General features: G+C 38.1%; 13 protein-coding genes, 12 long non-coding RNA genes and 5 pseudogenes across 81 annotated transcripts in view; 12 read left to right on the top strand and 18 right to left on the bottom strand.

Annotated features, from left to right (window-relative positions):
- Positions 1–7,344: 7,344 nt before the first annotated feature.
- LOC149041158 (uncharacterized) lies at positions 7,345–19,271 on the bottom strand. Of its 5 annotated transcripts, none has more exons than XR_016189144.1 (7): positions 19,081–19,271; positions 10,691–13,855; positions 10,463–10,590; positions 9,935–10,055; positions 9,626–9,706; positions 9,149–9,231; positions 7,345–8,645 (listed from the first exon to the last, which is right to left on the bottom strand). XR_016189144.1 is itself a non-coding variant. In XM_089214505.1 (6 exons), the coding sequence occupies exons 2-6, from the start codon at positions 13,829–13,831 to the stop codon at positions 8,588–8,590; spliced, it is 3,531 nt and encodes a 1,176-aa protein (XP_089070631.1). In that variant the 5' UTR covers positions 13,832–13,855; positions 19,081–19,271; the 3' UTR covers positions 7,345–8,587. The 5 variants fall into 5 exon arrangements, 3 of the variants coding, with proteins under 3 accessions (XP_089070631.1, XP_089070633.1, XP_089070632.1); XR_016189145.1 differs by lacking the exon at positions 19,081–19,271 and adding an exon at positions 15,135–15,245; XM_089214505.1 differs by lacking the exon at positions 9,626–9,706.
- A 577-nt stretch (positions 19,272–19,848) lies between these two features.
- On the bottom strand, positions 19,849–25,660 carry LOC149041159 (uncharacterized). Its single transcript, XR_016189148.1, has 4 exons — positions 25,469–25,660; positions 24,230–24,282; positions 22,566–22,667; positions 19,849–20,003 (listed from the first exon to the last, which is right to left on the bottom strand). It is a non-coding gene; the product is annotated as an uncharacterized LOC149041159 (long non-coding RNA).
- Positions 25,661–26,655: 995 nt separating this feature from the next.
- Positions 26,656–34,547, bottom strand: LOC149041160 (uncharacterized; annotated as a pseudogene).
- Positions 34,548–34,629: 82 nt separating this feature from the next.
- LOC149041161 (uncharacterized) lies at positions 34,630–35,332 on the bottom strand. The gene has a single exon (XM_089214697.1). The coding sequence runs from the start codon at positions 35,236–35,238 to the stop codon at positions 34,630–34,632; it is 609 nt and encodes a 202-aa protein (XP_089070823.1). The 5' UTR covers positions 35,239–35,332.
- A 531-nt stretch (positions 35,333–35,863) lies between these two features.
- On the bottom strand, positions 35,864–51,098 carry LOC149041162 (uncharacterized). The gene is made up of 10 exons (XM_089214504.1): positions 50,645–51,098; positions 48,961–49,594; positions 45,957–48,508; positions 45,398–45,525; positions 44,981–45,101; positions 43,652–43,813; positions 42,991–43,043; positions 42,024–42,081; positions 41,255–41,337; positions 35,864–36,544 (listed from the first exon to the last, which is right to left on the bottom strand). Exons 1-10 carry the CDS (start codon positions 50,885–50,887, stop codon positions 36,493–36,495), a joined length of 4,086 nt encoding a protein of 1,361 aa, XP_089070630.1. The 5' UTR covers positions 50,888–51,098; the 3' UTR covers positions 35,864–36,492.
- On the top strand, positions 37,445–38,298 carry LOC149041163 (uncharacterized; annotated as a pseudogene).
- A 408-nt stretch (positions 51,099–51,506) lies between the features above and the next one.
- LOC149041164 (uncharacterized) lies at positions 51,507–54,303 on the bottom strand. Its single transcript, XR_016189150.1, has 3 exons — positions 54,026–54,303; positions 53,910–53,950; positions 51,507–51,612 (listed from the first exon to the last, which is right to left on the bottom strand). It is a non-coding gene; the product is annotated as an uncharacterized LOC149041164 (long non-coding RNA).
- Positions 54,304–54,451: 148 nt separating this feature from the next.
- On the bottom strand, positions 54,452–102,880 carry LOC113679181 (uncharacterized). 8 transcript variants are annotated; one of them, XM_089214476.1, is made up of 11 exons: positions 102,813–102,880; positions 95,899–96,019; positions 85,593–85,645; positions 65,343–65,485; positions 62,047–64,979; positions 60,072–60,996; positions 57,069–59,620; positions 56,542–56,669; positions 56,114–56,234; positions 55,593–55,675; positions 54,452–55,061 (listed from the first exon to the last, which is right to left on the bottom strand). In XM_089214476.1, the coding sequence occupies exons 5-11, from the start codon at positions 64,936–64,938 to the stop codon at positions 55,010–55,012; spliced, it is 6,753 nt and encodes a 2,250-aa protein (XP_089070602.1). In that variant the 5' UTR covers positions 64,939–64,979; positions 65,343–65,485; positions 85,593–85,645; positions 95,899–96,019; positions 102,813–102,880; the 3' UTR covers positions 54,452–55,009. The 8 variants fall into 8 exon arrangements, with proteins under 8 accessions (XP_089070602.1, XP_089070603.1, XP_089070607.1 ...); XM_089214477.1 differs by lacking the exon at positions 102,813–102,880 and adding an exon at positions 96,109–96,361; XM_089214481.1 differs by lacking the exons at positions 85,593–85,645; positions 102,813–102,880 and adding an exon at positions 96,747–97,145.
- LOC149041165 (uncharacterized) lies at positions 80,637–81,880 on the bottom strand (annotated as a pseudogene).
- LOC149041166 (uncharacterized) lies at positions 81,901–82,640 on the top strand (annotated as a pseudogene).
- A 103-nt stretch (positions 102,881–102,983) lies between the features above and the next one.
- Positions 102,984–106,037, top strand: LOC149041167 (uncharacterized). Its single transcript, XM_089214511.1, has one exon. The coding sequence runs from the start codon at positions 103,584–103,586 to the stop codon at positions 106,035–106,037; it is 2,454 nt and encodes an 817-aa protein (XP_089070637.1). The 5' UTR covers positions 102,984–103,583.
- On the bottom strand, positions 104,917–107,834 carry LOC149041168 (uncharacterized). The gene is made up of 3 exons (XM_089214517.1): positions 107,547–107,834; positions 107,380–107,465; positions 104,917–107,117 (listed from the first exon to the last, which is right to left on the bottom strand). The coding sequence occupies exons 1-3, from the start codon at positions 107,724–107,726 to the stop codon at positions 106,700–106,702; spliced, it is 684 nt and encodes a 227-aa protein (XP_089070643.1). The 5' UTR covers positions 107,727–107,834; the 3' UTR covers positions 104,917–106,699.
- Positions 107,835–116,203: 8,369 nt separating this feature from the next.
- On the bottom strand, positions 116,204–118,628 carry LOC149041169 (uncharacterized). Its single transcript, XR_016189152.1, has 2 exons — positions 118,418–118,628; positions 116,204–116,601 (listed from the first exon to the last, which is right to left on the bottom strand). It is a non-coding gene; the product is annotated as an uncharacterized LOC149041169 (long non-coding RNA).
- A 4,661-nt stretch (positions 118,629–123,289) lies between these two features.
- On the top strand, positions 123,290–139,579 carry LOC149041170 (uncharacterized). Of its 4 annotated transcripts, none has more exons than XM_089214532.1 (4): positions 123,290–123,479; positions 123,612–123,840; positions 138,632–138,952; positions 139,006–139,579. In XM_089214532.1, the coding sequence occupies exons 1-3, from the start codon at positions 123,462–123,464 to the stop codon at positions 138,940–138,942; spliced, it is 558 nt and encodes a 185-aa protein (XP_089070658.1). In that variant the 5' UTR covers positions 123,290–123,461; the 3' UTR covers positions 138,943–138,952; positions 139,006–139,579. The 4 variants fall into 4 exon arrangements, with proteins under 4 accessions (XP_089070658.1, XP_089070655.1, XP_089070656.1 ...); XM_089214529.1 differs by having other exon boundaries at positions 138,632–138,899; XM_089214530.1 differs by having other exon boundaries at positions 123,296–123,479; positions 138,632–139,579.
- On the top strand, positions 124,006–130,868 carry LOC149041171 (uncharacterized). Of its 11 annotated transcripts, none has more exons than XM_089214518.1 (8): positions 124,006–125,143; positions 125,422–125,465; positions 126,225–127,167; positions 127,458–127,805; positions 128,075–128,245; positions 128,798–128,990; positions 129,140–129,695; positions 129,925–130,868. In XM_089214518.1, the coding sequence occupies exons 4-8, from the start codon at positions 127,496–127,498 to the stop codon at positions 130,144–130,146; spliced, it is 1,452 nt and encodes a 483-aa protein (XP_089070644.1). In that variant the 5' UTR covers positions 124,006–125,143; positions 125,422–125,465; positions 126,225–127,167; positions 127,458–127,495; the 3' UTR covers positions 130,147–130,868. The 11 variants fall into 11 exon arrangements, with proteins under 11 accessions (XP_089070644.1, XP_089070649.1, XP_089070651.1 ...); XM_089214523.1 differs by having other exon boundaries at positions 126,225–126,631; XM_089214525.1 differs by having other exon boundaries at positions 126,225–126,631; positions 127,482–127,805.
- LOC149041172 (uncharacterized) lies at positions 130,932–132,611 on the bottom strand. The gene is made up of 3 exons (XR_016189153.1): positions 132,570–132,611; positions 131,372–131,534; positions 130,932–131,258 (listed from the first exon to the last, which is right to left on the bottom strand). It is a non-coding gene; the product is annotated as an uncharacterized LOC149041172 (long non-coding RNA).
- Positions 132,612–138,215, bottom strand: LOC149041173 (uncharacterized). The gene is made up of 7 exons (XM_089214608.1): positions 137,061–138,215; positions 136,739–136,782; positions 135,573–135,979; positions 134,399–134,746; positions 133,959–134,129; positions 133,214–133,406; positions 132,612–133,065 (listed from the first exon to the last, which is right to left on the bottom strand). The coding sequence occupies exons 4-7, from the start codon at positions 134,706–134,708 to the stop codon at positions 132,612–132,614; spliced, it is 1,128 nt and encodes a 375-aa protein (XP_089070734.1). The 5' UTR covers positions 134,709–134,746; positions 135,573–135,979; positions 136,739–136,782; positions 137,061–138,215.
- LOC149041174 (uncharacterized) lies at positions 139,109–140,005 on the bottom strand. The gene is made up of 3 exons (XM_089214698.1): positions 139,892–140,005; positions 139,610–139,729; positions 139,109–139,530 (listed from the first exon to the last, which is right to left on the bottom strand). The coding sequence occupies exons 1-3, from the start codon at positions 140,003–140,005 to the stop codon at positions 139,381–139,383; spliced, it is 384 nt and encodes a 127-aa protein (XP_089070824.1). The 3' UTR covers positions 139,109–139,380.
- Positions 140,006–143,672: 3,667 nt separating this feature from the next.
- On the bottom strand, positions 143,673–159,660 carry LOC113683641 (uncharacterized). Of its 2 annotated transcripts, none has more exons than XM_089214558.1 (10): positions 159,558–159,660; positions 159,414–159,466; positions 155,006–155,255; positions 154,145–154,444; positions 153,124–153,414; positions 150,793–151,807; positions 149,917–149,972; positions 145,987–146,041; positions 145,534–145,616; positions 143,673–144,573 (listed from the first exon to the last, which is right to left on the bottom strand). In XM_089214558.1, the coding sequence occupies exons 1-6, from the start codon at positions 159,616–159,618 to the stop codon at positions 150,795–150,797; spliced, it is 1,968 nt and encodes a 655-aa protein (XP_089070684.1). In that variant the 5' UTR covers positions 159,619–159,660; the 3' UTR covers positions 143,673–144,573; positions 145,534–145,616; positions 145,987–146,041; positions 149,917–149,972; positions 150,793–150,794. The 2 variants fall into 2 exon arrangements, with proteins under 2 accessions (XP_089070684.1, XP_089070685.1); XM_089214559.1 differs by having other exon boundaries at positions 154,145–154,441; positions 159,558–159,653.
- Positions 146,049–149,271, top strand: LOC149041175 (uncharacterized). Its single transcript, XR_016189171.1, has 2 exons — positions 146,049–148,335; positions 148,773–149,271. It is a non-coding gene; the product is annotated as an uncharacterized LOC149041175 (long non-coding RNA).
- A 496-nt stretch (positions 159,661–160,156) lies between the features above and the next one.
- Positions 160,157–209,139, bottom strand: LOC113679180 (uncharacterized). Of its 13 annotated transcripts, none has more exons than XR_016189154.1 (13): positions 208,996–209,139; positions 203,819–203,908; positions 196,156–196,285; positions 193,375–193,437; positions 185,314–185,443; positions 179,944–180,044; positions 167,234–168,686; positions 163,766–166,503; positions 162,718–162,845; positions 162,214–162,334; positions 161,837–161,919; positions 161,197–161,413; positions 160,157–160,943 (listed from the first exon to the last, which is right to left on the bottom strand). XR_016189154.1 is itself a non-coding variant. In XM_089214534.1 (12 exons), the coding sequence occupies exons 7-12, from the start codon at positions 168,636–168,638 to the stop codon at positions 161,362–161,364; spliced, it is 4,527 nt and encodes a 1,508-aa protein (XP_089070660.1). In that variant the 5' UTR covers positions 168,639–168,686; positions 179,944–180,044; positions 185,314–185,443; positions 193,375–193,437; positions 196,156–196,285; positions 203,819–203,908; positions 208,996–209,139; the 3' UTR covers positions 160,157–161,361. The 13 variants fall into 13 exon arrangements, 1 of the variants encoding a protein (XP_089070660.1); XR_016189156.1 differs by lacking the exon at positions 208,996–209,139 and adding an exon at positions 205,113–205,199; XR_016189155.1 differs by lacking the exon at positions 208,996–209,139 and adding an exon at positions 204,019–204,135.
- LOC149041176 (uncharacterized) lies at positions 171,304–177,202 on the top strand. Of its 2 annotated transcripts, XR_016189173.1 has the most exons (3): positions 171,360–171,625; positions 173,906–174,285; positions 174,631–177,202. It is a non-coding gene; the product is annotated as an uncharacterized LOC149041176 (long non-coding RNA). The 2 variants fall into 2 exon arrangements; XR_016189172.1 differs by having other exon boundaries at positions 171,304–171,625; positions 173,906–177,202.
- LOC113672899 (uncharacterized) lies at positions 197,398–198,265 on the bottom strand (annotated as a pseudogene).
- On the top strand, positions 205,300–210,844 carry LOC149041177 (uncharacterized). Its single transcript, XR_016189179.1, has 4 exons — positions 205,300–205,403; positions 205,822–206,554; positions 207,025–207,197; positions 209,181–210,844. It is a non-coding gene; the product is annotated as an uncharacterized LOC149041177 (long non-coding RNA).
- An 18-nt stretch (positions 210,845–210,862) lies between these two features.
- LOC149041178 (uncharacterized) lies at positions 210,863–218,902 on the top strand. Its single transcript, XR_016189178.1, has 3 exons — positions 210,863–213,885; positions 216,314–216,403; positions 216,811–218,902. It is a non-coding gene; the product is annotated as an uncharacterized LOC149041178 (long non-coding RNA).
- Positions 218,903–231,722: 12,820 nt separating this feature from the next.
- On the top strand, positions 231,723–267,789 carry LOC149041179 (uncharacterized). Of its 18 annotated transcripts, none has more exons than XR_016189167.1 (9): positions 233,344–233,579; positions 240,220–240,417; positions 261,895–262,207; positions 262,580–264,771; positions 265,172–265,299; positions 265,625–265,749; positions 266,176–266,296; positions 266,469–266,551; positions 267,421–267,789. XR_016189167.1 is itself a non-coding variant. In XM_089214555.1 (8 exons), exons 4-8 carry the CDS (start codon positions 262,585–262,587, stop codon positions 267,470–267,472), a joined length of 2,571 nt encoding a protein of 856 aa, XP_089070681.1. In that variant the 5' UTR covers positions 231,723–231,910; positions 240,220–240,417; positions 261,895–262,198; positions 262,580–262,584; the 3' UTR covers positions 267,473–267,789. The 18 variants fall into 18 exon arrangements, 15 of the variants coding, with proteins under 15 accessions (XP_089070681.1, XP_089070672.1, XP_089070676.1 ...); XR_016189168.1 differs by having other exon boundaries at positions 265,631–265,749; XR_016189169.1 differs by lacking the exons at positions 233,344–233,579; positions 240,220–240,417 and adding exons at positions 253,323–253,522; positions 257,826–259,593 and having other exon boundaries at positions 261,895–262,198; positions 265,631–265,749.
- LOC149041180 (uncharacterized) lies at positions 250,244–253,355 on the bottom strand. The gene is made up of 2 exons (XR_016189180.1): positions 252,465–253,355; positions 250,244–251,887 (listed from the first exon to the last, which is right to left on the bottom strand). It is a non-coding gene; the product is annotated as an uncharacterized LOC149041180 (long non-coding RNA).
- A 5,120-nt stretch (positions 267,790–272,909) lies between the features above and the next one.
- LOC149041181 (uncharacterized) lies at positions 272,910–274,568 on the top strand. Of its 2 annotated transcripts, none has more exons than XR_016189175.1 (2): positions 272,910–274,170; positions 274,304–274,568. It is a non-coding gene; the product is annotated as an uncharacterized LOC149041181 (long non-coding RNA). The 2 variants fall into 2 exon arrangements; XR_016189176.1 differs by having other exon boundaries at positions 272,910–274,134.
- A 1,102-nt stretch (positions 274,569–275,670) lies between these two features.
- LOC149041182 (uncharacterized) lies at positions 275,671–278,874 on the bottom strand. Its single transcript, XR_016189170.1, has 2 exons — positions 277,078–278,874; positions 275,671–276,422 (listed from the first exon to the last, which is right to left on the bottom strand). It is a non-coding gene; the product is annotated as an uncharacterized LOC149041182 (long non-coding RNA).
- A 6,236-nt stretch (positions 278,875–285,110) lies between these two features.
- Positions 285,111–288,358, top strand: part of LOC149041183 (uncharacterized) — a 3,511-nt gene continuing 263 nt past the window's right edge. The window contains exons 1-2 of the long non-coding RNA XR_016189177.1: positions 285,111–287,409; positions 288,170–288,358. The exon at positions 288,170–288,358 is cut by the window's right edge and continues 263 nt beyond it. This is a non-coding gene — a long non-coding RNA (uncharacterized LOC149041183). The remainder of the gene's footprint in view (positions 287,410–288,169) is intronic.

Raw genomic sequence — 288,358 nt, forward strand, 5'->3', positions numbered from 1 at the left:
TTCTACAGTTTGCTCCACATTTACTTTTCTGCACTCCAAATTGTAATTTTACACTCCTTGGAATCAATTTTTTTAAGAATACATTTAAATTTTTTTTATTTAGTCTTGCACCTCTGGCTGGTAGGATCTCAGGAGACCTAGAAAAGACTACTAGTAATTGTAATTTTACACTCCTTGGAATCAATTTTTTTAAGAATACATTTAAATTTTTTTTATTTAGTCTTGCACCTCTGGCTGGTAGGATCTCAGGAGGCCTAGAAAAGACTACTAGTAATTGTAATTTTACACTCCTTGGAATCAATTTTTTTAAGAGTACATTTAAATTTTTTTATTTAGTCTTGTACCTCTGGCTGGTAGGATCTCAGGAGGCCTAGAAAAGACTACTAGCTAGAGGTACGGCCTGCATATTTAGTCAACTTTGCCCAATTTTTACTGCGGCTTGCTCCACATTTTACTTTTCAGCACTACAAATTAGTCTTACACTCCCTGGAATCACTTTTTTCATGAATACATATACATTTTGTTCTTTATTATTTATTCCGAAACCCCTAGCTGCTTGGATCTTAGGAGACTTAGAAAATATTTGAAGTACAGCTTGCATATTTAATGAACTTTGCCCAATTGTTTTGAGTCTGCTTTGCATTTTACTTTTTGGCATCCCATTCTAGTCTTAAACTGCATCGGAATCAATTTTTTTGAAGAATATCTTCTTGGTCCTTGGCCGTATACCCATACCACTGTTTATTTGATGGCACAGCACACAAGCTCTGAGCATCAAATGACTCTTTATGGGGAATCAGCTAAGATTAAGGCAGTCATCATTAGGCAATAAGCAAAGGGTTTCTCGTTGGTGTTCAAATAAGAAAGGTTTGATTTCTTTTTAATAATAGCAATTTTTATTTTCAAAAAAATACAATAAATAACACAGGCTCAGATCAGTCTCATTTATTTAATTGTATAAATTCTATTTACATTGTAGATGAACATTTCATACTTTCTAGAAAAACTTGCCTCAAGGTTTTCATACAGTCATACACGCTGTTAAATAAAAAAAAAAAGACTTAGCCGAGCCTAAAAGCGGAGCTCTATTTAGTTTATTTTCCAGCCCTTCATTATTCTGAATACAAACTTTTACAAAACTCTTCAGCACTGGCTGTAGAGGAGTTCCTTCAGGGGAATTTAATAGCCAGTCCGGGGATTGGGAAAGGAGAAGAATTGACGAGATCTGGAACTTGGTGACGATGTTCTCACAACTAGCAAAGCGACCTACACGCATGCTAGTCAGCGGTATCTTCAAAAGCTTAGTACCTTCGATGTTTTTCCTGATGTTTTGAGCAAATTTTCGAAGATAGGGATTCATTTCTTCTTCAGATGAAGTGTATGATGTCAGCATCAGTTGAAATTATATTCTATTAAGCATGACTTATAATTTCGGTTTGGGAAATTGAGGCAAAATTGAAAAAAACGACGGTAATCTACTTAGCGTTAAGACATAACTGGTCGATTGAAGAGTGAGAACAGTCAGTCAATAAAACAATACGCCAGGATCGTACGGGCTTCTCTTATATCTTCTCTTAAGGTCGCCAGGTATGACTGCCTACCCCACCGTTTTTCCCTAACGTTTCAACCTCCTCTGTTTAGCTTAATAATTAAAAAGAAAAGTAATTTTCAACTCGTGCTTGAACCTGTAAGTTTTGAACTTTTTCTCTCTTGGCCAGTCTTGTTTCATGATGGTCTTCTGGCTGGAAATACACGGCGTCTTTTTTATATTTTTTATGTTATTTAATTCGGAAACCTCTGCTGTAACTTCATATAATGTGGGTGTCTTAAAGGAAACTTGAGATAATAACTGGATTTCATTTTTAAATCAAAGAAATCAAACCAAACATCAATCAAGTCTTCTCTTTAGTTTAAAAGTTGAGTTGGTGTTGTTATTGGCTATATAAATACCTTGAGTTTCAGGTTTATTCTCATGTTTGCAAATAATTGAATTTACTGGAAGGCGGAGTTGTTGCAGCATGTAATCACGAAACTCAGTAATACTGATAAGTAAAAAGTTTTCATCTTACTTTCTACTGGCAAGTCTTTGTGTTATAATTAAACCCAAACATTTTCCACAACTTGTAAACACCATTACAAAATAATTCTTGTGAGTCAGAGAAATGGAAAATTTGTGGCATATACACCATGTTTGAAATGCTATGTCTATAATAAGCTAACATGATTGAGGAGATTGTATGTGGGAATGGCTCTCTTGTCTGTATCATTAATTTGATAGTCGCTCCTGTCGCCAATGTTTTGATGAGGTTTTGCTGTCAGGGCAAAGGAACTGACAATTTTTAATAGGCAGTGACTTTTTTCAAACCAGGAAACTATCATCGTGAAAGGCATATTCGTGCCTGTTAACTCGTTCTTATTCTGATAAACTAGTTTTAAGAAGGATACAATATTTAGGCTGTGCACAAAACTTTAATTTGACTATACCAATCCCTTCACGTAATAAAATGTTAATAGGATCCGAGGAAAAAATGATGTGCCACACATGTATATCTGCAAGATTTCATGCACTTATTTTAATTACATAAATATTTACTGATGCAAGGAGATCTAAGAATATTCAAAAGATAAAATTTGGATTAAAAATTAAAATTTAGCATTGGTGGAATAATCAAGATTCTTAGAAAAGAAATGTATGTTAATGAAAAAGCTAAGTAAAACGTTTTTACAACAATTGCCCGTACCTGAACGGCACATTGTAAAGTCATTCAAAGCAGTCACAATCCCGGATTTATATGTTGAAAACTCACACACATGCAGATTTCCTATAAACCTGAGGTTCAAGCCTGCAATGAGTTCGAAATTTTGATGCACACCTTAAAAGGAAAACAAATGAATTTTAAGTTTCTATTTATTCAGTTTAGGTTAGTGAGGTAAAAATGAGTCAAACATTCACACGACGACAGGTTCAAGAAATTTTCGCAACCAATTCATAAGGTTAGCCTACCTGGAACACACACCTTCATGCACAAATTAGACCAGGTTTGTACTGATAATGCACAAAAGAACCATCTGTGGTAAGAGCGCAGGCTTTCCTTTCTTCATTTAAAGAAATACTGAGGTTATCATCTTTTCACAAGCTCAGTGGAAAGTGAAAGTGAATGAGACTGATAGTGACTATGTTGTTTGAATAAATATCCAGTGGAAGATAAAAAGTAAAAATGGCACAAATTTCTTATTTTTATTTTTTAACCTATAAAGCTAAGGCATTTATAATCTATCTTTGTGCATTATGCGGATGCCAATTAATTTACCTTTCATGCGTCAAAATACAAGAAAATGTTCTCTTCCTCCATGTACCCTAAGCATTGCAGGGGAGGAGGCAGGTCCAAGTAAAAACAAGAATTGAAATAGGAGAGCCCCCATTGATTTCAGTCCCAAATAGAGGAGGATCCTTGCTTTTTCCAGATTCCCACCTTTTAAAACTCACATATTTTGTGACCAATTCCTTATATCATCGGCCATTTATTGCTATCACTCAAAAAACGATTCGCCATTTTATTAAGCACTATTGCAATGACTTGGTTTTCTCTTTATTCAAGATCGGCAACTTGTTTGGTGTGAAAGAGCCTGTCCCTGACGGGCTCCGTTCACGTGTGGTTTATAAGTTTGTATGTGCTGGCTGTAATGCCTCTACCGGTTTTCCACTCAAGATGAAAGAGGTTATTCATATTCAAAGAGAAAAACCATCCTTGAATCAACAATTACCATGTAAATCTAAAGTTATCCTTTTAATTCTCACACTTTCGTGCTTTACCTCCTTTCTTGTCACCATTTATCATAATTAACATTTTTATACTTACTATGTAATTTAACTTCCAACGCTTTGTACATTAATTAACTGAAGATGACAGAAGTTTCTGTCGTAACATGTATTACAGACTTAAAAGTTTTGGCGCTTTCTCTAAATTCTTCACTTTCCTGCTAATATCAAAATGTAAATGATAATATTACATGTTACAATGTGTTAACTTACACATCAAAATTATACAAACACACAATTCCAAACAAAGTAAGTCAGATTATTGACTCACCTGCTTCAACTTTGAGGGCTTAAGGTTCAGATAAATAGATATGGTAAACAGTTACAATTAATACAAAGTTGAAAGTTTGAAAGCTAAAAGATATACATTAAAATCATGAATGATTTTAAAAAATGAAATTTAGAATCCAAAATCTAATTGACTTACTGGTCTTTTACAAGCTGACATCTGAGAACAATCAAGCCCACACTCAAGCCCGGTAACTCATTCTTATTCTGATAAACTAGTTTTATGAAGGATACAATATTTAGGCTGTGCACAAAACTTTAATTTGACTAGAGCTCCAAAAGAAAAGCGGACTCAAAAGAGGTCATCAACAAAGACAAGCGAACCACAAAGGATCCGAGAAAGAAGAGGAGGAAAGTCGTGACTTACTTGTTACAAATCTTTTTCCCCAATCTTCGTTTAATACTAGCTTCAGTTTATAATTCAGATTACGTTTCGGTAAAACAATGACTTTTACATTCATCGCTTTAAAACCCTCGCGCCGGTTCATCGCTCGAATAACATTTCAAAGTGTTTGTACTCTTCAAGTTATTTCTTCTCCTATCGTTTGGAATGTTTAATACAGCCGTTGTGTTCAGGGAAAAAAGTTATCTTACGGATTATGTTTCGCCTAGAAAGTTTTCAAATGACAGCGAACGGCGTGAGCAAGTTTCTATCATTCTCTCTTCAGTTGGCTATGGCAGGCTTTACATTACTTATTTTAAAAAATCGCGCTTCATCGAAGATTTGTTGTTTTACCCTAAGAAGTAAGTAATAGCCGTTCACAAAATTGAAATTTAATGAGATTGAGTCAGCCATGTCCATGGTTACATTAGGTCTGACACGATAATTTGATTTTGACAATATTATAAAGTGAGAACCCATCAAACATCTGAGAATTAAATTACCGAGCGCAAATGTGTGGTGCAAACAAACTCACTGGTAAAATGGTATTAATCCTACCGCGGGATAAGTAAATTCATTGTTTGGTCATGGTACGTTTCATGCTTTCTACTCGATTGGTTTGAACTTCAAGAAATGGTTTGTCTCACAAAACATGGAGCCACTTTCTCTTCGCTCAACTTCTTGAGGCGTACTTAATGCTCAGGTTATGATGAACGTGCCTGCGATACGATAATTTTTTCCTAATGCTGAAAACTGAAGAATCAATCTCTGAAGTTAATAGCCATCATAATTTGCAAGAGGCGTCCGAGCTGTGGTCGTGTAATTAAACAGGGTCCTGGAAATTTGAGCTCACAAGCACGCTGGTAAGCACATAGTTAGCATAAATAATTGTTGTTTGCAGTTTTGAAGTTCAGGAGCAGTTTTAGAGAGTCCGTTTCTGTAACCTTCCTGGATATTTTCTGTTGAACTGATCAAATCAAAAAGTAAATGAAATGAGATAAATTCATCTTAAATGTATAAAGTACCTCCTGCCTGTAGTATTTTCTAAGCCACCTAAGATCCTACCAGCTGGAGGTACACGACCAAGGAACAGGAAGATATTCATGAAAAGTGATTCTAATGTAGTGTTAGACTAAATGGAATGCCAAAAAGTAGAATTTAAAGCAGACTAATAAAAATTGGGCAAAGGTAATTAAATATGCAAGCTGTACCTCTAGCCGGTAGTCTTTCCTAAGCGTCCTAGGATCCTACCAGCTAGAGGTGTAAGACTAAATAGGAAAGAACAAAATGTAAATGTATTCATGAAAAACGTGATTCAAAGGAATGTAAGACCAATTTGGAGTGCAGAAAAGTAAAATGTGCAGCAATCCACAGCAAAGTTGACCAAATATGTAAGCTGTACCTCTAACCGGTGGTATTTTCCAAGCCTCCTGAGATCCTACCAGCAAGAGGTACAAGACGATAAGAATTTAATCTTGGGGATCTTTCTAACCGGTAGCACTATGAAAATGGCATTATAGTGGGGATACTATTCGTAAGTTTTGTTTACCTTTGCAAGAGTTGGTCTTAGCGGTTACAATGTTGAGCTAAAACTATGCTGAACAAGAAACTTAAGATCGACGAGGGTCGCGGAAACAGCTATATAAAATTTAGCGAAATTTCCTTGATTTAAACTTTACAATGTATTCTTCACATGTATAGCATGTAATAATGTTCATGTCTGGTTCAATCACATCACTTGACTGTTTGTAAATCCCAATTCGTCACTAGTGCTCCTCGGGCGTACCTCTAGCCGGTAAGACTAAGGCACAACCTGCGGCATCCGATACCCGATAAATTCAATATAAGAACCTTCGGTCGTTTCACGCCTTACCGGCTCCTGACACTTCCTTAAAAGAAAAGTCGCTCGAATCATGTTTTCATCGTAAACTGCATTTATAAAGCTTTCTTCTGGTGCATAGTTCGCGAGGATTTTATCGGAACTAGAGCGCGTTTGAATTTTTTTCCCGAGGAACGCCCGCGAAGGTGGGAAGTAACCTTAATTTTAGAGAGTTTTTCGGAAGTCGCTTTTAGGCCTTCACTTTTCTTTTAGTGCGAATTTAGCAAGAGAGACGCGGTTATTATAATTCTCGAGGAGTTGTTAGTCTCACTTGTTAGACTGCTTCAAAAGCTTCTGAAAAGTCGCACACTTTCTCTTGTTTTTCTTGCTTACATATGAGAATAGTTTTTTTTTTCGATCCGGTCACAAGCACAAGACAAAGAAAAAATGCTGAGTCATGAACCTCAGACCTTCGCGCCCTGATGCTCTGCAATTGAGCCACAGAGACTTCAAGGTGAGCTAAGCCATTACTGTATACTGCTAGGATCAACAATGTAGAAAGCCTCATGTGCCAAATAAGAAACTGGTGAATCTTCAGCTCGGTAATAAAATGAAGAAAGATGTTTTCTGCCTCCAGTATCACGAGCGTGGAACGAAGAAAATAAATAGGACTCACCATCTTTCTTACAATATTAACTCAAACGAAGCTTTTGACACTGCTGATCCTGGCTGTTTGCGGGATATGTGTCAAATATGAGCTTAGTAAGAGCCTGAGTAAGCTAACTAGTAGCCTAGTGATAGAAGTGATAGAGCGTCTGAGCGCGGATTTAACTCATGAGCTCTCTAATTTCTATTTCATAACTTTCAGAGCCAGTTTATAGCTTCTATTTTGGCGGTAATTTCGAGGAGTTTATAGTCCCACACTACATGCATGACTTCTAGACTGTTGCTCTAAACGTCCCTCTACTGATCCAAAGCCCACAATACTATTTCTATTTTATGACGACCACGTGACTGAAAGATTCAATCCAAGAATATGGTGGAACTCGCAAATTTATTTGAGATTATAGCCTTTTAAACAAAATAATGAACAAGAAACTAACTAAAGAGCATGCTGTATTCTTCATAAAGCTAATTCACTAGATCATTCGGTATTTATAATTTTGTGCCATATATAATGATTCGATTCAGAGTGCAACCCACAATAGGCGACGTATTCCGAAGTGTTTCTCACCGTTCAAGCGGAGTGTGGTCTAGCAACAATCAATGGACGCGAAGTAATATGAAAGTAAATGCAAAATTTTACGTTCTAGTTTACAAATTTAATCTTTATAATTGCCCTGGAGCTCATTTATTGAAAGTTCCGGTAATCATTGGTCCGAAGATGCTGTTTTTCAGATATCAATAGCTTTGAAATTCAAACATAAAAAAAGTTTACTGAAGAAAACAAAACAGAACTGGCTGGGTTTTGAGCGAATACCCGCTATGCTATTCTTTAGATTAAGATCTTAGAATATTACCCGCGAAGTTGCCAAAATTTGCGAGAAACGAGCTCCTGGGATAAATCAAATCATTGTAGAGTACATGCAGTATTGTATAGTAATACGTTGAATAATAATGTCAATAATGTTAATAATGTTAGTTCCCTTTTGTCGTTGTTTGGTTTTTTTTTTTGGTTTTTTTTTGTGTTTTTTTTTGTTGGAGTATCGTTCATTACCAAAGCAACACAATGTCCTGGATACATACGCCTAGGGAAATCTTAAGCAAAGCGTTCTTAACGCGAAGTTTAAGAAGATTTATTTAATTTTGCCTCTCTAGATTCTGGGTTGTTGGTTAAAAAAAACCTCAATATTTGACAACAAGCGATAACGTTTTGATAGTTTGATTATAGAGACCCACGTATCGCCTGCACTTAACAAACCTAAACCTACTACATTTGTTCGAATTTGAAATTTTAAACTTAAGTAAAAAAGTACCGGCCAATCAAACTGAAAAAGCTAAGTAATTGAAACTCGGAGCAAGACTTGCTTGTGTAGTTTAATCGTCTGGGCGTGAGAAGTCCTGAGTAGGTAGTGCCTTCTTACCCGGACAATCAGACAGCTCCATCGAATTTAAGTACCAAAGCTGTTATTGAATTTATGCTAAAAGTCAAAACAAATCTCAACACCTAACAATTATCAAAATGAAATAAAAAAACATCCTTTCAGCTCCATTCCCAGGGTCCTCTCCATCTTATCAACGAGGTGGGAAGAGAAGGGCCTGGGATGGACATTGTCATTCATTCATTACCATTTGCCTGACCGTATAGAGGATGGCGACAAATTGGGCAGCTGCGACTGCAAATTTGAAGAAAACATTTCAAGTGAATGCAACTTAAACTTTTTTTTAATTAAACGCGAGAATATTCAAGTCACAATAAAATCACGGGTAAAACTAAATGAGACTGCAAAGCTCACAATCGACCTAGCATTGCTGTGGATTCAGAACTGTTCCAAGGCTGCATGCAAAGTGTCGTTAGACCAAAACCCAGCCAATCACAACAGCCAATCATAGTTAACATAAAAAACCAATGAGAGATTCAATTGAAACAAAGACAAGTTCCTTCAAAGGAAAGAGGACGCAAAAAAACAATGATTGATTTTGACATTCCAATTCACATAGCCAGAAGTCGAGAGATGGACGGAGTTAGGCAATTTACCCCTGCAGCCTCCGCCACAACTTCACATAAAAATCCGATTCAGAATTTTAACTAGATACCGTCAAATGGAGGGGAGCACTAACGCGTTCTTCATTATGTTAGTTAATTCATAAAAAATCATGTCTTTGTGAGTATACTTACACGCCATTCTGTATCATTGCGATGGCACACTCCCTATGAACCTTGTGTGAGCATGGTAGGATTTGACAACCGCTGAATGCGTCCTGAAAATAAATGTTCCAAACGTCCATTAAGTAAAAGTATTTACAGGTATTATACATCAGTTTAACTTTTACAATCATTTCTTTTTCATTTTTTTCTATTAAAACGCTACCTTTTGTACTCAGAACCTAGCTAAGAAAAACTCAGGTGCTCTCTTAATATGTTGCTAGATTTGTCGCTCAAACATTGCATTTACCAGATTTCACTTTCACTGTCGACAACAAGGCCATAATTACATCAAAAGGAAAAAGCTGTTGGCCAATATTCCCCTTACAGAGCCGATTTTGTGTGCAACCAGTGTCACGGGTGTCTCTAGACAGTTTTTTTAAATGCATACTCTTACACTAGCAGAAAGGAAAACGTTTCAATGTATAAATGATACGAAAAGACATTTACCTTATTGTAATCCAGACTTAACGGCAGTGAAAACTGTGCAGTCGCTTTATATTAATCGAGTACAAACATTGACCAACAAAGCTAAATTTATAGATAAAACACAACAAATAACATAATGTTCCACAACGATATGAGAACACAAAATATTAATAATACAGTACGACTGACGACGAAATCCACAAACACTGACCATCATTTAACAGGTAGACGCGACAAACAAGGAACGATTTCCAACAAACAAGACAGAGAAATCCCCTTCTCTGGAAGTTCTGCAGCAACACCGTGTTAGTGCGAAGAGTAAGTCATTACCTCCAAACAGATGCAGCACTCGTCATGTCCTGAATTTTCTCGGCAAGAATGTCTTCCTTCCAACCGTTTGTCCAGACAGACGTTACACACATCACAGTGGAAGGAGCGGTCCTTGTAGATACTGAACGGGAAATAGAAACATCACTTCGCAAGTATTTACTCAAGCACAACGTGATTCGTTGGGGAAACAAATTTCTAATTCATATTGATAAGCGCTGTATCTCTACTAGATAAGATGTAATAATTATTGAGGAGGAAACTTGATACGTGTGAAGAAACCAAAACTATGTTTTGTGGGATTTAATGAGGTGTTTTAACCACTCATTGATGAATCATTTCTCTGTAATATTTTGCTCTGGTTCTCAAGGCAGCGCCCGGATTCTTCATTCATACTGTAACACAAGTCAGTAACTCCTTGACTTGGTAGTGAAGCAGGCCAGTAACTCCGTGACCCTTATTCTTTTGTACAACAAGCATTATATCCAAACAAACGAAAACAAAATTCGTCATGAATATTGTTTCACCTACCGGCAGATACCACATTTTTCGCAGTGATAAGGAGCTTTATCCTCCCCTGTGAAGTGCTTACACACCGAGCAGAAGTATGCTGAGAACCTGGTTTTACATCTGACACAGGTGTGGGCGTCCTGATTGATCTTAAAAGTCAAGCATTCGAAATTAAATCGCTTATAACCCAAGCTTAAGAACTCTCTTCCCTCTTATATAAAATTTCAAGTCAAAGTCATTCCTATTTACCTCTTGTTGATGGCTACAAACAGAGCACTCAACAAAGCTCGCCTCTCTTGCTTTGGAATTGTCATTTGGACACCCAGAGTTGTTATGACAACGATGACAAGGAAAGAACTTTCCGCAGCATGAGAACTTGACACGGCAGAGCCGCTGATAATGTTCACACAGCCATTGTCGAACCTCAGCACGAGCTGAGCCTTGCGAAGGTGTTTCTTGTCCACCGCTCGTGGAGTTCCCTTCTACACTTTCATTCCTGAGTTCCGTTTCTCTCGCTTCCCTTTCTTTCCTTTCTTTTCTTTCACGTGCAAGTTGTTGTTTCCTTGCCCACTCTTCTTTTCTTTTTTGCTCCGTTTCTTTCATCGATTTCTCTCTTTCTTGTCTTTCTTTCAACGTTTTCTCGACAAGACTGCAAGCTTCAGCCACACGTTGCTCGAGTACGGCCAACGACTCGTCAGCAGATGTGTCTAAATTACTGTTTAACGGACCCTGACCAGCTCCTGCACCCTCCCCGTCCGGAAGAAATTCTGGAGCGTCATCTTTTTCTTCAAACTGCGATGAGAACGTCGGCCTTTCGGCGAGTACATGTCCATCTGAGAAGATATTTGGCGAAGTTTTTGCCCGTACATTACCAGTGGGAAACTCTTTAACTGTCAACGGGGGATTTGCTTTAGATCCATCTTGAAGGAAATTTGAAGATTGAGGCAGTCCTAAGGTCTTCGTTGGAACAGTTTTGGGCATCAGGACTAAGTTTAGGGATGACTCTTGAGACTGATAACCATCAGAACTTAAGTAGATTCGTGCAGGAGATCCCATAGTGCTGGTATAGGCAGGATGATCTCTAGCATCGAATTTTTTAAAATCACGACATTCAGGAGATGTCGATGAACTTGAGGGAGTAGGGTGGTACACTTCAGACATACACCCAGATCTGTTGTACTCGGAGTGGGTGCCTGCAGGCGCTTCTAAATCTTCAAATGGACCACAAGAATCCCATTGCTTATCAGATGCATTGCACTCACATGAATGACGTGCGAGAAAACTGGGATCGATTCCGATGTGATCTGATCCAAAGTCATCCTCACTCGGATCCCTTTGTGAAATGTGGCGTGACAGAGGATCGTTTCGGCGTCCACCTTTCAAACCAAGAGATATTTTTGTTTTCGAATTACTCTCATGGGAATCTCCTGGTGTGTTTGGAGGGACAACAGCTTGGATTTTCCAATCCTTGTCAAAGCCGGAAGCTCCATTTGTAGGAAGTACATCGCGGTTTTCACCGCTGTCTGCAACCACTTCTCCTCCATTAAGAAAGTAATTCCGTCCATCGCTGACTTCATTTGGTATTTCCAGTATCTTCTGTGAGATGCTGATTCCTCTGTTTTTATCCTTTTGGGATGGATTCTTAAGTCGATAGTAGTACTTGCCTTTACGGTTTTCTTGACAAGAAATTTTACCTGGTTCGTCTAATTCTTCGTTGCTGTCCCACTTGTTGCTGTCTTCTCCAAATGATGGAATATTAGGGCTCACAACTCCATCAGCCCCGTCACAAGGAAATTCTCCCCGGCTTCGGTCAGGGCGCGACTTCAACTGAGAAACCTCTTGACAGTCCTCGCACAATAGTAACCTTGCAAGAGCGATATTACATTGCACCAAATCAGGGTGGTCTGAACCGTAGGCCAAACTTCTCAAAATACTTAATGCTTCTTTAAAGTAGTTCTTTGATGACAAGTTTCTTTCAATCAGAAAAAATCTGACACCTTGCCTATAGAGAAACGATGCATGTGTTGGGTGGTTTTTCCCAAGCGTTTCCTTGCAACTTGATACAAAAACATCGAGGAAGGATACAAAGTCTAAGTTTTTCTCGTTCAAGTGATAATCAACTAAATTCAATATCGTCGCGAACAAGAAGTCCCAATGGAATTTTCCACTACATCCGAGGACAGCTTCAAAATCGGAAAAGACAAATGAGAATGAAGACATCAGTGACGAAGCAGACGATACAGATAACGATATTGATGACGAAGGTGATGAAGATGACGAGGATGAAACTGATGAAGATGATGATGATAATGATGATGATGATGACCCTAACCCTGACCCTGATGCTGCCGAAAAAGACTTTGACGAGGGCGATGGTGGTGGTGATGACGATTGAGGGGAAAGAGAAGGGAAAGTGAAGCGTTCCGCTATTTTCCTTGCACGAGCCATATCTCCAATCTCTTGATACGCCAAACAAATTTTAGAAGATATAAAGTTCGAGAAAATTCCTTCTTCATTGATCATCCTATCAGATAGTGAATCCAATGTCCTCAGCTCCATGAGGGCTTTGACAGGTTCTTTGAGCTCTATGAACAACTCTGCTCTATTGTAATGTATAGAAGCTACCAAATGTGGGGGAATAATGGGGTCTTTGGCTTTCAGAAGAAGACGCTCTTGCAACATCACTGCAGCAGGGTAGTTTTTCTGACACTGGTAAGCTAAGCTTAAGTTGATTTGTATGGCAACAATGTATATTCCTGGAGAGTCAGTTTTGTTTTTGCTTTTAAATGTTTCAAAAATCTCCAGCGCACATTCTAGATAATCCTTAGCCCTGTCTATAACTCTCATAATCAGATAAACACAACCTACATTAGCCTTGGCTACTGCTCTTAGAATATCGATAATTTGCATGTTGTTTTCAGGACATGGCGTGGCATCAAATGTGAAAAGAGAATAACATCGCTGAAATAAGTCTATAGCTATTTTATATTTATGCAGCTTGAGTGCAACAGCACCAAAGACAATAGCAAAGCTGGCATAAAAATGGACATCCTTATCTGAGGTCAGCTCGAGGTTTAACAAAACAACACCAAAGAAAGGAGGGGCGGAACAATGACTCAAACACATCTTTCTACCTCGATCCACCTGCTCCTTCTCGTAGTCAGCCGGGTTTCTGAAACTATCTGGGGTTAGATTCAGGAAATGCCTATATGCAGCTTGCAAAGACTCTGTGGCCGCTCCCACTTTGCATCGCTGGAACTGATATATTGTTTCTTCCAAGCGTTCAAATGTGCCGCGCCTGGCCGACTGATTGTCATCACATTCCAATTCATCCTCAAGATGGGGTTCTGAACTAGCGTTTTTCGGGATCTTGGGGTGTGTTCTGTCCATCTTTCCATGTCAAATGTATTATTCCTGAAAATAAAGTCAATCTTAGAAACAAATTGATCCATCATCAACAAATTTTTGATAATAAAAGCTGAATAATGCTGTACGTCAGCATTATTTTGCGTGTATGTGTGGACACTTTTGCGATGACGCTACCAAGTTCTCCTCTGGATCGTGAAATGCGTTACTAAATACAAAAGTAATACGAGATCATCTCGGCCAAAGTCACTCCTCCTCATACGGCTTCCTAAAAATGCAAATGACTTTAGTCGCTATTTCAGGAATTTTCGAAACAAATTAAACAGCCAAGAGCAATATATAGAATCAAAGACATTTCAAGGCAAACTGATACCAAATATCGACTGAAAAATAGCTCAATCAGTATGTGTGGTAAACCGAAGAACAGCTTCAAGGCGTTCTTTTTTCTTGTAAAGCGCTATTATCTTGAAGTTTGTTAGTATATGATACGCGAGCAGGCTCCTTTGCAGCTGTTCAGAGACACGTCACGCAACGCTCCTTCCCGCAAACGGCTGTTAGTGGGGAGAGGCGTTGCGTGACGAGTTCCAAAGCGGCTGCGAAGGAAACTAGTTGGTCCACGAAACACAGAATTTCGTGACATACAAAATAATGTTGGGACTAAATTCACCACCAAATGGGGGAGGGGCTAGCTATCGAGCAAACCACGCCACCACGCCCGGCGAAAGGCACCAAGACCCTCGAACTGTCTTATCCGCTTTTTTTCTCTAATAACCCGGTTCTCCAGTACACAACTCCGCTAGGATCCAAGCTTATTTCGTTCTGTGTAACTCTAGTTGATTTCTTGGGTCCTTTGATTCTCACTGAATACTTCTTACTCACTTGTGCTACTAAACACCCACTTCAACTACAGCTTTTTGTCTCTACACTAAGTTCCATAAGAACATACTGATATATTATTGACACTACTGACAGATATGGATGGGCATGTTAGTTGGCTGACCTTAGGAGATTAAATATTTTTTGTTAGAAAACTAAACCAAAGTACTTCAAGAGACCTTCGAAATGAACAACAAAGCCCTTAATCATAATTCTTCCGGTCAACTGAATCATTAGCTGACTCTTAGCCAAACCAAGGAGTTTCTTGTAGGTACAAAGCAAGGTCAGTAGACAAACTGAGCACGTCCACTTATTTATTGCATCGACTAAAGAAAACAAAGAAGACGCCAGCAGAGTAAGTTGCGTTTGTTCAGCCTTCCCTTTGATTTAAAACTTATCTCGTGACTTTCCGTAATCATCGGAAGAACCTTTAGGAAAATTTTAGCCATACCTGGTCAAACTGGATTGAGCTGATGTTCAGTTCAGGATAAGTTCCTGTTTGAGCGGGCTGATAACGAAAGTTGAGAAACTTTGTCATGTGATCGAAGCTTGAATCATAAGGTTTCCCAGGTCAAAGGTTTATTTTCAGAACGTAGAACGTGATCAGGCGCATAATTAAAACTGACACAATGTGCTGAAACCAGATTCTAGATTATTACCCAACTGCACCAAGAGACTCGAAGTAGAATACAAATAACGGGCGAATCGAATCCAATTATCGTTCAACCGGCCGATTGCACTTGCTACGCTCTCTATCTGCTTCACTTTACCTCCATTAGGGCTTCTTTTGTTTGTTTAAGAAAAAACTCTGTCAACAATAAGTGTGGAATCGCGTGATTTTTGCCACACTTCAAAAGATCCACTGACCTGCTTCGGAGGCTTCCAAATTTTGCCAAAACAAGCGATAATTTTTTTTCAACCATCTAGGTGTCATGTTGTGCAAGATATGTTTGGATAAAGTTGCATCGTAAAAATAAATTCTGTAGTCCGCTGGTCTAGTACGGCGTGCAAAGGCAGGATTTTCCTCATCCATCTGACCCTTTTTCTTTCGAGGGAAACGATTTTGAGCTCTGCTTTTATTCAAATGTCTGTGGCTCGTACCCTGGGCACAGTTACACTGGCAGCAATGTGGAGAACATATGGCTTCAACAATAAATTCGCCTTCCGTTGCAAGTATCGAAGCCAGCACGAGTAGCGCAAGCGTCAACCAAAACACAAAAGATCTTCCGGGAAAAAGGACCCGTTCTTGCATAGCAATTCGCGAGAGATTTTTTTTTTCTTTTTGGAGCGAGATAAGTTTGTGATTGACGTATGAGTCAATCGGTGAAGTTTTGTTCAAAGTTTACTGGTTTGATGAGACTGCCGCCAAAATTTTGACAGCGCAAAAATTTTGCCAATTTTGATTCGCGAAAAAATTGGAATATATTTAAATTCGCTCTAAATGCGCCCCTTGTGCTCGTAAAAATACGGCACAACTCGTAAAAATACAAGGCGATACTACACACATAAACGTCTGATAAGAGGTATGTACTCCAAAATATTTCAGAATGAATACAAGGCGATATTACACACATAAACGTCTGATAAAAGGTATGTACTCCAAAATATTTCAGAATGCTTCTGTATGTACCTCGCTATGCTAATTATAGAGCTGTGTTTTGCAAACAACAAGTGGCTATTATTTGGCTACTTCACTTAGGGTCATATATTGTGCATGCTGCCTTGGCGCTCTATTGTACATGGACGCCTTGCACTCCGAATTCCCCGGACAAATCAATGTTGATACATGCTAAAAAAAAAAAGTCTTATCATTATAACGCCCGCAATGCCTCTGGGCAATATGAAGCGAATCCGTTTTTTTGAATGGCTACCTGAGCCGGCAAGATGGTGTTGCCGGCGTTAATCTCGCGCAGGAAAAAATCAGTTGAAACGGAAATACAAAGTTCATAATTCATGTACGGTGTTGACGAAAGGGTTGCCACAAGTAACTAACACGCTCTGTCTCATTACTACATGATCTTACGTGTGCGCGACTCCGAAATCACATAAAATTTGCGAATATTCGTAGCTTACGAGACAAAGATTGATTTCTGAAGAAATTGAAAACATTTTTTCGTCTCTTAGACTGAGGATCGGACAGTGATTAATGGGAAAATTGTCACTCAAGAGCAGCAGTTTCTTGAATTTTCCTTCGACTCATTTTTATGATGCTATTTTTAAAAACGAAGCATCAATCTAGCTAACAAACAAGTTGGATGTTATACACCCACAGGTTCTTTGCGGCGTCGACAAAACTTGGATCGGATCGGATCGGATCACGGGCCGGATCACGGGCCGGATTACGGACCGGATCTCGGACGGGATCACAGATCGGAGCACGGATCGGATCAAGGATTGGATCGCGGATCAGATCATCTTAATTGAAATTAGATATTTTGCACGACAAGTCAAAATAAACTCTGTGTGACATAATGGAGTGCAGGCCCCAATGGGAGTCTTATTTTTTCGCCCAAGAACCCCATGTAGTCACTTTCACGGCTGTGTCGAGGAGTGTTGTGTAGTGCCACCATGGACGAAGGCAAGCGAAAAGTACGTATCATTTCATCAGTCAAAAGTACGTATCATTTCATCAGTCAATCAGTCAGGTAAGAAAAACGTGACATAATCCACAGTTGCTTCTTAAGGTCCTTGAGCTTCTTCTGTTGCCGGCGCGTGAGGCACGTTGGAAGCAATAGTTTGCAAACTGATCCATCCTCGGAGACCCAAGGGGTGTGAGTCGATTTCAAGTCAGGGCGGAAGAGCCCCTGGGGACATCGTCTTACAAGACTAGTTCCAAACGGTCGCGGTCGTTCTGGTATCTGATTGGTGCCAGAAAATCTTTGTGTTTTTCTGCCCAATCAAAGTGAAGTATGTTTTAGAGTCCTTCCGTGCGTTTTAACACCGAAATGTACAAGCAGCTCAATTGCTCGCCTTGTTTGTTTGGGCCGTGCGATGAAGCTTAGCTCGAGGTGAAAAGTTTCAGTCTCAGCACACAATGTAAGAAAAATCGATCAAATTTTCCGCGAAAATCTTATCAGAAATTATACTGAATACTTTCGTAGGTATCACAGGAGAACGTCTTTAAAAGTTTGCGAGGTTCGTACAAAACATAATGGTTGCAGGCGTTAATATGTCATTTAGACGAGATGTAAGCTTAAATCGTTCTAGATTTCCCGTGTAATTTGCTGTGAGTGAAACTTCGCCAATCCCGTGAAGTTATTTCGTCGCACGGGCCACGCAGGTATGTCAAGCAACTGGCGCTTACGCTTGCGTAGCTTTCTGTGCGTGTCAAAATCAAATCTCCTCCGACTAGTTGTTTAGGATTTCCGAGGATGAAACTGATCAATCTAAGTGCTCCACATTGCAAAGTCAAAGTCTCGGGCGCTATTCGAGACGCGTGTCCTCTTACAGATCCCTACGATATTTCACCTACGAGAAATTATTTCAGTGATATTTGGTTTGTCACAAATTCCTCTCAATAACATTTGCGTTTCGCGGTTGTTCGAGATCAGCGGAGGGGCTGAATTGCCGCCCAGATCGAAGACAAACCGGAAAAATTCCAAAACCCGTTTGTATTTTTGACGAAAACCGAAAACCAAATGCTAAACCGCATATAATCCGCAAATCGAAATAAACAGCAAAACATAAAAAATCGAAGTTTTTGGAACAAAAACCGAAAAACCGATCTAAAAATAGCCAAAATAGCAAGACCGAAAATCCCAATGCCCCTCCTGATTGAAGAACGATACATACCTCTCGCTTGCCTTCGTCCGTTGCGGCACTACACAACACCCCTCGAAACAGCCGTGAAAGTGAATACATGGAGTTCTAGCGCAAAAGAGAAAAAATATCCCAGTGGGATGATACGATTCATGATCTGTGACATGATCCGTGATCCGGTCCGTGATCCAGTCCGTGATCGGATCCGTGATCCAGTCCGTGATGCGATCCGTAATCCTATCCGGTCCGATCCAAGTTTTGTGTGGATACCAGTTTCAAACTGTTCTTCTTTAAACAAAAAAAACATATCTTTGGGAGGCACACAACACGCAAAGAAGGCGCGTGAATTATACACAAACAAAGCGATCATTCATGTTCAAAAAAAAAAAAAAAAAACGTCAAAGGCAAATCATCAAGCACGGGGACGAGAAGGAACACATACTCATCACAAAATATATGTACAGGTCAAGCTTCAAGCGGATCTTTCCCTTATAACAATCATGTGACTGAACAATTCTACCAGTTGTCTTCAGAACTAAAACTTTCAGAAAACGTTGAAGCTCGTCTGCCTTAATCGAAAAATTAATTGAAGCGAGTAATCAAAATGAAAAAATTCGACAAACCCTGGACAAACTCACTTACGTCAGCTTGAAAAATACCACGTTTATCGAAAGCTTTGGCCCTCTAATCGTTGTAGTAGGAGGACGCACAGTGTTTACATCGAAAATTTATCGAAATAAACGAATACAAATGCGTGCATTCATAATTGCCGAAGCAACTTTGCGGTATGCAAATTTAATGCAACACCGTATTTGAATCCAACGATAACAAGAAAAATTCCCATTGTCAGATTGTTTTAAAGTACGTGGCGTCATACCACACAGGGCGGTAATCAGGGTAATCAGTAAGCTATGGATCAGCAGACCGCGAAATCTCCGGAACCAGCGGAACCTCCGGAAACCATACTTTTTTTTTTTTGTAAAAGAAGAGTAAATGAGATAAAAGAAAAAATTTAACACTGTGTGAAAGTTCGTTTTTAGGTATAAAGGAAATTACTTTAAAATGGAAATTGTTTTAATTTTCCTTGACGTCCAACTTAAATTGTGGCGACATTCACAGTACTAGTACAAGGGTACGTAATGCCTTGAGGAGCAATCATCAGTCACCTACCCTGAATGTTAACAATTGAATAACAACTTGAAAGCTCTAACGGTTTGGTGACCGCGATATCCGAAAAAACGCTTCATCCAAATCTTTAGGCTGGAATTTATTGCACATGACCCTAGAATGAGGATCATCATCGCACGCGATGCTTTTAGACCATGTTAGAATTTCGGGGTTATCAAGGCGTCTGGAGCGAATTTATAGCGTTTTGTCCAAAACCCCCATGTAGAACAATGTTAGGGTCTTTTTAGCTTTTATTTTATTTTACTTCATTATTATTTTTTTCTAACAAACAGTTAATGGTTCCGCAAGTTCCGCTGCCGGGTTCCAGAGGTTCCTTTGGTTCTGGAGGCTGTGGAGGTTCCACGGTCTGCTTATAGTCATAGCCTATGACTTCCTGTTTAAAATCATCAAGCAGAGGGGAGGGAAGTGAATTAATAACCAATTGTTGACGGACACAAACCTCTGATGACAGGACGGCAAGAATTTGTTTCACATCCTCTCGATCATTAACAATTCAAACGCAGCAATTGGTTGCCCTTCTCGTCAAATGTGTAAGAACAATTTTATGAAAGCATATCGGCCACAACGGAATAACTCAGAAATCTTCTAGTGGAAGACGCTCGGCTTGGGGACGAGGAAGCTTTAGTATATCTGCCCCTTCCAAGTCTGGTCTCGGGCTCATGTTCCGAACATCGTATGGTTATCGTAGACTTGAGTGGGCAAAAATGTTCAAAAATTATTTCCCCCCTTAGATATCTTGCTCATTATATCATCTCGTCCCATTTAATTTATATCCCCTACCTATCGGTAAATTACTGTTTCATTCGCGTCCCCAAGTCGATTTCAAACTACATAATCATCATGACAGGAAACGGAATTTCTGGAATTTCGACCACATACGAAGTGCTTTAGGCAAGAAGTATCCCCGGCCTAAATCTTATAAGTAGTAAATCCTAAGTAGTAGGTAAGTATTAAATCTGTTCTCTTGATTTAACTGATCTTTGACTTCCAATTTGATAACCGACATATAGAGAATAATACATGGGCGCGCGTAGATATAGAATTTCTCATCGAGTGTTCAACTCGATAGCTCACAAGTAAGATAGCGAGTTAAACCACAGGCGGCCCAAGCTCCAGCTGTGAGATGATCATCTTGCACAATAACAGTCATGGCGGAATTATAAGAGTTTGTATGGGCATATTTACGACCGCCCTCGGGAATAAAAAAAATACGTCAAATTCTCAAAAATAATACCTCACCTTACTTCCACAGTGTATCATTTGTTATCTGACCGCTTACTTTGATGAAAAGAGCCCATTTTAGCGAGTTGTTCATTTCGACGTTTCAACGTACATAAGAAAAGGCTTTTCTTATGAACGTTGAAAACGTCGAAATGGACGAATGAAATATAACAACCGGGGCCTGATGTTTTGCCGAGGAATTTTTTTGCCAAACAACATTATGATTTTGGTAGGCCTTTCTTCGTCAAAATCGTCTCTAGCTCGCTACAATCCAACATGGACTACTACCGTCTGAACCTGCTATCTATATAAACAGGGCAAGTATTGTTTATAGGGTTTAAGAACGACTTAGTAGACGTCTTTGCCGGATGAGAAAACAATATCATTTTCCTCGTAGTTTGCCTTTCCACAGCCACACAAAACAAAATAAGCTGCTGCGAATAAGAAAACTTTGGAGGCCACCATTTCACATATAAATACTGAAACAAATCGTATGTGAACTTTTGAGGCCCACCTATTTTGTATAATTAAAGATAACTCTGATACTGGAGAGTTGCCATCTTCTGAGTATCAACTCGTCCAATTTTCTGACGGTATCGTTCTGATAACTTTTTCTACTGTTTTTCACCTCATCAAATGTTAACTGTTGCCTGGTTATATTTTTGTTAGTTTTGAATAAGTTGTGTGAAGATAAAAACCTTTGTCTGATATAATTTTTTTCCGTTTTATATTTGCTTCCTTCAGCTGGCTGAAGGTGAAGCAAAACGGGAAATTCTATAATGCAAACTCAAAATACTGACACAAATGTGGAGAACGAAATTTCACGTTTATGTATTACAAAATTTTTAGGAAATCAAATTGACGTTCAGACGAAATAACTTCACTTTGACGAAAAACATCGGTATTTGAGTTTATGTACCTCCTAATTTTTCTTCGCTCTACGTTGCTGCATATAAAGACTGAAACTGAAGTAGCACTTGGAGATAGGCGCCTACCGTGAGAAAATGCAAAGTAATTCTAGGAAATATAGACCACATCACGGGGCCCAGAGATCCAAGCTTACTTGAAACTGGATATGAAGAAAGATGACAAATGTTCATTCCATGATAAAAAGGTGATGGAAATATTACTTGTGTGATCGAAAATGAACGATAAGAAATTGGTTCCAATGACTTCAGCTTTACCTGACTTGTTTTGAAAGGAATCGTAAGGCCTAAAATTGGACCTTGCTATATTTCTAAGAAACTCAACAGCCACCCGGTGAATGCATGTATAATATATGATCGACACGCTTTGTTTTCATGAACTTAGTTTTGCGAAATGTGTTAGCGATCATTCAAGAGGGCTGCTATAAAAACTTGCGTAGCTCAAACGTACAGTTCATGATCGTTTGTTTACCAATACTACTTCAGTTCAGTCTGCTATCATATCAGCTGGATTCATTCGCTAACCAAAAGCAGGCGCCAACAACCTTTCTATGAACCGATCAGTGACTAAATTCTTTAAAACATTTTCGATAATTATGACGACAATTAAAATTTTCAGCGATTATGACTGCATGTCGCACCAGCTCATCTAAACTTGCGCCACTTTGGAACAAATTCAGCAATAAAAGAATTGTCCCTGACAACTGGATTTCTTACCAGGAACCCACACGCAGTGAAATATTTAGGGGCCTAGACTGGCCCATCAAAGAAAACGTCTTTGCGCTTACCTTCATGACTGACCTTTTCCTTCAGTGAAGAGAATTTTTACTCCAAAAATACAGTCAGGGTGCTCGGATCTTTGATTCTACGGAGTTGCTTCATCAAGGGATCTGAAATGTTTCTCCGAATTAAAAGCGAAAGACAGCATAATTCAATAAATATTAGGGGAATCCCCCGGTGGGGTGAAGTATGAAGGGGTAAAAAAAAAAAGGGGGGGGGGTGTCATCAATACACCAGGCCTGACCCATCCCCCTTTTCAAATTTTCTTAAATATTCTTTATCCAGTTTGCTGGTGATGCATATCTATGTGCAATCGTAACAATAATGTCCAGTCTGTCTGCATTTAATCTGTGACAATGCATCAACAGATTACTGTTTAAAATTAAAACCCTGCAACGTATCTATATGCAAAGTGCATTCTTGACTAAATAAGAGATGCAATGGTTTGTGACTGATTATTTTTCCGAACCCTATGCTTGCTGCGCGGAAGAAATTTCCTTACAAAAAATATGTGGGGTGATGGGAGGACTGACAGCCGCTCCCCCCCCTGCTACACCTCAATAATATATGCTATTTATCGCACAAATTTCAAAGAAAAGCTGGTCTCAACGCCCATGACGTTGAATTTTGGCAGGTTGCAACGTGTATCTCTGCTTTCACTTTCAAATTAATTCTTGGTTTGAAAACAATGGGACCACAGGCTAAGAAGGTTTCACTTTCAAATACAAATTGCGACAATATGATGTACATGAAGACGACGATCGTTGGGTCTGTTGCTACTTACTGATCATGTTTCACGAAAAATAACTCACCATGAATTAAACTATCTTTATGCGCTCATTGAATTTTCATCATAGAAGTCGTTTTAAATTTACAGCTACGCAAATCACAATCTAGTTTAACAATTTGTCTGTAAACTTACCAAATCTAAATCAAAAGACAGTAAGCAGAATACAACTCATCAATACTACATTTCATTTTTTACTTTGACCTCAGAATCAACATAACTTCAAACAAGGCCATATCTATAGTCTTAACTATCCTTTGCCACTTCATTGTGTTACATTTTACAACAATTTTCCAACTTATTTATCACAAATTCTCTTCTCTGTTAAATTATACTTAAACTATGAAGGAAATGAATATCAAATGACATAAATAAATAAAAAATAGCAAAGGCCTTTTAAAGAACACTGAGATTCACCAGGTTAGATAATAATGGTTGTTTTATAGTGAAGGTGTGATCTCCACTGTATTAAAAATAATCGCCTTTTCTTCTATCATTTTACTTAATAAAAGAAAATATTGATACCCTTGGTCAACTTTTCCTAAGGAAAAGGAGAAGAAATTCCCACTCATAGGCAGCAGAGGTGACTCCCCATTCGTATGACATGAAGTTTTAAGGGTGAAACAGAATCCTATTTCAGTGGCTTTTTTTTTTCTCTTAATGTCTTCAAGTTCAAAAGTCGTCACTCTTTGCTTAGTAACGACTACAAAATTACCATTTGGCACTCATTAAGGCCAGGCTGTGCTCTAAGCATGCATGGTCCACAGGAAGACGCACAACATAACATTTTGCGCATGAACCTCCAGTTCCTGATGAATTATTACAGGATACACCATGCAATCTTGCAATAAAAATCTGATAATTCTGCAGCTTATTCATACTTACAGATACTGACACTTGAAACAAGTTGTACCAATTGGGCTTGCATCTTGGTCATACTATAAAAAAAAGACAGTTAACATAACAGTTGAAAACAAACATACCATTATCTTGAGACCTTTCATTTAAAACAAGTATTTAGATTTCAAAAGCTAGATTTCTATCAAGCTGTCGGAGACTTTGATTCGTGCGTGACACATGTCAGATGATGAGTGTGAACATTACGGACATTGATTGGTTTACATAATCAACGCAACCTTGAATGACCTTTTAAATCAGTACTCGGCAACAACCAATCACAATGTAGAAAATATCGTATAAGAGAGTGATTTCTTACAAATTTTGCAGAGTAGCTTTTTACACACCCAATGTAAATAAGCGAATACGAGAGCGGAATAAAACAGTTTGATTGAGTCTCGTTCGTTAGAATTCTATCCCTAGTAAACAGGACAAAGTTTACAAAAAAGCATCTAACCACTTATTTTCAAAAAAGGCTTTCTCTATCATGAGGCTGGATGCCAATTCTTTGTAAAAGGCCAATGCAATCAAAGCAATGAAAGCTTTATCAAATTCAATAAACAGCAAAGCTCCTTAACCTTATTCCCAAACATCGATCATCTTGGGATCAATTGTAGATCACAGGGACTACATGAAAATCCCTTATTTTAAACAAAAATAATTATTTTGACACATTACATGATAAAGGGGTAAACCTCAAGAACAACACAGTGAAAAACAAAACAAAAAAAATTGCTGCTTCATGTTGTTCTCTAGTGGCATTATTGTGAAATTATGAAGTCATTTCCGTTTAATTGTTAATTTTTACAGAAGGTTAAGGCCTCATTAGAGACCATCAATTTTCCATCAAAATAAAACAAAATGGATATGAGCTTCCCCAGCACAACTTAAGCAATTCCTTTCCACTTTGACACTCATTCAAGTAAGTACCACAAGAACCATGAACACCTACAGTTCATATTAACTGTTTATTCCATAGTGATCAACCAATCATATTACAAAGAAAATGAGATCTGCAAGCCCATAGTTAGGCTCTCTTTTGCATCGTTGGTTTGTCACTCTCGAGTTTGTAACATATTCCAGAAATATTTCTGGTGTTCATAGGTTTTCTGAGCTTCACAGTGACAGCTATTCAAGCAATTTTTGAACATGGTTACTACCTGATCTGACACAACTTGTAAATCAATGACTAACTTTTTATAGCTAAAAAAATCATCAGCTACTTACCTCTTCACCAATACATTTTTGCCATGATCTGTGGGTTCCCTGCTGAAATCCTCATCCATGCTGCTATTAAATTATACCCCATGTAACAATACCTAAGAGCTGTTTGTTGTGAGGGCTGTTGGTTGTGCAAGAGGAATTAAGCTTGTAGAATTCAGAGAGTTCTAGTAAGGAAAAAAATTCCTATTATCTAAAACAAACTTCAAGAAGAATTATATCTTTATATGTTATTTAGAGGAAAACAAATCAATTCATGCCAGCAATTAAAGAACATTCATTACGGAATCGCGCCCATTGAAAAGCATCGCCCGAGAAAAGTGGGGCACCCATGATGCTTTGCGGGCGCAATGACCTAGGAATGAGGTTGCAAACGCTCACCGCCAACTTCGGTCGCTTTAGATCTGAATTGACAAATTCCCAAACGGGAGTTGTAAAATTTCGCTTTGCGTCCGTTTAGAGACAATGGAGGTACAATTGGAGCAATTAGCATTGTTTCAAAGTGACGAAATGCTCTTTTCGTCGGTAAAGAGCGAGGGCCGCGTTTGCATATCAAAAGAGCGTGAAGTGTTCATCCGTAAGCTTATGAGCGTGAGCGTGCACCTACGTGGAGCGGGAATCTACAACGTATACTTAAGCTTTTCGAAAAGTAATTAGACTACCGACGTGTTATCTGAAACTGACGGCAATAACGGGCCAAAAAGGAAGGTAAAATTCCGCACAGCCCCACACTACATTATAAGTTCAGTTCTTGGATAGAGTGACAAAAACAATACTTTACCATTGGGAAAACAGATTTGTTTTACGATAGTATGGGGCAGTACGGAAATTTTACTAAAAGGAATATTTCTGTGATGTTTTGCTTTCTTGGCGAAGTTGATGGTCGAACCTCGCAAATCTGCCGCATTTGAATCTTAACACAAATTGAAAACCCGGCATTTGAAAGGTAATTTAATTTTACATCTGACCGATTTTTAAACAATATAACCTAATCAAGATAACGCCACTAATTACGTCTATTCTTCTTCGATGAAAAGCGCTACGTTTCGGTTGTCTGCACAAGAAACAATACTTTCGAACACTGCGTACACGGGGGATTACATGATTGACAGTCGGATTGACAGGCCTGCGTGAAGTTACGCATGCTCTCTTTCTCTTTTCTAGCTTATTTGTATTTTCCCGTGCGACGTTTTTCAATGGGCGCGATTCTGTAATGTCAACAACTTCAATTTGCTGCACAACATACATACTCTACTAGTCTGAGGGAACAATGACACGTGTTTGAGAATATGGATCTGGCCTGAAAGTAAGTTGACATTCACCAAAGTACAGTTGAGCTTTGTTTGAGTCACTCATGTTTATCATCCTGTCTGCATGAGAAGCTCCTTATAATGCAGAATTCTTGATCAACATCTTCTCAGCATTAGTGTAATATGAACTTTCATGAAGATGTTTGTCTTCTGAGCATCTTGCTAAGAATGTGTTGGCCACTCCATGGGCCACAGGCCAGCAACTTGTTGAGGTACCAATTAAGTCTTCCCAAGAGTAAAGTGAAGAAGGTTCTGGGCATCTGTCTGCTTAAGGAGGTCTGTCACTTGGTCTGGCCCCCTACATGCTCCCATTTATTTTACTGATTGCTCACATGAGGGTCTGACTGATCTGCTTCTGTGTCCTTTTGAGCAGTGAACCTTGCACCTGAAACATTTTGCTTGTGAGTTGTGTCTCCATTGGTTCTTGCTTTAAGCTATCTTAGGCTCTATATGGTAAACTAACTGCACCATCGACAGTGTCATTAAAGTGATGATTAGAATAGAATTGTGTCTCTGCACCATCAGGAAAAGAACAATCATGTGCGCCTTCTTTGTCACTTTTGCCACGTGTGTGCTCCTTTCAGCTTCTCACTCTCAACTTGTTCACCTGTAAATGAAGGTGACCAAGACCTCTCTCGGGATTCCAATTCAATATTTGGCAGATCAAATGATTGAGACAAGCTTGAGGCTGAATCACATCTCTCCTTTGACAAATCCACATCTCTAACAGAACTAAAATCATTCACATTCTCTGCATGGAAAGTAAGAGCAGCTCCCTCGCTATCACTGATAAATGAGCCTACAATGGAATTGTTGCAAACTTCATCCTCTTCATCAACTTCAGTGTTGTCAAATATTTCTTTCCTTTCTTCCACTTCATCGCATTGTTTACCACTGACACCAGAACACTTTCAGACACTTCATCCAGTTGTTTTCTTTCTTGAGGTGAACACGTTTCCCTTCTACATGATTCTTCACCATTCTGAAAAGGTCCAGCAAGTTTCTCGACAAGATAAAACGATGGATTCTTCCAGTTAAAGCCATGTTTTGGCTGTAAAGTAGGTCACCTTCCTTGTACTATAATAAAAATTAATGCCTCAAAAGCTAGCAGTCTCCAGTACCCCTTCTCCTGATCAAACTGACCTGATTAGTGCTTAGCTACCAACAACCCAACAAACACACAAAAGATCTCTGTATTTTCACACAAAATTCTGTTGAAAATCTGACATAAATGAAAACAAATACTGGCTGACCAATACCAAGGTAAAATCAAACATCAGTACCACTCAAAAGTAGGTCCACAGTCCAAACTTGATCCTAAATTCTCAATTCTAGATTCTCAAAACCTTTGAAGATCAAGGCTTGAGTCACCTTTTTAGACATTTGAGTCAAGTTTATTCACAAATTGAGACAAAATTCATCGAGTTCATATTTGTGCCACCTTGACAGCAACACAATGTATTTCAAAAGTGCAAAGCTTGTATTAGAGGAAAGATGTATAATTATTGACTCCTATCTACAGTGCAATAGTCACAGCAGCCAAATAGGTTACTAGTTATATACATAGATGTACACACAGGGTTGTAAAAAAGATTTTGAAAAAAACCGGTTTGTGATACATAGTAGGCGGAGCAATGTCATTCTTCCAAGCTGAAAATTGACCCACAAAAATTGGGAATGGTCAGCATGTTTTTCAGAGTAAACAAAGAAAAGTGCTAATTGCTGGGTTAATTATTTTAACAACCCTGACATTCCAAGTGGTACTACCAGTGAGTCTATTAATAAACAAAGTCGTTATCTGATTCTCCATTAGACCTTATAGAATTCAACTTCATCTTGCAATTCACAGAAAAGGTTGCTATTGATAATCAGTGGTGCCTTTGCCATACTCTCTTTTAGCTTTACCAAATGCTTTTAAGATCTGCACTTTATGTTGGAGTTCAGGTCAAACCTGCATAGGAAATGATTGATTCCTTCCACACATTATACACACAGTTCAGCACCTTTTTAAAGATCCATCTGACATGTGATGACAAAAGATGACCTGATCAGCTGCAGTGTAACACTAACTCTCACTAGTGATTTACAGTGATGTTTAAAACTAGACAAGAAAAGTAAAATTAGATCTTCCCATACAAAAATTTGGAGCTTGACAGAGCCTGAATACAGCCTGATTACTGTTCATAGAACCAGACATAGCCATGACATCGTAGTGACTTTCCTTCGATGACCACGTACAGTTCCTATCAAATAGCCTGTTTATGTTTAAATCTGTTGGAGCTAATCTAATATATTTAGAGATGACTCACTAGACACTGAATATTGGCAAAAATGTTTGCACAACATCAAGTTTTTATCATTTCGAAAGGTCAGCCATTATCATTTCCATAATGTGACAAAGAACGAAGACATTTTACAAAGATTCTACAGTATTAGGCCCAAAATTAGAATATATCTGCCTTCCATTAGAGATGATGATGCCATGGTAACAACACTTTAACCTAAAAATCCACGCCAAAAAAACAGAAGCCTTATTAAAACATTAGCTGAACTGGTAAATCTCAAGTGCGAAATTAACTATTTAATTTACCCAATATCAGATAACATTTCTCAGGACTTTGTCTTTATCTTGTTCAATATTTTTTCGCAATATGCTATATCAAGACACCACAACTCTCTCGTGATCAAGTGTACATAAGATCAAAGCATTCCAACATCTGGTTGTCTCATTAATCTGATTACCGGTAAGCAAAGCACTTTCGGAAACGTTTCATTTACACCTAATGAAATAAATTTAGATCCTCATCAGTGGATCTTAGGGAAACATTTACGAATAATGACAACAGAGGTCCTTTTTCGGGTAGGTAAATCAACCGTCAGTACGTTAACTGGTTAGCTTTCTCTTTCCCTCAGATGTCTTCCAGCGCTTAGCGCTTAATAGTCTTGAAAAACACGGCGAAAGCTCGGATTTAAAAAAAAAAATATATATATATATATATATATGCGCTTTCCATACGAGGTTAAGATTGTCAAATGAATGTCATATGGTTTCACGAGAAGAGCTAAAAGTTATGTCCTAATCTGTATGGATTAACAGATAATCAATACTAACTTTGTCTCCGAAGTTCGATTATACTTCGGCGGGAACAAAGTCCACTACAGAATCAATTGCGATTTCCGGTATTATGTTTACAAATAAATCGAACGCGTGTTTAGATAATCTTCCCTCTTTTTCCGGTAATAAAACCCTTTATGCTAAGATTGAAACAATATTTGGTCGACATTTTACCATCAAATGCCTTTCTCACGATATGGAACGAAAAAACAACAAGAACGTGGCTTCTTCTTTTCCCTCCGAGCCAATGTGCATCTCTGCGCCTTCCATTTCACTTGCCGAAGATTTGGATGACGTAACAGAAGAAAAGATAGCCCTTGTCAAAAGCGCAGCGAGGAAAGTTACCGAGGAAATTACAATCAAACTCAAGGGGTAAGTTTTTTCTTTTCCTTTTCCCTTCCTTTCCGAAGTAACAATTTAGTTGGACTTCATGACTTTCGAGAAAAGATTCTTCATAAACATTGTAAAATCATCAGGTGGTGGGGCAAATGGGGGTTTGTGGGGGGTATACTTGGGGGCGGTTATAATATGAAGACGAAAATTTGTAAATAAAACTATTGGTACTTATCTGAGTGAGGACTTTCGAAAACACACACAAGCTAAGACGTAGATAGCAATTTAACAAATCCACTCCATATAAAAGCCAGAACAACTTAATTAATGGTGTTTATAATTAACTGAACATGTATAGAACTGATAACAAAATACAATGTGACTACTAAATTCTTTAAAATTACTATGCAAAGATAAATTTCAAGCAACAAACAAGAACTTCAATAAACAAGATAATTATTTAACTATTGTGAGCCTTTTTTTTCCATTTTAAGAGCATGGTCTCTATTTTTTTTTAAGCTGGACAAAATTGTTTCCTTATCAGAAATATTTAGCATTCAAGGAACATGTATTTTACCAAAACTTATCAGAAGGCCATTTTTGAGTTATTTCTCTAAAAAAGTGGTTTGCTTCTCGCACCAATTAGATCGCCACATTAAAGTATGCATATACCTCGTACCCATCAGATCACCTCACCAGGGTATGTATCTCGCACCAATCAGATCGCTTCACTAAAGTATGTATCTCGCGCCAATCAGATTGCCGCATAAGGGTGTATCTCGTACCCATCAGATCGCCGCATAAGGGTATGTATCTCGCGTCGATCAGATTGTCACATTAGGGTATGTACCTCGCACCCATCAGATTGCCACAATAGGGTATGTACCTCGCGCTAATCAGATTGCTGCATTAGGGTATGTATCTCGTATCCATCAGATTGCTGCATTAGGGTATTATGTCGTACCCATCAGATTGCCAAGTTGGGGTATGTATCTCGCACCACTTAGATTGCCGCATTAGAGTATGTGTCTCGTACCCATCAGATTGTCGCATTAGGGTATGTATCTCGCGACAATCAGATTGCCGCATAATGGTATGTATCTCGTACCCATCAGATCGCCGCATTAAAGTATGTATCTTGCACCCATCAGATTGCCGCATTAGGGTATGTATCTCGTACACATCAGATTGCCGCATTAAAGTATGTATCTTGCACCCATCAGATTGCCGCATTAGGGTATGTATCTCGTACACATCAGGTTGTCGCATTGGGGTATGTATCTCGGGCCAATCAGATTGTCGCATTAGGGTATGTATCTCGCACCCATCAGATTGCCGCATTGGGGTATGTATCTCGTACCCATCAGATTGCCGCATTGGGGTATGTATGTCGCACCCATCAGATTGTCACATTTGGGTATGTATCTCGCACCCATCAGATTGCCGCATAAGGGTGTGTATCTCGCACCATCAGATTGCTGCATTGGGGTATGTATGTCGCACCCATCGGATTGCCGCATTAGGGTATGTATCTCGCACCCATCAGATTGCCGCATTGGGGTATGTCTCGCACCCATCAGATTGCCGCATTGGGGTATGTATCTCGCACCCATCAGATTGCCGCATTGGGGTAGGTATGTTGTACCCATCAGATCACCGCATTAGAGTATGTATCTCGAGCCAATCAGATTACCGCATTAGGGTATGTATCCCGCACCCATCACATTGCCGCATTAGGGTATGTATCTCGCACATATCGGATTGCCGCATTGGGGTATGTACCTCGTACCTATCGGATTGCCACATTAGGGTATCTATCTCGCACCTATCGGATTGCCACATTAGTGTGTATCTCGCACCACTCAGATTGCCGCATTAGGGTATGTATCTCGCGCCAAGCATATCACAGCATTTAACCATCTTAAGCCAATCACAGTGTTTAGGTGTTTTTTTCTTCCATATGTCATGGAATCAGGGGGCTGTACACAAAGGTTCGCATTGAACTTTTTTTCCTTTACTCAGAACGCACACGCCAAACAACTTACATTCCATCATGTACTATGTATAATCTTTATTTAAGCACGAAACAATTCATCAGCAATTACATTAACTAAAACTATTTAAAAATTAAAACACTAACTAATAACTAAAAGCTGTTTTCCGTGAATGCCGTGCGTTATAGAGTGGCATTTATCTTGCGTTTAAATAACCCCAGAGACTCTGTGTTCCTTATATCACATGGAAGACTATTCCATAATGTGGCTCCACTATAGCTAAAGCTTTTTCGATAATAGTTAGTGCGAGGTAGAGGAACATTGAGTTTATTTTCAGAGTCCCTGAGGTCATAAGCAGAGTTACGCCATCTAAACTTAGAATTAAGATATTCAGGAGCTAGCCCGTGCAGACATTTGAAAACCATGGTAACTCTATGAATTTCCTGCTGGCTTTTCAGATTTTTCCAACTTAAAAATTCAAGTAGCTTAGTTGCATCGGCATCATAGCTGGAAAATGTCAAAACACGGGCTGCTCTAATCTGTAATTTCTGCAGCTTATCTCGTAGCGTTATCCCACAGCTACCCCAGACAATGTCACAGTAATCAAAGTGAAGCTTTACTAAAGCTTGGTAAAGCAGATGTAAGGTCGATGCTGGGATCAGATGCCTGACTCGCTTTAGGCACCCGATACCAGAGGCAATCTTTTTTGTTAATTTTTCGATGTGACTATGCCAATCGAGCCTATCGTCTATAATCACACCAAGCGATTTTGTAGAAGTAACCTGGCTCACCTGAGTGCTGTTCATTCTAATTGTTGGTGAAGCTGTGAGAGTACCCAGTCTCTGCCTTGACCCTATTAGCATGAATTCGGTTTTTGTCATATTCAGTGTGAGTTTATTCGCTTGTAGCCAGTTGAAAACGTTTGTTAAGTCCTCATTCAGACAAAGCTGTATACTCTCAAGATCACCGCCCGCATATGTAAGGTGTGTGTCGTCAGCATACATCCTCGGCTCACAATTTGATAAACAATTTGGAAGATCGTTGATATATAATAAAAACAATAGTGGACCGAGGATGGTCCCCTGGGGGACGCCGCAAGTTAATGAGCAGCTGCTGGACAGCGACCCGTTCACAGAACATTTCTGTGTGCGGTTTTCCAAGTATGACTGAAACCATTTGAAAGATCTGCCATGTATACTATAATAGTTTAATTTCGATAGGAGGATCTGATGATCAACAGTGTCAAAAGCTTTTTTCAAATCTAGAAAAATGACTCCATTGATTTTCCCGTTGTCAATATTATATGCCCAAGAATCTGTCGCTTCCAACAATGCTGTTACAGTTGAATGAGTAGCACGAAACCCTGATTGATTTTGATATAGAATATCATGTTCTTCCAGATAGGCATACAATTGATCGTAAACTATCCTTTCAAACACTTTCGCCACTATTGGAATCACCGATATTGGGCGGTAATTGTTGACATCATCGCGGTTACCCTGTTTAAAGAGAGGTGTAACCCTTGCATATTTCCAATCATCTGGGAACCTCCCTTGGCTAATAGATTGATTGAAAATATCACATATCGGCACACAAATAAGGTCAGCGCATTCCCTGACAAACCTAGCAGATATTGTGTCAAGGCCCGTTGCTTTTGACTTGTCTAGTTTATTTAAAAGTGAAAATACTTTATTTGGATTAGTAGGTTGGAGCTCAAACCGTTTATCTGTACCGGCAAGATATCGTTGATAGCTACTACTATCACAATCTATCTCACTGGCAAGTTTTGGACCAATATTAGCAAAATGGTTGTTGAATTCGTTTGATAGCTCCAGTGGATTAGTTATCGTTAATCCATTCACTTTTAGTGATGTCACTGACATTTTCCCAGATTTACGTGAAGTTAGCTCGTTTATAGTCTCCCAGGTCTTTCGGGAGTCGCTAGTGTGCTTGTTAAAAATATTTTGGTAATAAACTTGCTTTGCTAAGCGTACTTGCTTATTGACTAAATTTCTTTGTTTCTTAAACACTGCCCAATTGTTGGGATCATTTGTTTTGATTGCTTTGATTTTTAATATATCTCTATTATGCATCAAGTCTTTCAACTCAGCGGTAATCCACGGAGAACTTCGTGAACGAACGCGCATCGTTTTCAGTGGGGCATGTTTGTCAGCGATAGCTAGAAATGTACATTTCCATTGCTGCCACATCTCGTTTGGGTCGGAAAACTCATATACATTATTCCAACATTGAGACTGAATATCATTTCGAAAATTTTGGCAATCGAATTTTCGGAAATTTCTGTATGTTATTGAATTATGTCCATTCGACATCCCGTTCAGAGAAAGTTTTCTATAAACATACACCATGCTATGATCACTTATCCCAACATGACAAACTCCCGAACAGGCGATCTTATCCGAGCAGTTGGTGTATCCGAGCAGTTGGTGTATCCGAGCAGTTGGTGTAAATTAAATCAATTAAAGTTGACGAGGTGGGTGTTATCCTCGTCGGTTCAGCGATGAGTTGCTCGAGTCCGTAGACATCAGCAATATTCTTTAATTTGGATGTATCATTGTCATATCGTGCAGTGACCATGTCACAGTTCATGTCTCCCAGTACAAAAAATTCTACATTTTCACTATCCAATTTCCCAATTAGGGATTCAAAAGGTGAAAAAATGCCAATAGGAGAGTCAGGTGGTCTATACCACGTAACAATCACAAAAGGTCTTGTTTTTGGCTTATGGATTTCCAAGCAAAGATTTTCTAATGCATCCATATGTAGATCAGATCGTACTGTAAAGTTGATTGAATTTTTAACATAGAAGCATACCCCCCCGCCGCCTTTCGTAAGTCTATCGCGGCGAATTATTTCGTATCCCAGAATATGAACTTCGTGATCTTGAATGCTCTCGTTCAGTTTTGTTTCGTTTATAGAAATAATATCGATATCGTTGTTTGCTAATAGGATTCTTAGTTCGTCTATATGTGTAGTTAATTGATTTATATTGAGTGAGGCCATTCTAAAGCCACGCAAAGGTGGCAATATTGAGGCAGATTTTACGCCCCTTTGGCTGCTTGATCGATTTCGCACGGCATTGACGGACAGCACATTATCTCATTCTAGGTGCGATTTAAAATTATTATAAAACTGCACATTACCTTTAGAGTTTAAGTGCAGTCCACCTTTGTTGAGTCCATTATAAGATATGTTCTCATGATGAATTAATTTCCATCCGTTTTGATGGCAGAACTTCTCAAGATGCTTGTTGGCTGTTTTTACGGCCTGGTCAAGCTTATCTTTTCTGCATACAAGCTCCGACAGCGTGACTGTAGTATCGCAGGTGCTCTCGATCTGTCTCGGGAGGTCGACTATCGATTCGGCAACAGCCTTTGGTTCCCTGGTTTTAAGATCATTAGTCCCAATGTGTAAAATCACTTCGTTGGGCGAAAATTCCAGACTTGGCTTGAGATAGTGATTCATGGCCTTTGTCGTAGCACCCGAGAAAGGCTTGACTATAACCCTATGGCCCACTGCTTTTCCCAGGTCTCTTCCGTTGTACCATGAGGACAACGTCCAAAGTCCAATCACAACATACCTAATCAGTGCACTACATTAACATAAGGAAATTTTTCACGTGCTTGAATTGTATTCCACCAATCAAATTTCATTTTGCCTCAACAGCCTCGCTCTATTATGCTTCATTTCCTTGTAAACAACCTGCATTTTATCACGTACTCTAACCACACTGTCCAATCATACTGAAAAAGAATACAGGGGTAAGTTTCTAAAGAAACTGTGGTGCTGCGTCGGTGGGAGAGTATAGCAGGTTATTTAGTGTTAACAACTGAGTTGAAAACGTAAGTTAGCCACCTTAAAGGGTAAAAAAGCTGACGTTTCGAGCGTTAGCCCTTCGTCAGAGCGATCAATCCAATCGCTTTAACCTTTACGGTGGCTAATTTACGTTTTCAACTCAGTTGTTAACACTAAATTACCTGCCATACTGAAAAAGATTCACATGGAACTAAATGCTACTGATAGTGAATTTGCCACGCAATTCTCTCGCGTTTTGACTTTTTCTACGAGTAAGATTCGCTTTAAGCTTCCTTGGACTTAAACCAATTGCGTGTTAATTCCTTGTGAAAAACCTGCAGAGGGCAAAGTCCAGATGGGTAACAACCAATCAAGGAGCCCTCTTTGAACTACTATCTTTTTCTCTTGTACAAAGGATCTTCACTTATGTCTAAATCGCAACATCGTAAAATGCAGCAATTTTCACTCAGGAGCTGGGCTGTATAATGGGTATCTGCACACTGGACATGTGCGACTAAAACAAGAAACATAAGAAACATACAGTTACTAATCATTGACGTACATACAGATTTTTTTTTGCTACCTGTAATTAACTAACAAGTTATGCGACCTATAGCAGAAACTGATTCCCTACATGTGCAAGGGAGCAACTTGTGGAATGGGTTCCTCACTAGCAACAACACAGAAAAGCATTCAGAAGCCAGAGAAGCCTTAATACAACCAGGTAGAGGACCGATTGCCACTTCCTGAGGGAAAAGTGTAACAAGTAAAATGCAAGGCTTGTTACCCAACTGACACTTCTAAGTGAGCTTGCATTACCTTAAGTGGTTGCGCAAAAGGAGGTTTATCCCAGTAGTTCTGAGAATTTCCAAAGATAACAAATAGTCTGGTCACAGTAGTTTGTGAGAGGTAGATGCTTCTCAGAGTTTTCAACTTTAGATATTCATGTACGCGTTGTTTTCTCTGGGAAAGTGACGACTAACAAGTGGAGTCTAGCACAACAACATACAAATAAACAAACAAGGCAAAGAAGTGAAGAAGGAATATTGAAGAATCATGACGAGCCAGAGCAAACCGGATGTTAAAAAATTCGTGGGGTTTGGTTGCTATGGTGTGACGTCATGATCCGGCTCAGTAGCTATCATCGCTTTCGATTTGTGGTTTCAACAGGGGAGCGTTCGGTGATTACCTTAACACCGTTGTGTACAACCTCCAATGGCGTCAATCCTGTTTATTTTGAGGGGCTGGATTTTTCTTTTGACTTTTCTTGAGGTTGAATTTCAGACATTACTCGCAAGAGCGGGAAATTTGTTCTCATTTCGATCAGGTGCTGTGCGGCATGGATGCCTTCGATATTCGAAGAGCAAAATAGCTGCACTCCACGAGCGATTCGAGGGACTGGTGTCTCCTGAATTCCAAAATATGCGGCATTCCTGTAGGAAAATTCATGTCGAGTAGCCCTTTGGTGTCAAGCTTTCCAAAAGAATTTAACACAGTGCAACTCTCGAATCTTAAAAATGGCGGGCACTTGGATCGACGACTAGTTCACAAAGAAGAGGTATTCATAGCCTCTTCTTTCGGTGTTGTTTCCGCGATACTTCGGCAAAAACTAAAAGCGGGCGAAGAAGAAAAGTACAGTTGGTTGGTTGATGGCATCAACAGCCTGAATATTGGCCAAGATAATGAAGATTGCCAAACAGCGACTGACACACGTGACAACAACAAGGACAAAATTCATGACCCTGTACAAACAGTATTTGGAGTCGATTCAAGGTCAGCCATATCCATAGAGGATATCGAGAAGAGTCAAGATGAAAATCTTAAGCTTAAGGCTGAACTTGAAGTTGCGCTTTCCCAGTTAGAGGCCCTTCGAGATGAGGTAAAAAACGGCGGTCAATCGACGCTGAGCTCAGGCACACAGGACCCGGCAAAGGACAACCCGGACAGTACAGTACAAGCGATATGTGGACCTTGATCGGCGATGTTTGCGATAAGTTCCAGGTGCCTCTTGCATCTTTATTCGCCGATCAGGTGGACCAGAATGTTGAAGTGGCTAAAGTGATGAGCGATATCGCAGAACAGCTGCTGAGAAAAAAAGACCCGAAGCAAGCCCTGGAAGCAATTGACTGACTTAGTGTGATAAGGAAAGTAAACAATATTGTTGCACATGAAAAGTAACTAAGGAATGTTACCAAAGAACAATGCACGAGTAAGAAAAGTCTGGTTCACTTTTCATTTTTTCAGCAGATCTACTTGTTCATTATCTGGATTGAAATCATTGCGCTGAAGTCCTGGCATAGTTGTATGCCTGAGTGCTTCTGGGATATATAACATAATAAGTATTTTGGTTCGCACATGGTAAATCGAAGTTCTAGTGAGTGTTATATATCCTCTTTGGTTCACCCAGGTTGAAGTCCTGGTATAATTGTATGCCTGAGTGCTTCTGGGATATATAACATGAGCAGTACTTTTGGTTCGCACATGGTATCGAAGTTCTAGCAAGTGTTATATATCCTCTCTGGTTCACCCAGGTTGAAGTCCTGGCATAATTGTATGCCTGAGTACTTCTGGGATATATAACATAACAAGTACTTTGGTTCGCACATGGTTTTGAAGTTCTAGCAAGTGTAATATATCCTCTTTGGTTCACCCAGGTTGAAGTCCTGGCATAGTTGTATGCCTGAGTGCTTCTGGGATATATAACATAATAAGTATTTTGGTTCGCACAAGATATTGAAGTTCTAGCAAGTGTTATATATCCTCTTTGGTTCACCCTGGTTGAAGTCCTGGCATAATTGTATGCCTGAGTGCTTCTGGGATATATAACATAATAAGTACTTTGGTTCGCACATGGTTTTGAAGTTCTAGCAAGTGTTATATATCCTCTTTGGTTCACCCAAGTTGAAGTCCTGGCATAGTTGTATGCCTGAGTGCTTCTGGGATATATAGCATAATAAGTATTTTGGTTCGCGTGTGTTGGGTAAGACATGGTTATAGCCAACTTCAATCCTCTGGTTGGCTATCTACCAGCTCATATCCAATGCGTACTCGTGGAATAATTGTTAAGTATTTCTGTTAGATTATGGTATGGGAGAACCTGGAAAATGATGTTATTCCCTCACGATGCTACCTTTCATTACTATTATCAGAATACCCTTTCCATCATAGCGGCTATTCGGCTATTTTTTTAACGTAAGAATACCCTCTTTGAATGAACAAACAAATAATTGTTCAATAAGTTCCAAATTTATTAATCATCCAATTTTCTTTCTTTTTTTTCGTGGGGGGGGGGGGGGGGAGGATCATTTCAAATAATATGGAATTGTAATACGGAAACGTGGTGCCGAAAACAAAAAGCAAAAGGGGGCGAGAACCAATGATTCAAAAAAAAAAAAAACCGTAGCGTACTTATTCAACTTATGTAGTTCGGTCGATTAACACACTCGCAGGCATTCCTACTGATCGATAACGTTACCAAGTGTTTTCACTTCGCGTGTGAAAGCTTGCCTCAGTGGGAACTTTAGCATCATATAGTGGGTGGGAGAGAGCGGGCTTTGGATGTGTGACCATGTGTCCTATTTCAGTCGTGTACTGGTTGAAATAAAAGAAAATGCAGTATGATAGACGGCTAGCTTTTAAAATATAAAGTGTTGCGACTTCAGCCTGGGAAATTGTTGAATACACTGCGATAATTTCGTACCGTGTAAAACGACCCGAAGTGTATACTGTAAAATTCTGGTTAGATTATCTACCTGCAGACAAAACAATCCGGTTATAGGCCCCCCGATAACCCCGCTTCCCCCCTCTGCTGGATGACAGTGCTAACTGGAAATTTTGCTTTAATATGACTTTAAATTAAAAACGAATTTAGATCAACATTACCATGGCTTGTTTTTAAACGCTTTTCAATCCGCTAAACCTACCCAAAACCCTTTACAAAGTTTTATTATATGGCTGCGATAGCACGCGCGCTCAGATTGGTTAATTAGCGGTCCGTAATCCCCCGGTAAACGCCCACGGGCATAGCAGATTTTTTCCGCCACGGTTTTGGTTTACAAAACCTAGCGAACTTAGTGACTTTCGCTGAAAGGAACTTCGTTAAAAAAGCAAGGAATTGAACAAAAAACGTATCTCTTCTTTAACTATGCGTTCTGAAAAAACATTTCTTTTCTGAATTTTATTATCCTGACGAAATTGTGACGGAAAATGAAGGCAATGTATAAGTTCACTCTATTTCACGCGCTTTACCTATTTGAAGCCATATTATAAAAAAAACTTAATAACCTTGTTTGCTCGGGCTTTACTGTAAAATTCCATACTATGATTTCGGGCTGAAATTTTGATTTATGGACCTCGCCCAGAGGCTCGGTTCATAAAGCAAAAATTTCATCCCTCAGTCTGGAATTTTACAGTTAAGCCCTCGCGCCCGGTTATTAAGTAGTTAGTATTAGTCAAGGGCTTATAACCGAAATTTTACAGTATCAAAAATTTAACATGCTGAATTCGCACTACTTCACGGTTTAAACGGCTAAATTTCGCCGTCAAACTCCGCAACGTTCTCATTTTGATCGACATACGCGTTTTGTTTGTAGTCGTAGCGTAAGAGTGTTGCGTGCATTAATCGAAGGCAAAAGTCGTGGCGTCCGGTTCGTCCCTTGTTCATTTCAGGCAGACTTAAAAAAGGGGGAATTTCGCGTGAGTGTTAAAAATGACCCAAAATGACGAAATCCGAGATTCGTTCAACAAAAAGGGTCTATTATACTCTTTCTTAGTATCGATTTGCTGGCACGTACGTATTTGTCTGGCGGTTTACGGTCCAGAAAATAGAGCGGTTTCAGAAAAGGAAAGCTGACTTGGAAAGTCAGCAAATAAAGTCGGCTCGTCCGCTTTCGCTTTTGTTCCCGGCCTATTGATAAAAATCAAAGAGCCAAAATACGTCATTCACTCCAAACGTGGCATACATTCACTGACACGTTTTTAATTACCAAAATAGAAATTTTAATTATAAACGCTCACTCTCGTTTCAGGATTATAACACGCTCGCGCGAAAGTTCGCACTGTCAGCGTAACATAAATGATCAGTAGCAGGGATATTGTTACAATGGAATGTTGCAAGCTGCTGGACGTCAAGCTGAGATCGTGGAGTAAAACTCCTCGATCTCAGCAGGATCCAAAGCTCTTTTTTCGGTTGCTAAGAACGTCTGGCTCGTCATGAAGTGCTTACATTCCATTCTGTATCATAGCTATTGCACATTCTCGATGAACCTTGTGTGAGCAGGGTAAAATCTGACATCCACTGAAAGCAGCCTACAAGTAAACCAAAAATGAAAAGTCATTATGCTGAAGTTAGGATTGAATCAGTGTTATCAGATACCCAAGAAATAAGGGATAAAAGTAAAGTATAAACAAGTTTTCTGGTATATATACATGTGGGGGGTTAGAAGAGTTACACAAAGTATGTCAGAATCCTAAGTGTTACATTTACATGTCTTCTAGGCAAATAACAAAAAAAAATCAGAAGGTGTTCAAGTGGTCAGAGAACACAGCCTGTGTGAAAGTGATTTCGATAAATTAATTTGGAAAGAGTACAGAGTTACACTTACAGTAATCCTCGTACTGTTACACGTCCAAGGTGGAAAGGGAAAGTAGAATATCAACAAATAAATTTTTTAATCAAACATGACATTATCTGAAAGCTTATATTTACAGAGTTCTATGGCAAACAGTGTGGATAATTTATATTTTGATCTTAGGAGTTAAACTACTTCATCCTGAAACTAAGATGAATGATTAGACATTAAATAAAGTTGAACCACGCCTACTCAAACTGCCGGAAGGGGACAAAAAAGAGACCATGGACTCTGGAGGTAAAGTTACACAGTACCTGATAGTAGATAACAATTCTTGTAGTTGATAGTCAGAGAGCAAGGACCTAATATGTTCTCTCAGTTCAAATATCATTCATCTATGCTTATTGATAACTAAGAAATTACCTCCAGGCATATGCAGCACTCATCATGGTCAATCTGTGGTCTAACTCTGCTAGGTCCCCTGGAAGAAAGGCAAATCAAATAAAGTAAAAATACAACTACGAAACGTAAAACCACGTGAATAAATGGAAGATGACATGAACGTTACTGTTTGCGGTTGCACTCAAGTAATTTGCATTGTTAAAAATTGAAGCCTGTCATATTACCAGTCAATGAATAAAATTTTCAACATTTAGTATGTTGGTCATTGTCGTAATCAAGTTTTGAAACCATAATGCATGATGCAAAGCTGTTTCAAGTTTTCATCCTCCAACCTGTATATATGCACATTATGCATCAAATAAGAGACCAGCACTGTTGTTTATGTAGAAGTCTGACAAAGATGAGATTTTGCTTAGACAATGATTTTATCTCTAAGTGTCTATTGAAATGAAATTATTTTGGATCTCAAAAAATTCCCTTTCCTTGTTTTAATAAGGGAAAAGGGGTTCCAAATCTAATAAGCTCAATAACCATACAGTTTGTCATTTTTTTGGGTAAGGTTATTAGCCCTCCTTTTGACATTCGAAATGTAGATGTACCAAATTAACAATCTCAGACAAACAACAACAGAAATACATGTACTTAATATATTTTAGCATCTGAAAAGTCGCCCTCATTCAAGCCAATCATCCCACATCAGAGAAGCTTACTGGGGTGTCCAATTAGCATGAACTGAGTTGGGAGTACTGCTTCCCCTACCAGATGGGATGTTAGTCTATTTGTCAGGTTTTAGTGTGAGTTCAACAGTACTCATTCAAAAATCCTGCATGGAGAAAGGCACTGCAGGACTAAGTACCTATCCCTAGCACATAATATATTGACCTAGGTGGGGCTCAGACTAAGACCTCTTCTTAGCGAGCTAGCTAATTAATTACAGATCAATTTTTTTCAATTTTTCATGACTTTCTTTTGACAACTGAAAACTTACCAGTATTTGTACTTGAAACAATTTGCACAAATTGCACCAGAATCTTGGTCACGCTACCAAAACAAAAACTATTAATTGTCAACATAAAAATTAAACAGAAAAAGACACTTACCACAAGACCTTTCATTGATAACAAGCATTCTTAAATTTCATTTTTGACGCTAGTTTTCTCTTAGTTTTCTTTGTGCCATATTTTAAAAAACATTTCATTCACCATTTTGTTTGATGTTCTATTCTTGAAAGATCAACTTTTTCGTATAAACAAATTCTTTGTCAAAAACATCACACAGCAAAGTTTCTTGACAACATTCACCAACACAGCTATTTGATGAGATCCAATGTAGACTAATAATGCATTATGCAATCTTTTGCTCTTTTTAACAATTTCCAAAAACTTTAAACACCTACTGATAATCAAGCAAACCACAAAACCACAAAGGAATAAGAATTTTTAAGCATAGTATATAGTTTTCTCATGCCTGATTGATTTGTTGTCCTCACTTCAACTAGGTTCTAGAGGTACTTCTGATGTTCAACATTTACTGAGTTTCAAAGCAAAAGCTTTCTATGCAATTTTTAATCATTACTACCAAAATGACTGATAGAGCCTGTCCATTGACGACTAACTCTCTTTAAAAAAGACTGTAACTCAGCTGCTCACCAATCCACTCCCACATGTACACCATCTTCTGAACCATGACCACCTGGCTTGAATTCTCACTATTGCCTCATTCAAAGCCTGTCGGCTGTTGTGGTTGGCATTTAAAGACCTCACAACACAAATGGTTGTTTGCGGCCCTCTCTCTGCTCCAGTTTCACTCTCCTGTAAAGGAAACATTAATTTAATTATTAACCCTAACCTCCCTCAATTCACCTGACATCTTTCCTTCAAAAAGCATTGCCCCTGATAGCAAATGAATGCAAATCCAAATTTAGGTTTATCCACTCATTTTTGATTGTCTGACCATACATGTACTGGTATTTGCTAAATCTTATGTCATCAAAATGGTAACCCTTCTAAAATATTGCACCTATTTATTTTATACAATTCTAAGTATATAAATTTTCATTCCAGTTCACTATGCCTAAGATTAGCACTATGTACACATCAAATACACAAACATAAAATACATCTTATTAAGATGTACACATTCTAGACACAACTGTTTCATATACACACGAAAATATACAATGGCCTAACAGCAAAGCATGTGACAAAAGAGGGTTCTAATATATGTATAATTAGTGTATATTTTCAGGAATAGGTATTGAAAGTTATCAAAATCAGTAATTGTTTAGCTAGAATTTTTTCACCAAACATGGTACAATTAATACACAATTAAGCCCAGAGTGCCAATAAGTAAACTCAATTCAACACTTGCCCAATCTTTTCAAAATTTAAGTCTTCAACAAATTTTATTGAAGCTATTTACAAGGTAAAAATATTTAAAAAGAAAAATACCGGTACCAAACGTTTTTGACACTAGGCCATTACCAGGGTAATATTCGTACTGTCCATTAAATTTCAAATTTTATATCCTAGGTTATTCCTGGTAGGAAGAGTTTCACAACGTAGGAGTTAATTTGTCTATTGAAACTAGGCTTCAAGTGTTGGATCATTAGGCCTTTAAGCACTGATAAGAAGATATTTCTGTGCAGAGTATGGGCCAGCTGAAAGAATAAGAAAGATTCTCCTGGTGGCAATGGGCAAGTTCGGAGTCATTAGATGTGTTTAAGTGTTCAACAATAAACACCTGCATATTTCTCAATCTCCTAGTCTCTCCAATAGAAATGACACACTGAAAACAGTGTTCTTAATAAAGTACAAGTGATTTGTTAATGTTTTTGTCTTTAAGATTGAAAAGGCTTTCTTTTGGTCAAGCTGTTAAAAGTCTTAAATTTCCAGGTCAAAAGGAAATAAGAAAATGAAGAGGAACAGGTTGATGATCAAGAAACCAGTGGTTGAGTATTTTGAAGTTTATCAGCTCACCTCCAAACAGATACAGCATTCATCATAGTGTGAGTTTGGACTACACTTGTGCTTTCCTTGAAGCCGTTTGTCGAGACAGACATTGCACACATCACAGTGGAAAAATTTGTCTTTGTGTATACTACAAGAAAACATGGCATAATAAGACCAATGCCCTGCTTTAAGAGGTAGAAAAATCAATTTTGTAAAGCTGACTACAAGGTAAAATTGAGAGAAAAAAAAAAGATTTGGGCAAAATGTGAGCTGTTTAAGTGTTTACTTTCTGGTGACCATTCTATGGTTCTACACTTGAGGGTTGCCAAGAATAATGACTTTCAAGAAAAGTTGACCTCCAAGCCCTTGAAAAAGCTTAGGTGGCTTCAAAAAAACACCACAGCAAAGGTTTTTATTAAGTGAAAACTTTGTCAGGTCAGTTACCGGCATATTCCACATTTTTCACAGTGATATGGATTTTTGCCCATGCTGGTGAAGTGTTTACAAATAGCGCAGAAGTATGCTGACATCTTTGCTCCACAGCTATGACACTTGCCACTGTCTTCACCAACCTGGAAGGAAATGATTAGAAAATCATAAGTCTTACAGACCAAGTTCGTGTGAATTATGATCTCAAAGTTCTTAACATAGATTGACTTATTAATCAGACAGACAAATGAGTGCTCCAATGCTCCAGTACTCCAACCTGTGGCCAGTGTAGTTGCCATGGAAAGGAGAAAACATTTTGGTATGTGACTTTGCAGTGAGATTTGTTTTGCTTAACTTCTTTTCAAATGGCAACTAAAATTGTGCAAAAATGTGCAAAGTGAGTTTGCAACAGTGAAGAGTGTATTGTAATTAATAACTCACCAAAACAGTTAACAAAAAATTACTGGAAAAAAGGTCATGAATCTCCTCCCTGCATGTTTTCTACTACTCCCAATAAAAATAATATGGCAATTCTTATAAATGTAATTTAACATTACTAAAAACCTTTCATCACCTCTTGTTCGAGATCACAGTAGCTGCATTTAAGGTGAGTTGCGTGACTTGCTCTAGCTTCCTTGTTCCCACATTCCCTGGAATTGTTATGGCAACGGTGGCATGAGTAGAAGTTGTTACAGCAAGGGAAACTAACTTTACAATGACGTTGGTAATGCTCACAAAGCCATAAAGATTGTCCAGTAACTGGTTCCTGCTGTTGAGGCCATCCTCTGGCTTCCTCTAGCTCCCTTGCTTCTCTTTCTCTCTTCTTTCGTGCTCTTTCTGCTCGAATTTCACGCTCTTTTCTTTCAATTTCCCGACCAAACTCTTCTCTTTCTTCTCTCTCCCTAAGCACTCTTTCCACCATTGCACAAGCTTCTTCAACACGCTGTTCCAATTCAAGCAGGGAGTTATCTGTAGACTCCACTGGCTCTGTGCCATAGTTTCTGTTTGTGACTAAATCTTCAGTTTGGCCAGACTGACCCTCCCCTGTATCATTACCAGATATCATGTGAGAGCTTGAAGAATTATAGGCCCTGCTTCCTTCTCTATAGTATCCAGAAGCCAAATGATCATCAGATGCACTCATTGCATTGCTACTAGAGTTAACCTCTTCAGATGTATTCAAACCATCCCTACCTGTTGTGACTGGCAATAACTGACTAACTCTACTTGACTCTGATTCTGAAAAAAGCCAGCTGTCAGATCCATTAACCCTTGCACCTGAAGATGAAGTTGGGGAAGCATCTGGAGGAAAACCATAGGTTTGCTTGTTAACTGATGAACTTCCTAATAATCCAGAATTTCTTGTTGAAGGTAACATTGATGCACTGCCTCTGAAGTCACTGTTTCTATGTGTACCAGTTGCAGAATGTGACATTTCAGGCCTTATGGACCCTGTCAAGTCAGAAGTGAAGCCTGAACCATGTAACCCTAGGTGAATTGATTGATTAATTTGCAAACTTGTAAAATGCCCATCCAGAGGTATTTGAGGCTCTCTTGTACCAAGAGCATACTCATTTAATGATAAATTGGAATTCAACGTGTTAAAGGCACCTATTTGAGATCCTGTGGGCTGCATGAAATCAGAGGTCAATCCTGAACCAGTGAACCCTGAACGAAAAACTTCATCTCTTTGTAAAGATGGAAAAGTCCCATCTTGCAGTCCTGTAAAAGGCACAAAGTTGTTGGCTACATTAGGATTTAATAAGTTGAAGCCAGTGTTTGAACTATCATTTCCTCCAATACATGCTCCACTAGTCTGAGGGAACAATGACACATGTGTTTGAGAATATGGATCTGGCCTGAAAGGAACTTGACAGTCACCAAAGTACAGTTGAGCTTTATTTGACTCAGTCAACTTTACCATGCTGTCTACATGAGAAGCTCCTTGTAATGAAGAATTCTCAGTCAACATCTTCTCAATGTTAGTGTAATATAAACTTTCATGAAGATGTTTGTCTTCTGAGTGTCTTTCTAAGAATGTGTTGGCCACTCCATGAGCCACAGGTCCAGCAACTTGTGGAGGTACCAAGTCTTCCAATGAGTTTAGCAAAGAAGGTTCTGGACATCTGTCTGTTTTAAGAGGTCTGTCTCTTGGCCTGGCCCCTAAATGCTCCCATTTCTTTGACTGACTGCTCACATGAGAGTCAGAAAGATCTGTTGCTGTGTCCTTTTGAGCAGTGAGCCTTGCACCTGAAACATTTTGCCTCTGAGTTGTGTCTCCATTTGGAAGAGAATCTTGATTCACACTAGTTAAGTCTTCTTGCTTTAAACTATCTTGGGCTCTATCTGGTAAATTAGCTGCACCATCTATAGTGTCATTAAAGTGATGATTAGAATAAGATTGTGTCTCTGCACCATCAGGAAAAGAGAAGTCATGAGTAACTTCTTTGACCCTTTTGCAATTAGCAGCACATGCTCCTTTCAGCTTTTCACTTTCAAATTGTTCAACTGTAAATGAAGGTGACCAAGACTTCTCTCGGGAGTCCAATCCAATACTTGACACATCAAATGACTGAGACAAACCTGAGGCTGAATCGTCTCTCTCCTCTGATAAATCCACATCTCCAAAAAACCTTGATCCATTCACATTCTCTGCATGAAAAGTAAGGGCAGCCCCCTCTTTATCACCATTAAGTGAGTTTACATTGGAATTGTTGCAAACTTCGTCCTCTTCATCAACTTCAGTGTTGTCAAATATTTCTTTCCTTTCTTCCATTTCATCGCATTGTTTACCATTGACACCAGAAACACTTTCAGACATGTCAACCAGTTGTTTGCTCTCTTGAGGTGAAAAAGATTCCCTTCTACATGATTCTCCACCATTCTGAAAAGGTTCAGCAAGTTTCTCTACAAGATCAAAACGATGGATTCTTTCCAGAAGATCTTTAACAAAGGAAAAGGAAAACTTCCCTCTTCTTTCTAATTCCTCAAACAACTCTGAACCCTTCCTGATCCTGGCAAGTCTAAAGCTATCCAACATGGGTCGAACAAGCTTCTTGATCCTGCTTAGTTCCGATTCTGAAAGGGAAAGTGAGATCTCCCGGAGTCTTTGTTGAAGCAAGATAGCTGCAAAAGGAAACACAAACAAGATAAATGTGAGGTAACTCTTAGAAATTCAGTTATTTTTCTCATTCATATTAATACCGTCTTGGAATAGTATAATGCATGCATGCATACTTATCCCAAGAAAGGTGAAATTTTGAAAGCCTTCATTAATGTAATGAAATCTCTAAATAAAGGTACAGTATTAATTTTCAGTTATAACTCGACATACTGACTAAATGGCTATACAACACGGTTTCAGATTGTGCAACATCTGCCTTTTGAGGTGCATTATTGAAAGACGAAGACAGAAAGCCATGATCTTTACCAATCGAGCATGCTTTCTGGTGATCATCTTTAGAACATGATAAGTAATGTATGACAATAGTGCAAATTTGTAGTAGAAGTAACATACAGTTAATATGAATCCTATCAGGAGCACAATAGCCACAGTAACTATTCCAAAAAGTATTTACCTGCTTTCTCTAAAGGACCTGCACCACCAAGCAGCTTAGCATCTGTACCTGAAAAGTCATGGGATGGACCTTTAACTCCAACAGGCTCACTTATCCCACTGGCATGTTTGCTGGGGGGTTGATAAACCTTTTTGCTGCATCGTCTTTCTTTGCTTTCAAGAAACAACTGTCTTCCTACTTCAGCTTGAAGACCTTGTTTCTCCTCTTCACAGAGCTTCAATTTCTCTTTCAATTTTATTAATTTTTCTCTTAGTTCATGGCATTGATCCAGGTAGAAAACAACTTCATCTTGCAATTCACAGATCGGGTTGCCATTGAGAATGGTGCCTTTGCCATTCTCTGTGATCAATGGAAGTCCAGGACGCTGATCAAATTCCATTCTGTGATCCTCCTTTGACTCCTCTTTGTTAGAGCATGCTTCAGTGCTTTGAACACTGCAGGCTGACACAGGAGTTAAAAGAGAGTTAACATGTTCTTCTGTACCATCAGTAGTATATAATCCATTGTTGTTGCCTGAAAGTTGTATTTCTGAAGATAACTGTCTGTGTCTCAAAATACACTCTAAAAGGTTTACACAAACATCAGTACCAATCTTGTCTCCAGAGTGGGCAGTGAATGATAAGCTTTCAGTATCCTATCAAATAAACCAACCATAGCCAATTTAAAGCAAATAAAAATAATACATTTAGTCATTATAATATTAATCTTTTCATAAATAATTTCATGATGACATCTCCCAGTTATGGGTAAATCTACAATAATTGATATTCACTCTTGCTTTTAGTTATAATGTTTTATAACCAAAAAGAGAACAATTTCAATAAACAAGATCCTGCCGAAAATGGACTTATTTTATACTAGAAATTCTATCCTTTATGAATTCTAAATCAATGGCTTTCAAGTCTTTAACAAGTGATTAACAAGTGACTTCTCCCTACAACATCCATCTATTCACTATCCAGCAAACAGGTAATGAGAATACTCAAATAATTATCAGGTTGAAGTTGTTATCTTGATCTAACACCAAATTCTCATAACTTGTTTACAAGGAAATTTGTAGCAGCTAGAGGGGAGAATTAACAATCATATCTTGAGAGCTAAAGAGTTAAAGAGTGACCGAGAACAAAGCCTAGTGACTCCAGCAAAAGCTAGAATTTGGAATTCTTGATCCAGAGTCCAATACATTCCTTCATTTTAACCCTAAACTTAGAAACATTTTAATTACCCTCTTTATCAATCACACAGGAAACTCATGGCAATGCAAATGACAAAAACTTTGATAAATGGTCTAAGCATCTTGGAAAATTCATCATCTTTTCCAATTTTATCAGTGCATCTTGGGGAATTTTTCAGAATGACAGATGACCCAAAGTTCTAAAAGATATATGCTGATTCAAAAATATCTTGAGACAGTGACTGCAAGATTCTACTTCAACCACTACACTGTTTGAGTAAAAATAATTAACCTTCTAAAAATAATGAGGAAAAAAATTTTTGACTCCTAAACTAAATAGCCCCCTCCTCTGCCTTCTTTAAAGGTAGAAAGAGAAAGAAATAAGATTACACCTTGTACATACACATATACATTTACATCATGCCAAAACAAATATTTATCTGGAGAAGTTTTAACCTATGAAGCTACTTGTTTTAGTAATTTCAATCACAAAGTAAAAATTTTAATTACCTCAGTCTGTGACAGGTCAACAGACATTCCTATCTTTAGCACATCAGAATCTGGTTCCCAGTTGGTTTGTGCATGTAAATCCAACTTTTGGTCAGAATTGCAGGAAGATTTGTCTTGAAAGTCCTTACCGTGACAATAACATTTTGTTGACTCCTCAGCATTTTCACCACCATCCTCCACACATGGCAAACACTGAGTTTGTTCAAAGCCTGATCCTTGAAAATCAGACTCAAGAGACTCCATGGTGCATGGTACAAGTAAACCCACTTTCTTTTACTGCTCGACACTTTACATAAACAGATCCTTCCTCAACAGCAAGTGACAAGGAGGCACAGATAGGGTCCAAAAAAGTAAAGTGGACTGCACAATTCCTATGTAAAGCCAAGGGGATCTTTGGAGTTGAAATGCTGAGCACCTCAGACAATTCCAGTTTTCTACTTAAACTAGAAATCCACTTGAAAGGAACAAGCAGTGCCTTATCAGAGGATAAGATTTTTCTTCCTAAATAAAGTAAGATGACAAGAAACATATCAAGCTTCTAAAGAAAATAATGTCTTATAATATAAGACCAACAGTATATATAATTAAAAGGGAAAAAAATTAAAATCCATGTCTATGCTGTGTATGTTCAACTGTATGCATCATCATTACACATTCATCTAATGTCATAATGCAAAAAGTACTGCCAATTACATCTCTTACACTTCAAGCTGTGACTGTTTTGGTCACCATGGCCACTAGAAAAGAAAATTATGGCTACTAAACTTTCAAAATTGGGAACTAGTAAACTTTAGTCACCATATAGCAAGTTGTAACATTCTTTAATCTTAGCATTAGCTTCATCATAACATTAATGCACCAAACCTGGGGTAAAGAGCTTGGTTTACATCTTGGTATTTCCAACTTTACATGTTGTAAGAGTAGTTTGCCACACAATTGCATCAACTGCACAGTGCAGGAGAAAATACCTGCAGAAAAAGACAATAAATGTAACCTTTCAATAACTACTTTCTCTAAAGTTTCATTACAATGTGATGCCCCACAAAAAATCAACTGTTGTAACCAAGAATGATATTGGTAAGACAAGAAGGACAAATAAATAAAGAGTAGCACAATATGAGTGAAAAAAAAGTTGAGACAAACTGCTTAAGTTATCAGGAAAAGACAAATCTCACAGGTTTTACGAAAACCCTTTGCACAACTGAAAACATTTCCAATTGGAAATTGCTGAAAGAAAAGACAGGGCAAAAAAAACAAGTCAAACAACTGAAGAAAACTCTGCAAGCTTTTTGTTGACTTTCATTTCACTGACACAGAACTGAGAAATGCCTATGAATGTTAAACTTACTTTGAATCCATAGCAACAGTATTCATTAGCAAGGATGACAAAATTTTTCAATTTATAAGCACTGATTATCCTTATCTGCTTAAAAATTAGTCTAAAGATAAAGTAGACATGGTTGCTGCGACATAGGATTTTTAAATGTAGAATCTCACTTGCATACCTCCTAAAAATTTACACAAAATTTTATTTTACATTTACACCAAAAGTTTGTGCTTTAATTGAGAAAAAGTTCAAGGTTGAAGATGGTGTTTAAGAGATATTTTATACCCAAATTGAAAGAGCAGGTATGGCAAAAGTTTTAAGCACAACTTTTCATTATACATCTCAACCTGGGCAAAAAGCTGCACCCCTTTTCAAATGTGCTAAACTATAGTTAGAGGTATGAATCATAAGTTAAAGACCATAAAGAGTGCTGCATGGTTTGTAAACAAAGAGGGCCATAGCAGTACTCACTGGTATGTATAAAGGAATAAGGAGAAAAGGTTTACACTGCAGGAAAAAAATTCAAGAACACCACATCATTTTTAGATTAGAGCAGGTTTGCTGGCTACTTTGATGAAAGGACCACTGATGTCAAACTCAGTAGGGAAGATGGGAAACAAGAATTTCCAACACAAAGGCCTCACTTCAGAAGAAATATTAGATGTTTGACAAGGTGTCTAACACTTGCGAGTTTCTACATTGAGTAAAAATTCCATATCCACTACAGTTCTACTCACTGCCTTACAAAATGCATAAAGTTTAAATATTTCTGGCTCACTTGTTAAAAGGCTTGCCAGTTAACGTTACCCAAAGCCTTAAGAACAATATGAAGTTTAAGTTAATGTAAAATACAGCTCAGAGGTGTTTGGCCTAAGTTGCACACAAAAAGCATGTTAAAAAATGAAATAATTGAAGTTTCATCAACGATTCTTTAGTGAGTTTTGTGGTGGTGAGTTTTTAGTAGTGGCGAATTGACCAGATACCAGTACCAGTAAATAGCAGGTTGCTAGACTTGATCTTCATGCGACTTGTCACCAGAATTCAATAGCACCATTTATCAGCTCAAAAATGACTTAATGGAGCTAGTTAACAAAATACCAAATTCATTTATCAAACAAGCTAGATCTCTTAGGATTTTTAGCCATCAGTTCGTCCAATATTATAAATCAAAATGCTGTATCAAGACATCGGACCTCTCTCGTGACCGACCAATTACTCTGATTTCACATCAAATCTTAAAGTATTTTTTCCGTACTCATACGGAAAATCACTTAAAGTTTTTATCTTACCGACTCTTTGTCTTTGTTATTTCATTATGTCTTTCTTATTTCATTATGTCTTTGTTATTTCCTTATGTCTTTGTTATGATTTAAAACAGTCAACATAGACCCTCCTTATATGAAGAGAGCGTGAAACAAGTTTCAACATCAGCATGTCTTGATTTAATTTCTGGTAAACTCGGCCCTTTCCAAAACATTTAATTTACAATCAATGAAATATATTTGGCTCCTCATCGGTAAATCTTAAGGAAATATTTAAGAATAGAGATAATCGAGGTACTTATAATCGCAAGATAATACACTTTTCAGCATAAGAATTGGTTAGGATTCTGTTCCTCTCTTCTGTTTATTTGTAGCACGGACAAGGCGGCTGAATATAAAAATAGATATCTTTGTGCGCTTATGCATTTCAATATGAGGTTAAGGCAAGCGAACATGAGTTAAATGGTGTCACGAGGATGTGAAGTGGGGCACTCATTTCAGCCGAGTCAAAGTCCAAAAATGAAAAGAGTGTTTTAATCAATGACCTCGGTTTTACGATCTTTATTACTCTTTCGATTACGAAACCTTTTACGAAGTGATTAAAACGATACTTAATCGACATTTTAGTATCGAATGCCCTAAACACGGAACGAAAAACAATAACATCCACACCTACCTCGGCGCTATGATCGTCAACTTGAGACTTATTCGAAGCTGCTAACGAATAAAGTACGATCAACATTAATAACTGTTGTTCAAAACAAAGTAAGCGATGAAACCTGGGGTTTCTACCTGGATTCTCGTCCCCTGAGCCCGTTAGATTACTCAAACATATCTTTCCTGTGCCTTTACCATCTTTTCTACTCTGTTTCCTCCATAAAAGGAAAGAGAAAATGACGTCAGGGTCAAAAATAAGAAAATAATGTCGTCGAAGGGAGGAACTTCACCGAGGGAAGAACAGTGAAACCCCAAGAATAGGTAGCCTCCTTTTTTCTTTTCTTACCGAAATACCAGTTTTGGTAAGCCTTATTACTTTCATGAAAAGCTTCGCTTTAAACATACGAGGGGTGGAGAAGGAGGTAGGGCAAAAGTGTGTATAGGGGGGCACGACAAGGGTTTGTTTAGGGGGTAGGGCAGGGGTGTGTGTAGGGGGAGTGGTTGCAGGCAGCCACACTGTTAAAGACTTTTCATAGCACAAGCAGCCACACTGTTAAAGACTTTTCATTGCACAAAAGTTTATTGCAATTTAACGAATCAACTCCACATAAAAGGCAGACCAACTCGATCAGTAATATTTATATTAAATTGAACATACATGAAATTGATCACGATAGATATTAAAATACAATGTAACAGCTGAATTTTTCAAAATCATGGGACAATAAATCTCAAGCAACTATCTTAAACAACTTTAACAAACAAGATAATTCTTTAATAATCATGTGCCTTTTTTTCATTTTAATACCATGTTCTCAATTTTTTCAAAGTGGAACAAAATTGTTTCCTTCTCAGAGATATTTAGCATTCAAAGAACATGTCTTTCAGCAAAACCTAACTGAAAGCCATTTTTCTTAAAGTAATGTGGTTAAGTCATGGCTTTAACTCAAACAATGTACAAATACTGTCTGAAATTTGTTCGCTTCATAATGCATACCTATTTAATATACACTTTAATAACAGAATTGTAAAACATTTTCTTCTCTTTTTGACATGCTTTTCCTTCTGAAAGGCATGCCTTGAGCAGCTGACTGTCACCAACATGAAATGCAGCAATTTTCACTCAGGAGCTGGGCTGTATAATGGGTGTCTGCATACTGGGCATGTGCGGCTTTAATAAGAAACATAAGAAACATACAATTACTAATAATTGGCATACAAATATATTTTTTTGGCTACCTGTAGTTAACTAACAGGTTAAATGACCTATGGCAGAAATCTGATTTCCTTACATGTGAGTGAGGAAGTAGTGGAATGGGTTCCTCACTTGCAAGAAAACACAGAAAAGTATCCATAAGCCAGACAAGCCTTGTTGCACCCAGGTAGAGGACTGAGGGAAAAGTTAAACAAATAAAATGCAAGGCTTGTTACCCAACTGACACTTCTTAGTGAGCTTGCATTACCTTAAGTTATTGCACAAAAGGAGGTTTATTCCAGTAGTTCTGAGAATTTCCAGTAACAAAAAATAGTCTGGTCACAGTAATGTATCAGAGGTAGTTGCTCAGAAGAGTTTTTAACTTTGGATATACTTCTTGTTTTCTCTGACTATCAAGTGGAAAGTGTGTAGTCTAGCACAACAAAATACAAATAAACAAACAAGGCAAAGAAGTGACGAAGGAATATTGAAGAATTAAGTGCTTACATTCCATTCTGTATCATAGCTATTGCACATTCTCGATGAACCTTGTGTGAGCAGGGTAAAATCTGACATCCACTGAAAGCATCCTACAAGTAAAACAAAAATGAAAAGTTATTATGCTGAAGTCATGATTAAAGTAGTGCTATTATATAGTCAAGAAATAAGGGATAAAAGGAAGGTATAAACATGTTTTCTAATATATACACATGTAGTGGGTTAGAAAAATTGTACAAAGTATGTCAGAATTTAAAATTAGTGTTACATTTATATATCTTCTAAGCAAATAACCACAAAATGTCTGAAAGTGTAAAAGTGGTTGGAGAACATCGCTCATGTGAAAGTGACTTTTGATACAATAGTTTGGAAAGAACACAGTGTTACACATACAGGGTGGGACAATTTACTCATGGGAAAAGAAGTAGAGAGGTAAATTAATAAAAAATATATCAACAACAGTAACAATAATAATAATAATAATAAAAACGATTAAGAAACCAAAATTATTTTGAAAGTTACCAGCTCACCTCTAAACAGATACAGCATTCATCATGGCCAGAGTCTGGCCTACACTTGTGCTTTCCTTGAAGCCGTTTGTCGAGACAGACATTGCATACATCACAGTGGAACGATTTGTCTTTATGTATGCTACAAGAAAACATGGCATAATAAGACCAGTGCCTTGCTTTAAAAGGTAGAAAAATCAAATTTGTAAAGCTGGCTTCACGGTAGGATTGAGAAAAGAAAGATTTAGGCAAAATGTGAGCTGTTTAAGTGTTTTCTTTCTGGTTACCATTCTATGTTTCTACACATGTAGGTTGCCAAACAGATGACTTACAAGAAAAGTTACACTTTGAACCCTTGAAAAAGCTCATGTGGCTTCAAAACATAAAAAGCTTTGGAAAACACAACAGAAAAGTTCTTTATTAACTGAAAACTCTGTCAGGTCAGTTACCGGCATATTCCACATTTTTCACAGTGGTATGGATTTTTGTCAATGCTGGTGAAGTGTTTACAAATAGCACAGAAGTATGCTGACATCTTTGCTCCACAACTACGACACTTGCCACTGTCTTCACCAATCTGAAAGGAAATGATTTGGAAAATCACACTCGAAGTCTCACACTCTAAGTTAGTGGGAATTATGATCACAAAGCTCTTAACATAGATTGTCTCATTCATCAGAGAGAACAGTGCTCCAACCTATGGAAAGGGGATAACATTTTGGTATCTGACTTTGCAGTGAGATTTGTTTTGCTTAATTTTTATTTAAATGGCAACTAAAATTTTGCAAACATGTGCAAAGTGAGTTTGCAACAGTAGAGAGTGTATTGTAATTAATAACTCACCAAAACAGTTAACAAATATTACTGGAAAAAAGGACATGAATCTCCTCCCTGGATGTTTTCTACCACTCCCAATAAAAAAAAATGGCAATTCTTATAACTATAATTTACAACATAACTAAAAACCTTTCATCACCTCTTGTTCATGATGACAATAGCTGCATTTAAGGTGAGTTGCATGACTTGCTTTAGCTTCCTCATTGTCACATTCCTTGGAATTATTATGGCAACGGTGGCATGAATAGAAGTTGTTACAGCAAGGGAAACGTACTCTACAATGACGTTGGTAATGCTCACAAAGCCACAAAGACTGTCCAGTAACTGGTTCCTGCTGTTGAGGCCATCCTCTGGCTTCCTCTAGCTCTCTTGCTTCTCTTTCTCTCTTCTTTCGTGCTCTTTCTGCTCGAATTTCACGCTCTTTTCTTTCAATTTCCCGACCAAACTCTTCTCTTTCTTCTCTCTCCCTAAGCACTCTTTCCACCATTGCACAAGCCTCTTCAACACGCTGTTCCAATTCAAGTAGGGAGTTATCCGTAGACTCCACTGACTCTGTGCCATAGTTTCTGTTTGTGACTGAATCTTCAGTTTCGCCAGATTGACTCTCCCCTGTATCAGTACCAGATATCATGTGAGAGCTTGAAGAATTATAGGCCCTGCTTCCTTCTCTATAATGTCCAGAAGCCAAATGATCACCAGATGCATTCATTGCATTGCTACTAGAGTTAACCTCTTCAGATGTATTCAAACCATCACTGCCTGTTGTGACTGGCAATAACTGACTAACTCTACTTGACTCTGATTCTGAAAAAAGCTTGCTGTCAGATCCATTAACCCTTGCACCTGAAGATGAAGTTAGGGAAGCATCTGGAGGGAAACCATAGGTTTGCTTGTTAACTGATGAACTTCCTAATAATCCAGAATTTCTTGTTGAAGGTAACATTGATGCACTGCCTCTGAAGTCACTGTTTCTCTGTGTACCAGTTGCAAAATGTGTCATTTCAGGCCTTGTGGACCCTGTCAAGTCAGAAGTGAAGCCTGAACCATGTAACCCTAGGTGAATTGGTTGATTAATTTGCAAACTTGTAAAATGCCCATCCAGAGGTATTTGAGGCTCTCTTGTACCAAGAGCATACTCATTTAATGATGAATTGGAATTCAACGCGTTAAAGGCACCTATTTGAGATCCTGTGGGCTGCATGAAATCAGAGGTCAATCCTGAACCAGTGAACCCTGAATGAAAAACTTCATTTCTTTGTAAAGATGGAAAAGTCCCATCTTTCAGTCCTGTAAAAGGCACAAAGTTGTTGGCTACATTAGGATTCAATAAGTTGAAGCCAGTGTTTGAACTGTTATTTCCTCCAATACATGCTCCACTAGTCTGAGGGAACAATGACACATGTGTTTGAGAATATGGATCTGGCCTGAAAGGAACTTGACAGTCACCAAAGTACAGTTGAGCTTTATTTGACTCAGTCAAGTTTACCATGCTGTCTACATGACAAGCTCTTTGTAATGAAGAATTCTCAGTCAACATCTTCTCAACGTTAGTGTAATATAAACTTTCATGAAGATGTTTGTCTTCTGAGTGTCTTTCCAAGAATGTGTTGGCCACTCCATGAGCCACAGGTCCAGCAACTTGTGGAGGTACCAAGTCTTCCAATGAGTTTAGCAAAGAAGGTTCTGGACATCTGTCTGTTTTAAGAGGTCTGTCTCTTGGCCTGGCCCCTAAATGCTCCCATTTCTTTGACTGACTGCTCACATGAGAGTCAGAAAGATCTGTTGCTGTGTCCTTTTGAGCAGTGAAACTTGCACCTGAAACATTTTGCCTCTGATTTGTGTCTCCATTTGGAAGAGAATCTTGATTCACACTAGTTAAGTCTTCTTGCTTTAAACTATCTTGGGCTCTATCTGGTAAATTAGCTGCACCATCTATAGTGTCATTAAAGTGATGATTAGAATAAGATTGTGTCTCTGCACCATCAGGAAAAGAGAAGTCAGGAGTAACTTCTTTGACCCTTTTGCAATTAGCAGCACATGCTCCTTTCAGCTTTTCACTTTCAAATTGTTCAACTGTAAATGAAGGCGACCAAGACTTCTCTTGGGAGTCCAATCCAATACTTGACACATCAAATGACTGAGACAAACCTGAGGCTGAATCGTATCTCTCCCCTGACAAATCCACATCTCCAAAAAACCTTGATCCATTCACACTCTCGGCATGAAAAGTAAGAGCAGCCCCCTCTTTATCACCATTAAGTGAGTTTACATTGGAATTGTTGCAAACTTCGTCCTCTTCATCAACTTCAGTGTTGTCAAATATTTCTTTCCTTTCTTCCATTTCATCGCATTGTTTACCATTGACACCAGAAACACTTTCAGACATGTCAACCAGTTGTTTGTTCTCTTGAGGTGAACAAGATTCCCTTCTACACGATTCTCCACCATTGTGAAAAGGTTCAGCAAGTTTCTCTACAAGATCAAAACGATGGATTCTTTCCAGAAGATCTTTAACAAAGGAAAAGGAAAACTTCCCTCTTCTTTCTAATTCCTCAAACAACTCTGAAGCTTCCCTGATCCTGGCTAGTCTAAAGCTATCCAACATGGGTCGAACAAGCTTCTTGATCCTGCTTAGTTCCAATTCTGAAAGGGAAAGTGAGATCTCCCGGAGTCTTTGTTGAAGCAAGATACCTGCAAAAGGAAACACAAACAAGATAAATGTGAGGTAACTCTTAGAAATGCAGTTATTTTTCTCATTCATATTAATACCGTCTTGGAATAGTATAATGCATGCACGCATACTTATCCCAAGAAAGATGAAATTTTGAAAGCCTTTATTAATGTAATGGAATTTCTAAATAAAGGTACAGTATTAATTTTCAGTTATAACTTGACATACTGACTAAATGGCTATACAACACGATTTCAGATTGTGCAACATCTGCCTTTTGAGGTGCATTATTGAAAGACGAAGACAGAAAGCCATGATCTTTACCAATCGAGCATGCTTTCTGGTGATCATCTTTAGGACATGATAGGTAATGTATGCCAATAGTGCAAATTTGTAGTAGAAGTAACATACAGTTAATATGAATCCTATCAGGAGCACAATAGCCACAGTAACTATTCCAAAAAGTATTACCTGCTTTTTCTAAAGGACCTGCACCACCAAGCAGCTTAGCATCTGTACCTGAAAAGTCATGGGATGCACCTCTAACTCCAACAGGCTCACTTGTCCCACTGGCATGTTTGCGGGGGGGTTGATAAACCTTTTTGCTGCATCGTCTTTCTTTGCTTTCAAGAAACAACTGTCTTCCTACTTCAGCTTGAAGACCTTGTTTCTCCTCTTCACATAGCTTCAATTTCTCTTTCAATTTTATTAATTTTTCTCTTAGTTCATGGCATTGATCCTGGTAGAACACAACTTCATCTTGCAATTCACAGATCAGGTTGCCATTGGGAATGGTGCCTTTGCCATTCCCTGTGGTCAATGGAAGTCCAGGACGCTGATCAAATTTCATTCTGTGATCCTCCTTTGACTCCTCTTTGTTAGAGCATGCTTCAGTGCTTTGAAAACTGCAAGTCTCCTGAGGACTTTCATTTGGTGGCAAGTTGTCTTTGGTTTCTGAGCTAGGATGATACTTTGCAATCCAACCCTCTTCACAATTTGACTTCACTGCTGCACTCTCATGGTAGTGACTGCTGACAAAGATTCCCTGTGAAGTTGATGATGTGTTTGAGACATTACCTGTCTCTTTTCCTGAATATGTTTCTCCACAGACATTCTTCAAAGATGGCAAAGCTTTCTGCATAAACTCTGGGTTTTCATTTGTGGCATCATACTGACCCAAGGGCAAACTGTTCAGTGATGAGGCTGACACAGGAGATAAAAGAGAGTTAACATGTTCTTCTGTACCATCAGTAGAATATAATCCATTGCTGTTGCCTGAAAGTTGTATTTCTAAAGATAACTGTCTGTTTCTCAAAATACACTCCAAAAGGTTTACACAAACATCAGTACCAATCTTGTCTCCAGAGTGGGCAGTGAATGATAAGCTTTCAGTATCCTATCAAATAAAAAAACCATAGTCAATTTAAAGCAAATAAAAATAATACATTAAGTCATTGTAATATTAATCTTTTCATAAATAATTTCATGATGACATCTCATAGTTATGGGTAAATCTACAATGATTGATATTCACTCTTTCTTTTAGTTATAATGTTTTACAATCCAAAAGAGAACAATTTCAATAAACAAGATCCTGCCGAAAATGGACTTATTTTATACTAGAAATTCTATCCTTTATGAATTCTAAATCAATGACTTTCAAGTCTTTAACAAGTGATTAACAAGTGACTTCTCCCTACAACATCCATCTATTCACTATCCAGCAAGCAGGTAATGAGAGTACTCAAATGTATCAGGTAGAAGTTGTTATCTTGATCTAACACCAAATTCACATAACTTGTTTACAAGGAAATTTGTAGCGGCTAGAGGGGAGAATTAACAATCATATCTTGAGAGTTAAAGAGTTAAAGAGTGACTGAGAACAAAGCCTAGTGACTCCAGCAAAAGCTAGAATTTGGAATTCTTGATCCAGAGTCCAATACGTTCCTTTATTTTAACCCTAAACTTAGAAACACTTTAATTACCCTCTTTATCAATCTCACAGGAAACTCATGGCAATGCAAACGACAAAAACTTTGATAAAAATGGTCTAAATATCTTGGAAAATTCACCATCTTTTCCAATTCTATCAGTGCATCTTAGGGAATTTTTCAGAATGCCGTTGACCCAAAGTTCTAAAAGATATATGCTGATTCAAAAATATCTTGAGACAGTGACTGCAAGATTCTACTTCAACCACTACACTTTTTGAGTAAAAATAATTAACCTTCTCAAAATAATGAGGATAAAAAACTTTTGACTCCTAAACTAAATAGCCCCCTCCCTTGCCTTCTTTAAAGGTAGAAAGAGAAAGAAATAAGATTACACCTTGTACAAGTACGTATACATTTACATCATGCCAAAACAAATATTTATCTGGAGAAGTTTTAACCTATGAACCTACTTGTTTTAGTGATTTCAATCACAAAGTAAAAATTTTAATTACCTCAGTCTGTGACAGGTCAACAGACATTCCTATCTTTAGCACATCAGAATCTGGTTCCCAGTTGGTTTGTGCATGTAAATCCAACTTTTGGTCAGAATTGCAGGAAGATTTGTCTTGAAAGTCCTTACAGTGACAATAACATTTTGTTGACTCCTCAGCATTTTCACCACCATCCTCCACACATGGCAAACACTGAGTTTGTTCAAAGCCTGATCCTTGAAAATCAGACTCAAGAGACTCCATGATGCTCTCCAAAGCACACTTCACAGAGGAACAAATACAAGTTGACCCACTTTCTTTTACAGCTCGACACTTTACATAAACAGATCCTTCCTCAACAGCAAGTGACAAGGAGGCACAGATAGGGTCCAAAAAAGTAAAGTGGACTGCACAATTCCTATGTAAAGCCAAGGGGATCTTTGGAGTTGAAATGCTGAGCGCCTCAGACAATTCCAGTTTTCTACTTAAACTAGAAATCCACTTGAAAAAAACAAGCAGTGCCTTATCAGAGGAAGAAAATCTAAAGGAAAAGTAAGACACATGAGCCAAAGGCCAAAGAGTAGATGCAGTGGGAGAACTATCTATGCTGTCACACTGGTTGTGCAATTTTGATAACTCTAAATCAACTAGAAGTGGAAGAGAGTCAATTCGGGAAGAGAGGGAAGGTACAGCAGGTGATTGCTCTTGAATTGGCAGCTTCATGAAAAACTCTTGTTTCTCATGGAAAGTTTTTCTAAACTTAGGCTGTAGACACAGTAGTTTAACACTTTCACGGAAGGAAGAGGTAACACAGCACAAGTCTCCTGTTTCCAAGACATCAGATGTCTTCCAGAAGAGAAGAAATCGTGGCCTCTTTCCATTGCCACTGCATGATGACATCAAGAACACATTGTCAAAATCTCCTGATGGCCTCTTTTCCTTGTCACTGTATGATGATGAAAAGGACTCATCCTCTTCTAGTGGTGTAGCAGAATCAGGAATGAAGATGCAATAAACCTGGATATCAGCCTCCAAAATTCTCTGCAATGCACAGTGCACATGTTTGCCCACATTATTTGAAACTGTCAGGAACTCGGAGTCTAGCTCTTCCAAACAGCTGAAAATTTCTCTCATGTGACCAGTTTTTTCATCCCTTGTTTTCATATGAACCAGACTGACAAGAGAAAGAAAGTGGGAAAAGAGAGAACCCTTGAGGGCAAGACCATCAGCATCTACCAAAAAGAACATTCGAAAAAGTTCAGGGGTAATAACCTTGGTCTTCATAGACAAGTCATCTTGTGATGATAGCTGATGATGTACAAAGAGAAACTCCTCTTCTGCTTCTTTGACTTGACCCAGGGAGTGCAGTAACCGGCCTTGCAAACAGTGGCAGAAGGCAACATCTGGATGATCATGGCCCAAGCCATGGTATATAAAGATGTCCTTGGCTTTTTTCACTTTGTCCAAAGCTGAACGCATGAATTTTCCTTTCCTTTGCAGAATAGATGCACCTTGAAGATAAGCAAGTGCTGCCTGAAGGGAGACCTTACCACAAGACAACATGAACATTTCCAATGCTTCTTCAATGGTTAATTTGGCATTCTCAAAATTTCCAGCCTCACTCTCCAGATCAGCTAACTTCAAAAGAATTGTGCCCACTTTTTGGTGGTGGTGATTTATTTTCTCAAAAATAATGCGAGCCTCCTTTAGCAAATAACAGGCCGCCTTACGGTTTCCTTTCTGCAAGGTACAGGCACCCTGTAGACTCTTGCATAATCCAACCATGTGATGCTCTATCCCAAAGAAGTGGATGTATATTTGCTCAGCTTTTAGGAGACTACTCTGTGCGTCGCTAGCCTCTCCATACTTAAATTTAAAGTGGCCAATTTGGTACTGTAAAAAGCCAAAAACTGGGCAATTTCCACCGTTAAAATGCAGGAATGTTGACTCCAACTTGTCAATCAACTGCCTAGCTTCATTAAAGCGCTTAGTGGTGCAGTACATCTCTGCCAATGTCATAACAATTGCTATGAAGTCAGCAGTCAGTGGTTGTGCTTGTATGAATGTATCTGCAACAAACAGTTGTAAGGCAAGTTCTTCCAGTTCGTCATGTTTAATCTGTCCACCTTCATGTTCTTTCAGTTGCAAAGTCATCAGCTGCTTCATGTGCTGCACTGCAAAAGTATCTCTAATCTGGCGAATGTCAAATTTCACAGCAACACTCAGAATATCATGATAACTTTTGTAGTCTGTGAGTTCTTGAGATAGGGTAACAAGTCTAAAGACTACTTTCAAATGAACATCAGTTGCTGGGGTCCTTGTGAAATCCCAGCAAAACCCAACTGCAGCATTACAATAAGACTTAGCTTTCTGATGGTCTCCACAAATCTTATGAAAGGCTGCCAAGTTCACAGTGGTAACAACAGTGCCCAGATGATTCTGTTTATGTTCAAAGTAACTCAATGCACTCAGAAAACATTTTTCACCAAGCTTATACTTCATCCTCTGACTTAACATCACTCCCACACTGATCATCAAATAACCATCATTAGGATAACTTTGAGGGAAGCTTGCAATTTCCTCCAAACAAGCAGTGTCCCCAGCTTGAAAAGCCAGGAGACTTAAAAGATAAAGAGCATTTGATTCATTAAACAAATCACTTTCAGGAGGTAGAAAGATAAAGTGGTCTCCAGAACCTTCTAATAGCCCTATCATAGTTTGCACAACATATTGTTGTACAGCTTTAAAATAGGCTTGACCTTCATCACAGCCACTGACCACACCAATGATTTGAGTCAACTGCTTAATACTGTCACCTCCATCCACAATCTTATCATGGTGAAAGAAATCTTGCAACTTCCTAAGAAGATAAGAGCACTTGCTTTGCCTGTCACATGCAGCTTTATCGCACATGATGAATGAAGACTTGCAGATCAGAGTTTTTCTTTTTCTTCCTAAATAAAGTAAGATGACAAGAAACATATCAAGCTTCTAAAGAAAATAATGTCCTTTAATATAAGACCAACAGTATATATCATTAAAAGGGAAAAAAATTAAAACCCATGTCTATGCTGTGTATGTTCAACTGTATGCATCAGCATTACACATTCACCTAATGTCATAATGCAAAAAGTATAGCCAATTGCATCTATTACACTCCAAGCTGTGACTGTTTTGGTCACCATGGCCACTAGAAAAGAAAATTATTGCAACTTAACTTTCACAATTGGGAACTAGTAAACTTTAGTCACCGTAAAGCAAGTTGTAACATTCTTTAATCTTAGCATTAGCTTCATCATGATATAAATGCACCAAACCTGGGGTATAGAGCTTGGTTTACATCTTGGTATTTCTAACTTTAGATGTTGTAATAGCTTAAAACAGACTTTTTTTCCTCTGAATATTGCTCTCAGTAGTTTGCCACACAATCGTATCAACCGCACATTGCAGGGAAAAATACCTGCAGAAAAAAAGGTAATAAATGTAACCTTTCAATAACTCCTCTTTTAACAGTTTCATTAGAATATGATGCCCTTCAAAAATCAACTGTTGCAGCTAAGAATGATATGGTGAGACAAGAACTAAAAAAAGATAAATAAAGAGCACCACAATTACAGCACAATGTGAGAGAGAAAACAAAGTTAAGACAAACTGCCTAAGTTACTAGCAAAAGATAAATCTCATAAGTTTTAAAAAGTCCTTTTGCACAACTTGAAACATTTTCAATTGGAAATTGTTGAAAGAAAAGACAGGCCAAACAAAACAAGTCACACTACTGATGAAGAAAACTCTGTAAGCTTTTTGTTGACTTTCATTTCACTGACACAGAACTGAGAAACACCTGGGCATGTTAAACTTCCTTTGAATCCATAGCAACTAGCAAAATTCATTAGAAAGGATGACAAAAAATTTTTAACCTACAAGTACTGATTATCATTAACTGCTTCAAATTAGTTAAAGGACAAAGTAAACATGGTCACCACAGTGTAGGATTTTGAAATTCCAAGACAAATATAGAATCTCACATTCATACCATCTAAAAATTTATACAAAATTTTATTTTGCATTTACAGCAAAAGGTTGCACTTGAATTGAGCAAAAGTTCGAGGTTGAAGATATGGTGTTTAAGAGATATTTTGTGTACCTATTGAAAGAGAAGGTATAGAAAAAGTTTTAAGCTTGATTTTTCATTATACATCTCAAACTAGACAAAAGCTGCACTGCTTTGTAAATGTGCTGAACTAGCTAGAGCTATGAATCATGAGCTAAAAAGCATAAAGAGTGCTGTATGGTTTTTAAACAAAGAGGGCCATAGCAGTACTCACTGGTGTGTATAAAGGAAAAAGGTGGGAAGGTTTACACAGTAGGAGAGAAACTCCAGAACACCAGGCTTGCTGGCCTCTTAAATGAAAGGACAATTGATTTCAAAATCAGCAGAGAAGATATGGAACATGGACAAGAATTTACAGTACAAAGGCCTCACTTCAGTAGAAAGATTAGATATATGACAAGGTGTCTTACACTCACGAGTTTCTACATAGTGCCAAAAGTCCATATCCACCACAGTTCTACTCACTGCCTTACAAAATGAACGAAGTTAAAATTTTTCTGGCTCACTTGTTAAAAGGCTTGCCAGTTAACCTCACCCAAAAGAACAATATGAAGTGTAAGTTAATATACAGTACAGCTCAGAGGTACTTGGTCCAAGTTGCATGCAAAAAAGCACATTAAAAAATGAAATAATGAAGTTTCAACAACAATTCATTAACTTTATGCCATTGCATTACATACCGTTAAATCAAACACTTAGATGTTGAGATTTAAATCCCCCAACAAATGCTCTGATTCTTTAGCTCAACCCTTTAACTCCAGTGAGTGACCAAGACAGAATTTCTCCTTACTGTATCTATACATTACCATGCAGACAAGGGATGAGAATAAAGAAAAATATTAATTATCAGATAGCTAATTGATCTGACATAAAATTCTCCAAACTAAGATGATGAGAATCATATGGCAGACAGTAAGATCTTGGGAGTGAAAGGGTTAAAGTATACTTGAAAAGTGGAATAACAAAAATTCAAGGCAATAGAAAACTAATTCTAAGTGTTGGAGAGTCGATCTGTGGGCAACTTGACTGCCAGTTCATTTAAAGTTGTTCCATTTAAATTGTTACAATGTATACCACAGCATTTTATTTGTAGGGAAACAGATATCAAGTGCCCATTGTTCTATTATTGTAGTTTCACTATGGTTATCAGTCTAATTAAACATGAATCATGAACCATTTTGTTTTGATGACGAATTACTGGCTACATCATCAGTTGGATATTTACATAATTCAATTAAACTCTAAAGGCTGTGACCAGGGTTTTGACAGCAGATGCACTTCAAATCAACTGAGGTATAGTTTTGTCTGGACAGTACTCTTACTGACAACAATAATGGCCATCATACAGTGAAATTTTTTTTTCTTTTGTCCACAATTATGATATCAAAGACAGCAGAGAAGACTTGCTTGTTTTAGAGCACTCAATTGACAATATCAGAAGTCATGAAAAAGGCAATCTCAAAAAGTAATGTTGATGCTGATTATTATCTCTTCGTTTAAGTTGAAAGTATGAAGAGGCTAATTATCTTCAATGCTTACAAGGCTACTGTCATCTCAATATATACACCTCACACAGCACCTGCAGTACCTTCCACAGAACCAGCAGTACCTTCCACAGAACCAGCAGTATCTTCCACAAAACAGGCCAACATGTAACTTCACTAACAGAACCTGCTTCACACTTAGCAACCAGACCAGCTGTACCTTCACTGACAGAACCACCATCAGTACATTCTGTTCATGCATTGTCACCTTCATCAGTACTTCTATGCCTATCTCCCCAATCCATTATTGCCACTTGCCCACTCAGTTCTAACCAGCCCAGTGAATACATGCCCAGTTTGCAGTCCACTGGTAATTCAACCAGGGCTTGTCAGCTCTCCCATACACCAGAGAGTTGTTTCCCATAGTCTTTTAAATGTGGCTTTGTACCAAACAGCCTGTCATGAAGGAAGATGCAGCAAAGATCAAAGAGACCCTTGGAAAAATTCTTGAGGATACACAATCTAACTGCCATTCTTTGTAGCACCGGGAGACCCATTCAGGTCAGTCACCAGAAACTCCTCACCTTGATTTAAGCACACTGCAATGGTAGTATGAACACCTTCTCCAGCATAAGATCAATGATTACAAGTCACAAATTTGAAAACTGGGTTGATTTGCATATTAAAGTTCTCCATGACCCAAAAATCTAGCACAAAGTCAAACACATGAAATGAATTATATGAAACAATTATTATTAGAGAAAACTGAATACATTTTAGTGCCGAATGAAAGTAAACTTTCAAGGTATAGCCAACTTCTTGATTGAGTTGCATCATTCTACAGTGATTCCACATTCTTAGGACAAAGCCATCATGATCTCAGGCTGGAATCTTACATCTCAAGAAATCAAATGAAAGTCCACTGAGAAATCAAAATAAAATTAACCGTTGACTTCTTTCAATATAGTAATGGAATGAAAATGAGAAACTTTGACAGTGGGCACGTCTAATTGGCCATTCATTTGTGTAGAAAACTTTCACAGAAAACTAGGAAACTATCATGTCCACTTCAGTTTCCTAACTGCTCCAGCAAATTACAACAACTAGCTTCTGATGCCTAGAGTGTCTATTAAGTATTGCAGATCACAGAGTCCTATTAATACTGCATCTATGATTCTGATGTACTCAACACTACTGAGCCAATGGAGTTTGCAACTGTACTGTACAATTTAAGAATAAGTGGATTCATTTTCCATGAAAAGTTTGAAGGTATCCGATACAACGTTATGCCCTCATAGTTCTAGAGTCATATCAAGTTTAACAGCTTATATGCACGACAACAAGGGTACCACTAACATTTTTAAAATTGAGCCTTTAAAGTTTCTAGATTGATTTATTAAAGTCTGCCATATCTGTCTATGGAACTGTGGTCAAGAGAAAAACCAAGAAAATTCTATGTAGGCAGGCATACCTTTAAGTAATGAATACAAGAAAAAAATACCAACAATTTATATCTCTGCTTTCACTTGTATTAAACCACTAACAGGAAAAATTTAAAACATAGAACCTACTTTAACTTGTTATGTGATTAGTAAGCAAGTGTCAGTGTTCTATATATCAGCTTTTAGAATTTAAATACAAAAAAAGGCCTTAACATTGTTAACATTTTTAAAATTGAACCTTAAAAGTTTCTGGATTGATTTATTAAAGACTGCCATATCAGTCTATGGAACTGTGGTCAAAAATATACAGAGAAAATTCTATGTAGGCATTCCTTTAAGTAATGAGTACAAGAAAAATATATCAACAATTTATATCTCTGCTTTCACTACAAAGTATGTTTTGATAATTTGTTTAAGTACCTATTTGTACGAAACCACTGACAAGAAAAATTTAAAACATAGAACCCACTTTAACTTGTTATGTGATTAATAAGCAAATGTCAGTGTTCTATCTATCAGCTTTTAGAATTTAAATACAAAAAAAGTCCTAAACATTGTTAAAAACTTTAACAAAACTGTGGTGGGTAGAGCTGAAGGTAAGTAACCCTCTGTTTTAGTCACCATTCCATTATGAGCTTTACCGCTGGCCTAGAAATTCTTGAATACACGGTCTCTGTCATTAATATGCCATGTGCTTCAAACAATATGGCGGAAATAACCACTGACAGTTTTTAATCTTGATCAAACGTACACTTAAGAACCCAGTGAGGCCTGCAAAGACTTGAAGAAAGCGAAAAAAGCAAAAATGGATGTTCTTTGCACGCACACAAATAAAAGAGCTCCAAGGGGGTGACAAAATTTATAAGCGTACGTCATTGAAAAGATAAATCAGTAGACCTTGGTTCAAATCTACTGCATTCACTGGAAGTCATTAAAGATCTACAATGGCTTGGTGAGTAGATATTCAATCATGACGTACATAGAATATCTATCCAACAGACTACTCTTCAAAAGTGCATACTACAAAAATTATCATGCTGGTAAACTGATAGAAAGCGACGTCTCTTGCTTTCATGATATAAACTTGAAACAACATGCAGTTTGTTTCAGTTTACTAAGGAATTACTGGTTAAGTAAATGTCAGATTTATGACAAATCACAGTGGAAAAGAAAAAGGAAAAAATATGTGACACTGTTTGGAAAATAAGTAGTAATTAAGATTGCCCCCCCCCCCAAAAAAAAACATAACAGAAAAACGAGACAGCACGGTTATTGAATATGCTATACTTGAACCATGGTCTACCGATTTATCTTAATTGAGATTGAACCAATACGTACTAAAATTCAACCATGTCACTCTTTTGCACCAAACTAATAACAGCAATGTAAACAAAGTAAAGGTAAAGTAAAAACTGCTGAGAGAAAGGCTATCTAAACTAAACTTTTTCATTCATAATTGTTTATTGGAACCACACATAATTTTACATGAATAGGCATGTCACTGTAATTGAAACTCAAAATATTTCAGCAGGGAAAACTAATTGTAAGCATTTTCTAAAGGCCTCATGCTCTGTTTACTTTGGCATTAAATCGCTCAATGAAAATAAATTATGCCCTAAAGCTGCTTTAGTAGCAGAATTACAATAAGAAAAAATGCACTCATCTTTCCCTAGGTGTCAAACTGGTCTATTCTTGACTCTCTTCAAAGGTACCGCAATTGTTAGAAAATGAACAAGTAGAGCAAGTCAATAGAACTTTGTTTTGCAGAAATAATTCTAATCCTACGTATGTCATGATTGTAGCTCATAAAAGGGCATATGTTCAGTGCCTTTCACTTTTGAGTAATTCCCACTTGCAACCCTAAGCGATATCTCTTCTTTTGGCAGGAATTGCAAACAGCCAAGCATGCCATACATAGTATTACAATTATTTCTACAAAACAAAGCTCTACTGTCAAACTAAAGAGTGCACTGGGTCATAGGGTCACTAAGAAAAAGCAAAGTCCAGTTCAGCTAGTTTCACAATAAGATCAGTAGCATTTACAGCATGGCTTTATTAAGTCAATTCAGAACTTTTAAGAATGATATTGAACTTTGGTTGTACGTGGTTTCACCAAACTTGGCTAACTATATTCAGCTTCAATGTTAAGATATACTATGATCAAAAAGAGAAGAAGGTAGATTTACTCATAATGTCACCTGTGAGTTAAAGAGATTAACAAAACACCATCCAGATTTACAAATATAGAAACCCTAAACAGTTTTAGCACTACATGTATTTAGTATGTAACATATGTATTTATATGTGTGCAGGCTGTACTACATGTATTTAACCAGCAAAAGCTCACCCAGTATATGAATGGGTCTAAGTTATAGTGTTTTACCATTAAAATATCGTACTTGGTATAAACAGCGGGTTTAGACCATGGACACAAGCAAAAACAAGTATGTAATTCTGTGTTTTCTCAAGTAACACTGACCATTCCTATTTGGGTACCAAGCAATGAGGATGGAAAAAAAAACAATCCATGTGATAACTTAACAGAGATGAAATGTCAACAAATAGACAAATGCAAGTAGAAACAGGTTACCAGTATGCAGTAACCTGTGAAGGTAGATCTTGGGATTCAGGAATTGTTCCTAAAGTGTCTGATTCTAAAAAAACTACCACACTCAAAAATCTAACATCCAAAACCACAGTAAGATCAATCAAAATTGAAGAACAGATCGGAAAAGAAAGCCAAAACCGCGAAACCAAAAATCCCAATTCTCCAATTACAGAACACATCTGCACAAAGAAGATTTTACAATGGAAGCAAATACTATTAAAATGATAATAAATCTATCTTTGAGAAAGAGTTCCCTCAGACTGCAAAGGTGCTTACGAGATACAAGAAACAGACTTATGAATCTAGGCAATTGTGTATTTTGTTGCATGAGGGAGCTGTACCTAGTGTGAAGGAATTTTGACACCTTGACAAAGGAGACATTTAATACATAACCATAATGACTGATCCATTGATAAAATCAGCAACATCCTGCCCAATTCAATTTCCAGTCTGCTCACTTCTAATCTTTAAGTAGAGATTAGTCATAACATGATAGCTTTTATTATCTCTCCAAAGCCACTAAACAACAAACTCTCTCATGCCTGAATGCCTTTTTCCTTAACGTCTAACATTTCACAAATAATATGGATGAGTGTGGTTTCCTTGCTTTGACATGATAATCAAGTTATTTTGCTATCTAAGCAAATAATTCACTATTGATATAGAGCATAACACAACACTATTATAACACAACCCTCAAAATAGCTTTTAAATATCTATTGAAAGCCCCACAATAATTTCTGCTGAATAATCAGCCTTGCTAAAGTAATAGTTACTGCCCACAGTTGGCTGACTAACAATCAGAAATACCTAAAAGTGCTGAGAAGTACATTTACCAAGCTTTGGGCTTCTGTCTCAAAATAACAAATAACAACAGGGTCATTACGTAACATAAACTGAGTCGATGGCGTGACTTGGCCACCGTAAATAGTTAAAAAGCTGACGTTTGGAGCTTTAGCTCTACGTCAGAGTGATTGAATTTAAGTGAATAAACAATGCTTTTTGGCCCAAACCACATGGCATGACGTACAATAATGGAAAACGTCTGGCTATAATACAAACATATTCTTCTCACCTCTAAACCCAAAGAAGGGTCCAATTTTTCATATTACCAGATAGAATCGATGCACAATCTGTTTCACCGTTCAAACAGAGAGGGTCGAACGTTACGCCGAACAACTACGAGGTACACCCGAGGAGCACTGGCGACGAGTTCCTAACCCATTGACTCCTACGTGTAACACGTGCCTACCCAAAAGTTAAAATTTTGGAGAAACCGGAAAGGTAAACACAATGCGCAGTAAAGTTTGACAAATCTTTTTTCCCCAAAAACAAGTTCACATGAAAGATGACCATTTAAATAACTTACTATCAACGAGGAAAGCAATAGATGCATATTAAGTTTTTACTCTAAAATCAAGATAAAAGATAAAAATCAGTAAATTTTTGCGCACGTGTGCAAAAAATGTATGCGGATCGGATTTCAAAGTGAATATGCAAATTAATCAGTGTGTGGAGAGATCTCATGTTACATGGAAATTATAAATGAGGAGAAAGACAAAACTGACTAAGGAACGTTTCGGGAACAGGGTCGGTCAGGGTTTTTGGGTATTCGGTATTCAGGGGCGTTTTAAATCGGGTATACGGTATATTGCAGCTTAAATATGGGTATTCAGTATATCACTTTCTTTGAATTTCAGGTATAAAGTATTCAAAGCTTCGATTATTTTTGGGTATATTTGGAGGAATTTGGGGTATTTTGGGGTATTTTGTCGATTTTTTTTCGGGTATATTGGTATTCCACTACCCCCCCTGGCCGACCCTGCGGGAAGAAAGCTTTATTCAAAACAGTTCTTGATTTTCTGTTAGAACCGAAAAACGTACGAATTTCTTACGTGTGCGAAACCCACGAAGTAGAATTCATCATGCTTAGATCGATGTTTACTTGACTTCACGGCTAGAATATTGCGCAGCGTTGTGTTGAAAATACTGAAAGTTCTACGTTTTAACACAAAATCTTCTATAAAACAATACTTTTTGGACATCTCATTACTCAAACGTGATATTTACCGTGCCTTTGAATCTTCATAATGTCTCCAGGCCTCGCTTGAAGTCCGATAGTTTGGTTTTCGCTTTACGGCCCTAATTAGCATCGCTTTAGAGAATTGTAGTGTTGTCGACTCGAAAGCTTATTTTGTCGCCTTTAAGACCGTGATGTCCATTATTTTTCGAGCAGATTATTCTATAGCATTTTTCCTTTTCATTTTAAGTTCCAGAAGGTCTAAAATGGTGGGAAAGGAACAGAAAATCCTAGTCTTAATTAGTCTTACACTATTTTGAATCACTTCTACAAGAATACGTACACATTTATTTATTATTATGCGGTCTTGTGCCTCTAGTTGGTAGGATCTTAAAAGGGGCTTAGAAAATACTTCCGTCTAGAGGTACAGCTTGCATACTTGACTTTGCCCAACTTTCATCACGGTTTGCTACACATTTTACCTTTCTACACTCCAAATTGTAATCTTACTCTCCTTGGAATCATTTTTTTAAAGAATACATTTAATTTATTTTCATTTGGTCTTGTACCTCTAGCCAGTAGGATCTCAAGAGGATTAGAAAAGACTACCAGCTCGAGGCACAGTTTGCATATTTCGTCAACTTTGCCCAATTTTTACAGCGGTTTGCTCCACATTCGACTTTTCTGCAATCCAAATTAGTCTTACACTCCTTGGAATCACTTTTTCATGAATACATTGACATTTTGTTATTTCTTGTTTAGTCTTAAACCTCTAGCTGGTAGAATCTTAGGAGACTTAGAAAATACTTGAAGTACAATGAGCTTGCATATTTAATCAACTTTGCCCAATTTTTATTACAGCCTGCTTTGCATTTCACTATTTGGCATTCCATTTAAGTCTTAGTCTTAGTTTTAGTAATCAAGGGTTTGCCTTGTCAACAGTACCTCTAATCAAACGCAAATATCATGAAAATAGAGGCTGTTCCTTTCTGAGAAATTTCACTTATATACTTATGCAGAGTATTGTACCACAAACTTCAGTAAATCTGGTTGAAATGTTCAAGTCTAAAATGAATTTTTTAGTCAAATTCATTTAAAACTGGTTTGAATTATATTGGAATAAATCTACAACCAAAAAAAATCAGACTAGTTTAGAATTTATTTACCTGAAATTCATTTATAACATAACAATTTAAATGATTTCAAGCTCACTTCACATACATAAGCTGCCCTTCTGGCTAGTAGTGTCTTTTGAGTAATCGAAGATCCTACTAGCCAAATGAACAAGATTGCAAAACATGAAAACGTACATATGGAGTGACTCCACAATGGTACAAGACTAACATGGAATGTAGAAAGGTTTTTCCATAAATCAAAAAGTAAATGAAATGAGCTAAATTCACTTTATATGCACGAAGTGCCTCTAGCCTGTAGTATTTCTTAAGCCACCTAAGAGGTACTCGATTGAGGAAAAAGAGGATATTCACGAAAAAAGTGATTCTAATGTAGTGTAAGACTAAATGGAAAGCCCAAGAGTAAAATTCAAAGCAGACTGTTATAAAAATTAGGCTAAGTCAATTAAATATGCAAGCTGTACCTCTAGTATTTCCTAAAGCTCCTAAGATCCTACCAGCTAGAGGTACCAAATAAAAAAAGATAAATGTAAATGTATTCATGAAAAAAGTGATTTCAAGGAGTATAAGACCAATTTGGAGTGCAGAAAAGTCAAATGTTGAGAAAACCAAAGCAAAATTTGGGCGCGCTTAATTTGGAGCCTCACTCTGTTTTGTGTCCTGCACCTTCGTCTCTCGTTCTTATGACCTCTTCAAATGTATTTCTTCTTCCTAGTCTTATTGTAGCATTGTGATCATGGTGAAAGCAATTAAATAAATAAATAAATTAGTCGTCTAAATATGCGAGCTGCACCTATAGCTGGTAGTATAGGAAGCAAATTCAGAAGTGCCAGAGAAAACTTTATAATCTGAGGTACGTAGATTAACGAATAAATAATCTCTTAGCGGTTTACAAACTACCATTCTTCATAACGTTTACGCACTGTGTGTAATGCAGACACACACTGTGTCTAAGTTATATTAGTTTTACTTTGTAAAAACTTTATTCTTTTATGTAAGTATCTTACTGGCCTTTTTTTAAGCACCTCTTACGGTGCTTTATGGTAAAAAGAAATTTTTCCAGTTTTTTTTCTCACTTTTTTTGAGAGGACTCAAGGTGTGTGTTCTCTGATCCAAAGTAAAAGTACTCTTTGGGAGTCCTCATTATGAAGGTCTAATTTCAAAGAATTGCCCACCTGTTCTCTGTGATCAGTTCTTTATACAGAGGTGACACGGGCTCTCAGACCCAAAAAATCATCATAATCTTGTTATAATTATTATCATTATTATTACTACTGCTAATCGCTTGCTATTTCTTGCTATTTCTTCCTTTGTTCCCCCTTGACAGAAGACCAAAGAGACTAAAGAATCAAGTGAAATGTCGTCAAATGTTCTTTGTTGATCGGCCTCATTATTTTAGGTGTAGCATCAAAAAATCAGTCTGTACAAGACCTTGTTTCTGTAATTGTATATATGTACAACGTTCCAACCTTTCAGCAGAGATTTAAAGAATATTTCAACTTCTCGAAGAAATCTGAATCGTTATATGATGTGATTACCAGCTGCACAGTAATGTACAATAATGCTCTACCAGAGCTGAAAATAAACGCTCAAAATGCAAACGGTTGTACACTTCCTGTGCAGTGATAAGAATCATTAAATCCAGCTTACATATTGCTCACGACAATAGCTACATGCGAAGAAGAGCAAAAATTGAACGCAAAAGATTTTACGCCAATGACTAGCGGCGTAATTTCTTCCAGTCGGTAATGCATTTATGTAAGATTTTAGGCTAGTAACTAACGGCGTAATTTCTTCCAGTCGGTAATGTATATATGTAAGATTTTACGCCAGTAATTAACAGCGTAATTTCTTCCAGTCGGTATTGTTTGTACTGTAAGATTTTACAACAGTAACTAACGGCGTATTTTCTTCCAGTCGGTAATGTATACATGTAAGATTTTACGCCGGTAACTAAAGGCGCAATCTTTTGCAGTCGGTATTGTATCTATGTAAGATTTTACGCCAGTAACTAACGGCGTAATTTCCTCCAGTCTGTAGTGTGTATATGGAAGATTTTACGCCAGCAACTAACGGCGTAATTTCCTCAAGTCTGTAGTGTGTATATGGAAGATTTTACGCCAGCAACTAACGGCGTAATTTCCTCAAGTCGGTAGTGTATATGTGCAACTAATGGCGTAATTTCTTCTAGTAGTGTATAGATGTAAGATTTTACGCCAGTAACCATAACGATGTAAATTCTTCTAAGTAAGAATTTATGCCACTTACTAAAGGCGTAAATTTTTCTAGTCGGTATATATACATCCAGTTCTACTTGCGAATAAATTTGGGGAATTCTTTGTTAAAAAAGTTGAACTTATCAAGGACTCCATCAATAATATTTAAGTTAATCCTCCATGTTCCCATACCGCTGTTCCAGCTGTAAAACTTAGCAGTTTTTCGCCTTTATCAGTTGAAGATGCTAGTAATACAATCAGTACATCGTCTAATGCCCCATGCACCTTGGATCTGATCCCTACATGGCTTGAGAAGTCTTGTCTTGACGTCCTTGCACCCTTTATTACTAACATGTTTAATTTTTCTATTCGCCACGCCTACGTTCCCGATGATTGGAAAACCGCAATTGTGAAACCTCTGCTTAAGAAATCTGGCCTTGAATTAACCTATAAAAATTCTCGTCTCGTAAGTAATCTACCATTTTTCTCCAAGATCGTCGAAAAGGCAGTTCTTTCTCAACTGTTTAAGCGCTGTGAAGGCAATGTAACTCTGCCGAATTTACAATCAGGGTTCCGAAGATTTCACTCAACTGAAACTGCCTTGCTTAACATGCTTAAGGTTCAAAGTGATATTCTTATGTCAATGGACCGTTAGGAAATTACGCTTCTTGTGCTACTGGATCTGAGCGCTGCTTTTGATACAATCGATCATCAGATTCTCCTTAACGTGCTTGAAAACGACTTTGGAATTATTGGCTCTGCCCATAAATGGTTTGCGTCCTACCAATCTGGCCAAAAACAACGTGTTCTCACTAACAATTGCACATCTGATGACTTTCACTTAAGCTGCGGTGTCCCACAAGGCAGCAGTATGGGACCTATTTTATTTATATTATAAATATCTCAACTATATCATGTGATAGCTAACCATCTTCCCTCTGCTCATGGATATGCCGATGATACACAACTTTATCTGTCGTTTAGACCTAATGGCAGATCTTCGCAAGACCACGCCATAGCTTCTGTGGAGGCCTGCATCTCAGATGTCTGCTCATGGTTGATTTATAACCGCCTGTTAACCAACGATTCGAAAACTGTGCTCTTAGTTGTTAGTTCCCGCCAGTAATTATCAATGGATTCCATCACCGTCGGTGATTCTACCATCCAGCCCTTCGACAGTGTTCGAAACTTGGGTTCCTGGTTTGACTCCAATATGTCTATGTCCATTCACATCGGTAAAATCTGAAGCAAGGCTTTTCATGGCTTGCATAAAATTCGCCAATTGGGAAATTCCTTAGTCCTTAGTCCTGAGTTCGCGAAGACTCTTGTTCGCGCATTTGTGACTTCACATTTGGACTACTGCAACTCTCTTCTCTTTGGCGTCCCCAAGTACCAGACAGATCGTCTTCAGAAGATGCTTAACGCCGCTGCTCGATTAATCTTAAGGACTCCAAAGTTTGATCACATTTCGTCCGCCTTATCTCATCTTCACTGGTTTCCTGTGACTTATCGCTTTCATTTTAAGTTGTTACTCTTAGTTTATAAATCTCTTAACAATCAAGGCCCACAATTCATTCAAGAATATCTGCAGCCACACTCCATTTCTGGTCATCATCTGCGTTCCTTTGAGTAGGGCCTTCTTAAGATTCCACGAACTAATTTTAAGACCTTTGGTGATCGCGCCTTTGCCCGTTCCGGGTCACTTCTGTGGAACAAACTGCCGCTTGAAATTCGAAACAGTCAGAGTGTAGCCATTTTTAAGTCCAAGCTTAAGACACATCTGTTCAAGCTGGCTTACAATTTGTTTTAACATTTTAATATTTTTCATATTTTTCATATTTTATCGTTTAATCGTTTTTAATATTTTCATAGAATATTTTGTAAAGCGCTTTAGAAATGTAAATTATTATTATTGTTTATCATTATACTGAGAGATTTTAGGCCGTTATTTGACGGCTTAAAATCTTACAGTGTGTACACCGACGCAGATAGTGACGTAAAATCGTACAGTCTATAGACTGTGTTAGTCACATATTACACCGTTATTTAATTACCGAAATCTGGCATGTACTAAAACCCGAAACAGCGAAACGAAACGACCGAAACGAAACATGCAAAACCAACGAAACGACCAAAACGAAACAATCGAAACGAAACCACCGTAAGGACCAAAAATTAGCATTAAAAAAAAAAAACACCTTTAATGTATGGTTTCTCCCACCCCCAAAATATCATGGGTCCGCACTTCCGTCATCATATCTAAGTTATATGCGTTCACGTTGACTATATATGCACTATTAAGTACTTTGTTCTTAGAAATAATGCATCTTGAGCGTCAGCAAATTCCTAAAATAACAAGTTTTAAGATTATCAAAGCTAAAATCTCATTAAAATATCGTTGCGTTTGATTGTCAGGCAGACCTGATTGTTAGATGTACTTTATGTCATTTCTCCCGTCATTCCTGGAAACAAACTTCCACAAGATGAATCCTGACCGAAATCATAAGGCGTCGCGGAAACCTTGATTTAAAAAAATCAATAAGAAAGTCACAGACATAGAAGTTTTCAATGAATACCCTTATCTATTTCTTCCTCTCCTTTCCGTATATGCTTTGGTACTGATTCGATAAGGCGCTCCGTCCTGGAAACTACATATTAGTGTCAAATTGTAATTTCAACTGCTCGCGTGGCGGAAAAAAATTCAGTTTCTTGAGACGGCCTTAACATTCAAAGGCCTTAAATGCGAGAGATTATCTGAAATCTACATTTTCCTCCACATTTCATCGTCCGCTTTTCTCGATTGCTGTAGTGGTTTGTTTTGGTTGTTACGGTCGTTTTGTTGTGGTCATTATGTTCGTTTCGTTTCGTTTCGATCGCTTCGTTTGGTCGTTTCGGTTGTTTCGCTTTTTTCGGTTGTTTCGTTTCGGTTGTTTCGTTTCGATCGTTTCGTTTCGCTGTTTCGGGTTTTAGTACATGCCCCAAAATCTGCAAAATAAAAATATTCCTATGACTAAGAACGTCAAACGATTGTAACGACAAGTGACGATGGCATGTAAAATACCTCTTATTCAGCTCCGCCGCGCTTGCCACAGACAGCTTCTCAAAGCCAGTAAAATATAGGCTCTAACGAATTGCTAGTCTTTAACTTGCATTTATGTCAATTTCCTTGTTCAGTTTGGTTAGATGCAAGATGAAGGAAAGATCAGAAAAACCGTTACCATGACACTAGACGATTCAGCGGCAAAGTGAGTGCGCATGCTCGGTGCATTTGACGCCTGTAACTCTAGCGTGGATGAATTTCGTTGAAGAACGAACCGAACATCGTTTTACACTTTTTTGGACTGATATTGATGTGATTCGACCGAAAAATTTAACGGAGTTTGTTCTTATGGAAAATTCTGAAGGGTAAGTACGATTATTTTAGTTATAGTTCAACTGAAGCTGATTTAAATCTATCCAGACAGCTCGTTGCGTGTTCCCTTTAATTCACCAATTTTATTTACAAAACGCATTTCATCATCTGTATTTGTTCAGTACAAGCTGTGAACTTGAAAAGCTTTATGATGTAACCTCTTTTGGTAGTAAATGCTGTTTTACAATCGAAATTAGTTTTGAATCTGTAGCTAGTAATTACAAACTTGTCGCTCGGCCGTTATGCTTATGTGAACGTTCTTTTGATCGACGTAAGCTTTATCGAACAGTGTACCAAGCAGTACCGCCCGATTGCTTCCTCAACACAACTTAAACGTAATAAATACAATAACATTAACACTTGACACATATATTAACCTTCTTTCTCTGGAAATATGTCGATATCACTTAACGATCAACCGCCGTTGTTTGACGTTTACATGCATTTCTTACTACACAGTGTTACCTGAAGTTGATGAAAGTAACCGTACACAAATTCACCGTCGCAGATAGCTTTAACTTCAGCCAGTTTAATAGTCCTTCAATGTCACTGCGTTGAGACTGTGCGAGTTAGGCGCCTTTTCATAAGTGGAGGTGGCTATCCGTTAAGATGATGTAAGTGTAACAGTTAAACCATTATATTAGAAGCAGCATTTGTGTGTTTAAGTCTTCTAATGAGGTAAAAATTCAGAGAAGATTCTTCACTTTAATTAGGCTCCTTGACAAAACAAACGGGTAACTCTTCTTCATAGCTCAAACTACCCAGGCTGCTTCTGACAAGAGGTATGGCTTTGACAATGCCAAGATATGAGTGTGACTACATGAAACTGTCATATGCCTGATTTTCCCCCCATCATACATATAATGAAGGCTAGAATCCAGCTTGGAGTCAGTGATTGGTGGTTATTCAGTTGAAGTAAGGATTTGTTTGTTAAGTAGGTCTTTGCTACCAACAAAGAAATAGCTGTACAAGCATTGCTGCCTTGACCACCCCCAATTGTTGACTGAGATAGGAAGACTGGCAGTTTGCAAAATGTGACTGATTGTGTAGTTGAAGATGGAACATGTATTGAAGTGTACTGTGGTGGTACACTTGAGTTAGAAAACTGTTGTTGAGCTGCTGTTGGTGTTTGTTGTCAAGACTGAGTGTGATTGAATTTGCAACAGAGGCAGGCCTTTCTGCGGTATGTCGTCTTTCTTTAGTTGTCCTGTGTGGAACACCTGGTTGTGGTATAATTAGCAGTATTCCCCCATGACTGGGGGAATATGATAACTAGAAATCTGGAACAGTTAATTAAACCACAACCAAGTGTTCCACAAGGGATAACTAAAGAAAAAGGACCACAGAAAGGCCTGCTTCTGTAGCAAATTCACGCCAAAACCACTTTTCAACTGTGGGCAACCTGGCCACCAAAAATTCTGAGGTTCATGCAAATAATCTTGAAACCAAACACTGTCAGAAGCCCAACAACAGTTTTCTAACTCAATTGTACCACCAAAATCCACTTCAATACATGTTCCATCTTCAACTACATAATCAGTCACATCCTGGCAACTGCCAGTCTTCCTATCTCAGTTAGAAATAGGGAGGCAATGCAGCAATGCTTGTACAGTTATTTCTTTGTTGTTAGCAAAGACAGACTTAACAAAAAAATCATTACTTCAACTGAATAACCACTGACTCCAAGTTCGATTCTTGCCTTCATGTTATGTATGATAGGGGGAAATCAGGCATATGACAGTTTCATGCAGTCACAATCATATCTTGGTTTTTTTGAAGCCATACCTCATGTCAGAAGTAGCCTGGGTTGTTTGAGCTATGAAGAAGAGTCAACTGCTTGTTTTGTTAAGGAGCCTAATACAAGTGAAGAATCTGCTCTGAGTATTCACCTCAGTAGAAGGCTTACCGACACAAATGCTGCTTTTAATATAATTAATGGTTTAACTATTACATTTGTAAGTGATGCAAATGACAACACCATATTAATGGATAGCCATCTCCACCTAAAGGCACCTTACTCGCACAGTCTTAACGCTGTGAAATCGAAGAACTTTTGAATGGGCTGAGGGTAAAGCCATCTGCCACCATAAATTTGTGTACGGTTACTTTCATCAACTTCAAGATATGCACGTAAACGTCAAACAACGGCGGTTGATCGTGAGGTGATATCGACATATTTCCAGACGCAAAGAAGGTTAAGATATGTGTGAAGTATTAATATTATTGCATTTATTACGTTTAAGTGGTTTTGTGGAAGAATCTGGCAGAATGGCTTGGTACACTGTCACATTTAAAAGCTGTTATCGATCAAAAGAACGTTCCCATATTTTATTAAGAAGTAGACCGAGCGGCAAGTTTGTAATCACTAGCGACAAATAAAAAACTTATTTCAATTGTTGCTTACTTTGGAAAGCTTTTGAAGTTTAACGCTTGTACTGAACAATACCGATGATGAAATGTCTTTTGTAAATAGAATTGCTGAATGGAACGGGAACACGTAACGGGCTGTCTGGATAAGTTTAATTCAACGTTGGTTGACTATAACCAAAATAATTCTCCTTACCCTTCAAACTTTTCCATCGGAACAAAATCCATTAAATTTCTCCTCGGATCAAGATCAGTCTTAAAAAGAGTAAAACGTTATTTTCGTTTCCGGAGGAAATTCATCTACACTGGAATAACAAAGCGCCAAATTCGCTGAGCATGCGCACTCATTTTGCCGCTGTGTCGACGCTGAAATCCGCCAAGCACGCGCACTCGTTTTGCCGCTTTCTGTTTTGACTGTTTATTCAGACTGTCACTCAAACGTCAGAAATTACATTCACGAGATGTAGAAATGAGGGAAATTACGAAATTAAGAGATCCTCGCAGCTAAGAATACTAATGAAACGAGTAGTTGAAAATAGGACCTGAAAAAAATTCAGGCCCGTACGGGATTTGAACCCATGACCTCTGCGATACCGGTGCAGCGCTCTACCAACGGAGCTAACAAGCCAACTGGGAGCTGATCAATGTGTTGGGTCTGACACTTTTTGACTACACATGGGAATGAAACCAACAATAAATGCATTATTCTCTCCTAGAAGTTTGCTATCTTGCCTCGAAAAAAGATTGAAGAATCTCTAAAATGTGAGTTTAAATTTTAATGCTGAGACACGTACTGACTAATGCTTCCGTAGTTTCCTTTTTTTCACGTCAGTTTTTAAACGACATGCTCTGAATATTCCGTGCTTTAAATATTTCCTCAAGCCTCGTATTCCTCATGGTTGTCTTTGACAAATAAGTATTTACCACTCAAGTAAGCTCAATCATGCGTTTGATCTCAGACAGAAATCAAAAGTACCTACCCTGCACAATGAATTTTAATTCTTATCGTCGTGAACACATTTACCTCTGTGTGATGACGCACTGGATAAATTTTTTAATTACCGTATCCGTGTCTCTAAATGAAATGCTCCAGGTTAATTCTTAAAACGGAAATCTTTATTTAAACGCTGTTTCAAGTAACTCGATATATATGTGCGTACTGCATCATTCACTTAAGTTCGTCGGTTGTTTTTATCCGTCGTTACCAATCATTCCTGTAGAGTTCATCCTTAATGTTCTTCCTGACTTTCATCATATGGCGTACAGGGGGAATCGTGAATATTTTCATGAATTATCTGTTAACTGTTCGAAGCAATGCCCGTAATTAATGTCACATCACAAAGATAGGCATGCGTAGCATGCAACAGTTTTTTTTCGGCTGAGCGGGTCGAGATGGGACACTGTATAACTTTCAAACAGACGAAATATCGCATTACTTCACCTTAAGAGAAAGGGAAAAAAGCTAATTCATCTGAACTCACACAGTCTATTGTCTAAATGCTCCTAAGCAAAAATAAAATGGATTGGTGCCACACTTACTGTTGTTTCCCTCACAATTGTTGTTCTGTCTCGTCATACAACGCTATGTATTCCCCGTTTGAGAGAGGGTGCGTTGCGTGATAAGACCAAATAACGGTTGCAAAAGAGACTACGCTTACTGCCGTTCCTCTAACGGGGAGAAAATCAAAATTATTCCTCTACAGTTAGTTGCTGGGATTGGTGTGATATGATTACATACCCTAATGCGGCAATCTGATTGGTGCAAGCAACATACCACTCTACACTCTAACAAAGAGTTTTTTTTCTTTTTCATTTAAAAAAACTCAAAAAAGAAAAGCGTCAATATCTTTCATCATGGATAGGGCCAAGAAGGTAAACAATTTCATTTTTACGTGAATTTCACTTCCAATGAATCAGTTCTTTCGAAGACATAATTTTTCCCTGACTCAAAGTGAAATTCCCTGACTTTTCCTTGGCCTTGAGGTAATTAGTTTATCCCAGGCTTTTCCTGACCTGTGACAACCATACCTACAATAACTTGCAGGAAACAAAGCACTATTTCTTTACGAAACACTTTCCTCCTGATCATAAAAACAATGAAAGACAGACGCCATCTTTCAATTTTCCTAGTTCGGCTGTCTACAAACTTAACATCGTTGTCTTGGAACTGTTCAGAGCACACTTTGGTACTGAAGGCTATTCTCAAGGCTTTATTTGGATCTTTTTTATTATTAAAGTCAACATTTTTTTGAAGAGAAACTGAAAAAAAACCATTATATTCAAAAATCGAGACGAGACGAGACGAGACGAAAATATTTTTCTGGATCCGGTGGTTGGAAGGGTAGATAACGCTATCCACTGGATAAATCTCTAACCGTTGGATAGCACATGTTGTTAACACTTATCCACTGGATATGGATTTATCCGTTGGATAGCGTTAACCGCCCTCTGAACAACCCTGGGTCCTGGCTATTTATTCATGCAAACTTAAAACGCGAATTCGTGACAAGCAGGTGAAGAAATATAGCATGGATATTTAACTTCTGAAGCTTAAGTTCCTTAGGGTATTTACGAAAAGAAAAGTCCGAATTTGTGGAAACATTGTAGCAGTTATAAGCGCAACAGTAGTGAACCATTCTTCACGCCAAGCAATAATTCATTCTAGTCACGACTGTTGTTTATCTATTACAGACCAAGTCGAGAGCAAGTGTCCAATCGATGACGTTTGAAGCTCAAAAGGTCCACTAAAGAGTACATACAAAGCTTCTACTCACCTCTAGAAACTCACATATAGTCTGTAATGCAGTCCTTATCGTTGCCTTGTGATCTGCCGACCAAAATATTAGAATCAGCAATCGTGTTTCTGATGAATTCCAACCGAATTCTTCATCAGTTTAGAAGTTCCGAATTAATGCTAACACTTAGATCATTTCACTGCATGAATAAAAGGTTTCAATATCAACCTTCGAATATTTATTATTTTTAACATAACTTGGCACGTATGGGGCCGAAGAGATGTTTTCCTGGCGCGGTATCAGTCTGAAAAAGTTTTGACCGCATGTTAAAGAACGCTCTTTGGTCCATCCTTCCCCCTTTTCTTGACATCTCTCTCCAAGCGCCAATAACTCTATGAGCCTGAGAATTAGCCCGAAAAACTTTTGCAGGCTATCGAGGCGAATGTGCTAATACCAACTAGATATGGGGTCACAATGTTAATTCGGTGAAATTCTTGGTTTGTTGTTCTGCGTTTTTCAGGCTCAGTTCCAAAGGTCAATCCACGGTGCAGTGTTTGCAACCATTATAGAGGCGCCAATTCATTTTATTTGCGAACATGAATCGTGGACTGGCGGAAAATTTTGTTAACTCCGAATTATTATCCAACTGCACAAAGAAGAGTACAAATAACGCGCGAATAGAGTGCAAATATCCTACGATATTGGTTGTGTTTTCACTTGGACTATTTTGGTTAGATGAAGTCGGAAAAGTCCGGATATTCAGTGAAAACAGTTCGTCTTGAGTTCAGCCAGTTAAGGATACACGCTGTTTTCACCAGAAAAACAAGCGATTATCTAGCCTATATGACCGGAAACTCACGCCAAGTTATACTACCTCGCGAGATGGTAGAACTTGTCCTGATAAATGCCGCAGCCAATCGCATCGCGCGTAGTGACTGTTACAAGCAAAGACAACAACACGACAGAAACGTACATCGGACTCACAGAGAATGACTTCAAAACAAGATACCGAAACCACACAGCATCATTCCGCCACGCTAAACACAGAAACTCCACCGAACTCAGCAAGCACATCTGGACCCTCAAAGACAACAACATCGAGCACTTTATTTCCTGGCGCATTCTCTCATCACACTCGCCGTACAACAGCTCAAGTAAAAGATGCAATCTCTGCTTCAGAGAAAAATTCCTAATCATCTGCCGACCCGAACTATCAACACTAAACAAACGTAATGAACTCGTGTCTTCCTGCCACCAAAGAATCAAAGCCCTCCTACGCAACAACTAAACTGTTAAATTTCGCGCTGCATAAATTGTATTATATTGTATATAAGCGATGACGCGTGCCAAATACTCTGGCTAAGTTTGCCTCGTGGTTTATTAAAGTTCGGAAAATGGCTGACGACTTCAATAATGCTTTCCGTTTCTACCGATTTACAATCCCTTCGCCGCAGTTGGATTCGCCAGTTCCTCGGCCAAGACCGTACTTATTTCATGGCTCTAGCGTACGGAATCAGTTCAGCCAATCAGTTTGGATTGACAGGATTTGCATGTTCCGTCGAATTCTCCTCGTCTGAAGAGACTTCCTCTACAAGAATTGCCTTTTCCTTCGCATACATATTGCGAAAATCAGCACGAGAGAAGTCATCAAGAATGATTCATCTCCTGCCTGAAATGTACGCACTTTTGTAATTTGAATCGTCTGAGTCAGCGAGTTTTAAAAATTTTAAAAAAACCTATATGCTAGCAAAACAGAAAACGTTACCGAAGTTTGATAGCTTTATTGGATAGAAAGGTTAAATCTGATAGCCTTTACAGGATGTGGACGAGCGGCACAAACAGCTAAAAATACAAACGGTAACATTGAGTCTATTAGGAAATATATTCCTTTGAAGTAGATGGCCGCTCTCCAAGTCCTTTACTTGAAGTCAATTTTCTGTTGGAGAAATTGCAGAACCCTTACGTTTCCGATTGCGTGGCTGGATTGTGACCAACTCAGCTGACGTTGGAAAGTTAGGCTATTTACTCAGTTCTCATGTGACTAGCGTACAGCGCATAGGGCATAGGTAATCTTGATGGTGTACAACTTGAAACAAATAATCGACAACCATAATAAACGCATCCTGACCGCATCTATACAGACCGATGATACTGCCGCCACCGCTACCATTAGTAACAAGACATGCAACTGCCGACAAAAGAACGCATGCCCGCTCGACGGAAACTGCCTGCAACCATCAGTAATTCACCAAGCCACCGTTACAAGCAAAGACAACAACACGACAGAAACGTACATCGGACTCACAGAGAATGACTTCAAAACAAGATACCGAAACCACACAGCATCATTCCGCCACGCTAAACACAGAAACTCCACCGAACTCAGCAAGCACATCTGGACCCTCAAAGACAACAACATCGAGCACTTTATTTCCTGGCGCATTCTCTCATCACACTCGCCGTACAACAGCTCAAGTAAAAGATGTAATCTCTGCTTCAGAGAAAAATTCCTAATCATCTGCTGACCCGAACTATCAACACTAAACAAACGTAATGAACTCGTGTCTTCCTGCCACCAAAGAATCAAAGCCCTCCTACGCAACAACTAAACTGTTAAATTTCGCGCTGCATAAATTGTATTATATTGTATATAAGCGATGGTAAAAATTATTTTCCTTAAATCCCCTGATGAGTGGGCAACCACGAAACAGGTCTATGGGGATGAACTTGTAGTTTCTTTTTCTTTTTCCTCCCACAATATATACATCGCTCTACTCCTATGTTTTGAGCACTGTTTTACGAAAGTCAAAATTGTACACCTGATATATATATATATATACATACATACATACATATACACACTCGTTTTCAAAACGTTGCAATTTGAACATACATATTTAATATATTTTCATATTTTCTTTTCTCATTAAAAAGGTGTTTGTATATTGATGAGAAAAAAGGTATATGCATTCAATATATATTTTCAATTGCAACGTTTCAAATACAAACAACGAGTAAAAATGCTCTGCGATACTAAACACCAAAACGTCTAAGAAGTCATTTGTTACCCAACTGCTTTTTTTCTGCTCAAGTACTCTAAAAACGCTGCGTCTGAGTCGCGTTAACATAACATGATAAGCGAGCGACATACCTGTGCAATGTGAATGATGAAAGCAGTATCGAGCAATGGATACAATAATCATATCTGAACGAGTTTTACTCGGTTCTCAAAGTTGGCGGACAAAAGAAGCAAAAGTAGGAATATTTCATATGACCTCCTAATGAAGATGCAATTTAGGGGGTTTTGTTTTGTTTTTAAGATATTGCTAATTTGCGAAATGATTGCAGCACGTGGTTAACCAATGGATAAACTGAAAAATGCTGTTTTCAATGTGGTTTTGGTCGTGCGACTATCTCATGATAAACCACGCAAGCAACACATATATACGTGATGAAGGTGACCGCGAGCTTAGACTGCACGTGACTGAACCTTTTTTCTATGAAAGAATAAAATTGCAAAAAATGCCTTAGCCTAAAAAGAGCGAGTTAACGTTACAAGCTCGCGATCGTTTATCCGTGTTTCCTTTTAACGTCATCTGCCTGAGCAATGCAAAATACAAAACAAGGAAAACGGAAAAAGTTTGTATTTCGCTTGTAATTTCGATTATTTTTTTGTAATAACACTAATTATCATTCGAGCTTTCCCGATTATTGCAGCTAATGGTTGATAATAGCTTCATTTTCTAGGATTTTAAAAACAGCAAAAGCTTTTCGCGACGACATTTTCCTTTGTGCCGACGACACATTTTTAATTTGACTGTCTGCATTCTCAAATAAATAAAATAAATATTTCAATTATTTTCTCCTGTAGTTGATAAGAAATAATGAACTGATCGGCACAGGAGAGCCACGACTGAAGAAACTGGACAAAAAAACCCGAAAATGTTCAGTCTTCGACAGGTTTCGACCCTGTGCTTCCAAGTGCCATTGTCAAGCGAACTTCGAAACCACATGTCTCGTGCGAGGCAAATTTTTGTTTTTTGCCTGATATTCGATGAGAAATATGATCACAAATGCAATAAGATAAATCATATGCTGATCTGTGGATGATACCAAGTCACGAACGTATCCACACAGGTAATTTGCGATTGAAGAAATTTTAATCGGATTAAACTACTGAACTGTTGACTGTTTACAGAAAGGATCACTCCAAACATTTTAATGCTGCCTGCATGTACCCGCGCAGAAATCGTGGAAATATATCTTCGATCCTGACTTTTTTTATTTAAATACTGAGGGTTGAATTGGCTTAACACTGAGCTCGCCACCAAAGCCCTTTTTGATAAATTTCCTGCAAGTGCTGCTCTTCGGTCGAAGGATGTTTATGTAGGAAAATAGTCATTAATCAAATATCTATTATCGTGTCCTTACTGACTGATAATCATCTCGATTGTTCTGTATTTCCTAAACGTCTCCCAAGAAAGCTATTTATAATATTAAAGATCGCAGCAATGGTTTTGAAGTGTTAGAATTTTCTGTCTCCATAAGAAGAGAAATGACTCCGGAAGCTCAAATTCGAAGTCACATCAAATGCTTTGTTTCCGTGAGTGTTGCTTACCTCTCAATCATATACGACTTGATATAGCAAAGTCAGGATAAACTTTGCGCAGACCAGTTTTAACTAATTCATTAGTCACTTTTTGATCAGCTATTTGATTTTTTCCCTCATCTCAGCCAACATTTACATATTTGGCTTTCTTAGTGCGGGTGACAGGTCGTAAGCACCTGTAAATATGTTTATTAAAGTCACGCAGAAATATGACTGGTATTTCCTCCATGAAATAGTCTCCTGAATTGAACAAGACTTATTGAACTGATCAATAGTAAATACATCATAAAAATAGGCAGTCTGATACTGCATGTGGCTCCTTATATAGCACCATTTTTTAGTTTTTTATTTTTTTAAAAAAATAATAACTATATGTTATCGTGTATAGTGGTATGTTGCTTGCACCATCAGATCGCCGCATTAGGGTATGTATCTCCCACCAGTCATATCACAGCTATCAGATATTTTGCACCAATCACAGCGTTTGCAAATGATGTCATGAAATCAGGGGAGCTGTGCATTAACCAGAAATATTGGGCTCATTTGATAAGTGTAATGGTTTGTAGCCTTGCAAGAGCCTCGTCGATAAACGTCGGGAAATTAAAGGTTCACATTTAACTTTTTATATCATTTTAAAGTTAAAACGTGTTTTTCCGCTCCTTTTCTCACAACGTACGCTTCAAACAACGGATATTACATCACGTACTATGAAAATAACGTTCAAAGTCCAATCAGAACATACCCAATCATTGCACTACATGAACATTGGGCAATTTTTTACGTGGTTGAATTGTATTCCACCATTTAAATTCTATTTTGCCACATTAGACTTCGCTCCGTTTCGTGTCATTTCCTTGTAAACAACCTGCTGTTTATCACGGATTCTAACCGCATCGTCCAACCCGACTGAAACAAATTCATGTGGAACTAAATGCTGCTGATAGTGAATTTTCCGCGCAATTTTCCCGCAATTTTCCGCGCAATTTTCCCGTGTTTTGACTTTGTCTGCGAATAAAATTGGCTTTTAGCTACCTTGGACTTAACGAGTGTTAATTCCTTGTAAACAACCAGCATTTTATCACTTATTTCATACTCAGAGGCAAAGTCCACACAGGCAACAACCAATCAATGAGCCTTCTTTGAAATATTATCTTGTTCTTTTTTTCACTGTATCTTCACCTACCAGAGACCGTAACATATCTTTGGTAAGGGTCTACTGTTTCAGTTTGCTTTTCGTAGTCGTAGAATTATATTTTTGAGGCAATTAACTGTAGACGAATAATTTTGATTGTCTCTCTGTTACAGGAACGGCAGTAAACGTAGTCCTTTCCGCAACAGTTCTTTGGTCTCGTCACGCAACGCGCTCTCTTTCCAACGGGGAATAGATGATGTTGAATGACGAGACCAAACAACGACTGTGATTCGGAAGACAAAAGTACGCGTGGCACCGATGCATTTTATTTTTGCTTAGAAGTATTTAGACAATAGAGAAAATAGGCCACAAAATACCTGTGTGAGTTTAAATAAATTAGGTTTTTTTCTTTCTTTCAAGGTGACGTAATGCGTTACTTTCGTTGTTTGAAAGTTATGCTCTTTTTCTCTTACAAAAATTAAGCACTAGGTTCACAAAGTGTCCTCAACCTACCCAGCCATCGCACGCCAAACTACTAGACTAGCGGAACTGTATTTTATCCAGGCATATCTTACATATCATGACAGCTTGATGGTTTAAAAAACATGAATGTTTGTTTCCCCAAAATTTGGAAGCCTCGAGGCAGGACATCGGGTCCTTTGAAGATTGACGAAAATTTGGCGATTTGCAAACATTTTAACAAATTTTTCGAATTGGGCGTCGCACCTATTTTACCCTGCTTGTTGACAGATTTTTCATTTAAACAAACAAAAAAACTCTAGTCCAGTGACGAATTTCTTAACACCTCACGGGCACCGCTACTCCAACAGCGAGCTCGTATTCATGGGCAGCTAAAGCAGGTACTGGGAACGATTTATGCCCTGTAGACTCTTCGGATTCGCGCGTTTTCGCAAACCTGAAGTACAACATTTGTATTTTACTGACTTAAAAAAAAGTAATGTCATAAACAGGCGGTCATGGGCAACTAAGAAACCCTCTTGGTACACCCTGTTCGAGTACGTCATTACCTTGGCTTATTCATAATCATGTTGTTCGAATCGTGGCGGACGAATTGGCTTCAAATTTTGTACTTTATATTAATGAACACTTGCGTCCAGATCAGGCTTACGACTACAACTGACTAGCAATTCTGACAAACGATTCACTTCTCCATTTCCTGTGATCAATTCACGTCTGTTATACGCACAAAATTAGAGCTGAAAATGTAACAACTGTGGCTAGCAGAGGCCCTCCCTAGGAAGTTCTTCGACATCTTTTGGTAAAGTTAACCAACTGAAAACAATTTCACATCGTCAGATCCCTAGTTGATATCGATGAATTCTGCGGAAATTAAGGCTCTGAGGGAAACGTTTACCCCAGACAACACGAGCAGCTGTTATTATGATCTGAATTCCATCTCTTAATTTATGGAGTTGCTGTCTTGCTAACTTAATTTATTCGGTATTTCCGTAGATAAAATCATACCTGCTGTTCAAGTCTCTGTTTTTTGTGGTCTAAAGCGCAACGAAATTATTTCCGATGATGTGTTTCCTTGTTTATCGAACTCCTGTACAACGATCATTGACTATTTTCGCCTTTGTTTCTTCAAAGCTAAGTTTAGCTCAACCCGAACTAAATTTAACTCATCCTCGAGGCTAACATTTGACAAAGAACATACCACGCATCAGCGAGGACCATTATCTTGAAGTTTTTAGCATTAGGTCTGGCTTGATGATTTGTACAGTTACGATGTAGATCATCGAGGGAAAAAGAACATTTGCGTTGTCGGTGTTTCGTCGACTTTTCTGGTGGTAGCACAATACTCTACTTAGGCTTCCTGTGGAAAATTCAGTCGCGGTTGTGGCGGAAAGAAAGGGTACTTTTGGCATTTCTGCGGAGCGGGCTGGTTATGAAGCCCCGACAATCTCAACAAAGGTCCGCTGAAAGGATTCGTGGTTACTGGTTGTGTGTTTTATTTTTAATAAGTAAAACGCGAATTCGGGTCGGCATGTTCTTCTTAAAATGTGGTGTTTGCTGGGACAACATGTCTTTTATTAACACTTGCGTCACAGAGTTGCGTATTAATATTTGCGTTGTAATCCGCCGACAATCTTTTTACCGACTTTTCTCTTTTAACCTCGTTTCGTCAGTCCGTACTGTAAGTTACGGACCGCAGTTTTTCCTCCCGTATTTATAAGTATAAAATAGAGCCTGTACTGAGAACCACTGGATTTTAACCTTTCTTTCTATCAACTCATGAGGGAAACTGTCATAATATTTTCATACCCTCCTGGCCCTGGACAAATTATGCTTGTGATTCATTGGAAACCGTTTAAGTTCCCAACTCTAAGTAATTTGTTAGGTGGCAAGACAGCAATGAAAGAATCAGACCAAAATATCAGACAATCTAAGAACTCCCAAAAGTGACTGGTTCTTGTAACTTCTCCCAATAAAATCCAAACACAATCCAGCAAAAAGATAATGAGAATTATACTGAAACTTATCAGGTAGAAGTTATCTTGATCTTACATCAAGTTCTCATAACTTATTTACAAGTAAATGTGTAGCAGCTAAAAAGGGAGAAATAACAATCAGATCTTGGGTATTTAGGGGTTAAAGGAAGGGGACTTAAATGCTTTCCCTCAACTACTGATGTCAACAATACTAGTCCTTTTAACACATTTAAGTTTCTGTCAGAGATTAACTTTCAATGAATTGATATTCCCACTCTTAGTATTTTAGTACTCAGAGACCTTCTGACACAAAGGTTTGCTAGAATAGTTCTTGTTGCATTGTGTTAACCAATGTTATGATGATCTAATTTTGAGATGTAAAGAAGACATTTCAAAAGAATACTGAGAAATATATCCCAATCAAGATATTCATTTTATTCTGTTACAGTTACCACAAGATTTGTTTGAAAGAGAATCTTAAATCATAGAGAATCTAGTGTCATAGTTCATCTCTGTTTGAGATCTCTTTTTGTTGGTGAAACCCACTTTGTCTTTTTTTCAATTTGAAGCATCAAATTGATTGATACATAATGCACACAAAATATTTTTTGAGAGTTCCACCAAGCATCCTTAGTGGATTATTATGCTATCACAAAAAAACAACAACTACTGAAAACTTCTTTTGTCACAATTGCTACCAAATTTGTGTCAGTTTTCTCGGTCTGCCATAATAAGTGACAACTCTGAAGATACAGTGTCTTGGTTATTTTATTAAAAGCAGTAACTTTCGAAGAGTTTCTCTGCTAGCAGTGTTTTTGGCAAGCCATGAAGTAAACAGGTGAGCAGTACTGAACTTATTGATTTACTGCTGGAATAAAAAGAACTCTGTTGAACTTAAAGCAATTCAGGTACTTAATAGTTCATTTGTACTAATTTTCAACAATAGTTTCCCCCATTCATGATTCACAGAGAATGAAATAAGTATAAAACGATAAATACTTAGCAAAAATACATGCCTACGTGTATAAACTTGAAGAAGTGAAAGCTCGTAGGCAAATCAATGGGGCCATGAAATGTACTTGAACAACCGAAAGCGGCACACTGCTTTCCTTTCATTTTAAAAGAAAAATTAGCTTTGCCGGGATTTCGGCTAGGACCATCCATTTTCCATAAAAATCGAACAATTTTACTGCCCACGTGCTAATTTCCCCAAAATCGCCCACAGAGATATCACTCTCGCTTTCACGTGTGCGCCGTTACATGTCCAATATGGCGCTGGTATCTAAAAAAAGGGCTATTCAGTGGGCCTTACAGTGAAATCTGCACGAAGACACAGCTATTTCAAAATTTTTCTTGCGTGAGTCTTCGCTTACCATCGTTAATGCTTCTTCCTTTTCCGCTGTTTTCGAAAACCTCAAACTAAGACAAACAACTGGTCTTCCGTCATTTGCTCAGTAAGGGTTCAAACGGATACGGGAAATTATATGCCCTGTTTCCACAAAGGCTCAGTTGCTGACACTTTTCGGGTTTGGAAGAAAACAAGTTTTATGTTTGCGATGTTGAAACAGGCATGCGTTGGTTAGTTTGGTTCAATAAGGATTTTTTCCTTCAAACGTACTGAAAATGTCATGATAAAAATAGAATCCAATGATTTACAGGAACCATCTGGAACATATGAGTTTTGACCGTATGCTTTCAGTATGGTGATTGTACCGATAACTTTTCATTCCAGAAATCTTGATCAATTTTTGGAATTTTAAGAAAGCTTGGAAGCGTTTGCAAAATAGTTCCCTCATCAATTTCACTTTTACAGCTGCGATACTGGAATTTTGGCAGTGATTAGCTGTAGACTGTAGGAAGACAAACACCAGACGCGGGTTTTCACTTTGTTAATTTGCTTACGGATCGTTGAAGTCTGAGAAATAGTGGAAACATCTGATAATACGGCAAACTTAAATTGGTCTGTAAAAGCCATAGCATTTATTGATTTCTCAATGAGCTTCCACACAAGTCGAGCTCATTAGCTTTTCTCGCAACAAATTATCGAGGGGCGACGGAAAGGAACCTCGAAGCTGTTGGCGACAGGCTTCAAGTTTATCTCATTTTGAAGTATTTCATGACAATGGGAAAAAATTATTAACGGTAAGTTACCTTGACTCTATTTCTTGTTTACACTGTCTGGGTCCCAGCTCCTACAATGCCAATTTTTTTCAAAGATGGAGTCAATCTGGCTGATGGAATGACTTGTTCGGATTGTGAAGTTATTGAATTTCTGTAACAAAGAGAAACATCAGCAATCTTACTAAATTTATACTGAGTTGAAGCAGATCGCCATTAATCACTAATCTATATTAGACATACCAGGGTGGAGATGAAGTAGGAACCGAGGATGTGTATGGTCGTAGAGATCGTTTTTCTTTTGAATCAGAGCCAGACTATTATCCATTGTCTAAAAGCTCTTTCTCAATGATAAATTGCATTTTTAGTTTCCTGTTAAGCTTAATTGAAAAGCTGCGCCGAACAAAATATTTACACAGATCCGTAGCTGCGCTATCGATGGAAAAGATAAACGACGCCAAGGAATGACGCACTCCTCCTTCTGCTGCCAACTCATGCAGCTGAGAGCATTGTTTGTGGCTGATAGTTAATATAAAACAGGATAATGTGCTCAGAAACATTTTGACTTTCAGTAACTTTAAATTCAAATACGATCTAAATATGTCTAACAAAAGAACCTGATTCGCGAAAGGCAATCAAATATATCGTCTGAAGACATCCGCTTTTCCGTTTCGGGTATAGTTCTCAAACTAGTAAAATACGACCACCATTTGGGTGTTTTCTTAGAAGCAAAAAGTGATGTCTGTAAAAGTATTTCTTTGATTTGATGAAACCTTAAATTAATCATACGATACATTTTTAAACAGATGTGGCTGATTTTTACTGATTTTAAAAAGAAATTATGAACAAAGATGAAAGTCGTTGTCAGAACAAACTACTACCTTGTTTTAAAGTTATGCTAGCATGTCGATTCATCTCAACAATTTCTCGGGGAAACAAGAAAGATAACAGTCCTCGAGGTGCGTCAATTTCGTTTTCGTATGACGCCCGTCTAACCACAAACATTTCTGAAAATATACTTAGCAGGGGCAAACTGTATAAAACAAAGTTCACAGTTGTTATTTGTCATTGGATCACTTTCCGCCATTTTAGTGAACTGATGAACTTTAAAACTTGAGACTTCGTTTGAAGGTCAACGAGTCTGTCTTTTATAGATTATCCTCGTTTCTATGGGCCACGTGCTTTGAGCGCTTTGTGTTAAAAGCACTACCATGTGTGTCTTTTAATAGAGATTGTACAACTCATCAATACTGCACTGCTGTACTCCTACAAAAAAAACCCCGACGCTTAGCGAATTTAGCGAATTAATAGTCACTGGCGGCATATCGGGTAAATGTTCTTCGCAGCTGTCCGCTCGAGAGTCGGTACAAAGCAAAAAAGCAGTTGCATGCAAATAAAGGCAGGGAACTACAACCTTTTGTGGCCACTGCTTCTTATAAGGTGGTGAAGCCTCATATGTTATCGAAATGATCGAATGAGGTAATGAGTGAGTGACGGTAACAGTAGAATACCGAACTTCACTCAATTTTGACCCGTTGTCACTTATTGTTTATTTCGAAGTATCTTCGTAGATCGACATTCGAACTGACGATTATTGGGCACAGTATGCACTAGAGAAACAAGGATGAATTTGAAACTAATTACTTTGTTCCTGAAAAACCAAAGATTTAATTTTTTTACTTCTTCCCGTGACACTACAGAAGACGATAAACATCTCATTTGAGGATGGCGGCGTGATTAAAAAAACAAAACTTTTCTTTGCAGAAATATCTTAATAGACTTAAAAGGAATGATCAATGCATCATGAAAACTTAGAGGAAAGATGTTTTTTTTTAAGGATAGAAATTTTTACCGTTTGAATCAGCGAAGTATGCCGAGAAGTTCCGAAGATATAATTTTTGCAGTTCTTGCCGTGACACTACGAAAGGCGTCTCAGGCGCAAAATTGAAAACTTTTCGCTGCAGAAATATCTAAATAGGTGTGATCTGCACATCGTGGAAACTTCACGGAAAAAAATTTATTTGAAGAGAGGGCATATGACATAAATAAGCGACCTATGACGAAAAGAGGAGCTAAATTTGTGAAGCCTAGACTGCCTATTTTTTCAAAAGTAGTTAGAAAGAGATTCGTCACAGTGCAACATCGAACAGTGGTGAAGGACAAGTCCGAGTATCTACGAATATTACCTGAAGTTTCCATGAACGTTACGAACAAATTTTGTGCCCTCCCTTTGGAGGGACTCAAAACCAAGGGCAGATCACAGAAAAACTATCACCCCCTACTCCAGAAGGAGAAGATCGCAGACTCCACTGTACGTAGAATCCTACCAAAGATCATTGCGGACTCTGTTTGCCCTTCAGGCTCCAGATTGGCACACCTATATGGGTTACAAAAACCCATACAGAACAGTTAGCTATGTGAGTTATATTATCAGCAACGCACACATAAAACTTTGCTCTTGCTAAATGGCTCGATGAAAAGCTGAAGGAAAGGTAAAAGACCAAGAATCAGCAGATTATGTCAAGAAATAACTCAAGGACCTCAGCCTGAAAGTACAGACAAAGTCCAACCTGTGCTCGTCAGCCGTAAAATCAACCAAGACCTAAAAGTTGAAGAGAAAAAGCCACAGATCGAAAACCAACAACGCGTTGTTTATGGTTGTCATTGTAACCTGTGTGATGCAAGTTATGTGGGCTATACGCGCAGACACTTACACGTGAGTGTGGACGGACATAAACAACGGTCATCTTTCATATATAAACACTACCAAGACAAACATGGCAAGGTTATAGGTGGCCATCACCGCCAAAAGTACAGGCATAATAAATGGTTTGTAATAAACAGAAATGGTTTAATTGTCTTTAGAGGAACGTTTCACCTTATCTTAAGAGATTTATTTCAAATACAAATAGACAAGTTGCCTTGGGTGAAATAAAATATTCAAACAGAAAATGGTTTATCTAATTCAGAAACTGTGTAGCCACCCTTGGTTCAGAGTGGAAATGACAAACGGTTCAGCTAACTGTACTTTGGTTCAGTGACTTGACACAAACGTTTCGGAGTAGTTTGAAATGGCTTAAGTTATCGGCAAATGGTTAATCGTAAGCCGCAATAGTTTAGTATTGCATCAATCTTCTCACCGCAAAATGAAACGGTTTAGCGTGACCCCAAAGGGTTTAGCGTGACCCCAAAGGGTTTAGCGTGACGACAAATGGTTGAGTGCAAACCGATATGGTGTAGTGTCACAGCAGTTGGTTTACGCTGTAACCGCCAAAAAAGTGAAATGGACAAGTTAAGCTTGAAATGAAACAGTCGTTGTGAGGTCTTATGTCACAACCCTGTAGTTTTTAGGCGCCCTTTAGTTGTAGTTAGCTATGGTTCTGACTGTCTAGACTTTAAATGTCCTGTTGCGTAAAGTGATGCATTTTATCAGTATTTTTCTCATTCCTTTTGTTTCAGATTCATAGTTTATCTTGAGGCAGTAAAATGAAGAATTCTCACCATGGTCACGCGTAACCATGAGAAGAATTCTCCATTAAAGAACAGCAGTTTTTACCATAAAATATATATTATTATATAGTTTTTAACTGTATGGTTTTTAAAGTTTGTAGGCGCCCTTTAGTTGTAGTTTCGTCGTCTTAAAACAATGAATCGCTTTATCACGTTTTCTAGCAATGGTTCTGACTGCCTAGACTGTAAATGTGCTGTCGCGTAAAATGATGCATTTAATGTGTATCTATGTCATTCCTTTTGTTTCAGATGCTTTTTTTATCTTGAGGCAGCAAAATGGAGAATTCTTACCATGGTCACGCGTAATCATGGTAAGAATTCTCCATTTAAAGTACAGCAGTTTTCACTGTAAACTACATATAACTGTATGGTTTCTAACTATATAGTAAAAAGATATTATTGTGAAATATAGGATTGAGCTTTCTTTCATTTTCATTAACTGATTATTAAGCTACTGAACGTTCAGTAGCTCGATAAAAACGGTTTCATCTGAAATATCATTTACTGCCTATCAAACTTATTTCCCATAAGCACGAACATTTGTTCTGATTGGCGTCAAGGCTGGCGCGGACAATGCTTTCACTACTGCACTTGCGCATTAGAGTATCACCCGCATGAGTGACAATTAACATTTGTAAACATGCTAGCTGCGAGGGAAAGGAGAGTCTCAAAACGTTACTCCGACGAGGTTTTACTCAGAAAGAAGACAAGAACAAAACCAACCGTAAACTTTATCCTGTCGTTGTGACGGCCGTAAATGAAGTTGCAAAGCGAGTGAAAATTCACTACGTTGGAATCTTTGGATCCCTTATTGTGATACTTGCAGCTTCTCTCTGTGCCGTCGAGCTTTTCCTCAAGTTTCTGTGGCTTGGTAATTTCATTCTTCAAAGATTCTTCTACCGCTCGTTTCTCACCTCTTAAATCTTGATTTTCCTTTTCAATAAAGTAGTTATCAAGCTCGTGATAAAATAGACAAAGATAGGCTAAAATAGGCAAACATAAAAAATGATTATTACCGGAATAAGGCTCGCTGGAGCTGGATATAGTAGACGAGGCTGCAGAAACAATTTCTTTCCGTGTTGAACGTCGAGTGGACAGCTTGGCGATTACCTCGTTCTGGTGAATTTCGCGCCAAATTCGATCTGAATGACGTAAGGGTTGTGACGTAAGACCCCATAGAGAGACTGTTCCATTTCAAATCATTGAAGGGGGTAAGTTTCCAAGGAAATAGTGTTGCTGCGTCGGTGGGAGAGTATAGCAGGTAATTTAGCGTTAACAACTGAGTTGAAAACGTAAATTGGCCACCGTAAAGAGTGAAAAAGCTGACGTTTCGAGCGTTAGCCCTTCGTCAGACCAATCGCTCTCACGAAGGGCTAAAGCTCGAAACGCCAGCTTTTTCACTCTTTACGGTGGCCAATTTACGTTTTAAACTCGGTTGTTAAAACTAAATTACCTGTTTCATTTCAAGCTTGACTTGTCCATTTCACTTTTGTATTTTTGGCGGTTACGGCTTAAACCAACTGCTGTAACACTAAACCATTTCGGTTTGTGCTCAACCATTTGTCGTCACGCTAAGCCAATTGGGGTCACGCTAAACCGTTTTACTTTTCGATGAGTAGATTGACGCGATACTAAACTATTGCGGCTTACGATTCACCATTTACCGATTTGCCATTTCACACTACTCTGAACCGTTTGTGTCACGTCACTGAACCAAACTACAGTTAGCTGAGCCGTTTGTCATTTCGACCCTGAATTATTTCAGTTAACACTTGGTCACTCGTGCAGTTCAACAAGGGTGACTACACTGTTTCTGAATTGCATATACCATTTTTTGTTTGAATGTTATATTTCACCCAAGGCGACTTGTCTATTTGTATTTTAAATAAATAAATCTCTCAAGATAAGATAAAACGTTCTCCAAAAGACAATTAGACCATTTCTGTTTATTACTGTCGGGAAATAAATAGGTGATGCTTAACTTGATTATTTTGTGATTAGATATCAATTAGAAATTGACATTTGTGGCGTAAAGAAGTTAGATTTCGTGACATTAGATTTCACAATAATGTAAACAAAGTCGAAGTATATTTACGATAGAAAATGATGTAACTGCATGCATTTTCTTAGGCTAAATAAGATGAAAGAACGTGCGCTTTTGTAATAGTCATTTAATTTAGATACATGGGAACTTTTATTGAGCACTCTGCATACTTAGAATGTGATAGTTGATCGTTGATCGTTGATCGTTGTGTTACGACCGTTGAATATGTGAGAATTGTATATCGCAATAGATTGTTGGTTTGGATAAAGTCAATCATTGTTACATCGAAAGATACAGTCCTCTTGATCTGTTTGAACCAGCGAGTGGGGTTATAAGAATTCCTAAACAATTACAAACCATTAATTATGCTAGTATTTTAGGCGGTAACGGCCGCTTATACAAGGTCCCTGAAGACCTACTGAGGCGCTTCGTTGTTCTAAAGAAATGCAAAAATAGACTCGATTGCTTAGTGCACGAGATGTTATTCATCAGAGAACGAAAACCAACTCTGAACGTGCAATCCAACTAAATCTGTTTTAAAGTATTTCTGTAATTTAATCTTGCATTCTTTATTATGTAAATTTATAGCGGTTCGTAATGCTCACAGAATTTATTATCCAAACATTTACCTTGACAATGGCGTCGTGAAGACTCCGAAACGTCGGTTCGTATCGTTATTTACGTGTATAAGTGGGGTAGAGTGGTATTCATAATTTTGCGGCGCATTTTAGACTTTATAAACAAAGGCATATTACTGAGTCAGTATCTACTTCTGGGCGACCTTCAGAGCAGTTTCAACGATGGACTCACAGTTCTGAACAACTGAAGAAATCAGACTAAGTTCCTTTCACGAGCCTGTGTATCAAATATGAAAATATAGAGATGAATACGCCTTAAAGCCTGAACTGCCGCTAAATCGATCTGTGCCGTTTTAACCTTTTAGGAAGTTTGAGACAACAGAACTCTTGAGTTCCTCAATTTGAATAGATCAAATTTGCATTTTAATCGCGATTTACTTCCTTGTTCCCGTAAGGGAAGTATTGGTTAAGTCGTTCGTGTTTCGTCTTGAGAAAGATTCGTAATCGACGCTGGGTTCGTAAACAGTAAATAAAGGTTAATATTACTACGAACAGAGGTCACAACACACTGAAACTTTAAAAACAATCACATTCTTCCACTGTTCGTTCGCTGTGACAGTTTGCTCTTTATATTTGATATGCGCAATATTCTGATGTTTGCTGTGACAACAATTGCTATGATTTTACGATATTGTACAAACAATTTTTTCTTTTTAGTTGAATAAGTTTAAATTTGGCTATAACAAGCACTTTCAGTTGTAAAATGACGGTAATTCGGCAGTAGCAGCATGTTTAACGTGATAAATTCCGCTTACCTGAGGAAAATGGGCCACTCAAGGTTTTCTCGAAATAAAGGAGATGTGTTTGATATATCTCCGCTATATGAATAAACTTCTCTCGCTAGACTAAGCTCCTCATTCCGCCACGACACATTTCAGCGCTAAAGGAAGAACTGACACGATCTTATTCAGGTCACCTGGCCAGAAATCCGTGACAGCATGGCCGCCACGCACGCGCATCGATGTCGAACTCGGTCTTAGGTTACAAACGAGTCGCAAAATCACTACAAGGAAAACAGTGCGCTTTCAGCTAACCTTCTTTTAATAATTGCTCCTGTGTTACAACCGCCAGAGGAGACAAGTTCTTCCAGATCGCAAAATAAAGTGGATTATATGTACAACCTTTCGCTGCGTGCTCTGTGTGCATTTGCATGTGTTAAAGCGGTTCCCGAAGCAATTTTTGTTGGACGTAGAAATCCTCGCATTCCGCCATACATTTTCTTAATAACTGTCCGAAGGTAGCATAAATTGTCGAAAATCAACCCACTTCACGGGTTCACAGGAATGTTCTTCCAGATCGAACTGATTTGTTCACATGCTAAACTTCATTTATAGTGCAAAAATAGGAGCCTTTGAAGCCACTAAATCGGTTCCAAACTTGGTGGAAAAACGGCCCAAATACTGCTAAATAGTTCTCAATGTGACGCCATTTTTAAAACCCAAGAAAAATTTCGGGAAAACGCCATGTTTTTAGTCGACCGTCAACCGTAGTTTTTAGCCCCTTCGTCCTCCATCTTGAATCCCAAAATGCTTTACTTGACCTATGTAACCGTGCCTTTAATAAATTGTACAATGGCGTTACACAATCTCCGAAAATTTGCAAGTAAAATGAGCGACGAATTTAGTCAATGTTGCTCGCGTTTTAAGGATGCAATCAAATTCACTCAACCGGAATTAAGATATGAGGCGAGGGAAAAAGAGAAAAGAGTGCTTTTTACTTTGGAAATTCCTTATCCTCTTTTTAGAGAATGGCATAAAACTGTTCAAGAACGAAACGTTCTGTCGCGTGACACTTCAAGATCAAGATTTGGTCAAGATTTGTCAAGCGGATGTGAAGAGATAGAGGCAAATTCTCCTTCTACAAGCGCAGCAGAAAACTCACCCACGGCAAAAAGGTTCAGCTACATAGATTTGGTGGAAAAGTGCACATTCGGGCAATGCTTTGCCTTTAGCGATGATGAAAATATACGAGATGGAATCGATGAAGCTTTGTTAAATATTGCTTATAAAATTTCATTAGATTACAAAAAAACTAAGGGCAGGGCAAGAAAAGAGTTGGATAACCGAGTCCGAAAGTTTCATGTTATGGAGGGTCAAACAAAACCTGTACATGAACTCTATCAAGAAATTGAAAACATACAAAATGAGCTTCAAGATTGGAAAAAGGCCTATGAAGATTTAGAGTTGGAGAAGGAAAGAATCTATGAGGAAATGATGCTGGCAGTGAACCAAAAGGAAAATGAAACCCAAGTTTTGCAGAAAACAAACAAAGAGCTTGAAGATTATATTGCATCATTGGAAAATTCTGTGGGGGTTAGTTCATACCAGGGAAAACCTCTTTCAACTGTGAAAAATAAGTTCAGGACCTTGAAAACTTTTATTTCACGAGCCGAAGCTGCTCTCTGGTTCTGCTCTTCCTTTGGTGTTGAACTAGTTGGGCTAACTGTCAAAGAATCAGACAGTGATGTGGTTCACAACATAACAAGTAAACCAGACTGTCAACATTTACCCACTCAAGCAGGAGAAAGAAAGTATAGTACCTTGTCCACACATGAAAAAGAGAATGTTGAAAAAATCCTTTTCTTACTGGACAAATTTTGTGTGGGGGATTCATTTTACCACGAAATTTCCATGATCACTGATAGTCTACCAAGGTCCTACTTGGTCAAACAATGCCGTGATCAACTGAACAAAATGTGCAAAATTGAACCTCTAAATGCTAAGTTTGAAGGGGCCAAAGTAACTTCCGCTGAAACAGTGTTTAAAATACATATCTCTGATTTCCTGAAGCAAAACAGTGACTTTGACCCCATCACTGATAAAATCAAAGTCAAAATCAATGGTGATGGTGCCAGAATGACAAGAAATTCAAATTTTATTTTACTTTCATTTTCCATTCTGCAAACAGAGGAGTCGGTAATGTCTGCAAAAGGAAACAGAACTCTTGGCATAGTCAATGGAACCGAGAGTTACCACACAATAAAAGAGTCATTCCAGAGTTTATTCAATGAGGTAAATGACTTGACTGCCAAAGGTAAAATGAATGTGGATGGCCAAGAGATTCAAACTGAATTATATCTTGGTGGTGATTATAAATTTATTTTACTGATGCTTGGACTGAAGGGAGCAACATCTAATTATGCTTGTGCCTGGTGTAAAACACACAAAAATGATCGCTGGAGAATCAACAATGACTATACAAGTTATAACACTCCCCCCTTAGCAAGAACACTGAAAGAAATGTTTGAAATGTCTAAAAAATCCAGAGATAATTACTGTTGTGATAAACAACCTATACTAAATATACCACTGGATCGTATAGTGGTAGACGAGCTGCACTTAATGCTGAGAATCACAGATATTTTGATTGGAAATCTAGTGGAGGAGTGCCTTGACTGGGATAAAGATGATGACTTAGACCATAAAAAGGGGGCAGCAACAGGATTACACCTAAAAAGCCTTATTAGGGTAATCAAATCTTGTGGTGTTTCTTTTGATGTGTGGGAACAAAGAAATGCAGATGGGAAAGGTAGCGGGAAACATGACTGGACAAGTCTCCTTGGAAAAGACAAAAAGATCCTTTTAGCTGACCTTCCCAGTAAGCTACATAGCATTCTCCACCCAGAAACAGCATCAACTGTGGTTGAAGTCTGGACAGAGTTTGCAGAAATTTACAAAGTTGTCAATGACTGGAACCCTGAGAAAGACCCCACAGAATTTTTCATGAAAGCCAAAGAGTGGATTTCTCTTTTTGTCAGTCTAAATGGCAAAAGAGAATGGTATGAGAAAGCCAGAGTTACCCCATACATGCACATTATGGCAGCACACATTCCCAAGTTCTTTGAGCTCCACCACTCAGTCAAAATATTTACAGGGCAAGGAGTTGAAAAGAACAATGATGTAGCACGTGCAATAATTCTGAGAAAGTCCAACAAGTGGGATTCTGCAGGAGATGTTCTGCGACAAGAGCAACGTCAGTAGGAGCTTAAAGAACACGAGCGGGAAGTACGCAATTACATGAAGCGCAAGGAGAGCTACTGGGATGTTGAAATTAAAGAAAACCGAAAAAAGGCACGAGTAAATTTAAGTCAAGATCCTCTCCAGCAATCTATTGAAGCTCAAAATGAACATCCCCTCCCTGAGTCCACTACCACTGACACTAGCTGTTCTCATATGACAGTGAAGCAATTGAAAGAAGAATTAAAGAAGAGAAATGCGAGAGGATTCAGCAACAAAACCAAGGCTGAACTAATTAAACAACTGGAGGAAATTTGTCAATGAGAAAATATGGAATATTTAGTATTCTGGGAGCATGAAATGGCTTTAGTTACTCTAAGGGGGGATTCCCTTACACATTCAAAATTATATAAACAAACTCACATGAAAAGCTACATGATAAGCAAAGAGTGCAGTGAAAACACATCAACTCAACAAAATTATAATTAACTTTGTAAATAAAAGCAATTTCAAGCAAATTCATACTGTGGATTAAGCCTAGGGTTATCAGATAGGGGCCATGTATATTTTGTACATTCAACTCACTTGTTGGTCATATTCTTATCAGCTTTTGCGTTCAGGTGGAACCCCTTACAGTCCCTAAAGCCATTACAGTTCATTTCAATTTCACTTTCTGTTTATAATATCTATGATTGAATAGTTACAGGTTGGCGACTGAAATCAATTGATAGTTTCTCAGTTAACATTCTCTGATCTTCTTGAATTTTCCCATTTATAATAGAATATGTTTTTGGTGATTTTGCTAAAAACAATCTAATTTTAAATGGATATTTAACCCTTACCCCATCCCCATTACAATCAATAACCCTATCCCAGTTTTCTGGTAAATCACATTTTTTAAAATCATCTTTATCTAACAAAGTATACCCCTTCTCCCTTCCCTCCCTTCCTTTACCATAAAACAAAAAACGAAAACAATCATGATCAAAGTCCAAAATAGCATTAGACCTTGATTTACTTCTTAATTTAAAGAGGACTGATAATCTCAGGTTATCAACGTTTCGAGTTAGCCTCTCTTTATCAACAATTGGCTTGTCATAAGTTCTGTAAGAAAAATAATGAAAATGGAAACATTGTAAGAGGGGTTGTCTATGAACAAGTAATACTCAAAGCAATGCAAAGGCAGAAGAAAAAGAAAAGCAGCGATCACTGCGTGTATTATTGGTGAAAAAAAATTAGTTAAGTATAAACCTTTCTATGAATGAGCTTATACGAGTGCATCTCTCTTGTTAATTCCGTATTTCAGCATGTTCAATTGTAATGGTAATTTAAGTACAGTTTGAAAAAATGATACATCAATAAATACCTAATAAGATCGGTAGTCAAGTTATCTTCATCTTCCCAACTATTATGAAACGCGCTGTATCCCTTCCATTTCACTAAATATTGAACCTGAAGATTTTAATTATAAAACTTTAGCATGTAAGAAAATTAATGACATACATCGTAGACCAGGGCAAATTGTGAACTCACCGTTCCATGTGATGTCCTCCTCGAGATTAACCTTTCCACGGCAAAATAATCAGAAGAAACATTAGCTTTCCTTTTTCTACTTTTTTTCTCATCCCAAAGAAGGTCCGCAGAAGAAACATTGTGTAATTGAAGAAATAAACCGCGGCTATTTTTGCTCGAATCCCTTACGCCGCTCGCCATAATTTGCTGTATGTAATCTGATGCAAGAACGCATGCGTACTAGGAATTTTTTGGGATACACGAGCCCCCGTTTCAAACCGCTGACTGTCACAGATTTCTGGCCATGAGTAATTCAGTTCGTAAGCTGACAAATGGGTATCAAAGCCATTCATCTCATAAGCAAACTGACTTTCCAATTATTCTAATTATTTTAATTTACCAACGGTAGACAAAAAGCATTTATCAAGGTCTTCTTCAGCTTCTTTCACTCTTTCCACGATCTCAAACGCGTTGAAGCGTTACATAGGCACATGCAAAACAAACATGGCGGCTCGATACGATCGTACGATTGTTATCTGAAAAGGTGTGTTAAAAACAGTTTTTAATTAAATTCAATTAAAACCGAAAAACTAACTTTCGAGTGGTAATGAAAACTAAAATCTCAGTCCCTTCTGCCCTCTTCCTTCTTTGCTTATCCAAAAGAAAATAAAGCTTTCCGCATGGGCTCAGTTTGAATCCCTAAAATCGCACAGATTGCAACATGCTCTCTTGTGCTTTATTTGAATAGTACGGAAGTTCACGCTGAACTTGTGCCATAAAGCTATTTTTTGGCATTGGTTAAAGAAAGGACTTTGCTACTAAGTGTTCAAACTCAGCATTATGCATGACTAGAAATACGATTTTATGAGACTCAATGCTTTATGTAATAAGCAACCCATGAATTAAACGAATTAGGCGAACCAGACTGAGTGATAAATACTTACCTTGGTAGGAAAAAAATTGAACGTCAGCTTTTTCGGCGTTACGGTACTTAAGCGTTACTTGAAAAAACGGCAAACGTATGCACCATTTATGGCCGTGCTGAAATGACAGCCTATATATCGAGCAGTGCGCACAACTGAGTTGGAAAGTGGAGTAAAAGAAAAACAGTTTCTCAGAGATGTATTCGTGGAAGTCAAGCTGACTCACTCCAGCATGTAATCTTATTCTTTAAATGGGTTTAAGAGCAATTTTAACGCACTTGCCAAAGTAAACTTGGATTATATTTTAAATAATAAGCTATCAAATTCTGTTTTTGCGTTTCCAATTCTTGACACCACCCGCTATAGAAAAAGAAGACAAGAATGACTTTAGCATGTCCTCTTGACATTGCTCTTCCAGTCGTCTCCTACACTATCTGTGCGTTGCAGCGAGTAACAAAGTCTGTTTTAATTGCTGTAACAGCATGAAATATTGCTAACTAAGCAAATGAAAACATTTTCCGCATTTTAGATAATCACGTGGCGTACCTTAACCTTTTACACAAGAATATTTTGTTCTGATGTAATATCATTGAGCTATTGCACCGATAACATTATTGTATAATCGTATCCTTCTAATTCATGAATGCTATTACGTAGGCATCGATCGTAACTAAAGATAAGAAAGTGTCAATCAGCTTTATGACCTAATTTTTTACTTCAATAAAGTTCGACTCATCTGGATAAATGTTAGCCAAAGTAAAGTATAAGTAAAACTAGTTCGAGTTGACGGAAACTTCAAGTAGCCTGATAGTAAATGACTGAAAAGATGTGGTCGATTTTCTTCGAGTTGGCGGGGTTCTACTATAGAACGAAGCAAGCAGGAAGTATTTGCAAAGTGTGACGAAGTGTTCCGCACACTTGACAATTTTTTTGCAACCTACATGTACGATTACGTGATGTGTTTGGAAAAAGTAAACCTCGTTGCACCTCCTGCCCACGTGTAGCCGTACCCTCCCCCCCCCCAGGTGGAACAGAGGCGAGAGAACGTATACACTAATCGTGTTCCGTGACGTCATTCTAATTATGCAAAATAATGTCACTTGATGACATCTTTTTGAGAAGCGGCACGTGTTCGCGTGAAGGTTATCGAGATAAATAACAGCATTGAGGTGAATTTCGGGTAAATTTACAATTCAGCGTCCGAGTTCAAATATGTTCTTTGCATCAAGGGTATAGGGAAAGATTGCAAGCAAATTTTGATATAGAGTAAGAGGCGAACGATGTTTGATCAGCATCTCACTTACGAAACTAGATTTCAGCATCCCACGCTTGCATTTGTAAACAGTGCCACGGTCGACGTAAAAAGTTGGATTATTTGCCACAGAATCTCAGGGTTTTTACAGATTTCTTTCGGAGATAGTTACGCTGCAACCTTGAAGAAACAGCGACTCTTTTCTCAGTCGAAAGAATCGCTGCAAGGAACTTTAATTTAATATAGCTTCGCAGCACCGTTCGTAAAGAGATCGAAAGTTGAAGGCGGACATCCCTCTTGGCTCAAGTTCACGAAGATAGTGCACTTAGCCTTCTGTGAGAGCTTGAACGGGCGGCACTATAAATTTAGTGACCGGTTTCTTCTGGAGAAGAGAGGCGATCGATAACTAGCGCTGCTTGATGTATTAAAGATTTTCCATAGCCTGTTGGTAACGAAACGGAGACATCGTTACCCTCGAAAAATACATCTATGGCTTTCTGTTGTGCTTCTTGAAACGTCTCTATCCCAAAAGTCCCGGAAACTTGCCTTAAAACCTCGTCGTAGATCGCTGTTTTCTAAAAAAAATTGATAGCCTACTTGAGGGGAAGGTACGGCTACACGTTGGCTAAAAAGTAAGAATTTTGTTCACCAACTTGTTCGTTATTATGAAAATAAATTACCAACTCTAGCCAATCAGAATTGAAAAAAGAATCAGCAAAACTGGTTAATCAATAAAAAGTCATTAATATTTTCTTGCAAGAGAGTGACGTCACGGAACACGATTGGTGTCAGGTTTATGTAGACGATCCCCTGCCTCCGTTTCCCCTTGGAGGGGGAGAGTACCGCTACACTTAGGCGAGGTCCGCGCGTCCTGACCGAGAGCAAGATTTTATCCCGTTCGGCCTTCAACATAGTTGATAAATATTTCCTCAGATTACCAAAACGCTTAATAATTCCAAAATTGTGTTAAAACCAAATCAACTCTAGATTACATACTTAGGAAGGGTGCGCGCTAGACAATCACAAAAAGGGAGCTTACTTTCAGTTTTTTTGAGAGTCATGACTTGTTTGGTCTCTAAGAGTTAATTATTTTAAAGTTCGGTCCATGGTACGGTCTATTTTCAAATTTCAGTGTCTTGGGGAAAGGAGATTACCGCAATGCTGAGTCGTTCGTCGTTAAGAGGACTTGGCACACCGAAAATAAAGATTACTCGATCTGGTCGTGTCGGTCCCAGTTTCCGCTTTCACCGGCAACAAATGGCGTCGAAGAGAATCATGATGCTGACATTGTTTGACACATTAAGTCACCGCTTCTACTCTGGAATTAAGTACAGAATTTATCTGTTTTATCAGAGCAAGCATGTAACTGAAAATGAAGATATCGAGCCTTACCAAGAATAGATATATAATTCGGAATTGTTTTGTGTTTCTATTTTTGAAAAGCATACTTAACGAAAGTTAATATTATTTTATGGGATAATTTACGCAACATCATTCTACATCAGGCGCCCCTGTTTGATTCATAGTCAAAGGTAATACCTGTTGTGAGCCGAGAACCTTGCTGATTGCGCCGACTGGAAAAAAGAGTTAGGCTAACAAAGAGGTTAGTCTAAGAACCAAATAACAGTTGAAAAATGATTTGGCAGTGTGGCAGAAAAAAATATTTCTTATTTAATACTTCACAGTATAAAATACTGGACAGTTAAGTGTTGTACTTCACAACAGGCTACCCAAATTCAAAAACCTCAAAATATTTTAATCGTCAATGAATAAGTTTTTATCAATCAGATTGCAAGGATCCCCATTGAATTCAAAATGGATGTAATATAACAGTATGTACTAAGTACCTAAGTGGCAGGGCCAGACGGAGAAATATTTGGCTCTAGGTCATCACGTATGGACTAAGAGTAGCAAAAGTGGTTTGGTGTAGTCTGTACTCTTATCAACAACAACATTCGTCACCACAATGGTCACAACAAAGTTTGACCACTATGGGATTGCACATCCATGCCAGTAAAGGTCATTTGATAAATTGGCATAACTCATAACCTCGTGTAGCTACGTAAAATATCTTCTGTAACAGATGTTGTAAACATCATATCAATGCTACAAGTAATTCATATCAGTTCTTCAAAAACTTGTCACCGAAAATGTTCAAATATCTTAAATACATACTGGTAATTTAAAATAGTAATTGACTTTTTGTCTTCTAATAATTTGTATCAACCTTTTTACTCTAAAAATCTTGACTCCACAGACATATAAAACAAACAACTTTGCTTGACTGAATAAATTAATTTAATATGGATAAATATGTGTGTGTTTTTTAAACTTTTTGTAGTGCGGACTGTAACATTTATATTCAGAATAAAATTTCTATACCCACTTTCACTAAATAAAACTAATACCTCATCCACACCAGCAAAACACAGTTGTTAAACCTGGTTTAACTACATGAAAATCTGGTACAGAGAACTGAAAAACAGAATTTTCCATAGGATTTCAAGTAATCGCCAACTTGTATTCTAAGCGTGCTAAATTTTAAGTTGGTAAACATCGGTTTAAGCAGTAAAAGTGAAGAACAGTTCCCGAAGATATTTTCGGCCGAATGTACCGTAGCCTCCAAACTACGAATCTCCTCCTGCATTGCCGAAATGCGGGTTTTTGCCTCGACCAGTGATTTCTTAATGTTCTACTATATTAATTCCCACATTCCCTTCGTTAACTATGTTCTACCACATTAACCCACATTCTCCCTAAGTTAACCATGTTCTACCACGTGAACCCACATCTACTCCAATTAAGCCATGTTAAGCCACATTAACACCCATCTACCCTAATTTAACCATGTTCTAACACATTAACCTACATCCTCACTAAGTTAACCATGATCTACCAAATTAAACCACAAAGACCCCTCTTTAACCATGTTTAACCACATTAAACCACATCTATCCTCAGTTAACCATCTTCTACTTCTACTTATATATACCTTTAGTTACCTATGCTCTACCACACTAACCCCCATTTACCCTTAGTTAACCATGTTTTATCACATAAACTGCGGTGTTATACAAGGATTTCCGGCCCTGAGAAAAGCCGTAATAACACACGTGAAAAAATATCGTATTTTTTCACGTGTGCTCACACGTTACTCGCCTTTGGCGCCACTCGGTCAGGTTGCTGAATGAACGGTAAAGCCTTCACGATTCTCAATACAAGTTGTTTGTCGGAGTTTTTCTCGAATTATGGCGACTAAAACACTGAAAAATCCGTATCGCTGGCAGACAATGAGGTTCAAACTTTCTTAGAAAGCGAAGAAAACCAATATACTAAAAGAAAAACCGAAAGTTGCGTATTGAGTGGCTTTGGTGTTAGAATTTCTCTCGTCTGAGAATGAAAATCGACAACTGGAAGATTTGCTTCTGGCCGACTTTGGCCGTTTACCTGAAAGACTTCCTCTGTCGGTAAGGACAAATTCAATTAATGAGAATTTTGTAAATTCAAAATTACGACCATTGTTGTTTTTGTAATCATGATTCAACGCATTTTTCCATCTGAAGAGTCAGCGCCAACGCACTATACGATTATTATTCGAGGATTGCCGATTCATTTATTTTCATTCATTAATGAAGTCGGCTTTTCTTCCCAATAAAGGGCTATTGTGTTTATATGATAAACAAAATAATACATGGTTGCTTGTAGATATGGAATTTCTCTTCTCGTGTTCAACTCGACATCTCATCCGTTCGCTGCGCTCACTCGTGAGCTATCGAGTTAAACACTCGAAGAGAAATTCCATATCTACGCGCGCCCATGTATTATTCTCTATTTACCATATTAACTCACATCTACCCTAAATTAACCATGTTCTACCACATTAACCCCCATCTACCCTAAATTAACCATGTTCTACCACATTAACCCAAATTTACCCTTAGTTAATCATGTTCCACTACATTAACCCACATCTACTCTAAGTTAACCATGTTTTACCGCATTAACCTACATCAACTCTTAATTAACCCCCGACATCTACTCCTAATTAATTCTCATCTACCCTTAGGTAACCATGTTTTACCACGTTAAACCCCATCTTCTCCAAGTTAACATTGTTATCATTGTTAGAACTTAAAACGAAATTGTGCATTGTGGAAATGTTTCCGGAGGGGGTTCTACATTTGTTAGAGAAATAACTTTCATCACACTTCCTGACAAAACTGACTCATAATTCGTCCATGGTCCACGTATTTGCGGAATTCCTGCCGACGATAAGAACTCAGAGCCCTTCAACCTTTGGTAGATACCGAGTGATCTTTCCCTCTTCACCCCTGACGGTCTTGAGGAAGGGCGAGAACGGACACTGTGCATATTTTCGCAAATCACATAGGAGCATAAAGAGGAGCATCCCTGTTCATGTTCCAGGCAAGTGAAACAATAGAAAACAATAGTGAAACCCTGATCAGTTGTCATGGCTCAGAGTAAACGATGGTGGACATGGAAGATTGCGAAGATCGCTTTCATATTCACTTCTTTATCCGCAGTTCAAATATGTGACTTTCATATATTCATAGTTGCTTATCACCATTTCACGGGTTTATTCGGAACCAACATAATGACCAGCTCCCTACGAAGATCACTTTCATATTCACATGGTTAACTTAGGGTAGATATGAGTAAACGTGGTACAATGTGGTTAACTTAGGGAAAATGTGGGTTAATGTGGTAGAACATGGTTAACTTAGGGAAGATGTTGATTAATGTGGACGTGGTTAGCTGAGGGTAAATGTGAATTAATGTGGTAATTAATGTTGGCTAATGTGGTAGACCATGGTTAGCTAAGGGCACATGAGGATTAACGTGATAAATCATGGTTAACCTAGGGTAGATGTGGGTTAATGTGGTACACCTAGTTAAATAAGTATAAATAAAGGTTAATGTCGTAGAACATGGTTAACTTAGGAACTTAGGAAAGATGTGGGTTAATGTAGTAGAACATGGTTAACTTAGGGTAAATGTGGTTCAACTTGGTAAAACATGGTTAACTTAGGAAAGATGCGGGTTAATGTGGTAGAACATAGTTAACTTTGGGTAAATGGGGGTTTTATTTTGTAGAACATGGTTAATTTAGGGTAGGTGGGGATGAACGTGCTTTAAAATGGGTAACTAAGGGAAGATGCGTGTTAACGTTTTAGAAATGGAACACATTGTGAACCATAAAAAAAAAATTATAATCATGTATGCCGACCTGTTATGGACCTTACACGGACAATTGCAAATGAGAAAATGATTCAATTGGAATCCCCCGTTCGGGTGAAGCATGAAGGGATAAAAAAAGGGCGGAGGGATTCGTCATACACCAAGTCTGACGCATCTCCCTTAAAAAAAAATTTGTTAGATATCTTTTACATAGTTCGCTGGTGATGCAAATATATGTGCAATCGTGACAGTGTCCAATGTGTCTGCAATGAATTTATGACAATGCATCAGCAGAGAGCTGTTTAAAACTAAAACCCTGCAAGGCATCCCTACGCGAAGCAAGTTCTTGATCAAACGATAAAATGATTTGCTACGCCGGAGAAATTTCCTCACAAAAAAATGTGGGGGGAAGGGAGGACTGATAACCGTTCCCTCCTTGATTCACCACAATAATGCATGCTATTTATCGCAGACATTTCAAAGAACAGCAACGTGGTTGCCACGTGTATCTTTTCTTTCGCTTCCAAATTGTTTCTTGCTTTGAAAACGATGGGACCACATACTAAAAAGGTTTCACTTTGAACTACAAATTGGGTCTGTTCGTACTTACTGATCATGTATCACGAAAAAGAACTCACCATGAATTAAACTATTTTTATACGCTCATTAACAATTGGTTCATACGTCAGCGTGCATTCATCGAGATATGAAGCACGCGGGAAGTTTAGAGAGCACTCAAGAAGCTAGAGTTGCTCTCCAAACTTCCCGCGTGCTTCATATCTCGATGAACGCATAGCTGACGTATGAACCAGTTGTTTTATAACATTTTTAACCCGATGGAAAATTTTTTCTCGAGGGATATGTTTGCTGACGTCATGAGCGTGCACAATAGGAATATGAAGCATGCTCGCGCAATTGAATTTAATCAGACAAATTTACTAGCTATGTTATGATTGAAATTTCATCATATAAGGTATTTCGATTTACAGCTAAACGGAACCAAAATTAAAGGTTGTATCTGCCCCCAACCCCCTTTCCCACAGCATACAGCATACAGCATACACATATATAATCTGCACTTTCAACCTCCCTAATTTAGGTTTCTGTTCGACTGGGCTGTGATATCATCGAATTACTGGGCTGTAAAATCATAGAATCACAGTAATATCATGGAATCACCTGCGCAAATCACAATCTAGTTTAACCATTTGTCTGTAAACTTGCCAAAGGAAGTGTTATGAGTATATATAAGATAATTAAAATCAGGAGGGACCCCAATCAAGAGACATTAAGCAGAATACAAGTCATTAATACTACTTTTTACTTTAACCTCAGAACCTACATAACTTAAAACAAGGCCATGTCTATAGTCTTAATTATCCTCTGCCACTTCATCGTGTTACATTTTACAATAATATTCCTTCTTATTTATCACACGTTCTCTTCTTTGTTAAATATATTTAAACTAAGGAGGAAATAAATAAAAATATGTCAAATGAAATAATAAAATAAAAAATGATAGAAGGCTTTTTAAAGAACACTATGAGATTCACCAGGTTAGACAATAATGATTGTTTTATAGTATAGGTGTGATCTCCACTATATTAAACGTAATAATCTTTTCTTCTCTCATTTTACTTCGTAAAAGAAAATATATACACTTGAAACAAGTTGTACCAAATGGGCTTGCATCTTGGTCATGCTATTAAAAAAACAAACAAACAAACAAACAAAAATTAATAAAATAGTTGAAAACAAACAGACCCTTATCTCGAGACCTTTCATTTAAAACCAGTATTCAGATTTCAAAAGCTAGTTTTCTCTCAAACATGAAACTACTTGTTTTCAAAAAATGCTTTGTCCACTATATGGGCATGTGGCTTGAGAATATTTCTTTGTAATTGAATCAGTAAAAGCTTTACCAAATACAATAAACAGCAAGCTCCTTAACCTCATTCCCAAACACATCATGGGATCAATTGTAGATCAAAAGAACTACATAAAAATTCCTTGTTTTAAACAACAAAAATTATATTGACTTAACTTCACCATACCAAAAAGGGATAAACCCCATGAAATTAACACAGAAAAACAAAACAGAATCAAAACAAACAGTAACTTTTTCATGTTGTTTTTCAGTAGCATTGTGAAATTATAAAGTGGTTTCCATGGATCAGCAAAAGCTTGAAAATGAATTCTTAATTTTTACAAAAGCTCAAGGTCTCACTAGAGACCATCCATTTTCTATCAAACTAAAAACGGAATGTATATGAGCTTCCTCACACAACTTTAGTAATTCCCTTCCACTACCTAGGGTTCATATTCACTGTTTATTCTCGACCAATCATAAGTGATTGAGGTGAGGATTGAAATGAGGTGTCCCTCAGGGGACAGTTTTAGGCCCTATACTATTTTCTATTATGGTCAATGATATTAAGGCCATTCTACCAAATCAGAATTTACTTGTGAAATATGCTGATGATTTAACATTAAGTATTCCAGTAAAATCGCTGGCTAATAACGGCAATTTAGCAGCTGAGGAGGTCCGATCGATCGTCGCATGGACATCTGCTAATCGTATGCAACTAAACTTCAAGAAAACGTGGGAGATGCTTCTTAGAGGCAAATCCACTAAGGCCTTACCTGCTCCTCTGGTTTCTATAGAGCGTAAACCATGTCTGAAGTTGTTGGGTGTAACTTTTCAATCTGATCCGTGTAACTGGGATTTACATTTTGATAATATTATATCGAAAGCCAGTAGTCGTCTGTACATCTTACGTGTTTGTAAATTCTATGGACTGCCGCTGGATCATCTTCATCTTCTCTTTATCAGTCTTATTCTACCTATATTTACATATGCTGTAGAAGTATGGGGCTGCGCGTATTATCATAAGTATCTGAGTCGCATAGACAGGCTGTTCAAGAGAGCTTTTAAGCTTGGCTACTGTAAAGAGCTTTTTTCGATTGAAAATATTATTATTCTAAAAGATAAGAAGTTGTGGGCCAAGATCACCGACAGCGATTTTCCAACAGCTTTAGATGACCTTTTGCCACCAGAGCGAACAATGGATACGCTACGTAAGAGGCGCCATAATTATATTCTCCCGCTTGTCAGAACTGAACGTTTCAAAAGGACCTTTATTAATAGATGTTTGTTCTCTTATTAGTTATTCAGTTAGTAATTTAGTTAGTTTATTAGTTTTATACTTGCTGATTTCATATCATTGTAACTAAACACGTTTGTTGTTTAGAGTGCTTAATAAAGACTTATTATTATTATTATTATATAACAAACAAAATGAGATCTGCAAGCTGACAGTTCAGCTCTCTTTCGCATCATTGGTTTGTCCTTCTTAAGTTTATAACATATTCCAGAAATATTTGTGATGTTCATAGGTTTTCTGAGTTTTACAGTAACAGCTCTTCAAGCAATTGTTGAACATGGTTACTACCTGACCTGACATAACCTGTATATCAATGGCTAACTTTTTATTCCTAAGTAAATATCAGTTGCTTACCTCTTCACCAGTACATTTGTACCATGATCTGTGGGTTCTCTGCTGAAATCCTCATCCATGCTGCTCTTTTATACTGCTTGTAGCAATACCTAAGAGCTGTTGGTTGTGAGAGCTGTTGGTTGTGCAACAGGAAGCTCATAGAATTAAGAGAATTCTAGTAAGGAAAAAGAACTGTTATTATCTAAAACAAACCTCAAGAAGAATTATATCTGGTTCAATATTTAAAGACAAGCTGTTTCTTTCGTTGGTCAGCATTAATTGTTTCCTGGCATCGTCCTTCAGCTGTGCCCTGATACACGTTGCAACAATAATAGATCGTAGATTTTCAGCTAATTGATTAGTAAACATATACACACTTATAGTTTCCTTGCGGTCAGCACAGGATTTCCTAACGGGAACAAATGAATAAATATTTAGCAAGCTTTATAATACATCCACTTACTTCTCGTAGATAGCCTTTTCCTCGACAACCTCAGAGGTAATCTGATCTACCTCAGTGATGAAGGAACTGCTTGTGAGTAGTGTGAGGACGAATCTGTCTTACCTTTTCAAAGCGAGACTTTATAACAATCTAATTGTTTTCATTTGCGCATGAGCATGATATGAGCCAAAATATAATAATGGTAAAAATAGCCTTTCAATTTTCGCTTTTCAATGCAGCGGAAGGAACATCATTAATCAGTATCCTGCCACACCCAAGACTGTTTCCCAGAAGCACTCAAATGACAACTTTCCAGCTTTTAATATTAGCCCAAAATATCTTTTCTGGCCAGCGAGTCAATTTACATCTTTCGATAACGAACAGTTCCACTTCTAAAAAAATATCCTCAAGCATTAGAAACTATTCTAAGTGAGTTTTAATAAGGTTACCTGGCGTGTCTTGTGCTTGCTCAGTGGTACAGGAGCAGAAACGGAAATGTGCTAAAGGAAAAAGGAAACCGCGGGAAGGTTCTTAGCTGCGTTAAGAGATCACATTATCCTTAGCTGTTCCTGTTATGTTCACTGAGCGATGTTTGATCTAATTTGACAATGATAAAAAGTTTTAAAAAGTGCACTTAAGATACAATACTTAGTAAAAATGATTTAAACACATGTACACACAAACCGAAAATTCTCAGAATCATGACCCCAGAACAAAACCGCCTTATTTATACTGTCAACTTTCCGCAAACGGATACTATCGTAAGTGGAGCTTTCTATTCAAGGACACCAATTCCCATGACCTTTTGTCCTTCCAGTCAAATTCTGTATTTACACCGTTATTAAATGGCATCTATTTTTATTACCTCTTCCGGTTATCAATTCAAGATAGGCAAATCGGAAGACTCGAGTATTCCTCTTGCAAGAAGGTGTGTGGTGCAATATTGTGTTTGAATTACGATCATAACTTTCATGTGTTTGAACAGGAAAAGCTAATGATTCTACAAAGAACCTTAAACAAGAAGCCATTTTTGTAAAGATTCAAAGAAAGCTCTACCTGTTAAAGTGTAACTCAGAAAACAAGAATATCAAAAAAATAATAAAAGCGTTACGCGGGTGCACATAGTCCATCTGAACGACGGAGAGACTATTTAAGAAAATAATCTTTGACCAAGGCAGCGACGTCAGTCTGCTTATCAGGTACGAATGTGACGCTAGACCTCTAGTTATTTATTGCCCAATAACAAATAATCTTGAAGCTCATCGTTTATCGTTTCGTTCTTAATTTTTATCTGTAGCATTCTTCTCTCCCCCTTGAGTCAACGCTCGGAACACTTTATTTCTGAGTTTACCAGCTATTTTTTGTATTTAAATTTTATAGCTAGTTCAAGTCAAGGACGGGGCTGGACCAAACTGCTGAAAGGGAAGCAAATTTTAGTGGATTTGGATACCTCAAGATCATGATTTGGACCTAAAACCCAGATTTACATGTTAACGACTTCCGTCTTTGTTGACCTTTCTTTGATAAGAACGTGAGTAATGACCATGATAGTAGGAAAATGAGATTTATTTGTGACTGAGGTTTCAAAATAGAGATCTTTTTTTTTCATGGATTTAATACCTTATCCATTCTTGCCGGCAAAGTAATTTCATGCTTTCACCACCAAGAGCCTCAGTTCTGTCTTTTTTTTGGAGTATTTTGGCGTTAACATCGTTAAAAACCAAGACAAATTCCTGAAAGCTACTCCAAACACAAAACCGGTCTCTCCATGACTTACAATATGGAGAGAAGGTTCTAGAATGCGGTCAACTGCATTGACAGAAGGCCTTCCTCCCTTGGTTGAGCACGATTAAACACAAAAATATTCGGTCTAAAATAATACCTTTGCAATTGGAAGGATAGTTTTATTATAACGCGTCAATAACAATATATTCTTTAATTTCACTCAATCTAGTCTACCTTCCCCCATCTTATTTTACCTTAAATAAATATGTAACTTTATTTTTGCTCATGTATGAACTACCATCTGTGCTTGTTTTTTATACCATAAGTACATAACACAAAATTAATGAACGCAAGGAAAGTTTTCAAGGATGAAAACAGCCATTCGTTTAGTCCTTCATTTTGTCGACTATCATAGTTACCAAGTATTTCCTATTTCGTTTCGCAGGAAGCAAATCAACGCAAGCATGCGATTTGAGGTTAAAACTGTTCTACCACCGTAGGTTACACTGTCTGTTGAAGCAGAAAACAAAATAAACAAATAAAAAGAACTACTCAGCAATAACTTATCTATGTCGCTTGCTTAAACATCACTTAGCGTTTTCCCCTCAAGATTAGGTTGCGCGCAAAATCTTTAACGGAGAAGAGATTGTCTGATCATATTCATATTAAACCAGTGCCCAGATGTTTATTGCGATCGTAAAATCTTACATCTAGGGGTCGGCGCGCAGATGATCACATCGATCGTAAATGCTGTCGTTACATCCAAGGGTCTTAGATTCCTATCTTACATCCAGGGGTTTTTAACTGTACCTCTGAATAGTCGCTATGTAACAATGGCGAGTTACATAAGGGAGTGTTTTGTTAAAATTGTAAGGAGGTTCTATATAAGGGTCTGTTCCCAGCTACTGATATTGATCCCAGATTCTTTCACTGTGTGACCATTGCGTGACACGTTGACGCGAGCGGCTTTGTCTGTACTTTTATCGACAACGGTATTTCACCTAAAGAAAAATGATCAAACTTGTTAAATTCACGTTAATCTCTATTCTTTCCTAGGGGCACTCTAAAATTTTTTTGGTACTGAGAGGTGGTTGTCACTGGCGTAAAAAAAGCTTTTATCGGCCGACCAAGCTTATTATAAATAAAAGTGTACATTGTTAACCACGACAAACCCGGTTGTCCTTATTGTTAATCGCTTTTTACCGTTTAGAGTTTGAATTTTAGTTTTGAGGCAAATTATATGCAAACAAACAACACTGACTGCAGGAAAAGCCCTAAGTAGGTAAGGATAGAAGGCTTTTTCTGGGACTCATTTACAGCACAAAGGGAGATAGTACATTCAAATTGCATTTTATTTGTCATACCTGAAAAGTGTACCTTTCACCGTGAAATTTTGAGCTCAGGGTCAATTTATTCTATAGTCCGAGTCTTATTTCGTCAACTTATCATTGGTTTATTGATGCAAAACGGCATTGAAAATGTAACGCCGTGATTTTGATGATGCCCTATTTTGTAGATTTTGTAGAGCACAATGCAGTCAAAATAGTTTTTTTTCAGTCAAATCGCAAATTAGTAGTGCTCTAACCTTGGACAGTAAACACAAAGCTCTGCAGTTTACCTCCCATAAAGAGTTTTTTGGTGCTTTTTTCTGCTTTGTATAAGGATCATATTAGCCGAAAGTATAGTTTGCGATTTTTAAATAGTTTTACTTAAAAGGAATATGAGCAAACCGTGGGTTCAGATTGAAACACCACGACAACAACAAAAAGAAATGCTCAAAGCGGTAACAGGGAATGAAGTCTGCAAAGGAATATTCTGGCTATAAGGCTACTTATAAAAATCGCTTGATTTGATGGTTGAGGAATTGAATTTCTTCCTTCCTCCGGCCGTAGAGTCACACAGTTGTACGACGACATCAGCGCACTGCCATTTTCAATAAACTTAGGAAGTATGTCCCAATGCTAGGGAATGAAAATTAAATAGAGATCAGTGAAATAAATCGGAACTGCTCATGTAGGCAAAGAATGAGCGAAATCTGGCTGTAGTCAGGCGAATGATAATTACCTAGTAAATGTGGCAGGTGTTTCTATTATCAGTTTGGATTTCATGCATTGCGATCAATTGTGTTCAATATGAAATAACTTGCATTATTTTTGGATTGTTTGCATTCTTTAGGAAAGTGTGCTATCTGTGTAATGCTTTTTCTATACAGTGATTTGTCTCTTAATTAACTTCGGAGCAGGAGCGGTTAATATGGTATTTATTGCATACTTGGATGATACCTCTAACCGTATTAAAGTTGAGATTTTTAAGGCGTGTTACTTTGCTACCATCGATAAGAGACATTGAGTGTCCACACTTCTGCACTTTGTCACAGCCAAGAATAAAGTATCACAAAACAGTTCGCTCGAGGTCATGAGGAAAAAAATAATAACTTCTCACAGCTGTATTTGTCGAGTTTGTGTAAAGAGTCGGCTATCGAGATTCGCAAACAACATCGCTTCTAAACAAAGAACCGCACGCAAGCGGAAAGCCATGTTCTTGTCGCACACACAGACCGCAACATAAGCTATTTTTGTTTCCTGATTGGGTTTGAAGATTAATGACATGTATGAGCCACGTGACCTAAGCTATGATGAGCCCGTTGCGATGAAATATAACGCGTGTTACTTGTCCACTGTTGCAGATAGACCACCACTGTTCCTGAGTAACACGTCATTGAAAGCCAAGGCTGAAACATATAGGCGCGCTATAAAAGGAGAGGTGCCTTAGGTACCTCTGGATCATTTGTCAATCAACCGTCGTGGCATACAGAACTCCAAAACAGCTTGAGCTGCAGTCAATGCAAGGCACTGACCAGAGGCGCATTTCTCGGTAAATTTCTATGTTTTCATCAAAATGGAAGAATTTGTTGAGGTTTGTATTACCTTCCTCCGAACGAAACCGTCTTCGTTTTTGGCGGTAAATTTGAAATTCGAAATGATTCGCTTCGCCATCGCCCAAAATTGCCATGGCGTAATTTCATGTCTGTTTCAATACTGGATTTAGATAACTGTAAGAATAAAAAGAAAAGATGAAGAAATGTTCAAGGCATTTCTTCAACAATGCGAAGGGGAAGTGCTGTCAACCCAGCGGAAGAAAAATAGAAGCAGAGCGACTGTTGCAGGCGAAGTTCTGGAGCGCGCGAGTGAACCGTCGCCGACCACCGATTCACTTCAACATGTCCAGGCGTCGATGTCGCCAAACGAATCATCTGTACGGGCTTCCTCCACAAATGGTGCGATTTCTTTTTCTTTTTCTTTTTTTTTTAATCTTAGTATAATATGATTACAACAATACTGGATGATCCTTGACCTTTGGAACAATACATTAGAAAGGTAACTTGGGACTACAGTTAGACACTAACAATCACTGTGATAATGTATCACCAAGATTGCACCACCAAAAATACAAGGATGTCAAATAGATCAGCAAATACATAGATGGCTTAAGGATCAGTTGCAGGATAGCATAGCTAATAAAGGAATGGCATGGCCAAATTATAGACAGTCTAGTTTTCCTTAGTGAAACAGAACACCCTAAACATGAATAGTTTAGCCAAATGAGAAACGGTCTAGTAGCCCATGTTGAGTTGGAACATGAGATTGTGAAATGGACTAGCTCAATTACGAATAGCTTAGCACTCATTTGCAATACAGTACTCAAACGGTGTAGCGTTGCGTTAAACGGTTCAGGGTAACGTCGAGTAGTACAGCCTACGCACAAACGGTGTAGCGTTGCGTCAAATGGCTCAGCGTAATGTAGAATGGTACAGCGTACACACATATGGTGTAGCGCTGCGGGAAATGGCTCAGCGTAATGTCGAATGGTACAGCGTACATAAAAACAGTGTGACGTTGTGTGAAATGGCTCAGGGTAATGTCGAATGGTACAGCGTACATACAAACAGTGTAGCGTTGCGTGAAATGGCTTAGCGTAATGTCGAATGGTGCAGCGTACATACAAACAGTGTAGCGTTGCGTGAAATGGCTTAGCGTAATGTCGAATGGTGCAGCGTACATACAAACAGTGTAGCGTTGCGTGAAGTGGCTTAGCATAATGTCGAATGGTACAGCGTACACACAAATGGTGTAGCGTTGCGTGAAATGGCTCAGCGTAATGTAGAATGGTACAGCGTAGACACAAATAGCGTAGCGTTAGGTCGAATAGCTTTGCAAAACATCAGACGCTCTATCTGAACATTAAATTGCTTAGTATTACTTGAAATATTTCGATGTTGTGGCGAATCGTCGTGGCGTGACGTGAAGGCTATGCCACTCCTTTGTTAGCTATGCTATCCTGCAACTGATCCTTAAGCCATCTGTGTATTAGCTGATCTATACGACATCCTTGTATTTTTGGTGGTGACGGCCGCCAAGGCATCTCGCCGAAACCACCAAAAATACAAACCGCAAATGGAACAGCGATCTGCTGGGGGCATGACGTCATCGAATGTGAAGACTGACACGAAACCATTACATGGCGTAGCCGCTGTATGGAATAGTCTTCACTTCGCTTTGCCGTAAAGCAGAGCCAATACGGTAAGTTTCTCCTCTTTTTTTTCCCCGCCGATATTGCATTTATTCGTTTTTGTTCATGATAGTGTTAATTAAAATAGCGAGACTGGATCCTACCACGGTTTACCGGCCTCCCGGTTTACCACAGTTTGCACGTGTTGGTGAGCCTGAATTTTAATAGTATTAAGTAGTGTTATGATATGCATTACATGTCGATTGCTGAGCTCTCAATTCTCTTCTTTTCTGACTCGCGCTTACTTTTCAAAGGGAGTTTAACCTCAACGGCTCTTTGAACATTGCAGGAGTACGTGAGAAGTTGGATTTTGTGTGTGCCCTGGACGCCATGGTAAGGAAACTGATATCCTTCATCTGTTTTGACATTCTTCAATCAAACGTGTAGTGTGTGCCAAAGGAACCTTTTTTCCGAGTTGGTTTTGAGCACATACATACCCTCCATGATGAGGCAGGTCTGCCATAAAATTAGTAAGAAAACCTTCAGACATAAAAGAGGGTGGTATTTTTTACCATGAAAACATTTGATGGAATTGTAAAATTTAAAAAACGATCTCTGGCTAAAACTTTTAAAAATACGAGCTTTCGGCTGTTTGCGCTACAGCCTTCAACGGGTAAAATGATAAAAAGGTAAGAAATACTAGGTGTGAAGTACAAAGTAGGAAATTAAAAATGCTAATAACTAAGAATGTTTGTTAAAAATACTAGGTGTGAAGTACAAAGTAGGAAATTAAAAATGCTAATAACTAAGAATGTTTGTTAAAAAGAATGTTGTATTGTCCGGGCAAAGGACAGGAATTGTTGTCTGCATTGGGAGTTAACTTGAAATGCCACGCTTCTAGTGTTTTTCTTGTTCTAAAACTGCCTTTGTCAATAATAGATGCATTATCAAAGAGATGGAAGAGAGGCGAACGACTTGCGTGATTCGGACGCCTCGACCATCTTGAAAAATGTGCCAACAAGTTCCTCCGGGGACAACACTGTTGAGCGTCGGGTTTTTTTGGTCTGGATGTTTTTAATGAAAATCGATGGATAACCATTAGACTCAAGTGCTGAATAAACTCGATTTAGTTCTCGTCCTTTTCCTTCGGAGGAGTTGGGTAGCTTTAGGGCTCTGGTCATCGTAGCCGCTGTATGGAATAGTCTTCACTTCGCTTTGCCGTAAAGCAGAGCCAATACGGTAAGTTTCTCCTCTTTTTTTTCCCCGCCGATATTGCATTTATTCGTTTTTGTTCATGATAGTGTTAATTAAAATAGCGAGACTGGATTCTACCACGGTTTACCGGCCTCCCGGTTTACCACAGTTTGCACGTGTTGGTGGGCCTGAATATGTTTATAGTATTAAGAAGTGTTATGACGTGCATTAAATGTCAATTGTCGAACTCCCTTTTCTTTCTGTGACTCACGCTTACTTTTCAATGAGAGTCCAAATTCAACGGCTCTTTGAACACTGGAGGAGTACGTGAGAAGTTGAATATTGTGTGTGCCCTGGACGCCATGGTAAGTAAACTGATATCCTTGATCTGTTTTGACATTTTTCGATCAAAGTGATATCGGAATGCTTTAACTGGTGTGCCGGACGATAACAGTAAGCTCATAGAAGACTGTTTATATTTATTATTTTAAAGAGGTGTACATTATATTGCTTTGTTTATTAATTTTTTTCCTGGGTGCAGTGATAGTAAAAGTAAGTTCCATTTTTATTTTGTCGATCAAACGTAGATTACATGTCTGGACCGGAAACAGTTAAGGGGTTTTTTTCGCGTTCCAAAAATAGTGTTTGTCAGGGTAATATTTTTTCTGAGTTGGTTTTGCGCGCATATATACTTATCTTCCCAGTGCTCTTTCCCATTCCGTAGTCATCACGTATTAAGGAAGGCTAGTGCGGACATCGTAATGCACGTAGTTGTACGTAATTCTACAACTCTAGGTCGAGTTTTACCGTTCGATCTGTTACAGTCGCAACTTGCTGAATAAAAACTATTGCATAATTCAGACAATTGACAGGACATCTTGCTGTTTCGTCGTTTGTTTCGGTAGACATATTTATTTATATTTTTATTTATTTTTACATTTCTGTACCTCAACTATTAATTTTTGTGATTATTATTATTATTATTTTTATTTTTATTATTATTGCTACAGACTGAGTTCAATACACACTAGATATATTGACTAGAGTTGCGTGACTTGTAACGTTTCTCTTCTTGCCTTTAGGGCTAAGCAAAGAAAACTTCCAGATGATGAAAAAGCAAAGAAGAAAAAAAAATTAGTGCTTGCTTTATAAGTGGCTCGTCACCATCTTATGAATTTTTTTTCTTCACAGGTATCTTTGTTTGTTGTCCTTCAGTACTGTTAAGAGTCATGGACTTTCGTCAGCATTTATCAGATTCCCTAAATGAAATAACTGAATATATACAAGAAGGCGGAAATCGTGGAGGTGATTCAGAGAATACTGTTTTAAGACTGGAGGTTCTTTACGAGGCAGCGTTGATCAATGGGGACATTCCTTTAGATGCGGTTGACTTAATCAATCAAGCTCGTACACACCTGAACGTAAACTTGCATCAACAAGAGCCTTGTCGTGGGTATGAAGCACCAGCAGTGAGTGAGGCAGGTCGCCGAGGAAGACCTAAGTTTGCGATTTCCGAGAGGCAGCTGCTATTTTTCAGAGGTAAGGAGGAAAAAGTGCTTTTACCATTTTGAGGTTGAAAATTTGAAATGAAAATAAGGTAGACACATTTGAAATTATCCATATATGCCCCATATGAAGTGGGTGCTTTTTTTTTCGAGTTGATAGGTTTCGCCAAACCACGTTTTTTGGTTATTCATAACATCTTTAGTGAGTTCACCTTTTGAAGGTTTCATTCAATTTTCAGTGTAAACTATCTACTCTCAAAGGACTGTGTTTTCTTTTATGAACACAAGTTATCTCTTTGTTAGAGAACAACTTCACGTATAAAGACATGGCTCTAATGCTTGGGGTTAGCAAGCGAACTATTGAAAACCGTATGGCCGAGTACGAGTTGACGAACAAGTCCCGCTACAGTGACATAGAGGACGATTTTCTGGATTCTTTAATCCAGCGTATCATGACAAATTTCCCTAGATCGGGTAAGTAAGTCTTCATAAAAATTTTGAGGCTGTGGCCGGTCATGTTAAGTCAAAAAATAAAGATTTTTTTGCCCATAGCTTGGTAAAAATAGTTTGAGAACCAGTACATAATGACGCAACAATTTATTCCTCTGGAACTAGACATGATAAACATCTGAATTGGGAAAATTTCTCGTTTGCCTTTATTTCTTTCAGATTGCATAAATTAATTAAACCTTTTCGGCCGATACGCGTTATTGCTTGAACACCTCAAGAAACGTAGACATTATCACACTTGGCAAGCGCAAACATGCTTATTTTAGTATAGACGTACACTCGAGACCGTTTCTGAAAATCCCGTATGCTGTTCTCTTCCAGTATATTGATTCAAAACGTAATCAACTTACAGGCAAGAACTTTTAAGCCCGCCTTAGTGTTTACACAAAATTTTGCATATCAGAAACACACTTTGTATCCTCTAAACAGAGAATTCAAGAAAGCACGACAAGTGGCATTAACTTCACTACTGTGTCACAGGGTGCTTGAAATTAAAACCCTTATTTTTGTTGACAGGTTGCAAAACAATCGAGGGTTACCTTGTTTCGCAAGGTGTACATGTGCAGAGGTGGAGACTAAGGAGTGCCATAAAGAGAGTCGATCCCATTGGCAGGAGGCTAAGGTCTATGAATGCCATACGTAGACGAGTGTATAACGTACGTTCCCCACTGGCCCTCTGGCATATGGACGGGAATCACAAACTGATACGGTAGCTGTCACTTATCTCACTATTTTGATTACATAATTGTTGCTGTAATTCAGGTCTCAATAACTTTGCACCATTTGTTTTAGGAGTAACCTCCCCCCCCCCCCCCTTCATATACTTTCGGTTTACCATTCTATTCCTTCTCTTCTTAGATGGCGATTCGTGGTTCACGGCTGCATTGACGGTTACAGTCGCTCCGTCGTTTATCTTAAGTGCGATACGAATAACACGTCTGTCACAGTCTTGCGTCTCTTTGAGGGTGCGGTGTCTGAATGGGGATTGCCATCACGAGTCAGGGGCGACATGGGAGTTGAAAACAGAGACGTGGCACACTACATGTTGAACCATACAGCAAGAGGGCCCGGAAGAGGGAGTTACATCACCGGACGAAGCGTGCACAACTCGCGTATAGAAAGACTCTGGCGCGATGTGTACCAGTTAGTCCTATCCTCATTTTACGACCTTTTCCTTTCTCTCGAAGCATGCGGTCAGCTCGATCCGGACAACGAAGGGCATCTATTTTGCCTTCACTTCACTTATCTCCCAATAATCAACGAGGCTCTTTCAAAATTTGTGCTATCCTGGAATAACCACAAAATACGTACTGCAAGAAACAAAAGTCCTTTACAACTGTTCATACTAGGGATGCAGGAAATTGCGGAAGAAAGTGGTAATGTGGCATCAGAATACTTTCAAAACCTTAGTCAGGTAAACGCAATAATGCATATGACAGACACAGTTCCCCAAGCATTAAAGCCACACGGGTGAACAATCTCAAGTGGCCTCTACTAAATATTGAGTTTTAATTAACCACCCCTTCAATTTAAATATAGATCACGATCGAAACGATGCCAAGATTCCTTGCTTGCAAAGTTAATTGAAGGCAGTTATAACCAATGTTTTGCGGTATTTGAATCTCCTTTCAACTATATTTCAGAGGGACTTGGAGGGATACGGTGTGGATCCTACGGCTTACTTTCAAGACGGCACAGATGATGCACTACAGAATGAGGTTGTCGTCCCACCGACACGGTGTCCGTTAGATGTTGAGTCGTTTACGATTTTTGAGGCAAGCATGTCAGAAGTCCAAGGCGAAGATCCATGGGACATTACACCATATCTGCATGCACTGGAAACGATGAATCGTCTGAAAACCTAGGTTTTAACATTTTCTTTAATGCACCAGTGTACGCCACTTACGTTAAAGTATCTCCCCCCCCCCCCCCCCATCCTATCATCTTACTTTTCTATTTCGTTGGACAATGTGTTGTTTTTTGTTTATTTCGACTACACCGGGAAAATGAGTACACTTGGCATCACTCATAATGTATCCTATCGTAATGTGCGATGTCAGCTTGCGATAACCCCAACCTAAGCTGAGTGGAACTGGTGCTGAAATAGTGAGAGGTTGTAACGTCTGACTATGAATAGACAGCACACAGATAAAGTAAATGATAACATTTTATTTCCAAAATGTATCGATTGGGACGTTTAAACAGTATAGTAAGTGAAAACGTAACGACTTTAAAAAATTGCGCAATAAACGTCCTTCGCTTTACTTTTGTTTGGATGAGTATTTGGTAACATTAACACATAAACTTTGTTCTTTTCAATGTATTTTCATTTCGTTCATCTCAGGCCCATTTCCACGCTATTAAAATCTTCATCATAATCAGAATCCAATAAAGGGCAAACACAAACATATACACAATATTGCTTGTATGAGTTGCACCAAATGACCCTTTGGTGTACAGCCTAAACTAGCGCTCTTTTTTTAACTAGACTTTTAAAGCTTGTGTAATGAATACGAATTTTCGCCTCAACAATGCTGCTGTAAACTAAATTCAACTTATAAATTAAAAAACACCTTGTCAAAGAGAATCAATCAGAAATCAGTAGTTTCACTCAGAGACTTAAGATTAAGACTTAAAATTAAGTATTAGCAGAAGGCTCCATATTCTACCCAGAAATAGTCAAAAAAACGTCACCAGCAAAACACAAACCCGACACGTTTCCATATGGGCTCGCATCCCGCGCAATGGGATAGACTCCCTACAAAGCAGACACTCCTCCGCATGTTCATCATCATCCTCTATGTCGCCCAAAGTTATATCTACTTGTATGGGCCGAATATAAACTCGGCCCATGCCCAAACACCTAAGTTCGTCGGTATTGCAGGACCCATACTTTACCACTTGTAACCTAGTGCGCGAGTTGTCTGCGCACAACAGCATTTCGAATCCGCCACAACTTTGTAATGGACGGAAGGCCCTGGAAATATAAACAAAAGAAGTCGGTTTACAAACGGCTGGAGCTAAAAGACTAGGAAAAAAAGGAACTTGAGATCTTAAGCAAGCTAGTGGATTGAGAGTTATGTAACTCACTTGTACAAAACCTCCTTGACCTGCTCCTTTGATGCATTCGTGGGGATCTGCAACTTTTTCTCTCCAAGGCCATTTTCTTTTAATAAAAGCTTCTCGCGGTTGGTTGGAACGGTGAGCTGGTCACGCCCAGCGAGACAAACAAAAGTTCTGGTAATGGTTTTTTCTGTTGAAAATTGTAGTGTTTTTTTAATAAGTTGTAAACATTGCTTTTAATTAATATCCTGTTTTCATCCTCTAACAGATCAAAAAAGTCATCCTAATGGAGTTGAGCAGTCATTTTTCCCTCAGAGAGAAGGTCAATACTGCATACAGATTAACTTATGCATGATTTTAAAGATATTTGCAATGTTTGGGGTTACACTTAGTGGAAGGACTAGTGACAGACAAGTGCGCACCGAATTAAATATGCATTTTCTCTCAACAGTACTCCAATTAACCTATGAAACTACAGCCGCCGTAGGAAGATGTGAATGTTTACGCGAATTAGCTCGTGAGGAAGTTGATATTCCAATAACTTGGAGATGACAACAAATACTGTGAACGATAGAATGCACAAAGTCAGCCCCACTAAATGACAAAAAGGGGTGAGGAACATTTATCAATACTGCTTCATTTCTAAGACTTTTTAAAACCTCCTCAAAATGTTTTTAAACATAGGATGCTGTTGCTTTGTTCTTTTTCCGGCTGCAAGGAAAGTTCAAGTTAACAAGCTCAGAATACCTGGCTTGTAGGCCCTGGGACTAGTGTTCCAGAAGTCCTGATAACTTACGTAAAGCTATTTATTTTCTCATGCAGTCAATCTTTGGTGTTTATTAAAGCTTGAAAGTATAATACTTACTTGATTAAGAAGATGGGCTAGTTTATACGGGACTAAAATCTACAGCGCCACTTGAAAGAAAATGGACTCAAATAGTCGCTCTCGGAACCGATCTGTCTTCCGGGTTTTGAGAAACGCATCCGTGCCTACTACTTATTTTGAGAGAGCTAAGCTATAAATCGCAAGATTGTGCGTAAATTTCCGTGAAAATGACATTTATTGTTAGTTTCTTGGCCTCGTTGCTGTACTTTTACAAGAGATTCAATTTATCTTTCCAGACCGTGGCCAACACATCTCTTTCGGTATTGGGTCAATTACAAACTATCCAGGTCTTGCAAAAGGCCCTTCGTATGTAGAGGAAAATCTGTGATCATCAGTTACCTCTATTTTCTGGGACTCTCTGTGCTCTATGGGAGGAACTGGTTACGCTTTTTTGTGGTTATTCCAGGATAGCACAAATTTTGAAAGAGCCTCGTTGATTATTGGGAGATAAGTGAAGTGAAGGCAAAATAGATGCCCTTCGTTGTCCGGATCGAGCTGACCGCATGCTTCGAGAGAAAGGAAAAGGTCGTAAAATGAGGATAGGACTAACTGGTACACATCGCGCCAGAGTCTTTCTATACGCGAGTTGTGCACGCTTCGTCCGGTGATGTAACTCCCTCTTCCGGGCCCTCTTGCTGTATGGTTCAACATGTAGTGTGCCACGTCTCTGTTTTCAACTCCCATGTCGCCCCTGACTCGTGATGGCAATCCCCATTCAGACACCGCACCCTCAAAGAGACGCAAGACTGTGACAGACGTGTTATTCGTATCGCACTTAAGATAAACGACGGAGCGACTGTAACCGTCAATGCAGCCGTGAACCACGAATCGCCATCTAAGAAGAGAAGGAATAGAATGGTAAACCGAAAGTATATGAAGGGGGGGGGGGGGAGGTTACTCCTAAAACAAATGGTGCAAAGTTATTGAGACCTGAATTACAGCAACAATTATGTAATCAAAATAGTGAGATAAGTGACAGCTACCGTATCAGTTTGTGATTCCCGTCCATATGCCAGAGGGCCAGTGGGGAACGTACGTTATACACTCGTCTACGTATGGCATTCATAGACCTTAGCCTCCTGCCAATGGGATCGACTCTCTTTATGGCACTCCTTAGTCTCCACCTCTGCACATGTACACCTTGCGAAACAAGGTAACCCTCGATTGTTTTGCAACCTGTCAACAAAAATAAGGGTTTTAATTTCAAGCACCCTGTGACACAGTAGTGAAGTTAATGCCACTTGTCGTGCTTTCTTGAATTCTCTGTTTAGAGGATACAAAGTGTGTTTCTGATATGCAAAATTTTGTGTAAACACTAAGGCGGGCTTAAAAGTTCTTGCCTGTAAGTTGATTACGTTTTGAATCAATATACTGGAAGAGAACAGCATACGGGATTTTCAGAAACGGTCTCGAGTGTACGTCTATACTAAAATAAGCATGTTTGCGCTTGCCAAGTGTGATAATGTCTACGTTTCTTGAGGTGTTCAAGCAATAACGCGTATCGGCCGAAAAGGTTTAATTAATTTATGCAATCTGAAAGAAATAAAGGCAAACGAGAAATTTTCCCAATTCAGATGTTTATCATGTCTAGTTCCAGAGGAATAAATTGTTGCGTCATTATGTACTGGTTCTCAAACTATTTTTACCAAGCTATGGGCAAAAAAATCTTTATTTTTTGACTTAACATGACCGGCCACAGCCTCAAAATTTTTATGAAGACTTACTTACCCGATCTAGGGAAATTTGTCATGATACGCTGGATTAAAGAATCCAGAAAATCGTCCTCTATGTCACTGTAGCGGGACTTGTTCGTCAACTCGTACTCGGCCATACGGTTTTCAATAGTTCGCTTGCTAACCCCAAGCATTAGAGCCATGTCTTTATACGTGAAGTTGTTCTCTAACAAAGAGATAACTTGTGTTCATAAAAGAAAACACAGTCCTTTGAGAGTAGATAGTTTACACTGAAAATTGAATGAAACCTTCAAAAGGTGAACTCACTAAAGATGTTATGAATAACCAAAAAACGTGGTTTGGCGAAACCTATCAACTCGAAAAAAAAAGCACCCACTTCATATGGGGCATATATGGATAATTTCAAATGTGTCTACCTTATTTTCATTTCAAATTTTCAACCTCAAAATGGTAAAAGCACTTTTTCCTCCTTACCTCTGAAAAATAGCAGCTGCCTCTCGGAAATCGCAAACTTAGGTCTTCCTCGGCGACCTGCCTCACTCACTGCTGGTGCTTCATACCCACGACAAGGCTCTTGTTGATGCAAGTTTACGTTCAGGTGTGTACGAGCTTGATTGATTAAGTCAACCGCATCTAAAGGAATGTCCCCATTGATCAACGCTGCCTCGTAAAGAACCTCCAGTCTTAAAACAGTATTCTCTGAATCACCTCCACGATTTCCGCCTTCTTGTATATATTCAGTTATTTCATTTAGGGAATCTGATAAATGCTGACGAAAGTCCATGACTCTTAACAGTACTGAAGGACAACAAACAAAGATACCTGTGAAGAAAAAAAATTCATAAGATGGTGACGAGCCACTTATAAAGCAAGCACTAATTTTTTTTTCTTCTTTGCTTTTTCATCATCTGGAAGTTTTCTTTGCTTAGCCCTAAAGGCAAGAAGAGAAACGTTACAAGTCACGCAACTCTAGTCAATATATCTAGTGTGTATTGAACTCAGTCTGTAGCAATAATAATAAAAATAAAAATAATAATAATAATAATCACAAAAATTAATAGTTGAGGTACAGAAATGTAAAAATAAATAAAAATATAAATAAATATGTCTACCGAAACAAACGACGAAACAGCAAGATGTCCTGTCAATTGTCTGAATTATGCAATAGTTTTTATTCAGCAAGTTGCGACTGTAACAGATCGAACGGTAAAACTCGACCTAGAGTTGTAGAATTACGTACAACTACGTGCATTACGATGTCCGCACTAGCCTTCCTTAATACGTGATGACTACGGAATGGGAAAGAGCACTGGGAAGATAAGTATATATGCGCGCAAAACCAACTCAGAAAAAATATTACCCTGACAAACACTATTTTTGGAACGCGAAAAAAACCCCTTAACTGTTTCCGGTCCAGACATGTAATCTACGTTTGATCGACAAAATAAAAATGGAACTTACTTTTACTATCACTGCACCCAGGAAAAAAATTAATAAACAAAGCAATATAATGTACACCTCTTTAAAATAATAAATATAAACAGTCTTCTATGAGCTTACTGTTATCGTCCGGCACACCAGTTAAAGCATTCCGATATCACTTTGATCGAAAAATGTCAAAACAGATCAAGGATATCAGTTTACTTACCATGGCGTCCAGGGCACACACAATATTCAACTTCTCACGTACTCCTCCAGTGTTCAAAGAGCCGTTGAATTTGGACTCTCATTGAAAAGTAAGCGTGAGTCACAGAAAGAAAAGGGAGTTCGACAATTGACATTTAATGCACGTCATAACACTTCTTAATACTATAAACATATTCAGGCCCACCAACACGTGCAAACTGTGGTAAACCGGGAGGCCGGTAAACCGTGGTAGAATCCAGTCTCGCTATTTTAATTAACACTATCATGAACAAAAACGAATAAATGCAATATCGGCGGGGAAAAAAAAGAGGAGAAACTTACCGTATTGGCTCTGCTTTACGGCAAAGCGAAGTGAAGACTATTCCATACAGCGGCTACGATGACCAGAGCCCTAAAGCTACCCAACTCCTCCGAAGGAAAAGGACGAGAACTAAATCGAGTTTATTCAGCACTTGAGTCTAATGGTTATCCATCGATTTTCATTAAAAACATCCAGACCAAAAAAACCCGACGCTCAACAGTGTTGTCCCCGGAGGAACTTGTTGGCACATTTTTCAAGATGGTCGAGGCGTCCGAATCACGCAAGTCGTTCGCCTCTCTTCCATCTCTTTGATAATGCATCTATTATTGACAAAGGCAGTTTTAGAACAAGAAAAACACTAGAAGCGTGGCATTTCAAGTTAACTCCCAATGCAGACAACAATTCCTGTCCTTTGCCCGGACAATACAACATTCTTTTTAACAAACATTCTTAGTTATTAGCATTTTTAATTTCCTACTTTGTACTTCACACCTAGTATTTTTAACAAACATTCTTAGTTATTAGCATTTTTAATTTCCTACTTTGTACTTCACACCTAGTATTTCTTACCTTTTTATCATTTTACCCGTTGAAGGCTGTAGCGCAAACAGCCGAAAGCTCGTATTTTTAAAAGTTTTAGCCAGAGATCGTTTTTTAAATTTTACAATTCCATCAAATGTTTTCATGGTAAAAAATACCACCCTCTTTTATGTCTGAAGGTTTTCTTACTAATTTTATGGCAGACCTGCCTCATCATGGAGGGTATGTATGTGCTCAAAACCAACTCGGAAAAAAGGTTCCTTTGGCACACACTACACGTTTGATTGAAGAATGTCAAAACAGATGAAGGATATCAGTTTCCTTACCATGGCGTCCAGGGCACACACAAAATCCAACTTCTCACGTACTCCTGCAATGTTCAAAGAGCCGTTGAGGTTAAACTCCCTTTGAAAAGTAAGCGCGAGTCAGAAAAGAAGAGAATTGAGAGCTCAGCAATCGACATGTAATGCATATCATAACACTACTTAATACTATTAAAATTCAGGCTCACCAACACGTGCAAACTGTGGTAAACCGGGAGGCCGGTAAACCGTGGTAGGATCCAGTCTCGCTATTTTAATTAACACTATCATGAACAAAAACGAATAAATGCAATATCGGCGGGGAAAAAAAAGAGGAGAAACTTACCGTATTGGCTCTGCTTTACGGCAAAGCGAAGTGAAGACTATTCCATACAGCGGCTACGCCATGTAATGGTTTCGTGTCAGTCTTCACATTCGATGACGTCATGCCCCCAGCAGATCGCTGTTCCATTTGCGGTTTGTATTTTTGGTGGTTTCGGCGAGATGCCTTGGCGGCCGTCACCACCAAAAATACAAGGATGTCGTATAGATCAGCTAATACACAGATGGCTTAAGGATCAGTTGCAGGATAGCATAGCTAACAAAGGAGTGGCATAGCCTTCACGTCACGCCACGACGATTCGCCACAACATCGAAATATTTCAAGTAATACTAAGCAATTTAATGTTCAGATAGAGCGTCTGATGTTTTGCAAAGCTATTCGACCTAACGCTACGCTATTTGTGTCTACGCTGTACCATTCTACATTACGCTGAGCCATTTCACGCAACGCTACACCATTTGTGTGTACGCTGTACCATTCGACATTATGCTAAGCCACTTCACGCAACGCTACACTGTTTGTATGTACGCTGCACCATTCGACATTACGCTAAGCCATTTCACGCAACGCTACACTGTTTGTATGTACGCTGCACCATTCGACATTACGCTAAGCCATTTCACGCAACGCTACACTGTTTGTATGTACGCTGTACCATTCGACATTACCCTGAGCCATTTCACACAACGTCACACTGTTTTTATGTACGCTGTACCATTCGACATTACGCTGAGCCATTTCCCGCAGCGCTACACCATATGTGTGTACGCTGTACCATTCTACATTACGCTGAGCCATTTGACGCAACGCTACACCGTTTGTGCGTAGGCTGTACTACTCGACGTTACCCTGAACCGTTTAACGCAACGCTACACCGTTTGAGTACTGTATTGCAAATGAGTGCTAAGCTATTCGTAATTGAGCTAGTCCATTTCACAATCTCATGTTCCAACTCAACATGGGCTACTAGACCGTTTCTCATTTGGCTAAACTATTCATGTTTAGGGTGTTCTGTTTCACTAAGGAAAACTAGACTGTCTATAATTTGGCCATGCCATTCCTTTATTAGCTATGCTATCCTGCAACTGATCCTTAAGCCATCTATGTATTTGCTGATCTATTTGACATCCTTGTATTTTTGGTGGTGACGGCCGCCCATACTATAATTTCTCAGAAGTAACTAATTGCAGAGTTTTTACAAACTAGGAAATACTAGTTAGAATATACTTGCAAACCACAGATTTTTTCGTATGATGCGACAGTTCATGTCTTAGACTGCTTCCTTTTGATGCCTTCATTTTCCGAAATGCAGCCTTGCGTGACACCTACAGAACGTTTTGTCCTGCCTAAGAATGTTTTGAAAAGAGTTATTTCTTTAGAACTACAGGTTGTATTTATTGCAATATTTTATACTACACCTTGGGCAAACTTGTCAATGAAACATGAAAAATGTACATAAAAATTGTCCAAAATAAAATGCAGGCGGGAAGACCAGTTGTACGATCATATCACACTTCATGACTGTTCAGTTACGCTTTCGCTCTAATAGTTGTTTTACTTTGTCTCCACAATAGCTGATGCAAGAGGGGACGAGTTCGAAATGTGTATTTACTGTCGGCAAACGCCATGTGTAACGACCGACAGTCGCGAATACCTCGGCTATCGCGAAGCACATATTCAAAATCACGCGCGACGAAGAAAAGATTACAAGACGTACTGGAGAGCATTGAACAAATGTGGGCTCTGGAAAGACCCTATTTATCAGGCTAGAAAAGTCGAACTGGGGGACCACGTTAATGCTGTGCGGGAAAGGATGCCCAATTGTGTTATAAAAGATGTGAGGTCAAGGTTTCCTAACCCTCCTGGTATTCCCTATATGTTATAAAAGATGTGAGGTCAAGGTTTCCTAACCCTCCTGGTATTCCCCATATGTTATAAAAGATGTGAGGTCAAGGTTTCCTAACCCTCCTGGTATTCCCTATATGGGGCATAAAAGGGAATAATAAAATTCTCATTCAAATGCCCACGTCAAAGAGAGCCCAAGTACCAAATTGTTTATGGTCCATTTTATAATGTCCACACAGCAAATTATAGTGACTTTCCTATAAGTTAGGAAAAGATATACAGTGCAGAGAAAAGTAACAGATAATGAGTCTGCTTGGAAAATACCTAGTGTCAAACCTCATACTCATGTTTTCATCACTTAGTACCAGCAGTTGGTAGAATTGGTCCTCCCTAATGACCTCACATATTTTACAGGACATTTGGGCTCCTAGTTGTAATTATCACAGAAACTGTGGTGCAATGGAAAACAGATGAGACATCATTTGTTTAAATTAAAAAAGGTAGACCAGATAGTTTCTCTGAAATGAAATGTCTTTGAAGTAAGCACCCTGGTCTCTGCCAAGCGATTTGGATGCCTGGCATGTTGGTACATCTGTAGAGACGATGCTTCTTGATTCACATTTTCATTCTGTAAGACAAATGAGTCAATAAACATGAGAAAGCAGTGAATCCAAAAAGTGCCAAAGTTATTTAAATAAGTTTCTTACCCAATCAAGAATGGCTAACTCCATGCGCATGTTGTATGAGTCATTCCCATAATGAATCCGCTTTGCAGCATAAATGAGCATCACTGAATGGAGAGACTCAATCCAATATGTTTCCCTGCACTAAAGAAGGCAACAAATTATGGGTGATTTTTCTTTAACTGGAAAATGAATTATTTTGTTCAACTCATTTATGGCCCTTACCTCAACATCATTAATTTGGAAGAAGAGATAAACTTCTTCATGCAAAGAAACATAAACATACAGCATGTGTCAATTATTTACCTGCATGTAGTCTGATGCATGCCTATAAATTGAAGTGCTCATAATGGCTTTCCTGTAGGCAGCTACTACTTCAGTGTACCCGTCACTTGAAAACATGGCAAACGTATGCACCATTTATGGCCGTGCTGAAATGACAGTGTACTAAAAACGTGGACCGCCTATCAATCGAACAGTGCGCACAACTGAGTTGGAAAATGGAGTATAAGAAAAACAGTTTCTTAGCGAAGTATTCGTGGAAGTCCAGCTGACTCACTCCAGTATGTAATCTTATTCTTTAAACGGTTTTGAGAGTAATTTGGACGCATTTGCCAAAGTAAACTTGGATTATGTTTTAAATAATAAGCTATCAACTTCTGTTTTTGCGTTTCCAATTCTTGACATGCCGCACTAGAAAACCAAAAACAAGAATAACTTTACCATTTCCGTTCGGTTAATGAATAATTTTTCAGATGACCAAAAAGGCTTTATAATTACGAAATTGTGTCTAACCCAAATTAAACCAAGATCACATACTTAGGAAGGGCGCACACTGGACAATTACGAAAAAGGAACTACCTTCATCCCTCTAGGTAGAACAAAAGATGTACAATTCATCAAAAGACGCAAATATAATTCTCATTTCCGTTCTGTATTATTTTCATTTAATTCCTCATCTTCCAAGTATTTTAAAAATGGTCGCAAATTGCAAGTAGGGAGCCGCACTACCAATTAAACAACGACTAAGTGTAGTTTAACGCAGTTCACAGTACCTTCAGAACTTCCGTAAACCAACTGACATAAAGTTCACCAAACTAAATACAGCGACACCAAATGACGCCAAATCAAACCAAATTCAACAAAACTACAACAAACTACATCAAACTACACAAACAGCAAAAAACAACACCAAGCTACACCAACTGCACCAAATTACACAAAACCACACCAACTACACCGGGCTACATCGAATTACAACCAACCTCAACAAACTACTCTAACTACACTCAACTAAACCAAATTACACAAAACCAGTGTCTTCGGATTTATTAATCAAAATATGTTGATTCAAACAATAAAATGCTCTCTCTTCACAGAAAAAACTTCTTCTCCGAGGAAAAGTAAGCTTTTAAAATATGCCGATCACACCTTTTAAGATATTTTTGTAAGGAAGAGTTTTCTGTTTTTTTTTTTTTCAATCACGGGTCATCCTGAAATTATCGTGAGGTGTTTATCGTCTTCTGTAGTGTCACGGCAAGAACTTGGGTTTTTTTTTGGCTCAAAATAATTTATTCCAAACGCATCCTTGTTTCTTTAGCATAGGCTGCGCCCAGTAATCTCTAGTGCGAATGTCAAACTATAGGGATACTCTGTTGTAAGGCCAAGGATACACACAGGTAATTTAGTGTTAACAACTGGGTTGAAGACGTAAATTAGCCACATTAAAGAGTAAAAAAGCTGACGTTTCGCTCTGACGAAGGGCTAACGCTCGAAACGTCACCTTTTTTACTCTTTACGGTGGCTAATTTACGTTTTCAACCTAGTTGTTAACACTAAATTACCTGCTATACTCTCCCACCGACGCAGCACCACAGTTTCTTTCGAAACTTACCCCTTTATTCAAGGATACACACACATGCGTGTTTGTTTAATTTCCAAGTCAGCTCGACACAAGTCAGTACCTAAACTGCAAAAATCAAAACTATCGATAACCTCACCTATTTCAATGGGTTGGGTGGGATAGCTTTTAATGAACAGTGTAAAATCGACAAATGTGCTATTCTTCACAGGTGCATAAATGGCTTTCTTCCGACTTATCTCAATGAACGCTTAATAATTAGTAATGATCGACACAACAGAAGAACACGGTGTGCTATCTATCTCAAATTTAAGCGTGAGTGAGTCCGAAAGCAGCCGATCCTTTGCCGCATTAGCAGCAAGAATTTGGAATAACGTGCCCCTTAAGTGCATTCTATGAAGTGTTTGAAAATTAACATGTGGAAAAAGGTTTTTTTTAGGCGCAGAAACATTTGGATTTGTATGTATATTTTTTCTGTATTGTCAGCTTTTATAGCTCCCTAACTCAATCGATTTGTAATGGGTAATTTTGATAATGTTCGATCGGAGGGCTACAAGTTTATTAGCCTTTTGACTGTTAAACGCCACCCTCTTGAAATAAAGTCTTTATTATCATTATTATTATTGCTAGAGAATATCAACAGTTGGTATTCTCTTGTCTTCTCATTAATTTCAAGAACTTTGCGAATTTTGATTCCTAGTAACAATAAATAAGAAATCTACACATCACAAGTAATTTAAAAAGTGTTAAGAAAGCTATATGCGCAACATATTACGCACATGTATTTAGCATATTTATGATTAATAAGTCATGATAGGTTCGTAGGAAAATGCCTTCTAAAGCTGACAAAACAACGTTAATACAAAAAGAGACAGTGCAAAAACTTCATTGTATGATCCCTTCGACGAATTTAAAATTCTGTTCGAGGTTCAACCCGTGTTCAGTAAGCTTGAAAACGTTTTCAAAGAATTGGAAATTAAGTATTGAATTGTTACAAAACAACAAACGTTAACATTACTGGTGGGCCCCCTTTAAACTGTGGTAGCGTGATTTTTGGCATAATTTGGGGAAAAGTAGCACTGCAAGTATAATCAGCATATTTTTAGTTTTTTCGAAGGCAAAATTACCAGAGTCATGACTTATTTGGTCTATAAAAGTTACTTGTTTTCAACTTCGGTCCATGGTACAGTCGTCACGCACGCTACGTGGAAGAAACCGCGTGCACTTTAAATTTGAAGACGGTACTTCAAAGCTTCTCACAGGTACTTAATTATCAACAAGATCATTCATGAAATGTCACTCAAATGAGTTTCCGGAAACATTAAATACAAAGCCTACTTTGCAAGCTTTATCCTGTGTGTTTTGCAAAAAAGAGCTAAGGAAACGCAATTAAAATCAAATCAATACAGTTATCCTATTTTAGTTGATGGAATATATGAATTCCATAAATTCTCCTTGACAGTTATCTTATGTAATGTCATCCTTCCCTCCAGCGCTTAAAGCGTCACGCAACGCATTTCCCATATGCATGTCACGTCTCCTCTTTAAATCTCGTTTTAGCTTTAAAGTAGTCCCATTGAAGGCTCCATGGGGTTCTACTGTTGATATATTCCGCAATAAATTACAGACGTGCCAAATTCAGAATTCATGATTTTCGTAAGGATCTTCATTTTCGTAGTGTATCTCATGAACATAATCTTTGTCCACAAAGGTAATACCAACCTCTTTTGAACTTGTTTTAGTAATGTGTCTTCGTTTTCGTGATGGTCTTCGTTTTTGAAACTACCCGTTGCTTCCCCGCTTCCAGAGCACATTGAACTCACCGCGATGCATTAAATATTGCAAAAAGGGTCAGTGGCTAAGTGGAATGATGGGCTTTTGACACGAGGATGCTCACAACCTTGTAACAACAGAAGCCTGTGGAAAAAGGCCTTGGGTAACTGGTAAGAAGAAAGGGGTTGGATCAGAGAGGATGAGGAATTTCCCTTAATTACAGAAACAAAACATGTGCAATCTTGGGAAGAAGAACTTAAGCTATTTGAAGGAAAATGATCCATTGACAATTACCACTGTCAAGTTTAAACGGACAGATTTTTATACAGCTGTATCAAAGAACTACAACCTAACATCTAAACCGTTAAATCTACAAGGGTTTCCAATCGTAAATAACCTCAAGAAGTGTAGGCTACTTTTTGAAAATAGGATGGGAAAAAAAAAGCCCTCAAGTTGTCAAGTCTTAATGTTGCCATTAATAAAAAATGCTGAGAACCTCTGCTAATGTATCTCCCAAATTAAATCCTCTCTCTATCAAGACTTAGTGTTTGATACTTTGACATACTTAACCCTTAAAATCCCACAAGTGAATGATTACATGTAACTTCTCCCTACAATATTCATACACTATCTAGCAAACAGGTAATGAGAATTAATACCCAAATGTATCAGGTAGAAGTTGTCAACTTGATCTAACACCAAATTCTTGCAACTAATTTACAATGAAATGTGTAGCAGCTAAAGATGAGAATTAATTGACAATCAGATCTTGGGAGTTAAAGAGTTAACAACCTTTATTTTGTTACAAATTGCAGTTCACCTGTGAAAGTTTTTATTTGCATTTTAAGTTAAAATCCTTTATTTTAATCAATAACAGAGGCTAATCTAAGAATCAATAATAGTTACAAATGGTTTTTAAAGTGAGTAGCAGAAAAAAATTATTTCTTACTTAATATTTCTCAGTATAAATTGCAGGACAGTTAAGTGTTGTACTTCACAAAAGGCTACCCAAATTCAAAAACCTTAAAATATTTTCATTGTCAATATGTAAGTTTTTATTACTCAGATTGCAAGGATCACCAGTGATTAAGTATGGACTTGTATTTTCAGTGTGCTACATTTTAAGTGAGCAAACATTGGTTTAAGCAGCTTCTATGAAGAAAAAAATTTTAAACCGTGTGTAACAAATCAGCTTTAACATCTTGTATAACACATGTTAACCTCCTTTCTGTGTACACAAATGGTGTTTAGTTCAGGTATGGCCAGGAATATCTTCATATCCCAACACAGGTGTGACTGCTTTCTTAATTAAGGCAAATACAAAAAGGCTTGTCCACAAATTGGGCAATTCAACCTGAAAGAGATGAAAATTTTCTTGAAAAGACAAACTCCCTTTGAAAGCAAAGCTAATAGTTTAACCCAGTTGGTGCATCAGTAGGCTAACAGCAGTCATTGATTTTCAATATCAAGTTGATATAAAGGAGTAAAAACTGGTCATAGCTCATCAAATTTGAATTTTATATAGGTATTGTGATATTCATTTTCTACATTATGTATGTGTTGTCACACAGGGCTAACTCAACTCTTACTAAACATCTGCAGGTAGCAAGAGCTGAAGTCCTTGATTTTTCGGAGTAAAAGAAAAGGTTGCATAATGAAAGCTCTGTATTCTTGTAGCCTAGCTCCCTTTCAGCCCCCCTCAAGTTACTCAAACTCCTACATTCCCAAGCCTAACCAGAGCTACTCTTTTAAATCCACTGACAGAGCACTCAAGCTGTTATCCAAGAAATTTGAGGTACCCAAGTGTTAAGAACTTTCTTAACAGAGAAGTTACATATGCCACCCAGAGACAAAAGTAAGGTCCCTGTGGAACCTGGGTTCGGCAAACTAGAAGCACAGTCCTGTCCACCTTTATTGGTAATTAAAAGCTTTTTTAGTGTTGACAGTCTGTGGGGTTTCAAACCCTCATAATGGCCTGTCAGATGAGTTACTACACCTCTTGTCATTTATGCTATGTTTTGTACCAAAGCAGAATAAGCTTTGGAAGCTGGGTGTGCCAGAATCATGTGCAGACCTACATATATATTGAAATTTTCAACCAAAAAAACTATATTTCTGACAAGAGAACACATGTATGCAGAGCATTCTCTACTACACCTGCTTTGGTGGAAATCCCCTGAAAATGCCTGCCAAGTGACAAGTTTACATAAAAGAGGAAACAAAACTGTTCCTGGAAAGTATGTATTTATGAGGTGTGCCAAACATTTTGAGGAAGACACTATGCATGATTTTTTGTCTTGAAATGTTTACTTACATGTTTAATTGAATTGCTGCAATTATGCAGTCCCTGTGGAACTTATGATGGCATGGCAAGCTCAAAAAGTCACCCACACCGTCCTAAACATGATTACAGATTAAAAACACAAACATTTACATAAACAAGAAATCCTCAATTAAAGTGTTCCTTTCCCTTTATCCAAACACTACCAAACATATTAAGATCCAAATCTGGACAAAATAACTTATTATTGCTACTGATACGCTTATGAAGTTTCTTTTACTGTTAGTCTATCTTTGAAGGAGTATCAGACACTTGTTCAAAGGGATAATTATGTAAGCAGCCTTAGGTTGTAGATTATTATAAGTCTGAAGAGCAAGTTAATTCTCAGAGAGAACAATCCATTAAAACTTCAATGTGATCAAACTGAACACAAACTTAATCATCACATTTCCGAGCATTTTTTTTTTCTCCCCTGAAATACAGTACCTGAAAGCAATCGCAGCACACATGTTGGTTCATTTGGGAACAAGTTCTAGGTCCCCTGTGTTAATAAGCAAAACAAATATGACATTAAAGGAAGTCAGCCACTTATCAATGGCTCTTCCCTTGCGAACTGAATTCCCAGTTTTCTGGGAATTCCTAGGAATTCCTAGGAATTCTCAAAAATTCCCAATTATGCAAATGACCCTTGCAAACTGAATTCCCAGTTTTCTGGGAATTTCTGGGAATTTCTGGGAATTCCTAGGAATTCCTAGGAATTCTCAAAAATTCCCACTTATGCAAATTAACTCTGATTTAAAAAGCTTGGAATTACTGGGAATTTCTGGGAAAGGAAGACTCCAGTTTTGTGAGGACTTGGAATCCCTAGGAATTCCTAGGAATTCTCAGCTTTACAAACTACCTATAATTTAAGAAGTGTGGAACTCTTGGGAATTTCTGGGAATTGAATTTGAGGCAATTTTAATACCCTGAGGTCCACATAAATTCTAAGAATTTCTCAATACCTTGAATGTGAAGGTTTTAAGAAAAAGAGTAATTTCAGAGGCTTAAAACTTTGGCTCAATAAAAGGTATGCTATACAAAACTTACCAAGAGATATACATACATGTACACGTTTATTACTTCCTGATCATGAAATTTATTACTCAAACTAAGTTTTAGTAAATCTTTACATTAATATGGATTTTCTCATGAACCAGCTGTCAGTTATGTTAAATGGAAATTGCCAACTTCCACAATAATTAACAATAATTACATTGTTATCTTACTTCCCTAACCTACATTACTGGTTGTCTTTGTTAGAAAACCTTGGAACAGTCAAGCTCAGTTGCCTCAAACGCTGTCAGAGACTTTTTGTTGACAATACTTTTAGTAGAAATTTCATGCCTTAGACAAACAAATTCAACACCTAACTAATCTTTCTTTTTTCATGATTGTTGTTGCTGCTTTTTTTCAGCTTCTTCCTCTATTTTCATGACTAATTGCTGTAATTTGTTTTGCTGTTTTTATTCTTACAAAACATTTTTGTAAGAGTTCCAATACTTGTGGATCATCCACACACTTTGCAAACATTTGGCATGCAGACAAGACAGAGGTAGTCAATGTACCCTTTTAGGAAAAACACCTTTTATATGACGTCTTCAATTTACTTTATTTGAAACTCTGATCTGAAAATATTTGTCAACAAGACTTGTTAGTAGTGAGAAGTACACCCCAAGTTTCCTTTCATAACTTAATTTCTTAAATGTCCCAATCACTGGATCTCCCAAAAAAATATTACATCTTTTTATTTTTGGTGCAAATTACAAGTCCTTCTTTATATAAAAATGAAAAGTGCTAGTCATACTTCAATAATAATAGCTCTTAAGTTTACTTGTTGTTCTTTTCTGTCTGTCAGCTATCAACAAAATTGTTTTATACTTCGGGCAGTGCATAACTATTTGTGGACCAGAGTTCCAACGCACCTCTGTAATCGCATATAGCTACTCCTGTCTCTTGTACAAATGTTTCTCCTTTGTAAGACGCACTCTACTCTGTTGTCAATACTGCTTTAAGTTCAGTGGAAACGACCGACTGAGGAATCGAGATGGCGGTGTTGGAACGTGTTGCTGAACGCTTGCTACGGTCAAGCTTTGTAGATTTAGGTACTGGTACACTGGGATCATCTATGTATCTCTTACACTTCCGAATGTGGTATCCTTCTTTTATAAATATGAGGGTAAAAGACGATTTGTAGTCGCATTCAAAACTGTGATTGGCTTGTGTTATTTCTCACCTTTGCCATTAACACAACTCAAGTGAGTTTCGAGTCTTTGTTTCCTCGACAACTTTCGGCCACAAATCGTGCATTTGTAATACGATCGATTCTTGTCGATTATTTCTACATAGAGTGAGCTCACATCTTTATTTATATCACCAAGCTATCCATCTTCTAGAAGCAGAGAACCGGTCGGAGAAGTCAGAATAAAGTTGGGCGCTTCTCCTAACACTGCAATCGGCAAGCCAGCGGATTCACTTTGCTAGCCAATGACAAGTCCTAAAAGATCCACGTGATCATGCCCGTGATCGGAAACAAAGAAGACTCCATTTGGCGCTCATCTTTGAATGTACTTTTCATCGGTTGATCGCTTTTCTCAACTGTTTTGCTTAATATAACATTTCTAAAGATAGCTTTTATTGTGGTTCAATGGGAAAACGAGAATAGCGTGAGTGTTGTAAAAGAGAAGAAAGTCGTTGGCGCCGTGGAGTTAAAAGAAGGGACAACAGTTGACATATGGACCGGTACAAACAAGGGTCGAGTGGCCATCTGTAAAGCTACGATTTTGAAAGTTTGTGGTGAGTAAAAATTGCGATATTCGTTGTGATCAAAATCTTATAAAAGAATAGATGTAGCGGGTTTAATTAAGCTTACATAACGCTCGGCGCAGCTGAAACTAGAATAATTCTGAGAATCGAATCGGTCACTTGCATGCCGCAGTTTCTTAAGCTTATGCTTTACAATGAAATAAACCTATCAGTAAGGTTTCAAGATTCCTCTAGTCACGTTTGGGAACATTCAAGATTCATAACAAACCTTAGTATATAAAGAAGCCCTCCTTGGTAAAAACAAAATAATGTATTCAGCCCTTTTTAAGTAAAATCCATGAAAGAGATGTACTAACTCCATAACAGAGATTTCTCAATTTGAGAATCCAATGAATGCCCTTTTCCTCATAGCCATCTTAAAAGACTGGTCTGAGCTATTTTAATATATTATTTTTTTTCAAATTCAGATGTCAAGGAATCCAGATACAAAATGGTCAAGGTTCTTGTTGACAACCTCATTCAAGGCCAACTCATTGTGAGCCCAGGAAAAAAAATACAAACAGTACAAACAGCAGCTAAGTTTGCAGTTTAGGATAACTTCATTCTAATTTATTGTTACAGTTACAACAAGATTTTAATAAAAAAAATCAATTTTATTTGTCTGTAATCAGCCCCTTCACTCCCAAGAATATAACTGTATAAATATAACTTAAGATATTGTATTTTATGGAAAAAAATCAACAGATTTTATTCACAATTTGTGTCAAACCAAATTTAATGATTGATTAGAACTATTTTATATGAATAGCTGTAATTGAGGATTAATCCATATGAAGTTTTCAAGAAAAGAAAAATAAATCAAATTCCATCCTAATATTACCACACATTGATGTTAATAATTAATAAAAAATATTATACATGTAAGCCTTAATTAAGCTTCTAAATAAATTTCATTGAATACTTGAATTTTAGCTGGGTTTTTTTAATTTTAAGTATTTATTTTATATCATTAGCCTCAAATGTTTGCTTAAAATTCCCAGTAATTCTTAAACATTCCTAAAAATTCCCAAAAATTCCCAAAAATTCCCAGAAATTCCCAGAAATTCCTAGGAATTTTTTAGATTTACAGCTTTTCAGGGAAAGTCATTGGTTCTCTGAGTTGGAATTCCTAGGAATTCCTAGGAATTCCAAGTCCTGTTGGCTATAAACTTGGAATTTCTGGGAATTTCTGGGAATTTCTAGGAATTTCTAGGTTTTTAGAACCAGAGTTGTTATGGTTGGGAATTCCTAGGAATTCCTAGGAATTCCCAGTCCGAATTTACCGTGAAAATTCACACCTTTATTCCTAGGAATTCCTAGGAATTCCTAGGAATTCCAAAAGCCATTTCGCAAGGGTTTTCTAGTAAGCTCATTACACAAGGCACAAGCCACAACTGTCCGTTTTTTGACTGACCACTAAAAGTTCTGTGTCAGTTGCCACAATTCAGATTAGATTTCTGATTATTTTCATGAAAAATTTAACATTAAGTGAAAATTACTTCTTTTGTCTTGCCAAACATTGCAAATATTAATAAACAAATAAATAGATAAAAAGGCCAATGAACTACTTACCGGTAACGATGTCTAAAACATAACTCACAGATTGGTCTTAAATCATCATCATTCTCCTAAAAAAGGAGAATTGAAAAAGTTATTCAAATGCTGGTAATTCCCCCAAAATAAACCCTAACCCAAACAGCTAAAAACAAACCCTTCAATAGGGCTGTGTGCCAAAGAAACCACTTTTAATTAGTAACTTAAATTGATAAAATGGTTATCAGAAAATAAAACAGAAAAAATGCAGGAATCTTGAAGCAATACTACATAACATACTATACTGCATGCTGATGTGAAAACAGGGCTCCAAGTTCCCTTTTTCACAAACTTTCCCTTTGGCAACCTTCAGCTGTTAAATGGTTGCCACCGAAAAAAAAATAAAAGGGTGACTAAAGAAAAAAAGGTCATGTCGGTTGGCAGGTACTTCCATTTGCATTACTGGATTTGTATGTTTGATAATTCAACCAAACATTGATAGATTTTTCAAACTTTTTTTCAAATCTGTTGGTTGCCAATTGGCAACTTTTGCCAAATTTTTGTGGCTGAAAATATAATTTCACTTTCCATGGCAATCTAAACAGCAAGTACTTGGAGTGCTGTTAGATGTAATTGTCTATGAATGTTCATACCACACATTCTAGTGTTGTTGTTGTTGTTATTTTATTTCATTGTTTTTAACTAAGACAATTAAAGAGAAAGAGCATTAAGGATTGCATTGAGATTTGTCACAGTTTAACTTGAGTGTAGAAGACCTTACAGTTTTGGACGACTATTGAACACAAGTTGTCAAATTAGCCATTCTCACTGCAAATTAATAGCAGCCATCAGGTGACCAAGTGGTCAAAGCCTAGAGCATTGTGTTAATCAATCCACTCAATAAGGTTTACTCACCACTAATCTGAAGCAACAACACCATCTCTCTGTGATTGACTCCTTCTTTCCATGGTAGATGGCCATCCAGCTGTGTCATCTTGCTCTGTTGGCATGTTTCTATGATTCGGGTATGTGTGACCAACGAGAGGTAGGTTTCGACTGTCCACATCTGGCCTCATTTGAGACCTTGTAGATGGCCATCCAGCTGTGTCATCTTGCTCTGTCGGCATGTTTCTATGATTCGGGTATGTGTGACCAACAAGAGGTAGGTTTTGACTGTCCACATCTGGCCTCATTTGAGACCTTGTAGATGGCCATCCAGCTGTGTCATCTTGCTCTGTTGGCATGTTTCTATGATTCGGGTATGTGTGACCAACAAGAGGTAGGTTTTGACTGTCCACATCTGGCCTCATTTGAGACCTTGTAGATGGCCATCCAGCTGTGTCATCTTGCTCTGTCGGCATGTTTCTATGATTCGGGTATGTGTGACCAACAAGAGGTAGGTTTTGACTGTCCACATCTGGCCTCATTTGAGACCTTGTAGATGGCCATCCAGCTGTGTCATCTTGCTCTGTCGGCATGTTTCTATGATTCGGGTATGTGTGACCAACAAGAGGTAGGTTTTGACTGTCCACATCTGGCCTCATTTGAGACCTTGTAGATGGCCATCCAGCTGTGTCATCTTGCTCTGTCGGCATGTTTCTATGATTCGGGTATGTGTGACCAAGAGGTAGGTTTTGACTGTCCACATCTGGCCTCATTTGAGACCTTGTAGATGGCCATCCAGCTGTGTCATCTTGCTCTGTCGGCATATTTCTATGATTCGGGTATGTGCGACCAACAAGAGGTAGGTTTTGACTGTCCACATCTGGCCTCATTTGAGACCTTGTGCCTGATATTTGTGGGTTTCTAGTTCTTGTCTGGTTATTATTAAGGAGAGACTGGTCTGTTGAATGCTGTGCCAAAAACTGCGGGTAAATTCCAGGTGTATGATGGGGCAGTCCTGCCACATGGACCTGTGATTCTCCCAATACTAGTGATGGTAAAAATGAACATCTTAATGTACCCTTTTTATAGGAGGCAGGAAATATTTGGAAATAATCTACTTCATACTTTTTCAAATAGAATAAGAGAGATGGTAAGTTTTGAGCTTGGTAAAGAAATAGAGAAAGAGGTTTTTTGTCTTGTCATGGGCGTGGGACGATGAACTAATGATGAATGCCTGAAATATTTCAATGCCAGCAAAACACAAACTAATTGAAGGGGGTGCATGAAATACAGTCCTAAGTGACTTCTGATACAGCTTCATCTTCTCTATTAGTATCAAAAAGAAGTACAAGACAGAACCTTTAACTCCCAGAAGTGATCAACATGTGACTTCTCCCTATAATATCCATACATTATCCTGCAAACAGGTAATGGGAATACTCAAACTTATCAGGAAGTTGTTGTTATATTGATCCAACACCAATTTCTGATAACTAATTTACAAGATGTGTAGCAGCTTGATGGGAGAATTTGCAATCAGAACTTAGGGGTTAAATGCTAAAAGGAGATTCCTGCACTCATTCAGATGTCACTAGGGGCTTCTTTCCACACACCTCTTCAATTATCACTAAAATAATTATAGCTTCCTACAGTTTAGTTAGCTCAGTTATACAGAAATTTATACATTTCAAAGGATAGAAAAAAAAGGAATATGATCACAGATGACACCAAAATGTAGTAAAAACAAAAATGTGAGACACAAGGTGCAGCTAAGTGTCTTCTGTTATACTAAGGAGATGCACAGTGACATAGAATTTGTTTATTTTAGGAAATGAAGAAGCAAAGTTGTTTATGATGATGTCATCTAATATGACTGTCCTTAGATGGACTCCAAATTAATGTTTTCCCTTATATATGTTAAGCAACACAAGTAAAAGAAAGTGTCAAACTGGTAGAGCAATCTTTTTATCTGCTGACATTTCTAGAATTTTGAGTGATTTTAGGCAGTAATAAGAGGCACTACAAGCAGTTAAATTTACTGGTTACCATCTGGAAAGGAGAAGACTGAAATCCTGAGTAAAATGGGATTTGGATTTTCAAGTATTTCCACTTTCAAATTTAATACATCACATTGAAAAAAGAGAAAATTTCACAGAAGGCTTCACTTTTCATTGGTCAGTGAAAATTAAAATTGAACAGGTACTTTTCCATTTCTTTGAACAACTTTCACAAAAATGAAAAAAGATCCAAAGATTTTAACCATACTCTCTTAAAAAAAAAGTGTTTTCTATCATTTAATAGTATGTGCATTTTGATGCAAAAGTGTGTATAAAGATTGTTTCTTGACCAAGCTAAGCTTACCTGGCATTTGGGTTGTGCTATGAACATCAGGGGCAATTTCACTACTTTCAGTTGAGTTTCGCAAAGCTTCAGTTATAAGGCTTGGCTCAGCACCCGAAGCAAACTGTTGATTGCCTGAACCAGCTCTCTCAGATCCCTTCCTCAGAGTGGATGGAAAAGAAGCTCTTTCCTGAGACTGCCTACCTATCTTTCCTGGTTGTCTATTTCCTTTGGATGCTGTTTTTACTGCTGAGACCCTCCTTTGAGGTACCTTTATTTCTTTTGGTCTTGCACCAGTGTGCTCCATGTTGCCTGCAATTTTGGAATAAACACCACTGAAATCTGTGTACTCTGCAAAGTGTTATCCTTGCAATTTAACCACAAGCTTTAACATTCCTTTTTCACATTAATAACTATGTTGGTTGGTCTGAAGAAAAGTTATACTACCAACACATGCAATGAATTGCATATTTCACATATTTAACAGTTACTGTTTAACTAAAGAAAAATGGTGATGAACTCGTGAAATATTTCAAGGCATGAAATACAGTCGTAGGTGACCTCTGATAAAACATCACCTCTCTGACTATCAAAAGGAAATACAAGACATTTTTAGCCCTTTAACTCCCAGATTAATTAACATGTAACCTCTCCCTAAAAGATCCATATAATATCCAGCAAATAGGTAGTGAGAACACTCAAACATATCAAGTAGATGTTTTGATACTGATCCAACATGAATTTCTTCTAACTAATTTACAAGGAAATGTGTAGCTGTTCAAGGGGAGAATTTACTATCAGATCTTTGGGGGTTGAAGGGTAAAAGGAAAACCCTGCAGTCAATCCAATGTCACTATGGGCTTTTTTTTCCACATATCTCTTCAATTATCATCATTATAGTGTCTAACACTTAAGTTACCTCATTCCTGATCATTGGCTATTGATCTGGACACAAATGAAATACTTCTACCGGTTGCAGTTTTTGATGCACTTTAGTGCAAAAGTGTGCATACAGATAGTTTCTTGACCAAGCTAAGCTTACCTGGCATTTGGGTAGTGCTATGAACATGGGGGGCAATTTCACCACCTTCAGCAGAGTTAGGCAGAGGCTTAGTTACAAGGCTTGGCCCAGCACCCAAAGCAGACTGTTCAATGCCTGAAACATCTTTCTCAGATCCCTGCTGTGGCATTGATAGGATTGAGAAACTCAGTGAGCCGCTTCCACCCTTTGGACCAGACTGAAACTCGACCAAATATGGTTCAGCTCTACTGGACTCTATCCTTCTTACCATCCTCTCATTGTATGATGCTTCTTCTTGAGACTGGGATGATCTGCTTACTTCTTTGGGAGAAAGTTTTAGTGTAGAGATTTATTATTTTAGATTTATCCATGACTTTTGGAAGCTTTCAAGCAAAGTCACAAAGTGAGACTGAAAATTTTGAAATTACTTTGGAGTTCTTTTGGTCATTTTAATCTTTACAACACGAGTTTTGCTATAAGACTACTGATTACAAGTTCCCAAATTCGAATGTTTGATTTCTAAGTTTGTTTATTCACAAATTGACGATCATAGGACGGTATTCTTTGATTTTGCATTTTTATGGACCTAGATTTCATCTTTGCTGACAAAACACAAGAAGAAAACTTGGCTAATATCAAGCCATCTAGGTCAGTAACTTGTACACAGTGCACATTTTCATCTCCTCCCAAAACAAAACAAAGGGAAAAAGAACATACTGTATTCAATATTTATATTGTAAAAGGTCATTTGAGTTCAGAGAATTGATTTTTTTCCTAATTTTTGACAAGTTTAAAAAATTAAAAAAAAAAAAAAAAAGGAAAAAATTTTTTTTTACATTTTCAACTAAAAAATTACCATTTTTCAGAAAAACCTGAGCTTACCTGGCTTTTGGGACTCCCTGTTTATTTTCTCAGATAACTGACGCACTTTGCTTCTACGCTCTTGTTTTCTTGTGTTAAAACCATCCTGCCCCAACTGAAACAATTCAGAACTTTCTTCCTCGCAATCCTCAGCCTTCTTTTCCATCTGGTCATGGTGTTCTTGCCAAAAAGTTCCAAAAGACAGTCCTTGCAGCCCTGGCTGCTCTGTTTCTGTCTCATTCCTTGTAGATAGTTCTCCCACATTTGTAGGCTGTTAACGAAAACAAAAGAGGTAAACTGCTCTCAAAACTAAACTGTAAGTGCACTTCTCACCCCTTAAACCCTGGACTAATTTAACTTGTATATATTATGTAACCACAGTGAGAAGTTAGAGATTCATTTTTTACTTTAAAAACCATTAGGATTCATGATAACATAAAGGGACATTTTCCTTTACTGACTCCTGGCTGCTCTTTGGCTAGAGTACAGAAAGATGCTGCTTAATTTGCAAAAACTTTAAAGAATTTTAAGTGAAATACTCAGTTTTAACAAACTACCAGGAATGTCTCCTGATTTGCAATTTCTTCCACCTCATATCCACAAATATTTCATTAGCTTAGATTTTGTAAAACTCATCACCACTCATTCCCACAACTCTCGAAATCAGCTCAAAGAGTTCCAAAACGGAATTCTTTTTGGCTTCAAATACAAGTCAAAGCCATCTCCATAACAATGATAAAAGCCACAAACTACAAAATGAAACCACTTAGTGTAATGCATCTTTGAGGTTTCACTTGAGCATTTAAAAACAACTGCACCTGATATTAAGGTTTTATGGTCTAAAAAAAGGTATGGCCATAGTAACAAAGAATCCACCAGTTCCCTTCAAATTTCAGGATGGATATTAAATTATGACATTAAATGTAAACACTTCCACAAAATTTGTTTAAGCAGCCAAAATATTAGCTTTCTCCATTTAGAAATCAACCCAAATGTTTGTCTCAGTAGGTTTGTAACTCTTAATTCATACACTCTGTACAAGAAATCAGATTCAGGAAATTTGAATAAAATCTGTTGTCAAATACTTCCCCCGAATTGGTTCCATGAAAAAAAAAACACTTGTCCATAAGCCAAACTCAAGATGTTATCGAATATCCAATGCATGCTAATGCAATAATTAAGTGTGTAGATAAATACTACATGTATAATGCCACATTAACATAGGAGAATTACTAAATGTGATGTGGGAGTGAAAAGGTTAAAATGTACTTTAAATTCTGGCAACGTAAACTGAGTGTACTGCAATTTACACTTGTTGCATAAGGCCAAGTAAATAACAGTTTTGGATGTACATGTTTCTGTTGTACATACTGCCTGTAGCAATAAAGCTCTTAAAAACTAGCATCTTGGATAAAAAAGGTTATTGCATATATCACATATTTTAAAGCATTTAAAATAACTTTCCAGTTCTTTCTTTGTCTGATACAATCTCCCTTCAATCAAAAAAATTGATTACTGATGACTTCTTACTTATGATCTATAAGAGAGACAATTAGATGACATCACCATTACTGTAACAGTATATGCCCATCATGCAAGCAAGTAAAAAGTTTATTTCTTGCTTCTAAGTAAGTTTTAATTTCCCTCCCACCTACACTGTGGGCAGTTTTAGTCATTTCTATATTTTCATTAGAGCTTGTATTATTCCCAATTACTAGACCATTGTTTTATTGTATCCATTGAATACCTTTAATTTAATAGTCTAGTGTTTTATGTACATAGGATGTATACATTTAATAAACAGTCTCATCCCAAAACAAGCCTCTATCTGTTGTGGTGTTTGGAACTTGGGGACGATTCTTGTTTTCACTTCAAGATGTCAAGCACTTTCACTTTCTTCAAGGATCATTGTTAATATATACATATACTTGTGTATATCATTATGTTATCAACATCTGTATATGTCAATGTTTAGCCATGCAAATATTCATACAATGTATGTATGAATGAAAATGATGTAACCAGGCCAGGCTGTTGTACAGTTGTAAATTGAGGTAAAAAGATATTCATCATAGCTAATATTCTCAAGTTAGGAGAAAGTATTACCGTTAGCAACAGCAAATTCTTACGGGAACACCTCCCTTGAAAACCCTTCCTGAATGTTCCATCATCAGTTACACCTCTTGCATTTTCTCATAAAGTTGTTCCTTAATATCAATTCTCAAAAAAAAAAAAAAAAAGAAAAGAAAAAGAAAAAAAAAGGAAGCCATGGACAATGGACCTTTTTAGCTGTGTGGTCACATGGTTTGAAATGGACAAACAAGAATTCAAAATGGTCACTCGTGTTCTACTTCAGAAGACATATTATAGGTGAAACTGCTTCTTCACTTGCTGAAATTTTTATATTCACCAATAACTCAGCTTTTAAAAGACTGTGGTGTTATAGAAATAGGCAACAAAACAGATGGAGTTTGTAACTGAGATTATAAACACCATGAGCTGGAAAACCAAACTCTTAAGCACAGGATCTTTAAAGGTTACAAAAATACTTGAAATGGGCACAAAAGGGAAGCAAATTGATCACAAAAAGAACTCTTACAATGATTTTGTGATTTGGGGGAGAATGAAGCTATATCTTACCAAAAGCTGTAATTGTTTTTTGTTTCGTGTTAATTTTATGTTCTGGTTATGTGACTGAGAGGTGGTCAAAGTTTTCAAACAACCAAATGACAGACAGTCTGACATTTTCCTGAATTATATGTTGATGAGGAACTGCTAAGTGATCTCAAGGGGATTTATAATTCTAATTTCAAATGCTTGGTTTATGCCTCTACAGAATACAGAAACTATACAGAGCCTGCCTGTCATGGTTCTTAAATAACTAGATAAACAGCAATCCCAAAGTTTAGTAACCATCTTCAGAAGTTTTGAGAACCTATATGACCCAAAATATTATCTGCTAATGAGGAACTGCTAGGCAATCCTGAGGAGATTTATAAATCTCATGTTTGGTGCTCAGTTTTCATTGGGCTTCTTCACATGTTAAAGGAGATACAGAGAAAAAAACTAGAGCAGTATACAGGTTGATACAAAAGTACCCCCTAGCATATTGGTTGTCACAGTCATAACTTTTTGAAATTCCCAGACTTTCCCTGACAAATGTAAATTGCTCTGACAAATTGAGTGAATCCTGATAATGACCTCAAACATCCCCCTGACAGTCACCCTTTCTACCCATAGATGAAAACTTTCTGCAAGTTACATACAGTGCACATGAATTCATAATTCCTCAAGGGAACATGGAAAAAATTTACTGATTTCCTTGAAAGCCCAAGTAAATGTATTATTACACTCACAAACCAACTTCAACTTGCATTACAAAGGAGAAGGATATAGTGGTCAGGGAGCTGCTGTCAACTGTTCTAAACAATGTACATATTCAACATCATAGAGGAAAATGTTACCATCTTTCATCATGGAAATGGTCAATATGAGATGAACTACTTCATATTTACTTGAAATTTCAATTTCCCAGTCTTCTCTCAAAGATGTATATTTTAAAGCGGAATTCCCAGACTTTCCCTTGCTTTAAAGTAATCTATTATTCTCAAACTTTTCCTGAAACTGTAACAGCCATTCCTTATATTATCGTGCCGGAAACGAAACACTATTTCCTATTGAAATAACCACTGGTTGACCATAAAAACTGTGAAAGACAGGCGCCATCTTTCAATCTCTTGGCTCGTCTGTCCACAAACTCAAAATAATCGTCTTCGAAATGTTCAGAACACACTTTGGTACTAAATGTTACACTTAAGCATTTGTTTTGATTTTTTTTTAATTCTAAAAGTCCATATCTGTTTTAAAAGAAACTGAAAAACAACCAGAACACTTAACATCGAGACATCGTGAGGCTAGTTTGTTGAAGAAATATGGCATGGATACTTAACTTCTGAAGCTTAAGATCCTTAGCATATATAAGAAAATACAAATACGAATTTTTGAAAATGTTTTAGCAGTTTTAGGCTCGACGATCGATTCTTTGTGGTATGCAGTCAAATCTGTCATGGCCGCGACCAATATTCGGATCACGTGACAAACCAAAAGCCGGATAAGATAAACAAATCCTCGTAATTTCACAGTTTTCCTTTGTTAACCATCAGTGGTGTGAAATAATTCAAGCTCTTACCGCACAAAGAATCCACACAGCGGTTAGAAACAAAATATTGAAATCACTAGTTCCCCAGGAGCAGTAAATTTACAGTAAATGTACAACGCAACTTGCGGCGTATTAAACTAGATAAACACTCGCTGGCTATACGAAATGGCCATTCATCTCATAAAATAGTACCATGCAGCTTAATTAAAGATCGACAGCCCATTTCAATTCGATCAATAGCCAGCTTTAGAACACGAAACTCAAGCTTACCGGTTCACCATGATCTTCAAAATGTACTTCGAACTCCTCAAGCTCACAAGTCACTGTCAAATTCGAATAATCAAGTGTTCCGTCAATTAAAATCTAGTTTCTTGTTAAAATTAAAAAGAAAGGAAGGGTATCAACCATTCTCACCTTCGGTGAACTCTTTTGGCGATTCACCATCAATAATTTCAAATGAATCTTTGGCGGCCATCCTCAATCAAAATTTACGACTCGATAGACTTAACGCGAGTACAAAACATCCATATAGGGGCTGGGTCGGGGGCATGGCCTGACTGACAGTCAAAACAATAACAAAAACTTTCGTGCAAAGTATTTATCCCGTAAAAGTTACTGCATAGAACATTTCAGTGAGAAAAGAAAAGAATCGAAGCAATAGCATTTTAAGTTTTAAATGAAACGTCTGAGTATTTCAGTAATCATACTAATCACGTCTTGTGTAAAACAAAATTTTCGTCGGTAAACGAAAACCAGAAAACCTTGTAATACACCTCGGAAAGCCGCTCGCGAAAGAATATATTATATCTGATACTTCGAACTAAACTTAATGCGAAGAAGATATTTTTGAATGACACTGGCAAGCAAACGTTCATTGCAAAAATTAATGTAGCGTGAAGGAAACCTCGGTTTTTTTAAAAATTGATTTAAGTTATTTGAAGTTGAGAAATACGAACATTTATAATAGAGCCAAAATTAACATATAATCTTTAAAATACCACAACAACACGATGTAAAACATTTCCTCTATCATTTTAATAAATAAAAATATTTAAATATATATAGTAAAAGATTTGAAATAACAGTCTTCTCAGAAAATTTAACTTGAACTAGGAATAAATGATTCCATTCTGTAATATCAAATATGAACGATTGTGTTTACTTCTTTCATTTTTTTTCATTTTTTTTCCTGCTTATCTAAACAACCTTAACAAGCCACACGTTCAAATATCAATCTTTGGCCCACTGGCTGACAAATCTAAACTTCTGAACCTCTCTGATTGCAACCTATAAGTAAATATAATTTATGGCCATCTAATCGATTGCACAACCAATAATGGTTGATCAATTCCTTCACCCTTTAACTCCCAAGAACTGATAGTTAATTCTCCCCTCTAACTGCTACATATTACCTTGTACTGCTATTTAGTAACCAGAATTTGATGCTAGATCAAGACAAAAACGTCTATCTGACGAGTTTGATCATTCTCATTCCTCGATTGCTGGACTATATAGAAATTTTGGGAAAAGTTTGAGGTCAATCAATTCTGGGAGTTAGAGGGTAACAAGGTATTCCTACTCACATCATGATGGAAACTTGTGCACATTCGTCTTCCCAAAAAACAACTTGAACACAATTTAAATTTTGACTTCTTTCAGTTCAAGCAAAGTAATATGGCTTGTCTTAAAAGTTAACAGAGCCTGGTGCTATCATTTGTCACCAATCATAACCAATGTGCCAATGAAATTTTCAGTCTGGTGATGGACTGTAAAACTTGTGTCCACATTGACCAGGTAGGACTACAACAAAAAATGAAAATAGTAATTACTCCACTCATTATTACATCATTCTCTGGGAAATCATTTTAATTAATTTGCGTACTTTGTAATGATGAACATTACAAGAAGCTCTAAATCTGGCAGTAAGAAATATTAAACAAACTTAAAGTGATTGGTTCCATCCCACTGTAATGTCTCATTTACTGTATAACAGGTACTATGCTGCTATTAATGCCTTGATTGTAAAGTTTTCTCTCATACAAGGCAAACTTACTTGGCTCTCTCATTGGATAGGCTTCACCAGGCTGTGATTCCCCAATTACTTCCTGAGAGTACTTGATTCCACCACTTTGATTGTGATTGCCTCAAAGAATAATTTCCAAATCAACATCATTGCAGAAGTTAATTTGCAGCACTTTGTAAATGTCAACAGAGATTTTCATTCAGGAGCAGGGCTGTATAGTGGGTGTCGACAGACTGGACAGGTGCGACTAAAACATAAACAAAAAATCTCAACAATTACTGAAGTTCAAGTGGTTATTACAGAACAATGTATATAATGCTATGAAGAACAACATCACACATAGCTTTACTTCTGGTCCCAAGTCACTTTCAAGCAGCATTGGCTTTCCTACACTCAGAAGACTTAACCCTTTAACTCCCATGAGTGACCAAGACAGAATTTCTCCTTACAATATCAATACAATATCAACCAGACAATAGATATGAATAAAGAAAAAAATAATCCAATACAAAGTTCTCTGACTTAATATTATAATAATTGTATGATTGACTGTAAGGAGAATTACAAATTTGATCTGGGAGTAAAAGAGTAGACACAAAGTTAGACCAGGAACATGAATTACAGCAAAGCGTCTTAAAAAATGGGACTCCAAAATCAAATAGCTACTTACATCCCATTCTGTATCATTGCTATTGCACATTCGCGATGGACTTTGTGTGAGCAAGGTAAAATTTGACATCCACTAAATGCATCCTATAAAAAAACAAGAACAATGAGAGAATAATAATTTGCGTTAAAATGATAAGAAGTTCACAATACCATGAACCTGTAAGGTGAGAATGTGAAAGCATACACATAATTGTGGGTATAGACATGTTTGTTATGTTCGTGTGACAAGAAAAGCAAGGCAGTTGTTATGCACAAATATCTTGAGCTGAAAAAGTTTCAAATTATACAAAAGGTATGGAAAATGAGATTTACAAGTGACAGAATACTAAGAAAACCCACACTGAAGCAGGTATATGTACTTGTAGGTTAACAGCTCACCTCAAGACAGATGCAGCATTCATCATGACCAGAGTCAGGTCTGCACTTGTGTTTTCCTTGAAGCCGTTTGTCAAGACAAACATTACACACATCACAATGGAATGACTTGTCTTTGTGTATCCTAAGAAAACAAAACAAAATCAACAACTCTTTCCTACCGCAACTGATCTTATAATTTCTAGAAAGCTAGATACAAAAAAAAAAAAAAAAATACATTAAGTATCATGAATTTTGATGAAGCACAAGATCTTCACCCAATACATCTAAATTAAAATAACAATGTTACAAAGGTTAACTGCTAGCAGCTTGGCAGGCATGCTAAGTCAGTAGCCATTGTTAAAAGTGCAAGCTCACTTGGAACATCATGACTGCATCTTATTTAGTACTTGGTGTTTAAGAGCACTTTTTGTGATTGTTGCCTTTCAGTCCTAAGTGATTGGTATCAAACATTTCAAGGATGGTAGAAATGTGTTTCTTAAAAATGTTTTAATGTAGTGAACTTACCTGCATATTCCACATTTATCACAGTGATAGGGGTTTTTGTCTATACTTGTGAAATGCTTGCAGATTCCACAGAAATACGCTGACATCTTTGCTCCACAGCTGCGACATTTGGCACTATCTTCTGCAATCTGCAAAGAGAAGAAAAAATTAATTTTTTGTTTTCAGTGAATGAGAAAATCACTTGGTCTTAATTTAGAAGCCAAATTTTACAGTCAGTATTACTGACTGCATCAGTTGGAATGATGAGTTTGTAACACAAATGACCTCATTAAGAAATTACAAAGAGCAAACACTCCAAGATAAGGCCATTTTGGTTGCCATGGCAAGTAAAAACATCATGGCAAATGAAAACATTTTGGCCACTAAATTTGTCACCAAAGTTGCAGATTTGGCAACTTCTTGTTGGCAGACACAAGCATGTAGCTTGTAAATAATGTCTTTATACTTGATAGTTACAGACTAAAGAGCAGTGTATGTGGTCTACAGTAAAATTTTCCCCAAAGTTAGAGAAAAATAAAGCTACCATAACAATTTGATTTAGCACCCAGGGCATCTATTTGCTTTTAGTACCTCTAGGGAGGGCACGTATTGGAAACAGGGTGATTAATGGGGACAGAGTGCTTATTTCTTTATTGAGAAACAGTAGAATGTGAAACAAAGCTTTGATATTTATTTGTGCGAGGATGAAATAGACTGAAAAATGGATTTGTTGTCCCTGGATCCTTCCATTTGAAAATGACTAGCCAAGTGATCATTGCAAAATATTAGCACAGGATTTTTTTTGTTCAAAGGAACTGTGCACTCTTGGCAACACAATAGTTGAGACATTGACCAAGACTACATATTTGTTGGGAGGCTCTAAGTTAGCAATTTAAGGAGGATGGACCACCATTGATCTCAATGTACATGTACTCTGACAGTGCTATTACTGAAATGGAATAGAGGCACTTACTGGAATGAGAGTGCCTACTCAATAGGAGTGCTTATTAACCAAAAAAAAAATTGAGGTGTAATAATCATGATTTAATATGTTGAATTCTTCATTTACCTCTTGTTCATGATGACAATAGCTGCATTTAAGGTGTGTTGCATGGCTTGCTTTAGCTTCCTCATTTTCACATTCTTTGGAGTTGTTATGGCAACGGTGGCAGGAATAGAAGTTGTTACAGCAAGGGAAACGTACTCTACAATGACGTTGGTAATGCTCACAAAGCCACAAAGACTGTCCAGTAACTGGTTCCTGCTGTTGAGGCCATCCTCTGGCTTCCTCTAGCTCCCTTGCTTCTCTTTCTCTCTTCTTTCGTGCTCTTTCTGCTCGAATTTCACGCTCTTTTCTTTCAATTTCTCGGCCAAACTCTTCTCTTTCTTCTCTCTCCCTCAGCACTCTTTCCACCATAGCACATGCCTCCTCCACGCGCTGTTCCAATTCAAGCAAGGAGTTGTCCGTGGATTCCACTGATTCAGTGCCATAGTTTTCATTTGGCATTGAACCACCAGACTGGGTAGAACTTTGATCATGATCTCCTCCTGTATTAGCACCAGATGTTAAGCAAGAGCTTGAAGAATCACCAGCACTGTTTCCTTCTCTGTAGGTTCCAGAGGCCAAATGATCGCCAATTGTGTTCAATATGCTGCTTGAGTTCCTATGTCCAGATGTATTCACACCATCCCTAATTGAAGAGACTGGTGACAAATGAGAATTCCCACTAGATGCTAACCCTGATAAAAGTCTGCTGTTGGATCCATTAGTCCTTGCCACTGAAGATGAATTTGAAAGACCTGTTGAAACATTTGCTTGGTTACCATAAATAGGAGTACTACCTGCTGAACTTGCCAATAATCCTACATTTGTGGTTGAAGGTGTTTGCATTTGCAAAGGCTCTGGAGGTAAAATTGATGTTGATCCAGTAAAGCTGATGTTACTCTGAGTACCGATTACAGAATGTGTCATTTGAGGTCCTGTAGTTCCCAGAAAGTCAGAGGTCAGTCCTGCACTGGTGAACCCTGACTGAAGGAAATCACTTCCTTGCAAAGATGTCAAACGCCCATTTTGGAGAAGTTGAGGCTCACTTGTGTCAAGTGCAAAGTCACTACCTATGTTAGGATTAAATGAGTTGAAATAACTGTTTTGGCTCATGCTAGCTCCGATATAGCTGGACGAGGGTCCAGGTGGAAGTACAGAATTACCATTGAATGTGTAATCTAAAGGGAAGCCATCTTCACCAATGTATGCTTCACTAGGCAGAGGAAATGCTGAAGAATATGGTTGGTAATATGGATCTGACATGGCAGCAGCCTGGCAGTCATCAAGGTATGGTTTTGCTTTGTCGGAGTCAAACATGTTCATCATGCTATCCATATCCTTAGCCAACATCTCCTCAGCATTGTTGTAATACAGACTTTCATGAAGATGTTTGTCTTCAGAGTGTTTTGCCAAGAATGCATTAACCACTCCCTGGACCACAGGTTCTCCAACTTGTTGAGGAACCAGGTCAACCAATGAGGAGAAAAGTGAAGAAGAAGAATCCAATGAACTTTCCCCTTTTGGGGTTCTGTCTCCTTGTCTGCCCCCTAAATGTTCAAATTCAATTGATTTACTACTCTTGTAAGAATCAGACTGATCTACAGCTGAGTCTTTTTGGGTAGTGATCCTTGGACATAAAACATTTTGCTTCTGAGTTGCATTTTTTGGTCGAGCCCCTGCGTGCTCCCATGTATTTAATTGATTGCTTGTGCAAGAATCAGGCTGAACAAGGACTGCACTTTTTTGAGCAGTAGCTGTTGCAGATGATACATTTTGCTTCTGAGGCATGCCTTCAGGTGGAAGAGAAACGTGACTCACATCAGATATATTTTTAAGCTTTAAACTATCTGGTGCTCTACTTGAAGTACAACTAGGACCATCTACAACATCCACAGTATTACAGTGCGGAATCAAATAAGATGCATTTACTGCACCATCACAGATGCTAGTAGAGTTACCACAGCCATCTTTTCCTCCTTCCTCCTTGGAAGCACCCCTTCCTTTCTCTTCTTCACTTTCAAAACATCCATCTGTCAGTAATAAAGACACAGACCTTTCTTGCTTCTCCTCCTCACCATTTGCGATATCAAATGCACTCTCACCAGAATTTTTCCATGTCTTCAAAGCATGATGATCAGGATTTGATTTGATTGTTGAAGCACCATAGTGAGAATCTTTGGTCAAAGATTGCACATTAACAGCAGAGCTGGATGAAGATGGTGAACAGCTTGAAGCAAAACCACACCTCCCACTAGGTGAGTCAGCTTTGTAAATATCTACCAAATCATTTGAATCATTTGAATGACAAGAAGAGGAACTGTTGCTACCATCACTAGCAAAAAAGTTAACACCAGAATGGTTGCCATCATGGACCACCTCATCAATATCAGCACCATTAGAAATTTCTCTACTTTCTTCCACTTCATTTGAAGTTCTATTATCTACACTACAAATTCTTTCAGATGCTTTGCACTCCTGATTTCCTTCTTGAGGTGAGTAGCCATCTCTTTTAAATAATCCACCATTGTTGTAAGCAACAAGTTTCTCAGCAAGGTCAGAACGATCAATTTTTTCCAGAAGACATTTAACATAGGAGCGTGACAATTCCCCTTTGCATTCCAATTCTTTAAATAATTCAGAACCTTTCCTAATCCTAGCAAGTCTCTCACTATCCACTTTTGGTCCAACAAGGACCTTAATTCTGCTAAGCTCTGATATTGATAGTAGCTCTAATATTTCTTGAATTATATATTGCAGAAGACCTGCAGAAAGAAGTAATGGAAGTTAATATACAATGACCATACAATGTGAAGACAAGTCACTTGCAGTGTACACACTGAATACAACTGTTACGAGCAACACTTCAGGAAATACTGCTTTTATAGGAGGGGTTTAGCTTTGCTCTTACTTTTTATTCATACTTAGTATTATATGATGAAAATTGCTGCTACAATTTTAACAGATGCTTATTCTTGTTTACTTGTGTTCATTGATAAGAGTTGAGTACAGCACTGTGTTTATTGTGAGCAGAGTTATATTCAATACTGTTGGTAAATGAATGGCTCAACATTTCAGATAATAGAAAAATGCATTCACTCAGTTGTTTTTTAACTTTCCTTCTGAAGATTCATGTAAATTAAAATAATCAAATCATTCAAATAGTAGTAGCGATCATGCGTACTTGTACACAAATATGTTAGGGGGGGGGCTTGGTGCAGGATACATACCCTTATGTGGCAATCTGATTTGTATGAGAAACATGCCACTCTAAACACTAGCATAGAGTTTAGTACTTCTTTTGTGAAAAAAATATCTCAAAAAAAACCTTCCAACTACATTTACTCTCTAGTTTCCACATGACCAACTCCAGAGTTTCTCATGAGAACATGTGGATATAATAAATCTTGTACAACACTGAACTCAAGCCTATTTGTTACTTTCTGTAAACACTTATTGTACACAAAGTTTCTCCTACATAAAAATAATTTGTACCTGAATTGTCACAAGGACCTGCTATATCAAGTTGTTCCCCATCCAAACCAGTAACATGAAAAGAGGCACCATTGGCTGTATTAGGTAAAATCTGCTCACCAACATGTTCAGTAAATGGCTGATAAAGCTTACAATGACGTTTATTTTTGCCTTCAAGAAATAGCTGTCTTCCCACCTCTGATTCAAGTCCTTGTTTTTCTTCTTCAATTTGAGTCAAATTCTCTTTCAACTGAGCTATTTCCACTTCTTGATTAAGACAACGATCTATATAGAATGTATTCTCAGCTTGTAATTGATCTAGTTTATGGAGAAGATCCTGAATTTCATCTTGCAACTGCCTAACAGTAATATCATTGCTCTGATGGTAAGGACATTTACAATTTAGCTGTTTACTCTGTTTGAACTCTTGGTCCCTCTGGCGATCTACCAGAGTCACAGTTTCTGTTTCAGAGTGATCTTCCTTTGATAGTAAACCTTTTTCATTACTTGACATCCCACCAAAGTCAGCCTGTAACTTTGTTGAACTATCACATAAAGGCCTAGCACTAGCATAGTCCTCTTGATAAGCATTCTCTGTGACTTTGATGAATGCTTCTTCAGTTGGTGACCCCCTGAAGGAAAAATCTGACGTTGCTCTTATTGGATCACAAGGACTTGGAGGAAATGAGTTTAGAGATGATGCTGATCCAGGTGATAGCAGAGATTCATTAAGTTCCTCTCTATCGACAGAATGATAGCCTGATGAGTCATCTTCAGATCTGAATTCATTTAAGTCATGTTTGATCTGTTTAGCACAATAATTTTCTTTCTCCAAACTCTTTCGCAGTTGTTGAACCTTATCTGCAGGAAAGTCTTTTTCACTCAGCAGAACAATATCATCAATAACTGAAGTGTCTTGTCTCAGTGCATTTAAGGCTTCTTTTGTCAATTGTATATAGTAATCAAAGGTTTCTTTGTCAATCATTTCAGTTTTAATAGCTTTAATTTCATTTCTTAGCACACAGAGCTGATCTACTGCTAAAACCATTGTCTTGATGGAATCTCCAGAGAGGCCTTCAACACTGCCATGAAATTTCCCATAGGGAGGAGGATTAACATGTAACTCATGTAGTGAGCCACCATTTACTTCTGCTTCAAGAATGGCTCCAAATGGATCTACACAGTTGGCACAAAATTCTTCCTTGACACCATTTTTTGCACAGAGAATTTTTCTAAAACCTTGAATACCATCATCATTCTTAGGGTTTGCTGAAGGGCTTAACTCATTTTCCCTTAAATCATGCACGACTTTCTCCATACAACATGAAGTGGTAACAAGCTTGAAATAATTAAGTTTTTCAGGAGGAAATACCATTGCTGCATGTGTAGTGAGATTGTTGACTAATTCACGATTCTCCATTTGCATCCCTCTCAACAGCACAGTGTATAAATGATATCCACCTTTCTTCTACGCCTGTAATACATAAACAAAAAAACACAAATTAGACAAGGTTATAGCCCAGTAACTACTGTGCCAATGTAAAATGACAAGAAAAAATGGCATTGCTAAGGCTGTTTTTAACACAAAATTGCAGTGAATCAATTAATCAATACTATTTGGGGAATGTAAGTTGTTGATTCACACAGTTACAACTGTAACTACTGTGTTGCTATATTAGGCAGCACAGAGGCTGAGTGGGTGATAAATATAAAAGCAGAAATTTAGAAACAAATGACCACCAGGGATGTACTATTGATACTGTGCTGAAGTAAACAGTGGGTCAAGTCCTTCTAATGACAAGCTTCCCAACACAGAGCATTCCATATTCAATGCAAATGGAGAATAGCTATCTAATGTAAAATTATACTTTACAAATAAAAAATGTTTAAGCAAATATAGAATTAGAATGAAAAAGTATTAATGGCTGTGCTGTTTTTTTTTTTAATTTTCCTGACAGCTACACAAAACCATGTAAAAAAATTAATGCTCAGTACTTTAATCTGAGTTGTATTGAATAAGAGTACAGCTGGACATCAACAGAGAAAATATTCATGTTCATGTTCATACTCAAAAATTCTAAATGTGTTGTGATTAATTTTGACAGGAGGGCTAACAATCAGCTAACCAATATATCAACACAAAGTAATAGCTAGCATGAAAGAATTAACAAAAATATGATATCTTAATTCAGAGGGAGCACTGTTTGGTATATAAATATTTCCTATGGCCTACCATGGGACTAAGTCAACAAAGGGGATAAGAGTTTTAAATAAAGGAATGTTGATGGATTGTTCCTAAAAATTGTGAAATAGTTGGTTCAGTAAAAAAAAAATTAATAAACAACTTCTTAATATACCGGGAAAAACTATAAATGAATCACAGGAAAAACAGAGTGGAAACTGTAATGACAGGTCACCAATAGGGAATGGTGGGATGACTAATTAATACTGGTTGACCCCCTTAAGACAGGATCCACAGAAAAGAGATCAAATGCGGTTAACAAAAAATGCAATTTCATGCCATAATTGATCACCTTATGTACAGTTCATTCAAAAGCTTGTTGAATAATGGGGGATTCTTGGTCAATAAACATCATCAAAAAAATAGTGGTTTAGCACAAAAAAAGAACACAACAGAAATACCAAACACTACTATTTCACAGTTTGACCTCTAGATCTTAACTAAAGCAAATGACTTGCGCGAAGTTAATGCATTATGTTTGTCCTATTGGTTGTGAGGAGAAAGATAACCTGCAATGCAATGAGCACATTTGAACTGAAAGTACTAATTGAGAGATTTTTCTTAGTTTAATTTGAGTGGTTCCACTTTAGGTGATTATTTAATAAAGGTGGAAGATGATACAAACAGGCTTTTGAGACTCAACCAAGCGTGACACAACTTTAACTGAGGTGATCATGTGATGGAGGTGAAATTTACAGTAATTAAGGGAATAAATTTCTAGACTTTGACAACTGACGGCTTAATACAGAGTGACTTCTATGTATGGTACCCCTCAGTACAGATTTGATTTCTCAGGATGATAACCAAAATCTATTGGGCTGGTTATTTACACAAGATCTATACCAAACTGCAATTTAACTCAAGCATTGGGCTTTAAGGATTCTCAAAAAGAGAATCAATTTAATTAAATAACAACCACTTTGTGCTTAGGCCCTCTGGACACTGTTCACAAATATAAATGTTCAGATTAAAGATTCAAGTAAACTGAAGATGACTTAGAACACGGTTTGGTTCAACAACTGCTAAACTTTGTTAATTACATGTCCCATTGTCTCTCACCCTATAACATAAAAAAAATCAAGTTCAGGACACAGAGAAATCAACCTTGGTTTTAAATTTTCTGCTTAAGTTAAAACAACTCTAAATTTGCTCCTCAAACATTTCTTACATGTCTGTAACACTTCAAAATGTCTATAAAAACATCTTTCTAAAATGCCATGTCACTGTAACACTTCTTTAAAAGCACTGGCAAATACGTTCTAAAAAATTTGACCTTTAAAGCATAAAATGTGCAATTCCTGTCTTTGCCAGTTGTACTTAATACATTCCTTAACCAGTCAAACCACCATAATTAATTTTCCAAGCTAGGTAGGATGGAGGGCATTGGTTCTCTTGTTTTTTTGTTTTTTCCTTTTCAACTTGCACTGACTACACAGTATCATGTTCATCACGAAATGACCCTGGAATATTTTAAAGCTGTCCTGTCAATTACGCAGACAAAATACTTGTATTCACACAATTACTTTGCTATGAACGAACACAAGCCTTTTGACAATCACACAGACAAAAGCATCATGAACACAAAGGATTAGGTTAGTGGCCGCCAAAATGCCGCAGTTTAGCATATGATTACGTTTCTGCTATCACAAAGTGTAAGTGTCACTATGTCAAAAATGTGTTAGTCAAGAGTTGTAATTGTGCCTGATCTATTTGGCACATTTTTCCATGCATATCACAAACATCTTAATGGATTTATTTTGGTGAAAGTATCAAGCCACCTGATTCACAAATGAAGATCACAAATAAAGATCATAATTTCTGTAAGACATGAGTGTAACTGGCACAAACACAAATCTATGCTCCAATATTCAATTGTTTCATTGTTAATAAAGTTTTGCCTTATGGTAGTTCCTAGAAACAAAGATTCATTGGACAAATAGTGCTGCTGACGTCAAGTGCATTGCCATAGTAATAGTCTGTAGGCTTTAATTGGTGTCTGGACCCCATTGAAGAAGACAGTGCATGCCATTAGAAAACAAGCTTACAAAGAGAGGAATCAACACAATTAACTTTTTGATTCGCCAGCCTGGCCACAGTAGGTGAACTCAATGTGGGATGGAAATGCACCCTCATTTAAGCCAAGAAGCAATGGAATAATCCTTGAATAAGGGGTAAGTTACTAGTTACTCTGGTTTTAAAAGCGACAACAACATAACGGAATACAATTTCGGTCATTTCGCTTTGAGAATTCTTGTTTACTGGGACAGTCAGAGGTTAACAGTTACATAGCTTTGCTCACATGACATGGAAACACATAAAAAGCAACATCACATAACCTCTGTTTACAATCACGGGGATATCATATTGTATATGAACGGCCCCTAGCGACAAGTATTTGAGCTTTGGCTAGCATTCTAGCTTTCAGCCATAAGTGTAATGTGGAAATAGTTACATTCAGTGAAGATAAGATATATATTTTCACCTTTGCTATGGAATCCATTTAAGGTTTAAAAGAAAAGAAAGCAAAAGCGAGTGTAAATTTTGCTGTTTCTGTTACATCAGCAACGCAATTCTTCATTTGTAATGGCGGACCCCTTGATAAAAAGCTTATATTGTGCACATGTCCGCAGATTTCAAGATCTCATTTGAAATATGCCATAAAGGCTTAGCCTTTGCAGGTTAAACTGCATCATAATTTTCTTCACTTGAGATGCGCTAAAAATTCAAACACAAAACGGCGCTGAAATGGAAGGGCATGTTTTCGGGTGTTTTGCAACTTGGCATGAATCCAATAGCTTCGGGCATTGCGCCATAATGACTGCATGCTATTCGGTAGCTTTCCCAGCTAATTACTTTATTTTGGTATACTTGGAACTGGTAGAAATGGAACTTGTTGTTTACGACCTTGATGTTAACGATAGTGTCGTCAATATAATTGTTACGCAAACAATTTTTCTCTAATTTCGCTTCTATTTCTGGATCAACTTCGCAAACTTGCAGAAAGATCGAAGCAAGCTCTGCTCGAGTTTAACAGTCAACATTAGTAACTATGCGCATTCAAATTTAACAACAACTCTCAGCGAACACTAAACACTTGCAAAGTTTGAGCAAAGGTTGTAGTATGACTTTTACCTTTTTTGAATTCAACTGAAATGTTTTCCCTGGGCACCTCGCTATGCGCTGTTACCTCCCTCGCTGCAGAAGAAAAGCGTTGGGTATGACAGCTGTGAGTGATGGAAAGGAGGTTGGGACGAGACTTAATACTGGAATGGACAGAGAACTTTAACATATAGACTACATGAGCTAATGCAACTGCCAAATAATCGTGACATGTATCTTATTCAATATTTGGTGTGTAGAATCGCTGAGTATCTTGACGAGCTGTGCCGTAAACAAGGAGTAAACAGTACTCAGCGATACCACACATCAAAAGTCTAACGAGTTATTTATTATCCAACAGCATTTTTTTCTGCTTAGTCTTTCTGTTCATTTCTCTTGATGTGGGATAGCAGAGCGGATAGAGAAGCGTAATCCACTAGTCATCCAACTGTTTTTTTTTTCCTGTTAAGTCTTTCTGTTCATTTCTCGTAAGGCGGGAGAGCATAGCGGTTGAGAAGCGTAACGCAATGGGAAACCCTAAAAGCAGGAACGGTGGAATGGCGGAATGGCGGAAAATGACCCCAAATCCTAAAAAGAGGAACGGCGGAAAATGACCCCAAATCCTAAAACACGGAACGGACTTTTTATGAATATTGATTAATTTTGATCTTGAAAACTGAAAGTCGCAAAAAGCCCAATAATCCTTTCAAAAGATTGTTGAAACGGCGTATTATTCTGTGTGCTTTTCAAAATTCGAAAGTGCGACGAGACAAAGAAATATTCTGATGCGTGCAGCTGATATCTGATTGGCTCAATTGTTTTGTTGCTATGTGAATTTCATGCTTGATTAGTTCCTACCACTTGGGTCATGTAAACACACGAACGATCGATCGTAAACTCAAATCAAAAACAGATCTACGAAGCGAAAGCGAGCCGTTCTATCGATTAAAGATAAACAGATAATTATTTCACGTTTGGATAAAGGAGAGAAAGGAACAAATTTAGCTCAAAAATACAGCATCAGCAAGCAGCAGATCTCAGACATACGGAAGGACTAAGACAAGAACCTAAAATCTACAGACAGCATCAATACAAGCGAAGGATTAAAATGAATCATTAACATTCATATTTTCGATTATCTGGACTCTCGATTATCCGGACTATTTATCGAGGTCCCGACGAGTCCGGATAGTCGAGATTCGAATGTACTATCACCGGCAGACCGCACCATGTGTTTGTGGTTAAAAATCCATGAGGTTTAAATAAATGAGGCTCTGAAAATTGCATATCGATCTGATTATCTTAATAAAGTTAAATGAAAAGTTAATTGATGCATTTGTGATATTTTTTAGCCTTCATGGGCCGTTTGGAGCGTCTTTCACGGAATTACTTTTGGCCGGAGGCTGTTAAGAGAGGAAAAGAAGACAAGGGGCCGCTAGCAACGACTTCCTCCACCTCAAACTGGAATTAACGCCAAACCACAAAAATCTCTCCTACATGGCGACGGCTTTTGAAAGATGAGATGTTGCTCTATCTCTTCGCTGAATTTGAGTTCCATACCTTAAACATTTTCAGAAAAAATCGATGCTGAAATCATGAATATTACTTTCTCAATACAACCGGTGCCCAAACAGAGACCAAAAGGAATTCGAAGCACCGCGGTTTGAAAGGAAGCCATTACGTAATAACTCTTTGATCACATCCGGTCAAACAAAGAAACTATTCACGACAGGTAAGACGTGATCTCACAAATGACTCACCTCAGGTTTTGCATGAAAATTTTCTTCACAAATAAGTACATTAATTGAAACCCATATATTGAAAACATTGGCACGATTTACTACAAGCATAAATGAAACACCTCTTCACCTTCTCTTCCCCTTAAATGATCTGATCAGTCATTCTAGGTTTCGTTTTGCTTCCTTGTAAATCAGTTGATCGAGTTAGCATATAAGGGTCATTACATCAAAATGCTCTTTCCAGCTGACAAGTTCCTCCATCTTAGCAAACTGTTTGCTGATTTAAAATGTAGCGAAATCAGAACCAAAGCACTGACCCTCAAACCTTTCTTTCCTAGGACTGCAAGGAGAGTGTAGATTATTTGAGGATAGTCTTAATAAAACTCACCCGGTTCTCTTGAACAGGCAACACAGAAATGTATGTTAACCAGTTAAAAGATTCCGCCGAAGAGTGTTAAGGTGAAGCTTCGTTTCAAAAATATAAGCGCGGTGTCTTTTCTCAGTACTCCTGCTGGAAGAATCGCTTTTCCATCGAGAAGTTAAACTAAGTTACGTCTAATGGCGAAACCTCATTTAAAACTGTACCTATACTAGCCATACTTTCATGAATTACGTTACGTAAGATTAAGTTATTTAACAATCTAAGTGCTCATTGACTGATTTTAACATGGGACAGTTTTAGAATTTTTACTAATCAGGACATTAGCTAAAGATAAGTGTGATCATGTAAATATCATTTTCAGGTTAAGGTCCGACCTTAAGCCGTGGACTTACTTCACATACATAACTGATCCTTTCTTGAATGTTGAAATTGTGTTCTGTTGTGTGCCTTTGAACATGTTTTGGTGAATCAGCAAAGTCATCAAACCTTGAGATTCCTTTCATCTTGCATAGTCAGCAAAAAAAGGAAGCCGTTAAAGAAACAGGACGAATGTCTTCTGTACAATGGGTAAACAAGTAAAGTAATAATATTCAAATAATTTGAAGAGTCTGGCACCCGTATCAAAGCCACATGAAGGAAGAAATACAAGAAGGATTTCCATCACAAGTTATTTTTCTGACCATCAGCAGGAGGCACGCCTAGATTCCTGTCGACAGCAATCATCAAGGATCTCTATGAAAGGCGTAGTACTGAGAGTGGCGATTTGGATTAAATTGAAGAGGGGGTAAGTAAGTTACCGGATGAATGCTTGGCAAAATATAATCTGAGATATGTTCTTCGTTTCCCCTTGCGGCAAACCTCACGCTAGATTGCGTGCTTTTAGTCTAAGTCAAAGAGGGCCACATTGTCAAGGTCAAGCTAGAATATACTAGGAGGATGCTTATTGATTGTGCCATTATTGGAGATTACACCGCTTCGATCGGCAAGCATGACAACCGGAAACCTCATGATCACGACAGTTGCGCCGTAATCTCGCACATGATTTAAGCATGGAATAACACGCTCCTTTTCACCTTCACTGATGCCTATCATACTGTTTTTGGAGATAATATCGCTTTTCATGGCCAACATAAAACGACAGTTACGCGTTCCTTATACATAATTTAAGCATTATTAACCTTTAATGATTTCACACTTCAGAGACTACGATAAGAGATAAATGTGGGCGATACACAACATTCCACAACATTCTTTTGAAAGGACAAAAAATATAATCAATTTAATGTTCTCTGCACTAACTGGATTCTATCAGATGAATAGAAAAAAAAAAAAGGAAAAGAAAAAATACAGTAAAGAAACTTCATTGGTCAGACGTCATCATGGCAATTACACGGCATTACGAGCTCTGCATAGAGTGCAACTTTTTTACTTCTTCTACATTATTTTGAGAGGGCTAATACCACAAGAATCATATTTAAGGACTGGAGGCATCTCCTGTTCTTTTTCTGTGAGATATTCACTTACTCACACCGAATTATCAACGATAACACGCCGAACGAAGCCCAAACCTACTAAGTCTCCGTCGCCATTAGTAAGGCCTACGTGCTCTAGTTATCCTAGCAGGCAGTGTGTCCCCAAATCTAGGATGGACTCAAGCGACAATCCTAAATCAGCCTGGGTTGAAGATCGGTCACTAAAACTTTCGCAGCCTTCCCAAGCATTTGGACGAGTATCGTATATTAATGCTCGACAACCCTGTTAATGTAATAGAGTGGTTTAGCAAGAGGACGGGGAACATCATTTCAGAACGGCGCGCGCAGCAAAAATGCCGATAAGAAACTGGGTCGAGAACGCCGACGCGTGACTTAGCAGTCGTTGCAACGAACCGTCGACGTTATATTTGTTCTTGAATATCATAACCTCGGCTCTTAAGATCACTATCAGCTTTGAATTTTCGGTTTCATAGACCACATGAAGGTCAACGAAATTATCCTCTTTGAGAGAGTAACAAGCACAAACAGAGGATAGTTTGCTGCAAGTGAGTTGTTAATATGAATCCACACTTTGAAATTCCAGTTAAGTCTCGAGTCTGCAGATTCATCTATCAAATTCTGAAGCCCACTAATTTTTTTCCTATGATTTGTATCGCTGTCACTTCGTTTCATGCTTTTACATTTCAGCACTACTCGTTTTTCTTCATAATTTTGTTAAGCATAATTTGGAATTGAAATCGTCGCCGTTTTTTCCCTTGTTTACTGAATATTCTCAATCATGACAGTACATCTCTTTTGAGCACTACCCTCTTAGAGTTTCAATGCATTTTGAACGGAGTTATCAGCAGTTATGGCGAAAACATGTAGAGATCAAGCGACCCAACGATGGAGTGTTTTACGATGAGTTCCTGTTTAATCATGAACTGGTAACCAACGAAACGGTTAGTCTGAGAAATCAGACTTCGTTCCTGTTTTATTTTGTTTTTGTTTAATTTAATTTTTGTAACGAATAAAGTCGTTCAAGACTGAATCAAATTAATAGATTTAGAAAGCCGTGCCGAAATCAAGTTGCTCGTCATTTTCTTTCGTAGCGATAGCATGACTTTCTAGTCTTAGTTTTCACCGGCGCTGATCAAAAACTAAAGACATAAAAAAGTGCAAACCCGAGCTATTCTCAAATTTTTTTTTATCTCTGACTTCAATTCGTAAAATTATTTTTCAATCACGGTTAAAACGACAATGACAACAAAAAACACTGAATAATACAGCAGGTAACCTTCGTGTTGTTTCATTTTGATAAATTTCAAGATGAAGTAAGTTTAATTTATTGATGAATTAATTCACGGTAAAATTAACAGCACCCGTTCTTAGAGTTTTCATACATGGTTCAAGAAATGTATCAAAGAAAAGCCCTTACATTGTTTAAAGCCACGCTCAATTATAAAAGGTAACTGAGCCCTAAAATCTTAACACAAATCTTAAAATCTTGGATCGTTTGCTAACGATCGTGTTTCCTTTCGGGACTCCAGAATAAATGTAGCGGTAAATTTTCACAATTCACCGAATAAAACAGAGAAAAGGACCTGGTTATCCTGGAAATGAGTTCTGAAATCATTCCAAACAGCCTTATCTCGTGTATAAGTACACAATAAACGCAAATCCTAGGCGTTTCGATCACGACAGGAAAACCAGCGAAATGACGTCCTGAACTTGATGGGGAGAACGGCAACGCTATCACCGGAAGTCAAAATAGAGTCGTGTCCAGATTATCCGCGTGCTTTCCCGTTCTGAAACGACGTTCCCGGAACTAGAGGGACTGAGCATAAACATTTCAGTTGCAGCAGTGTGTCAGCTCTCTGTCAGACAGGAAACGACGATGGTAAGAGCTGGAACTTCCCGCTATACCTCAATCCGAGAGAAATTCAGCCGGTCGAACCGGTCAGCCTCGAACGCTCTGACTTCGAGGGGCAGCAAGAAAAAAGCTGGGAAACAAGATTAAGAGGAAGATGGAATATTGGAGTACGATTGTCCGTGTGATAATGATGACATTCCATGTCTTCCGGTTGTCCAGAGTAAAGGAAGACTTTGTCTTCCGGGAGCTGAGGAGGCTAAAAACGTCTAAATCTACTGGCTTAGAGAATATTCCCGCTCGCCTCTTGAAAGACGCTGCTCCTGTAATGTTGAAACCACTGTCTATTCTGATAAATCGATCCCTTGCCTGAAGGAGCAATTCCATCCGACCGGAAACACGCTACTGTGACCCCTATCCACTAAACTAGTGCTTTATCTAATGCTGCAAACTACAGACCCATATCCACTATGTTTGTCTTCACCAGTGGGATTCTTGAACGTGCTGAGCACAAGATCGTTTACTTTTACTTACTAGAAAATCGGCTTCCGATTATCAATCCGGCTACCGCCTATGTTTGGTGACGTTTATGGTAGGAATTGTTGAAGTAAATAACGTGAAAATTGTGAATTTGAATGGGTAGTATTCGACAATTGATACCCATTTAGGTTGTGCGAAAATATTATCATCACCTTTCATTTAAAGGAAAAACAGCATTTCAATCATTACAATATTAACTTGGTATGATAATGTTCGCATGATGTCACAGTTGCACTAGTATTGAATTACTATGAGTATGATTTGTTGCCGCAGGTGAGAATAACCCTTAAAGCGATTGTTGGATGGGTCTTGAATCCTGTAAAAAAACTGATTTCGGTAGCAGTGGCAACAGTAGTCAAATATATGGGAGTAGTGTTCGACAACTTTACGACCTCGGAGTCTCACGCAGGCAATGTGTGCAAAAAGTGGTTACAGGAGCTTTAGTTTCCTGGGTCATGTTGCAAGTTTCGTAACAAGAGGGGCAGAAATATTTGTTTGCAACTCATTAATTTTTTCATTATATGATCAACGCGACATTGCCTGGAGCAATCTACCACAACAAGACAGTATTGCTGCGCAACCTTTCTGTCATTTAAGAACAGGCTTTAAGCAAATAAGTACCTTTTAACTGAATTTTTCGGAAGTACCTGTATATTGAAACTAAAAATGTCAAGACTTAATATATTTTTAAAAATTTATTTTGATTAATTTATTATGTATTCATTGACTTAATATTTATCTATTTTAACTATTACTTATTTGCTGGAAATAATCTATAAATGTTGATCCATAGGCACATATTTTGTAGGAACGCGACCTGCTAGTCTCTCGATTCTTAGGCATCTATTGTTACAAAATTAATTGTAGCTAGAAGACTAAGCCCGATTGTCCTCAGCAACTATTTAGCAACTTTTGGCGTCTGGAGCAATTTTTTGCGGTTAAAGGAACCTAGAGGAATTTTTGCCTTTCTAAGCTATTTTTGAACAAAATATAGGTTTAGAGTTCATATCAAGAAAGATATTCATATTTCCTATATGGAGTTTTAGACAGAGTGCAATCCATAGAACTAGTTTCGTCCACGTTCCGTCATATCGTTCGGCAAGATGTTAAATAAACCATGTGGTTAGTTCCCTTTCGCCGTGGTGCGGAATTTTTTAATAAATTCTCGTGACACATGGCAAATGCCGAAAGAATACAAACTTTCTTCCGCCGAGCAAGGCATTATTAAGTATAACATTTGATGGTGTTTCCCTGTAATGCCTTCATATTTTAGGCTTTTTAAACAATGTAATTTTAATTCGTGAACGTAAGTTATTCATCTTTGTTTTAATATGCACGGACCCTTGCATATCAGCCATTGAGCCGTTGAAATAAAGTTTTACTTTACCTCAGTAAATGACTCCTGGTCCGCTGATGAGTTCCGCTAGGGGTGATGAAACCTCAAGGACAATGCTCCTTCTTAAGACTACTCTTTCAAGTACGATCAGACTACAAAATGAAATGAATAACAGTAAAGGTATTCTTGTTTTCCGATTTTGTTACTTGATTTACAGATCAGTTTCACTACTATCGATTTTATCGCTATTATATCGCTGAGTAGATTTCCTTCTGAGTCTTGGACGAGAAAACTGACTACGTTAGAACATAATCAAGATAATAAAGTATGTAGTTATCGTTCATCGTGGTGTAAGATAGGAGATGAACCTCATTCGTTTTTCTCACGATGGAGTCACTTTGCATTGTTGACATCTATCAGAAACCATCTACGATAAGATCAAACCGTGGTACAAACAGCCACCTAAGATCTTTGGCTTCACTAAGATACACAAGCCCAGCACACCATTAAGACAAATTTCATTATGTATTAACACCTTCGCAAACCATTTGTCGGCTCACCTAGCCGATATCCTGTCTCATTGACAGGCAAGTCAGACTACTTAGTTATTAACTCTACACACTTCGTAACCACCATCAGTCACAAAGAAGTCTATGATTACGAGGTCATGGTATCTTTTTGACGCTGAATCGTTGTTAACAAACTTACCGATCGAGGGTGCAGTTCAAGCCGCATTGCGAAAACTAGAGAACGACAGCGATCTTGCTAACCGCACAAACTTAACAGCCGACTTCTTGAATTTCGTGTTAACATCGACATATTTCAATACAACGGATCGATTTATGAACAACAAGACGGAGAAGCTATGGGAAGCCCTGTTTCCGCGGTCATAGCTAACATCTACGAGGAAGAATTTGAGGAACAGGCGACAGCAAGTGCAATTTGCAAACCTTAGATCTGGAAGCGATATGTAAATGACACTTTCACCGTCTTACACAGAGACCATGTCAACGGCTTTTTACAACATCTAAAGAGTCAACAGCCAACGATTCGTTTTGTCATGGAATTCGAGAAAGATAACACCATTCCTTATCTCGACACGTAAATTACAAGGGACTCAGAGGGTCTTCTCACTACCACCGTCTACAGAAAGCCCACCCTCATTGACCAGTACCTAACCAAGGATCCACACCATCCTCAGTCAGTGAAGCGTGGTTTTGTTAAGCGTCTATACGACCGAGCCAAACGCCTTACCAGAAAACCATCAGTTATCTCAGAGGAAAAGAAACACTTGTCATCAGTACTTGTTTCTTATGGTTATCCTTCTATGTTTGTGAGAAAACGGTGTATCAGAGGTTCTTCGCCGCTGCCTACAACGTCAAGGCATACAGACCATTTTCAAGTTTGACACAACGCTTAGGTCTCACTTGGTGCGACCTAAAGACGCCCTAGAACCAACAAAACAAAACGGTGTCGTTCACAAGATCCCATGTGAATGCGGCAAAGGGTATATCGGTGAAACAGGGAGATCAATGCGAGAAAGGATAACAGAACATGACGGATACACACGGTTTGCTCGTACTCAGACCTCTGCGGCTTCGGAGCGCGCTAATAGGGCATATTCTTATTTGGAGCAAGGTTAAGTTTATTGATGGAGACTCTCACTGGTACAAAAGTAGGGTAAAAGGGGCTATTCATTCCAGACTTCATCCCAACAACATTAATAGGAATTGTGGAATCGACAACAATCAAACAACACAACAGCCGATTAATGCTGACCCATGAAGGAACACCATCTAACAACAATATTAATAAGATTACTAATGAGGATCGAAATGCAACAACAGCAGCGAACCAACTTGCTACAAATAGCGACACGTAAACAATCGACCCTATCGCCTAATGAAGACTAGCAGTATTGCAATCGAAACGCCGCGATCAACATCCAAAGTGACTCCATCGTGAGACAAACGAATGAAGTTCATCTCCTACAATCAAGAAAATTTCTATTACAGGAGTATTTAAACAATATGGCTCTTTTTCGCACAGACGTTTCCTCTTCAAAGGAAGGAAAAGGCATAAGCTCTGTGATCGGCTGTGACTTTATGCGGTTTTATTCTGGAACAGATGACAGGGCATATTTTAATTTCGGTTTTTAGACAAAAAATTAAAAAAACGCTGTCGTCAAGGGGAAAAAAAATAAACTGATGTTAGCGCGCCGCGTGGACTCTGAGAGTGAACTTTCCAGAGCTTCGCGCGACACGCTTACATCACTCTCTTTTTTCAAAATAAATTTTTTTGTAACTCGCGCGACTGTGGGGAATTAGTAAGGATAGCCCACACTGTCTCGTCTTCACTAGATTTTTATTCTTCTCCTCTTCTATTCTCGCTAGGTTTCACAACTGTCACAACTCCTCGACTCGACTGATATGAAAGATTACTTGGACTGAAAGCTAAATAAATCACAGACAATTGTTCCTTATCTTTGCGGGACACCTTAGTTAAAAAGAACGCTGATTGGCTAGATACGAATCTTCCAAACATAAGAATAAACAAAATTTCCAGACAAACATTTCACAATCGCTATTTGATATCTATGCTATTATTCTGTTTCCGACACAACGAACGTCGCCGAAAAGGAGGGACTGTTCTTACTCTGATGTATTTCCTCAAGTTCACACTTCCTTTCACGTCGTAAACAGGAAAAATGGACGTAACTAAGACTAACCCAGGTAATTTAGTGTTAACTACTGTATGGAAAACCACCGTAAAGAATAAAAAAGCCGACGTTTTGAGCGTAAGCCCTTCGTCAGATTGCTCTGAACTGAAACGGCAGCTTTTTTTACTCTTTACGGTTTTTCTCCTTTACGTCGGTTTACACCGACGCAGCATCACAGTTTCTTTAGAAACTTACCCCCTTTATTCATTTAAGACTAACCCATTTACTTAAAAAAATAACGAAGGCTAATGTGGCCGGTAAAACTTGGTAAAATATAAGATACGCGCCACAAACACTCAGGAGAAATTACAGATACCTTCAAGTGTGGCTTCAAAATACTAACATTCAATGGCCGACTACTATCGGTTGAATATTTGTGACGATATGAAGTGATACTACCTAAGATCTTCAGATCTTCCTTTTCCCTTGAAAGAAACTTCTTATCTTGGACTAGTGAAGCAATGCGCGTGTGTTGCACAGTTGGTTTTAAAAGAAAACAGGAAATTCTAGGCGACAACAATAGCCTTCTAGAAAACACAAAACTTCAACAGCGATTAATGCTTCGTACTCCTAAAATGAAATAGTCAGGTTAGTTTCTAATTTCATTACCTCTTTTGGTGCCTCAGTCTGACTGAAAAAATGGCCCTTATTCTCTATTTTCGTATCGACGATAAAGCACTTTTTTTCATCTAATTTAAGTTTGTATTGTTAGCTCGCGTTTTCAACTTCTCCTAAAATGATTGCACGTCCTTTGTGACAGTAATACGAAAATAACTTATATTGGACCCATTTAGAGTCATAAGCTAATGATATTTTAATTTCGAAAATACTGGACTCATCATGCAGTCACTAATCAATACGCTTTTTGTTTATGGTTGATAACGCGGGAAGAAGTTTCCTTGTTGGACGAATTTCTGGAAGTTTCAATGTGAATTGGAGCAGGTCATTATAAAAAAACAGATAGAAGCGCTCGCTTTGTCGACAAAACGTATTTGAACTCGGGCTTCAGACTTGGAAGCGCTCAAGTAAACAAACGAAACAAAACTAAACATTCAGCCGAGTCGAAGCAAAGGTGACCAGTATAGCGGATGTTTTCGAGAAAAAGTTAAAGAAAAACATGAGAAAGAAGCTACTTTCAATCTTTCTAAACCACAACATGTCGAAACATCACAGGGGTTATCACAAAGTCGAACACAAGCTAATCCTGCTTGTCCGGTGCGACTCAGTAATGATCTTTTCCCTCGTTGCATACCTTTCAGCGCCATTTTAAATAACGAAACAAAAGATACGAAGATTCTACGAACGAGGTTGTCATATCACAGGTAGCTCAACGCACAATGAGCCTTTCGTAATATTTTCGTGTAGCTAAAACAATTGGAATTGTTTTGATCCTTTGAATGTTACGAATTTTCAGGGCTGATTTATGGACGTTTGGCTCTGCTTTAGTTCCCCAGCTGCCAGCTTGAGAGATTATTACCGTGTTTACTCGGGTAAGCGCTGCCTCATGAAACGCGTAGAGGAGGCGTACCTTTTCAGTCTTTTCACGCTCGAGCTCGTAGACTCAGATCAAGAAAAGTGCCGGAGACGAAAGGTGACGATAAAAAGACGCCTCTTTTAGTCACTTGAGGCGCGAAAAACCAAATAAGCGCCGCGGCGCTAAACGAGCGAATGCGGTTTGCCTGATTGTGTGAGATAAACGTATTTATATACCCACAGAGGATCACCATTGAGGCCTGGGCTACATCAGGTCATATAACCCTTACATTTCAAGGTAAGAAAGGGAATTTTCAGAGAAGAAGAACAACTTCCATAACATAAATGTTTCGTCTTCGTGACATTTTCGGTTTCTGGTAACTCCAATATTCCTAAATATCATTAACTACAGGGTCAGTTCCCTCTACAACCTCTGTTGATTACCCCTGGTGTTACCTATGACTTGGTAAAAATCTCTTCTATCCTGGAAACATTAATTGCCGATTTCCGATCGTATTAAATTATCAAGGGAAATATGCCTTATGCCTCCAGAGGTCAAAAGCTTGTCTTCCCTTTCGAATCAATATAAGATAGTTGTACTAAACAGCACGCTTTCGTAAGGCACTTGTAAACACGCAATCAAGAATTCAGGCTGAACAGGCACGATGAATGCCTTCAAGATCAAGTATAAAGACTTCGAAACATTTCTCAGGTCGAGGTTGGGTGTTTTTTCCTTTTAATGAAGTAACAACCGTATGGTTATGAAAGAAAATACTGACCAATAGTTCAATACTGCGTTCATTCGGAGACTGAGTCAGTGCTGATAGTACTGATCTCTTAATGTATTTAACTGTCTGAGAAATGAATGAATAGTTGCTCATGTTTCATTTGTTTTATCTCTGGCGTAAGCATTTTCCATCAACGAAAGCAATGACAAATATTTTAATTAGGGCAATGCAGTTTGTCCAGGCCCCACAATCAGGCAAAACCTTTTACTTGTTTGAACATATCAAGAGCCAAGATCGACCTTTCTACATCCTAGTTTTACCTCAGGTTTTGCCTTGGCTTCAGTGTTTTCTAAAAAAAAAACCATTTCCGACGCAAGCTGACTAAAACATTTGGAGTCCGATTACGAGAAAAACCTAAGCTCTCTTTGACATTATTCTGTTTATCGCTCTATGATGGACAATAAGTTCTATTTGCTGGCGAATTAACCTATTGAATCTTACCTCTTCCCTAAGTTCGTTCTCCGCGATCCTCTCTCCTCTTTTGGGACTTCCTCAGACTTGTTGAAAGGCACCTTTGATTAAACCTCACGCAAGAGGGACGTCACAAGTGAATTAGCGAGAATTACACGCCCTGCAACAAAATCCAAATTCTTTAATGAAATGTATCCTTAAAGGTCGCATTAACCTATCGTCTCTTAAGAAATCTCCATCTAAGACAATATCTAGTTACATAATTCATGGTCTTATTGTGAGGGCCAGACGCCAGACAGAATTTAGGGCCATTGGGGGGCGGAAGGGTTGGGGGGGGCGGGGGGGGGGGGAGAGGAGCATGAGTATCCTGTCTTTATCTTTCATTTATTTTTAGTCCAACTAGACGCTTTAAAGGCGTTGACTCGAGCTTTGCTAGGCGATTTTCCATGCAACGCTAAGGAATTTTTGTTAATCAGCCCCGTTTTGTTGAAGGGTTGATAGCGCTATGCATTGGATAAACCACACTGAATTGGATGACTCAATTTGTTTTGACAGTGCTTATCCGGTGAATGGTGATTCATGCGGTCGTATATTGGTCCTATACCAATATACGAACTAATGCTCTCTCTGGAGGCATACCTGCAACAAAATCCAAATTCTTTAATGAAATGCATCCTTTAAGGTCGCATCAACCAGTTCCCTGAGAAAAGTGCACCCGATGATTTTTAGATCTACCAAATTTTGTTGAGGTTTATTAAACTTTAGAGACACCGTCGTCCTGCCTCGGAGCAGGACAAATTTTTGTCAGGCGTGAAATCTGACAGATTCGTCAATTTACACGCCATGATTTGATGGAAAATGTAAGTCAAGAAAATTTGATCTCTATTTTTAGTCGGAGTATTTCAATCCGAAGCCCGCCGAAATTATTTCTTGGTTGCGCGGCAATCAAACGGTGAAGATGGAAGGTACGAATGCTGTATAGCAATCCTTACTCAGAATTCAGCTATTACGGTTCCCAAGTTTATGTTCCAGTTGCATCTCCAGGGCCAAGTACTGTTCAAGTTATATCGGCTAAAGTAGTCGACAGCGCTTTCTTTTGGAGCCTTTATTTTTATATGTATCCCATCGATGGCGCCTTCTATGTTTGGTAGACCCGAGAATTCTTCGAACGTTGCTATGGAGGCTCTTGTCTCACGTGATTCACACTTGTGGTTAACAAATATATCGCTGTGTCTCAGTGCGCCCACGCTTGACAAATTGAAAATTTGGCAGAGACAAATTTTGTCGATATTTTTGGTAGGGCCAAACAAATTTTGTTAGTCCAGTGCGTCCGGACTCTTCTTAGTGGATATTGTTAAGCAAAAATTACTTGTAGCGACCTTTTCTGGTAAACTACTTCTAAGGGTAGTTACCAGCTGAACTTGCGAGTCATTTAGTTCTTTTCACACGGTAATTTTCCTCGTTGCCACCTGTTCAAATTTAACACCAACGTAGCTTAGATGAGCAGAAATTTGAATCAACCTCTCACTTTTACTTCCTTCGTTGCTAGGATAGGTGTTTTCAATTTCGAAGCTGTGAGTTTTAATCAGTGACTGTGAATATATGAAAATCATATACAGTTCTCTTAGTAAGTTAAAGAAAAGAGAGGATTAATAAGTTATTTATCGGCTTGAGGTAGTGACCGACGTCTTTGCTTAAACATACTGCCCAGCCGGAAAAAAGAGATATATTTATGAAAAAGAACAACGAAGTTAGGGTTGTACTTGGCAACTCACGAAAGCGTTACCGTGCCCGTGGGCAGAGATAGGAAAATACTGACCGGGTAAAGAAGCAATAAGATTGAAGGATTCGTTACCGTGCCCTCTAAGAAAAAAATAAAATTGTTCTCTTGGTAATAATTCCCACCGTTCACATGCTTTGTAACTTTGGCGGTAACGGCTTCCGACCCGATCATAGACAAAGGGCATCGGTTTGAGACCGCGTAATTATAATATAAAATCAAGTAAGTTGTAAATTCTTAATTTACAGCAATGATCTTGTAATAAAAGATTTAATTTTTTCCTTCACAGTCGACTTAAGTGTAGTTTGAAGACATACTTCGCCCAACTTAATTTGATCATGAGTTGGTGACATCTAGAATGTTCTACAGTTCCCTAAGTAAGCTTCCATGCTGTTTCAATCAAGAGAGCAGATGCTCATTGCTCAAATAGTCATTACGATCAAAAAATTGTGCTGAGCCATGACAAGATTACACTATCTTCGGCATTGAACTGAAATTCCATTAAAAGTAAAGCAGATACCGGTAGTACATGTTAGTGTGCTCGAAATTCGGCCATGGAAAGATTAACATCACAGCTTGACCCCGCGATTCAAATATTCTTCAATATAACATATTTAAACACAAGTTTCTAAAACATATTAAAATTCACATGGCAACCAGGTGGACAATCAGACATGGTTTGATGCTACTCTGGTTTATTGTAATAAACTATTCATGAACTGTTCGTTCATTAAATCTGTAAACCAGAGTAGCATCAAATCATGTCTGATAAGTTTCTAAGCTTTCAATATATAACCTTCTTTGACAGAGGATTCAGCGACACAAACATGAAATATTAAAGCCGGAAAATGTTATATCCTGTCTGCTTGAGTATTTCACTTTCCGTGGACAAAGTTTTGTTACGCAAAGCGTTCACTCGTCTCCGAACTACACAACATAGTTTTTAGAAAGAGTATGCTAAGAGCCACGACAACAAGTATGTTCAAAATATCTGGGGCTATCGGCGTAATGTAGAGAGCATCAAAAAATTTCTGTATCATGAAACGTACCTCAAAATTCGCTCCACGTGTTAAATGTTCATATTTCGCAATATTTATAGTTGTATATCGACCATGCGTCGTTCCCCATACTATTTCTTATAACGTGTTCAATTGTCAACGGTCCCTCTCGTAACTTGGCAAAGAGTCACACAGCGCGTGACTTGAATCAATTGTTTGCTTTCCTCGAGACGTGAGCTTGGGATGCCTGACTTGTCACGAGATAACCTAGAATGCATATAACTGCAAAATGCGCGGTGAAGTTTGACTACTCGTGAATCCTGTTTACTCGTGGATATGTGGTGAACGATTTTACAATGCAATATGTAATTTCTGACGTTTGAGTGAAAATAAGTCAGAAATTAATATTCTGATGCCACGTTGAAGAGGTTCGCTTGATATTATGAATTCTTTAGGCGTTTCGCGGTGGGTCAATTTCTGGGTCGTTCAGTCTTACGCTTGACCATTTTCTTTTTTGTATTTGTTGCAATTTTGGTATTCCAACTCCCTGTAAAATATCATTACAATCATATTCTGCTCAGTACAGTCAGTATATCCACGTCATATATCATTTTGTCATTTTGATTTAGTTGCTTTGTCCCAATTGTTTTACTAGGCTCTATTGTTTTGGAATTTTTTTCTTTCCATCTTCTACTTCACTTCTCATTCTAATTAGGGGGCTTTGAGCATTTCGAAAATGGCGACACATTCCTACTATTCTTTACAATGATGGGAGGGAGAAAGTTTAGGGGGGAGGCAAAAGTGGAGTTATTTAAAGATCTATGAATCACTTCTGGTAGAAAAGAGGGAGGTGAAGCTATGAAGAAGTAAAGAAGCGAACGATTTTTCTCAGTAGCAAAACAAAAGTTTGAATTGAAGAAAAAAATGATTCATTGTCAGTCACAAAAAAAAAAAAAAAAAAAAGCGATGCACCTTCCGGTCAGGTTTCTGAGCCCGACAGAAGACTTTTTCAAACGACGAAAGACGACTGTTTGACAAAAGTTCAGCAATTCATCGACGTAGTTAAGGAAAAGCAAAGTTTTAAATGATGGCAGTCACTAAACTTAAAAAATCAAAGTAGGTTTCCATTTACCACAAAGTTCTCCACACTTCCGATGAAAACGACTACTAGTAACGAACTTGGCGGCACACTGTTAGATGATTGTGTATAATTGTCTGTGGAAGATACTTGAGGGTGACAAAAAGGAGACACCACCCGATAATGTCCGATTTATAAATGAAAGAGGTGTTATGAACTACAAAAATTAAAAGTGTTTGGGAACAACTTTAATTAGGAATGATAAGTTTGAGAATTGTTTATGCCAGTTGGATTACCTTGAAATCCTTGTGCGAATCATGTGGGCCTTGGTTTGTCATGTGCTGAAAGACCACACATTTATTTTTACCCCTTGAGTGACGTGTCCTTGACCGTTTTAAAAGGGCTTCATTCTCGTACGATAAGGTAGACCTTGCTTAGAGTCCTCAGCGGGAAGGTTTTTTTGTCTAGGTTTTAGTTATCGAAGATTGGTTGAATTTCAAGTCGTTTGTTGATCATTTCGAATGTCTTGTGAAATTGTTTGGGTTAGCGTTCTAAAGATATGTTTACTCTACCAAGGTCAGTTGTTCCCAAGAGAATATCAACGAGTGATATTCTCTTGTTGTCCCGCAAACCCAAACGTGCCTACTAGTAAGATATTTAAAAGCATGTACTATGGGCTGAACTAGAGGGAAAGAGACTCAGTCATTCAGATCATGTGAAGAGCCTTAAAGAGTTCGCAAGGCAGAGAGAAAATAAAAGTTCTTGACCAGACTCTTGGTGTCTCCGTTTGCGCGAATTGCCGTCAAGCTATACCCCAACAGATCAATAGAAGTAAAAAAACCTGCGTTTCATTTACAACCCAAAAACACCCAAAATTTCTACAAGTCGCAAAAACCTCTCAAAACGTTTTGATTATTTCGCTACCTTTCGTATATAAAAGGTAAGAAAGGTGTCTGGTTTACGACAGAAATCTGATGAATTGCTGGTTTTCACGTGACGTCACTAAATTTCAGACTTCAGAACTATTGATCCTCCTGAGATTTTACTTTCATGATGTATTAGAGCAGCTAAAAACTAATATTCAGACAAATTTTCACTCCAAATGGGTTCTTGGTTTAGTGATAGACTACTCTTGAATTTCTAAGCTTTTGCGTGACGTGGCCTTTTACATGACGAGCGAGAGAGCTGTTATGTTGGTTTAAAAGGTGACTTATTTAGGGAAATTCAGCTATCTGAACAGTTCTTGTATTAGAATAAAGTATTATTGTTACGTTTATGAGTTCTTAGAGAGATAAATTCACGCTTTTGTAGCAAAACTCAGTGACAGATGTTTCTGCTGGTTTCCGGCCGCCATGTTGGTGCCCATCTAGGTGGGCACCAGCATGGCGGCTCCATACAAATCTCTATAAATTTGGGAAAAACGTTTCTCCTCATATCTTCCGTAAGAAAAATTGCTGTGACCTAAATCTTGGCGAGAGTCTTAACATATCTAGCTTCTTTCTATTTCCAGATTCTAGACTAAATCGATTGAACGGTTTTTATTTTTTATTTTGATCTATTTTGAATGGCGTGACACTGAAAACCAGCCATAAGTAAATTTTTAAAAAATCAAAATACATTGAAAAAGGGCTCCTATAGAGGCAATGTGTCGGAAGGAAATCAGTGGATAGAAGCGTTGTCTTATTGGCATGGCAATCACCTCAACGATACAATGGGGTTTGGATCTTGACCAAGGAATTGTCTCCTGCACGTGCATGTGGTAAAGGAAGGAACTAAGAAAAGCATTGAACTTTAGATATAAAAAAACTCTATGACGTCACATATTTGTTGTCTTACGAATTCTTTTGAAGGTAAAAAAATAGCGGTAAGTTTCTAAAGAAACTGTGATGAGGCCTCGGTGGTGGGTATTAAGATCACTTAGAGTTATCAACTGAGTTAAAGGAAATTTGCCACCGTAATGAGTTTCCAAAGCTGACGTTTCGAGCGTTAGCCCTTCGTCAGAGCGAAAGACAAATGGCTAACGCTCGCCGAAACATCTGTTGAAGGAACTCTTTATGATGTCAAGTTTACATTGTCACTTGAAGTTGATTACACCAAATCATCTGTGGAAAGTAATCTTTGAGCTTGCTATAAAACGAAAACGAAGGAACCTTTAAGCTGGTTGGCTAGCCTGATCCAAAATTACGTCGACACCAATCCGCAGGATAAGAGGTTCGGGGGTGATGTGACGGGGGGGAGGAGGTTGGGGGAGTGAGGGGAGGAGGGTTACCAGGGTTACCTCCTGTAAACCTCAGCCACAAAACTCTGATGAAGCTTTTGAAATTTTCTGACAGCACTCATACTAACCATGAACAGATGTTTCCTTTCTCAGGAGAACGCTAATTATATCCGAAATCAACAATGAAAGATAACATTAAGTCATTTCAACCACAATCACCTCAAGCATCCGGCCAGAAGACTTTTTCAAACGACGAAAAGACGACTGTTTGACAAATGTTCAGCAATTCATCTCATCAATTAAAATCATCACCTTGGCTCAATGTACGTTTTAACCATGTGTTTTCTCCACTATCAAAGAACAGAAAAGTGTGCTGCATTTACCTCCAGTAAACCTGAGCCATAAAACTCTGATTATGCCTATGAAATTTTCTGATAGCCTTATGCTTTAATGGATGATAAGTGTTACCATGAACAGATGTTTCCTTTCTCACAAGAACGTTGATTATATCCGAAATCAACATTGAAGGAACATCACGTTTCTTCAACCACAATCATCAAAAGCATCCGGCCCTCGAGCCTATAGAAACCAACGCTCTGATGAGTCACCTTGGCTCAATATACGTTTTAACCAAGTGATTTCTCTACTTTCAAAGAAAAGTGCGCTGCATTTTCAGAATAACTCCTCAGTCAAATAAGATTTATAATACGGGTGTTATTTTGTACACTCCCTAATATTTCCAACGTTTTTCAATCGCTGTAAACCGTAGCATTGTCAAAGGGCTTTTCTAACGTGAGTTGGACAACCTCGAAATAGATGACTCGTTAAAATGTGTTCCCTTCAACGTAGTAGGCTGTCAGATAACAAGCAACGCACCATGGAAATAAAATGTGGTATTTTTCGTGAGAATTTGACCTATTTTTTTATTCCTTAGAGCGGTGGTAAATATTCCCATACAAACTCTCAAAATTTCGCCATGACTATTATTTCGTAAGACGATCGTCTCATATCAATTTGCCGCAAGACTATAAATATATACTCGCAATATTTTGTTATGGATACGTTGCGTAGAGAGAGAGAGAATTGACATTTTGATCACTCACTTAATGTTTTGTTTACAGTCTTATCCTGGCAGTGGCTGGATCGTGGCAAAAAAATATTATAATTTTGGCACTCTAATGGTGCAAAATAATTGTGCTTGTTTCGAAAAAGTGATGTTCCCTAATCAGGGTCTTATTTTCTCTCACCAGCCGCCAATATATTGAGTTGTTAGAATCAGAAAATCGGAACTAGGTTATAAAGTATAGGCTCAAGGCTGGATCGCACGGTAAAGCAACAACAAATCGTGCGATCGATCATTCCTCTCCATTCCTAGAGACGCAAGAAGCTTCTTTATGCTCGCTGGATAGCCTATGACGAACGATACTTAATAAGTTACCGAGCGGTTTAAAAAGTTTTCATGGGAAAGATTGAAAGTGTATGATGCGGAAAAATTGATAACGACTCTAATTAACAATTGGTTCATACGTCAGCGTGCGTTCATCGAGATATGAAGAACGCGGGAAGTTTGGAGAGCACGAAGGATGCGTAATAGTTGCTCTCGGCTACGCCTCGAGAAACTCTAGCTTCTTGAATGCTCTCCAAACTTCCCAAGTGCTTCATATCTCGATGAACGCACGGCTGACGTATGAACCAATTGTTTTATGACATTTTCAACCCAGTAGAAAATTTTTTTCTCGAGGGATTTGTTTGCTGACGTCATGAGCGTGCACAATAGGAATATGAAGTACGCTTGTGCGATTGAATTTGATTAGCCAAATTTACTAGCTATGTTATAATAAACTAATGTTATCCACTTTCGCTGCAAAGTCAATGCATGAAAGTGGATGATACCAGTCTTACTAGCCGTGTAACAAACGTGTGATGACGTACGGACTTTCCACAAACGACTATCTGAGCGTAAAGGACTCAAGTTAGTTTATCTGCTTACCCCGTAATCAAAATTTGCTCGACTTGCTTCAACCACAAATTATCCTTCTCCTTTCAGCTCCTGCGTTGTTTTATGTCCTTGTTGATTGATCTAGATAAAAATGATGGCATTGTCATGTTAAAAAATAGTCAAACTGATAGTTTTAATCCATGGCAACCCAACCACGAATATCACCAGAGCATAGAAACTTTTCCGTCAAGTTTACACGCGTTTTAAAACATCAACCTCACCGCTTTTGCTCTCACTTGGTCCATTTATTGCAATCTGCAATAATCTTTTGCAAGCCCACTCTCTATTGTCCTTCTTTGGTTAGTTTTAACCTTGATTTGTCTGTTTTGTAGCTCATTGACTATATATGTACATATATACATATATGACCCGAGATGTTTATATATTCATATATCACCCAAGAGATGGATGTTGCATGAGATTTAACTTTAAAAGCCAACATTCTTTAGTTAACAAATAGAGAAGCCTTGACTGTGCTCTGTTCTGTTGTAAAGCACACAGGAAGCGGCTAGAGCACGAAAGAAGCTCAGCATGATCGCAGTCGCTCTGACACCGTCATGATTAGTATGAATTATAATAGTTATGCCACTTTGGCTATATTTTTTGTCATTCCTGTTTTGTTCTGTTTTGTTTTTGAACTCGAACTTTATGTAAGTTCTAAGTGCGATATTTTTTCCCTGTTGGTTTTTCTTTTCTTCTCTTTTTCTCTTTGCGTGTTTGGAGTCCATTTATTTAAGTCTTTTCACTCTGTAATTATACTTATTGTTTCATTAGTGCTTTTCTTGTCGTTTCGTTGCCGCCGTCTGTCGCTCTGTGCTGCCTGCATAATTTATCATGTAATATAACCGTTTCCTTTTTTTTTCTATTTTTTCATTAAGAGCGGTTGAGTAATGTTTCTGTGGCCGTAACAATGTAAGTATTTTAAAGTCTTGTTGTTCGTTATTTTTTAGGTTGCATATTGTGTAACTAGTGTAACCGTTTGTTATTTTCTTTAGTTTCAACCAACGTCAGTCGTAGAATATTAAAGATCATGTTTGTATAAAGAAGCGGAGTTGTCAATTCCAGCCACAGATTCCGCATAAGTGCAGTTATACTTTATGTTCTATACGAGTGTTAGCTGTGTTTGATTTTTATTACCATTCGTAAGCTTGCAACCTAACTGAGCGTGAAAACCTTCAAAACTCGGACTGTCCATTTCGTTTTCTCTTTGAGGATTTTCGTCTCTGCTCACGTTATGATAACGTCAATTACGGCGCCTGGCATGTTTATAAACCTTTGTTTGGTTGTTCTGTTGCTACTTGCCGGCTCGCTTGTTTCGAAATTTCATCTTTAGTTAACAAAAAAAAGCTAGAGAAAAGTCCCGGAAAAGGTCGGACATAGTCCAATTTGGCAGATGGCGTGACAGCTTTAGCTCAGCGCTATGCTCTATACTCTCATAGAGCACGCTCTTTTAGCCAGTGACAGCGCGCTATATCCGAACTTTATTATAATTACAAATAAAACAGGTTAGAAAGTGAAAGGAACATGTAAAGTTATAAGAAAAGCAGATGGAAATGTTCAGCATTGTTATGTGGAAAGAACTTGCATATATTTATTTCTATTTCCATTTCTATTCATTTTTTAGATATTTCGTCTTTCAATTAATAATTTAATATTTTTTTTGGCAACGATATACACACCCAAATGCCTTTGCGATCAAACTGATTTCTCTTTAATCTTTGATTTATAATGTATCGTCAATACCCTAAAGAGAAGTTCTAACGTTGAAAGCTGATCGCTGATGCCGATAGCTGATCGCCGAAGTTGTTCGCTGCGTTGTTGAGTTTCGAAGTCATCAAGATCAAAATTCTAACAAGAACTGAAATCGTTCCTTAGTTAATGTTCTACGAATTTTATTATTTTAATGATTGGGAAATCGAAAAATAAGATATGAAGTTGAAGACTTCAGTTTTGTTCGTATGGGCGCCGATTGTCAAAGCTAAAAACTGATTAAAGAATAATGTTTGGAAAATACAAAAACAAAGCTGGCACAATTATGTAGCTGTAAAAGATATATAAGGGAACTACATATTCACTAATATAGGAAGTGTATCCTCGACTATGACTGATGCCTTCGGATCAAATAGTTAGCATTGAGAATCAAACCCTCGTTGAATATACAAAGAAAACACCTGAAGTTTTACCTTTAGACGGTCACCTAAGTTTCCCTAAAATCTTCACTTTGACAGATCTGATTAATTCCACTTATCATGGCGACAGTGCGACAGCGCCTTCAGAAGGATATTCATAAAAGAAGCTCGATCTTCTTGAAATCTTTCCCTTGAGAAACAATTTCATTTTCTAATCCTCTGACTGACACCAGTTTCTATTTATACTGAGAAGACGCAAAGTGGAAGATTGAGGGGCACTGGACACTTATAAAAGTTCTCGATGCCTTAAGAAACCGTGATCAGAAGAGGTTCTTCATCAGGATACGATTTCTACTTTACACAAGCGTTTGATCATTTCTCCTGTGACACGCGGCCATTTCATACAAATCATAGGGTCAGTTGAAAGAAGGCTGACAAGACGATGGACCAGAAGAACTCCGCTGAAAGTCAGCTATTTGACTTAGAGTTTATGATAAACTCCAAGTCAAATGAATGTCGGTAAAATAGTTCCATTGACGAAAGAATGGTTGGCCACACCGACACGGATGAAGCCGAACTTTACATTATGTAAACTGCTCCACCCTAAGATGGAAGCTCTATGATGGACAATAAGTTCTATTTGTTGGCGAATTAACCTATTGAATCTTACCTCTTCCCTAAGTTCGTTCTCCGCGATCCTCTCTCCTCTTTTGGGACTTCCTCAGACTTGTTGTAAGGCACCTTTGATTAAACCTCACGCAAGAGGGACGTCACAAGTGAATTAGCGAGAATTACACGCCCTGCAACAAAATCCAAATTCTTTAATGAAATGCATCCTTAAAGGCGGCATCAACCTATCGTATCTTAAGAAATCTCCATCTAAGACAATATCTAGTTACATAATTCATGGTCTTATTGTGAGGGCCATTTCCGCCCAAAATACAAACAATGCCAACGATTCTGAGTACAGACGTCAGACAGAATTTAGGCCCATTGGGGGGCGGAAGGGTTGGGGGGGGGGGCGGAAGGGTTGGGGGGGGGGCGGGGCGGAAGGGTCAAGGGGGGAGGCGGGGCGGAACGGTTGGGGGGCGGGGGGGGGAGAGGAGCATGAGTATCCTGTCTTTCATTTATTTTTAAGTCTAACTAGACGCTTTAAAGGCGTTGACTCGAGCTTCCCTAGGCGATTTTCCATGCAACGCCTAGGAATTTTTGTTAATCAGACCCGTTTTGTTGAAGGGTTGATAGCGCTATACATTGGATAAACCACACTGAATTGGATGACTCAATTTGTTTTGATAGTGCTTATCCGGTGAATGGTGATTCATGCGGTCGTATATTGGTCCTATACCAATATACGAACTAATGCTCTCTCTGGAGGCATACTGAAATCTTAAAAACTGCAGTGATCAGAGGCCGGTACCTGTTTGTTTAGCATGAAGCCTATGAACCATGTTTTGATTAGCTTCAATAAATACCAATTCGAAGTTCACAATCCGCTTTTCATTTCTAAAATACTTTATCCACGAGTTAGTCAGAGGCACCCTTTGATTTTGAGGCTGGAGCCCTCTTTCAAAACCCAGGTAATGTCCAGAGGGCATGAATGAATCCGTGTTGCAAGGATCTAGTTCTTATCTTAGTAGTTAAATTGAACAATTAGTGAATAATATGATTGTGACTGGGTTATGTTCCAATTATTGTGATTTTAACAGCATGACAATGAGAGTAATATACAGCTAATACAGCACATTGAATGGTATCAAAATTGCTTTTTACATAAACATGGTCTGGCAGACTTCCAGCTGAAACAAATATAGGACTTTGTACAACTTGTGTATAGTGAAGAGAATCCATTAAGGTTATGAGTGGTTTTATTTCTTCTTGATTCAAGAAGTTAATGTTCAAGTCACCAAGAACTATGTCAATTTCATAATCATTCAGTAAATTTCTAATACCATCTATGTAGTCGCCTTACTTCAGTAACACGATTAATAACCACAAATTTAATTCAGTTAATGGTCGGAAAATAGTCATAGCCCATGCCAATGTAATTGGAAACTGTATCCTTTGTATTTTGGATGATGATGGTTTACCAGGTTTTACTTTTATCTTTGCCAACATGGGTTCAATAGGTACTGCTTTGTGTTCTTTAGCAAATTGGTTATTGCTGTTTTTTATTATGTTCAGTCCTGCTTTGTCATCTTCAAATTTAGTGTATATAATTGATGGCCTTTGAGTGTTTGGATTGACATGTATCTGCACTACAGTACCAATCTGACCACTGACCAATCTGTCTGAGATGTCAATGTTAGCAGTAAGCATCACTCTTGCTATTTCTTTTCAATGAAGTTCATAATCAAGTCCACCTGTTTCAGATCTTCCTCTTGCCAGTACTCTGTCAATATCGTGTTTGTTCACATTGTTAGGATATTGATCTGTGGCATGAGTAAACATAGGCTTAGGAATCTGCTCTAATTTCTTATTGTTGTGTCAGTCTACCGGAATGTTTCCAGCCCATATGTGTAGAGCATCTGATGGGTAATTGCATTCTGATGAACTTATCGATCTGACTTAATGCACCAGACGTCTTCATCACTCTGGGAAGCAGTTCCAAATCTTTTCAAAAGTCTAGTAAATGGTTGCTCATCCTTTTGTCTCATTATTTCTGTGAGCTCAATCAATTGAAATACATGCTAAGGGTGACAAAGATTAAAGCATTATTTTTGTAATTATCAAAAAGTGGTTTTCTGCAAATTGGCTGATGTAGGTCACCAACTGCAATGGTACTTGTACCAGAAAAAAGTTGTGAGTTGGTAGTACCAAATACCTCTTTGAATTGTTGATGAATATGGAGGAGAGTAGTGTTTGTAACCATTGAGACCTCATCTATTATTATTAGTTTCAATTCAGACAGCGATAATCTCATTTGTGTTCTTTTCTGGTCAGACATTGTAGGTAGGACATTGCTTGTATTTTTAGGTATTGCAAAGCTGTGTTTACAGTTGTACCATCAATGTTTAGTGCTGCTACTCCTGCAAGTAGGTGCTGCTGGTAAGACTGTTGGTTTCTCAGGATTCATTGGAGCATATCTAAAGGTTTTAACTACAGTGTGATAGATTGTTTTAATCAAATGCCTTTTTCTAGCACCAGCACCCCCAGTAATAAACAGATAAATTGGTTCAACATATTCTGACTTTAGGCTGTTGAGGGTTTTCATTTTGTTTCTATTCCATGAAAGTACCTTGTCATATGCTTTGCATTGCATGTTGTTTATTGATCTAACTGATTCATGTAATTGATCATCTGATATTTCTGTTAGCTGATTATGCATTGTTACTGCCGATGGTCCAAGATTTGCAGTAGTTTGAGAATTTACAGCAAGCTGTAAGGGTAATCGTTCATTGAATACCTCATCTGGTGATGATTCATCATCAACTGGTTGTATTTCAATAATCTCTTGATCGTTTATAGGGTCATAGGAATGTGTGACAGTGCTGTGGTTGTTTCTAAGCCATTCTAGTGCTTCTGTTACTGCCTCTGAATCAGGTTCAAAGATTTCTCTGTTACGTTCTATGATGTCTTGTATTCCTGATTCACAGAATTTTGATGCATATGTATGATCACTTCCAAGAAGATTAGATTCATCTCTCCATGGGTAATGCAACAAAAGTAGATGGTGAAAAAATAATCCAGGTTCTCTTCTTTTATTTGGTCTATGATATCTGATAACAGCTTTGACTTTTCATCATTTCATAGTTTCATTAGTATTCATCAATTTTATTGTTTTCGGCAATGATAAATCACTAGAATTGCTATAACTATGTATTTCAATTCAGTCATCTGTAATTACTTCTGGTTGTGTATCAATAGTTTCTCTGTTTTCTTTTCTATAGTCCTTGAAGTAATAAGCTGCAAATTGTACAAGACAAAGATTATCTACATCAGGGACAGAGGCTGGTTGAATACTGTAGCATTCAATGACATTGGATTTGAATATATCTGTACTCTCATCATCTAGGTCATCAAGTTCTTGTTTTTTCTTTGCAACTTGTACCTGTTTGTCTGCTAAGTCAGTACTGACAAACACTGTTGCAGGGAAAATTTTCTTAACCAAAGTTCAAGCATACATCATCTGTATACACATTCTTGAGAGCTAACCTCTCTTGTAGGTAGAAATGCAGCACCTATTTTTCTCAAGCCATCTCTAATGTTCATGTTGGCATGTTTGGCTTCTTTGGCTGCATTCATTATTGCTTGTGAATACTCAGTTTCATCCTTTGTAAAATATGAGCAGATATAAGTGATGCACTTGTAGTGATCAAACACTGGCTGTAAGTCTACACTGGCTTCAAACCCCTTTGGACCAGCTATGAAGTAATTGTTGATAAAACAACTGTCAACAGGTCTTTATAAATGTACCTCATAGTTAGAGTTTAGTGAAACAGCTAGTGCTAAGTAACACTGCAACACAAGATGATAAATTAAATACTGATGATGAGGAAAATGACAACCCCTTAAATGAATATAGGGGCCTAATATGTGAGACATGCTCACAGTCAATTATACCAAACTATCCTGTTAATATTACAGATGGTAATGAGCAATCAACAGGAAATGAAGTCTACAGTATAGCACCTGAAGAAAACAAACATTCTGTGTCATGTATGCTTGATAAACAATGTGGAGAACTGGCATTTCCAGTATTGTTTCCTGAAGGCAGATATGGGTACATGGCAAAACAACAAGTTGAAATTTCACCAGTGAAATGCTATAATGCTAGACTTAAGCATTACAGTTGAAGGTTTGCAACAAACCCAGAATACTTTTTTATTGCAAAATTTATAATTGAACAAAAGAAAGTATCAGATAGTATAAATATTGCAACTATTCGCTGTTAGTCACAAAACAAAAGCGATGCACCTTCCTGTCCGGTTTCTGAGCCCGCCAGAAGACTTTTTTAAACGATGAAAGACGACCGTTTGACAAGAGTTCAGCAATTCATCAACGTGGTTTAGGAAAAGCAAAATTTCAAAAATCAAAGGAGGTTTCCATTTACCGCAAAGTTCTCCACACTTCCGATGAACACGACCACTAGTAACGAACTTGGCTTCACACTGTTTGATGATTGTGTACAATTGTTTGTGGAAGATAATTCGGGGTGACAAAAAGGAGACACCACCCGATAATTTCCGATTTATAAATGAAAGAAGTGTTATGAACTACAAAAATTAGAAGTGTTTGGGAACAACTTGAATTAGGAATGTTATATTTGAGAATTGTTTAGGCCAGTTAGACTACCTTGAAATCCTTTTGCGAATCTTGTCAACCTTGGTTTGTCATGTGCTGCAAAACCACACATTTATTTTTTACCCCTTGAGTGACGTGTCCTTGACCGTTTAAGTAGGGCTTAATTCTCGTACGATAAGATAGTCCTTGACCTTGCTTAGAGTCCTCAACGGGAAAGTTTTTTGTTTAGGGTTTACTCTCGAAGATTGGTTGAATTTCAAGCCGTTTGTCTATCATTTCGAATGTCTTGCGAAATTGTTTGGGTTGGCGCTCTAAAAATATGTTTACTCTGTCAGTTGTCCCCAAGGGAATATTACATAGCGCCTTTTGACATTAAAATAATCAAAAGCTCTTTACATGAATTAAAAATATATATAAAACTACATCAACTATAATGAATTACAAGAAATATCTATGAAACCTAATACTAAAAATCCACATGACCACTCCCAAGAAAAGTTACTCGTTGAAAGCTAAATTAAAAAGATGTGTCTTGATATGGCGGTGAAAGCCGCAGAAATCGGCAGATTTTCACTGAACATTCCGTTAAAGTTAGGCCGTTCCTTTCACCATAAGTTAATGTACTTTGATTTAATCTGAATATGTAAAAGAATCTTTTTTGTACGTATTTGTCGCGTATTCAATGGTCATTATGGACAAACGCAATGACTGTTTTTTTAGTATGTAATTTGAGACCGGTTTTCGAGAAGGTCAAATTTGATGCACGTCGTGGTTTCGCGCCTTTCAAAGATTTGGATGGCCGCTTTGATCCTCCTTCAACAGCTCTGACCAGACGCTCTCCAACGGTACAGGTGTTTCTCGCATCTTAAGTGATGGTGTTTGACACCGATTATGGCAGAGAAAAGACCTACTGTTGCATTACGCAGCGTTACTACTGTATACTCAAGTGTGTTGTAAATCTACTTTCCTAAGTAAAAGCAAATTAACTAATCGCGAGTGTTGAATGGTAAATCTACTATCTTGATCATTGAATGAAGGACAGTTGAATTAGAGCGATGAAAGAAGTCACTTGACCAATGAATAACAATGCACACGGCAACACGCCGGGTATGCCGGAAAGCAAAAGGCAGTCGATCGTTAAAAGGAGTTGATAGGCTTGTGCGACTCCTGCCATTCGCTTGCGCTTTCAAATCTTCTGACCTGGAAACTTAGATGTCATTAGGATATCTTAATGATTTTCGTTAGCGATGTGATAATAAGGGTTAGTTTAAGGTGTCATTTCCCCATCTGTATGTTCTTGAGGTTTGGCAAAGCCGGATGCGATTTTGTCACAAAAGGTAATAGCGGAGCTCGCAGCCCTATGATTAGGTGGAAAAAACAATGAAGCAAAATAATGTAGCTCACACATCTAGTATTCAGAGGAAACTTTACTTTAAGCAGTGTTATTTCCTTAAGTCTGTTTAACATCAATAAAACTCAAGATAACTGATTTTGGAAATAATTAGGAATGTTTTGGCCTTTAACCTCGTGCTCTCTGACTGATTGCAGGCGTACAGTATTTTCCACCCGTTGAAAAATCCATATTTCATCAAGGCCTATACATTATGAATGTTTTCTCTGTACACACAAGCTACATGCACAATCTTATTCCAGACACGTGCCAATCAGCTAATTTGTGGCAGTGTCTTCTCACGCTTATCGTTATTTGGAACTAAAAGAAATGCAAATACGAACACTTTAAATTAAGAAACGTACCTCTACCACAGCTTTTACAAAGTTTGCATCTTCATCTACTACAAAACCACACGCGGAGCAAAACATCGTGTGCTTGAAAAATGGCGGTTTTTCGAGCGAGCAGTTTGTTACTGTTACATGACATTACTATTACTGTCAGATGCAAATAAATAATGCTAACCAACCGCTGACAAACTCGTTTTCTTTGTTTTGCCGTGAGTAAAGATTGTTTTGCCGTGAGTTAATTTTGTTTTGCCGTGAGTAAAGTTTGTCGTGCCGTGACTTTTTGTTTCGTCGTGACAGTTGTGGGCTACAGTACGTGTGCATGTCAAGGGTCGATTCCCGTGAAGTAACTCGCTAATTTGATATTATTCGCACAGCCATCGGCTGAGTGCAACTGCTGAATGATGAATAAGTTCTTGGGCAAGGCTGCAGTTTCGATTCTTTCTGAATCTCTTCAGTAGCCTCCTTACAACGAATTTGTCACGGAGGAATAACAGGAGTCGCGCAGGCCCGCAAACACTTTTTAACTTTCGAAGGAACGGCAACAGAGAGAGAATTTCCATTACAATCTACGTTTATTCACGCTGTCTTGCTGCCACCTGAGATGTTCGCTCGACAGCGACAGAATGCAAATGACTCGCTTCTCGTTTTGGTACAATGAATGCATCACATACAGAGAGCGCACACCGTCTGGCTTATAAAGTATAAGCTCAAGGCTGGATCGCATAATAAAGCAACAAAAAATCGTGCGATCGATCATTCCTCTCCATTCCTGGAGACGCAAGAAGCTTCTTTATGCTCGCTGGATAGCCTATGACGAACGATACTTAATGAGTTACCAAGCGGGAAAGGGAAAAGATTGAAAGTGTATGATGCGGAAAAATTGATAGAAACTAAATCATGATGAGTCATGCAATTTTCGAATAATTAATCATCAAAATGATCAGTGTGAAGAAGAATTGAGAGGCTCGCTGTTCGATCCTTTGGCAGTTGCCATTTTTAGAAGTAAGGAAATGGAAACATTTAGAAATGAACTTTAAAAATTTTTTAAAATTTTCATTACTTGAAGTAATAAAAATTTTTAAAGACTATCCCAATCCTGCTAGTAACAAGCGATGTCTTGTGTAAATGTTCTAAGTGTTTGATGATGTATATTCTGTTCGCATTCAAAGCCCAACTGCTGTCCTGGCGCCTTAAAACAGAAATCCTTGCGGAAAAGCCTACAACTAAACTAATGTTATCAGCTTTCGCTGCAAAGTCAATACAGGAAAGTGGATGATACCAGTCTTACTAGCCGTGTAACAAACGTATGATAACGTACGGTCTTTCCACAAACGACAATTACTGCTTACCCGGTAACGAAAATTTGCTCGACTTGCTACAACCACAAATTATTCTTCTCCTTTCAGCTCCTGCGTTGTTTAATGTCCTTGTCAAGTAATCTTGAGAAAAATGAAGAGAATGATACAATAAGAAATAGACAGATCTATATTGGCTTGAAAGTTAAACCTATGGCAACCCAACAATGAACATGCGACATGCTTGAGATTACCAGAGCATAGTAACTTTTTCCAAAAGTTTACACCCGTTCTAAAAAAGTTACTTCACCGCTTTAGCTCTCACTTGGTCCGTTATTTGCAATTTTCAATAATCTTTTGCAAGCCCACTCTCCATCGTCCCTCTTTGGTTAGTTTTAAACGTGATTTGCCTGTTTTGCGGTACAATAACTATATGTATATATAACTTTTGTTTTCGAAAACACCTGATTTAACCTAAAAAGCCAATATCCCTAAGTATACATTAGACTTATAAAAAGCTTGACTGGTCGAGAGCATACAGTCAATATACAATAGCGTGTGAAGTTGACATATTCAGCAGAGTTCCAGTATTACGATAACACTATTGAATGCCAGAGAGAACTACATCTCAATGACATCAAGACCAATTGGAAAAGAAATTTTTAACTGATCTGGATAGTTAGAAATAAAACAGGTTAAGAAATGAAAGGGACATGTAAAGTTATAAGTTTGGAGTCAGTTGTGACGAAACAATATCCTCAGATGTGCTCGACCCAAGCTATGTTCATTCGTAAATAGAATGGTTTTGTCTAACCAGGTGCCAACGAAGAAATTATCAAAGGAAAAGCAGATGGAAATGTTCGGCATTATCATGTGGAAAGAACTTGCATACATTTCTGTTTCCATTTCTATTAATTTCTAGATATTTCGTCTTTCAATTAAAAATTTCTTTTTTTTTTTGCCAACGATATACACACCCAAATGCCTTTCCGTTCAAACTGATTTCTCTTTCTTAGTTAATGTATAATGTATCGCCAGCGCCTTAATTACAGAAAAGTTCTACTTCAGCGATCAGCTATCGGCTGATCGCTGAAGTCGATCGCTGCGTAGACGAGTTTCGAAGTCAACTGAATCAAAATTCTAACAAGAACTGAGATTCTTCTTTGGTTTATTTTCTACGTATTTTATTAGTTTAATGATTGTGAAGGCAAAAATAAGACAAGAAGATGAAGACTTCGATTTTGTTTGTTTCGGCGGCCATTGACAAAGCCTTTGGATCGAATACACAAAGTAAGCATTGAGATTTAAACCCTCGTTGAATATACAAAAAAAACGCCTGAAGTTTTACCTTTAGACGGTCACCTAAGTTTCCCTAAAATCTTCACTTTGACAGATCTGATGAGTCCACCTATACTGAATACGACGACAGCGCGGCAGCGCCTTTAAAAGGATATTTATTTAAAAAAGGCTCCCAGAGTTAATTTCGTAAGTCTCATTCCGAGGGGGACTGAAACTTATAAAAGTTCCCGATGCCTTTGGGAAACGTCTTCTGACACCCTCACTCTAAGGGAACACATATTCACAAATATGGGAAGTGTATCTTCGACTATGACTGATGCCTTCGGATCAAATACACAAAGTAAGCATTGAGAATCAAACCCACGTTGAATATACAAAGAAAACACCTGAAGTTTTACCTTTAGACGGTCACCTAAGTTTCCCTAAAATCTTCACTTTGACAGATCTGATTAATTCCACTTATCATGGCGACAATGCGATAGCGCCTTTAGAAGGATATTCATAAAAGAAGCTCGATCTTCTTGAAATCTTTCCCTTGAGAAACAATTTCATTTTCTAATCATCTTACTGACACCAGTTTCTATTTATACTGAGAAGACGCAAAGTGGAAGATTGAGGGGCACTGGACACTTATAAAAGTTCTCGATGCCTTAAGAAACCGTGATCAGAAGAGGTTCTTCATCAGGATACGATTTCTACTTTACACAAGCGTTTGATCATTTCTCCTGTGACACGCGGCCATTTCATACAACTCATAGGGTCAGTTGAAAGAAGGCTGACAAGACGATGGACCAAGAAGAACTCCTCTGAAAGTCAGCTATTTGACTTAGAGTTTATGGATGTCGATAAAATGGTTCCATTGACGAAAGAATGGTTGGATGTTTCAAAATGTGAGAGTGCACCCAAAAAGTGATGTATCTAACATGTAGTGTCTTACCAGGTAATTACTTAAACATGGAACGACCTAAAACCACCTAAGACCACCTAAAACCACCTACTACCATCTACAACCACCTCAAAAATTTCAACAACCACCTACAACCACCTCAAAAACATCTACAGCCACTCGCAAACTATCTAAAACCATCTAAAACAAGGCAAAAATGTCTAAAGTAAGGCGAGACGACAACATGTCACGTACATGAAATACGAGAATCGAACGAAACCTCCACCTTCCCCTGAAATCTCTCTCTCCCTGGTCCCATGTATAATCAACCATCTCACGAAATAAAATGCGAGAGCATGCCAATTATATGCTACATTACCTCAGTAGTAAAAGACTTAAAGAACTTAACAAGCAGACGTTTTGGCTCACGTTTCATTTGATTATGTAATAGTCCAAGGTAGTGTTTTTCTCCATTTATAATCTTGGCACCGGGATGCAATTGGAGCAAAACGTGAGTCACTATTGCGTAAGTGGCACCACTCGTACAACTGCGTGCTGTATGAATGCCAGCATGATGGCGTTCGTGCCAAAGGAAGATACCGAAGGTACGCACAGTTCGCTTGAATTATTTTTAATGACCATTCTTATTCTTTTTTTTCTAGACGTGAGCCAAAACGTCTGCTGGTACCTAGGGTAGAAAAAGCTAAGTCAAGCCAGTCTTTTGACTACGAGTTTGTTATTTTACTTTATCATTTTTTGTAACTTGATGGTTCATTTTGTAAAGTTCTTTAAGTCTTTTACTACTGAGGTAATATATGGTTTTAGGTGGTTTTAGGTCGTTCCGTGTCTTAGTACTTACGATTTTTATCAAACACAGAAAGTGTCTTGAAAGTTGTCTTTTGATATCTTATGAAACACTCCATAAGTAACGTTTTATGCCACTTCAAGGAAAGCTCAAAGTGTTCAATGCTCACTGAACCGATGTGTTGTCAACCTGACTCATTCTCTTGTGTCCTAAAGACAAATTTGTTTACTCCTAGTTCATTTACAAAACAATACTTCACTATTTTCACAGGCTTAATTTAAATCAAACCTCGAAAAGTTTCTATTGATGCCACCTGCAACCGTTCAAAAAAGAAAGGAATAATGATGGAGACCTTAAGTAGTTGGGACGGAAACGCCGAGGAAGGTGTCGATTAAAAAGTTGCAGTTTTAGCTGAATTCCACCTCGACTTTATCGTAACATAGGTACGTGTGCAACGTTAAGTTTCAATAAGAGACTTAAATAATTTCGTTAGCAGACCAAGCTGCTGTTTGGAAGAGAACGGCTAACTAATGTATAAAGTTTCCAAAACACACGTGCTTAACGATTGGTCTGTTCATTAGATCTTTTGTTTTTTCACGTCCTCGTTACCGTCATTTTGGTTCGCTTAAGATCCTTATAAACATAGTACTAGAAACATGAGGAATGCAGTTTTTATCGACAGTCTGGATAAAAAAGCTTTTTTATCGGTATTTTTAAAATGAGCCCTCGAGTTAACTCTGGGGAATTTTCTTCATCTATTGAAAACGAGGATGTGTGATGTGATAAGTCGTTTCCACGTCAATCCTTCAACACATTGTGTGGCCTGCGATAGGAGAAGGTGCCAAGAACAAACCTGTGAGCTTATAAAATATTGTAGAGCGTTGCCCTCAATATTTTAAGAATTATTTTATTTTTAAAAACAAGATTTACTTGCGCGTTACGAGACAAAGTAACCTACTTCATTTATCTCGGTCAGAACAGATATTCAAAGAGATCTTTTTGTTACCACGGTTGTCATGATTTCTTTTTGTTTGTCATAATTTTTCCAGATGATAACATATCATGTAAACATAAATTTTTTTGTCAATATCACACATGTGTTAACGTTAGATTTAAGCAACTTTCATATTGCATGAATTTTATAGAACTTTTATATAACATTAAACTATTGCAAGTTTTACATAACATTTATATCATGCAACTGTTATATGACATTCACATAACTGTGTTCAGGGCTCCTATGGTGTAATAAGCTTGGCTTTGAATATCAAGAAGGATTTTCAAAAACATTATATGGCGGGCCCTGGAGCACATGGCCCCCAACATACAAAGGGACACTAGGACAGAACCGAAGTGACTAATACTACATATAGCAGGTTATTTTGAAGCACCTGAAAAAAATTACCTTGCGCCTTAAATTTAACTAAAGGCGTCTGTCTGTCTAGCTCACAATCATTAATCTCAAAAGTTTCGCAAGGGTCACGGAGCGTTTCTGCTTTTCAAATGTAAATCACCTTGTTAACATTATAACTAGACAACAAAGTACACAACCCTAAACTGCCATATTGATTTAGTCCACTGATTTTGTCCTCGTGGTTCATGCATGTTCCTTTTTTATTCAAATGGTAATTTGAATAACCAGTTATAAATAAGTATCATGATTAGAGCACAAAGAAAATAACTGCCGTTTCAAAACATTTGTTCTCTCTCACTTTTTTGGAGTAGAATGCCACGTGCAAATGTTGTGGTGCTGAAGCGTTGTAATAAAAATTGAGACAATCAGAATGAGTTGCCTTGCACTGGTCTGAATCACTCTCAAGAAGCAACGAAATCCGAAAAAGTGCTGAACAGCAGCAGAACCATATTATTTCGTAGGCTTAGGACCTGGTCATGAGGATCGGTAGCTTTGCGTTCTAGATTAGTAAGAAGCTCGTAGAAGTAAAACTTTCGCGAGTTAAGAGCTCATAATTAGAGCCTAGAAAATCAGAAAAACATAAATGGTCATGCATAACAATTTATGTGTCCGTAGGAACCTTAATGGGTTCCTTGCAGTCTTTCAGCTTACTTTTATCTTTTCTAGTTGTCGTTAATTGAGGCGATTGTAAATGTACGCATTGCATGCAAATGAAAGCAATGAAAGTCAACCGGAACAAGTATTTAAGCGTGATTTGTTAGTTCAGTTAAGCCCTAAGCTAAAATTTTCCCACAGTTTTAAAGTTATTCATTGGAGAAACCATTTACCTTCAGTGCACGATGAGAGTTTCAAGTATACTCATCAAAACTTAAAACTTTCACTCTCAATTTCTAGGAAGCGTCCGTGTTAAGTGAACTCATAGCCACAATGTCAGTTCCAGTCTCTCCTTTGGAATTCCACGTGTCTGCGGGTCATTGCGTTGTCACTTACCAATCTCTAATTTAATCTACAGATTTATTCCGAGATGTTATCATTGGTCCTGAAAGAGAGAGTAAGTCACAAGAGACTCCACGATCAAGTAATTTGGAAATTTTTTTCATACTTTTTTTTTAACACTAGGATTTTCTATGCGAAGCCTGCCAAAAAAGGAAGCGATAAACGCGAAAGAGAAAAATTCGATTGCGTAGAACACAGAGGATGCCAAAAGAATGGCAGAACAGTTCTCAAAAGAAAGACATGAGATTTTCGCTGATTGAATGAAATAAACCTGTTTAAACTGCTTTCTCATCTTGAAACGGGTAATCAACGCAACTGTAATATAATATGCGCAATGTTTTCTTTATATTTAGAATTTACAAGAGAATTCGAAAGTAATATAGGAGATGGCGGTAAGAGACCACTTTGAAAAAGTGATCTCACGCAAAGCCATCTCAACCACACTGCTTTCTATTTTGTGTAAATAAACTGATAAAATTATTTGAAAGAATAATTAATTTTATAACATCAAAGCGTTAGAATACTAGAAGAGACTAACGATATGATCTCACAGTATTTTTCCATTGCGTGACATTCTCAGAAAATCAGGAAATTAATGATATAATACGACAAGGACTTTCCCGAGGAAATGAGTCATAAGATTGCTATGGTACTTGGCTTATGTGAAAGTCGTGAGATCATGTGATCTTTACGAATGTATATTAAAAGCTCATTTTTAAAGATAGACTACCAGTAAGTTTGTTAGTAAAGTTTATCAGTAAAGTTTTTCACTAAAGGTTGTCGGTAAAGTTTTTCAGTAAAGTTTGTCTAGATAGCTTGTCAGTTAAGTCTGTCGGTGAAGTTTGTGGGTATGTTTTTGGATCTAAAAATATCTCATGTATTTTTTCCACATGAGGATGCTAATATAACTAAAAAAGAAGTGACGTTTACTTTTGGATTTTGCAATGACCATAAGCGTAAGATGTTACACCATCTTCATGAATGTATCGCTTATTATCAAAGCAGCTGAGTGACACTTTGTTTTGTTCATAGCTTCCGAGTTGATGATTGCTGCGTCGGATGGTTCTCAATTTATGATGCATTTGTTTGTCGTTTAATAATACGTTTATAAAGTCTTTATGTTTGACGTTCTTTTTTATAACATTTTTCTTTACTCCTTTTGCTATTTTACAGCCTTTATCATCATCTTTAATGTAAGAGTAAATTTTTTTGATCTTAAACCAACGAATTCGTTGATTGGAATACTACAAGCTTCATCCTTTAATTTACCTATTACTTTCTTATTTGTTTTATCATTATTACAATGAAAGTCATACATCAATGTTTTACTAAGATCAAGAATGCACATCTCTACGTATGCCGGCGTTTTCAGAGTGATTGATTCTTTTCCCTTATGAACAGCTACTAAATTTTCAAGTAATATTTTACTACTCACATTAGTTGGTTTTGAAGCTAATTTCATTATTTTTTTTCCCAAGGATGAAAAAACATAGGCATGCTATGCATGCAAGAGTTATTTTTTTGGGGTAGGTGGATTACTTGAAACATTGTAAGTGTGTCTACATTTTTACAAAAGGAAACGGAATAGTATTAACGCGGAAAAGAACGAAAATGTCGAATTAACTTACATACAGGTATTTTATGGTAGATTGTTGGTTGTGCGAATAACAGTAATAAAAAATAAACAGTATTGGTGCCACGGATATCTGTGGTACAAAATGCAGACTGCAGACCGATAGTATCTGAATTCGTCCTCGGCCAAACACAAACAATTCCACAAGACCACTTTCTCCATGCATCGAAAATATACACAAAATTGTCCATAGTTAATTTTAATCAGACATTACCCTAGAGATAGATCAGATCGATTCCTGTAAACTTTTTTTCTATTTTTGGCTTTTGAGTGCATTTGATAGTTTTTGGTGGGTAATAAACAAACGAAATGGCGACCTTTGTTCCTAAGAATAGTGGTGGGGTGAAAAAGAAGCCAATGATAATCTTAAAAGAGTTTATTTTTTTTCGTTTTAGTTTGAATAAGCGGCGCTAGCGACGGGCAGGCGTGCGAGGATTGATACTGAAATAAGAGAACAACCTTCGTTTTTCATAAAATTGCATTTTATAATCCTTGAACTTGAAAACAATCCGAAGATTCATTGAAAATATCACTTACTCCGAAGCGCTCGGAGTTTACAAGTGTTCAAAAGCTTTTTCTGTTAAGGCGTGAGATTGGGGACAAAATCGATCATTACATTTCGTATCGTGTCTTTTTTCTGTGTGAAGCAACAAAAGGTGCCGGTGTCCCAGTGGATCCGTTAGCGGATCTGGACCCCCAGTGCAAATCCGCTGGCGGATTTGGACCCCCCAACTGAAAATTAGTGAAAACATAAACCTTAACGATCTAGTAAAAATGGATGATTCTTTATGTTCTAGTGCGTACTAAAGTATGTTTTTAATTCAAAACATGCATATCGTCAATACCTACGAACTGGCATCCCGTCGGATGTTTCTTTTGACCAAGGGAAAATGGGCAAGAATTTAGTTTAATGTTGGAGAGAGGTCGTTTTTTAACCTTTTCCGCGATAGCCGAACACCGCTAGATTCAATAGGAGAAAAATTTGTGACACTAATTTATTTTGTCATTCTTCAATGCTCGAGTGTTGGGACGACATGGTACAGTGCGAGTTGTGCGAGGAATGGTTACACATGAGCTGCGAGGGATTTAAGACTGCCCCGGAGGGTGCGTGGCTCTGCATTGTCTGCAGATCGCTGGACTCTAGACGTCTTCGTAATTGTTAAGGTGTTATTTCGCATCCCTCAGCAATAAATAATCGTTAAAATTAGAAAATAAGATTGAGTTCGATGTAATTAGTAGTAGTCTCCACTTCTGTTAAGACGTAGACATTAATGTTGATTTGCATCTGAAAATAAGCTGAGAGTCCCAGTATACAGTAGTTCAGAATAAACAATTTTACTTATCATAGGCTTTACGAACGACTTGTAGTAGGAGTAGTTTCTTCGTTCTTGTTCAAAAACTGTTTAATGTTATTATTTTAGAAAATCAGACTGAGTTATTTTTGTGACAGGACGCAATAGTCTCGATAGACGTTTCGTATTAATGTTGATTCGAATCAGAAGACGCAAAGATTTATTGTAACAATTTCAATAGTTCAATTGTGGTAGTTTGCTCACATCTAATTCTTGCACATACTATATGACTCGCTATAATAAATGCGGTAGAATTGGAACGAAATGGCTGGGTTTTTTTCTTTTTTACCTTCATTGAAGAATGTTGTGTTGTGATTGAAAAGAACATCGACAAAAAGCTTGCAAATTGAATTAGTTACCAAATATGATACAAAGGATGCTTAAAAGGAAAGTCTGGTACGGGGGCCTAATCTGCGAAGGGGGTCCATGTCCGCTAACGGATTTAGACCGGGCGGGTCCAAATCCGCTAGCGGATTTGGACTGGGGGTCTAGATCCGCGGGGGGTCCAAATCCACTGTGACACCGGCGACTGACGAAATTACAGGTTAACACGAAAATCAAATAACACCTAAACAAATAATTTTGGCTACCAATTTTCAGTGAATTTTTAAAGAACAATTTTCTTGTAAGTTTCAAGACAATTTTAAGATTCAAAATAAATATTACGTATTAAAATGCGAAAGTTACACACCACAAAATTGATAAATAGGCCTGAAATGAAATTCTATCTTGTTCTTGATTATACGTTGCCTAGCACGTGACCAAAATCTACCCAGGTGGAAATCCAAAATGACGGTGGCAGTCTGGGCTTAGTTATATCACTCACAGCTCGTTCCCGTTTGTCTCACTTGTTAAAGAGGGAATCATTAATGTCTTCATTAAGACAGTATTGCCTTGATTTTCCAATATTTACAATGATAGATAATAAATTTCACTTTCCTCTCACATTTACTTCCAACCTTTTCTTTTTAACCAGAAACAAAAATGATATATGTTTAAAACACATGACATCATCCACCCTTGTCAAATGTAATAGCATGATCATTTAAATTTTAATGCCTTCTTATCCCAACTTTACTTTGTTTCTTTGCTACATTAGCGAACACTGAACTACTGCTCGTACTCTAAATGTGACAATCAACCACAAAATTTCCTAAACCAGATAAAATTAAACATAATCCAAAAAATCATGTAAGTCATCTGTCAATTCGCGAGTTTGCTCACAGAGCACTTTGATTGTTCTTTGGTTTGAGAGGTGTTCAAATTTGGCCAAGGACGAATTCAGATACCATCGTTAGCATTTTTATTTGATTTTGTTATCTGGAATGAATGATTAACGGAGGTAATTTAATATGATGTGATCTACTAACGTCGAAAATATACGAAGTGGAAGGAACACTTTTGGTCTCGGTCCGCATTTTTGTCAACAAAATAAACACATACCACTTAAAAGATGATAATACGGACCACGTGCAAAGCTGTCAATTGTTTCTCGAATGTTGCGCGTGTTAAATATTGAATGGTCACATGGCATTTACATCTACATCTACTTTTAGTACGTTGGTATAATCTGTACAGACATCACACCAACCAACTCGTGCGCAAAGTGAAAAGACTATGTGAAGGCTTGAAATTATATTACGATCGATTTTGATCAAGAAATGGGCCAGGAATATTCCACAATAGTGGAGATAATCAAGAAAGCTGATCGCAGAAAAGCGATTGCGTGACTCTCGGTAAGTTGTAATATGACATGTTATCATATACCTGACGAAAAAACTCCTAAGATTCTCAGTCTTCATTTTATACCCACTCTGCAGTCTGCAGTCTACATTTTGTACCTAGTCTACATTTTGTATCCGGTGTGCAGTCTGCAGTCTGCATTTTGTACGAAAAGGTATCCGTGGCACCAATACAGTTTATTTTTGGTTACAGTTATTCGCACAACACACACAATCTACCACAAAATACCTGTGTGTGAGTTAATTCGACATTTCGTTCTTTTCCGCGTTAATGCTATTCTTTCCTTTTGTAAAAATGTAGACATCAATTACAATGTTTCAAGTAATCCACCCGCCCCAAAAAAATCACTCTTGCATGCATAGAATGCTTATGTTTAGTCGGAGTGCCCGAAATTATTTCCTGGTTGCGTGGCAATCAAATGGTGAAAATGGAAGATTCGTACCTCGGTATGCTGCATAACGATCTTTACTCAGAATACAACTATTACGGCTCCCAAGTTTAGCTTTCAGCTGCAGGCAAAATTTCTGCACAGCCCCATACTCATTATTCATCCACATATGGGGCTTTATTATTCCGTGTATCACCACCAAGATGTGCATGCATAATGAAGTATGGGACTGTGCGGAAATTTTTCCGAATGTTTCCGTGATGTCTGAGAAGACATCATGAAGGGGAAACTTTCTTTGAGAAAATAGTTACCGTATGAGTTTTTATTGTCAAAAATAACACTGCACCAAAATTAAAAGGCCAAAACGAAAGCAGGTAACAACTCTTCCAATAATATCGCGCAGTCGCCTTAATAGCTCCCTGGTCACGTTTCTATTTTAATTTTCAGTTAATTTTTTTGTGCTAGTTGTCGTTAATTGACGCGAGTGTAAAATTTAAGCATTGCATGCAAATGAAAGCGATGAAAGCCACCCGGGACAAGTTTTTAAGCGTGATTAGTTATTTCTGAAACAAAAAAATCAACCTACAGATACAACTTATGTGCTTCAACCACCAACACCAACTTGCTAGGTCATTGTGAGCCACAGTGGCGGTTGTAGAGTGTGCCGTTCAGGCAAGAAGCTAGAGTTGCTCACGGCTACGCCTCGAGCAACTCTTACGCATCTTTCGTGCTCTCCAAACTTCCAGCGTGCCTCATATCTCGATGAACGCACGCTGACGTATGAACCAACTGTTAATTGACAATGAATGACGAGTAAACTTTTTCGTATCATATGATATGAGCCCTGACCATGTGTGCTACACGTTTTAGTTACGTGTCAGGCATAGAGACACACCAGGCTTACATTATTAGGCGTTCTAAAAACATCTCGCTATCACTATATTTTAGTTAAAGTAATACTATAAGTAATAAAGGGGGTAGGTTTCTGGAGAAACTGTGGTGCTGCGTCGGTGGGAGAGTATAACAGAGTAATTTAGTATTATCGATTGAGTTGAAAACGTAAATTGATCACCGTAAAGAGCTTGAAGGCTGACGTTTCGAGCGTTAGCCCTTCGTTCGTCGTCCTCTCGCTCTGAGGAATGGCTAACGCTCGAAACTACAACTTTCAAACTCTTTACGGTGGCCAGTTTTCGTTATCAATTAAGCTGATAATAATACTGTGAACACTTACTGAACAGTCCCTAACTCAAGCAACCGATCACAGGAAGCTGAAGACCGAATGATTAAAAACTGAAAGCGGAATTAGTGCTGACCAACTTCAGGGAAAATGGTTATTGCTGTCGGGTTAGGTATTATCTAAAATACGATATTAGTGACAATTTCGGATCATATTTCTGAACCTCGTGCTCTGTGGCTGTATCTTGTAGTGTTGCGACACGAAAAATTTTAAAGTCGTCACTATTCTGCGAATTTCACTGCGTTAAGTTCCAACAATTCTTAGGCGTACAGAGAGGACAATCGGCGAGCATGGTTTTGTATTCTTTTAGTTTCATTTAAGATATACTTTGATTATTGTTAGGTCCATCTTGCGTTTGTGTATTTTTGAGTTTTTTTTTTAACAAGAAAAAAATAACTATGTTAGCGTGTAGAGTGATATGTTACTAGGAGTTGGTCATTATGTTGGTTCCAAATAAACCTGTGAAGTGGTGAATAAACGACCGTGAATATATGAAAGTCAGTTAGTAGAGCGCTGCACCGGTATCGCAGAGGTCATGGGTTCAAATCCCGTACAGGCCTGAATCTTTTTTCTTCAGGCCTTATTTTCACTACTGCTCAAGTAGTGTTCATTACTGCGAAGATCGCTTTCACATTAAATTAAGTTTCTTTTTTCTTTCTCTTATGGTCAAGTAATGCGATATTTTCGTCCGTTTGAAAGTTAGGCTCATGAGTGGACATAACGAAACTTGGCGAAAAGAAGGCAAAAGATCAAGAAACGCTCATCTTGTCAGCTGAGGCTTGTGTTTTGATTTCAGAGTCACTTACTTCACCCAAACAAAAGCTCTTTGGGGAAGTGAACAAGATGAAAAAGACCCTACAGAAGGAGTTAATTTGGACAAATAACGGTAAGATCTTTATAAGACAAGACGAAAATAGACCATCTTTCACTTTCGAGTTCCCAGAGGACCTAACTAAGGCAAACAAGTAAAGTCCCTCTAGCGGAAGGTCCTTTGGACAAAAAACGGTAGGATCTTTATTGGAAAGGACGAAAATAGACCATTTATCGCTTTCGAGTACCCAGAGGACCTAGCTAAACTTAAAGCAGAACTTGCAAGTTGCTGCGTTTGCCACTAAATACCACCACCTACTACTTATAGAAACAAAAAGTTTACGAAGTAGAGCATCCTAAATTTCCCAAACATCAGATCATGAATTTGAACGATTATTACTTGATTATAACTCTCATTTAATGGTTGTAACCTAAATAACTTCATGCTCTCTGAACTTCCTTTTCACGCTTTGGATACCCAAGAGTTTCTCAAGATAACCGGAGGATGGGTGAGTCGGTCTTACCAATCTCTAATTTAATCTACAGATTTATTCCGAGATGTTATCATCGGTCCTGAAAGGGAGAGTGAGTCACAAGAGACTCCACGATCAAGTAATTTGGAAATGTTTTTCATACTTTTTTTTTTTAGCACTAGGATTTTCTATGCGAAGCCTGCCAAAAAAGGAAGCGATAAACGCGAAAGAGAAAAATTCGATTGCGTAGAACACAGAGGATGCCAAAATAATGGCAGAACAGTTCTCAAAAGAAAGACATGAGGTTTTCGCTGATTGATTGAATTAAACCTGTTTAAACTGCTTTCTCATCTTGAAACGGGTAATCAACGCAACTGTAATATAATATGCGCAATGTTTTCTTTATATTTAGAATTTACAAGAGAATTCGAAAGTAATATAGGAGATGGCGGTAAGAGACCACTTTGAAAAAGTGATCTCACACGAAGATATCTCAACCACACTACTTTCCATTCTGTGTAAATAAACTGATAAAATCATTTGAAAGAATAATTTTATAACATCAAAGCGTTAGAATACTAAGGCCTAGTTCAAACGTCGATCTTTACATGTACCGAACCTAATTGCAATCTGGGTCGACTCGAATAATTAAGAGCGGCAGTTGATTCAAACGTCGATCCTAATTGCAAAACTGAACATAACTCCATTGTAGTCAGCGGTTAATGCCTACCAAAATGGCGGAAAAAAATGCGGGAAGCACAACTTGTGGAAATGAAGTTTCCAAGAAGAAAATGAATTGTTTTTCTTGCAAATGCGATTAAGGAGGGTAGAAAAAGGCGACTCAAGATGCAGTTAGCATTAAGCAACCTTGCTGCCAGGAGAAGACGAGTTTTGAATTTGGCTTGCCTTCTATTATTGCTTATTTCCCAAAGGAACATCACAGTTCCTCGTCCAGTTCGTTCGTGTCGTCGACTGAAAAGAAATTCTGGCTGGTGGGAAAATGTTTGCAAGCCTTCCTCCTTTCCCGCCATATTGTTTGAATGGTTCGAAGGCTTTCGCGCATGGCATGTAAGCGAACTTTCTTGAATTGTGGGTAAAACATAATTATTTTAACGTATGTATAATGTATGCATTAAGTTCGGTACATTTAAAGTACGACTTATGAATCAATGCCGATCTTTTACCGTTCTATCCGACTAGCCGAGTCGGATAGAACGGCACTGTCGATCCGAATACAAATCTGCCGATCCTAATTGATTCAAACGTCGATCTTTACATGTACTTAATAGAAACGTTAGGTTCGGTACATGTAAAGATCGACGTTTGAACTAGGCCTAAAAGAGACTAACGATATGATCTCACAGTATTTTTCCATCGCGTGACATTCTCAGAAAATCAGGAAATTAATGATGTAATACGACAGGGACTTTCCCGAGGAAATGAGTCATAAGATTGCTATGGTACTTAGGTTATATGAAATTCTCCATAGTTTTACCAAATACACTGTTATTCATAAGCTTAAAGTTTTTTTCAACTGAATTTTTAGCATTAGTTCTCTTGTTTTTATTGAAATCTATGTACTGTTTTAGCCACGCTGACGGAGGCCCGGTTTAAACGTCGAATGTTACATGCACCGAACCTAATACCAATTAAGTGCGGCAGTTGATTCAGACGTCGAACCTATTTAAGTCGAACTTAATTGGAAAAGTGAACATGACTCCATTGCGGTCAGCGGTTATTTCTTACCAAATGACGGTAAAAATGCTGGAAAGTCAAATTGTGGAAATGATGAGCTTATTTTTCTTGCAAGTGCGATGAAGGAGGGTAGAAGCAAACTCTACTGGTGATCCATGACCTAAGAACGATATCAGTCTGATGACTTGTTTCCACAGAAAGTCCCTTAGGTATTGCATCATTAACTTCCTGTTTTTCTGAGAATCACACGGTTTCAAACCACCGCGTGACTTGAGAGGTGTCTGTGGTCAAATTATGGATGCATGCATGCATGAATTCTGCTATGAATACCCCCAGAAGTCTGATTATTTCTTCTAGGTTATTTCACAGTTGGTGAGCGCGTACGATTTTTAGATACAATAGCCATTAATAAGCCACTGTATATAATATATATATATATATATATATATATATATATATATATATATATATATAACTAACTGCAGACAGTACTGTTTCGGCCTTCTGGGCCTCATCAGTGCATATATATATATACATATTTGTAAATAAGCTGATCGCGGAAAAGCGGTTGCGTGACGCTCGGTAAGTTGTAAGATGACATGTTATCATATACCTGACGAAAAAACTCCTAAGATTCTCAGTCTGCATTTTATACCCACTCCGCAGTCTGTAGTCTACATTTTGTACCTAGTCTACATTTTGTATCCGGTGTGCAGTCTGCAGTCTGCATTTTGTACGAAAAGGTATCCGTGGCACCAATACAGTTTATTTTTGGTTACAGTTATTCGCACAACACACAATCCACCACAAAATACCTGTGTGTGAGTTAATTCGACATTTCGTTCTTTTCCGCGTTAATACTATTCTTTCCTTTTGTAAAAATGTAGACATCAATTACAATGTTTCAAGTAATCCACCCGCCCCAAAATAAATCACTCTTGCATGCATAGAATGCTTATGTTTAGTCGGAGTGCCAGCCAAAATTATTTCCTAGTTGCGTGGCAATTAAATGGTGAAAATGGAAGATTCGTACCTCGGTATGCTGCATAACGATCCTTTCTCAGAATACAACTATTACGGTTCCCAAGTTTAGCTTCCAGCTGCAGGCAAAATTTCCACACAGCCCCATACTTATTATTCATCCACATATGGGTCTTTATTATTCCGTGTATCACCAATAAGATGTGTATGTATAATGAAGTATGGGGCTGTGCGGAAATTTTTCCGAATGTTTCCGTGATGTTTGAGAAGACATCATGAAGGAGAAACTTTCTTTGAGGAAATAGTTACCGTATGTGAGTTTTTATTGTCAAAAATAACACTGCACCAAAATTAAGAGGCCAAAACGGAAGCAAGTAACAACTCTTCGAATAATTATCGCGCAGTCGCTTTAATAGCTCAATGATCACGTTTCTATTTGAAAACTTGGGAATCATCTTAGTCTTTGCTCCAAGTCCCATAGTTCATAGTTCTAAAAAAACGCATGTGTTATGTAAGTGCCAAAGTTAGATCACAAAGAGTGATAATCAAAGCTTAAATATTGAACCCGAGTATAGCTCTTCCGTTTATTTCCTGCCCGAGTCCTGATCAATGCTTCGATCAGCGATCGTGATCGCGATTTAGTCTGAGAGTTGACTTTGTCTGATACTTCCTCACAGTTCCGAAGGCTGGACAACGGTATTTAATTACTATTTTCGATCGACTGAAAATGCATTTCTACAAGAATTTCAAGAACAAATTAGGATAATTTTAATTTAGCTTTGTGGTAACTCCCTCGTTCGTTTACTGCCTCTGAGCCATTTGATGTATAACCAGTCGCTATGAGGGTTAAACAACCGGAAATAAATATATATATAATAATATCTATAAATAACATATTTCCTACCTTTAGAAATGAGCAATGCTAAAGAAAAAAAGTGCGGCGGTTGATACTTCGAAGAAATGATCATTGCTTATTTTAATACATGCAGTCTAAAGTTCTAATGATACGTGGCATTAGCAAGACGGCTTCTCATTCGTTGTTGCTATAAGAGGGGTTATGTTCACAGTTAAGGGTTGAATTTTATTTGACATGCGCTGACATTTCATAGCTCTAACACAGTTTAAGTACCGAAGCTAATTTTAACGGTTTTGACTGCCGTAAACTTTCGCAAGCTCCTTTAAAACCAGAAATTTGTTACGCAAGTTCGGTCTCGACCTTTCTGAAGCAGAAGCAAGTAAAATGAAAGGAAATTTAGCTTCTTTAATAGTCAACCAGTGAAGAAAATTGATTATAACTAATTTTCCCAGAACTACCAGAAAGGCGTTAGAGCGGCGAATAGCGGATAACCTGAATCGTGGGTTACCCTAAGCAACTTCTTGTTGCCTTTACGATTGTAGAGATAAGACGGCATGTACTAAAACACAGACTACTGACGGTAAACGATAGACGGTGGACGATAGATTGTGTGACGGGTAATTTAGTGTTAACAACTGGGTTGAAAACGTAAATTAGCCACCGTAAAGAGTAAAAAAGCTGACGTTTCGAGCGTTAGCCCTTCGTCAGAGCGATTGGAGGAATTGTGGGTTGTGTGTGGGTTTATATGCAGAAAGTGGAGCTACGCCATTGGTGGGAATATGGTGACGAGAAAATAGGAATAAATTAGTTGAATGAAAAGCGCTCGTTGATTCCGTGGGGATTAAGGGTGCCGATTTGGAAGATAAATTTTTGTTCTAGTGTTTTACGGCTTTCCGAACTGCCTAGATGTAAGGAAAGGCCGCAAACTGCCATATGCTGTTTAGAATGATTAGGAAGATTAAAGTGTCTAGCGACTGGTTTGGATGCGTCCTGATGACGGGACATGATCACGAAATTCAAAATTGTCACATAATCTTTCACGAGGCCTGGGTGACCGCTAAACACAGGTTCCACACAAAAAGAAAACAAAAAGGAAAATAAACATTTTTTGCCGTATTGGGCCACTAGAAGGAAGACGAAAATTCTCAACGATCGCGGGAAAGGAAAGATATTAAAGAATCCTAGTCAAACACGCCTTTGTTTTTGTTTACATACGGGGAACTGCGGAGAAAATCGTTCATGTTGCACTCAACGCTTGACAGGAGTTAGGCTGGCTCGTCAACTTTTTATACTGGGCGGCACGAAGAAAGGATTCCCTAAAGGAGAAGCCTCACGGGTCCTAGTAACAAATCCGATGCGCTCCACGTTTAATTTTAACGTACAGAGTTTCAAAATACGCTTTAAGAGCGTAATAAATGATGCCCGACGAAGATCAGGAGATGTATGTGTCTGGAGTTGTCTGCTCCAGAGGAGTAGGGTCACTTAAAAGCAAAGAAAATGACGCACAGAAGGAAATAGTACCCTTTTGTAACGCAATATCACCCGGCTTAACTTAACTTTGGCGCCTTAATCTATGGGCTAGAGCATCCCTCAGGGTCGACCTAAGTGTACGAAAATACATTTGATGCACGTTTGATATTATATGTATCCAGCAAACACTGTTCACAATATTGGGTGACCGCTTCATACAGGTTCGAGTAACGTAACGTAACGCTCAGTGCAAGAAAAATCTATTTGACATTCACGCGATTGCGTGACAATTTTGAATTTCGTGATCACGTCCTATGCACTCCATCGTTTATAGTCTATCGTCTAAAGTTTCTTGTCCACCTTCTATCGTCTGTGTTTGAGAACATACCAGATTACACAGGTCTGAAGGTCGGAAAGCAGTGTTACTAATAATTATAATGACAATGATAATAATAATTTGATTGTTATCAAGAGGTTAGGTGGCCTTCATTTGACCTTCCCTCTGTGATAAGGGTGCTACTAGACTACGAGCTTCCCTTGACGCGCTGACGTCAATTTTTTCCGCTGAATTTTTTAGACACGAGCGACGGACTTCGCCGAAAAGGAGGGATTCGTTGTTTGGGGTGTTAATAAACAGAGTAACACAACGACGAGTGACGTGACCTTTTAGAGTTATCTCACGAAGGAAGACCGAAAACACCTTCGGATTTACTCAAGTTCTTTCAATCGATCTTCAACTAGAACTCGCAAATTTTTGTTTTAAAACTTCTTGTTATAGTTTTATTTAGTCACATATCTTAAAAAACCTGGGCCTGCCCAGCAACGCTGAACTTACCTTTTTGGAGAATAGACAACGACTGTGACTGTATTTCAAACTTCGAGTGGGCTTTTCGAAAGCAAGTCCAGCTAATGATAAGAGTAATAATGATGACAATAGTGACATTATAATGTGATTATGATAATCTAAAAGCATTTCCTTATAACTTAACTTTACAACATGCACATCCCTTATATTCTAAAGACATTTGTTGAATTCTCAGTCGCGAAGATTTGATAGTTTAGTGTTGGCGTTGGACACTTTCTTTCAAATGTGTTTAGTCATTTTAACCTAAGTCCCTCTTATTAGTCTGCAACTACCTGGGTACGGAAATCTGTTTGCTACAAAATCAAAGCAGACGAAATACAAAAAAACAATAAGGGAACAAAGGAATGTTAGCGATTTCCGGTCCAAAAAAATAGAGCGATAATCTACTGGTTAAGAATTTTGTATTGCATCAGCAGTATAGTACTTCTGCTATTGAAATAGATCAGCTACAGCGCTCAAATGAATCCATTTCAAGAGAACGCAGAATTTTTCCTTGATTCTTGGTGTCGTGGTGTACATCTTTGAGCAATTAAGTCAATTGATTTAAGTGTGTGGAATAAAAAAACGTTGCATCACTATTCACAATGCATACAAGTTTTCTGAAAGCTTCTCTCACCTTTCTGTTTCCTTCGCCTCCAACTTCAGTTTCAAGAATTTCCTTGGTCTAGTAAGAAAACAAAGTAGTTTACAACAAGTCAACCCAGAAAAACTAGTGTCGGAGACTTACGTGTTCGTGAGTGACACATCAGATAACAACAGAAACAATTTTTGTGTGGCTTACACAAAGTGTGTAGCCACATTATGCCACGATCGGATTTATTTCTTTATTTGTGTACGAGAGTCGAGCGCCTGTCATATGGTCTAGTATCGTAGAATTGTACGGCGCACTAATCTGAGTCAGCCATCTTGATTGTAAGCGTGGTCTCGAGTAATTTTTTCAGGTGATCGTATCACGAGTTAGTTCCCCTCACACAAGCCAACACATTCAGACCCGGCTTGTGTTATAAGTGCAGCTTGTGCAAGAGCTTCTACGTTCTTAAAAGACAATATTTAACTGCTTTAATCTTCGGCACGGGTTGTACCACACTGAAAGGAGTTATTGCACTCTCACAAGCCAACAACTATCGGCTTGATCTATCGGTGCGGGTTGCACCACTGAGTGTCTGAAAGTGTTTGAAAGTGTTTTAAAGTGTTTTAAAGTGTTTTAAAGTGTCTGAAACCACCTGAAAGTGCCAGAAAGTGAAATAAGTTGTATTGCAGTTGCTTTCTCCTTGCAGTGTTGAGAATTCACGGAGGCATATCTCAAAACGAAAATGTAAGTATGGGAATCTCGATTGAACAATACCGGTCAAGTATTGGCTCTCATGACAATTTCGTGAAAACCAAGGATATATCCACGTTTTAATGATCATTGTTGGAGTTTAATGTTTGTGATGTTCTATTTAAATGTATTTTAGTTGCCAGCATTGAAACAAGTTGTTGGACAACACAAAATGTGGAATGATGTGATGTTTTGGTTTTCACAAATGATTTTCTGCAATGCCTATATTCCATTGCTTATAAGGCAAGCAAATGATGTAGAGGAAAATCCAGGCCCTACAATATTTGATATCATAGATCCAACAAGAACAATATGTGCTGACTACAGTCAAGGAAATGAAGCTCTCTTTGGTGAAAATGCTGGTAAGCAATGTGTAGCAATGTCACTTACTGCCATTATATATCATCACATAGAAGCAGGGTTTGAGCCAGGCCGCGCCATTGCGCCAATCCCGCAATAAAATTTAAAATGTCCCGTCCAAAAATGATTCAGGGGTCAATTTGTCCCCTAAAAAAGCGAGCGATTTTTGCGACAAATTTTACTGAAGTATTTGTGCCCCCAAAAAAAATTGCAAGAGTTGAAATTCATCATAAATTCGACCATAAACGGCACAATTTTTCAATAAACAATTTGCTTTTAGTCGCAGAATTAATACGCTAACAGCAATTTTTGTGAAAGATAAGAGAAGCAAGATTTAGATGTTTGTTTTGTCTCATTTTGACAACATCGGAAACTGACCAATCAGAAGCAGTCATTCCCACGCCTTGTGTAAACATTGCAACACGATCTGACAGAACTCGGCTGAGTAAAGCGTTGTTTTTTTAAACTACAAAATTGTGGTTCAAAATAAAAGACTTTTAGACTTATCCTGACTCTTCTTCTCCCAAAACCACTTTAGTAGTGTTTCATCCAATTCTGGATACTTTGACAAAATGTTCAAAATTGCGGCTTTTTCCCCCGAAATTTTTGTGACAGAGGCTTCAGTGCCCAAAACAGGATTAAAAATGCATTGAGAAACAGACTAAAAGCCAACAAGTTAGATGTACTTATGACCATAGACATCGAGGGGCCACCTTCTGTGGACTTTGATTTTTCATTAGCCCTTGAAGAGTGGGCTATAAAGAACAGGAGAATTTTGAAATCGTGAAATACTGCTATTATCAATGTACATGTAAGATGTTAATTAACTAAGAAGGATCTGCAATGAAATGTGGAAGCAAGAACAAATATGATATTGTTAAAATGATAATGGCACAACAGAGTTGTTGGTCTTGTTCTTTTACAAATAGTCACTTACTTAATTATTTTAGTGGCCATGATCAGCTGCTGGTTGTAAGAGAATCATACAGTTAAGAGTTTACAGAGAAAGATAAAAAGAAGCATGCCACCTTACAATGTAACTTGTTGCTATTTCATTAAATGTTTAAAATTTTAGTTCAGTTTGAAATTTTCCCTATGCTTAAGTGACCCTCGGAAATGGAAAATGTCCCCCCAAAAATAATCTAAAGGGACAAATTGACCCTAAATAGTCAAATCCTAGCTCAAACCCTGTAGAAGATATCAATTTGTGGACTTCTTCCATTTTGAATAATATTCTTACCATAGGAAATAATTTGTAAACTTCTATTAGATGTTCTGTCCAGACAAATGATTATTTGCTTTAAACTGATGTTTCATGCATTGTTTCAATTTACAATAATGTATACACATTGGAATATAGTGGGTCATTAACAGGAAGTTTGTTCATGACATCAAATAATGGGCCATACATGTCTCTTCAAAATTCTCTGACAGAAGTGTCAAATCGTCAACTTAACTAAAATTGTTGTTTGTTAACAATTGGAATAAATACTGTTGCAGTGACTAAGAATTCAGAACAAAGCTTTAATATTTTTGATACTCATTCCAGGGATTTGCATGGGATGCCCCACTCATTTAGGAAATGTACTTTGCTTACCATTGAAGGAATTGAAAACCTTGTAACATATTTGAACATTTCCTGCTTACAAATAGGGTTTGTTCCTTTTGAAATTAATGGTGTCTTTGTCAGAGATAATGAACTTGATTTGCAAAATGTTCATGAGAGTCCAAAAATTGAACATTTGCCTTTCAGAAATAAAAGAAACCAAACACAACATATGAAAAGGAAGCAAAAGTCTTTAACTGAAACATCAGAAGAAAAAGAAAAAGAATTGATTGCTAGACATGAATATGAGAAGCGAAGAAGGGTAATGGAAGTCAGGAATCTAGGGAAAAGAGGCTGGCCCAGTAGCTTCTGAACTGGGAAAAGAAACATGCGAATGAATCTTCTGAATCAAGAAAAAAGAGGCTGGCAACCCAATCTCAGTATCAAAGACAAAAAATTGCAATTGAATCAATAGAATGTAGAGAGAAGAGACTGTTAAACCAACATCAATATCAGAATGAAACTAGATGCATAATTGTTTTCACCTAGGCTTTCTGTTGGAAATAAACTTTGTTTTTTGTGCTTGCATTTGCCTAAGTTTTTATGCAATTATTGGTTTATCTTGTAACTGTTTTTGTGTGTTTTTGTTTTTTGTTTTTAATCCTGAATTTCTGTCTATACCATATGCTTAGTAAGAAAATTACTTAACCAGTCTTTTTAGTACATGCAAAGACAAAATTTTGGTCAAACTGCAGAATACCCTGCCACCCATGGCATTACATGTCATTGAATACAAATAGAATAAACCATTTTTAGCCAGTAGTGAAGATAGGACTTTTTTGTTGCCGTTAGAAAATCAAACACTGCTGTTGTCTGGAAATTCAAGTTGACGGCCTCTTCAAATGAAATTATACTTTCATGTTTACATTGCTAAACCAATAAAAGTCACAAACATCTAATGCCTAACCTGAAACTGGGGTTTGTTGTTAACATAGTGCTAAATGTCTATTGTGATTGTTTCCAAACTTTGGGGAGTAATCCATTGAAATTCAGTAACAAAGTGGTTTTGCTTATGTGATTAGTGTTATGTTTTCCAAGTTATGGCCAGAATTATTCAGACCTTAACATTTCATAACTTCCTTCAAGCTTGGCAGTCTTCTAGATTCTCTTCATAATGGTTCAGATAAGCATTGGTATCTATACTTGGTGGCAGGCAATACATGTGTATTAGGCCTTTATTTGGTAGACTACAACTCCTTTTCAGTTACTTGTTTGTTTTCGTGAATTCATCACAATACTGATATACACGAAAAATTACACTTTTTTGATTGGCTGAAAATAGCTAGGTGCCTTTTTCATTTATCACTAGTGAAAAAGTAATAACTCATGTACAAAATAATATAAACTAGGCTCAGCAACAATAGATCACATTAAAAACCAATCAGATTTACACAAAGTAGGTTGTTCTGATTGATACATGCAGTAGCTGACAAAAATAAACAAAAGCTTGGATACTTTTATCTATATTGATAAACACTAACAAATTGCATTCCTGAGTAAGAATTCAGCTGAAGGACAAATTTTGATGGCACACGCTTCATTTATTCTATACTGTCAAATTTATCTGCCATCAGCTTTTTGATTTTCTGTGAATGTGTATCTTTCATGTATACATTATGAATAATTAATAACATGATTTCTCATATGATAAGCACCTGTAAATTTTTCAAATACTTTAAACTGCACACATGCTATGAGCTCAACATCTGTTATTTGTGAAAAATTTACTTCTGCTTATTTAGAATACCTAAGTACACTTTAATTACCTTAGCTTAGACTTTGTTAAGTTTTTATGAAGACAGTTCAATGGAACTGACATTTGTTATGTTTATAGTTAAAAGTTAGAGCTACTTGATGTGGATTAGATAACCATCAGGTATCCTCGGAGACCCAGGGTTCTAATCACATCTGTAGACCCTTTAAAAGCACAGTCTTAACAAATCAGTTCCAAACTGTCACAGTCATTCTGAATTTTGATTGGTACCAGAAGTTCAATCTTGTTCTGGCAAATGAGAGTTAAGCAGGTCTTACAAGTCCTCTTGTGTGCTCTAACACAAAGTCATACATGAAGTTCAGTTGCTTACCATGTTTGTTTTGGACCTTTTTGTACGCTAGATTAGCACTTTGCATGATGATGTTAAGTAGACCATTTGCATGATGATGTCAAGTTCACCCATTCATTTCTCCACATAACTTGAATTTGGTAGACTCACTGGCATGAAATTACAATTTCAATAATAAGAAAACTTGAAAGCTTTTTGATAGTTTAAATCATATAATACCATCATGCACTTGCCTGTACATTGAACCTGCTGTGTTTAAGTTATGCCTCTGATTACTGTTCCTGAAATCTATTATGGCAACACTCTATTTCTATTGAACTTTCTGTTAAATAAAACCTCCAGGTCAAATTGTAAATCTTATTGGGTTAAAAATTATTAGCAACGTTAATGTAATGTTACTTCAGAGTACTTAACTCAACATATGATTCATTAAAATATTGCTTGTGTTCTGATCTTGTAATGCACCTATCTTTTTTCCCTAGACTCTTCCATTTGCAACCTCATATCTACCTACCTGAACTAAATTTTTCTGTGTTCTTTATTGAAAATACAGTCCCACAAAACCTAAATACAATAATTATAGTAAACGTTTTGCTCTCAACCAACTGAAAGTTGAACTTTATGCCCTAATGGACAAAAGAAACCTACACCCAGCATTGTGTTACTTTACATGTATGTGTTGTCCAAAATTAGTCATACATTCAAACCAAATCAAGCTCCCAATGGCTTCAAGTGTAGATTACATCATTTATCGAATGTCCCTGCCCTTCTCCAAAGTTTTGTCCTTGTGTACCGGTACACAAAATGTCAAAAATATTCATATGAAACTCTTCCCTGGAGTTCATTTCACATCGTTTGCCTGAGAAAAGACAATCAACCTACACATTTCAGAAGTCAATTCCACTTCGTTACGTAAACATAATCATGACTGAATCTATCAGACCACTATGGGAGATTATGCTGATGTTTTTCCAGTTCCATAAATCCTCGGGTTACTGGTACATGTGCAACTTTTGTTGTCAAAATGAGACCTTCATAACAAAGTTTGGCCAATAACTCTCATCTTCAGAATGAACATTTCAGGACTTTTGTATGCTAGTTATCTGAGTTATTGATGAACAGGATCAATATTGAAAACTATCTAATGGTTATCAGATATTAACTCTTCTAATAGAAACCCAATGAGACAGCAGACACTAAAAAGCAGCTCAATTTCGCAAGCCACACATGTACGCATTGCGGACCTATTTTTCAGTTAAAGAGACTGTCATTAGTTATCAAGAGCTAAAAGCACCGCGTTTCGTGATTTTGGGACATTGATCGGTTTGCATGATCGACGAGCTACTCTTACACATTTTTCGTGCTCTTTAAACTTCCCACGTGCATCCATAACTCGATATATGCACGCTAAGCATGAACAAATTCTTAATAAGAGAATGATTTCGTTACATGTTATGCAGAGTAGCTCTTTTACACCCGTTGTAAATGAGTGAATACGAGAGTGGAATTAAACATTTTGATTGAGTCTAGTTGGTTAAGATTTTCTATCCCTAGTAAACGGGGCAAAGTTTACGAAACTAATGCCGCGCGAGCTATTTGTACAAAGACACTAAGCATTCATTCCCACAACGAAACCTTACGTTACAGAGTTAAGAAAAAAATTCATTCCTGGAAAGCAGTGACGTTTGTCTTCTGTCTTTTTACCTGTAACGAGAGTGCAAGAAATAGCCTTTAAACTTATTTCTTGCCCAAGAGAGAAAGCGAAGAATATTACAATTTTGTTTTTGTGTTCAAGAAATTAGCTCTGCCATTTCTTGAACCTTACTGGAAACGACCGGAGCTAATCAGTAATCGGATCCTTTTGTTTGCGCAAAGATTTCTAGGATCGCCATGAGGCAAGTTGCCAGAAGGAAATATATGGCAAAATGTTGTTTCGACGTCCAAAAAAACCATTTTGGAAGAGATCAACGCTTTTTCACCGCAGTTTTATCATAAATGGACAGTACAGCCTTGATGTGCAATTCAGTATTCGCATATCAGTGGCTGTTTCCTTCTTTTATCGATCACAGAACGAGTCTGTTTGGACAAATTTCATCTTACCACAGGATGTGCAGTAATAAAACTTGAGTCAGCGAACGCAAACATTTCTACAGTCCAAGCATTTTAAGAAGCCAAATGTTATTCAATTTCCAGTTGTCACACCGTTGAAGACCAAGGTAGTAAAATATTAACAAACTTCACCAGTAGTTACCTGTGACCATACAGGTTACATTAGTTGCCTGAGGTACTGGTAGGTTAGCGTTTCTTAGAATAAAGAGGAATATGGAAATAAAGGCTATAAACTTTTGATACCGTGGTTCGCTCAGCATTTTTCCAACATTTCAACATCCCAAAATTCTACTTAACAAGGCCATCGACTTCAATTCCAGACATAGTTGAGGATTGCTGGAAGCTTCGACACAAATACTCAGCACTCACGTAAGTGATAATCGTATAATGAATCAATGGTGCAAAAAATTCTTGCTAAGTACATACCCTTATGACAATGTGCTATTTTCTTGGACGGATCCAAAAGTAAGGGAAGGAAAAAGGAATTTCTGAACGTTTCAAACAAAAGCACAACACAAACAATGGTCATGGTCTCTATTTAGCTGCTCACTCACCGTCGTGTAAGTGTAAACTCATGACGTGTTCAATTTCTAGTGAGTGGAAAATGTAAACCAAATCGAAAGAGCTTATTATCTAAATCTTTCCTTGTTTATGACTCAAATCCGCTAAGATAAGTTTCCCTCAAACCTTGAGAAAGAATTAACACAGAGAAAATAAGACCGTGAAAATAAAAGTTTACTTTTCAAGGCTTGGCAGCAGGTTATTCAAGAGTTATTTTTTTCTACTGTCCGGATTTTTTCTCTGGCCATTCGCGGAAAAAGCAAACAAGCAGGAAAAAGTTATTTGCCAATCTAGATCACCGTATGAGGAAAAAACTGTGTCCTTGATCTCCAGTAACGCCCCTATCCCATACAGGCTTCCCGAAACCTGTTGGACATTATTTATGGTCCCAGGGGAGGGGGTTGTGTGACGATAAAATTTACCTGATCCCCCTAAGGCTCTGTAGTATTCAAATGAGTGGCTTCGTTGGCAGTCAATTTTCTTAAGGCCCCCTTTTAATCCTTTGTCAGCGACAACTGATCCCCTTGCATTACCAAAATCCCTTAAACTGCACTGAACAAAATGCGTCCGTTTCACCCCTAGAGGGTTGCGGGTACAGATAGACAACGTCGTTCGATCGCATTTTGTCTAGTGCGGTTTAAGTCGGAAGTCCTTCTCCAGTTGTCAAATAATGCAAATCGAAGAAAGCAAACCTTGACGCCCTCTTAAAGAGGTGAAAATGTCGAAGCGTTGTGCTTTCATCTTGTAGCGAGGCATGCTAGTTCACAACTAATCGCCTCGTTTAATCGACCTTTCGCATGTCGCTCCATCCTTCGATGTACAAAGTCTCAAAGCAATTTTTAGACACACCTTTTAAATGAAATCTGCGGGGAAGACACTCTCTTGATTGTTTCAGACTAGAAAGTAGGGACCTATTACGACCACAGTGAAATAGTATACAGGAAAGTAAACTCCGGGAAATCACTGAGATTTAAATTTCGTAATACTAAGATCTTAGATCCATATTTGGTAAACAGTGAGAATCACATGCGCATTTGCGAGTTAAAAAATGGAGAGCTGGTCCAAAAGTTTAGATTGCCTCTATGGAGCTTTACAAGTTGCATTTGGTTAGAAGGAGAGTACACTGACATTGACATTTTACAATAACGACGGTCTAAGCAACCAGGGGGATTCCCTGCACCGAGATGTCTGTGACATCTTCGCTGGAGTGGAAGTCACACAAGGTAGTGTCCTCTGCATCCGCTGATCGAAAAACAGAATTTTCAGAGTGTTCGTCACAACTATTCATTCATCGTCTTTGTAATGTGATGAATTAGCCGGTTTTAAAATAACTTGTTTACTGCTTTGCGGAAAGGTTTACATATTGTATTTTATGATAAAAATGTTGATGATAATTGCGATCGCGACGACGATAATTTTAATGATGCAGATATCAGAGGAAATAATTGAATTGTGGCCAGCATGGAAACTGAAAACTTCCCAAATCTGATTTAGCCTTAGCATGTTTTTGGAAAGCTTTTTACTCAGACAATAGATATTATACAAGAAAATATCTCTTTAAACTTCAAATTTTTGCAAATGTAATTAAGGAGAGAGGTATCAAGATATTTATTAAAACGCGACGCCCACAAAACCGTCCGTCTAATCAATTTCATGTGGCTTGTCAATCATCAAAGCTCTCTGAACATGCAGACATAACGCTAACTATTAAAACAGCGAGTCGGAACATGTGGGATAGGTATGAGCGAGGTCAGCCAATTTTCAATAGGTTTCTCTGGAAATAGAGGAATTACTGGTACGTCCCCCCACTAAAATTAGTGTCAATGGAGTTACCTAAACTTTGCAAAATCGTGTTCATTGTTCTCGTGTAATTCGCAGCACAAGGCAAAGAGATGCCCTGTGATTTGCTTATGTTTGTTTGTTGTTTTTTTTCCTTAGCAAGTGCCAAAAATGCAATTTCATCACATGAGCGAGTCCTGCGCAAACAATTTATCCTATCATGTAGCAGTTGCCGCTGTTCGAGCTGTGAACGTAAAAAAGTCACTCTCGTTCCAATTTCACCCAAACACATAGTTTGATGGGAGCCTGTAGATTTTCCCAAACAAACTGACGCACGCATATGCGCCCAAGGTCACCAGTAGAGGCCTAATTTTGTTTGTGCGATTTTAGGCGAGCAGAACAACATGGTGAATGGTGTTGGCACGTGTCCCGCTCCTTGTGCTCGCCTCAGCCTACCCCTTGCTCGCCTTAAAAAATAATTGCGTCTTTTCTGCGGACTAGTTCATCGAGCGAGAAATTTCGAAGAAACTGCTCACGTTTGGTTGTGGGTACCAGTCGAGCAAACACCCAGAGAAACTCGATGAATCCAGACAAGCGTCAAGGAGGTCAGGACGAATGCTGTTACAGGCTTCATCTTAATAAAGCGAGCGTAGATTTCGAATGCGAGGAGGCATGCACTCGTAAGATGTATCAAAGAACAAAGAGAAATTTACAGACAACTCGCCTTTGACACTCTAACCTTGTATTGCAGCAAGTATTCGGAGGATTCCCATTGACTGAATTTCAGTAGACAGAAGGTTAAAACCCCGGTTTAACTTTACTATAGCTTGTGGGGCACTTGTATTGCCTAGCCAAGGTAATTAAACTTATATGGAGCTTTTCCAAGTTTCCTTGAACTGAAACAATACATAAATGCTGAGCTTGCAAAACATTTGCCAAGTCATATCAAGGCCAAGGCCACGTTTACAGGCAAAACAGGCAGTTCTTAACCTGTTTTCCGGCAGGAAAGCAGGATTACTTTAACTATGTTTCTTTCAATTGGTTACAAACTTTAACAGCACGATTTCCTAGCGCATTGAGATAACAAGCAGCACTGTGCCAACAATGTTCCAGGTAATAAATTATTATCGCCGAAATTAAACGGATAGTGGAAGATAAGTCAGACAATAATCGATACTGAATTGAGTGAAATTGCCATTTTATTTTAATTTTTTTTGAGTCATGAAGCACAAGTCGAATGGCTTGTGTTCTTGCGTCGGTAGTTTGATAGAACTCGCAGAGCATTGAAAGTGACGCATTACTGTTGTAAAAATTCTTACAGCCGCTTGTATTACAAATAAGTAATATAACTCTTTGGAGATGTCAGCTCTACCGAGCAGAATTTTGAACGGAAAACGTGATCGGAGAGGAGAATACGGCAATCCAATTTCCGCAATGTAGTCCGTTAGTCATTCACTCTTAATGTAGCTTTTCTCTTACGATTACCGTCAAGCGCGTCCCATATTTGCTAATAGTTTCTGTCGTATACCTCGGGATTATAGACAAACACCTGATGCAAACTTTTTTAATCGTTCAACTGAAATACATCGCTTACTCATCACAGTTTAATTAAGGCCGACGTACATAGGTTTCTGTTCCTAGACTTAATGACTTAGGTTATTAGCTTAAACATTTTGACCACTCACCGTGACTACATACACAACTAAGATATTAAGATCAACAGGTCACTTTTTGACGTAGAAGCTGATTATTGAGCAGCACGGCGTTAAGTTCACCTCTCTTATCAGTATATTATCGCTCAATTGTTCCAAAAGATTGTGGCCGTGAAAACTTCTCCCTTACTGGCGGGGATTGCTAACCACAATACTACTGAACAAATTTCAAATACCAGATCTTATTTGAACGTGACTGAAGTTCAATGCCCGGGGTTCAGTGACTATGAACTAATCAGGAAGGCTCCCAACAAGTTGACGTCATCGGTGATCTAATTACTAATCAAGAACTACAGATTTCGTTATTTTGTAATAAGTAAGTCAGTTAGTTAATCAGTTCAGTATGATCTCCTTTTTCGTTTATATTCGAAAGTTTGTATGAATGTATGAATACGAATTCCGGAGTTATTTAGATTGAGCTGTGGTGATGTGACAATCTTCTCTAACTTCCTCAAGTGGACGTGCCTAGCTTGTTTATTGACCTTGTTTTGGACCCACGCGAAAGTTCTTGTTTTGACTAACGCAGTCGGAAGTTGACTCAGTTGATCGGAAGCATTACGATTACGTACTTTGTTGTTCGAAAGTCTCGTGAAATTGTTTGGTATAGCGTTTTAACAACAAATATTTGGTCTCCCAAGGTCAGGCAGCTGGCATGCCCACAGGTATCTGTCAGTGTTTACTTAGAACATAGTGGAGAGAAGAGAGTGGAGGGAAGAGAGTGGAGAGAAGAGAGTGGAGGGAAGAGAGTGGAGGGAAGAGAGTGGAGAGAAGAGAGTGGAGAGAAGAGAGTGGAGGGAAGAGAGTGGAGAGAAGAGAGTGGAGGGAAGAGAGTGGAGGGAAGAGAGTGGAGGGAAGAGAGTGGAGGGAAGAGAGTGGAGGGAAGAGAGTGGAGAGAAGAGAGTGGAGAGAAGAGAGTGGAGAGAAGAGAGTGGAGAGAAGAGAGTGGAGGGAAGAGAGTGGAGGGAAGAGAGTGGAGAGAAGAGAGTGGAGGGAAGAGAGTGGAGGGAAGAGAGTGGAGGGAAGAGAGTGGAGGGAAGAGAGTGGAGAGAAGAGAGTGGAGGGAAGAGAGTGGAGGGAAGAGAGTGGAGGGAAGAGAGTGGAGAGAAGAGAGTGGAGGGAAGAGAGTGGAGGGAAGAGAGTGGAGGGAAGAGAGTGGAGGGAAGAGAGTGGAGGGAAGAGAGTGGAGAGAAGAGAGTGGAGGGAAGAGAGTGGAGAGAAGAGAGTGGAGGGAAGAGAGTGGAGGGAAGAGAGTGGAGGGAAGAGAGTGGAGAGAAGAGAGTGGAGGGAAGAGAGTGGAGGGAAGAGAGTGGAGGGAAGAGAGTGGAGAGAAGAGAGTGGAGGGAAGAGAGTGGAGGGAAGAGAGTGGAGGGAAGAGAGTGGAGAGAAGAGAGTGGAGGGAAGAGAGTGGAGGGAAGAGAGTGGAAGGAAGGGAGGAAAGAGAGTAGAGAGAGTAAAGAGAAGAATGAGAAGAGAAGACTAGAAGAATGTAGACAGTGTGCAGTAGAGTAGAGTCAGAATTCCGCAGTTAAGAAGAAGTAATCCGCTGAGAATCAAAGAGTGGGAGCCTAAGATATTAACCAGAGTTACACAGAATGAACTAAGCTTGGATGTGAGTGGAATTGTGTACTGGAGAACCGACTAATTAAAGAAAGCAGACAAAGACAGTTCGAGAGTCTTGGTGCATTCGCCGGCGTAGTGTGCTTAAAAGCTAGTCCCCCCCTCCCCCGACATTTAATAGTGTAACATACTTGCTCGAGGATTTCGTCGTAACAGTGTTAACAACTGAGCTGATAACATCAATTGGCCACTGTCAAGAGTTTGAAAGCTGACGTTTCTCGAGTTAGCCCTTCGTCTTTCGTCATTTCGCTCTGACGAACGACTAACACTCGAAATGTCAACTTTCAAACTCTTTACGGTGGCCAATTTACGTTATCTACTCAGCTGATAACACTAAACTACCCTGTTATACTCTCCCACCGACGCAGCACCTCAGTTTCTTTAGAAACTCACCGTATTAATTACTGATCAGACGTGCTGAAACATGGAGTCTACTCGTTAAATGTCACAGAACCACAGGTGTTCTCTGCAATTAAGTTCTAAGCTCCCCCAGTGTCTCAAAGTTGTATCAGTTATTATTTCGTTGATTCTCATTTAATTTGTTCCATGTTTAACTCCCAAAATAAATGTCGGTACTTAGAGTTCATGTATGTCATAAACGTATCGTAGCCCTTTCCTCTTAGGACAGTAAAGACAAATATTACGTACGAACATTATGCAAGAAGTTTGCTAGTTTTGATCTAGGTCCAACTGTAGGATTAAGGTGCTTTATCTCTGTTTAATTTTCTATTTTTGCGCTACAAAACAACTTTGTACCGTCAACTTCGTCTCAGTTAGAAGCGCTCTTATAGTGCCTAAGAACGAGAAGGAACGGGATTCCAAATTGTGAGCTGTTGGCTTAAGGGTCTCCTTTGGTCTTTATGCAAGCAAACACGAAAATAGACCAATACTCATTGGAGACATAGACCTGTAATTTCATCCAAAAACAACTTGTAGAAGAAAAACAGCGCCGAATCATTCAAGACCGTTTGAGATTTTTCACTGAATATGTTTCTTTTAAAAGCTAATGTTAACGTGCATCAGACAAACAGCGGCAAGTCGCCCCATATCATTTTCTCTCTTACTCTCATATTTTGTAGCCCAATATGTCCTAATAACTGTGGTGTAGTTTTTTTGTGAAAATAAATTTTAGTTTCTGAGAAATGATTTTTATCGTTCGACCGCTCAAATATGCAAATTCTCACCCTGAATAATACACGAGTTGTTAACCTCATGTAACATATTTACTAGACCTCCGGTATTTCTGTCGGCATACTCCTCTGTTTTATCATCTAAACTTGATCCTCTGTCATTATTGAAACTGACAAAGAAATATTTATTTTTTGGTGAATATTTTTGTCCGAAAGACAGGTTTAACAATGGCCGATATGACAGAATATACTGAGCTTCTAGCTTTTAAAATACAAAAGGATGGTTATAAAGTTACTGTAAAAGTTTCGTTGTGTATTTGTGTGGTTCTATCGTGAGGCGAACTCAAACTCCGGAAAAATTTACTTGCTAGCGACTATGAAATGTACATGGTGTGCCTACTTGTCGCCACCGTTTATTGGCATATCGAGGCATAAATCATTACAATTTCTGAAAAAATCTAGCATAACACTCTTACCTTGTTTATTTATGATTTTATACGACCGATTAGCTGTTTCGGTTATTATATTACGCTTGGGTATTACTTTTTGCCGGGAGCCCAGGTTTTACGTAATGTTTTCTCCTATCCCATTTATGTCAGAAGCTAGTCACGCAATAATTGATACCAACACAAATGAATATTTACCCTGTATGAAGATTCTTGTTTATGTTAAATTAACAATATTACAGTATGTTACTTTTGTGGTCACTAATCGTTGTTTGAGTGGCAGCGTAGCAGTTCAAAGCGGGTTGTTGCTTCAACGCTATTGAAATTTATAGTGTTCTGGTCCGTCCCTAAGATGCTATCAGGTCCTACAACTTTTTATGTGATGAAAGAATTTGGATATATATGTATTACTCGCGTTGTTGTTGTTGTTTTTTTACATTATCGAGCGAATTTCAAGTGATAATTCCAGGAAGTAAGAAGCAACAACAAAAGGATTCCTATCAAAGCGAGGTGCCATTTTCAGTCATACCTGGTCGGACAACTTGAAAACAAAGGATGACATGCAAGCATTTTACTGCAAATTTTAAATGAAAATGATTGTGATGCCTCTTTGAAAAGAAAAAAAGGCTTGAACAGTAGACATCGCAAGAGCTTTGGCTATGTTACAAAAGAATACTTAATGCACTAGAAGTGCACACATCGAGTTCTGGATGCACTTGAATAGTCTGTTTAACAAATGCAGACGTACAGTTATTTTAATTCCTATCAAATTATGTCAAGACGAACAAAACAAAAAAAAGTACAGCCGTCCTGCCTCGAAGCAGGACAGATTTTGTCAGCATAAAAATCTGACAGATCAGTGCCTAAAAGTTTTTGTAAGTAAATAACTAGTTCACGTGAATTTTATGAGGTGAGATTGACAGCTCGTAGTTGGCAAATCACATCTTTTGTTTTCAGGTGCTGACAGGTTGGGTTGGGGAGGGGGGGAGAAGGCGATCGGAAATGGGTGAGGATGCTTGTCGTACCTTTCAGGAGTCAAAATCGTACCTTTTACGGTGTCTTAAACTTTAATGGACCACAAGAGACCTAGCTGGTACCTCATAGGGTGTTTTCCGCTGAATAAAATACCTGAAATAAGCATTACTAGGACGATTTTAATGAACTGACTTGAGCCTCTGGAGTACATCGATAAAGGAGTTCTTATTTTTGGGATTTTTCAATTTCTTTGTGTTTAAATTGGTACTTTATAGGGGTAGATATCAGTTGTTGCCACTCCCACACGGATAAGAGTCAAGTACTTTTTATAATTTTATAGGGTTCGTTTTCGAAATTCCCGGCGCGCATCCTCGCCCTCTTATGTAAAGGGGTTCCCCGGGGGTTGCTGATACGTGCAGCACACTTGAAAAGAAACATCCGACGGGATGCCAGTTCGTATGCATTAACGATACGCATGTTTTGAATTGAAAACATACTTTAGTACGCTCTGGAACGTAAAGTATCATCCATTTTTACTAGAACGTTAAGGATGATGTTTTCACTGAATTTTGTTGGGGGTCCAAATCCGCTAGCGGATTTGTACTGGAGGGTCCAAATACGCTAGGACACCGGCTCGCGACAAAATAAGATCAACTTCAGTTTCTGGATCTCCGCAAGTAACTTGAAATGTCTTTTTTACACCTACGCAAGGGAACGACCTGAGATATGCAACGTCGGTCTTCTCGATAACTATACCCAAAAGTCCTACCAGCAAACGATTTAAATGAACAGCAAATCTCCTTGTTAGCATGTAAGATGAGACGCTTATACAACAGATCAATTACCTAAATCAGTATGTAGCTTGTCAATCGAATTGACTTTTGTAAACATTCTTTGACTTCCGCCGGCAAAGGAATCATTGATGGATCTGGACATTTTAGTTTTCTGAATACAGTAATTCTTTAAGTCTTTTAATACTGAGAGAATATGAAATATAATTAGCATGCTCTCGTATTTCATTTAGTGCGATGGTTGATTATACATGGGACCAGGGAGAGTAAGATTTCAGGGGGAGGTGGAGGTTTCGTTCGATTCTCGCATTTCATGTACGTGACATGTTGTCGTCCCGCCTTATTATAGACATTTATTCCATGTTTTAGATGGTTTTAGATGGTTTGCGAGTGGCTGTAGATGTTTTTGAGGTGGTGGTTGAAATTTCTGAGGTGGTTGTAGATGGCAGTAGGTGGTTGTAGGTGGTTTTAGGTGGTTTTAGGTCGCTCCATGTTTTAGTGCTTACGAACTCACGAGCGAGTGCTCGAATCTTGTTTTAACAATAAGCATGATTCTTTTTCCAACTTAACTCCCCGGCTCGTTTTTAAACTCTAACCGCGGTAATGCGTACCTGAACACGAGTGCTTAAGAAACAGCACATGAGCGCCGTAGACTTGTGTCTGTAAAACCTATGAAACTATGAAAGTTACTCACATCCTTTGTGTCCGTCGTAGTTTCTGGCAATTTCTGCCGTTTTAAGCTTGCTTTACCATCACTGTTATTCATGTCAAAAGACGAAACTACAACTGACACACAAGATATGAGTAAGTTTCATTGATTTTACATGTCAAATGTTCATATTTAGCAATATTTATCGTTGTAAATCGACCATATTTCGTTCGCCATACTATTCCTTATAACGTGTTTAAATTTTCAACGGTTCCTCTCGTAACTTAACACCGAGTCACACAACGCGTGACGCGTTCATGAATTAATCTTGGCTTTTTCTCGAGACGTTAGCCTGGGGGGCCTGTGGTGTTTTGTTTCAGTTTCTGTACTAGATATTTCACAATTAATCTGAATTCTTTTTTCTACCGGGCAGCTATCATTTGAAATACGGTTGAAAACTGGGGAATCGTCTAAAGAAGTTCAATTTAGAGTCATTGTGGCCAACAGTGGAGACAGCTCATAAGGGACGCTCAAGCTGTGTACTGTTTGAAGGAGACTTCGCCGGAAGGCATCTAAAGGTGGCCAACCAGACCGGCTCGAGAATGAAGCACAATTTCGTGCAGATGAATGGGTTAGTACGTGCCTATAGTTTTTGTTATGCCAGGGTAAATATGTATACGGACATAGAAATTGCCATGTAGTACTGAAATAGGTTAAATGTTACTTTGTTCAACAGCGCGCCTCCTTCGAGATAAAGGTATGATCAATTAAAATAAGTATTTCAGACACATATATTCAATAGTTTCAAATAACATACAATATCGAAAGTAAAATATGGCCTGTCTATTTTTCCAGAATCTACTAACAAAAATTCGGTGACCCCAGTGACTTCGTGAAAGACATCAGCACTTCAAACTGAATTTAACAAAAATATATCGCTATCTTTATGTTTTTTATATAAGAATGTATGTACTTGTATTGTATTGTATGTACTTTTTCAAAGGAAAAAACAAACAAAAAAATATTTCGGCAAAAGGTAACCCGCAAAAGTTTGGATTAACCTTTGTCGGAGACTTTGATTCGTGCGTGACACATGTCAGATGATGAGTGCGAACATTATGGACATTGAATGGTTTACATAATCAACGCAACCTTGAATGACCTTTTTAAATCAGTACTCGGCAACAACCAATCATAATGTAGAAAATATCGTATAAGAGAGTGATTTCTTACAAATTTTGCAGAGTAGCTTTTTACACACCCGATGTAAATAAGCGAATACGAGAGCGGAATAAAACAGTTTAATTGAGTCTTGTTCGTTAGAGTTCTATCCCTAGTAAACAGGACAAAGTTTACAAAACCTTGACTCTTGTCCAGGTGATGGTGATTACTATCTCCACCATATTTTGACTATTTGAGCTTGCACTTGCTATGGAAAGGCCTTTACATTGAGGATCAAAGATTGGTTTCGATATATACAGACGGAGGGTACCGCTGAAGGATCTTGAGCACTGAAATGTTAGAACCCGCCGATGAAATTTTACTCAGAGCGGATAACGACCCTGAATTGCTTTTGTTTAGTAAAATAAAGTTGTGGTTACCATTCAGTTTCGAAGGGCCGCCTAGTTTCCGCTGCCAGTGAAGATTAAAGCATCCGCGCCGCCTGTCGACGAGGATGAGGAAGGTGCCACTTTTAACCACAGTTTCGAAAGATTCTCTCAAAAAATGATCTGAGCCGTGGTTTAACAGTAAAAATTCATTGGTAAATTTTTCATGCGCTTAAAGCCTAGACGCTGTCCCTTTACCTGAATATTTGATAAAAGAATTTCCTTTCGCGTGATGATTCACTTTGCGGTAGGAGCGCCATGCGGGTTGTTCTCAGATGCGATGGTTCACAAACAGCAGTTGTGTCCATTAGGGGATCTATTACAAATTCTTATTGTTCGGTTTAAAGGAGAATAATATCAATTGTCCTAATCAATTTTACCACAATTGTCTTGTGTAGGGCGTGATATAGTCAAGGCAGTTCAAGAACTATCGATCTTTAATAGAGCAGACCGAAAAAAAAACATTTTTTTTACTGTTTTGTTTCCTACCTCTTTCCTGATTGTTGTTTGCTTTAAGGTTCCGTCGACCGGACCGCCTATACCAGTGTACGAGCGAAACGAAAACCGTAATATTTTTGTGCAGTATCGATCATTGACAGTTGATGACTTTAGCAATTTATCGCTTGTTCGTGAGGTAATAAGTCAGCTCGTAATTCATATCGACCAATGGCAGCCCGAATGCTATAACGTAGGAGAGTATTTCCTTGTAGTTCTGTTTTAGCGCTGTAATATTTTCCCTGATTAGCAAAATACAAAAATAAACAATAACGTCGTCCTCCTATCAACGGAGTGTAACAGCTTTAGTCTCTGAAACTCCAAAAAAAAATTTAGTCGAATGGGACAGCTTTGATGAATTGAAAAGCTACGAAGACTTGATCGCTCGACCTGCAAAAGATTTCTCAAACGGTCTCTGCTGTAGTGATCACAAATTGATGATTGTAAGTAGTTTCAAGCTTGTGTTCAGTCGTCGGTTTGGGGAAGGAGCGCAGGTTTATTTACCTAACAATGACACGTAATCGAACATTAGGCGATCGCGAGGGACGAGACTCACGCTAGGAGGGAAGCGCACAAGATAAACAAATAAATAAATAACGCAGTTTTTTCGCTCTAATTCGTCTACGCACGCTTGATAACGCAAAAAATGACGCCTGTTCTGCAGTTCTGCATTTTTTGCGAGTAAGGACATGCGTGGAAAAATCGAAGCGACAAACCTTTTTAAAAATGGTCGAGTTAGTAGAGATTAGAGAATAACTCCTTAGGGTTCTGCTGGCATAATTCCTAGTCGATTCGTACCCAAGTTTGAATTGGTTCGTACCCAAGTTTGATTAGGTTCGTACCCAAACTGCTGTAACTGAAGAACTGAAATTTATTTTGACTGGTTGGCAGTTATTTCAGTCGACAAAAATTGCTTCAGCTGTAACGCTTTGACTATAACAATATCCTCACTTTTCCTCACATGTGCTAAAACTGGTTTAAGAAAATCGCTGATAAGCAGTTTTGAGGAAGACCGGTGGAAATGCTGACCACATAAATCGATAGGAAACCCCGGGGTTCCATTTATCAAAGTATCACTTTGATATCATCCTAGGTTATCATTTACATTTTAAGTGATTCTCACCATGGCGATTGTTGAGATTCACAAAAATCAGTTTTCCTCCAATTGTCCGTTTAACGTTCTCTTTACGCGACTGTTTCTCTTTTCACCCTTAGTTTCTCTTGTTTGTAACTAAAATGGGAAACTTTGGCTCGTTATGTCGTAGTTTGTGTTCCTGTCTCATTTCCATAACCATTTGCGGTGCCTATGGCATTGAAATGAGTCCCAAAACACTTTGTCTGGTATATGTATAAACTATAGAAGTATACCTATCGGTGAATCATTCACAGTTATTGGATAAAACCACAACAAACCTTCCTATTTCGCCTCTTGTGACTCAGCCTTAGCTCTACATCATCTGATTGCCATCATCCTTAGGATATGAAAAACGGTGTGAACCTCACAAACTCAATTAAGTTGTTCAACTCTTTCGAACCTCCATGAGGTTAGGTGGTTTAATCTGATAAGTTAGTCGAATCACGAGATATTTTTGCATAATGAACAACCGTATAGTTTTTGCATAAATATCTACGAGCGAATTTTTACAGTCAAGATTAAACCGTGCTCAATTAACTTCTGTAGGTTTTCCTCAAGGCCATTAACTCAAAATGCTTCACGAAGTTACTGCTGACTCGCAGCATAGGCTTCGTATATGGGCGGCCGTCACCACCAAAAATACAAGGATGTCAAATAGATCAGCAAATACAAAGCTGCCTAAGGATCGGCTGCAGGATAGCGTAGCTAATAAAGGAATGGCATGGCCAAATTATAGACGGTTTAGTTTTCCTTCATGAAACAGAATACCCTAAACATGAATAGTTTAGCCAAAGGATAAACGGTCTAGTTGCCTATGTCGAGTTGGAACGTGAAATTGTGAAATGGACTAGCTCAATTGCGAATAGCTTAGCACTCATTTGCAATACAGTACACAAACGGTGTAGCGTTGCGTCAATTGGCTCAGCGTAATGTCAAATGGTACAGTGTACACACATACGGTGTAGCGTTGCGTCAAATGGCTTAGCGCAATATCGAATAGCACAGCGCACATACCAAACGGTGTAGCGTTGCTTGAAATGGCTCAGGGTAATGTCGAATAGCACAGCGTACGTACAAACGGTGTAGCGTTGCGCGAAATGGCTCAGCGTAATATCGATTGGTACAGCGTACACACAAAAGGTGTAGCGTTACGTCGAATAGCTTTGCAGAACATCAGACGCTCTAGCTCAACATTAAATCGCTTAGCATTACATGAAATATTTCGATGTTGTGGCGAATCATCGAGCTTGCTCGTGGCGTGACGTGAAGGCTATCTCGCCGAAACCACCAAAAATACAAACCGCAAATGGAACAGCGATCTACTGGGGGTATGACGTCTTCGAATGTATCAAAGTGATATCGGAATGCTTTAATTGCAAACACTATTTTTGGCACACCAATTAATGCATTTCGATATCACTTCGATTGAAAAGGATGTCAGTTTTCTTACCATGGCGTCCAACTCTGCACACAAAGGCAAACACAAAATCCAACTTCTCACTTACTCCTGTAATGTTCAAAGAGCCGTTGAAGTTAAACTCTCATTGAAAAGAAAGCGTGAGTCAGAAAAGAGAAGAGAGCTCGACAAGCGACATTTAATGCACGTCATAATACTACATAATACTATAAACATTCAGGCTAACCTAAGTGTGCAAACTGTGGTAAACCGGGAGGCCGGTGTCACAGCGGATTTGGACCCCCCCGCGGATTTGGACCCCCGGTCCATATCTGCTAGCGGATTTAGACCCCCCCGGTCCAAATCCGCTAGCGGATATGGACCCCCCTTCGCAGATTTGGACCCCCCTACCAAACTTTCCTTTTAAGCATCCTTTGTATCATATTTGGTAACTAATTCTATTTGCAAGCTTTTTGTCGATGTTCTTTTCAATCGCAACACAACATTCCTCAATAAAGGTAAAAGAAAAAAACAGTCATTTCGTTCCAATTCTACCGCATTTATTTTAGCGAGTCGTACAGTAAACGTAAGAATCAGATGTGAACAAACTACTGCATTCGAACTATTGAAATTGTTACGATAAATCCTTGCTTCTTCTGATGCGAATCAACATTGATACGAAACGTCATAACAATAGTGGAGACTATTGCGTCCAGTCAGAACAATAACTCAGTCTGATTTTCTAAAATAATAACAATAAACAGTTTCTGAACAAGAACGAAGAAACTACTCCTACTACAAGTCGTTCGTAAAGCCTATGATAAGTAAAAATGTTTCTATTCTGAACTATTGGAACTCTCAGCTTATTTTCAGATGCAAATCAACATTAATGTCAACGTCTTAACAAAAATGGAGACTATTACATCGAACTCAATCTTATTTTCTAATTTTAATGATTATTAACTGTTGAGGGATCCAAAATAACACCTTAACAATTACGAAGACGTCAGAGTCTGGCGATCTGCAGACAATGCAGAGTCACTCGCCCTCCGGGGTAGTCTTAAATCATGTGAAACCATTCCTCGCACAACTCGCACAGAACCATGTCGTCCCAACACTCGGGCATTGAATAATGACAAAATAAATTAGTGTCACAAGTTTGTCTCCTATTGAATCTAGTGGTGTTCGACTATCGCGGAAAAGGTTCAAAAACGACCTCTCTCCAGACATCAAATTAACTCTTGTGCATTTTCCCTTGGTCAAAAGAAACATCCGACGGGATGCCAGTTCGTATGCATTAACGATACGCATGTTTTGAATGAAAAACATACTTTAGTACGCACTGGAACGTAAAGTATCATCCATTTTTACTAGAACGTTGAGGACGATGTTTTCACTCAGTTTTGTTGGGGGTCCAAATCCGCGGAGGGGGTCCAAATCCGCTAGCGTATTTGGACCGGGGGGGTCCATATCCGCTAGCGGATTTGGACCGGGGGGTCCGTATCTGCTAGCGGATTTGGACCGGGGGGTCCAAATCTAGGGGGGTCCAAATCCGCTGGGACACCGGAAAACCGTGGTAGAATTAAGTCTTGTTGCTATTTCAGTTAACGCTTTCATGCACGACTACGAATAAATGTGATACCAGCATGGAAAAAAGAGGACAAACCTACCGAAAAGTTACTAATTGGCTCTGCTTTACGGCAAGGCGAAGTGAGGACTCTTCAACATAGCGACCACACCATGTGGTGGTTCCGCGCCAATCTTTACACTCGATGACGTCATGCCCCCCAGTAGACCGCTGTTCCATTTGCGGTTTGTATTTTTGGTGGTTTCGGCGAGATAGCCTTCACTTCACCTCACACCACGAGCAAGCTCGATGATTCAGCACAACATCAAAATACTTCATGTAATGCTAAGCAATTTAATGTTGAACTAGAGCGTCTGATGTTCTGCAAAGCTATTCGACGTAACGCTACACCATTCGACATTACGCAGGGGCCATTTCACGCAACGCTACACTGTTTGTATGTACGCTGTACCAATAGACATTACTCTGAGCTATCAGTTCGCGCAACGCTACACCGTTTGAACGTACGCTGTGCTATTCGACATTACCCTGAGCCATTTCAAGCAACGCTACACCGTTTGGTATGTGCGCTGTGCTATTCGATATTGCGCTAAGCCATTTGACGCAACGCTACACCGTATGTGTGTACACTGTACCATTTGACATTACGCTGAGCCAATTGACGCAACGCTACACCGTTTGTGTACTGTATTGCAAATGAGTGCTAAGCTATTCGCAATTGAGCTAGTCCATTTCACAATTTCATGTTCCAACTCGACATAGGCAACTAGACCGTTTATCCTTTGGCTAAACTATTCATGTTTAGGGTGTTCTGTTTCATGAAGGAAAACTAAACCGTCTTTAATTTGGCCATGCCATTCCTTTATTAGCTATGCTATCCTGCAGCCGATCCTTCGACCAGCTTTGTATTTGCTGATCTATTTGACATCCTTGTATTTTTGGTGGTGACGGCCGCCCATATTACGCCCATAATCGTAGGCTCCTCTCAGCTAGGAACATGCCCTCAGAAATTCACGGAAGTTTGTTCAACCCCTTGCAACACTGAACGTAAGCAACAACAGTTTTATCCTGAGCTGAGCGTATAGATTATTACTAGCTTTTTTTTTACTGAGCGTATAGATTATTTCTAGCTTTTTAAGTTTTAATTGTGATACTTCAGTCTAATGGAATATACGTATTTTGTATATACTCTTATATACTCTGTACTTTTATGTATTTTAATACAGACATTATCATATATCTGACACCTAAATGTAATTCAGCGTATGGCAAGTTTCTATTTTACGATTGTATAATCACGCATCTCAATTTGGAGACGGAACCTTATTCCGAGCCCTGCCGCTGCCGCAAGTTATCACTTTGTTGCCTAGAGGTCACTTTTTTCAAAAACAAGACGTTCTTTTTCCAAACAAGTAGTTTGATACTAATTTAGGTACTCACCTCTGTAATTAAAAAATAGGATTCATTATATAAAGCGTACCATTGGAAGGTATAAAGTGATTCTCTGACCGATGATGAGAAACTTCGAGTTTTGCAAAATTTCCCACTTGCGTTTAAAAGGAGTTCTGTTCAAGCTGGTTCATCAATCCTACACTGTATAATTTCGCTCAATCTGACATTTTTCTTCACAATTCAACACTGCAAACCTCTGCTATCTGAACTACTTAAGGTTACAAAAATGTTACATTTAAGTGCTGAGGAAGTCCACACCCAAATGCGTAATTCCGTTATTGCACACCCAAATTCCGTAATCCTAAAAAAACTTGCTCGATTTGTTCTAAATCAGTTCTTGGAACCTAAAAAATGAAGTTCCGGCTATGGAAAAAAAAACTGCATCAAACAACTGTGTTATGCCACGGGAAGTTTTCACGTGCTCTCGATGACTGGTCAAACTACGATATCGGATACCTTAGACCTTCGAGGCGGCTGTCCTTCGCGAAAATGCGCTATTTGAAGCACAAACGTCACAGACCGTACAATTATGAAATGTGCCATCTGGCAAAAATTGTTCAGGCCAGTTTGAATTTATCGTATGCCAACTGATGCACAACAGTTCAAAACGTCATCAAAAGCGGGCGGGGACTTTTCGATAGTCTTATTGCTTGCCTTGCAATTTTTCTGACAACTGTTTGCTAATCAAAATTTTATTGATACGCGTTACTTCGGAGGCCACCACGGGAGATAAATTGAGAAAATTCCTTGCACTGATTTTTTTAGGGTATTGTGGGAGTATGAGGGCTAAATTTAGGGCAATTTGCTAAATTAAACAATTATTATAAATCCTGAGTTCAAAATAGATTGTTATCTTGTCAAAGGCATGTGGACCATTTTTTTCAAATTTTTTCAAGCGATGACAGCAACAACAATTTAATGAGTGTTCGACTTTTATTTAGGGTAAAACCCCTTGCATTTCTGGAAAAACGTGGAGAATGAAAGAAAGGGTAAAAACCGCTTTCATCAAAAGCAGCGTCTGTGTCATGTCACGCTATGTAAGACATTAATAGTCACGTGAACAATGGTGATAAACAAATGCCCGACCACGTGAACGTTTTTAAAGAAGTGACCAATTTTTTTTTTTTTTTTACGTGACGACTAAAACCTCCACCAAGTATTTTACCCTATTAAATGTCGGGAGAACTAGCTATCGAGAGCATTATGCTCGGCGAAAGGCTACAAATACATACGGCTATTGTGCCCGCCATCAATTCGTTCAGCGCTAATACTAATCATGTTAAGTCGATAAGATGGCAGGGGAAATGATTGACAATTTTGAGGAATTTTTGCAACGTTCGATCCCCTCGCTCTTTCATCACACTCGTCGAAACCTTCATACTGAAAACATTGATTTTCTGGAGTATTTTGAACGCCGATTAGATGATCGCGCGTATGTTATTAGGTCCTTTATATTGCAATGCGAAGACCACAACAATAGTGAGGACTTCCTTCAGCTGCTTTACCTTTTGCATGAAAGTATCAGTGGTGTAAATGGTCAGTTCCAAGATATTTGTTTTATGCATGGAGACTATGCTTCGGAAATGGAATTCTCGTGTCCCTTGGAACAGTCACAAAGGCCTGTCAGGTAAAGATTTCAGATCACTTAGGAAGTAATTCGATGACTGCATGATATTCATGGTGTTTGGAAAGAAGTAGCTAAGGAGGCAGGTATGTCTTACGAAACAGTCTTGAGAAGGCGACACCAGTATTCAATAGTAGTAAATGATACAACTGGACCTAAAATTACGTATTCTGACATTCCAAATGGTCAGCTTTGCCAAGTAGTCAACGAGGTACTTCAAATAATGCCAAATGCTGGAGAAACACACGTCACTGGAGCACTGCGAAACAGGAGAATTCGCGTCCAAAGGTAGCGTATACGTGAAGCCATAAACACTGTTGACCCAGGTAGTCGCGCTTAGGTAGTCACTGGACCTAGAAAAACGTATTCTGACTCCAAATGGTCAGCTTTGCCAAGTAGTCAACGAGGTACTTGAGAATGGATAATAGTGTAAAAACAAATTTAATTCGCAATTACAGCCCTGGTTCCTGATTGCATCATCAGGCTAACAGGCTTATGCGATGTGGATATTAAATATCAGTTAAAAGGCCCTTTGCAGTTAGTGAGCAGGTTGATATTTGTGAAAAAAACCCTGAGTTTCAGCTCCTTACAGTAGAGAGAAAAATGGGAACAATTTAATCAACTGCTTAATCCATAAAAATGGTGAGTTTTATTTTGTTCTCATTTTTGTTATAATGAACATAAGGAGCTGGAACACTGGCTTTTAACTAATAGTAACCTTTTCTTTTCATTTCTGGGCATCATTTAGACAATGCTGCTTGATTTAAGAGTGGGGCTGACTGCTTATGATTCCATTTTGTTCTTCAGGATTATGTCATTACTAGCACAGACAATTCAAATCATCTTCAAAGTACCAATTCAGCATTTTTTTTTTCAAATTCAGCACAAAATAATGATAAATAGTGCCCTCACTTTTGTTTATTTCATTGTCATTTTAGTTACAGATAATAATTCACCATTGTCCAAAATATGCCTTCTAGATCATGGGGGGGATTCCCTTAAGTCAAAGGACGTGGATGCTCTTCAGAAACTTAGAAAATGACCCCTAACAGGTTACCTGAGTCTAATCAAGGTGGGCACAGCAACAATATCATTATCCCTGTAGCTCATGAATCACATGAGGAATTCAAAAGAGCATTGATCACAAGCTTGCAACGTGGTGGAGCAGTATATGGGAAATTTTTAATCCACTGTTTTCCATCGTTAAGGATTATATTACAAATGTCATGTTCTTTTATATTCAGATTATTCTTTTAAAAGTTTAATGCATTTGGAAATTTTTAATTCCACTGTTTTACAAATTTTACAGAAAAGTACAAATTGTGATTTTCAAATCAGATTACACAGCTTTCAGCACGTATGTTACAGAAAAAGGGAAAATCCAGCTATTTGATCTGTCAACCTTAATCATACATGAAAGTCATCTAGTCAAAGTCTTGAAAACACATTGACCTTTGTAGTAACTAAACAAAACAGTTGAACAATATATTGTTTGAAAATACTCTTCAGTATTTGGGAGTAAATTCTGTGTTAAAATTATCTTATTACAAAGTTGAAAAAAGCACATTATTAGAGCCTGAATAACAAAATCTATGTTTGCACTTGAGTTTGAACATTTAGTTAGGTGTAGGTATGTTGTAACTTTAGTTAACTTGCAATGCACTGAAACACATCTGCAAATATGGAATTCAAAACTTTTGTAGGCTAAATATCCAAAGTTGTTCTAGAGATGTCTTAACAGAATGATATTATACACCTCATTCAAAATAGTCATAACATGAAAACATTGTCACAGCAAGTTCTTTCTTTGTGTGATAGTTGTTTGAGTATTTTATGCATCTCAGTAAGTATTAATTAAGCCTTGTATATATACTGGCAGCAAGTGGCCCTATGATACATTACTAGAAAAATTCAAATTTGGTTTGACGGCACTGTTGTCTTGCTTTGATAATATAGTTTTTAAAATAGGTGTTAAATCTCCAGGTGTATATTCTCTTCAACATGTTTATGTGTTCAATTAACTTGAGTCTTGAGTACATTCAAGTGCAGCAATGCAGAGGTTAACATTATGGTTGCCATCATCTAATAAGGGATCAGGGATGCACCCCTGTAGTTATTGCTCCTGTTCAGACAGTTAAAGAGACACTTCTGGTATTTGAACATCATTATCAGTGTTGTAGTCAACTGGGGGACCACCACCAGTTCCAAATTCATTCATCTGTTGTTCATCAAAAACACTTTCTACAGCTAGATAGTCAGAGTTTGCTGAAGCATGTAATCCAAAATGCCACATATGCCTTGGTGATCTGTTCCCTTAGGTATCTATTGGGTGATTATTCCAGCTACCTGACATTTCATTCAATTCTCTGTTTAAACGTGGTACGTAAATATAATGAAGGGAAAACAAGTGACATTCATTTAGAGGATCAAGAAACCGATTTTGTTCTAGAAAGTAAAACAGATTGCGGTAGTAGCTGACAATGTTTTTCTTCACTTCAAGCCAAAGACATTCTATCTTCTGGTTATGTACACTTCGACTTGTCAGCATACTGCCTCTATTTGGACTTCGTGCTGGGTGATTCAACATGTATTCTGCTATTCCAACATTTTCGGTTCCAAAATTAAATCGAATCCTTGATGGCAAGCCAAAAGAGTTAACTGCCTCTAAAAAAAGGTTTAGTGACAGTTTCTGATTTGTTGTTTTTCTAGCATTGGAGGTAAACAATGTGTCTGCTAATTACCCATCAATACCACCACGAATCACAAAACGCCATCTTATCAATTTGTAATGGCTGTCAATTTGCCTACAGTGAATAAAAACGAACATTCAATAATACAAGAAGTGTAGTTTTAAGCAGCAGATCAAATTACCAAGCTTTTATGGAGTGAACACACTTAAATCAGTGAAATAGTTACTAGCCTTTTGGTGCATTTAAGATTTTTAAGTTATCAGCTCTTTAGTTGTCTAATTACTAAGAGCTCACTCAGGCATAAACTTCAAAAAGAAACACAAAGACCACAGATACGTAAATTTGTTTTTGGTTTTTTTCTTTTTTGTTTAAGGTACCCTCTATGAAGTAGGTTATTACCAGCAGAAATTGCCAACTCAGGGAAGATATTTACCAGGAGAGAGAGGTTGGTGCAAGTGGAAAAAAAAGTATTATTGCTTACCCCACCCTTTCCACTTGCATTCTTTTACAACATTCCTAGGGAACCAGTCCCATACTACCTCCCAGTAAATAAATATATTTAAAAAAAATGTTTTCTCACTAAAGTGCATTTGGGCATGGAACTTTGTATGTGCGTCTTATTACTTTTCAAAATCGCCTTAAAGCGCGACTACCTGGGTCAACAGTGTTTATGGCTTCACGTATACGCTACCTTTGGACGCAAATTCTCCTGTTTCGCAGTGCTCCAGTGACGTGGACTAAGCTGACCATTTGGAATGTCAGAATACGTAATTTTAGGTCCAGTTGTATCATTTACTACTATTGAATACTGGTGTCGCCTTCTCAAGACTGTTTGGTGAGACACACCAGCCTCCTTAGCAACTTCTTTCCAAACACTATGAATATTATGCAGTCCTCGAATTACTTCCTACGTGATCTGAAATCTTTACCTGGCAGGCCTTCGTGACTGTTCCACGAGTCACCAGAATTCCATTTCCGAAGCATGCCATATCTCGGAACTGACCATTTACACCACTGATATTTTCATGCAAAAGGTAAAGCAGCGGAAGGAAGTCCTCACTAGTGTTGTGGTCTTCGTATTGCAATATGAAGGGCCTAATAACATACGCGCCATCATCTAATCGGCGTTCAAAATACTCCAGAAAATTAATGTTTACAGTATGAAGGTTCCAACGAGTATGATGAAAGAGCGATGGGATCGAACGTTGCAAAAATGCCTTAAAAATCATCAGTCATTTCCCCCGATGTGATTAGCCCCAAATATGTGAAACAATGCCATACATATATTTATCATAGCCATATATATTTTTTTTACCGTAAATATTTGTCGCTATATATCATTGTCCTATTAGATAGCACCCCAAAGTAAGGCAAGCAAGAATGCAAACCACTCCGAAAATTTTGATAGTTAAGAAATGATCACAATTTTATCTAAGATTATTTAGGTGATTGTGAAATACTGCAATTTCGTAGGCCGTCTGTATTGTTCTTCGTTTTTTTTCATTGCGCAAGAAGGGCATTAGTTTAGCGACAATGAGCACGTCTAAACACTCTCAAAGATCACTTTCAGCTGTAGTCAAATATAGGTCTTTATTTCGCAACGCATCGCTCTGGAACTATGAGAGACTCTTTTCGCGGCTTTTCTTAAGAGGACATTAGTCATTAGCAACTAACGTATCAGGCTGGAAAAGGGGATTCCCTGTGGTGAAGTGACTTTCTAAATCCAGACGAAATGTCACACCACTGGAGGTAAGAAATGTTACCAGCGATATCTATTAATTCGTGTCCAATACTGCTTCGTACCATCCACACAACTGCATGAAACCAAAAATCATGCTATTGTAATAGGGCCTATCTCTATGCAACACCGATAAAGCAAAGCAACAAGCGACAAAGGTAAATGTCAAGCGAATATTTCTGATGATCGGGCTCACGAATAGCTCGGCTCTCTTCAATTCTTTTCTCTAAACTGTTGCACTGTAAGACCCGATAAGCACAAATAACCTTGCTCGAGGATCTGGCAACAATCGCGAAAGCACGTGCTTTACGGTTCCTTTCTTCGGCTGCTTTTAGAGTTTTTGCTTGTTCTCGTAGTAGTCTCAAGGCTAATTAAAGGATAGATATCAAGAAACAAAACATCTTGATTCGTGACAGGTCTGGAAATAAATTTGCTCTCACGTTATACACAACTATTTAAGCATTTTGCCTCACATTTCGTCCGGAAGACTTCGAAATAGGCTACAACACATAGTTCCACCGCTCCGACACATTCACCGACTCAATCAGGTTGACACTATGTGCTCTGAGATATTTTAGAAGACTTGGTCGAATACACAATAATGGTATCGTTGGCAGTTACGATAAGTTACGTCTCGTGATGATCTTGATGATAAAGATACGTGCAAAAATTTCACGATTCTCTTTGCTTGAGAACACGTCAATTAGTCCCAAAGAGCTGGTGCATGCCAATTCGCCCATGCTCGTTGGGTTAGCCTCCGAAAAATTCATTTGAGTTATTCTCAAATTTCACTCGCAATGATGTTATCATTCGATTACGGTAATGGATCTATAATTACTGTCACGAAAATAGACCTAAAATTAGTTCAAGAGCCGAGCAGAACCGTGACATTCAGTGTCATTTGTTGTTGTGAGGTGTTAATTGTTGGAGCAGTTTGATGTAGTATGCATTGACTCTTCGTTGATAAACGACATCAATAAAATGGTGGCGTGGTGTAGAAACTGAACAATGGGGCAGAATTACCGAGTACTAATATCAAACAGTTAGAGCTTTGGATCATAACTAGCAAATGATTTGCGTGATGTTGTAATATTTGTCCTAACAGTCCCAAGAAGTACGATGATTTGCAATGCTTTGGGGACATTTGAACACTAAGTACCACCGTGCAGAGCAGGCATATTTTTTCCCGTTTTTCAGGCCACCAGGGGCAAGCGCCAAGCGAGTACGAAGCGAGAGTCACGCACAAAGGAGGGGAGCACAGAAAGATATATTTTTCGTGTTCTTCCTATGAACTAACATTGATTTTGCCAGATAAACAAGTAAGAAATATCACTTGAGCGATTATTCTTAGTTTTATTAAGTGACCGTTCAATACAAGTGAAGATAGTACAAACAGGCCGCTTAATACAGAGTAACCGCTTAATTCGGTGCCCCCTAATACTGATTTGATTAAAGTTTGGTGTTGTTCATTACGGTTTGGTCTAGTTTAGAGTAGTTTGGTGTAGTTTGCTGCAGTTTGGTGTGTGGTTTGCTTGGTGTACTTTGGTGTATATATTGTATTTCGCTGCACTTTGCTATAATCATTGTAGTTTGGTGAAGTTTTTGTAGTTTGGTAGAGTTATAGATTGGTATAGTTGAGTGTAGTATGGGGCAGAGATGTTTAGTTTGGTGTAGTTTGGTGTGGTTTGCTTGGTGTACTTTGGTGTATTTATTGTATTTCGCTGCACTTTGCTATAATCATTGTAGTCTGGTGTAGTTGTTGTAGTTTGATAGAGTTATGGATTGGTATAGTTGAGTGAAGTATGGTGCAGAGATGTTTAGTGTGGTGTATTTTGATATGATTGGTGTAGTAGGAACTATTTGGTATAGTTGGTGTACTTGCTGTGGTCTGGTAACGTTTCCCATAGTTTGGTAGGTTTCTTGTAGTTTGGTGTAGTTTTATGTACTTTTTTTTAATACTTTTTTTTCAGTGATACAGTTTGAGGTATAGTTAATGTAGTTGAATGTCGTTTGGTGTACCTGTCCTAGTTTGCTGTACTTAGAAAAACGTTCGGCATAGTTATTTGTTTTTGGATGAAGAAGATGTATAGTTAATGTAGTTGGTGTAGTTGGTACAGTTGGGTATAGTTTATTAAGTTTAGTGTGCTAGTTAAGTGTGTACGTAGTTTGGTGTAGTGTGGTATAGGTTTGAGTAGTTTGGTGTAGTTGGGTGAAGTTTAATGTAGGTAGTGCACTAGTTTAGTGTAGTTTGTTGTATTTTGATGTAGTTTAGTGAAGGATTGACTAGTTTGACATATTTGGTACAATAAAGTGAAGTTTATCGTATTTTTGTGTGATATGGTGTAGTTAAATGTATTTCATGTTCTAGTTTAGAATAGTTTTTTGTAATCTACTGTAGTTTGCTTCAGTTTAGTGTGGTCCGGTGTACTTCAGTAACATTTTTGCGGTAACTTGGTGTGTATCATGCAGTTTTAAGGGGAGAAGTATCTGAAGAAACTGGAAAAGGATAGGGAGTTGTTTAGGATACTAGCTTAATAATATATTTAATTGTTTCGCATTTTGCTATAGTTTGGTTAAGTTAAAGTTTGGTTTAGTTTGGTGTATTTTGATGTGGTGTGGTGTACCAAACGACACCAAACTACACTGCACTATAACACACTACAGTAAACTACACAATACCACACCAAATTGTGTCCCCAAATTAGTATGGAATTTTAATAAAATTTTTCACATATGTCATTTATTTATTCAACAAACAAACATATAGATGTAGCTTGGTGTAGTCAGTGGACCAAACTACACCAAACTTTTGAAAACAACACCAAACTATACCAAACGACACCAATTTACACTAGACTTCATCAAATTACATCAAATTGCACCAAACTTTATCAAACTACACCAAATACACCAGACTACCCCAATAGGCCCCGATCCACACCAAACTACAGCAAAACTACATATACCCTACCAAACAACAACAAACTGCAAAACAAATTCCCAAAATAATCCATGCTACACCAAACTTCACCTAATACACCAAATTACACTAAAGTGCACTAATCTTCACCAAACTACGCTTAACTAGTAGGTGTGGTTTGGTTCAGTTGTTACATTAAATTATGCAGATCTACAAGAAAACACAGAAAACTACACCAAGCTACACTAAACTGGACTAACTACAAGATACTAGCATGTCCACCAAACTACTCCAAACTACACCAATTACACTAGACTACAAGTCTTCCTTTTACGAACTTTAAGTTTAGTTTGGCTTAAAAAATATAGACAGTCAAAGACTGCATGTAGCTACTGGTATAGCACAATTTGTTAAGCGCTAAAATAACTCGAGGTTGTATAATGACGCTAAAAGGTACTTTTGTCTCACATACAAAACAGAAAACCTGCCGCATCTCACTTGCTCGCTGCCACAATAAAGCGCCTCTCTTCGGCATAAGTCACTAATTCAAACAGTAAAATGCTCTCTTTTAAAAGAAAAAAGAATTATTCAAAGCTTCCATGTTGTGTGGAACACATTTTTGTATATTAGGGTTCGTTATATACTTCTATAGAGTAAAGCGTGCACAGACTAAGTGCTCTACACAACTGCTTTATTAGAATGTCATGAAGCTAGTTACACACAATGATATTTGAGCATAATCACGTTACTGCGGTCAAAGGTGTGCTAACCAATAGAATAAAGATTACATAATAGCTAAGGTATTTATCCAAATAGGAACAAACACTACACACACCTATTGAGATATTTATGAAAGGATAAGTTTTTATTAAAAGTATGCGTCGGAGGATTGTTTTGAGATATTTATCGTATTTTGTAGCTGCACGGCAAGAAATGTGACCATCACCCAGAAATCGCACAAGGAGAGAACTCACATGTGTATCGAGTGCGAATGTCGAACTACTAAGAAAATCCGGAACAAACAATAAGTATTCCAGATAAACCCAGACCTTATTTTCACTACTGCTTAAGTAGTGTTCATTACTGCGAAGATCACTTTCATATCCATTTCTTCATCCGCAGTTCACATATCTGATTTCCATATATTTACAGTCATTTGTTCATCACTTCATGGGTTTATTTGGAGCCAATATAATGACTAGCCCCCAGTCGGCTCGTTAGCTCAGTTGGTAGAGTGTTACACCGGTATCGCAGAGGTTACGGGTTCAAATCCCGTATCGGCCTGAATTTTTTTCAGGCCTTAATTTCACTGCTACTCAAGTGGTGTTCATTACCGCGAAGATCACTTTCTTATTCATTGCAATGAAAGTTTTCCTTGTTTCCCTACTTTTTAGAAAGTGAGGAAGGAGAGGGGGAGGTGTTTATTCGAGGCTCAGGTGCTTGTTTCACATCACGCCCAGCTAATTCGGGGGAGGGCACCTATTTGCAGCATGGGCGCTTATTCGAGGAAATACAAGCATATCGAGGATATCCGATTCGACAGGAAGTTGAGCAGATTCCGCTTTTATCGCTGGTTCCTGTTCTGTTCGACAAAATTAGTTAAACCACGTTGCTTTTGACAGAGTATCTTTGAAGTAAGTTAAAGACAACTTTTAATGTACTTTCTCATGTCATCCTCATCTGCTCATGGCCTTTCAAGACGTAATTACTTAATACAAGCTAGATTTCACGCGTAAATTCCAAGATAATGGAAAAGGAAAGTACCACGTGGTCACATTTCTCGACGTCTGCATTCTTTCAGTAGATATACCGACCATTAATAGAAATTACGTCTTCAGTAGTCAATACCCAGGTTCCGTTGATTCACACGTGGCACAACTTCCCTTTTTATTTCACAGCAGCTTAATATTCCTAAATTAAGCGATTGCTGCCTTTTCTCCTCATTTCCTTGACTTAAAAAAGGGGAAAACTGAAATCATGCAGTTTTAGGTCTCGGGAATGCCCCGATGCCACCAAAGTCAGAGCTAGCCTACGTGTAGCCGTACCCTCCCCCGCGTGTTTCGTGACGTCACTCTAATTGATGCAAATAGTGTCTCTTGATAATATCTTTTGGTGAAGTGCCACGTGTTGGCGTGAAGGTCATCGGAGTCTTATTGAGATAAACGACATTGAAGAGAATTCATTTTCCATTATCGGGTAAATTTTCAATACAGCGTCCGAGTTTAAATATAAGCTTTGCTTTAAGGATATAGGAGAAGATTATGAGAGATTTTTGGTTTAGAGTGAGAAGAGGACAATGTTCGATTAGCATCGCGCTTACGAAATTAGATTTCAACGTCCCACGTGGTTTCTGCTTCCATTTGTAAACAGTGCCACGGTCGTTGAAAAAAGTTGCATCATTTGCCGCAGAATCTCAAGGTTTTTACAGATTTCTTTAAGAGATAGTAATGCTGCAAGCGTGTAGAAAGAGCGGCTCTTTTCTCAGTCGAAAGAATCGCTGCAAGAAACAACTAGCCTTAATCTAATAGCCTCGAAGCACCTTTCGCAAAGAGACCGAAAGTCGAAGGCGGATAATCCTCTCGGCCCGAGAACATAAAGATAGTGCACCTAGTCTTCTGTGAGAGCTTTAACGGGCGGCACAATAGATATAGTGATCGGTTTCTTCCGGGGAAGATAGGCATCCTTTCGTTCACAATGAGTAGCGTGCATTATGAAAATTACAGTCAGGCCCGAATGGTCTATCATTCGCGTGGCTCACCTCGAAAATATTCTGTTAACTCGAGCCATACCTGATTTCCCTTCTTCAATGGAACTTTGGCATTCATATCAATTCGCCTTAAGGATGAATGAAACCGATTTTCTTTTTGAAAAATCGGTTTTCTGCTGTAATCATTAATTTTCGCGATGCAAATACATTAATTTCAAAGACAGAAGTGACAGTGGGCGTAACGCCCGATGGGATTACGCACACGTGGGAAAATCCGATCAACTGTGAAAACACATTTACAGGAATCGTTTACAGAGCCACGTGGCGTGGATAAGTAGCTTTACAATCTTTTACAGAAGCAAAATATACCATCATTTTTTAATTTCGTCGAAATTTGTTCGAAGAAAAATTTTTGGAAAATCGAGGAGACGTCGACAAACTGCAGAGTAACTCTGGTAAGTGTCGCACTATTTCGCGTTCACCGATCACAAATGTGCCGTGCTATCATTCACGTGACTCTAATCGCCGCACTGCCTAGATTTGAACTGGCATTCGGTTGGAAAAGCCTATTTGAAATAGTTGTTCGATTGGTTACATATCCATGTTAAACCTTGCAAAATTTAGGAGGTTTCTTGTGGTATCCTGTCACCTGCAAATGTTCACTGAAGTCTCCGTAGGCCTCTAGAATAGTCCGGACCCTTTAGGGCATAAAATGAACATGTCGACATATGGGTTATCATGAAAAGCTTTTACAACCAGTTTAAACTTATCCATTCTTCTAAGACCTGTATTATATTCTCTCTCTTTCAAAAAAAATTTCCAAAATAATGTTACTATCATATGATGAATAAATTTCATCGACACATGCCAGCTGAGAGTCACGGGGTATTCTTGTGCAAAGTCATACCTCATGGGCAAAAATAACGGAGATTACAAATAATTAAACCACCATATTTAAGTGACTTGCGGAGTCATCAACGTCATAACTTACTTTTGGTTCTCAGGAGCGCGAGGGAAGAGCATCAGTAAGTCGTGTTACATATAGGTCCATTTTGATCCACAGTTTTCGAAATTTTTGCCAATATTATTTGAGTTAGCCAGAACTTCAGGAACTTTTTAAAGTATTGAAATGTTTAATACTTCACTTAATTTATAATTTCTCAGACTTCCATGAAAAAGAAAAAATTGGTGTCATGTCGATCGAGAAGGTGGCTCATAGATTTATTATATTATACTGCTGATCGATTGTTGAGCAAACTCGTTGATCGCTGTAAATTTTAATCCTTCGATTCGGTTTAAACCATGGAACTTTAATTTTTTAACGCAGTGTTGATTACTTATAATCGTTGTATACAGTTGTATAAATTGGTTCCCCTTCGCAAGTTATGCTCTTTTTTACTTACCACAATAATTTCATCATTTCGCAATATTTATCATGTATATGTAACAGTGCCTCTCCGCGTGACACAGCTTTCATTAATTGTTAAATCTGGAATGGACTTCTGGACTTGATTTACGGATGCCTTACATTTGAGAAATTTATGATTGGTTTGTTGCCATCTTTGATTTTCTTAGGTGGATATGGCTGGAGGGGGGGGGGTCAGTCGTCGCCAAACGAGCAAAAGAGGGGGGGCATAAAAATTTACTGCAAACAAACTGCCAAGGAAGGGGGGATCATAAGAATGTCATATAAGTAAATTTAATCGTGACACAGCAAAATCTTTCATCCCTCTCCCCCCCTCCCTCAGGAGACAAATAATGACCAGTCTCAGTCCAATAACCAGACCTTCCACGACCAAGCGGTTGTAAGGATTCCACGTTTTAGTAACACGGTAGGATCTGGTTACGAGATTAGACAGATCCCTAAAGGTACAGTCACGTGCGCTGAGTCACGCAACGATACAACACCTTTTTTTGTCTCTATAAGTCAATTGAGTTCAACTTATGATTACCAATTATCATTATTATAAAAACAAATAACGATTTTAACAATCTTCTAAATCCTGACAGCATCGATATCATATGTGCAGAGACTGAACCGCGTTGTTTTATCAGTAACTACAGGATTGACTGAAACAGTCTACCGTGAAAACAATGTTTCTTCACCTAATAATTTTTTTCAGAGATTGTCTGTCCTCTGGTATAATCATCTTCTATAGTGACCACTCCTAGTTTGTGGCCTACTCATCTCCAGCAAAAACACAGTCGGAGTACGCGGAGTTATGTTTCGCCGGTGTACATGTACTTGACGCCATTGTTAGAGGTGACCTTAAGCCTAAATGAGTTATAAATCTTGGAGAAATATGCAAAAACAAACAAACCAGACTTTGGATAATTCAATGCGAGTCTCAAAGATCGGTTGCAAAAATATTAAAATGCTCCCATTCTATATTGCAAACAAGAGATTGTAAACTGTTTATAATCTCATGCTTACAAAGGTCGTGCAGCGGCTGATGCGTGACAGACGTGACAGCCTCATCTGGAAAGCTTTGCGAGACGTTCAAATTTCCGATCATATAAAGGCGGAGTACCTTTTTCAGAAATAAACGCTCATAGAAAAGGTGAAAGTCACGGCCACCTTAATCATATATACATCTCTATACAGATTGGCGTCGTCGAACTTGTCTTTGTACCGAAGACAGGGACATAATGGACATTAAAGCGTTGGAAACTTTTAGAGCACTAAATCACATTTGTGCAATGTGTTTCTGTCTTGTTTTTCACATTCAGTTTATCATTTATTCTCCTTCACGCAGTGACGTTCCATAAGGTATTCAGAGACAAACTACAGAACCATTCAAAGAAAACCAGCAGCAACTCAGAGAAACTTGGCTGCTGTTGGCCCACTGGATCCGAAAAAACTTTCAAACACTTTCCCCAGAAACTCGCTTTCGGGTGAGCGTTCATGGTTAGGAGACAAACTTATCGATGAACAAAGTTACTGCCGTTTGCCTACAAGAGAATATGGCCTTCTTCTATTTGAACGTGACCTTGCTGAAAGAAATCTCAGAGTTGCAAATTACCGACTTTCCAACGAGCGACAAGAGCAAAGAAATCAAGGTAGATATGGTAATTATTCCTTCATTTACCTTTCGCAACATATGTTGAAAATCTAATTCAGAGACGGCCTAAATGTCATCTTGAAACCGGCTTTCCCAGTTTGCAAGAAGGGAACCACACTGTCTAGAGTCCTATCAGTATAATCAATCTGCAAAGCCCTGTTCTTAGCATTCTTGAGTGTGGACTTGCATCAGTAGGACCCTGTTATTTTACCAAAGATAAATCTGCCCTTTACCCTTCATCAGTACATCGAACCCTCTGTCCTTAGTTTCCCTAGTTTCTGACCTGTATCCCCTGGTATCTCACCTGTATATTTTCTCAGCGATAGGATCTGTGTCTCAATTCAACCTAACAATGCTGCACTGCTATAACTTTCCACAGGAACTATGGAAACTAGAGATCAGCAAAACAACACGGAACATGTGCACGAGGAACCGATTCAGTCTAGCCCCCGACTGAGCTCGAAATTACCCTTGGATCGTCGCAGTAGTGGGGAGGACGGCATGAGAGTCCATTCTCATCTTAACGGATACGCACATCACCAAGACAACGTTAGCCAAGACAGTAACTCTGAAAACGAAGACAAACATGGACATGAGGCAGCCAATAATTACACGAGCAGTTCTAATGTCTATGACGATCGTGGTGGTGGTGACGACGATAATACTGATGATTATGATGTCATTAGCAACAACGAAGAAAGCAGTGAGAACAAAGACGGTGACGTAGTTAATGACGATGACAATGATGAGAACTGTGATAAAAACTGTGGAATTGAATATCTTAATAATCATGAAAGTAGCAATAATTACGATGATGAAGAAAACTTTGCCAGCAACAATGGTGTTTGTGCTGAGAGTTTCAACATTCAAGCCTCTCTATGCCCAAAAGAAGACGAAACTTTTGTGGAGTCAGATGAAACCGATGAGTCTCTAACTGAAGAATTAAACGCCAGCTTGCTATGTAACTCACAGTGCAGCATTGGTGAAGACACAGGCAACTCTAGTACTGAGAACAATGATGGAAGCGTGGCCAATAGTAGTAGCAATAATGACAGTTCTTGTGAAAATTCCAACACCAGAAGTGACAAGAAGAAAACTAAAGACCTGCAAAAACCTAGCAGCTATAGAGTAGGAAATAATGGCGAGCTTTCAGTGAAAAGAGATAGTGAAGCAACAAGTCAAGGAGCAAGACCAAAGATTCTTGCGAAGAATCCAGTGTTTTTTAACGCATTTGAAAAAAACTGCCATAATGGGAAGATACCATCCTTGGAGACAACTGGTATTAATCAAAACTTTCTCGCCCGGCACTCAACAGATCCGAGTCTTCCACAGAGCTCGTTTGCAGAAACTTATGACATGCCACCTAGCAACAAGAATTCAAACGATTGGACTCAACACTCTATAAGCAGTAAAAGCAGTTCCTCCTCACTTTGGAACCTTCACCGTTCACCGGCTCCAGAAAGAAGTGGGTTGATGCTAGAGAATGCATATTTCAGGGAGTTGAGTTCATGGTATAGAGATCCAATGCCAGTGAATTACCAAGCTGTAACACCAATGACGGGGCAGATCCCCAGCGCCAGTGGCTTCAGCCGAGACGTTGACTCGTTTAACTGGGACGAAAACCTGCCAAGTAACAATTATCAAACAGGCTTTTCAAGTTTTGAAGACTTTTCTATAGGAAATAAGACTCAGACAGCATCACCTTTACTTGGAGTCAATCCATTGGCGCCCGCTGTGAGATATCCAGCCGTTACCGCACCAAATTTTCCTACCACCACTTGGCAGTTCTCTTCAAGCACGACTTCAGGAAGTGTAGCCCCAGTTACTTCCACTTATGATGTGTTTAGCAGTCATGAACAAGAATGCGTAGGGGACTTCAACAGGTACAGGCCCTCCCAAGGAGATACCCAAGCTAATAGTGGTTTGACTTCATCAGAAATGGTTCATTCAGAGAGGCGAGAGGAAAGCTTGAGGAGCCATGGCCCTTTCAATTATCAACAGGAGGGTTCATGTGCTTCAGTATCGCTCAGGGACCCTTCACTGGTTTCTCTAGAACAACAAGTGGCTGAAATCGATAGAGTTCTTAAAGAGCGAGAAGAGAGGACCAAAAAGCAGAGAGAGGCAGCACAAAGACTTAGGGATACAAGAGAAAAAAGGCAAAGAGAAGCGAGAGAAAGGAAAGAGAGAGAAGAGACGGAAAGGAGAGAACAAGAGGAGAGAGAAAGGAGGGAAAGGGAAGAGAGAGAAATGAGAGAAAGAGAAGAGAGAGAAACGAGAGAGAGAGAGGAACGAGAAAATAGAGAGAGAATGGAAAGAGAATTGGAAGAGCGAAGAGAAACGGAAACAAGAGTGAGAGAAGACAGAACCGCAGAAGAGAGCCTTTCACTTCAGGAGACTCCACAATGGCAGTGTGAACATTACCAGCGGAGATGTAGTGTCAAGTTTCCATGTTGCGGAGTGTTTTATTCGTGCCACCGCTGTCACAATTTATCGGGGACATGCCCTACTGATGATAAGAAGGCACATCATGCGACGCATGTCAAGTGCGGAAATTGTGGACACGAAGAAGAGGTTAGTATCTTTTGCATACTTGGAATCTTATCGTACTGAAGAAGCTTAGAGAAAAAAGCTCTTAAAATCAGTTTTATCTCTAAATACCTGACGTTAAGATCCAATGGGAGTGAGTTGGATGTAACTTCACATTTATCAGAAAAGCAAGACCAATAGAAATCCTTCGGCTTGAGCGAGGTAAAAACCAAATTCCTTGTAAACACGAAGGTCAATCAGCGCGGGGAAACAGTTGTACCCAGGTACCCTCTGATCATAGTTTAACATCTGACTGGCCGGGGTGAGGTGGTGTGAGTCTTTTAGATCAATCATACAGTTCTATAATGAAAAACCAATACCGCATGCTGGTTTATTTTCGTCACTCGGTTGAAACAATATGACTTCTAACTTCTCTACATTGCAGATAAATGAAGGAAGTCACACCTGTAGACGCTGTGGAATAAAAAAATCCGAATATTTTTGCCCGAAGTGTAAGCATTTTACAGGAGTTGATAAGAACCCCTTTCACTGCGAGAAGTGTGAAATCTGCCGGTAGGTTGTTTTTAAGTCGATTTCAAACGTACTGAGACTTATAGAAACGTTTGTAAGCTTGTTGAAGTTTTTCATATTTGTTTGTTATACACTCTAGCCACTTACGGATGGAAAAAAGGCTAAGTGGGCCTTTAATCGTTTCTACAATGCACCGTCCTCTTGAAAAGTACTAAGATAGTTTCAAGGGAATACAACAACTCTTTTTACTTGTAACCAGCACGTCCTTTAAAACTTGTTTTGATATCATTTCATATTTCCTCTGCCGAAGCAGAGTTCGGTTCGTCAAATTATCGATTAGATTTCATGGTACTGTTCGTCTGTTCAGTAATAGATCACAGATGACGTCAAAATTGGGTAACAATAGAAAAAAGTGGCATATGAGGCGCGGCCGAGTGTATTACTGATGTTCTTACCACATGTTGACTTCTTACTCTACAGACCCACAGCAATGTGAGATATATTTGTTTTTATGATAAAATTAGTAAAATGTTGTTAATGGTGAGTCAGACGTCTCTCCATGCGCCTGTCCTTCAATCGTAAGCAAGAACCAATCAAAATGAGTGTATGACTCGATTTATCATGTAAGGCTGATTTTGATACGAGTGCTTCTGGCAGTGAATTTATTCGCAGTTATGCATTACCTTACAAGATTTTGAGCAAGTTTAAAAAGATCATTAAAAGACGTAACATTAAAATAAACCAGACGATAATACGTAGCGTAAAGGCCTGTTTTGCCCTTGCAAAGAACAGCACATCAGTTCTTTGTTTTGCGAGCTTTAAAGTTTATGAGGGAAACCAAGTTAGAATAACGTTAGTGGTGCCATGGGCCTATTATGCATTTTGAGTGATTTTTTTTTCTCTTATTATTTTATTTAGCATTTACAAGGACAGATCATTTCACTGCGACGTGTGCAATGTTTGCTTGGACAAGCGACTGGAGGGAAAACACAAATGTCGGCCGAATTCAGGACATGACGAGTGTTGCATCTGCTTGGAGGTAATTAGAGATTATATTTCATACTTTTAAATTACTTCAAACACGGAGCCGTTATCTTACACATTTTAGCGATACTGAGCGACCTCACAGCCGCAAGAGACACCTTACAGTTGAACGGTGTGTGTTTCTGCAAGAGTGTTATTGACACTTTCTATTTTGCTCGATATTTCAGGACGCGTTTAGCGGTTGTCAGATCCTGCCATGCTCACACAAGGTTCACAGGGAGTGTGCCATTGCAATGGTACAGAATGGCGTGTAAGTATGCTTAAATAGTCAACAACAACTGTTCGTAACCTTTAAAAGAATATGAATGCCCGATGGTGAGTTTTAACAAAGGAATAATGGTAATATTGGCGATAAATGACAATGATTATAAATCATCAAAAAAAGTTTTTAAAAGTGTGAAAAGGTATAAGGACGTCAGTCCTTCGGGGAGGCGATGCTGTCATCGCTAAGCCGTTTCCGTAATTACCAATTGGATTATATGCTTTTCTTTTGGGTGCCATAAAAACGCTATTTTTCTCTGGGAATGCAAACATGTAACCAACATTCTATAGGCGAAAAAGCTCAACGTTATATCAAGCAATGAGGTATAGTGACTGAAGGCAAATTATGCTTGATTGTCGAATGCGGAATTCCTTTTGTTTTCTTCACTCTGTTGTTGTTGTTCTTGAAAACCCTTGGCAGCCTCTCGACCAATCTAAAAGCAAAACTAATACCAATTGCGACTTGGTCAAAGGTTTTCCCGTGCATCAGGCAATTTCCTCGCTTCACTTTGAGTTCTTCTTAGCTTGGAGCAATTTCAATCGAGTTTCAAAAGTAACCGGGATTGCATTGACTTTCCTATACTACGCTCTATGATTGTTCTAGAAAACTCACGTCCGCCTCTCAACCGATCAGATACAAAACTATTCCCATTCGAGACTTGGTCACATTTTTCCCACCTTTGAAAAAGTTTGTTTGATTTCCTTTGATTTCTCACTGGCTCCTTGTAAAATTGTCCTTTTTCTGATTGGCGCTTTTGATTATTTGGTTTTAGTTTTTCGAACCTCGATCGCAAGTCGCTCTAATAACTTACACCGAATAGATATCCGACAGGTTTTAATTGTTTCTTTTGCTTTTAGACGTAATTGTCCAATATGCCGCCACCCTTTGTATGGACAGCTCCAGCAGTAACTTCATGAAACAGAGGATCCAAGCCTAGATGGCGAATACAGGCTAGAATTCTTTATTACCGAGTGCTTATACTATTAGCATCACGGAATGTGTACTTTGCGTTGATTGTCAACTTTTCATCTAATGTTGACAAGCTGAAGATAATAAGAGAGACGCTGTCAATTATTTTGTAATCAATTTGGATTCAGCACTAAAAGGAGAATGAAGGTAGAATATTTTTGCCAGATTGCAAATGCTTCAGAAAGTTTTAACAACACTTACAAGATAAGAAAAATAGCAAACAAAATAAAATGCTCACGCCTGATGAAAAGCAAAAATAGATGAATGGTTAAGGTTACTTCCCACCTTCACAAGCCGATAAAATCGTTTTTTCTTTTATCTGACTAACTTGAAGTCAGAAATTTTCCCTGACGTCTACAAAAAAATTTGAAAATACCTCAAAAAGCGTCTAAGTTATTTAGAAAAACGTAGCTTCAAATGAGTTACTTTATCAGAAAGGAGTCATAATCTCGTAAATGGGCGAATTCCCTAAGGAAAGTTTTCGCGGCAACAGCTCATCTCAGAGTTCGTATTTCTTTCATTATTTAAGTACCAGCCTTGATACAATAATATCAACAATCGCCTCGAATCGTTATTCTTAAATCATAAAAAACCTACCCAAGGAAAGTCATTTTAGCAATAAGGGTATTCCTTAAGCTGTCTGTCGATTTGTTGTCTTAGTTTTCGGTACATTTTCGGGCTCTACCCTTTTTTCTGCGGGTTTTTCCTTTGCCTTTGGCAACTTTGCCTATTATTGTGTCGTCCTCCTCAACGCTCCACCAAGCGAGATTGAAAAAAAGTGTGCGCAATGCAATACTTTTCCCGTCCTGGCGTACCACTTGATGAAAATATGTCTTGGTGTGCCAATTAACGAAAATTTACCCAATTGGTCCAACTGGCCCAACTGGGCCAAGTGACCCAACTGACTCAACTGACCCAACTGACCCAAATGAATAAAAAATTACGACGTCTGGAAATCAGGAATGAAGTCGTTGTCAGGGGAGATGGAAATTGTTTTTACCAGACTGTTGCTCTCTAGAAGCATAAAACAAGCGATGAAAATCAAGAGGAAATCCCCTGGTCATATGGTAGTTTGTTTGAGAAAAATCCAAAGGTTTTTCAGCTGCAACTTTTCTCCTTGAACTCTTAGGAAGATCTTGTTATAAAAAAGCAAGATAACGCGAACTCCGGCAGAAACTGTGGCATCAATTCAGTTGTGCATCACTCCTTAGCGACCTAGTCTTACCTACTCATCGTCTCAGAAGAAAGGTTTAAGTTTTTAGCCAATTATCAACGCTGATTCGTTTTCATTGATCACAAAAAAGAAGTAATGTTGGTGTTTAATCACTTGAATATACCACGGTTATATTGAATGTTCAAGCACACTATTTCAATCTTCAGCTGCCTCGAGGTAGCTGTTGTAGCTAGCGATCTTTTGTATTACTAAGCAGAGAAAAAAGCTGGAAGTAGACTTAACAGCTGTCAAACAGAAAAAGAAAAAATAAAGACTGAGAAGGCTTTGTCAAGTTATTGCTTGGCGATTTATGGCTTGCATTTCTGAATTTCGAGGCCATTTAAACCTTGCGTTTAAAGTATTTACTCTATTGTTGATTGATGCCTTGAGAATAAGATTATGCAGCCATTCTGCTCTTGCTGCGGCATTCGATACGCGAAAGGTTCGATAAATTAATTTTTTATCGTAGACTGATGTTATTATACTTTCTTCTAACATCTAGTTTGCTAAGATTTTGTAGAATATTACAAGGGTACGAATTTCTTCTGATGGACGCCCGCAAAGGTGGGAAGTAACCTTAATAGGTCACTAGTCGACACAGGCAACCGATTATTGAGAAAGATTCTGCTCTTTTATCACTAAACTGAGCTTAAAGATTGTAGGCCATGAAAACTACTCCTTAATTAACGGAAAGGGTGGGGGGGTGGGTAGGGGTAAACTGGCTAACGAGGATGTGCCTCTGGATGGGGCCGCATTTTCATGACTGAATTAAATATCATGGAGTTGCTCAAGAAATTATAATCTCTTGAGTTACTAAAAGGGGATTGCATATCTTTTGGGGGATTTTAGAGGTAAGATATCTCTGGTAAGTAGGAATTTAAAAATGGAAAGTTCCGCGGTTACAAAGTTCTTACCATACTACCAGGAGAGACTAAGTTGGCGTCTTCGAGGCCATTTTAGCGAGTTCTCCATTTCTAGGTTTATTACTCCTTAGGAGTAGTAAACCTAGAAATGGAGAACTCGCTAAAATGGCTTCTTTTCAACACAGTAAGCGGTCAGACAACAAGCGATGAACCGTGGAAGTAAGGTGAGGTATTTTTCTTGAGAGTTTGACTGTACTTTTACTTCCAAAGAGAGGTCGTTTCCCATAAAAACTCTTATATTTTCGCCATGACTCTTATTTTACAAGATGATCATCTTGCAACTGGAGCTTGAGCTGCCTGTGATGTAAGTGGACAGGACGCGTCATGTGTGCGCGCTGTTGTCTCGCATTTGGCCGAGTTAACAGATGCTTTTTTTACGAAAATGTACGACCAATGTCTAGTTCATATCTCCAATTTTTTCATAATTTTGATCAATTGGTAACATGACTTCGTGCCGTCCAATTCTGACCGTAATCATACTCCTGATTAACAAAACGGACTCCCGTTTCGCAGTCGTCCGATTTTGTTAATCACTCGTATGATTACAGACCGAATTGCACTCCACTCGGTCCTATTACTATTAGGGACCTTACGATCCGACAACGGCGACGGCGACGGCAACGTGAGAAGTCTGGGTCGAGCGGGGCCACGTCGTGTTGGCGTTCCCGCCAAAATTGAGATTACGAATTTTATGAGCGAGAACGTTGACGACGTTCATTGATGTTTATCGTGTTTAAGTCAACGAAAGTTTTTTAGAAAGCCATGCCAAAGTTCCGTGACACTATTCTCCTGGCTCATGCTTCCCGTTTGATTAACGCTGAGCCAGTGAGTTCCTTGTAAAATAAGGTTAATCTACGATTATAAATGAAAATTAGCTCAATGAAAGTATTTATACACTTTGCATCGGTCGAATCTAGTACCGCTGCCGACAAAATCTCTCTACTATTTCCTGGTAAACCCAAAATAAAATTAAGCTTAATTGTTCTCTTTTTTTGATCGAGAAAAAAGTTAGAAAGTAAGTGATAAGAAAGCTCAGTGATAGCGAGTGAAGTACAATCACAAACAAAGCAAAATAAGTCAAATCTCTCTCCAATCAGTTTGTGGTCGTATACAAAAGACTCCACGCTCTGTTCGTTTCGGATATTTCAAACAAACTAGTATTCTTTTAAATTTAGTCGCAAAGTCTCGTTTTTACCTTGATTCATTTGCCATAGTTGGGTTTTAATTTCCACGTTTTCGCACAACGTCAAACAAGGCTTCTAGACGTCCGCGCGTGAAGGGACACCGCCGTCTCAGAAATCTACTCATTCGCAGTACGTAACCGGAAGTAAAAAAGTCCCACGTCGCCGTCGCCGTTGTCGGATCGTAAGGTCCCTATTATTAAATCCGTTCGGCTGTGTGTCTAAACGGGAGGCTTACATCGACTTCGGTAAAAAGTAAGATGGTAAAAATGGAAAAGTGCAAGAGTTTTGGCTCTTTTGTAGTTACGTGGCTATGAAAGACTGTAAAATACTTTACCAAGCCTTCACCTTCTTCTAGCCTTCTTCAAGTAAGGCTACGCGCGAATATGAAATATTTTCCTGTGGTGCAAAAAATGTCCTGGTGATCTGTTGGTTAACTCAAAGTTTGCATCATAGTATGACACTTCGAGATTGGTATTTCTTTGGGTCAGTGATTCTTTATCGCTGGGAGAGGGGAGTAGGAGGTTTTTTAGGAGGTATCTCATGGCTTTCAGGGGGAAAGGAGGGGGATCAGTCATCGCCAACAAAGTATTGAAAGGAGGACGGTACAAAAGGAGGGGGGAATCATGGGGGATTGATGATGTGGGAGTCAAGTAAATTTTATCGTGACGCAACCAAAATCCTCACCCCCTCCCCACCCCCTGACAATGAATAATGACCGGTCCATTATGGCTCCATTATATATTTCTGCCGGCTCTTATCAATAGAGCGACTGAGGCTTAAAATTAAAGCCTACTTGCCATCGCCTATCAAGAGACTCCCATAGATATATTCCCCTTCTAAGTTATTACTGTCGTTTGAGACTGATCTGAATCCAAAACACCTTTCTGTCACGGTTTAATTATCGCGGGAACACCTTATTACCCTATGCTGCTTTGTTCGTAACCTTAGGGCAGGAGTCAGGTAGCTCTCTGCTTAGTGGTCGCTATCTCTTGTTCACCTCACCTCTGGGAAGGAGTGATAGCAACATCGTTCCCAGGGTCCTCTTACTTCGATCTTTGAGGACGGAAGAGGGTTATACCGTTGTACTTATTCCCTTTGTTGTAGATATAATAATATTATAATATTTAATACTTATATTGCGCTTTTTCTATAAAAATACTCAAAAGCGCATTACAATATTATTAAAAACTAAATTAAAACCAGTAAAATTACTCGGTAAAATTACAATATTACAATATTAACATTACAATATTAAAAAAAATAAAAATAATAAAAATAAAAAAAAAAAAATAAATAAATAATCTAACTAAAAGCCTTTTTAAATAAATATGTTTTAGCAGAGCGTTTAAAAGAGTCGATTGATGTTTCCTGTCTAATTGGCAGAGGAAGACTGTTCCATAAAAAGGGGGCAGCCATCGATAACGCGCGATCTCCCAAGGTCTTCTTCGTTCTTAGCTGAGGTCTTTCTAACAATATACCATTATTGTTACGGCGTAGTTGGTAACGTGAGACCGGTAAGACAGAGACAAGATCCTTAAGATAGCTAGGCGCAACACCGTGAAGAATCTTAAATGTAACAAGGAGAATCTTAAAATCTACGCGCAAGCGCACTGGTAGCCAGTGGAGTTCTCTTAGCAAAGGAGTAACGTGACAATACTTAGGTGCACAGTAAACCAATCGAGCAGTGGCATTCATGACTCTTTGAAGTTTCTTAATTAGATACTCAGGAGCACCGTACAATAAACCATTACAGTAGTCAAGCCTGCTTGTGATGAACGCGTGAACAAGCCTCACGGTGGACTCACGAGACAAATACTTGCTAATGTGCCGGATATTGTACAAATAATAAAACGCGCTAGCACAAGTCTTAGTCACATGAGTCGACATGTCCAGATGAGAATCGAACCAGGTGCCCAAATTGCGCACTGAAGAAACAGGCGATACCTCAGCTTGGCCGATCTTGATCTTGTCAACGGACACCTTTGATAACTGTCGTTCCGTGCCAATGATCAGGAACTCAGTTTTATTGTCATTTAGCATTAACTTATCATCTCTCATCCAAGCGCGAACGTCACGAATACAGTTCTCAATCGCAATCACAGCATCAGCCTCGCTGGTCTTATCAACGGGATTAAACGATATATATAGCTGTGTATCGTCCGCGTAGGTGTGAACGGATGGCAGATGAGATTTCATTATGTCAAACAGCGAACTCGCGTAGATGGTAAATAAGATATGTCACTGTGAGGGTTGTCCCTAAATCCTATCGGCTAAAGGTACGCCCGAGGAGCATTAGTAAAGAGTTTCCGAGTCGGGTGATTATCGGACATTGTCGGCAATTTCAGTACTATTCCAGTAACACCATTTACGATTTACCGACAGTCATCAAGCAACGTGATTGAACCAGACATTATTACTTGCTTTGCATGTGAAGAGTACATTTTTTCGCTAAATTTTGTATGGCTGTTTCCTTCACCCTCGTCGATCTTAAGTCTCTCGTTAAGCAGAGTTTTAGCTTAACACTGTAGCCGCCAAGACCTACGCTTGCAAAGGTAAACAAAACTTATGAATAGTATTGCCACTATAATACCCTTGTCATAGTGCTACTGGCTATAGAGATCCCCGAGATAAAGTTCTAATTGTCTTCAGTTATACCTCTAGCCGGTAGGATCTCAGGAGGTTAACCGTTAATATGGTAAAACATGGTTAACTAAGAGTATATGGGTGTTAACGTGGTAGAACATGGCTTAATTGGTGTAGAATAGGCCTATGTTTTACTACAGTTAGCTTCACATTTCACTTTTTTTATACTCCAAATTAGTCTTACACTCCTTTTTTAGTCTTACACTCATTTTTTCAAGAATACTTTAACATTTATTTATTTTTATTTGGTCTTGTACTTCTAGCTAGTAGGATCTAAAGGGGCTTAGAAAATACTACCGGGTGAGGGTACAGCTTGCATATTTAATCGACTTTGCCTAATTTTTACTATGGTTTGCTTCACATTTGAATTTTCTGCACTCCAAATTAGTCTTTCATTCCTTTAAATAACTTTTTCTAAGAATACATATAAATTTATATATTTCTTTATTTGGTCTTGTACCTCTACCTGGTAGGATCTTAAGAGGCTCAGAAAATACTACAGGCTAGAGTTACAGCTTGCATATTTATTCAACTTTGCTTAAATTTTGCAATGGTTTGCTCTACATTTTACTTTTCAGCATTACAACTTAGTCTTACACTCCTTGGATTCACTTGAATTTTATTTGGTACCTCTAGCTGGTAAGATCTTTGAAGGCTTACTAGAAAATACAAGAGGTACAGCTTGCATATTTGATCTACTTTGCCCAATTTTTATGACAGTTTGCTCTGAATTTTACTGTTGGGCATTCCATTTAGTCTTACACCTCATAAGAATAACTTTTTTCATGAATATCCTCTTGTTCCTCAGTCATGTACCTCTAGCTGGTAGGATCTTAGATGGCTTAGAAAATACTACAAGTTAGAGGCACTTCATGCGTATGAGGTGAATTTAATTCATATCATTTACTTTTTGATTTATGGAAAAACCTTTCCACATGCCATGTTAGTCTTATACCATTGTGGAGTCACTCCATCTAGGTATATTTTCATGTTTTGCAGTCTTGTTCATCTGGCTAGTAGGATCTTGGATTGCTCAAAAAACACCAACAGCCAGAGGAGCAGCTTATGCATGTGTAAGCTTGAAATCATTAACATTGTTTGTTTTAAATAAATTTTAAGTACATAAATTTTAAAGTAAGTATGATTTGTATTTTCTTTCGTTGGGGATTTATTTCAATACAAATCAAACCAGTTTTAGATGAATTTGACTTGAAATTCATGCTGGACTTGAACACGTCAATCAGATTTACTAAAATTTGTCTTGTAATGCTCTGGATAAGTATGAGTGGAATTTCTTAGAAAGGAACAGTCTCTATTTGTGTGATTAGAAGTATTGTTGACAATGCCAACCATTGTCTGAAATACTAAAATCAAGTCATCTTTAGGTAGTCATAGGATAACATGACTTTAATTCACCAAATTGACATTTTCCCTTTGTATTTTCAATAATATTTAGCAGCATGTATGACTGTAAGAAAATCTTAAGACAAATTATTCTTGAAAATTTAAAATGGTCATCTACTGTTTATATATATATATATTGTGGGAGGAAAAAGACAAATAAACTACAAGTTCAGACCTGTTTCATGGTTGCCCACTCATCAGGGGATTTAATGTGAATAATCTTTACCATCGCTTATATACAATATAATCTAATTTATGCAGCACGAAAGGAATTCTGTGGCTGATCGAAATATCTGTATCATTAATATAGACATCAATCAACGTTCCAATTTTCTTCACAATTTCGCTTGTATCCTCTCCAGATGTCACCGGAACTCCTCTTATTTCGAGACATTCGCGCCTTGTGTGCTAAACTTGATCATCGATGGCGGAACGTAAATCGCTGATCTCTTTGGTCATTTTAGCAGAATCACGTCTCAAGCGATCGTTTTCTTGGGCTTAAGTCCTCGCTTGTTTCTCCAGGTTATCCATCTTAACTTTCATTATTTCAAAAGATGAATTGAAGAAGGTCATCGATTCCTTGTAAACCTTCAGCTTTGCGTCTAAGATGGATGGCAAGTGGCCGTCAGTTTGGATTCTAAGATTTCATCCAAAATAGATCTCAACATCGCCTCCATTTTAGTTTTTTCTCGAGCCATCTCTCGAGGAATTTTTTCCTAGGAATTCCTAGGAATAAAGGTGTGAATTTTCACGGTAAATTCGGACTGGGAATTCCCAACCATAACAACTCTGGTTCTAAAAACCTAGAAATTCCTAGAAATTCCAAGTTTATAGCCGACAGGACTTGGAATTCCTAGGAATTCCAACTCAGAGAACCAATGACATTCCCTGAAAAGCTGTAAATCTAAAAAATTCCTAGGAATTTCTGGGAATTTTTGGGAATTTTTAGGAATACTTAAGAATTACTGGGAATTTTAAGCAAAAATTTGAGGCTAATGATATAAAATAAATACTTTAAATTAAAAAACCCAGCTAAAATTCAAGTATTCAATGAAATTTATTTAGAAGCTTAATTAAGGCTTACATGTAAAATATTTTTGATTCATTATTAACATCAATGTGTGGTAATATTCGGATGGAATTTGATTTTTCTTTTCTTGAAAACTTCTTAAGGATTAATCCTCAATTACAGGTATTCATATAAAATAGTCCTAATCAATCATTAAATTTGGTTTGACACAAATTGTGAATAAAATCTGTTGATTCTTATCCATAAAATACAATATCTTAAATTATATTTGAAAACCTAGCACTCGTAGGAGTGAAGGGGTTAATTACAGACAAATAAAATTGATTTTTTGATTAAAATCTTGTTGTAACTGTAACAATAAATTAGAATGAAGTTATCCTAAACTGCAAACTTAGCTGCTGTTTGAATTTTTTTCCTGGGCTCATAATGAGTTGGCCTTAAATGAGGTTGTCTACAAGAAGCTTGACCATTTTGTATCTGGGTTCCATGACATCTGAATTTGAAAAAAATATATATATTTAAATATAACTAACTGCAGACAGTACTGTTTCAGCCTTCTGGGCCTCATCAGTGCAGTGCTGATGCTAGGATGGAGGAAAGACTATAATTAGCCACCTCAAGTGATCTCACATATGTGGGATCATCTAAGCCATGCCAGAGTGCTCAAACTAGAAAAACTAGTGAGCATGCATATATATATTTAAAGTTCAGACCAGGCCTTTAAGATGGCTATGAGGAAAAGGGCATTCATTGGATTCTCAAATTGAGAAATCTCTGTTATATTGAGTGACTTTTATATTGGAGTTAGTACATCTCTCTCATAGATTTTACTAAAAAAGGGCTGAATACATTATTTTGTTTTTACCAAGGAGGGCTTCTTTATGTAATAAGGTTTGTTTAATAACAGTTCCTATTATGAATCTTGAATGTTCCCAAACGTGACTTAAGGGATCTTGAAACCTTACTGATAGGTTTATTTCATTGTAAAGCATAAGCTTAAGAAACTGCGGCATGCAAGTGACCGATTCGATTCTCATAATTATTCTAGTTTCATTTGCGCCGAGCGTTATGTAAGCTTAATTCAACCCGCTACATCTATTCTTTTATAAGATTTTGATCACGTAACGAATATCGCAATTTTTACTCACCACAAACTTTCAAAATCGTAGCTTTACAGATGGCCACTCGACCCTTGTTTGTACCAGTCAATATGTCAACTGTTGTCCCTTCTTTTAACTCCACGGCGCCAACGACTTTCATTTCTTTTACAACACTCACGCTGTTCTCGTTTTCCCATTGAACTACAATAAAACCTATCTTTAGAAATGTTATATTAAGCAAAACAGTTGAGAAAAGCGATCAACCGATGAAAAGTACATTCAAAGATGAGCGCCAAATGGAGTCTTCTTTGTTTCCGATCACGGGCATGATCACGTGGATCTTTTAGGACTTGTCATTGGCTAGCAAAGTGAATCCGCTGGCTTGGCGATTATAGTGTTAGGAGAAGCGCACAACTTTCTCCGACCGGTTCTCTACTTCTAGACGATGGATACCTTGGTGATAATGATGTGAGCTCACTCTATGTAGAAATAATCGACAAGAATCGATCGTATTACAAATGCACGATTTGTGGCCGAAAGTTGTCGAGGAAACAAAGACTCGAAACTCACTTGAGTTGTGTTCATAGCAAAGGTGAAATACAAGCTAATCACAGTTTTGAATGCGACTACAAATCGTCTTTTACCCTCATATTTATAAAAGAAGGATACCACATTAGGAAGTATAAGAGATACATAGATGATCCCAGTGTACCAGTACCTAAATCTACAAAGCTTGATCTTAGCAAGCGTTCAGCAACATGTTCCAACACCGCCATCTCGATTCCTCAGTCAGTCGTTTCCACTGAACTTAAAGCAGTAGTGACAACAGAGTAGAGTGCGTCTTACAAAGGAAAAACATTTGTACAAGAGACAGAAGTAAATATATGCGATTACAGAGGTGCGTTGGAACTCTGGTCCACAAATAGTTATGCACTGTCCGAAGTATAAAACAATTTTGTTGATAGCTGACAGACAGAGAAGAACAACAAGTAAACTTTAGAGCTGTTATTATTGAAGTGTGACTTGCAATTTTCATTTTTATATAAAGGAGGACTTGTATTTTGCACCAAAAATAAAAAGATGTAATATTTTTTGAGAGATCCAGTGATTGGGACATTTAAGAAATTAAGTTATGAAAGGAAACTTGGTTGGTACTTCTCACTACCAACAAGTCTTGTTGACAAATATTTTCAAATCAGAGTTTCAAATAAAGTAAATTGAAGATGTCATTTAAAAGGTGTTTTTTCTCAAAGGGCACATTGACTACCTCTGTCTTGTCTGCATGCCAAATGTTTGCAAAGCGTGTGGATGATCCACAAGTATTGGAACTCTTACAAAAATATTTTGTAAGAATAAAAACAGCAAAACAAATTACAGCAATTAGTCACGAAAACAGAGCAAAAAACTGAAAAAAAACAGCAACAACAATCATGAAAAATGAAAGATTATTTAGGAGTTGAATTTGTTTGTCTAAGGCATGAAATTTCTACTAAAAATGTTGTCCACAAAAAGTCTCTGACAGTGTTTGAGGCAACTGAGCTTGACTGTTCCAAGGTTTTCTAACAAAGGCAACCAGTAATGTAGGTTAGGGAAGTAACTTATGTTCATAACTAACAAAGTTCTTTAAGTGTAGATAACAATGTAATTATTGTTAATTATTGTGGAAGTTGTGTACCAAGGAGCAGCCAATGAATGTTTGATGATTTTGGCACATCAGTGAACATGAGACATTAATTTGCATCACAATAAAAATATTTTTTGATCATGGAATCCAAGAGTCCTTTGAGGTTAGAAAGCAAATCTGTGATAAGAGTACATTGGATTAATTGGCAATTTCAACAAACGAAAAAATGGGAAAGAGTAAATAACATTTTGCTGCACCTTGATTCAGAGTTGTGTAACCACTGAGATCTTTTTCACGTATATAGTTGGGCTTGTCAGTTATTTCCATGTAACTATATGGGAAACTTTGATTGGCACCGTTTATCGTGGCAAGATTGGTTACTTTAGTGTCAATATAATGTTTTATAAGAGCTTGTAATGTTAGGGTAGAACTCCCTCTAAGAGAACATGCATAACATCTGGAGGACTTTGTTTAAACATATCGAAGTGTAGAACCTCGGTGAGGATACTTTTCCTGTTAATACTGTAACTGGTTCTGTAGTGGTCCTTAAGGGTCTGAGTGGCTCCACTGATCACACTACATTGCTCTAAATGCTTCTTGAGTGTTCACGCCTCAAAATCTTCCCCTCTGAATCCATTTTGTCTGGCAAAATAATCAGCATTACAAAATTTGCACTTTCTGAGTGCACCACATTGATTCCTTCAAACTAATGGCTTGGTGAGCAGCTGGATTATCTGCTACATATGCCACCAAAGATGCTCTTATACATATTGTCTCACCATCCTTCAAATCGATTGGATACCCATCTGGCACACTGAGTTGCTTCAAGTCATTCAGGAAGGATTCAAGAATGATGACAAACCCATCGGTAGCAATATCCTCAGACTTCACCACTGCAAAAAGATTGATGGTATCAAGAACACTGCAATATTTCTTGGGTAAATTACTTACCAAGTAGTAAAACAATAAAAGCTTGTGTTTCTTTCCTCTAGTGCCCACAGCATTACACAGTTCTATTTGATCACTATACAGAATAAGTTCCACTGTGTTTCGATCAATAGCAAAGAGAGGGTGATTGGATAAGGCTACACCATCTTGAAGAAATTCCAGCTTGCTATCAGCTCGCTTACAGTTAGACTGCAACATTGCTTTTCTCAACTCTTTACCAGACAATAAAGCTTCCAAGTTCTTCATGAAAAAAAAAAAAAAACAATAGGTGTGCTTCTTGAACAACTGATGATTTTTTTTTTCTGCCATGTCCTCTGGTCCTTGAAAGTATTGTTTCAAAAGTCCTCTGTACTGATTGCTATAACAAAATAGATTATGAAAATCATTCAAGGTCATTTATATTTTTAGGACTGAGTAACTCATCACACTTCAATGCTCATTCTTTCATATTTTTTTTCCAAAACTGTCTCCCTTCAGTTTCTTGTTCTCCATTTTTAATAGTTCTCAATAATATTTTGTATTTAATGACCTATATACCAGTGAGAGTACTCTTGGATGTGGAAAATACATGTAAAATAATAAACAGAATGACCATCGCTTTTTTTCAAGAGACAAATGTCTCAAAAGGAAACAGTTTGCTGAAAATTTGGGAGGTAAGCAGAAAGCGCTTACCATTAATTACTCTTAATTAATCCTCAAAAGTACATAGCACAACATTGAAGTGTTGGTTGATAAATTGATTTCTTAGCCAATCGCTGTGGCAGTGTTTAAATGGGGGGAAAATCACTTTAGTCCAAACAGTCACTAATATCAATTCTGTTTTCCAATTTCCTCTTGACTCTTTGGCCAGCTAACAACACACTGTCCTAGCAGATTTGCGTAGTATAGCTCATAACAGACTTAAGAGCACTTTGAGGTAGTCCCTATTCCTCTCTCATGCTCAAAAAAACAACAAGAAACAATCTCACTTGTAAATCATTCAAGCCGCACACCTTCCTCCCCCCCCCCCCCCCCCCCCGCAAACTGTTACTTACTGTTCAAGGAACAAACAAGCGTGTGTTTTCATCTGGTCATCCAATTTATTTGGATCGATGGTTTGATGCCCGTTTCATGACAGTAGCTAAATTTCCAGATTCGTCAGCTTCCTCCCCAGCTAAATTAGCTGAGTGTTACAAACTGTTCTCGTTTCCTTGTTCAGTTGGCACGATAAAGTAATTCCCGTGCACTGGAGGAAGGGTGTGACCTTTCTATACATCGTCGTGCTTTCTGTGAACGTGTTTTTAAAAACTGTTGTACTTACGGAAAACTTTTTGGCAGCCTGATGAGTCCTAGAGACCACAGATAACTTGAAATTCGTCGTCTGAGTGTACTAGATTCAGGTGAGTGAACAAAATTCGCAAAGATATTGTGCTGAATACGCACGAAAGAGACACACACTTCCACATTTTTTCGGAAGCCTCGTTCTCAATTTCTTTAGAGTCTACTTGACGGCCTCAATTTCAAGATCGCGTAGGTTTTCATCGAATTATGGCGGGTTTGCGGAGAGGGAGGAATTGATGACACTTTCACCATCAGATTTGGCGAAAAAACTTAAAGAAGTTGGATTACCAAAAACGCTAACACAATGCTTAGAAGGTAAGGATTGTGTTGAATGGTATTTCGCCTTACTGCTTATCATTTAAGTTTTTTATCAATCTTGTAATTTCGTGCCTTTTCTTCGTCAACAGCAGGAATGTAACAAGACCGCAAACAAGGATGTAAAAGGGTCAACGCTATTATTGTTTGACCAGGAAGACATCAGATATGTGTTCAGTGACCTCTCCTTGGAAGATAGAATTTACCTCAGAAATTTCCTTTGAGAAATGGTAAGTTTCAAAGGTGAGACTTCACGTTCGCACAATTCTTGTAATTCGTGTCAATCCTCATCATTTCAATGTTATTTCCCCGCCATTTTTAACGCCGTCTGAAATAAAACTTGTCTCTTTTCTGATACACTTAAGCTTAAGATATTTTCAAGTGAATACACTTATGCTGTAAATTTAACGTATTCTGTTAAACAGAACTGGAAAAATGTCCTGTGAGTGCGTAAACGATGTGTTCCCGAGAGAAACATTTAACTTACTAATTAGTAAGAATTATTTATTTGGTAACTCTGTGATTTTAGAAAAGACAAGAGGACCTTCCAGACGAGGAAACACGCAGAAGCACTGGAACTGATCCATTTTCAGTCACAATGTCATGGCAAAGATCATCTCCAACGGCGTCAAGTACTTACAGTGTTTCAAGTGGAAATTCTGACTCTAGTTCCAAATCTCTCTCAATATTATCTCTTTGTTGTTCAGAAACTGCCCTTGAGGAAGGAGGTCCAAAACAAGCTGGAAATTCTAACACGTGTTTGTATAAACCTGGTGATTTACCTGCAGAATTTAAGCTACCCAATAAGTTTGGGAAAAAAATTGATCAGACTTTGAAAGAGAGCAAAAAGCCAGGTTCAGTGCCACCTGGTGTGATGAAAAGGGTTGTTAGACAGGTAGCTGATCATATTGAAGCAGAGAACACTTAGCCATCCAAAAAGACCCTTGAATGGGTTGCCTGGACTTACTGCTTGAAGTATCCTGGGCTGATGACAGCTAATCCCCTGGACATCTTTGGTGGAAATGCTGAATCAAACTGACCAAATCTTTCAAGAACTAATGTTCCTGCGTGCAAAGCTATTTGATTTACTGTCATTGCCTCTAAGGGAGTGCTTGCAGAAAAACTTAGAAGAGCACTAGAAAATAAGTACTACCAGAATAAGCACAAGTCAGTGGAAGGTGATCATTTTCAATTTGAGGCTAAAAAGGAGAAGACTCTGGAAACATTAACAATGCTGGAAATAATTTTTCTTTGCTTAGCAAAACGGGGGTCCTTTCAAATCTTTATTTTGGCTGAACATACTGAAAACTTCTGGGACATTAATTGGCACAATTTTGCATTTTATGTAATTACCATCCACAATGTTAAATGATAATGGTTATGAAATTTTGTTATCTGTCTATCCTCTGAAGGAACTCCTATAAATGTGGATGATAATACTAGTTTGGAAAGGCACAGTCACTGCCTAGAGGAAGAGTTAAAGAAAAATTCACCAAATGAGGTAGTAAAAGAACTGATGACTGCTGAGTTCATCAAGCATAGAATTTTCATTAATCAACTTAACGTCAGGACAAGAGTTTGGGAGACCTTGACAAAATATCCTATTTCTTGCTAATGGATATCAGGTACACTGAATTACTGTATGCTAGTTATCTAACTCATGATGAGTACACAAGGCTGATAAAATGCTTTTGTGATTTTGTCAGTCAAGAGGCATACATGTAATATATGTTTTCCTTTTGTGTTATAGAAATTACTATTTCAAAATGAATGATCATGACCTGTTTTTATGGTCCTTCAAATGCCATAAGCTGTTTGCCACATGACCCATTACTGACACTTACATGTGTGTTTGATACAAAAAAAAATCCTGAAAACTATTTTCTTATTGTTTTCTTTAACATTCCAGGTAGAAGAAGAATTAGAAAGAATTTTAAAATTTGAAAGGGAAGTTACAGGACAAGAAGAACAAATGCTTTCTAACTGGAGAAGGCAAGGAGTCAAATTAAAAGCATTTCCCTCTCAGAGGTTCAGTCACTGGTAAAGTACCAGAACAAATGTCATGGTGTAAAAAAATAAAAAAAATTGCCAGAAGGCTGGCTGGTTTACAGTATTATGACAACAAACTCCTGTCTGTCTGAAAATGTTTAAGACATTCTTTCAGGTCTGTCTGAAAAAGTAACAATGAATCAAGGGTGACAGGCCAAAAATGCTTTGAACGTTTTGACTGGGAGCATGTCATCTCTCCTCTGAGGTCTATGTTTTACATAGCTCTTTTATCTGATGTCTGTTTAGAGCTGACCATCTAATCATGTGTAATTATTGCCCGCAGTGTGGTAATGTTGATTTATGCAACATAGCAGCAGTGTCAGCTTCCTTTTTGTAATAATATTTGTTGCATCTAACAAAATTTGTTATTAATTTTTGCACTTTATTGATACTGATATGCTGAATAACTTCAGTAAAGTATTTCCAACAGTCTGTAAAAAGCAAGGTAAAATTGTATTCCTAGTATGTTTCTTTATGAGAACTGAGTGTACGAAGTTTAGCTGGTTTTACTTTAAAGAACAATAATTAGAAATGTCTCCTTGTGAATCATGTCCTTCTTTGCATTTTACTTCAAGGAAAGTCCAACATATTTGTTTGCAGCAAAAGAACCAACATTCTAGTCCATGGTGATAAAGACTGTGGAGGTGATAATCCAAACAGCCCATACAGTCTTATGATTGGAGAACAATTATACTGTCAAGTTCCCAAAAGTGACAATGCATGAGGCCACTGTTTAATAGTCCATTTTACAGCTGTGTGCCTGGTTGCTAAGCCTTTGTACAGGAATGAGGCTAAGGGTGACCTTGTTATGATACAAAACTTGCTGCCTTTCAAATGCAAATTACTTTGTTATCATGCAAACTAGATACTGGTCTCTATCACAACAAGGTCACCTTCAGCCTCACTCCAAATCAAAGGCTTGGCAACTAAGTACACAACTGTAAAATGGCCTATTCAACTTCTTGCCCTGTAATTCATTTACCACTTTAAATACCCACAAAGGTTCAGAAACATTTATTTTTATCTACAACAGTTTGTTTTAGGAGATCATAAGCTCCTTTGTGCACTACGGGTCATAAATAGCTACCACGAGTCAATTCAATCATATTTGGTTTTTGCCAACTCACTTTGAGTATAGAGTAGTATCAGAGAAGTCCCTATTGATAAAGATAGACTATTGCATTCACCTACATTGAGAGAATGCACCAGTGTCACACCATGACTTTGATTTTTAGACTCGCTTTGAAAGCAACTTTATGTTCAAAGTTCCTTTTACAGCTTTATGTTTGTAGTGTGACCTTCAAGAATGTTCTAGAAGTAGATGAGTCATGCTGCGTCATCCATGAATCAATATATAAATAGAATCTGTTGTAATGTTACGGAACGTTCTAGATCCTCAAGCATACCTATAAAAGCCGAGCTTGTAACTACATATAGAGAGTAGTTTAGTTGCTGGTATAGCCCGTCAGATATCAATAAAGGTGTATGCTACAGAATACAAGACGTCCACACTTCAATGTTCATATCAACTTGATATTGTTTGAGATACTCACAAGTAGTTTAAAATATAGTATATATTAAAGTTCACACGGCAACCAGGTGGACAATCAGACATAGTTTGATGCTACACTGGTTTGCAGATTTAATTAATGTAACCGAAGAAGTTACAATTCATAGACCCAACGTTTCGACACTCCTGTCTAGTTCACCCATGATGAAGGCACTAGACAGGAGTGTCGAAAAGTTGGGTCTATGAATTGTAACTTCTTCGGTTACATTCATTAAATCTGCAAACCAGTGTAGCATCAAACTATGTCTGATATATTATATACATACAAATATATAGCTGTGTTATAGTAGAGCTAGTTTACAGCACAGACACAATCAGAGGCCCAAGTTTAGTGGTAGTAATTGGAATCATCCAAATTTTTTATTGCCTTAGAGCTAACATCATAATATTATAGTATGTTGAGGTGATTCTGGAAGTTAAGTTAAGTTTGAACTCTATTCTCCAGATTCAATCTGTGTTGCTGGACCAGGTGTAAACTAGCCCTAACTGATGCTGTTTTAATTATTGTTGATCTTGATATAGTTGTAAGGCTTAATCAAGAGCCTTTGATGTTCATAATGATAGATGTACAATTTTATATTATGATTGCTGAGGTTGGTTCCAACAAAAAGTTGAAATGACAGTTGTGGAATTTTTAAAATTTTAAAAACTGTTGCTGTGTAGTCTTGTTGTCATTCTAGTCAAAAGTAAAATTGTTGTTTTTCATTCTATGGTGTGCAATTTTTATTTTGCTTAGATTTTTCCTTGTAGATTAATAGATTTTTGAAGCATTCACCTCTTTTTTTATACCATCACAAACATTTGGATTTTAACTTCTCAAAATGTTAGCAAGCAGTGAACAAAACATTCTTTTTTTAACAAGAGGGCTTCCTCTGACTAAAGTGCATAGTCTTTAGAAGAAGGGGGTATCCCCTTTAACTAGGGGATATATCCATTAACAAAGGCTTATTGTCACATCATTGTATGGGTGTGACGCTATCTCGGCTAGGCTATTTCCTACATTTAGGTTTATAGCCTACTAATGACAAGGAAATTCTTCTCATGAATTTGAGTAAGTGACATTTTATCAAATGTCTCTAGATCTCTTAAATTTGGTGAACAATACTTGAAAAAGTTAATTAACAGCCTTAAGTGAATTAAGTGAAGCATTAGCCTTTGTCAAGGCCAGAAACCCTAGTAATATCGTTTCACTCCACTTGTTTAAGGGTTTTCACCCTCAAGTTAAGAGAGAATGACTCTTAGCCCACGGACAGCCATTTAAGAGTTTTACTCTCAAAAATAAAAGTTTTTAACTGAAAATAGGAAACTACTTTGTGCAGTGAATGCTCCTCTGGCCAGTAGATCTAGCCGGCAGGATTTGGGGACAAAGGAAGAGAGAGGAACATGGGAACTAAGCGATTTAACGGCTGACATCATTCGCAATGCATAGAAAAACATGTTGACGAATACTTTGATCGCGTCACTCAGAGAGTGAACACTGTTCAGTGGGAGACCAAGTTTCTGTGATATCTTTCTCTTGAAGGCGCTTTGAAAGTGTCGGATCGAGAGCGAGGAAGAAACTCCCCAACTGTAAGCTCGGTCCAATGTTTGACCGTAAAAATAAGCACACCATTACTTTTCCACAGACGTGTACACTCAACGACTTTCACTAACATTTAAAGTAACATTTATATACTGATCGTAATGAGTTTCAATTCTTTTCTCGCTAAACCCAGCGACGGGACTTTTAAGTGACAAAGTTTTGATCCAATTGATTCACTTACGCGCAAATCATGCGGTCTGAATCACGTTTCTTCGACAACTTTGAGAAGTGAATTGTAAGAAAAGTAATGACTGCTTCCGCACATATTGCTCTGCATATACCTAGATTTAGTTTTACCTAAAGTTTAAATTACTTCACCATCACAGAAAAAAATATGTTTATATTCATACGTATGTTTTTATCAGTCCAGTTTGACTCAAAAAGGAACATAATAATATTCAATATTCCTCGTGCATATCATGCAAGTATTTCTCGATTTGTCTCACACTGTTAGAAATCACGGAAATCAAATCACGACCATCAAATGCATTCGTGTGAAGTAGTCAGTCTTGAGGACTGAAATCGTTTTTTCACGTTTCATGCACTAACAGCCAAAGGGGAACAAATTGTGCTGACAAGGATGTTCCGAACGCTTTGGTGCGTGACAGTCGTCACGTAGACGGAAATTATTAGCAATTTTAATGCTGACTCGAAACTAAATATTTCTGTCAAACGAACAATTGTCGGTGTCATCATTTTACTGACTTTTTCAGGTTGCGTTTTGTTGAGTCTACGGACGAGTTTTGTTTACAGAGGCTTAATTGAGGTTAAAAAATTCTTGCCTGCTCTGTTGGATCTAACGAATAGAGCAAACGTCAACGAGATTCAAGTTAAACTTTTAGTCAGCGTTACGTTTCATATGACCTCGTTCTAAACATGTATCAAGTTTGTAAACAGAATAAGAAAGATGGTAAATTTTTAGCTTGGTGAAGTAAAAGGGAAACGTGTTTTTCGTCTTGTCACGAGCGTAAGGCCTGTTCCAAACGTCGTGCTACTGCCGTGCCGAACTCAAATGAATTTGGCTCGGCAGTGGCACGACGATAGCACGGCAGCGGTTTCAAACGTCGAACCTAATGCAGTCGCGCCAAATTCAAAAGACAAAACAAACCATCCATCCAGCGGTATCGCCCCATCCAAAATGGCGGAGGGAAACCTTAACGAAGAGCGCGAGAAGTTTGTTTTGTTTAAGACAATTTTAAATGCCAGAAGGCAACGCAGGCGAATGCAACAGTCCATATTGAATACTGTTATTGCAAGGAGAGGATTACTTTTGAAAGTTTTTTCATTTATTCTTCTTCTGGTTTCCCTTGACGAGAGCCAGCAAGTTACTGTATTACGATCGTGCCGGCGTTTCCAAACCCTAACCCTAACCCTAACCCTAAGCAATTTATTGTCACCGTCGGATTCCTCTTCTCTCAAGGTTTCGGGCAAAACGGGCAGATTTGTCTTTTTTTATTAGTGCGCATGCGTAATAGTATGCAAATAATGCAAAATCCGTTAAATTAATTTATGAATTGAGTTCGGCGCGACAGTAGCACAACGTTTGAAACCAAGTCGTGCTACTGCCGTGCGGCACGGCAAGGCCTGCCGCGCTAAGTAGTCGTGCCGAACCTAATTCAGCCGTGCCGCGCTTAATGGTTTCAAACGGCGTGCTACTGCCGTGCTTAAATCGAAATTACTATTTCATTTGAGTTCGGCACGGCAGTAGCACGACGTTTGGAACAGGCCTAAGATAACAAAAAACATCTGAGTCCCCATGGGAAATCGAACCACAGACCTTTGGACTCCGTGCTAACCACAAAGACTGTTGCTTAATCTTCACCGAGCTCAAAATTTACCCTATTCCTTAATCTGTTTACAAACATGACGCTATCGACATTGCTGATCCTAGCAGTTTGCAGGACGCGTGTTATATGAACTT

Source organism: Pocillopora damicornis, chromosome 8, assembly GCF_964200805.1.
Source record: "Pocillopora damicornis chromosome 8, jaPocDami1.2, whole genome shotgun sequence".
NCBI classification, from domain to species: domain Eukaryota; kingdom Metazoa; phylum Cnidaria; class Anthozoa; order Scleractinia; family Pocilloporidae; genus Pocillopora; species Pocillopora damicornis.

What these genes read in the sequence shown, in the direction of transcription:
- LOC149041158 (XM_089214505.1), bottom strand. Translation starts at nt 13,831, where the DNA reads ATGGACAGAACACACCCCAAGATCCCGAAAAACGCTAGTTCAGAACCC. An exon ending in TTTGTAGCCATCAACAAGAG is followed by an intron (nt 10,591 to 10,690) that starts GTAAATAGGAAT and finishes TTGACTTTTAAG; the next exon opens with ATCAATCAGGACGCCCACAC. An exon ending in GAAAAATGTGGTATCTGCCG is followed by an intron (nt 10,056 to 10,462) that starts GTAGGTGAAACA and finishes TTTCCCGTTCAG; the next exon opens with TATCTACAAGGACCGCTCCT.
- LOC149041161 (XM_089214697.1), bottom strand. Translation starts at nt 35,238, where the DNA reads ATGGCCTCACTCAATATAAATCAATTAACTACACATATAGACGAACTA.
- LOC149041162 (XM_089214504.1), bottom strand. Translation starts at nt 50,887, where the DNA reads ATGGAGTCTCTTGAGTCTGATTTTCAAGGATCAGGCTTTGAACAAACT. An exon ending in AGGTCCTTTAGAGAAAGCAG is followed by an intron (nt 48,509 to 48,960) that starts GTAAATACTTTT and finishes TTCCTTTTGCAG; the next exon opens with CTATCTTGCTTCAACAAAGA. An exon ending in TGTTTCAAGTACAAATACTG is followed by an intron (nt 42,082 to 42,990) that starts GTAAGTTTTCAG and finishes CCTTTCTTCCAG; the next exon opens with GGGACCTAGCAGAGTTAGAC.
- LOC113679181 (XM_089214476.1), bottom strand. Translation starts at nt 64,938, where the DNA reads ATGTGCGATAAAGCTGCATGTGACAGGCAAAGCAAGTGCTCTTATCTT. An exon ending in AATGCTGTATCTGTTTAGAG is followed by an intron (nt 55,676 to 56,113) that starts GTGAGCTGGTAA and finishes TTTTACTTGTAG; the next exon opens with GATGCTTTCAGTGGATGTCA. An exon ending in GCTATGATACAGAATGGAAT is followed by an intron (nt 55,062 to 55,592) that starts GTAAGCACTTAA and finishes TTCTTATTAAAG; the next exon opens with CCGCACATGCCCAGTATGCA.
- LOC149041167 (XM_089214511.1), top strand. Translation starts at nt 103,584, where the DNA reads ATGCTTTACTTGACCTATGTAACCGTGCCTTTAATAAATTGTACAATG.
- LOC149041168 (XM_089214517.1), bottom strand. Translation starts at nt 107,726, where the DNA reads ATGGCGAGCGGCGTAAGGGATTCGAGCAAAAATAGCCGCGGTTTATTT. An exon ending in GGAGGACATCACATGGAACG is followed by an intron (nt 107,466 to 107,546) that starts GTGAGTTCACAA and finishes TAAAATCTTCAG; the next exon opens with GTTCAATATTTAGTGAAATG. An exon ending in TTGACTACCGATCTTATTAG is followed by an intron (nt 107,118 to 107,379) that starts GTATTTATTGAT and finishes TTTTTCTTACAG; the next exon opens with AACTTATGACAAGCCAATTG.
- LOC149041170 (XM_089214529.1), top strand. An exon ending in ACGGGCTTCCTCCACAAATG is followed by an intron (nt 123,841 to 138,631) that starts GTGCGATTTCTT and finishes TCTCCACAATAG; the next exon opens with CTGATGCAAGAGGGGACGAG. An exon ending in TGTGTTATAAAAGATGTGAG is followed by an intron (nt 138,900 to 139,005) that starts GTCAAGGTTTCC and finishes AAAAGATGTGAG; the next exon opens with GTCAAGGTTTCCTAACCCTC.
- LOC149041171 (XM_089214518.1), top strand. Translation starts at nt 127,496, where the DNA reads ATGGACTTTCGTCAGCATTTATCAGATTCCCTAAATGAAATAACTGAA. An exon ending in GGGAATCACAAACTGATACG is followed by an intron (nt 128,991 to 129,139) that starts GTAGCTGTCACT and finishes TTCTCTTCTTAG; the next exon opens with ATGGCGATTCGTGGTTCACG. An exon ending in ACTTTCAAAACCTTAGTCAG is followed by an intron (nt 129,696 to 129,924) that starts GTAAACGCAATA and finishes ACTATATTTCAG; the next exon opens with AGGGACTTGGAGGGATACGG.
- LOC149041173 (XM_089214608.1), bottom strand. Translation starts at nt 134,708, where the DNA reads ATGGACTTTCGTCAGCATTTATCAGATTCCCTAAATGAAATAACTGAA. An exon ending in GACAAATTTCCCTAGATCGG is followed by an intron (nt 133,407 to 133,958) that starts GTAAGTAAGTCT and finishes TTTTGTTGACAG; the next exon opens with GTTGCAAAACAATCGAGGGT. An exon ending in GGGAATCACAAACTGATACG is followed by an intron (nt 133,066 to 133,213) that starts GTAGCTGTCACT and finishes TTCTCTTCTTAG; the next exon opens with ATGGCGATTCGTGGTTCACG.
- LOC149041174 (XM_089214698.1), bottom strand. Translation starts at nt 140,005, where the DNA reads ATGGTGCATACGTTTGCCATGTTTTCAAGTGACGGGTACACTGAAGTA. An exon ending in ATGCATCAGACTACATGCAG is followed by an intron (nt 139,730 to 139,891) that starts GTAAATAATTGA and finishes TGCCTTCTTTAG; the next exon opens with TGCAGGGAAACATATTGGAT. An exon ending in AGTTAGCCATTCTTGATTGG is followed by an intron (nt 139,531 to 139,609) that starts GTAAGAAACTTA and finishes TTTGTCTTACAG; the next exon opens with AATGAAAATGTGAATCAAGA.
- LOC113683641 (XM_089214558.1), bottom strand. Translation starts at nt 159,618, where the DNA reads ATGGCCGCCAAAGATTCATTTGAAATTATTGATGGTGAATCGCCAAAA. An exon ending in TAGCACTACCCAAATGCCAG is followed by an intron (nt 153,415 to 154,144) that starts GTAAGCTTAGCT and finishes CCAAAATTGCAG; the next exon opens with GCAACATGGAGCACACTGGT. An exon ending in TAGCACAACCCAAATGCCAG is followed by an intron (nt 151,808 to 153,123) that starts GTAAGCTTAGCT and finishes TACCATCACTAG; the next exon opens with TATTGGGAGAATCACAGGTC.
- LOC113679180 (XM_089214534.1), bottom strand. Translation starts at nt 168,638, where the DNA reads ATGCAAATGGAGAATCGTGAATTAGTCAACAATCTCACTACACATGCA. An exon ending in GATAAATGTGGAATATGCAG is followed by an intron (nt 162,335 to 162,717) that starts GTAAGTTCACTA and finishes TTGTTTTCTTAG; the next exon opens with GATACACAAAGACAAGTCAT. An exon ending in GCAATGATACAGAATGGGAT is followed by an intron (nt 161,414 to 161,836) that starts GTAAGTAGCTAT and finishes TTTATGTTTTAG; the next exon opens with TCGCACCTGTCCAGTCTGTC.
- LOC149041179 (XM_089214555.1), top strand. Translation starts at nt 262,585, where the DNA reads ATGGAAACTAGAGATCAGCAAAACAACACGGAACATGTGCACGAGGAA. An exon ending in ATTGTGGACACGAAGAAGAG is followed by an intron (nt 264,772 to 265,171) that starts GTTAGTATCTTT and finishes TCTACATTGCAG; the next exon opens with ATAAATGAAGGAAGTCACAC. An exon ending in GAGAAGTGTGAAATCTGCCG is followed by an intron (nt 265,300 to 266,175) that starts GTAGGTTGTTTT and finishes TATTTTATTTAG; the next exon opens with CATTTACAAGGACAGATCAT.